This window comes from Heteronotia binoei, chromosome 2, assembly GCF_032191835.1.
Source record: "Heteronotia binoei isolate CCM8104 ecotype False Entrance Well chromosome 2, APGP_CSIRO_Hbin_v1, whole genome shotgun sequence".
NCBI lineage: Eukaryota > Metazoa > Chordata > Lepidosauria > Squamata > Gekkonidae > Heteronotia > Heteronotia binoei.
In genome coordinates, this window is record NC_083224.1 from 24,117,574 (window position 1) to 24,405,931 (window position 288,358).

The window sequence follows — 288,358 nt, forward strand, 5'->3', positions numbered from 1 at the left end:
GGTGGATGTATGCCTGTTTGAGGAAAAGCGTCTTGTGCTAGTGCAGGGGTATCAAACTCATTTGTTATGAAGGCCAGATCTGACATAAATGAGACCTTGTCAGCAGGGCTTTTTTTGTAGAAAGAGCCCAGCAGGAACTCACTTGCATATTAGGCCACAGCCCCCAGAAACCAAGCCAGTCGGAACTGCGTTCCTGCTCAAAAAAGCCCTGCTTGTCAGGCCAGGCCATGTGTGTACCTCTTTAAGATTAGGTAGCAGAGATATAAACTTTATAAAAGACACAGATAAACACAATTAAAGATTTTTTTTTAAACTTAAAATAAAACATCTTTAAAACATTAACACTAGTTGGTCTTAAAGGTACTTTCTTTGTATTTCTTCCATGGGATCCATGGAGCTCTGGCTCTTTCCTTTCTTCCCCAGGGGACCAGGATGGTGAGGAGCCTCAGCGAATAGAAGGATGAAAGGCTTGGCTCAGTAGCTCTGCTGTGCGATTGAGGGAGCCTGGCAAAGCAAACTTTCCCTCTCCCCCTTCCTCCCCAAAGAAGGAACCTCGGCCAATGGAAAAAAACAGGTTTTGCTCTGTAGCTCCTGTGTGATTGGGCAAGTCTTGCAAAGCAAGCTGTGCTGCAGAAGCAAGCAAGAAAGAGGGAAAAGGAAGCAGATGACAGCCAGTTGCTCGGGGGCCCTCTAGGGGCCTGATTCAGTCCCTGGGCTGCATGTGTGATGTTCCTGTGTTAGTGGCTGATTTATGATAATCAAGGGCTCGCTCATGTGGGTTTTGCATTATTTTAGCCGCAGGGATGTGTAAGGGTCCCCCGGTTTCGAGGCCCTCCCCCCACCATCAGAAAGCGGTGTGGGGGAGGGAAATGTCTGTTGGACACGCCATTATTCCCTCTGGAGATCATTCCCATAGGGAATAATGGAGAATTGATCTGCGGTTATCTGGGGCTCTGGGGGAGGTGTTTTTTGAGGTAGAGGCACCAAATTTTCAGCATAGCATCTGGTACCTCTCTTCGAGACATCTGCCAAGTTTCAAAAGGATTGGACCAGGGGGTCCAATTCTATGAGCCCCCAATTCTATGCACCCCTATCATTCATTATTTTTCAATGGAGGGAAGGCATCTAAAAGGTGTGCAGTCCCTTTAAATGTCATGGCCAGAACTCCCTTTGGAATTCAGTTACGCTTGTCACAACCTTGCTCCTGGCTCCACCCCCAAAGTCCCCAGATATTTTTTGAATTGGACTTGGCAACCCTACTTTAAGTGTGTAGGTGTTATCCCCTTGAATGGGATGCCTCTCTTTGTCTTAAACTTAGAGCTGCCCTCTGACCCCTCTTCTGTCTTTTTTGTCCTCCCTATGTCCTCTCATTCCTTCCATGGAGACACACATCTCCCGTTCCTGGGCAAGGTAGTGGAGAAGGCAGGGGCAATGCAGCTTCAGGCCTTCTTGGAGGAAACTGACATCCTGGACCCCTTCCAGTCTAATGGAGATGGTGCTGGCCGCCCTGGTGAATGATCGCCAGAGTCATCTGGATTGTGGCGGATCGCCGCTGCTGATGCTTTTTTTTATACGGTTGGTCCACCACCTCGCAGATGCAGGGATTCAGGGATTAGCCTTACAGTGACTGACCTCCTTTCTCCATGGTCAGGGACAGAGTCGGGGGGGGGCGGTGTTTCGTCTGGGGGTGCCAAAGCGAGGGTCCAGTGTCCTTCAAGTAGCTGGCTTGGAAACAAGGGTGGACGTGTTTAAGTTTTTTTGGCAATTCCAGTTCAACAGTTACCTTATTTATAATCCTTTTGCTTGGGAAAGGTTCCAAATATTTCATCCCCAATTTTTTACAATGTTGTGCATTAGGCAAGTGTTTGGTCGAAATGTACACCTTGTTTCCCACTAAGTCCCAAAGGTGGTTCATGGTCAGAGTAATCATAAAGTGCAGGAAATCCTTGATGCCAAGATCAAACGTGGCAAATTGTTTTATCTTATCAAATGGACTCACTTTCCATTAAGTCAGGCCGAATGGGTCAGTTCCAAAGATACCAACAGTAAAGCTTTAATTAAAGACGTTTACAACACACATCCTAATAAGCCCAGTTGCTAGGTAACCAAGGTCAAAGAGCTGGAGGAGATGCAAACCATGAACTGATAGTGGGCACCTGCAGTGATGAGAGCTTAGCAAAAACCCCGCTCAAAGCCCCCGCTTTTGCTTGGCGTGCTTTGGTTTGAATTATAACGGTCAGGGCAAAGGTTTATAAGTTGGGGGAACTGATAGAGAGGTCAGTTCCGACAACGCGTGTGAATGCCCATGAAGCTGGAATAAAGATCTTGAACTTCAACTGTCTTTTCCTTGACTCTGGGTCTGACAGGGGCAGCATATGCTAATGAGCTCCACCACTTATTTTTCTACAAAACAGCCCCTGCAAGTTCAGGGAACGGTTTGCTTTCATATTCATACACCACTTGGAAGGGGCTCACTTTAGTGAGCCAGCTGCTTGGCCGTGGGGAGTTGCTTACACAGCACAAAGTGAGCCTGCTTAGAAAAAGTGTCCACTACCATCCAGATCACTATCTTCCTCATCGAGGGAGGTAAGTCAGTTATGAAGTCCATGGATATGTATTCCCAGGGGTGCAAGGCGGGGGGAAGAGGTTGCAAGTGCCCTGGCGGCAACTCCCCCCCTCTTTTTCGCCATTATACAGGTGGGGCACCCTGTTGTATATTCTCCCACATCCTTACGTAAACCTGGCCACCAGAATTGTCGCTGAATCAAATGCACTGTCTTTACAAATCCCAAATGCCCCCCCCCCCCCTAGTTTGGAGTTTTGCGCCCTCTGGATCACTCGCTTACAAAAAGAGGGAGGCACGTAGAATTTCTCCCCTCAGCGCCAAAACCCATCCTCCGCTTTTGTTAATTGTAAATCCTCCTCTGGGGGACTGTTGAGGAAAGCTTGTTTCAGTTCAGTTAGGAACCCACTTCTCCTGGTCCAGTTTGATGGCAGAGGTTTCCTTGTCCCACACTGACTAGTTACGTTCAGCCGGGCTGAACTTTTGAGACAAGTATGCGCAGGGGTGCACCTGGCCATCTGGCCCCTCCTGGAGTAACACGGCGGCGCAGGCGACATCGCTTGTATCACATTGGACCACAAACCTTTTATTTTCATCAGGGTGTATTAGGCAGGGCTCGGAGATGAACCGGACCTTAAGTTTATCAAATGTCTTCTGGCACTCCCCCGTCCACAGGAGGCTAGAGCTACCCTTAGTGGCTTGTGGCCCCTTCTCCTTGGTTTTCAAAAGTTCTGTGAGAGGTAGGGTGATCTCAGCAAAGTTATTGATGAACCCCCTATAAAAATTTGCAAACCCGAGGAAACTCTGGAGTTGTTTATGGGTTCGAGTGGGCTCCCACTCCACCACGGCTTGTACTTTGGTAGGATCCATTCCCAGGCCCCCCCATGGAAATGCAGTATCCCAAAAAGTCAAGCTCTGTCTTGTGGAACTCACACTTGGACAGTTTGGCAAATAACTTGTGCTCGTACAGTGTTTGCAGCACCTCCCTTACCAACTGGATGTGTGAGGACAGGCCTTGTGAGTATATCAAAATGTCATCCAGGTAACAGACCACGCCCTTATATAGGTATTTATGCAATACATTGATTAAGTTCATGAATACCCCTGGTGCCCCCTTAAGGCCGAATGGCATGACCAAGTACTCGTATTCGCCCAGGGGTGTGTTGAAGGCTGTTTTCCACTCATCCTCCTCCTTGATGTGCACCCGGAAGTAAGCATCTCTGAGGTCAAGTTTAGTGAAGATTTTCCCTTGGGACACCCCCCCAAGAGGTTCTGTATGAAGAGGAGGGGGTACACATTACTCATGGAAATGGCGTTCAAGCCGCGGAAGTCAGTGCAAAATCGTAAACCCCCTACGCAGGTTGAGATCCAGGAATCTCTATAACTCCTCCCTCTCCCCCCGACTCATTGAATATAGCTTGGCTTTGGGAAGTGGCTTCCCCTCCACCAGTTCAATGGCACAGTCAGTGGATCTGTGGGGGGGAAGCTCATCCGCCTCCTGGGCGTCAAACACCTTTTGCAAGTCTTGATACTCAGGGGGCAAACTGGGCACTTCCTGGTGATGCAAAGTTTTTCAAGCTGGGGAGGCGTGTGTGGTCCTCATATTTTATTTCACCGGTGACTCTCACACACTGGATCCAAGTAGTAAGTGGCAGTCCTGCTCCACTGGAACAGGGGGTCCTGGTCGGCCAGCCACTCCAGGCTGAGGATGGCTTGGAACTTGGCAGCCGGGGCAATAATGAACGTGTGGGGTTCCCACTGTTCCTCCACCCCCAAGGCACACACTTCGGTCCCTGTCCTATATGGCTCCCCCTTCATTGGGCTCCTGTCCATTTGCTCAAACACATAGGATTCTTGAAGGGGCACCGTTTTTAAACCTAGTGCTTCCACCAAGCTCGGGGATAATAAGTCTTTGGAGCATCCTGAGTCCAGTAGGGCCCTGATGCAAGAAAATCGTTTCGTAACGAAGTTTACTAGTATTATGGGTACATAATACAAAGTCCCGGACAATCTCACCCATAGTGGTGCGGCCATGGCTCTGACCTGCTGTTGCACGATCCTCACAGCAGGTCTGGGACGTTTCCCGGCAGATGGGCCTCTCCGTCTTCCTCCTTGGACTCCTCGGGGATTGGCTCGCAGAACTGCAGCACTGCTGACTTGGCCTTGGCCATTGGGGCGCTGCCAACGCCGGTTTTCTTCTTAGCCTCCGCCTTCAGAGGTGTGGAGGTCCGCAGCTCCTTCGGCTTGCTGGGGCATTTGCTGGCGATGTGATTCTCCCCCCCACACTTCAAGCACAACTTCGCTTTGGCTCTCCGGTTGCGCTCCTCATGCAAAAGCTGTTCAGGGGCGTGCTTGGGTAGATTGGGTCAGGGTGTCTTCTCCCAAGCTTCTTTTGGGGGGGCCCCTTGTTGCTTCTTATGGAGGGCAGTCATCTTGTTGCAATCCTCTATTTCACAAGCCTGTTGGGTCCACCCGACCAGATCTCGTGGCTCCCCCAGTTTCAGGGCCTCTCCATATATGAGAGATTTGAGGCCCCTCTTGAATTGCTTGATCCTGGCCCCGTCGTCCCATCACTGAACTTTGGAATTCAGCACCCTGAACTCACTGAGGTACTCTCGGACCGAACCAGCGCCCTGCTTCAGGTCTTATACGGCCACTATCACGTTAGTCTCCTGTAGAGAGTCTTCGAAGTGGCGTCGTAGAGCCCTCAGGAGGTCCATGGCCGGGTTCAGTGCAGGAGATCACCTCTTGAATACGGTGACATACCACTGGGCTGCCGGGTCCCAGAGGCAGCTGCCAATGTATAGTACTCATCACTGTTCTATCGGAAAGTTACGGGCCCAGACACTGAGGTGCCCTTGTACAGTCACAATGAAGTAGGCTAGTTCCAATGGGTCCCCATCAAATCTTGCTTCACTTCTTTGGGGGCCCCCGGGCACCGCCAGCGGCTCCTCCGGCTCAGGTTGAGGTTGTGACACCTGGTCGCCACCCACGGGTTGTTTGCCTTCTGCAGGGTCCCCCTCCCAGCGGGGATCAGTGGTCTTTCCCCCCCATCAGGGGCTGGTTGCAGGGGGGGGGGTGCAGTTGCGATCCGCTCCCGCATCGCTCACACTTGCTGGGCGAGGTCCTGCATCTCTTGGATCATGAAGGCATGCATGGCTTGCATTTACTCCCGGAGTTGGGTGCTTTGAGTGGCTAAAGCCTCTTGCATACACTCCACAGTTGCGTCCCCCGACCCGCCAGTCCGTGGGTCCTCCCCTCGACTTTTGTTGCCCTGGAACCCCCATGGGTGGTAGGAGCATTGCAGTCCCAAAAGTTGGTGGTGCTGCTGGGGGTCCTCTGTCAGATCTCTGATAATACTCTCCCAGAAATCCATGGAGCCCCAGTTTTTCCTCTGCACCATCACGGTGACCGGGGTGACCTGCGTTCCTTCAGGCTTGAGTTCTTCCTCACTTCCGTTTTAGTAATCCCTGTAGCATGGTCTTGTTCTCCAGCTATCGTGAGTCTGGGGTTAGGCTAGGCCAGGGTGATAAGGGAGTTCCGATAAAATGTCAGACCCAGAGTCAAGGAAAAGACAGTTGAAGTTCAAGATCTTTATTCCAGCTTCATGGGCGTACACATGCATTGTCAGAACTGACCTCTCTGTCAGTTCCCCAACTTATAAACCTTTGCCCTGACGATTATAATTCAAGCCAAAGCGTGCCAAGCAAAAGCAGGGGTTTTGAGCGCGGTTTTTGCTAAGCTCTCATCACCGCAGGTGCCCACTATCAGTTCATGGTTCGCATCTCCTCCAGCTCTTTGACCTTGGTTACCTAGCAACTAGCCAATTCCCAGACATGCCATCCTCCCTCCATATAAGTAACAAGTTACAGTTATATCAAAGGCATAGCAAGCGTAGCATAGCATTGAAGCACAGCATAGCATTGTACAATTGAATACACATGACAAGAGGAACAAGATGGAGTGACTCTTGACAGCCCCCCACCACCAGCCAAAAGTGTCTGTCTCTTCTGAATATACTTCTCTGATTATTGGAATTGTTTTATGATGTTTTAATTCTGATGTTTGTTTTTCTGTTGTAAGCCGCCCTAAGCGCACTTGCAGGATAGGGTGGGGTATAAATTAAAAAAAATTATATTAAATTAAAAATTAAAAAGCAATCACAAGAAAAAGCAAAAAGGAGAGCCCCGGGCAAGTGAGGCCTACTTGATATCGCTAGAGGTCCAGCCAGCCCAAGGAGACCTTGCTCACCTGAGGCTCTCCTGGGCCACACCCCACAGCCCTAGTCAAAAGGCCAGCAAGGCAGCCACCACTCAAAATCACATAAGAAGTGGAGAAAGGGTTGTGCAGGCTTCTCCAGGGGTTCATAAAGGCTGCTGGGGGGTTGGCAAAGCCCCTGGTGGCTGGCTGGCTGCCCACTCTCCTAATCTAGGGATTGTTATGCAGCTGTGCCTACGATTCAATGGACAAGGTAGGTGGGGAGGAAGAGTGGGAGCCATCAGAAAGGTTCAGGAGCTCTGCTCCTATGAACTCCTGCTGAATCTGAGGCCTGGGTGTAGGTCTTTTAAAATTATTTCCACAATGTCCTTCTAGCCTTGGAACTGTCATATGAGACTAAAAATGTCAACTGGCCAGGAAAAAATGGCTTGGCTTAATGTGCAGAGATGGGCAGCCGAAGCTTTTCGTGGCAAGGAGCTAATTTGTATCACCTAATGATTGCTGCAGACAGGGCTTTTTTGAGCATAAATGCACAGGAATGCAGTTCCAGCTGGTTTGGGGTTGGGGGTATGGCCTAATATGCAAATGATTTCCTTTTTTTCCTGCAAAAAAAGCCCTGGCTGCAGATGAAACTAATATTAAAGGGACAGGTAGAAGAAATGGTTTTTAAACCTGGCAGCTGTTCATGAGGCTTATTTCATGAGGCTTATTTTGATAATGCTGAGGCTTATTTCATGAGGCTTATTTTGATAATGCTGAATGTTTAATGCGGTTTTTATGCCAGCATTGTGGTAATTTTGTAGTAATACCGGTATGAGTAAGGTATGTTTTGATGTATTAGAATTTTAAGTGATTATACCTACCTTAGATTTTTTTTAAAAATGCCTTTAACATTTGTAAGCCACTTTGAGCCCTGTGTTCTTGGAAGGGGGGATATTAAATATGCTACTTTTAAAAATGCTTGGGTTTTTAATAGATTCAGGTGGATAACTGTGCTGGTCAGAAGCAGCAGAACAAATACCGTTTTCGCACACAGCTCACCTCGTAGTCACAATCCTGTTCCCTCCGCAGCGTCTGGTCGGATTTTCCACCATCTGCGCCGAAGATACAGGAAGTGCCGCAGCTTTTGCGTAGCAAACGTAAACCACTAAAACCCTTCTCAAGGCAGCTCACAAAGTAAAATGATAAATAATAAAACATCTCAAATATCATTAAAATTTACAAACGATTAAAAACCCAGAACAAAGTCTGAGTCCAGTGGCACCTTTAGACCAACAATTTTTAATGTTGGGTATAAGCTTTCATGTGCACACAAAAACTTATACACAGAATTAAGCTTTGTTAGTCTTAAAGGTGTCACTGGACTGAAACATTAACCGTTTTCGCACACAGCTTACCTCCCAGTCACAATCCTGTTCCCTCCGCAGCGTCTGTCGGATTTCCCACCATCTGCACCAGAATTACAGGAAGTGCCGCGGCTTTTGCGTAGCAAACGTAAACCGCTAAAACCCAGTTTTCGTTTGCTACGCAAAAGCCGCAGCACTTCCTGTAATTCTGGTGCAGATGGTGGGAAATCCGACAGACGCTGCGGAGGGAACAGGATTGTGACTGGGAGGTAAGCTGTGTGCGAAAACGGTTAATGTTTCAGTCCAGTGACACCTTTAAGACTAACAAAGCTTAATTCTGTGTATAAGTTTTTGTGTGCACATGAAAGCTTATACCCAACATTAAAAATTGTTGGTCTAAAGGTGCCACTGGACTCAGACTTTGTTCTGGGTTTTTAATCGTTTGTAAATTTTAATGATATTTGAGATGTTTTATTATTTATCATTTTACTTTGTGAGCTGCCTTGAGAAGGCTCTCTGGAGAGACAATTATACAGTTTCTTAATGAATAAATATAATGCAGAAAATATTTTGTCAATAAAAAACAAAATACCTCCTCAATATGTCCCCCAAACTGAGTGAGTGTACTGTTGTCTATGAGGCATAGAAATAAAATTCTGAGGACTGCTGAGCATCAGGTACAGGGGTGAAATGCAGAAACTTGCCTTATGAGCCTGTAGAAACTAGAAGGACAGATTTGGGAACAGGATTTCTCAGGATTTGTAATGTTTAAAATGTAATTGATTTATATATTTAAATATATATATTTAAATGTTGTATAGCGCCCTGAGCCTGGGGTTAGCCAGGATAGGACAGGACAGTTCATCAAATGCTAATAATAATTACAACAACAACAACAACAACAGCAACAAAACAACAACAATCAGGGCTTTTTTGAGCAGGAACGCACAGGAATGCAGTTCTGCCTGGCTTAGTGTCAGGAGGTGTGGCCTAATATGCAAATGAGGTTCTGTAGGGCTTTTTCTACAAAAAGCCATAATAATAATAATAATAAATCTATTTGCATCTTCAGTGATTCCTCACCCACATTGCCTATCACAGATCACAAAATGCAAACTGACCAACCACACTACTAAGCAAAGCTCATAAATACTTTATACAGCAAAGTTTCCTCAACCAAACACATCGTGCATCTAAAACTGATCAACCTTGGGCTCAGCTGGGAACCACCACCCAAAAGGCCCTGTGCCCCTACAGTGCCCATTTTCTGTCTTGCTCCTTTCTCTGCTCCTCCTTCACTGCAAATGCTTAATTTTTATGGTGTACTTTATAGCAACTCCATTTTCCCAGTTGCTTTAGCTAATTCATTTTAGCAGAAGCTACATCTGGCTGCTTGAGCAGCCCAGAAATTGAGTACTTCATGGTCTGATCTCAAAGACCACCTCCACTTTGGGGAGGGGGGGGAGTGCATTCACACACACTAAACAACACACTTTTCAACTGGATTTTTACAATAGCAAAATCCACTGGCAACCAGTCACCATGTGAAAGCACCCAGTGATAATGGTACAAATTTTCTTATTTATATTTGTGTGTGTGTCTGCACCTGGAAGTCATGTCGACCTCTGGTAACTGACCCCTACTGGGGGCCTGGAGGATATTCAGAGAGGTGGCTGAATAGAGCCTGCCTCCATCCTCTTAGCTGGGTATTCAAGGAAATCTCTCATCCAAGTACTAACCACAGTCAACCCTGCTTAGCTTCCGAGCTCTAACAAGATTGGATTTGCCTGGGCCATTCAGGTCAGGGGATAATGGTACAAATTCTATAGTACTTTTAGGGGGAAATAAAATGTTTTAAAAGCCTGAATTCCATTACAAGGAAGGATGTTTGCATCAGAGCAGCACGAATATTTGTATTGTGAGAGGCAAAAGGAAACAAGAAGCAACAAAAAATATTGCTCTACCACAACACAACATATTTCTTTTTCAACTACCAGAGAGGTGTTCTGTAGCATCTAGCAATGCTTCTAGACTTTGTAAACATTTGAACTACTTTTTTTTTTTTAAGAGAGAATTGGTATGTTGAAAGTGAAAATAAAGGCGTGCGTGTGCATTGTGTGTAAGGATAAATGTGTTGGGGGGTGCGTACGTACATTACACATGGTACATTAACCAGTTTTCAAAAAGAGGATACGAAATACCAGTGATGTTGGATTATAATTACAGTTTTTAAAGGGCAGCAGATAACGACACACATTTCAAAGTGTGATAATTATTGTGTTAGGCTTCCCAAGGAGACAGGGAGCTCAAAGAATAGCTTTTGCATGACAAGGGGGGGAAACATATGATGGCTTTATCTACAATCAAACACCGAGCAGCTGTTCTCAAGTGCCGGTATGCAGCAGCAGGCAGGCATTACGAGCATCCATATGGTCATTACCACCCACTTTTCCACTGGTATTAGGCCATGCATCTTTTTTGAGCATATAAAAGGGGGAAGCACAATTAAAGTCTCAGTGATCAAAATGGTCAGGTTTTTGGATGTAAGTAGGGTTTGCTGGGTCTGACGCAAGAAATATCTGGGGACTTTGGGGGTGGCGCAAGGAGCAAGGGTGTGACAAGCACACTTCTGGCAATCATATTTAAAGGGACCGTACACCTTTTAAATGCCTTCCCTCCATTTGGAATAATGAAGGATAGGGGCATCTTCTTTTGGGGCTCATAGAATTGGGCCCCCCGGTCCAATTTTTTTGAAACTTGGAGGTTTTTTTGAGAGGCACCAGATACGATGCTGAAAATTTGGCTGTTCTATCTCAAAACACACACACACCCCAAGCCCCAGTTACCCATGGATTAATTCTCCATTATACTCAATGGGAATTTGTCTCTATAAGGTATAACGGAGTGCCCAGCAGAAATTTCCTTCCCCTGTGCTTTCTGGTGATCCTGAAGCGGAGGGAGGGCCTCCAAGCCAGGGGATCCCCTGCCCCAACTGGGAATTGGCAACCCTAATTGTAAGGTTGCTGTCCTCCCACCAGTCACATGTTCAGAGTCACTGTTTAGTGAGGAATGGAGTATTGTCAACAAGCACGTCTGTCCATGTATGTCAGATTGGGAAAGGAGGTTCCTGCTTTCTGGTAAAAGGAATGCATCCATCAGCCATAAACCTAATGGCTGCTGCTTTGCTGTTCTCCAAGATTCATGCCCCCAAATCTGATGCTAGACAACAGACAAATCACAAAATGTAAACCAAAGCCAAATACAGTCCTATTGGGTATGGGCCATCGGTCCATATTTGGAGAAAATCAGTTGTTTCAAAGACAACAAAAACATGAATGGAAGAATCGTCATCATCATCAGCTACCTTTATCACATGTAAAACATTCAGTGAGAGACGTGTTGTTTTGGTCCTTAGAACTGCTCTATAGATAGCCTTTATTAATATATATTTTTAAATTGTAGCAGCAACCAAGAGATTGAACCTGGTAGTGGATGCCAAATAGATGCTCTACCAATGAGCTACTGCCCATCCTCCCCAAGACAAAGACAAGGAAATGCTCAGAGGGAGGAATTCTATAACAGACCAGGGCTTTTTAAAAACGCAGGAATGCACAGGAACGCAGTTGTGGCTGGCTTGGCGTTGGGGGCAACAATGGTGATACCAGGGTGTGTGGTCTAATATGCAAATGAGTTCCTGCTGGGCTTTTTCAAGAAAGAAAGCCCTGTAATGGACAAACTCTGCTCTTCCGTCAATAAACTTTTTGATGTTATTTAATACATTAGTATGAGTGGGGATTAAAGATCATCATCTCATCTTTCTACATGGTGGGGAAGAATACTGCAGATTAATGACACGACAGGAATAACGTACCCACACTATTTTTACTGGCAACCCTATAAGCCTCCCCGATTTCCTTGTTTCCTTCTCTCAGTCCCACTCACTAAACAATCAATCCTTATCTGCTGCCCAGTCTTCAGTTCCCCATCCTCTCTGGCAGCCTCTCTCTCTTCTCTTCCCTTCCACTCACAATTTTTCTGTTCTCCCCTACCTGCTTCTCCTCCGCCTTTTCCTGCTTCCTTCCTTTCCCTTCAGCTTTTACCCTTTTCAATCTCCTGTTCAACTTTGACTGACAAAAACCAAGACTTGGAAGGCTGGTGGATACTGATGTGGTTGTCTAGCAACCTCCAAAATGGCCACCAAGATCTCACAACATTCGCTGGAGACATTTCAGTGGATATACACCTTTGAAAGCTACAGGCAGTGTTCCCTCTAAGCTGAGTGTGAGTTAGCGCACAGTTTTTTAGCCTCTGACTCACACATTTTTGTGTTCTCTCAGGAAAAATGAGCCAGAGCAAACTAATTTAAGCTGTAGCTCACAACTTTAAATGCCAGTAGCTCACAAAGTGGAATTTTTGCTCACAAATTTCCACAGCTTGAAGAGAGTATTGGCTACAGACTTTGCTTGTGTTATCTTAACATTTTTATACCCACCCACCCCAATTGTTGTTTCTTGTTGTATTTCAGATTTTCTTGCAAATCTAGGGATTCCTTCCAGTTTGTACAAAAATTCCTGCTGTCTGTCCCTGGCCCATTGTGTGGATTTTTTGATCCACACTCTAGGGTTAGTTCAGAATTAGATATGATGGTACTACAAACAAAAAACCAACTTGTGAATTCATCTGATTGGCTGTGCAGGTTCATATCAAAACCAATGCTAAAATTATTTATATGTCTTCTCTAATATGGATAAGAGTTACATTACATTGCAATTGACAAGTTGACTTGACAACCACATCCATAGCATACAATGCAGTTGTTTGAGTGTGCTAAACTTAGCATGTCAACAGTTTTCACTGCAGTTCCCCCCAAAAAACTAAACAATGTAAAGGAAATACATTCTCAAAGATTTCAGGTTTTCACGGCTGGTAACATCATTAGGGTTTGAAGAATCTTTCGGGCTCAAGTGCCGTGTTCTACTGGAGAAAGTTTTCCTTCCAGATGTTTCGTTCTCAGCTGCGGAGAACATCCTCAGTGGCGTTGCAGCCGGAGCAGGCGCTCTGACCTTCTTGGCTGCTGTGCATTGAGTGGGGCCAGGGCTGCTGGAGAGCTGCTATTTCTAGGCTGGGGGGGGTGTGGTGAAAGGGCAATTGGTTTGTGGATGTGCCCATTGTTTGGTGGGGCTTCCTGGAAGGGTAGTTTCCTTATCACTACCCTTCCAGGAAGCCCCACCAAACAATGGGCACATCCACAAACCAAATGCCCTTTCACCACACCCCCTCCAGCCTAGAAATAGCAGCGCTCCAGCAGCCCTGGCCCCACTCAATGCACAGCAGCCAAGAAGGTCAGAGCGCCTGCTCCGGCTGCAACGCCCCTGAGGATGTTCTCCGCAGCTGAGAACGAAACGTCTGGAAGAAAAACTTTCTCCAATAGAACACGGCACTTGAGCCCGAAAGATTCTACAAACCCTAATGAAATACATTCTATATTGTGTTTAAATTATTGTGTATCTTTCCAATACAAATACTTTCCACGTAAAGCTTCAAATTTGTTTGAACATTTCCATTTATCTCCCTCCCCCCATCAAACATTTCAGGTTACTTATTGTTTTGCTACTGCGACATAAAATTTATATATGATTATCTAAATATGCTAAATCAGATCATGCTTTATTCCAGGAATCAGAAAAGTTCCCAAAGATTTCAGGTTTTCACGGCTGATAACATCATTAGGGTTTGTAGAATCTTTCGGGATCAAGCGCCGTGTTCTACTGGAGAATGGGCACATCCACAAACCAATTGCCCTTTCATCACACCCCCTCCAGCCTAGAAATAGCAGCTCTCCAGCAGCCCTGGCCCCACTCAATGCACAGCAGCCAAGAAGGTCAGAGCGCCTGCTCCGGCTGCAACGCCACTGAGGATGTTCTCCGCAGCTGAGAACGAAACATCTGGAAGGAAAACTTTCTCCAGTAGAACACGGCACTTGATCCCGAAAGATTCTACAAACCCTAAGAAAAGTTCCCAGTTCTAGTTTTTCAAGGAAACCATATCAGTGGCTATAAAAAGGTAGTCCCCTGTGCAAACACTGAGTTGTTACTTACCCACGGAGTGATGTCACATCACAATGCTTTCTTGGCAGACTTTTTATGGGATGGTTTGCCGTTGCCTTCCCCAGTCATCTACACTTTCCCCCCAGCAAGCTGGGTACTCATTTTACCGACCTCGGAAGGATGGAAGGCTGAGTCAACCTTGAGCTGGCTACCTGAACCCAGCTTCTACCGGGATCAAACTCAGGTCATGAGCAGAGCTTGGAATGCAGTACTGCAGGTTACCACTCTATGCCACGGGGCTCCTCAATGGCAGTACCTGATTGCTAAAATCCATTCAAAGGCAGCTTTAAGGATCTGCACCAATACTGAAAAATACCTTTAAAAACACATTACATTTTTATCTCATCCTTCAAGGAGCTCAGGGCAGCAATAACTGTTCTCCCCTCCCTATTTTTTTTAAATTGTAAAAACACTTAGAGGTAAGTTAGGCTGACAAATAGTGACTATCTCAACATCACCAATTAACATGTATGGCTGACTGGAGATCAGAACTCCAGACTAAATCCATCTATTGCAGGGCTTTTTTTTGTAGCAGGAATTCCTTTGCATATTAGGCCACACACCCCTGATGTAGCCAATCCTCCTGCAGCTTACAGGGCTCTTAGTACTGGGCCAACTGTAAACTCTTGGAGGATTGGCTATATCACGGATGTGTGGCCTAATATGCAAAAGAGTTCCTGCTACAAAAAAAAGCCCTGATTGCAACAAACTACTTTTTCACACAAAGCATTACACTGATGTGACTTTTGCATAAACCCTGGCAGGTAGGTCTGCCTTTGCATATGACTCCCTCCCTAACCCTAAAATGGTTACATATAGCCAGCCATCTAAGAAGAAGATATTGGATTTATATCCCGCCCTCCACTCCGAAGAGTCTCAGAGCGGCTCACAATCTTCTTTACCTTCCTCCCCCTCAACAGACACCCTGTGAGGTGGGTGGGGCTGAGAGGGCTCTCACAGCAGCTGCCCTTTCAAGGACAGAGAGCGGCCTACAATCTCCTTTCCCTTCCTCCCCCACAACAGACACCCTGTGAGGTGGGTGGGGCTGAGAGGGCTCTCACAGCAGCTGCCCTTTCAAGGACAGAGAGCGGCCTACAATCTCCTTTCCCTTCCTCCCCCACAACAGACACCCTGTGAGGTGGGTGAGGCTGAGAGGGCTCTCACAGCAGCTGCCCTTTCAAGGACAACCTCTGCCAGAGCTATGGCTGATCCAAGGCCATGCTAGCAGCTACAAGTGAAGGAGTGGGGAATCAAACCCGGTTCTCCCAGATAAGAGTCCGCACACTTAACCACTACACCAAACAGTCACCAGCCAGTGACTGAGATCTGCGATAATCCCTTGTGCCATCTATGTCCTCATATCTCCTTGAGCGGGAGTGCTATAGGACTGAATCACATGAGTCATAGCAAGGGCAGGTTGTCTGGCATGATCAAGGTATAGTCACTTACAAGCCATGTGCTTCTGTTTCCCAAGGAGACAAACAGAATAAAATCTATGCAACAGAATAAACAGATGCAGGGCTTTTTTTGTAGCAGGAGCTCCTTTGCATATTAGGCCACACATCCTGATGCAGCCAATCCTCCAAGAGCTTACAGGGCTCTTCATACAGGGCCTACTGTAAGCTCCAGGAGGATTGGCTACATCAGGAGGTGTGGCCTAATATGCAAATGAGTTCCTGCTACAAAAAAAGCTCTGAACAGATGCTTTGATGAACCTGGTTTATATTGGGCATAATTGCTAAGATTTAACCTGGTTTATGTTGGCCATAATTGCTAACATTTGGCAAGCTTGACAAATCTTTCAATATTTCAAACATGCAAGATCCCATTATGGTTGATGGTCAGCAAAAAAGTCAATGGCTTTGTAAAAACCTAGAGCTTTTCCCTCTCTCTTTCTGTACATAGGCAACAGTGATTCAGTAGATATTATATACTTGGACTTTCACAAGGCTTTTGACAAGGTACTTCACAAAAGACTCCTGAGTAAACTTCGCTGTCATGGGATACGAGGACAGGTTCTCTTATGGACTGAAAACCAGTTGAATGACAGAAAGCAAAGAATGTTGGAATGACAAGAAGCAAAGAGTAGGAACCAACAGTTCTCACAAAGGACAGAAGTTGAATAATTAGGGGAGGGTGGGATATAAATGCAATAAATAAAATAAAATAAATAGAATCACAGGGTTGGAAGGAACCCCAGGATCATCTAGTACAACCTCTGCACAATGCAGGAAATTCACAAATACCTCCCCCTAAATTCACAGGATCTACATTGCTGCCGTTGAAAAATCTCCAAGGAAGGAGAGCCCACCACTTCCCGAGGAAGCCTGTTCCACTGAGGAACCGCTCTAACGGTCAGGAAGTTCTTCCTAATGATGAGCAGGGCGGGAACTCTTCTGATTTAATTTCAACCCACTTAGGGTTGCCAAGTCCCTCTGCACCATAAAATGTTACTGTGAGTCCTAGAGTGTCCCTGATGTGATAATGTCACTTCCTGGTGACATCATTGCACCAGAGACTGTGCATAGCTATGGGTCTCTTTGGGGGCGGTAGACAGCCTGCTCCCTGCTGGCAGGTTGGGGCCCTCCAGACCGGGAGATCCGCCACTCCCGGCAGGAGTTTGGCAACCCTAAACCTACTCTTGGGCCTGTGTACTTGGATATGTCCATTGACATCAATAGGCCTTACTTCTAAGCAAATATGCACAGAATTGCAGCAAATTTACTTTCATTCTTTCACAATGTGATTATAAAAATTGCCTGAGCGCTCTCTTTCCCCACCCCACCCCAGACATCAAAAGACAAAACCCACTTAGCCTCAACAATTTGATTGTGGCTTCTATTCTACTGGGCTCTATTGTAATATTTTTGATCTTAACATTAGGGATGCTTTTCCAGAAAGAGATGGAAGGATACAAGTTTTATAACTAAATGAAATCATCACCGTAAAGGTCAAAGGGCTGCTTTTTAAGTGGATGTATAAAAACAAAGGGGCTTCCTCCTTACGGATATCAAATTCCATACCAAGTAGCAGATTTTTTGCCTCCGTGACAGATTCCAGACTCATGGGACAGCATAGTATTCAGATCAGCTTTTTGGTGCATACGAACTCATATTTTTGACACAAAGCACCTTTCAATAGGCAAAAGGGCATTTTTATAGAATGTTAGGACTGTTTTTATCTGCACAGTGTCACTCGGGAACTGTAAATATAAGAAACAAAGCCAAAAAGAGTCTTAACCATGGCTTTTTTGGGTAGGAAAAGCCCAGCATGAACTCATTTGCATATTAGGCCTCATCCCCTACATCACCATTGTTTCACACAATGGCCCATCCAGTCCAACACTGTGTCACACAGTGGCCAAAAAAAGGGAGGTTCACAAGTAGGGCTAGAAGCCCTTCCACTTTGCCCCTCCCAAGCATCAAGAATACAGAGCATCACTTGCCTTTGACAGAGGGTTCCAACAATATGCTGTGGCTATTTGCATATTAGGAACCTATTTGCATATTAGGCCACACTCCCTGACACCAAGCCAACTGGAACTGCATTCCTGTGCATTCCTGCTCAAAAAAAAAGCCCTGGTCTTAACACCAATGTGTTTTACTGGAGGAACATTGTTTTAATTCAGTGCAAAAACAAATTAAGGCACCACTCAAAACGGTCCAACCTGATCTTAAGAATCATAAGCTATGATCATAAGCTATAGTCAGCCATAGCTCTCATAGGAGTTGTCTTTGAAAGGGCAGTGCTGTAAGAACATAAGAACATAAGAGAAGCCATGTTGGATCAGGTCAATGGCCCATCCAGTCCAACACTGTGTCACACAGTGGCCAAAAAAAGGGAGGTTCACAAGTAGGGCTAGAAGCCCTTCCACTTTGCCCCTCCCAAGCATCAAGAATACAGAGCATCACTTGCCTTTGACAGAGGGTTCCAACAATATGCTGTGGCTAATAGCCACTGATGGACCTCTGCTCCATATTTTTATCCAAACCCCTCTTGAAGCTGGCTATGCTTGTAGCTTCCACCACCACCTGTGGCAGTGAATTCCACATGTTAATCACCCTTTGGGTGAAGAAGTACTTCCTTTTATCCAGCTCAGCAATTTCATTGAATGCCCACGAGTTCTTGTATTGTGAGAAAGGGAGAAAAGGACTTATTTCTCTACTTTCTCCATACCATGCATAATCTTGTAAACCTCTATCATGTCACCCCGCAGTCGACGATTCTCCAAGCTAAAAAGCCCCAAGTGTTTTAACCTTTCTTCATAGGGAAAGTGTTCCAAACCTTTAATTATTCTAGTTGCCCTTTTCTGGACTTTTCCCAATGCTATAATATCCTTTTTGAGCTCTCTCAACTCCACCTACCTCATAGGGTGTCTGCTGTGGGGAGGGGAAGGGGAAGGCGATTGGAAGCTGCTCTGAGACTCCTCCTGGTAGTGAAGGGCAGGGTTTAAATCCAATCTCTTCTTCAAGTCACTTCCTCCCTGCGCACAGATCCTGGGCAGTTAGTAATAAAAGCGCTATGGATCCAGATGTGGTGGCAGCCCTCTCCCATTAGATGTTATATGCCATCCGAAACAGTTCAGTCTTGCAGGCACTGCGGAACTGTGATAAATCCTGCAGGGCCCTGATGGCTTCTGGAAGGGTGTTCCAAAGTACTGGGGCTGCAACCGAGAAGGCTCTTGCTCTGGTGGAGTTAAGCCTAGCCTCCTTTAGCCCAGGGACACCCAAAAGATTTTGAGAACTTGATCGCAGCGCTCTCTGGGGAACATGTGGGGCAAGGCGGTCCCGCAGATAGGTAGGTCCTAGGCCATATAGGGCTTTGAAGGTTAATACCAGGACCTTGAAACGGATTTGGTCCGCAACAGGCAGCCAGTGAAGCGCTCTCAGCACAGGCTGGATGTGCTCCTGATGTGGAAGCCTCATTAGTAGCCTGGCTGCAGCATTCTGCACCAGCTGCAGCTTCCGAATCTGAATCAAGGGCAGCCCCAGGCAGAGAGCATTACAGTAGTTAACATTCTATTAATCAGTTTTTACTTATCAGTTTAACTTTGTGGTTTCTTCTCAAGCCATGTATTTTATCTACATACATTGGTTTGTTTTGTGTAGTTCGCTTATTATGACTTCAATTTCAGAACAGAATTTTCTTTTATTTTTTTAAAGGGGGCATAAGGATATTATTTTATAGCAAATGCAATACATTTACTTATTGTGCGCACTGATCAGCGAGTGAGCTCCCCTTCCTTGATCGGTGGTTAATTCTGAATAGACAGGCTGCTGAACGCTTAAACAATAGATTATGGGAGAGGAAAATTTACTGTAAGAGGCCCTCCCCGCATCACAGAGCCAGAATTCAATTCAACAGGGAGAATATTTTCATACTTTTGTGCTCTTTTGTTGCTAGGTAAAATGTGAAATCTTTTATAAGAAAACATGCTGAAGCAAACACTCATTTTCATCGCAGGAGGTCTTAATCCTATGACAGTTCTATTAAAAATGTCTTTAGAAGGCTGAATTAATTTCCGTGCTTCCCAAGGAGCTGATTTCTACTGCTTTTCACTGAATGCATTTTACACAGTAAACATGTTCACTGAATATGAGAGAGTGTTTTTCACTGCAAATGTGTAAAAAGTGAATAACTTGCGCCTTTAGCATATGAACCTTTGATGGCATCTGTTGGTGCGTCTGTCCCAGTTATTTTCTCTGAGTATGTGCTTTATGTTTCTTTGGTGAATTTACCATGCACTTGATACTGGATACACATAATTCCCCATACCCACCTACCTGGTCCAGGTGGTGGGAAGCTTGATACTATTTCCCATTACTTCCCGAAATTTCCCATTACTTCTTGGCTGGATGCCAGAGATGCCATACTTAAGAGAGCCAGTTTGGTGTAGTGATTAAGTGTGGGAACTCTTATCTGGGAGAACCGGGTTTGATTCCTCACTCCTCCACTTGCAGCTGCTGGAGTGACCTTGGGTCAGCCATAGCTCTTGTAGGAGTTGTCCTTGAAAGGGCAGCTGCTGTGAGAGCTCTCACATCCCCAACTACCTCACAGGGTGTCTGTTGTGGGGGAGGGGAAGGTTAAGGAGATAGTGAGCGCCAGGCTTCCCAATCCCCAGGTCCCAGCGGGGGATCCCCCGGTTTTACAGGTTTCCCCCCCTCCCCCAGCCAGCTGGCCAGCGGGGGAAGCCCCACCCCCACAGCCATTATGCACCTCCACAAAAGATTCCCATAGGGAATGATGGGGAATTGATCTGTGGGTATCGGGGGCTCTGGGGGGGGCTGTTTTTTGAGGTAGAGGTGCCAAATCTTCAGTATAGCATCTAGTGCCTCTCCCCCAAATACCTTCCAAGTCTCAAAAGGATTGGACCAGGGGGTCCAATTCTATGAGCCCCAAAAGAGGGTGCCCCTATCCTTCATTATTTCCTATGGAAGGAAGGCATTTTAAAAGGTGTGCCGTCCCTTTAAATGTGATGGCCAGAACTCCCTTGGAGTTCAATTATGTTTGTCACACCCTTGCTCCTGGCTCCACCCCCAAAGTCTCCTGGCTCCACCCCCAAAGTCCACAGATATTTCTTGAATTGGACTTGGCAACCCTAGTGAGCGCTCTGAGATTCAGAGTGTAGGGCGGAATATAAATCCAATATCTTCTTCTTCTTCTTATGTAGTAAAAGAATGAAAACATATCATAGATAAATGCTAGTATTCATAAATGCTGCAATGAGAGCCAGTTTGGTGTAGTGATTAAGTGTGTGGACTCTTATCTGGGAGAACCGGGTTTGATTCCCCACTCCTCCACTTGCAGCTGCTGGAGTGGTCTTGAGTCAGCCATAGCTCTGGCAGAGGTTGTCCTTGAAAGGGCAGCTGTTATCAGTGCCGGATTAAACCTTGTGGAGGCCCCTAGGCAGTTAAAATCTCAGGGGCCCCTCAGAAATTATCTCAGAGTTGGAGCACCTTCCGCCATCACCCGTGGCCCCCGCTGCAGCCTGCAGGCACCTTCTCAAAAGCCCCTTTGACAAAGCTGCAGGGGAGAGGCAGAGAGAGGCAAACTTGGCAATGATGCTAGCAGCAGCCAAACCGGGCAAGTTGGACAACGAGCGATTAAGTTACTGGCTGTGTGTGCAAGCTGAGAGGGCTGCAAGCATGGGGAAAACCGGGGGCAGGGGGGAGCTGGCCTGGAGCCTCTAAAGGTATGGGGGCCTATAGGCCAGTGCCTATTTTGCCTAATTGTTAATCCGGCCCTGGCTGTTATAAGAGCCCTCAGCCTCACCCACCTCACAGGGTGTCTGTTGTGGGGGAGGAGGATAAAGGAGATTGTGAGCCACTTTGAGATTCGGAGTGGAGGGCAAAATATAAATCCAATCACGTCATCTTCTTCTTCTTCTTCTTCTTCTTCTTCTTCTTCTTCTTCTTCTTCTTCTTCTTCTTCTTCACTAATACACATCACATGATTCTATGACCTGCTTGGTTAATGGTTGCCTGCATTCTGCCTGTGGCTTGCCAAGGTCAGTGCCAACTCAAGCCTGCGTTGTGTGGTCTATTTCATGGCCGTTTTCAAAAGCTTGCATTAGATTACATCCACATAAACCAAGCAACGCTTAGAATGCTCATGTTGGCAAACTCTGGACAAGAGGCTGCAATAATGGGTCTAAATTAAGGGTGGGAAGGTACGGGCTGGATATTAGGAAAAACTTTTTTACAGCAAGAGTCATTCAACCGTGGAATCATTTACCTGGGAAGGTGGTGAGCTCCCCCTCACTGGCAGTCTTTAAGCAGCGGCTGGACAAACACTTGTCAGGGGGGCTCTAGGCCAGTGACCCCCAACCCTATCTATATAGAGAACATATAAAGAAAACTGGATTAGATTTAGATGAAGGTGGTGAAAATCGGTGAAAGGAAGATTAACAAGTTGAGATACGCAGGTGACACCACATTACTGGCAGAAAGTAGTGAAGCCTTGAAGCTGAGGAAGGTAAAAGAAGAAAGTGCCAAACCAAGCTTACAACTGAACATTGAGAAGACAAAAATAATGACTTCTTTGGGGGCTCATAGAATTGGACCCCTTAGTCCAAACTTTTTGAAACTTTGGGGGGTGGAGTTTTGAGGAGAGGTGCTGGATGCTATGCTGAAAATTTAGTTCCTCTACCTCAAAAAAACAGCCCCCTCAGAGCCCCAGATACCCAAAGATCAGTTCTCCATTATACCCTTTTGGAATCAGTCTCCACAGGGTATAACAGAATGCCCAGCAGACAATTCCCTCCCCCCCCCTCTTTCTGATAGCTCTGAAGTGGGGGGGGAGGGTCTCCAAACCGGGGGATCCCCTGCCCCCAACTGGGGATTGACAACCCTACCAAAATGTGTATCACACTGTATCATAGAATCATAGAGCTAGAAGGGGCCATATGGGCCATCTAGTCCAACCCCCTGTTACATTTAAGGATCCCTTTAGCTGATAGAAGAGTCCCGTGGTGCAGAATGGTAAAACTGCAGTCCTGCAGTTCAAGCTCTGCTCATGACCTGAGTTCGATCCAAGTGGAAGCTGGGTTCAGATAGCTGGCTCAAGGTTGACTCATCCTTCCATCCTTCCGAGGTCGGTAAAATGAGTACCCAGCTTGCTGGGGGGAAAGTGTAGATGACTGGGGAAGGCAATGGCAAACCACCCCATAAACAAGTCTGCCATAAAAACACCATGATGCGATGTCACCCCGGAGTTGGAAATGACTGGTGCTTGCACAGGGGACTACCTTTATCTTTTTATTTTAGCTTATAGATGTAGAAAATCAACTGCAATGAACAGCAAGAGATTTTATTTTTAACAGTCTCCAGAACTGATCCTAAGCACGCTTGGAACAGACTTTAGAATTTGGTTTCCTAAATGTCTCGGGCTGCTCAAACATTACAGTTCAGGTGCAAATCATCTTGAGTGTCCCCCTGCAAATGTAGGGCACAAATACAGGAAACATGACTTTGCAGAGACAAGCAGATATTCAACCATCTCCCTCCTACAATTTACACTTAGAGAGCCAGTAAGGTATAGTGGTGAGAATATTGGACTAGGATTTCTCTGGAAGACCCCGCCTCATAATCCCCCCCTGCCATGGAAGCTTGCTGGGAGACCTTGGGCCAGTCATAAAATCATAGAGTTGGAAGGGACCTCTAGAGACATCTAGTCCAACCCATGCAAAATGGAGGAACTTCACAAATACTTCCCCCTAAATTCACAGGATCCTCATTGCTGTCAGATGGCCATCTAGCCTCTGTTTAAAAACCTCCAAGGAAGGAGAGCCCACCACCTGCTGAGGAAGCCTGTTCCGCTGAGGAACCGCTCTAACGGCCCAGAAATTCTTCCTAATGCTGAGCCGGAAACTCTTCCGATCTAATTTCAACCATTGGTTCTGGTCCTACCTTCCGGGGCCACAGAAAACAATTCCACACCATCCTCTGTATGTCAGCCCTTCAAGTATTTGAAGATGGTGATCCTATCACCTCTCAGCAGCCTCCTCTCCAGGCTAAACATGCCCAGCTCCTTCAACCTTTCTTCATAGGACTTGGTCTCCAAACCCCTCAAACACTCGCAGACTCACCTACTTCATGGGCTGTTGTGAGGATAAAATGGAGGTGAGAACAGAACAAAGCAAGCCACTCTGGGTCTCCATCAGAGAGAAAGGTAAGGGTTAAATAAGGTATTAAACTTTGTTTTGTACAGCGTGACTGACCCTGTACCTCTTCCTACCATGATGTAATAAATACATTTTCAGTGTCACCCTAAGAACTCTTACCTGAGAGGAAGTGCCAGTGAATAGACCTGAGTAAAATTCTGAGAAGGCTTGTTTATAGGTTTGCCAGCTGCCCAGTGCGGCTTGTAGATCTCCTATTACAACTAGATTAGTTCCCCAGGCTGCTTTGGAGGGTGGACGCTATGGTATTATACCCCATTGAGGTCCCTTCCCAACCCCTGCTTCCCCCAATCTCCAGGAATTTCCCAACCCAGAGTTGGCATCCTTATCAGTTTAGAATTGCTGAGTTTACTATGTAGGTTTAGCTGGTGATTTAAGTTAAGAAATCAAAACCAGAGTTGGATCTGATTAAGGGTTTACCTTGTTCTGCATTTTGTTTTTCTGATCAGCTGAACAAGAATAATCTAAGCTAGGGTCATTCTTTCTTCTTCTGAAGGCAAATTTCATTAAGTTAATTATGCATGGCATGACAAAGTACTTCCTTTTCCCCCTGTTCTGGATCTCTTGCCCGTCAGCTTCATTGAATGATCCTGATTTCTAGTATTATGAGAGAGAGAAAGTTTTGTTTATCCACTTCCTTCCATATTATGCATCAGCACTTTTTTTTTGAGCCGGAACGCACAGGAACGCAGTCCCGGCTGGCTTGGTGCCAGGAGGTGCGGCCTAATATGCAAATGAATTCCTGTTGAGCTTTTTCTACCCCAAAAACCATTTGTGAAACAATGACATCAGGGGGAGTGACCTGATATGCAAATAAGTTCCTGCTGGGCTTTCCCCACAAAAGCCCTGCGCAAAACAATGGTGACATCAGGGGGTGTGGCCTATTATGCAAATAAGTTCCTGCTTGACCTTTTCTTTTAAAAACCCACCCTGCTATGCATTATGTTATAAATTACTAGCCTGTCTGCCTGTAGTTGATTTTTTAATACATTAAAAAGGCAACAATAAATTCAGGAAGATATTTTTGCAGTGTCTCTTTCTCACACACTATTGTATTATGAATGGAATTTGGCAAAAATGTCTTAGCCTATCAAACTTCCAGATGTGTGATCATTCGGTTCAAAGCACCTGTAACTCAAAGCTTCTCACCAAAATGTGTTTTGACACTCAGTGAAATCTGAAAATTCTTATTCCAAGGGCAGAAAATTTCTCCATAAAAGTTCATCCCCTCAAGAAATAATCAAAAGCTGAATGCTGCAATTTATGTGTCTGTGTTCCAATATGAAAGAACTGGCTTCAGTTCTTGATTTCAGCTCTATCTATTGCTTTAAATGAATGGTTGCTCACTCTTGTCTCTTGTAACAGCCTTGCAATAAAATCAAATTTATTTTTTGTTTGTAATGGAAGGTATTTTGAACGTGTTATTGGAACAAAGTTTGAGCCCAGTGGCACCTTGAAGATCAATGTTTAAATCTGGGCATAAGCTAGGGTTGCCAGATCCAACTCAAGACGTATCTGGGGACTTAGGGGTGGAGCCAGGAGATTTTGGGGTGGAGCCAGGAGCAAGGGTGTGACCAGCATGACTGAACTCCAAAAGGAGTTCTGGCTATCACATTTAAAGGGACTGCATGCCTTTTAAATGCCTTCTCTACATTTGAAATAATGAAGGATAGGGGCGCTTTCTTTTGGGGCTCATTGGATTGGACTCCCTGGTCCAATCTTTTTGAAACTTGGGGGGTATTTTGGGGAGAGGCACTGGATGTTATACAGAAAATTTGATGCCTCCACCTCAAAAAACAGCCCGCCCCTAGAGCCCCAGATACCCACAGATTGATTCTCCATTATACTCTATGGGCATCGATCTCCATAGAACGCCATCAACCTTAGGAAGAAACTTGCACAGCTGCGGACTGATATTTCCTTTCTTGCAGAACGCAAAAACCTGGATGATTCTGAAGAGGTGTGTTTGCACACAAAACTTTATACCTTGAATAAAACTCTTTGTCGGTTTTAAAGGCACTCCACTGGACTCAAACTTTATTCCGTCACTTCAAACCAACACAGCTGCCCACCTGAATTTAACTATTATTGTAAGCTGCCTTGAACCACAAGAAAAGTGGGAGATTTTTTATGTAGGTGTGTGGTAGTGTGGAAAGCAAGATGGGCCCAGGGAACATGGTGATCAACCTTTCACGGCTATCATCCTACGGCTGTGAATTCCAAGTGGATTATTCTCTGAGCGAAGACCTTGCGGGACCTTTCTCAGTTCCTCAGGGCCTGCAAGTTATTCTACCGGGCATTCAGCTGTTGAATGTGAATTGGATGCAGTAACTGAAGGAACGGCCTGCATATCATATTGCCTAGTTTGGGGTAGAACCAGTTTGGTGCAGTGGTTAAGTGTGCGGACTCTTATCTGGGAGAACAGGGTTTGATTCCCCACTCCTCCACTTGCACCTGCTGGAATGGCCTTGGGTCAGCCATAGCTCTGGCAGAGGTTGTCCTTGAAAGGGCAGCTGCTGTGAGAGCCCTCTCCAGCCCCACCCACCTCACAGGGTGTCTGTTGTGGGGGAAGGAGATAAAGGAGATTGTGAGCGCTCTGAGTCTCTGATTCAGAGAGAAGGGCGGGGTATAAATCTGCAGTTTTCTTCTTCTAGACCACTGGATGTGAACTGTGACAACAAAATAACTTTGGATATCGCCTAGTTACCTTGTATAAATGCAATAGCACCTATTATGTAAGATGTTTTCTTGTTTTATAATGTTGCATTTTTTTATATTGCCATGGGCCTCTGAGCTGCCCCGAGCCTGCTTCAGCAAGGAGGGCAGGATACAAATCCAATAAAATGAGGTAATAAATATGTATTTCCTTTGACTTGTCTTGAATTCGAGACCCATGACTTGCAAATCGAAGCACCGAAGCAGCTCCTGAAGACATTCTTGCTGACACTTATAGCACTGGATGCAGATAACACGACCTCCTTTATTTATTATGCTTATAGCCTCTGAGAAGCTCAAGCAGTTTGCAGATGATTCCCAAAGCAATCTGCCATCCGGGTGATTTATGGAGCTGCACCAGCTTAGCCTGCAAAGCAGCAAGGTGTCTGTAACCGGTTTTATTCACCAGTGGTCTGCTCAGCCTCCCCTGCTGTAATAGCTTCATCTGCTTCCTGCTCCTGTGTTACATTCAATAACTTATAAATTTACCTGAAGTCCACAGCAACCAAGTGGAACACATAATTCTGATCTTTTATACATTTCTCAGAACTGGCTAAAGCGCGTGACAAAGAAAACAGGTCCTCTTTGCCCTTTTCCATTACTGTATCCTGAAATAAGAGAGCATCATATGAAGATGCCTTCTGCCAAGTCAGGCCGTATTTCTTTTTTTCCTAGCTCACTAAAACCCTAAGAGAGCCAGTTTGGTGTAGTGGTTAAGTGCGCGACTCTTATCCGGGAGAACCCGCTTTGATTCCCCACTCCTCCACTTGCAGCTGCTGGAATGGCCTTGGGTCAGCCATAGCACTTGCAGGACTTGTCCTCGAAAGGGCAGCTGCTGTGAGAGCCCTCTCAGCCCCACCCACCTCACAGGGTGTCTGTTGTGGGGCGGGGAGAAGATATAGGAGATTGCAAGCCATTCTGAGTCTCTGATTCAGAGACAAGGGCGGGGTATAAATCTGCAGTCTTCTTCTTCTACGACTATTGACTCTGGCTGGTAAAGGTTCCTCCTGAGATCTTTTAACTAGAGACTTAAACCGGATGCAAACCATGTGCTCTACCACTGAGCTACAGCCCTTCCAGTTTGGTGTAGTGGTTAAGTGTGTGGACTCTTATCTGGGAGAGCCGGGTTTGATTCCCCACTCCTCCACTTGCACCTGCTGGAATGGCCTTGGGTAGCTCTTGCAAGAGTTATCCTTGAAAAGGCAGCTTCTACGAGAGCTCTCTCAGCCCCACCCACCTCCCAGGGTGTCTGTTGTGGAGGAAGAAGATAAAGGAGATTGTAAGAGAGAAGGGCGGGGTACAAATCTACGGTCTTCTTCTTAAAAACAAACAAAAAGAGAGGTGGCCCAAATTACTATATTTTATATATATGGACAGGACTTTTTTTTTTGCAGAAAAAGCCCAGCAGAAACTCATCTGCATATTAGGCCACACCCCCTGACATCATTTCACACAGTGCTTTTTATAGAGAAATCCCAGCAGGAACTCATTTGCATATTAGGCCACACCCACTGATTGCAAGCCAGCCAGGACTGTGTTCCTGCTCAACCCCCCCCCCCCCTGTATATGGATAGGGAAAGTGACAGATCTGAATGACCAAACAGCATCTGTTGTGTAAGGATTTGTTAGAGGGGATGCCAACTCCATCAGTGGTGTTTGAGCTGTGGTCGGGATTTCCACATATACAAGTCATCGCTTGATCCTGATGAAAATGCCTAAGAAAATACTCCTTTAGACAATAGCATTTAATATTGGATTACACCTGGATTAAACTTTGCCTCAATGGAACAGAACTTTCCTAACTGTCCCCTCCATGTGGCCCACTCATCCCAATGACACACACTTCCTGGGTGACACGTGCAGAAAAACATAAAGGTCTGCATGGGGAAGGAAAGAACATTTTTTTAAAATAGCATTTTAAAGCCACCTTTCCAGCTGATTCAAGTTCCCAAGGGGGAAACGGCACACCAGGCCTTAGCACTAGATTCCTGACATAAGAGTTACACATTATTTAAATGGTTTTAAGTCCAGTGGTACCTTTAAGACCAAAGAAGTTTAATTCTGGGTATAAGCTTTCATGTGCATACCCAGAATTAAACTTGTTGGTCTTCAGGGCTTTTAAAAAAAAAACAGGAACGCACAGGAACAGTTATGGCTGGCTTGGTGCCAAGGGGTGTGTCCTAATATGGAAATGAGTTCCTGCTAGGCTTTTCCTACAAAGGTGCCACTGGTCTAAAGCTTTGTTCTGCTGCTTCATACCAACAGGGTTACCCACCTGAATCTATGTTATTGACATGTTTCTTGTAGTCACTTTCTTCATGCATGGCTGCAGCAATGTTTTCGTGATTTCTGAAGCGGCAAAATGTACTTAACAAACAGAAGCTGCCATAACAGGGATCTGTGAGTTCCCAAAGGACACGCTCCCACAAGCAGACCACTCCAGCCAGAGAAAGCAGGAAAAAAAAAAGGCCACAATCCATCACAAGCACAGCCAAACTCACTGGTTTTAGTAGCATTAAGGAACTCTGTGCAGATTTGGGATCGCAGTTGTTCTCATACACGAAAATAAGCAAAAATAAAATTTGGACGAGCAGCCCCTCCCATTTTTCTATGGTGCAACTAGGGTTCTGGAAAGGTAACAGAGAAACGCAAACTTTATTTTCTTACTACTACTGCCAATATTGGGAAGTGAGATGGAGCATAAATTAACTTTTTGTTGTTGTTGTTGTTGCAATCAAAATACAGGAAAAAAAATCACGAGTCAAAGATTTGGGTCCCAAGTAGCATTCCATTTGTAGAATGCAATTTCCTCCCTTCCCATTCCTGGAGAATATCAAATGTCAACAAATCCTGTACCTTGAGGACAGGATTTTGGGGGGCAGGGGTGAGGGTTTGAAACAAACCCACACTTAATGAGAATAGGTCCTTGTAGCCACACAAACACTAGTTGGACTTCAACCTAACATTTGGGCCTATTTTTAACTTTTCAGTGGCTGTTCCACAGAAGCACTTAAGTTCTCTTATACAGAATGAATTGGTGCAATTCTGAACTGTGCCATCTCAGGCTGCAGTAGGGAAGTGCATTCTCAAAACAAAACACACAACTCTGTAAACTAGCACATCTAGTACAGTTGCCAACCTTTAGGTGTGGGCTAGAGCAGGGGTCCCCATCCCCCGAGCTGTGGACTGGTCCGGGTCCGTGACCTGTTAGCAACTGGGCCGTGAGTTGTACAATTATTTCATTATATATTACAGTGTAGTAATAATAATAATAACACAACAATATTGGATTTATAACCACTCTGAACAGAGCAGCTCACAATCTCCTTTACCTTCCTCCCCCATAACAGACACCCTGTGAGGTGGATGGGGCTGAGAGAGCTCCCCAGAAGCTGCCCTTTCAAGGATAGCTCTGCGAGAGCTATAGCTGACCAAAGGCCATTCCAGCAGCTGCAAGTGGGAAATCAAACACGGTTCTTCCAGATAAGAGTCTGCACACTTAGCCACGACACCAAACTAATAAAGTGCACAACTGTATCATCCCAAAACCATTCCCCCTCTCCCCCAGTCCGTGAAAAAATTATCTTCCACAATTGGACAGTTGGTCCCTGGTGCCCAAAAGGTTGGGGACCGCTGGGCTAGAGATATGAAATTATGGCTCATCTCCTGACCACTTAAATTGCTTATTTATTTAAAACATTTATCCCATTCATCCTGGAGATGACGTTTGCTTTGGAAGGTGGACTGCATGGCATTATATCCCAATGAGGTCCCTTCCTAAATTCCACTCTCCCAGGCTCCACCCTCAAATCTCCAGGCATTTTTGAACACAGAACTGCCAACCCTACATCAGGGGCTTAATGTACTCTCTCTCTCTCTCTGGTGCACTAGTGTACTACACATAGGAACAGTTAACAATATGACTCCCCCCAGCAATTTGAAGTTACGCACTCCAGAATTGTACCATCTTGTTTTTCATGAGCTGATCAGCTCCCTGGCACCACAGCTGCTACAATGGCAACACAGGGGCTGCAAAAACATAACATAGTTGGGTTTTTCCAAAGTCAGAGTCTAATGGCACCTTTAAGACCAACAATCTTTTATTCGGGCACATTTTGTCAGACAACAAAATGGAATACAGTGAACAGTGCTACGTATAGGTAGTGGGCAGTGAGTTAGCATGCAAAATAGTGAAAATGTTTTTAACATTAGAAAAAAATAACAAGTTTGGTGTCTGGTTATAATCTGCATGGGTTCAAGCAGGGGACAACAAAGACAACAAACATGTCAAAACTGGAAATGGAAGGTCATAAGGTTACTAGAGGTGAAGAGTAATAGATTCTATGTACTCTGACTTTGTTCTATTGCTTTGGACTAACATAGCTACCCACCTTTTAATTTCAAAAAGGCGGGTAGCTATGGTGGTCCAAAGCAACAGAAATTAAAAGATGTTTGCTCCTTGGGAGGACAGCTATGGCAAACTTAGGCAGTATAATAAAAAGTAGAGACATCACCCTGCCAGCAAAAGTCCGTATAGTCAAAGCGATGGTATTCCCATACACAGCTCTCCCCTGAAGCTGCCCTTTCAAGGACAACTCTGTGAGAGCTATGGTTGACCAATATATGGCTATTCCCATGTATGGCTGTGAGAGCTGGACCATAAGGAAGGCCGAGCGCAGAAGAATAGATGCTTTTAAGCTGTGGTGCTGGAGAAGAATCTTGAGAGTCCCTTGGACTGCAAGAAGATCAAATCAGTCAGTCCTAAGGGAAATCAACCCAGACTGTTCCCTGGAAGGTCAGATGCTGAAGCTGAAGCTCAAATACTTTGGCCACCAAATGAGAAGGGAACACTCACTGGAGAAGACCCTGATGCTGGGAAAGACAGAAGGCAAAAGATGAGATGGCTGGCAGCGTTACTGATGTAACTAACACGAATTTGGGCAGACTTCAGAGGATGGTAGAAGACAGGAGGGCCTGGTGTGACTTTGTCCATGGGGTTGCAAAGTCGGACTCTACTGTGCGACTGAACAACAAGCTACCCACCTTGATTTTTTCCAGTTTCACCAGGATAACGCAGGAAGTCCTGAGCCATGTGGCTGATGCTGCTTCTCCTTCCTCACCCCAGTATCACCACTCTGGTAACTATGAGGCAACACTAATCTGGACAGCAACAGCAGAAGGGATCGCTCTCACATGTCAAGACCAATATTCTCTCTGAGCTGCAGAGTCTTGTGAGCAATAATTCTACTTTGTGAGCTACTGGCAATGGCATTAAAATTGTGAGCTACTGAATAAATTAGTGTGCTCTGGGGTCATCCTTCCTGAGCTAAGACAAAACTGTGTGAGCTGGAGGCTAAAAATCTGTGAGCTAGCTCACGCTAACTCAGCTCAGAGGGAGCACTGGTCAAGACCTACCTCATTATCCAGGTGGTGTGGGAACGATCGAGGAGCACCTGCACTGCCCACATATACTTAGATGGCCCAAGGTCACAGAGTTAGAAGAGGCTCCTAGGCTGTCAATCCTGGACACCCCCACCCCTCTCAGTATAGGAAATTCAAGTTAAAGCATTCTTAACAAAACCCTCTAGCAAGTGTGAGCGCTACATAATGAGTCTCACTGATGAGCTGTTCAGGTTTCTCCTAATGTTCTGCTGAGATCTACCACCCTGTGACTGAAGCCCAACTGATCTAGCCTTGTCTCTGCAGCCACAGAGAAGGCAACTTTGGTCTCTTCTACGTGGCAGCCCTTGAGGTCATTGAAGAGTATAATTGTGTCCCTCCTCAGTGGTCTCTTGTCCAAATTAAACACGCCTGGTTCCTTCAACTTTTCCTCACATGGCTTTTCCAGACTCCCTAATCGTTTTTGTTGTCCTCCTATGAACCAGTTTAAAATTGTTTTACATCCTTCTTCAAGTACAAATTATAGATTGTGCTAATCAAACAAGATCTAATTAGAACAGAACAGTTTCCTGCCACACACCCAAAGTTCGCTAGGAGGAAAAATGCAACAAATTTTCCCCAGTCTGGATGTACCAAGCTAGTCTGATCTCAGCAGATCTCAGAAGCTAACCAGGGTCAGTTCTGGTTACTATTTGCATGGGGGACCACCAAGGAAGTCCGGGGATGCTGTACAGAGTCAGCCAATAACAAACTATCTTTGTCCAACTTGCCCTGAAAACACCACAAGTCAGCTACAACGGACAGCGTTTTCCACCACCACGGAGCTGTAGTCTCTACAGCAACGGAAGTGCTGTCTCTTCCTTGAAGCAATACACTGCCTCTCCCATTTTTAATTGGAGAAAGTGGCCGTATAAACTTATGAAATCTTTACTTTTATGTTTCCAGGTGGCCAATTGGCAAGAATAGCATAGAAGCACAAAATATAGAAACAAGAAAGAAGTTAACACACACCTAATATTTAAGGGCATTCTGGTAGGGTGTATAAAAACTAGGAAGCGCGTAAAAGCAGCTGACCAGAGCAGCTCATCATCACAATGCTAAAGGCTGTTTAGAAGACTTCTCCAAAGTAACTACAGTTCCCATGAAAGCTAATGCACAAATTTCTCTCCAGTCAGGACAGTATCATTCCCTTTGAGTTTTCATTGCAAACAGGTGCCAATGATAGATTACAACACGGCCCAAGAAACACATCTTTTAATAGTGCAACCCACCCCCTCCAAGTTCTTAATGACGTAGCATTGGGAATAGAAGAACTACAGTTCTTATAAAAAGGTAAAGGTAGTCCCCTGTGCAAGCACCAGTCTTTTCCGACTCTGGAGTGACGTCGTCGCATCGTGATGTTTTCACGGCAGGCTTTTTACGTGGTGGTTTGCTGTTGCCTTCCCCAGTCCTCTACACTTTCCCCCCAGCAAGCTGGGTACTCATTTGACTGACCTCGGAAGGATGGAAAGCTGAGTCAACCTCGAGTTAGCTACTTGAACCCAGCTTCTGCCGCGATCGAACTTAGGTCATGAGCAGAGCTTAGGATTGCAGAACTGCAGCTTTACCACTCTGCGCCAAGGGGCTCTTTTTACAGTTCTTATAATGATGTGCAAAAATGCATGAGAACCAACATTCAGAGGTGCTGCCATTAGATCCATTCCGCCTCTCAAAATGCCAAATATTTTAAGTGTGTCCTTTAACAACTGAAGGTGCAGACAACAGCTGTGGTGGTGGGAAGCAGCTGTGGCCAAACAGTACACAATTTCACGTGTACCTTTAGCTTTCTGTAATTGGACACATTTGAGCTGTCTGGCTTCAGTTGAGCGGTGTGTTTAATGACTGCTACCTATGAGCAGGATGCGAACTGAAGACAGATATGGATCCAGCATTTCTGCTGTAAGGTAAAGGTAGTCCCCTGTGCAAGCACCAGTTGTTTCTGACTCTGGGGTGACGTTGCTTTCACGTTTTCACAGCAGACTTTTTATGGGGTGGTTTGCCTTTGCCTTCCCCAGCATCCCTGCTGTGAATGCCCCCAAATTACCTTCTTTCACTTTTTAAAATAACTGTCAAGAGTTTTACTAAGGAACTGGGCCGTAGCCAGGATTTTAAAAGTCGGGGGGCTTTTTTAAAAGTCAAGGGGCACCCTTTCCCATCCATTGCAGGGCTTGCCACTTCTCAAAAGCTTTCTGGGGTAGGGGCAAAAGCTGGAGGCTCTGAAAGTGGCCAAGTTGAGACAGCCAACCTTGGAATCAAGAAGGGACTGCACCTGGCATGCAAGCGGAGGGGGGAGGGTTTCCTTCCACCTCCCTTCTCCTGGACTTTGCAGCCAGAAGCTACATCTGCGCCCCCTGCCAGCTTATTCCATGTGGCTACCTCCACTTCCCACTACTCCACCTGTTGCTCTTGCTGCTGCAATGCACTATGCCAGGGGAGGCCAACGGTAGCTCTCCAGATGTTTTTTTGCCTACAACTCCCATCAGCCCCAGCCAGCATGGCCAATGGCTGGGACTGATGGGAGTTGTAGGCAAAAAAAAAATCTGGAGAGCTACCGTTGGCCCTGCACTATGTCCTGCTCAGCTCTCCCGGCTCCAGCAGCTGATGCTTTGGCAGCTCAACAAATAATAAATGGGAGTGACGGTTTAAACCAGTTTGTGAAAAACCCGACACTTAGGCAAAAGATATTCTAACATTAATTATATTATGAAATAATTGAGTCCAACGCAGTGGTCTTATAGCCCAGTTCCAAATGAAGGTCCTAGGTATTTTTTTTACTTCATTTCAATTTTTTCTTCCACAGTGGTTAGGGCTCTAAAATATGATACAAAATTCCACATTAATCACATGTAAAGCAAAATTAATTACATAATTAATGAGGAGATAGAGAAGAATATCTCAAAGAAAAGTATATATTGCACAGCAGCAGGTACTTAAAATTTATATTTAAATGAATTTATCAATCATTATGGAATAAATGCATAAAATGATTTTCAAGTCTTTTTATTTAATTGTTAACAGAATATCACCACTTAAGTTGCATACAATTGAAGTCCTGGATATAAATTGATTGAAGGTCAGCCTGTATGTATACATGATATTAATTATATAATTAATTTTACTTTACATGTGATTAATGTGGAATTATGTATCATATTTTAGAGCCCTAACCACTGTGGAAGAAAAAACTGAAACAAAGTAAAAAAAAATACCTAGGACCTTCATTTAGAACTGGGCTATAAGACCACTGCATTGGACTCAATTATTTCATAATATAATTAATGTTAGAATATTTTTTGCCTAAGTGTCGGGTTTCTCACAAACTGTTTTAAACCATCACTCCCATTTATTATTTGTTGAGCTGCCAAAGCATCAGCTGCTGGAGCCGGGAGAGCTGAGCAGGACATAGTGCAGGGGAGGCCAACGGTAGCTCTCCAGATTTTTTTTTTACCTTTACTGGTTGATATTTTTAAACTGGAGATACCAGGGATTGAGCCAAGGCTCCTCCCTCCATTTAAAAACATGCACTTGCTTGAGAGCATGCCATTTTCAGAACGGATCACAATTAAGCTAGTGCAATTATTTTCAAGAAACTTAGCAGGGTACTAGGCAGTCCACTTACAAACTTGACTACGGATCCCCCCCCCCACTAAGCCAAACTTCAAAAGTGGATTGCACCTTTGAAATCCCACTAAGTAAACAGGATTAAGACTGGGCTGTTTGTTTAAGTTTACATTATGCAGTACTCAGCCTTGAAGAACTATTTCAGCTTTTAGTACTAACTACCATTTGCACAGTCTATAAGAGCAGCGTATTTTGCTTTGCTCTGAGGCAATTACACCCCTAGTAATTCTGCTGCAAGAGTGGCACACAGGACAAAGGTAAAAGGAAGCAGAAACATAACAACATAATAGACGGGAGTAACTGCCCTCCTCTAATTATTGTTACCAGTCAAACTGGACTTTGGTAAGTAGCATACTACCTCTTATCACCATTGTTGTTTCTGCCACAGCTAAACTTCCTTCTTTTTATGTCATTCGACTTGACTCAAGTGAGATCACTTGTAACTGTTGTGAGGGCAGCAATTACTAAGAAAATTGACTAGTTATCCCAAATAGCAGAGGGGGCAGGGTGGAGTGCAGAATGCTGAAATAAAATGGAGTGCTAATGACAGTGGCATGATCGGGGCACGAAATGAGTTCACACTATTGAGTCTGATCCCCAGGACTTGGATAGCAGGGTGTGGAATGTATTATTTTCTTTTGGCCTTATTTATAGGCTTATATGTCATATGGTCATTTTTCTGTAATTGGGCTCAAAATAAAAACATGGTCTTTCTAGCTGTCTGCATAGGGCCTGTTCAAAGCACGAAGCACTTCTTGCTTAATGGCTTACAGCTGCCTCTAGGAAACAAAGGGTTAATAGGCATTATGACATTTCAAAGGAACCTCTATTTTTTTTTTGCCCATGATGAAGTTCTGGGAGCACAGCAGTTCAAATTGCCCCTTTCCTCCCAGATTAGTTTCATCTCCCTTTCCCTCCCCACACACAGACTTTTACACAGCTTGTTTATAACATACAGCTCTGTTTGCAGAGTCAAGCATCTTAAACCCAAATTCAAGAAAGGCTGCAAAAAGGGGGTGGGGGGGGGGAAAGGAAGACAAATGCACAGCGCATAGGTTAGTGGTTTCCTTTACGCTTTCTTATTTTTCTTACCTCCTCAGCCAATCCTTAATTGGAACCTAAATCAGTTACCTGCCGCAAACAGCACAGACCCCCTCCCAGTCGCCCAGACAAGCACTTGAAATCCCTGCTGCGCATTGACACTTACCGATGGCAGCAAGAAAGCTCTAGTTCAATAACTACTACATAAAATTATCTGGATAAAATAGAAGGGGGGAGAAAAGATGCATAACTTCCCTTAATTGCCTCCTTGCCTTCTACCCTCAAACTGGGACTAGCCTCGGTCAATCAAAATCCAGTATTTTAGGAGCAAAAGGCTTTCAGATTGGTTGATTATTCTAATCATCCACCCTTTGCGGATTTTCTAATCATCCATCTCCCCCCCCCCGCTCCCTAATTTTTACTGCTTTAAAAGACTCATCAGTAGTATAAATTATAGAATAAAGTGTTGCCACCTATCCCGAGTCCTCAGGATGAGGTGGGCAAATCGTAGAAATAATTAATAAAGGGCAGAAACGACATAGGGTATCGCTGCGAGGGAGAGGGCGACTAGCACAGCCTGGAAGTTAAATCTTTCCAGAGAAGACAGACAAAAGGTGATTTTGAAAAGGAGAGGAGACCCCCTAAGCATAGAACGAGTGATTTACAGTTGATTTTACATTTTGATGTTACCCATAAGGTATTTCTGGCAATACGAGGAAGAGGAAAGGAAGAACGTATCTGGTAGCTTTAGGGAGTAGTCCAATCACAGCCTGAAGATGTGCATCTGCCAAGATGTGTTCTGGCCTGAGAAAGCTTCTACCACAACAAATTCATCAGCCTTTAAGGTGCCACGAGTCTCTTTTTGTTAGTCCAAAGCCAGGCTGCTAATAAAGGTGGCCTGTAATACAAAAGGATCAGTGATAACTCCTTAAAGACGGATTTGGGAGGCAGGAGCTGCTAGCGGAACACTGTGAATACTAGTAACTTTAGCTGACATGAGGAGGAAACGATGTAAATCACAGCAGTCAAGGTCGCAGCTGCCTGAACAAAATAAAGGGACCCCCCCCCCCCCAATCCGACCTGATATAAGAGAGTTCAGCACAGAGGAAGGAAAAAGGATGTTTTCTATTTCAAAACATCAGAAAAACCACTTCATTCTGCTAGGAAGAACTTCTCGATAAATCTAGTACAGGGGTAGGTTAGCGAGGGGGGGGGAAAGCGACCCAGAAATACAATCAGCTAAAGCCGCACGCGGCTTTTGCACATCTACCTCTTCTGTGTTATGGGAACACTTTTCGCACAAAGGAGAGGGGGAAAACAAATTTTAAATCCTACCGGGCATTGCTGCAAGTGGCAGGAGCAGTGCTGTAGCCAGGATTTCATATTTGGTTTATTTATTTACATTAGACTTTTATCCTGCCCTCTCCGCAAGCGGATTCAGGGCGGCTTACAACAGTCGTTTACACGATTAAAACAATAAGTCAATAAAATCTATAAAACATTAGGTGGGGCCTACAGCAGGATTTGTTGTTGTTGGGGGTGGGGGGTGGGAGGCACCCAGTTTGGTGGCCCTGGGCTCTCGGCACTGTAAGCTGCCTTGAGTTCCACAAGCTAACCCACCTTCGCCTGGGCATTCACAGCAGCTCCACTCCCCTCACCCCTTCCTTATGTGCCCCTCTCATAGCAGAGAGATCGGCAGCAATGCTACTACCTGTTCAGAGTGGCAGCGAGCAAAGGGGACAGATTGGGGGCCCTCCAATATAGGGCCATATAGTTGGGTTTGGGCCAGGCCCCCCTGTAGCAACGGACCTGGGCAGGAGACCACAGGGGTGCAGACAGGGATGTTCAAGCAGCTCCATAAGGCTAATCAGTGAAAAGGAGGGGAAAGAAGAAGAAAGGCGCACATGACTCAAATCAAATAAAAGCGGGCCAGAGATGTGAGGAATTTCTGAGGCACCTCGTCCAGAGGGGCTTGGGAGAAAGGCGTGTAGAGAAAAGAAGGAAGCAAATACTTTGACACCAAAGTGGTGTTTTTCCCCCTCCGTATTAAATCCAGGACCACTGACTACCAGGCCTTTTCCGCCATCCCCTTCGTGAGGAAGGGGGCATGTGAGAGAACCAGTGAAGGGACGCGCAGCCTGTGCGGGTCTTGAGAGGAGGCTGAAGTTGGTTGCTTATTCCCAGTTCCTTATTCGTGAATTCAACCAAAATCACTGAGGAGGGTTTGAAAGCTATGAAAGTGTCCTGTGGGCACCTTGCTTTGGAGCAGCTGGCATGAGAACCGCTCTCTGGACCATGAGGCAGAACATGTCTTCTCAAAGGCCAGAGTCCCCTGAATATGGGGGTGTATGATATATGGTGGTCCAGACCAATGTTTCTTCTAAGCTGCAGACTCTTGTGAGCAAAAATTCTACTTTGTGAGCTTGTTGTTCAGTCACACAGTCGAGTCTGACTCTTTGCGACTCCATGGACAAAGTCACGCCAGGCCCTCCTGTCTTCCACCATTCTCCGAAGTCTGCTCAAATTCGTGTTTGTTACATCAATAACACTGTCCAGCCATCTCATCTTTTGCTGTCCCCTTCTTCTTTAGCCTTCTGTCTTTCCCAGCATCAGGATCTTCTCCAGGGAGTGCTCCCTTCTCATTTGGTGGCCAAAGTATTTGAGCTTCAGCATTTGACGTTCCAGTGGACAGTCTGGGTTGATTTCCCTTAGGACTGACTGATTTGATCTCCTTGCATTCCAAGGGACTCTCAAGAGTCTTCTCCAGCACCACATCTCAAAAGTATCTATTCTTCTGCACTCGGCCTTCCTTATGGTCCAGCTCTCACAGCCATACATTACTACTGGGAATGCCATTGCTTTGACTATACAGACTTTTGTTGGCAGGGTGATGTCTCTACTTTTTATTATACTGCCCAGGTTCATCATAGCTGTTCTCCCAAGGAACAAATGTCTTTTAATTTCATGGCTACAGTCACCATCTGCAGTGATCTTGGATCCCAGAAATGTGAAGTCTTGTCACTACTTCCATGTCTTCTCCTTCTATTTGCCAAGGTGTGATGGGGCCAGATGCCATGATCTTGGGGTTTTTGATGTTGAGTTTCAAGCCTACTTTTGTGCTCTACTTCATGAGCTACTGGCATTAAAGTTTTGAGCTACTGGCATTAAAGTTGTCATGTGCTAAAAGCACACTTCATCAGACAACAGGATGGAATGGCGAGCAGTCCTTAATAAAAACTGCTTGCCGTTCCATCCTATTGTCTGATGAAGTGTGCTTCTAGCACACGAAAGCTTACATTCTGAATAAAACTGTTGGTCTTAAAGGTGATACTTGACTCCTGCTTTGTTCTACTGCTTCAGACCAACACGGCTGCCCACCTGGATCTATCTGGCATTAAAAAATTGTGAGCCACTACATAAATTAGAGTGCTCTGGGGTCATCCTTCCTGAGCTAAGACAAAAATGTGTGAGCTGGAGGCTAAAAATCTATGAGCTAGCTCATGCTAACTCAGCTTAGAGGGAACACTGGTCCAGACGGGTGTTCCCTCTAAGCCGAGTTATCGTGAGCTGGCTCACACATTTTTGTCTTAGCTCAGGAAGGATGACCCCCGAGCACACTAATTTATGCAGCAGCTCACCGCTTTTAATAGCAGCAGCTCACAAAATAGAATTCTTTGCTTACAAGACTCTGCAGCTTAGAGTGGAGCACTGGTCCAGACCTTATTTTGGGGTTTCATACCTTAAGTGTTTTTGGTTGAGTTCACGAATAATAAGCTGGGGATAAGGAACCAACTTCAGCCTCCAGGGCTTGAGGCCGAGCTGTTGCGAGGAAGGGGGAAAAAAAAAAAGAGGCGGGGGGTGGTGGTGGGTGTCTCAGCCACTGTATAAAACCCACTCGCCCGCCGCTTGCTCTTCAAGGGCGAGAGGTTGCGGCGGGGAACGCCGCCGCCGTCTCTTCGCGGGGCGAAGCGGTGAGGAGACGGAGGGCGTTTGCGGGGCAGGGCCGAGCGAGCGAGCGAGCGGCGCGACGAGGCGGGCTTCGTGGGGGAGAGCGAACGAGACAGCCGGGCTCCCGCAGCCGCCGTCGTGGCCGGGCCGTGGCAAGGCTGGCCGCGGCGGCTCTAAGGCTCCGGCGTCCGGCCTGTTTCCCTCAGCGCCTCGCCCGCCTCTTCTTCTTCTTCTCCCCCTCCCCTCCAGTCAGCCGCCCATCCTCGCCTCTCCCCCCTCGGGTGTATCAGTTACAGCAACTGGCACAGGTGTGGGGCGCCCTTCAGACTCGCTCCGGCGAGGGGAAGACCCGGGCGGGCAGGGAAGAGCAGCGACAGCCGCCGCTGGCGCCGCCGAGCAACATGCAGCCATTTTGGGCTTCGCCAGACAAAGAACTACTGCGGCGGCTGTTGTCGTCGTCTGAAGCGCCATCCCCGTCAGGGTCGTAGCTGCCGCCCCGCACAACCCCTTTCCCCACCGGCTCCCCGTCCGCGACGCACTTCGGCACCCCCGTGCCACCCAGCCCGCCCCACCTCCCGGGCTTCCTCCCCTGCTAGGCCGCAACCGGGCCTACCGCCGCCCGTTCCCTCACTAAGCGCTCGCAGCCATTTGCCCCGGCTTTTATAAGCAGCCGGCCAGCCAATCAGCGGCCGACGGAATCCCTCTCCCGGCCGGTGATGTGATGCTCCCGTGGCCCCCCCTCCTCCCTCTTTTTTTTTTTTGCCGCCGCGCGCGCCCCGTGCGCATGCCCAGTCGGGGAGGCCGAGGCGGGAGGGGAGCTTCAGCGTATGTGTAAAATGAGTGAGTGAGGGAGGAGGAGGAGGAGGGGGGAGCGGCGAGGAGGAGGGGGAGGAGTGAGAAGGAGGGACGAGCGGAGGGAGGAGAGGGGGGGGGGGCCGGCGGGAGGGAGGGAGCCGCTCACAGGAACCCTCCAAAAAAAAAGATGGCGGCGGGCTCGGATCTGCTGGATGAGGTTTTCCTGAACGCTGAGGTGGATGAGAAGGTGGTGAGCGACCTGGTCGGCTCCCTCGAGTCCCAGCTGGCCGCCTCGGGCCACCACAAGGCGCAGGAGCCCCTCAGGCCCGCGGGGGGGCTGCTGGGCAACCATGTTGTGAGCGGCAGCAGTAGCAGCAGCAGCCCGAGCCCGAGCCCAGGAGGAGGAGGAGGAGTAGGAGGCAATGCTAATGTCCAAACAGAGAGCAACACCACCGGCAGCACCGCCGCCAAGATGGGACTCAGTGGCCCCGAGATCACCAAGCCAGGTAACCCCTGGGCGAAGCGGGGAGGGGGGGAGAGAAGGGGGCGCCTCCTCAGGAGCAGGGGCCTCTCCCCCCTCCCTCCCTCCCACCCGCCTGCCTGCCTCCCCCCTTTCTTAAGCTATGTCTGCTTTGCCTCCCTCCTGGATCTCTCTTTTTCTCTCCCCCCCCCCCTGTCTGTTTTCTTTCCCCCCCACACACACCTTTTCCCTCCTTTTTCTCCTTGTTGTTTTGGAGTGTGCAGGGTGGGGGGTGACATGAATAAGGGGGGGGGGAAAGGAAAGAGGCCTGCCTATCATGCCAGCCCCCCCCTGCAAGACACTGTTTTCTGCCTTCCCTCCGCTGCATCAAGGATGAAAATGGATTTTTTTTTGTTGGAATTCGTAGGTATGTTTTGGACAGGGGGTGGTGGTGGTGGCTTTTCCTCCCCCCCCCCTTTTTTTTTACTTTCAGTGTTCGACTTGAAATATGTCATGCCCAATCTTCTGATAGCTTGGAGTGGCTGGCTAAATTAAGAAAGGGGGGATTCTGGTGGTGTGACTTCTGTATCTTCTTTCCCACACTCTCTCATCTCTGTTTCCTCCCCATAGAAATAGGAAATTTGTGTTGTTTACAGGGGAAGAGTCCCTCCTCTCCCTGTACATAATGCTTTTCTGGAGCTGTCTGAATCCTTTGCCCTCCCTGATCTCTGTTGCTGAAGTGCAAAGGAGGGAGGGGGGTGTTATTAATCGTGACACATGCTTCCCCTGAGAAGAGGAAGTGATGTGGGGGGGGGCTCTTTGAGGGTCAGGAACCCCCTTTCAAAATATTTCTTTGCAGATCCTTGAATGTTTGGCTTCTTTTCCTCCCTTGCTCTAAGGGTCATACCCACATTCCGCCCCCCCCTGCTTCCTTTCTTTCTCAAACAATATGCCAAGCTCTGGTCTTGCAGGGAATCCGAGCACAGCCCCTTTGGCATGTGGGGTTGGGAGAGATGACAGTCCGCCTGTGAATGTTTTCCCTCTTCACTCCAAGAGGTGGGCTGTGGAGGGTATCACAACTTTAGGTCCCGTCTCTCAATTTCACAGGTCAGGGGCATTTTTAAGAGAGAAAGAGAGAGAGAACAGTACTTTTCCCCCCTTCATGTGATCGGTGTGCCCCCTCTTCTTCGTGATTCTTCTCCCCCCCCCCAGCTTTCTTGCTGCTGTGAAATAGTGAAATATGCCGTGGATATTGTTGTCTGTTGTGACACCAGGTTAGTAAAGGGGAATCTCCGAGGAGGAAGAAGACCCCTCCCCTAGCTGTGATTTGTGTGACATTGTCTATCTGATTACAGCTCTCTTAGCTTGTGTTTTCTAAATGCTGGGCCTGGAAAGCGAGGGGTGGTGGTGGAAGTCATAATGCCAGACCTTGCTGAAGACTGTGGCTTTTCTGGGTGCAATTTAACCCCCCCCCCCAAATCTTTTATGATATGTGTTTTCCTTTGATTGTAGGAGCAGCAATCAGAACATCAGGGGTTTAATGTGTGTATGTGTGTTTGGGAAGGAGGGTGAAGTCCTTGAATACTGCCATGCAACCTCTTCTCTGGGATCATCTGTGTGACAGGTCTTGTTCAGCCAGGAAACATATAGCCACAGGGTTTTGCTGTTGCATATCTGTGTGTGTGTGTGAGAAGCAGAGGGGAATAGAGGATCCCTCCTATGTACTTTTTCCTGTCTGCCTCCCACTTTCTCTGCTTTTCTCCCTCTCCTCTCCTCTCCCCTCCCCGAGCAGCTGCAAGAGTGCAATAGGATGTTATCATACTCGATGCTGTAGTATCCAAAAGGGCAGGCAACACCTCTTCTTAAGAGCTCATTTTATGCTTTATGTCCGGGCCGCTTTAAAAAAAAAATGCAGGAGGTTCTGATTGGCCATTAAGCAGAGCGCTGCTGGAATCTGGCAGTAGGAGGGACAGCGGGGCGAACTTGCTAATTTCTACAATGGATTATAATATTATGTTCTTCTCCCCCCCCTCCTTTCAGTGTAGTGAGCAGAGAGATGCTTTGGCACAAGGGAAAGACAATTTCTTCTTGACTTCTATAGCCACCCTCCCTTCCCCCTCTCATGTATAGAAATGTTTTTCCATTTAACCACCTCCTCCTTGTTTGCAGGAGCTGGGGGCGTGCAAGGGAGCGTTATCAATCATAACGCCCGGTCCCAGGGTTCCAGTCTGGATGGGGCCACCACGACCAGCGCCAGCACTGCCGCAGGAGTCCAGAGTGGATCAGAAGCCGCTGTCGCCCCGGGGACCCTCAGCCAGGGCAAGTCGGTGGTGATCAGTACCATGGCAACAGCTCTGTCTACCAGGAATGGGAAAATCGGGACCACGGCAGTGCAGACTCTGAACGGGAGTAATGTGGTGATGAACTCTCACCATTCAGGGAGCGCCTCTTTCTCGGCCACCCCTGTGACGGCTAACCCCGCCGTCATCCCCGCCGTCACCCCTCTTGTCAACAACGGACCGGGAAACGTGGGGAAGGTAAACACCGCGAATGCCGTTTTGCCGTCTGCTTCTAATACCGTCATCCAGACTTCTTTCCTTGGCACCGGAGTGTCATCTGCCTCTTCCCCCTCCCCTTCGGTGATCTCCTCACAACAGCCCCCGAGCATCGGGACCGGGGGCCCGACTGTAGCATTGGTGAGGCCACCCATTCACACGGCAGGACCCTCGGTGGCTGCCGCCACTCAGAATGGGAGCAATACTGTGATCAACTCAACCATTAGCGTGGGAAGCTTTCCTCCCACGGCTGCCACTGCTGCCACTGTGGGATCTGGCGTTTCCCTCCAGACGTCTCTTGTGAACAGCCAGCCGGGTTCTGGTGTGCCGGCTGCGCCCGCCGCGCAGGTCATCAAATCGGAATCTCCTAAAACCATTGTGCAGGCAGTAACTCAACAGCAAGCTCTGGCTGCTGGTGGCCAGCCCAGTACTACAGGGGGTAATATGATCATTGGGCAAACTATGCAAGCTGGGCTGTCCAACATGGCTCCTAACCCTGGCGGGGTACCTCCTGCGCCTCCGGGTACCCCCACAGGCCTGGTGAAGGGTGCTCCCAATACAGTGGCACAGAGCCTGCCGAGGACTCCTACAGCAACTACGAGTGGGATCAGAGCAACTTTGGCTCCCACGGTTTTAGCACCTCGTCTGCCTCAGCCTCCTCAGAACCCAACAAATATCCAGAACTTTCAGTTGCCGCCAGGTAAGCAAAGGCTGGAGTAAGACCTTTCCCCCTCTCTGTTCGCATGTGCGTTGTCGGTTTATTGCTAAAAAGAAGGCAAAAGGCGGGATTGGGTCGCTCGTGCTCTGAGGGCCTTACTGGATATCGGCGTACAGGTTTGTTTTGACTAGTCCAGTTACAATAAGTCCAAGCGCCAAAGCCATCGATGGACGACTTGTATCTGTTTGCTCGACAGTTCTTGCTCTAAAACCGCCGTCACCAAAGGTGAAAAAAAACGAAAAGTTGGTTATGAGAAATCAAAGCCGGCTTCGTTTTAAAAATAAAGCTAGGCACTTTTTTTTCCCTCGCTTGTTTTTAGTCTGTTTTACTTTCAGATTTATTGACACGACCTTGGGGGCTCCAAATGTAACTTCACTTCAGAAGGGCCCGCAAATTGCTCAGTTAGTGATCGCACAGATGGTTTCTGGTTTTTTTTGAGGAACAGCGTGGCATCTCTGTGTCGAGGTTGGTGTTTCAGGGGACCAGAGAGCGCTGATACAGATCCCAGTAAGAAAACAGAGCGAGAGCTGTGGGTGGGCGAACGCTAATTGCAAGCAAAGCAGCAAACGGTGTAGCAAAGTGTTTTGCCAGTGCTTTGCATGAAGGTGTCCTGTCGGTGATAAGTTCCAGCACCTTTGGGCTCCTCTCCCTCTGCCTGTCACAGTACCAGTGACGCTTACAGTTTGGGAGCAAACATGCTTTCCTTTACTCGATGAGAACGATACACAACGTGCTTTAGTCTTTGTTGGTTTAGAACCAGCATGTCTGGAGTGACATGTCCTTGTCTCACCCTGTTGAGCTTAGTGCTGTTGAACGTGTAGTGGTGAAGATAATGTTTTGGTGCTGAGAGACCACATGGGTGAGAGCTGTTGCAGTAGTCCTAGGTCTAATAGAGCTGGATTAATTTCATCCCACTTCCCCCCCCCCCCCCCCCGCTCTTTGATCTCAGAACTAGTTTCTCCCGGACTCTGAAGCCTTAATTTTGAGATCTTTGAATCGAAACATTTTAAATAATAGTAAACATTTATCCGTATGACATCTGAGTATTTCATGGGCGTTTTATCAGGACTTGCCACCAGTGTTCCCTCTAAGCTGCAGAGTCTTGTGAGTAAAAATTCTACTTTGGGAGCTACTGATATTCAAGTTGTGAGCTACTAGCATTAAAGTTGTGAGCAGCTGCATATATTATTGTGCTCTGGAGCCATTTTTCCTGAGCTAAGACAAAAATGTGAGCCGGAGGCTAAAAATCTGTGAGCTAATTCATCTTAGAGGGAACATTGCTTGCCACACGTCGTTAGTCCTACACATTGACGTGTCTTTGGTCACAATGATGTTTCTTTGGTCACTGCGCAAATCAGAACTGCCCAGTCGAATCTTCATACCTGCTGGTTTTACCAGAATTCTGTTTTCATGTCTCATCTGGTAGTAGCTGACACATACAGCTGGATACCCCCCCCTCCCAAGCCATAATGCAAGGTGGCATTATTACTACACAAAGCACATCTAATTAAATTTTTATTATTACTACCTAATGAAATCAATGGGGTGCGTATGCTCAGTGTGTTTCATTTCAGTGGATCTTGGAGTTAGCAAAAATGAATTTCTTGGTTGAAACCATACTAGGTAAAACCCTTAATCTAATGTGTTTATCACATATAAGAGATCAGCAGCCCTGTTTATAGTGTCATACTGTACTTTACTAGTACAGTAACACGTTGTATGCAGTAACAGATGATCTTGCTTGGTTTGTTGAGGGCTGTCTTCCTTGAAGGCCACTGGGCGTTCCGACAACTTCTTGCACTTGTATTGGACAGGAAGGTAATGGGCTGAACCCAGTTCCCGCTCTCAGAAATAGCATTCTGGGGGACTAAGTGGGTTGCAGTGAGAGAAATATTGAAATCATCCCCTTTCTTCTGCTAGCGGAAGATGGATCATTTTGGTGATGAGAAACAACTTTCAGATTCAACAAGTCTCAGTATACTTGCAAGTTAGTTTTGTACCAGGAAGCTCTTTTTAGCCTTGCTTTGTTGTATTCTTAACTTGAGAAGGGAAACAGGTATTCTTTTCAGCTTACTGTCCTATACCATCTTTGTCATCTTTTCACAATAATGAAATAATTTATATGGAATACGAAGACTGGATGCTAATAAGAGCAAAGCTGTGCATTTGGTCCTAGGGTATGGTTGGAAAACACATGCCAGCTATTGTAACATTGCTGAAGATTGGCTAGTGACTGGACAGGAGACAGCCCTCTGCGATGCTGCGTTTAATTCCAAAACAAATGAAAGAGGGGATGTAAATTTATTAAATAAACAACACCTTGTTAATTAGAAGAAGAAGAAATTGGATTTATATGCCGCCCTCCACTCTGAATCTCAGAGTCTCAGAGTGGCTCACAATCTCCTTTATCTTCCTTCCCCACAGCAGACACCCTGTGAGGTGGGTGGGGCTGAGAGGGCTTTCACAGTAGCTGTCCTTTCAAGGACAACCTGTGCCAGAGCTATGGCTGACCCAAGGTCATTCCAGCAGGTGCAAGTGGAGGAGTGGGGAATCAAACCCGGTTCTCTCAGATAAGAGTCCGCACACGTAACCACTACACCAAACTGTCTCTCTAATTTGGGAGGAGGAGTGTGTCATTGTAGTCCTCAAATCCCCCCTCTGCTTGTGTTTCTTTGAACAGTGCCTGATTTTCTGGCCTGTGCTTACTGGCTGTATACTCTCTGAGTGACTGTTGTTATTAACAATGGAAGGGGATGTACTAGGTTATTTGTGATGCGTAGTTAACTTAACGATTCCAGGACCACAAAATTTGTTGGCTATTAACTTTAAAAGGACTAGGCAAGTTCTTGGTTTTTCAGTTGCTCTTCGTAAAGGTGGATCATTGGAACCTCCAGCTGTCTCTGCCAAATGTTGGGGACAGACAATAGAGAAGGCCTTTGCCTTTATGACCAGCGGGTCACTATTATTAAAAGGAGGGTGTTCTATGTAAACTCTTGATGTGATTCAGTACAACTGGAAGTGTGTCAGCAATACTAATCTGTGCTACCAAATTGCTGTAGTTGTGATGAGGTATCAAACATTTATAAAGCAAGTTTCACCATTTGAAAGAAGGGTCGGTTTGCTGAAATGTGCTCAAAATCATGAGTTGGTTTCCTCTATAGGACTTTTCGACTCACAATAGAATCTAAACATCTCCCTGTGACTTGAGGCAGGAAAAATTAAGTCTGTGATCCTGAGCGACATTAGTTGGAAGCAAGAATCACTGGACTCAGTTGGTTTTAAAGGTAAAGGTAGTCCCCTGTGCAAGCACCAGTCATTTTCTACTCTGGGATGACGTTGCTTTCACAACATTTTCACGGCAGACTTTTTATGGGGTGGTTTGCTATTGCCTTCCCCACAGTTGGTTTTGCTGCCAGATAAACATACATAAGGTCAGGCTGTGTATTTCTTAAATGCAACTCTTGTGCTGTACTCAAGGCGGCATGACATTTTATGGGGGGGGGGAGACCCTCATTTGCTTGTGAACTCAACCTTCACAAACCAGGCAATCAGCTTCATTGATTGATTATTTACTGTATGTAGTAATCTTTCTGTGATGATTGCTTACACAACCAAAAATTACAATGAAAGAATAAGACACATGATCACTTTAAAAATAAAAAAAGTACAACTGACAGAAAGTGGCAGAAGAACATAAATGCTGCTAAAGGTCAGGTGAGGACAGAGGTGGTTTGAGGAACTGTCAGAAAGCAAGCTAACCTTCAGTTCTCTTTTACTGAGCAACAGTGCCCCATAATTTAGGGGGAGTGTCCATAGTTCAGTTAAAGAGTATCTGCTTTGCATGCGGAAGGTCCCAAGTTCAATCGCCGGCATGTCCAATTAAGGAAGCTCAGGTGAAAGAGGCTGGTGGTAACGGTGTCAGAATTTTTGATTTCGGTGTGTGACCCAATTATCAAAGGTGCTTCACCACCTAAAAAGAGATGACCCAGTTGCAGAAATCCTAAGCTTAGGCTTCTCTCTCTCTCGCCCCCCCTTCTTTTTCTCATGCCACTGTATGCTTAAAATTTCTAATGGAATTCTACATGTCTGCATATTAATAGGGAAAGAGGTTTATTTTAATGAGAACATGAATTATTGCAGAGTTCCATAACGTGGAGCACCTGCTCCCAAGAAGAATTCCGAAAGGCCTGCGGGGGGGGGGGGGGAAGAGGAGGATGGGACTCGAAATTGGGGGAAACTGCAGCTATTCCTCCTGCTTCAGTGGCTCAATAATGATAGGTGTAGAGATAGCTACACAGGGTACAGGGGTGTTCCCAGGTTAGATCTGAGCATATTGCAAAGTGGGGTATGTGGTTCAGTGGACCCAAACAGCAGGGGTATTTGGAAGTGCTGAAACTAGCAACGGTGGTGGTGGGGGAATAAAGAACTGTGTTCCAAATACATTACACAGCCAGGATAGATTCAGGTGGCCCTGAAAATGGATTGAAATTTGAGGGGAATAAAAAGGCTGTGGTTTCGCACACAAGTCCCGTAAATAATTGCTATCAACTGTAATAAATCTTAAGATGCAAATCAGAAGCAATTCTGATCTACCAGAAGTCTTAAAACGCCAGAATAGCATCCCCAGAGTAGTCATAGGTGTGTGCAGCTTCGTTAGTTTCAGAGAGGTGGATACACTTAAGATGAATAATTTGATTTTTGCTTTCAGTGCGGTATCTCCCCTGGGTTTAGGATGTGCCTCTCCCTCCCAATACCTTGGCATATTTTCTGTGAAGGATTGCTATGTCGGAAGGTGGAATGTTGGATAGAAAAGGCCTGGGCTTGAGGTTAAGACAATATCCACTTAAGTGACTTGAATGGAATTTTGCATCGTACAGGGATTTTGGATCAGCATATTTGGAATCTCTCCCTCCCCCTGGTGTTTGAATTGCCAGTTACTCTGGGTGTGTTTGTGTATACGTACCTTCCTATATGCTGTGGAGGTTGGGTCATATACTTGTGTGCTAGACTAATAATTCAATACATGTAGTCAATCATGTGGCATTTTATTGACTTCTGTCTTCATGTAGCATACTATAGCATACTATAATGCCCCCCTGACTTAATGCGCTTCTTGGTGAGGGTTTTACTATTTGGTCTCTCTAAGTCCCTTCCAGTGCAATACTGTTGTTCAGTTGCACAGTCGAGTTCGACTCTTTGCAACCCCCTGAACCAAGTCACGCCAGGGCCTCCTGTCTTCCACCATCCTCCGAAGTTTGCTCAGATTTGTGTTAGTTACAACAGTAATGCTGTCAAGCCATCTCATCTTTTGCAGTCCCCTTCTTCTTTTGCCTTCTGTCTTTCCCAGTGCAATACTATTCATAGTTAAATATGTTGTCATAGTTACTCTATCCCATTTGAAATGATGCTTAGACTCCAGTAACTCTGTAGGGGTACACAGCCTCAGCCCAGCCTACCTTGCAGGGTTATTGTTAGGATAAAATGGAGGCGCAAAGAATGATGGGTCCCCATTGAGGACAAAGGCAGGGTATAAATGGAGTAAGTGACTTTATCCCCCTGTACAGAATAGGACATGAACAACAGATTTGGTTATCAAGGAGTAGCACATGCTACTGAAAATCTAAAGGGTTTCTACATAATGCCTTGATTTGTTTACACAAAACGCTTGTGCAAGTGTTTGCACAAAACAGTGCTACGTCTGTGTTTCCAAATCCCCTGCCCTTCACTTCAGAGCTGTGACTGTCTTCATGTGCTTCCAGACCTTTTTGAAAGTACAGTTTTTTCAGGACTTGAGTTCATTGTGAATTGGAGAACACACATTTGTGCCTGCCGGAAGTGTTTTGTTGATATTTTTTACACATCCACGTTTCTTGCATATCCACACTATTTCTTACACATCCTGAAGAAGTGGCTCTTGAAGTCCCTTTTCTAGTGTGAGACTGAGATGAACAGAAGATGGTTTCCGGTAATGTTGGACATGTAAGAAAAATGACATTTCAAATATTATTTATTTATTACATTTCTGAATTGCCCAATCCCTGCAATTGCAGGGCTCTGGGCAATGTACAACATTTGATAAAAATATAGGAAACCATGGAATAAAATATATAGCCCTGCCTGGTGGAATGAGTTCTCCCTGGAAATCCAGGCCTTGTGGGATCTGCTTCAGTTCCGCAGGGCCTGCAAAACAGAGCTCTTTCTCCAGGCTTTCAACTGAGGCAGTGGGCGTCACTTGTTACCGGCCTCCCCCCACCTCATTCCATCCCAGTGCTGCAAGACCTGCTGGACCTGGACAATAGGTCATGTCTGTGAGGTGGAATCTGCCATCGTCGTCTTTGTAATTTTAGATTTTATATATTTTAAATTGGTCTTTTACTGTCTTTACTGTTGACTGTTTTTATGATGTAACCCGCCCTGAGCCTGTTCTACGGGAAGGAAGGGCTAAAATTAGAATTAAATAAATAAATAAACAAATAAATAATACAACAGATTAAAAGCTACTCATTATTTCCCATTCCAGACTGCCTGACCACCTCGTGGGGTAGGAGGGAAGAGGGATAGAACACGTCTGGGGAGCAAGGAGAGGGTGCCAGCTGTTGCTGTCCTCAACCAAAAGCCTGGTGGAATATCTCTTGACTTAACGGGCCCTGTTGAATTGCATTAGATCTCACAGGGCCTTAATGGTTCCATCAGGTTGGGGCCACCCCAAAAAGGCTCTGGCTCTGGTTGAGGGCAGCTGGATATCTTTGGGGCCAGGGAACACCAGCAGATTGCTATCCAGAGAGTGTAACACTCTCCTGGGGACATACCAGAGGAGACAGTCCTGCTGATATACCGGTCCCTGACCGCTGAAGGCCTTAAAGGTCAGCACCAAAACCTTGAATCTGACTTGGTACTCCATTGAAAGCCACTGCTTTTACCATTACACTATACATGTGGCATGAAGACACGGTATGATGTCAACTTGGGCCATGGATCCCTGTTACACTAACAATGCATGCATCTGTGAGAAATGTAGGTTAAACAAGTCTACGTCTGTATGGAATACCATACAAGTAAGTGTTTTTTGCATGTATGTGTATTCACATGCATACCTACTGAAGCTGCTAAGTTAGTCCCTTGTTACCCCCACATCTCCCACTCATTTAAATGATACCATTGTTATTGACTTTTATGGCAGAAACTCCTTTTCTAGAACTTCAGTCTGGTATCAAAATGTCAAATCCCGCCTTTTCTATGCTGCTTTCGATGTAACCCTTTAGTTCTCTCTTCAGCGGAAACAAATGCTTAAGCAGAAGTTACTATGTGTTCATTCCCTATTAAAGCTTCCAGTCCCTCCTCTCTTTCTGTTATCCCTCATTTTCAGCACTTTGAAAGTGAGCTGTTTGGTCTAGCTGCCTGTCTGTCTTCCTTAAAGATGATGCTAGATACATATTTAACAGGAGGCTCACTTTTTCCTTTGAGAGCTTACAATCCATAACCCCTTACTAAATTTTAAAAAAATATGATTTAAAAAAATCGCTGGTCTTATCCAAAATAGTCCTTGCATCAGTGGAAGACACGCGCCAGATCCTTAGAAGCATCTCTTTCGCTGGTGAAGAGGGCTTCCAGAGGAGGGGAATTCAGGAAAGTTTTTAATATGCGCAGAGTTCTGTTGACAGTTACCTAAAACAGTGCGTCCAAATTTTCTTATTGCTGTGACTGTTGAGTCTGAAAAGCTATCAGGTTTACCTGGACTTCTGTAAGTTGGATGCCAGGGCTTGTGAATTTAATTTACAAGCCCTGCAAATCTATTTTGTCAACGCACCATTCGCCAGCAAAGAACTTTAAAGGGAGGCTCCAATGTGGTAATTACTGACCTGGAATTCATCAAGAAGTTTTATATCACGGAGGGACTTAAGATTCCTTAACCATTACAGATTATAACTAGCTGAACAATACTAGGGAGCTCTGACTTGGATAGCCCAGGCAAGCCCGATCTCATCAGATCTCAGAAGCTAAGCAGGGTTGACTGCGGTTAGTACGGTACTTGGATGGGAGATTTCCTTGAAATACCAAGTCGAGAGGACAGGTGCAGGCTTTATTCAGCCACCTCTCTGAATACCCTCCATGCTCCCAGTAGGGGTCGGTCACTAGAGGTCAACATGACTTCCAGGTGCAAACACACATGCACACACACAAAAAAATTTACAAAATAATACTCCCCCCCACCCCCCAAAAGGCCCAATGTTAGGGAGATTGTGTTAATACTGATTACTACTATTATGAATTGTCCTCCTCCCTTACATACATTTTGATTTTATGTACCGTAATTTCCACGTTTAACACTTCCTGTGTTTCATGATCCCTTGACCCTGCTTGTTCACAACTTTGTTCTTCATAACCTTGTGTAGTGTATATATATTATAGATATATGTCTGTTTCTTTGGGACTCACTACGTGCATTTGACAAAGTGGGCTCTAGATCTATGGAATCTTATTCTGGAATAAAAACTCGAGTCTTCAGAGTGCCATAAAACTCCTGTTTATTTTTGCTGCAGCATAGCTAGCTCACAGTACAACACTGACTCCTAAGTATTACAAGTGTTTTTTTTTCAACCCCAAGGAGAAAAGGCTGTGAAACGATTTGTCAGGTTTTTGCAAATAACAGCTTTTGTTTTCAAAGATTCCAGGTTTTCACGGCCGGTAACATCATTAGGGTTTGTAGAATCTTTCGGGCTCAATGCACAGCAGCCAAGAAGGTCAGAGCGCCTGCTCCGGCTGCAACGCCACTGAGGATGTTCTCCGCAGCTGAGAACGAAACGTCTGGAAGAAAAACTTTCTCCAGTAGAACACGGCACTTGAGCCCGAAAGATTCTACAAACCCTAACAGCTTTTGTTTGTTTGTTCGTGCTCTTTAATTTGCATTAGTGGAGTTTTCCTGTAAAAAGATGATCCTCTCAGACCGCGGTCATAATCTGGAACACCATGAGAGACTGCTCAGGCTTTTCGTGGGGCAGATTATAGTGTAACTGGGTGCTTTAACTTCCAAACTGAAGTGTCAGACCATTTGTAGAAGTCCCTAGAAGTAAAAAGCAGTTTAATCGTTTTGGTTGGGGAAGGAAGAAATGGTGACAGAAGCTGAGACTGGAATGAACCTGGGCAGGCATCCTCTCTCTCTCTCTGTTTCAAGACAAACTTGAGCTATGTCCCATGTGGGTGGTATTACTCCTTCTGGATTTTGACTGTTGTCTGAAGTGACACTTGTCATTGACAAAATTTGAAAAGGAAACAGTCAGCTGCTATTTGATGCCTACTTGGTGAGTTCTATTATCTTTTACTGCTTGCTGGTTTCCTTAACGTTGAGGAATCAGCTTAATTTTTGTATGTTGTCTATTTCTGTTATTTCTTATGTAATGCAGGGTTGGAAGGTGTCGCACAATATTCAAGCAGTTCCACAGGGCTTTAGTAATGGCCAGGAAGTATTTCTTTAGATTTGTATGAACATATGAAGCTGCCTTATACTGAATCAGACCCTTGGTCCATCAAAGTCATTATTGTCTTCTCAGGCTGACAGCGGCTCTCCAGGGTCTCAAAGCTGAGGTTTTTCACATCTATTTGCCTGGACCCTTTTTTGGAGATGCCAGGGATTGAACCTGGGACCTTCTGCTTCCCAAGCGGATGCTCTGCCACTGAGCCACCGTCCCTCCCCTTGATTGTATCTGAATCAAGGGATTGTTCGCACATTACATGCTACTCTTGGGCTGCTCTAAGACCCCCTTTATGCATACCTGCACTGGCATGGTTGCTACTACTTCTGCAGTTACTCCTAAGTTGTTCCTGCTACAGATGTGCAGCCGCTCAGAATCAGCAGTCACTTCTGTTTAAAACAATTTGCAGATATCACTTAGCTGTTTCTAACAGTCGCAGAAATTCGAAAAGAGTTGTGGAAGCGAGCGGAAGTAATTTGCTGACACGTACAATAACTTTTAATAAGATTTTCAATCTGCCAACTTGCTTATGTATGAAGTTAACTTTTCTCTTGGGAGGCGGTATCTCTCGCAAATGCTTGCTTTTTTAAAAAGTCTTAAATTGTTGCTTCTAGAGGCTGGAGTTTTGCCTCATAAAATAAGAAGTGCCATGTGCCGGTTGTGATAGTATTCTTGGAAGACCTGTGAAAACCAGATTGACTAGCCTGCCATTATTGTAACGATATGGTGACCAAGAGTTCAAATCTCTGGCTCCTGTAGCTGATAATGTTATTCTTGCTGTCCCGCTAAACTTCTGAGATCAGCTTAAAAATGCATTGAGAGTCCTGGATTAGAACTAGTCGAGTCTCTCACAGGAATGGATTATCTCTCCAGTGAATTTCCCACCTGCTGGCAGGGCTGGATCTATTGGGGAGCAGAGCTTGCCCCAGGTGCCACTGGAGGGGGGCGCGCCAAATTGAGTATGGAGTCCATTCTATTCTATGGGGTCATAAGAGGGTGTCAATTTTTAATTCCCCCCCCCAAAAAAAACCCCCCACACATGTAGATTCTGTCCTGCCTGCTGGCTGCATTGCAGAACAGAACTCAGTTAGGGAGTTGGGGCCATCAATGCAGTTTGTTTCCATTGCTGGCAGTCACCACCAACAGGGATGGAGAAACCATAGAGCAGAAATTATGCTTCGTGACGCAGTCGGAAGGTGAGAAATGTTGCCTGGAGATCCAGATTTCTTTGGTCATTAGTCCAGAGCTTGACAACTTCTTCAGCATTCAGACCCCAGTGATGCGGGGTGGAAGAATTTTCTGATTTTTATATTTTTCCACGGAAATTCTTTCTGCCCCATGAATGTGAATATGTCTTCTTGGTTTATCTCTAGTGGTCGAGGCTATCGTGCTGCAAATCAGACCTGTTAAATGTGGGTGAATGTGGGATGTGAAGTGCAGATGAACCCCAGTGCTTGTATCTGGTATATTTGCCTTCTTTGGCTAACATGTTTCAAATCATTATAGAACCATAGAGCTGGAAGGGATCTTTGGAGTCATCTAGCCCGGCCCCTGCACAATGCAGGAAACTCAGAAATACCTCTCCCCCCCCCACATCCCCAAGTGACCTCTGTTTCATGCCCAAAAAACCCCTCCAGGATCCCTGGCCAAACTGACCTGGAGAAAAGTTGCTGCCGGACCCAAAAGTGATGAACAGCTTTTCACTGGGCGTGTAAGAAAGGGCTATGAGAACTAAGCACTGATGCCTTCCTTCTTATAATCTGCCCAAGTTCACAGAATCAGCATTGCTGTCAGATGGCCATCTAGCCTCTGTTTAAAAACCTCCAAGGAAGGAGAGCCCATCACCTTCCGAGGAGGAAGCCTGTTCCACTGAGGAACTGCTCTAATGATCAGGAAGTCCTTCCTGATGTTTAGCTGGAAACTCTTCTGATTTAGTTTCAACCCATTGGGTTCTGGTCCGACCTCCTGGGGCAACAGAACATAACTCTGCACCATCCTCTATATCAGGGGTGGCCCATGGTAGCTCTCCAGATGTTTTTTGCCTACAACTCCCATCAGCCCCAGCCAGCATGCCCAATGGCTGGGGCTGATGGGAGTCGTAGGCAAAAAACATCTGGAGAGCTGCTGTTGGCCACCCCTGCTCTATATGACAACCCTTCAAGTACTTCAGGATGTTGATCATATCATCTCTCAGTTGTCTCCTCTCCTGGCTAAACATACCCAGCTCCTTCAGCCTTTCCTTGTAGGCCTTGATCAATTATAGCTTGAGAGGAGCCATGTTGGTAAGCAGTAGAAAAGCTATACTCAAGACTAGTAGCACCTTAGAGACCAACAAGCTGTTCAGGGTATAAGCTTTCAAGAGTCAAAGGTTCCTTGGTCAAATATTTGACAAATGGAGCTTTGTCTCTCAAAATCCTATACCCTGAAAATCTTGTTTCTCTTTAAATTTTTACTAGGTTTGAAATTAGTTAAATGTGTAAAGTATTTCTGTATTTCTGGGAAATCCACATTCATGGGTCTAGAAGAGGAGGGATGGTGGCTCAGTGGTAGAGGGATGGTGGCTCAGTAGTAGAGCATCTGCTTGGTAAGCAGAAGGTCTCAGGTTGAATACCCGGCACCTCCAACTAAAAAGGATCCAGGCAAGTAGGTGTGAAAAACCTCAGCTTGAGAGCCGATGCCAGTCTGAGTAGACAGTACTGACTTTGATGGACCGAGGGTCTGATTCAGTAGACGGCAGCTTCATATGTTCAAGAGGAAGGGCTCCAGTTTTAACTTAATTTCCTGAATATGATTATTAGAATTTTCACAGCAACAGAGGTCAAATGGCAGCTTTGGGACATGTTGCCTCAATTGCTGACATTTTTGCAGTTGAAGCTGAAGGAACAGGGAGGCAACTCGGGAAAGTATCTCTTGTGAAGGAAACTCCCCGCTCTTGCAAACTCATGCTATTCGCAAGCCATCGGAAACTGGAGAGAAGTGCCGTTAATACTTCCCTGGAATAATCCTGGCAGCAGAGAGCAGGGCACAACAGCGCCTCCATCAGTTGGTTGGAAGGGAGTGAAGGGTATTAGGTCAGATTGGGGCCTAAAGCAGTGTGCAGAAGGGAACTGTACGTGAATGAAACTCTTCCTCCAAGCCCAATGAGGGCCTGTCCTCCAAGCTCAATTTTTCCAATGAGTGGGCAATGAGACAATGAGTGGGCTTAGCAAGACCTCCTCTATGACTTATTTGCAAGCAATAACTTTTTCACAATATTGCAAATCAGTTCTTCAAATTGCTCGGTGCTAAAAGCAGCCCTGTGGCGCAGAGTGGTAAAGCTGCAGTACTGCAGTCTGAGCTCTCTGCTCATGACCTGAGTTCGATCCCAGCGGAAGCTGTTTTCAGGTAGCTGGCTCCAGGTTGACTCAGCCTTCCATTCTTCTGAGGTCGGTAAAATGAGTACTCAGCTTGTTGGGGGGAAAGTGTAGATGACTGAGGAAGGCAATGGCAAACCACCCTGTAAAAAGGTCTGCCGTGAAAATGTTGTGATGCAACATCACCCCAGAGTCAGAAATAACTGGTGCTTGCACAGGGGACTACCTTTACCTTTAAAAGTACCCAAGAATGCAGAAGTCTCAGAACAGTTGAGCATCTTTTCTTTTAAATTTGTACCTTGTCACATTTTTCAAGCCTGTCTCTGCAACTGTGAGTGCTAGAATTTATAACCCCTCAATGCCCCTGCTTCCCCCCCCCCCATGCTGCTAAGCTTATCAGGGTTCCAGTGAAGATTTGGGCTGCATGGAATAGTTTTGAGCGCTCCTCATTCAGAGGCAGTAAACTTGGAGTACCAGCATGGTATAGTGGTTAAGTGGCAGACTTTAATCTGGAGAACCAAGTTTGATTCTCCACTCCTCCACATGAAGCTTGCTGGGTGACCTTGGCTTCAGAAGAAGATGATAATGAAGAAGATATTGGATTTATATCCTGCCCTATACTCCGAATCTCAGGGTGCATTCACACTACACTAACGAATGTGTTTTATATCCAGATTTTTACTGTGTAAGGATAGCAAAAGTCCGGATGTAAAATGCATTAGTTAGTGTAGTATAAATGTACGCTCAGAGTCTCAGAGCGCTCACAATCTACTTTACCTTTCCCCCACCCCACAACAGACACCCTGTGAGGTGGGTGGGACTGAGAGCTCTCTCACAGAAGCTGCCCTTTCAAGGACAACTCCTATGAGAGCCATAGGCCATTCCAGCAGGTGCAAGTGGAGGAGTGGGGAATCAAACCTGGTTCTCTCAGATAAGAGTCCGCATGCTTAACCACTACACCAAACTGGCTCTCTCAGCCCCACCAGTTGTTGTGAGGACAGGAAGGGAAGGTGGTTGTAAACTGCTTTGAGAGTCTTTAAGGTAGAGTAAAGCACAGTATAAAAACCTACTTTTCTTTTCTGAATACCAGTGCTAGGAGTCAGTGTCAGTGAAGCCTCTGTGCCCTGTTGTTGGCCCAGCATAGTAGCTGGTTGGCTGCTGTTTGAGACAGGATTTTGGACAAGATGGACCACTGGTCTGATTTAGCAGGGCTCTTCTTATGTTCTTATGCACATGATTGCAACTCTACACCAGGGGTGTCAAACTCATTTGTTATGAGGGCTGGATCTGACATAAATGAGACCTTGTCAGGCCGGGCCATGTGTGTACCTATTTAAGATTAGGTAGCAGAGATATAAATTTTATAAAGAACACAAATAATTTTTTAAAAAACTTAAAACATGCTTAAAATGTTAGCACTCATTGGTCTTAAAGATGCTTTGTTTGTATTTTTTCTATGGGATCCAGGGAACTGAGCAAAGGAAGCTCTGGCTCTTTCCTTCCTTCCGCAGGGGACTGGGGAGGGGAGGAGTCTCAGCCAATAGAAGCAAGAGAGGCTTGGCTCTGTAGCTCTACTGTGCAATTGAGAGAGCCTGGCAAAGCAAACTATTCCTCCCCCCCTTCCTCCCCAAGGGAGGAGCCTCTGCCAGTTTAGATAATAGAGATTTTGCTCTGTAGCTCCTATGCAATCGAGCAAGCCTTGCAAAGAAGCTGTTATGCAGAAGGAAGCAAGAGAGAGGGAGAAGGAAGCAGATGACAGCCAGTTGCTTGGGAGCCTGATAGGAGCCCTTCGGGGGCCTGATTCGGCCCCCAAACTGTATGTTTGACACCCCTGCTGTACACTATTACACCAGGGGTTGTCAAGCTGTGGCTCAGGAGCCACATGTGGCTCTTTCACACAAATTGTGTGGCTCTCAAAGCCCCCACTGCCTCATTGGCCAGCTTGGAGAAGGCATTTCTCTCTTTAAATCACTTCTGCAAGAGAGCCAGCTGCTGGCTTGGAGAATGCATTTAAAGTTAAAGTTGCTTTCTTTCTACTTCTTCCCCCATCTATTTGCTTTCCTCCCTCCCTCCCTTGTAGCTCTGAATCATCTGACATTCATGACTTGTGGCTTGCACACATCTTATGTTTATTCTATATGGCTCTTTCATTAGGCAAGTTTGGCCACCCTTGCACTAGACAGCCATTCTCTTAATGGTTTATAAATGCAGTAAAAAACAGAAGACTTTCACATATGGGATATATTGTTGATGATCATTAAAATATAGGCACTTCTGGAAACAGACAATACAATGGTTTGGCAACAAGTGCGATTTGGGACCTGTTTCAGAAGTATCATTTATCCAAACTGTACTTTAACTGAATCAGCTGTGTGTTATGCACCAGTACATATTACAGCTACAACGTGGAGGTTGCTTCAGATTATGCCATGTGGTACAGCAGAGCTCCAAAAACTTCCTCCACCACAGGTCTCTTTATTTATTTGCTCTTTTGTGTTGGCATGGAGGAGGTTGCCTGAGCCGGATGCCAAAGCTGCTGCTCATGAACAAGATGTAGAATCATAAAGGGGCTTGGGGTGTGGCAACTGCAACTTGTGAACTGGTTCCTAGAATGCCGTAGATACTGGCATGCTAGAAATGACAAGCATTCCCTCGAACAGTGGTATATATTTTCCCATCCGGCCTGTGGTTCTTGCCCAGGTACTTGTGGTATTTGCCCTGACCTTGATGGTCCAGGCTAGCCCGATCTTGTCAGACCTCAGAAGCTAAGTAGGGCTGGCCCTGCTTACTCTTTGGATGAGAGAGCTCCAAGGAAGTCCAGGGTTGCTATGCAGAGGCAGGTTATAAGCCACTTCTGAACATCTCTTGCCTTGAAAAACCCTACAGGATTCCCATAAGTTGGCTGTGACTTGATGGCACCTGCCATCGCCACTTGCAGAAACGTCGGTGCTGCTTGGTTGCAGAGGAACTTTTGGGCTGAATCCAGACTAAATTTTTTCATGGCAGCATGGTGTAGTGGTTAAGTGTGTGGACTCTTATCTGGGAGAACCAGGTTTGATTCCCCACTCCACTTGCACCTGCTAGCATGGCCTTGGGTCAGCCATAGCTCTGGCAGAGGTTGTCCTTGAAAGGGCAGCTGCTGTGAGAGCCCTCTCCAGCCCCACCCACCTCACAGGGTGTCTGTTGTGGGGGGAGAAGATAAAGGAGATTCTGAACCGCTCTGAGACTCTTCGGAGTGGAGGGCGGGATATAAATCCAATATCATCTTCTTCTTCCCTTCCCACCAAATGGAGACTCTGAGGAATGACGTGGAAGGGATAAATAGGTAGAAACTGCCACTTTAATCTGGATTCGTCTGTGCATTGAATCCAGGGACACTTCATACAAGTAGGGATACTCTGGCACCTTTGCAAGCTCAGCGAGAGTCAGCAGGATAAAAGTGGCTGGGGCATCAGATAAGGATCTGGGAGACCAGGTTTATATCCCAACCGTGCCATGAAGCTTGCTGGGTGACTGTGGGCCAATCTGTCTCTCTGTCTCTGTTTCTTATTTCTTTCTTTGTCTCTGTCTCTCTGTTTCTATCTCTTATTCACACAAGTTGTGGAGATAAAATGGAAGAGGAAGGAGCGATGAGCTTCTTCAGTGAAGAGTAGAGTAAAATATACTAAGTCAATAAATACAAATAATAGCTCCCGTGAGATGTCTCTGACATGTGGGCTGGGAAAGTTCACACCACTGGTTGAATTCTGTGACTCTTTTATATTAAGTCTTCTGCTCACAGAGATTGGATCCAACAGAGGATTTCCGGTTCTTCCCCCTCTGCCTCCTTTGCAGGATGTCTTTCTTGGTCAAAGGAAGACTCAGAGGAGAGGCAGCTTCATATGTTCAAGAGGAAGGACTCCAGTTTTAACTTAATTTGTGACCAGTCACAAACTCTTGGACTAAACTACTTCACAGGGTCACGTGGGTAGCCATCTTGGTCTGAAGCAGCAGAACAAAGTTTGAGTCCAGTGGCACTTTTAAAACCAACTAAGTTTTATTCAAGGTGTCAGTTTTTGTGTGCATGCAGACCTCTTTGATGGAGGCAAGGAGAACGCTCTAAGCTGCTTTTGGTCTGCACTGAGGAGAAAGGCAGAGTACAAATCAAGTTAACTAAATGGAATTGTAGTTAGCTCTTGCTGGTGACTTATCAATGCTCCCTCGAAGCTGTGGAGTCGTGTGAGCAAAAATTCTACTTCGTGAGCTACTGGCATTAAAGTTGTGAGCTGTTGCGTAAATGTTTGCTCTGGGGCCATGTTTCCTGAGCTAAGACAAAAAGGTGTGAGCTGGAGGCTAAAAAACTGTGAGCTAGCTCACACTAACTCAGCTTAGAGGGAATACTGGTGACTATCCCTTTCTGGCATATAATACTGTAAACTTGTAGATGGTAGAGCTGTTGACCAAAGTGAGGGGGGGGGGCAAGGAACACTGGGGAGCTGAGTTCCCATCCTTAGCCCCATCTGAATAGAAATACTGAGTTCATTCTGACCTTGTCAGGCAGGTCTTCCTCCTGTACTCATTTCCTTTGTGTGGCTGTCTTCTTTTCATTTCTTTTAAGTTGGTAAGCCTGCCAAGCAGAGGCCTCCGTCTCACGAGGGACTTTGGGGACAATTGTCTGAAATGTGGGCTGGAAATATAATCAATAAACCAACCATCATCTAGTCAACAAGAGCACGGCTCGAACAGTTTCGGTTGGGATTCACCTCAGTCTGAACTGGAGATAGCAAGGAGTGTAAGCGCTTTGAATGATGCCATTGAAAGTGAAGGTGCCCTCAGCGGAAGTTAAATTCTGCCGAAGATTAGTGGCAGTTCAGCCACAGCCTGTGGGCTGGGCTAAATTTAGTATGTTCGCAGTTTTCAGTGCCAGTTTTTATTTTTTTATTCTTAAAGTAAGGGATACGTTGTTTTTCGTCTCTTGTGAAATATCCTAAGTATTAACCTTTTAAAATAAAGCTTTGATCTTGTTTGGAGATGTTGTTTAAACTATATTGTTTGGCTCTAACTCCCCCCCCCCCCGCCAGTCTACTACAGTCCAGATACTTGTTTGTGGGGGAGGGGGAAAGAAACTTTCTGAAGCATTTCTATGGCAAGTAAATTTAACTTGCTGTACTTTTTTAAACTTTTAAATAACTTCTATTCAAACAAAATCAGAAGATACAACAAAATAACAAGAAGAACAACGTAGCCTTACATTCAATTATTATAGAATACAGCGAAAAACGTTATCAACAATTACTGTCCATACTAAATTAATACAAAGTCTGCATATTTGATTGGTATTTTACAGTCTTCAGAACTTTGGAATTAACAAACTCAGAAAATACAAACCATTTTTCTACAAAGTTATTCTCCATTTCAGGATTTTCCATCGGTAATATCTGAGTAGCCAGTTTGTCTTTTATTACGAAGTCTCGGACCTTTGAAAACCAAGTTTTAATGCTAGGAGTTTTATTGGACTTCCATACCTGAGCTAATACCATTTTCCCAACCTGCTGTACTTTTTAAAAGTCTGTGTGACTTTTTAAAAGTAGAATGACATTGCTTAATCAGTTTCCAGCTAATTCAGTTGTGTTGAAAACTATGCCTAGAAGCCAGCCCCTCTCCCCCCTCCCCATTGGGAAAGAAGACCATTGGCATTCCTGAGATATTACGTAAGGGTCGGAGGGTCCCTAAGGTCAGAGAAAGGTAGCACATGTCAAGAGGGAGAAATAATCCTCAGCCTGAAGCTGGAAGCTCAGGTAGCTTGCTCTGGCCTTCACTGGATATTGCAGTAGGTTCATTATTAAAAGATACCAGTGTTAAGTGCATTTCCCCCTTGCTCTTAAAGGGGGTGGTGGTGGTGTCAGCTCTCTAAGCACAAACCTCTAGGTCGGGGGTGTCAAACTCATTTGTTACAAGGGCCCGATCTGACATACATGAGACCTTGTCGGGCTGTGTCGGGCCAGGCCATGTGTGTACCTATTTAAGATTCGGTAGCGGAGATATAGGGAGCCCCACAGCACAGAATGGTAAAGCTGCAGTACTGCAGTCAGAGCTCTCTGCTCACGACCTGAGTTCGATCCCGGCAGAAGCTGAGTTTAGGTAGCCAGCTCTAGGTTGACTCAGCCTTTCATCCTTCCGAGGTCAGTAAAATGAATACCCAGCTTGCTGGGGAGAAAGTGTAGATGACTGGGGAAGGCAATGGCAAACCACCCCGTAAGAAGTCTGCCATGAAAACGTTGTGATGTGACGTCACCCCAGTGTCAGAAATGACTGGTGCTTGCACAGGGCACTACCTTTACTTTTTTTTTTTTAGCAGAGATATAAACTTTTTAAAGGACACAGGCAAGCACAACTAAAGATTTTTTTTAAAAAAAAAACACCTTTAAACAAAACATGCTTAAACATTAGCACTTGTTGGTCTTAAAGGTGCTTTTTTTTTGTATTTCTCCCACGGGATCCAGGAAACTGGGCAAAGGAAGTTTCTTTGGAAAGGAAAGGCTCTTTCCCTCCCTCTCCAGGGGACCAGGAGGGGGAGGAACCTCTACCAGTGGAGAAAATGGAGGTTTTGCTCCATAGCGCCTGTGTGATTGAGCAAGCCTTGCAAAGCAAGTTGAGATGCAAGAGAGAGGGAGAAGGAAGCAGACAAGAGCCAGTTACTTGGGGGCCTGATAGGAGCCCTCTGGGGACCTGATTTGGTCCCCAGGCCACATGTTTGACACCCCTGCTCTAGGTGGTGTAATGCTTTGCAATTTCACTGTCTCATCTTGGAAGTAGAGTTCTGTGGTTGTTTTGCCTCAGCATGGAATCCAGGGTCTCTGTTACCTCTACAGAAGACAGGTGCCGTTTGTGATACCGTTAGCTGTCTCGTGATGGCTGGATCTGATCCAAAGGTTTATTCTTGCATAGGTCACAGAATGGATGCTTGGTGTGAATGTGAGCAGGGTTGTTTCCTCACAGGCCTCTTCTAGGCTGCTTTCTGATGTCCCCAGTTGTCCTGTGCATGGCCAATCAATTTGGGGTCTTCTGTTGGATTAGTATCGTGATGACTAAAACAGATGGCCCTTGTGTTAAAGTCAACCCAGTTGTGTTTCTCCTTTATGGGCCAGAACAATATCAGGACGAACTCTTCTGTAAATATTGTCTTAACAGTTTGCCACTGACAAAAGATTGATTAAAGTAATTTGCTTCTGTTTAGACCATAAACTTTTACATTTCCCACAAGGAGATTCAACTGTAATGAAGGCGTGTAGGAGTACCCCAGAAATGTTCCTCTGTTCCGTGTCTCCATAATTATTTGGAGACATTCACTTGACTGAACTGCACTAGCTTCCTGCCTGCTACAGAGAGTTGCTTCCTAGAGAGGCATTAATCCTCTTCATAGCAGAAAAGGGCATAAAGGGAAAAGGGGGTTGTGGATCTAAAAGGATTGTTCTCTGACAGTATTCTGCAAATGAAACTGCAGGCAAACTGCTGCCTACCTAGTGCTTCCTCAGTTTAGGTGAGAAAAGGAAGTTGAAGTTGCTGAATGCTTGTCACATCGAAATAATTGCTTGTGAAAATGCGAACGTGATGATACAAGTTTTCTTAGGTCGTTGTGGCTGGGCAGAGAGGACAGAATATACATTCCAGCGTTTGAACTTTTATGCTTTTAACTTTTGATGTGGGGCGGGACCATGGCTCAGAGGTAGAGCATCTTCTTGGCATAAGGAAGGTCCCAGGTTGAATATACGTATATGTGTGTGTGTGTGTGTGTATATATATATATATATATATATATATATATATATAATGAAGCTGCCTTATAATAACTCAGACCATTGGTCCGTCACTGCCAGCACTGTCTACTCCGACTGGCAGCAACTGGCAGCACACACACACACATGAATCAGCTGCTTTGGCCTAATGCAGTTGTAAAGGAAGCCATCCCTTAACCATGGATAAGAGGTTGTCAGTGCAATCCTGTGCACATCTATTCCAAGTTTAATGTTTGCATAAGATTGCACTGTGAAAGCTGTCAGTAGGATAGGATAGTAGCATCAGGTGTTTTTTGGATATAAATTGCTCAGTTCTGCCATAACTAAGATTAAAGTGAATCGTGTTTCCCCCTTTAACCATGATATTAAGGAGAAATCTAGCTAACTGCAAGTTAATGAAGGTACCAGTGTAACACTTCGCTGAGCGAGGAGGAGGATTTGGCATAGTACATGATTCCATGGTCTCTTCCCATGGCTAAGAGAGTAAGCCTGTCATGCCATGAAGAACGGCTGCTTGGGGCTCGGTAGCAATCTTCTGCAATAAGGAATATGTGTTCTGATATATTTCCCACCAGACTTGCCTTGCCAATTCTTGGGTGAAATTACGTTGAGCAGTAGAAGTGCTTTGAGTCCCATACCTGTAGGTTAAGTAAGACTTATCTGTTTATATCAGATTCGGGTCTGGCAGGCTTCGCTCACAACAAGGGAATGGAAAGTTTCGGCGCTGAGTGAAGCCTGAGTGTGTAAACAAAAATTGATGCCTCCAATCTCAGTCAGACACCTGCGGGCTTTCAAAGAGAGGATTCCTCCTGTCCCAAACTTGGCTCGTAGAGGCTACGAGTTAAGCAAACGCCTGAGTTTATACTTAGGCACATGCTCCTAAAGATACTGTTTTCTTATAGTAACCTAGTCGCTAGTTTTAAAAAATAAAATTGGAAATTGAGAGTAGAAAAATATTTTGGGTTAATTACTGAGGAATGGCTGAACATACTTTCTGGGTATTTCTCCCTCCCTCCATGTTTTAATTTAGATGCCGGTGGCTATGATATTTTACATCAGAATTCTCCAGTTTATGTCAGTGGTATTGTTTGTGAGAGCCCTGTGGCACAGAGTGGTAAAGCTTCAGTACTGCAGTCCAAGCTCTCTGCTCACGACCTGATTTTGACTCTGGTGGAAGCTGGGTTCGGGTAGCCGACTCAAGGTTGACTCAGCCTTCCATCCTTCCGAGGTTGGTAAAATGAGTACCCAGCTTGCTGGGGGACAGGTTAAAACGGATAAAAGGAAGTACTTCTTCACCCAAAGGGTGATTAACATGTGGAATTCACTGCCACAGGAGGTGGTGGCGGCCACAAGTATAGCCACCTTCAAGAAGGGTTTAGATAAAAATATGGAGCACAGGTCCATCAGTGGCTATTAGCCACAGTGTATGTGTGTATATAAAATTTTTTGCCACTGTGTGACACAGAGTGTTGGACTTGATGGGCCATTGGCCTGATCCAACATGGCTTCTCTTATGTTCTTAAAGTGTAGAGGACTGAGGAAGGCAATGGCAAACCACCCTGTAAATAGTCTGCCATGAAAACCTCGTGATGCAACATCACCCCACGGTCAGAAACGACTGGTGCTTGCACAGAGAACTATCTTTTTATTGTTTATCAGTAAAGCTGCACCCTTGAAGGTGCTTGTGCTGCTGCGAATACCAGTCTAGTTTGGAAAACAGAACATATTGTAAAGATATGCATGAAGAGGAGCCCTGCTGATTCAGACCAATGGTCCAACTAGTCCAGCATCCTGTCTCATCCAGTGGCCATCCAGCTCCTTTGGAGAGCCAGCGACAGGGCATGGAAAGAGAGGCCTTCCCCTGATCTTGACTCCTGGTGCTGGGATTTAGAGGTTTACTGCCTCTGAATGAACGTGACACATCCTGTAGGGCTGAATGAGTTGCATTCTATAGGACCTCGTGATCCTCCTTGATCTATTTGCAGGCGTCTTCGGTCCTGGCCTTAACTCTCTGAAACGTCTTACTGGAAGAGGTGTGTATGTGGGGGCCTTAACTTATTAGCCTTCTGAAGATGCTGTCAAACATTTTTTGTTTCAGAGTGCATTCTGCTGAATTGTTGACGGGCTATTGATTTATACGCTGCCTCAAGTCGGTCTCTGGAGAGGCATCATTATTTATTTACTCCCTTTTATGCCCTGCCTTTCTCCCCAGTGGGGACCCAGAGTGCCTTGCGTCATTCTCCTCTCCTTGGTTTTATCCTCTCAGCAACCCTGTGAGGTAGGTAGGTAACTTAGGCTGGGAGACTGTGACTGGCCCAAGGCCACCCAGCCAGCTTCCATGGCAGAGTGCCGATTAAAGCCTAAATAAACTGTGTGCGTGTGGGCTTTTCTGCCTCTGTGTTGAGGGTTGGCAGCTGTTTGGATTTAAGTGTATTGTTTTATCGTAGTACTATTGAGGGAACCTCCGTATTCAGAGGCAGTCGGTCTCTGAATACTAGTGTTGGGAGACAATGTCAGGGAGAAGGCCTTAGAATTATAGAAGGAATCATAGAGTTGGAAGGGATCTCAAGGGCCATCGAGTCCAACCCTTTGTACAATGCAGGAAATTCATGCATGTCTCTCAACCCCCCCCCCCCCCAAAAAAAAAAAAAAAAAAGCTTTGGCTCCTTGGCCCTGTTTTTGATCTTTTGTAGTGACTGGTTGTCCATTGTGTGTGACAGGATGCTGGGCCAGATTGACCACTGGTCTGATCCAGCAGGGCTCTTCTTATGTTCTTATGAGGGCTTTGGCTTCTGTGCCCTGTTGCTGGCTATCCTGAGGTACTGGTTAGCCACTGTGTAAGACGGGATGCTGGACCACTGGTCTGATCCAGCAGGCCTCTTCTGATATTCTTATGAAACTCTTGGCCTCTTATGCCCTGTTGTTGGCCCTCCAAAGGAACTGGTTGGCCACTGTGTGAGATAGGATGCTGGGCTAGATTGACCACTGGTCTGATCCAGCAGGGCTCCTCTTGCATTCTATTTTTATCTGCTGTTTTATCTACTGTTATGGTGGGATGTACATGGATGCAAGTTGCCTTAAGTCCCTTTGTGGGGGCGGGGTGAGGGTGGCGGGCAGCAGAGTATAAGTGTTCTAAATTAGTGGTCTGCAACCCTTCCAGACAGGGCTGCCAAAAGCCACCATGGGCCTCATATGACCCTAATTCAAACCAAATATAACAAAATAAATCACTTGGCTTTCTGATGCTGTGAATAAAATAATAATTGTTTATTAGGTAAGAAACAGAAAAGGAAAATGGACAAGATTATTAAAGAATAGATTTTTAATTTGTGATTTGCATTAAGCAGATTGCAGTAGGGTACAGTGAGAGAGAAAGAGAAAGAGAGAAAGAAAGAAAGATGAATTGGAAAGACTCCCCAGCTAAGGGACCTAGCTTGAGAATTGAAGTGCACTATAAATTAAATACAGACAAATAATCTGAGAATAAGCCCCGTTGACTGAAGTGAGACATCAGATTTTCTCAAAAAGTATTCAGCTGAAAAACTCCCCACTTTAAAATATTTCTACCCATCCAAAACAAAAAAGCAAGCTCACAACGAAGTAAAGACGCAAAATGGGGAAATAGGAAGTCACTTGTATCCTTCATGGAGAAGGGCACATTAGCCAAGTCCTCCAGATTTCCCCTGAGATTATTCCTGGGGTGGCCATTTCTTCTCCCAAGCACAGGTAGCTTTCATTTTTTTTTAAAAAAAAATTGGCACTTGAATATCATATCAGTATCATGTTGTAACAGATATGCGTACCATTCTGAACTTCCTGGGTGGCCAAACAGGCTCAGAAGCCACATGTGGCTCTTTCACACATGTTGCTTGGCTTTCAGAGCCCCACTGGCCAGCTTGGAGAAGGTATTTCTCTCTTTAAATCACTTCGCCAAGCCAGCCACTGGCTTGGAGATTGCATATAAAGTTAAAGTTGCTTTCTCCCTCCCTCCCCCATCTATTTGTCTGCCTGCTTTCTTTCCATCCTGTTGTGTGATTCTCAAACATCTGACGTTCATGTCTTGTGACTCTCAAACATTTGACATTTATTCTATGTGGCCCTTGTGTTAAGCAAGTTTGACCATCCCTGGACTAGAGGTTATAAAGAACCTTAAATCTAGGAATTCAGAGAACTTGTTATACAGGAATTTTGTTCCTTCCATCTCACTTCCCTCCCAGTGGAACTTATTCAAAAACTATGTCTATGACTCCTCCCCCCATGTCTATGATTTATTGTTAAGCACAGACAGCAGAAAGCTGCCTCTAACTGAATCAGTGCTTCAAGGTCAGTTTTGTCTACTCATACTGGCAGCTGCTCTCCAGAGTCTCAGGGTCTCTCACATCACCTCCTGCCTGACCCTTTTAACTGCAGATGCTGGGGACTGGACCTGGAACCTTCTGCATGCCAAGCAGATGCTTTTCCACTGAGCCACAGCCACTCCCATGTGGCTCTTTAAGAACATAAGAACATAAGAGAAGCCATGTTAGATCAGGCCAATGGCCCATCCAGTCCAACATTCTGTGTTACACAGCGGCCAAATATATATATATATATATATATATATATATATATATATATATATATATATATATATATATATATATACACACACATATACACACACACACACACACTGTGGCTAATAGCCACTGATGGACCTCTGCTCCATATTTTTATCTAACCCCGTCTTGAAGGTGGCCATGCTTGTGGCCGCCACCACCTCCTGTGGCAGTGAATTCCACATGTTAATCACCTTTCACACACATTGTGTGGCTCTTGAAGCCTCCACCACCTGGTCAGCTGGCTTGGAGAAGGCATTTGTCTCTTTAAATCACTTCTCCAAGCCAAGCCAGCTGGTGGCTTGGAGAATGCATTTTTTTCCACTTCTCCCTGTCTCGTCCCTCCCCGTCTATTTTCCTTCCTTCCTTCCTTCCTTCCTTCCTTCCTTCCTTCCTTCCTTCCTTCCTTCCTTCCTTCCTTCCTTCCTTCCTTCCTTCCTTCCTTCCTTCCTTCCTTCCTTCCTTCCTTCCTTCCTTCCTTCCTTCCTTCCTTCCTTCCTTCCTTCCTTCCTTCCTCCCTCCCTCCCTCCCTCCCTCCCTCCCTCCCTCCCTCCCTCCCTCCCTCCTCTCAGACGTCTGATGCTCATGTCTTATGGCTCTCAAGAATCTGACATTATTCTCTGTGGCTCTTATATTAGGCAAGTTTGGCCATCCCTGCCCTAGTACCACTCCTCCTCCTCCTCCTACTACAACATATCTTTATTTGGGTTGGGTTGGGGCTGTGACTCAGTGGCAGAGCATCTCCTTTGCATGCAGAAGGTTCCAGGTTCAATCCCCAGCTTCTTCAGTTGAAAGGACTGGGCAGTAGATGATGTGAAAAACCTCAGCCTGAGACCCTGGAGAGCTGCTGCCAGTCTGAGTAGACAGTACTGACCTAGGTCTGATTCAATATAAGGCAGCTTCATATGTTCACACATTTTCGTTCTCTCTCCTATAAAACAATGTTGTAAGTTAAGTATTGGCTGACTTCAGTAATGCAGGATAAATGCCAAAGAGAACAACTCTAAAGTGAATAGTTAATAAAGTTAGCAACATTATATAACGTTACAAAATGTTGTTACAATAATTTGTTACATTTTCCAAATTAGCGTAAGGGTCAAGTCTGATGATGATTGCAGTTTCATTTTGTATTTTTAAATAAAACAAATGCTTTAAAAACTGTTGTTTGTTAGATCAGTTGAATAGATCAGTTTTGACTGGTCAGATTTCTAAACCCTTTCTTGTCAGTCCTTCTGTTCAGCTCCAGGACAGTAAGCAAATGACAGAATAAGTGGGAAAGATGGGGGTACATTATTTTGGGAGATAGATCCAAGTGGGCAGCTGTGTTGGTCTGAAGCAGTAGAACAAAGTTGGAGTCAAGTGCATCTTTAAGATCAACAAAGTTTTATTCTGAATAAAAACTTCTGGATAAAACTTTGTTGGTCTTAAAGGTGCGCTTGACTCCTACTTTGTTCTATTACTTTGGGAGGATATTCCAGTGTGGATCTTCTTCAAAGTCTCCTATTCTTTTGCAAGTAGCAATCCTTACAATTCAAATCAGAGAGGAGATTCTTTCTTCCATCCGGAGGCCTATGAGACCCTAAAGCATTAATGACTGTAGGTGGTTGCCCTAGAATTTCTGAACCTGTCCATGGGATCTTTTTAAGTTGAAGTGAAGCCATTAGGTAACTTTCCTCTGCAATGTTCACACTATGAAATGGTCTTGTGAATACACCCCCATTTGATAAAATCGCAGACTTATCGTTATTTCGTTATTTCAATCTGCGACCTCGGGTGTTGCAGTGCTTAAACAGTGGGTTGGTTGAATGTGTTTCCCTCTATTTATGAAATGAATGCTCCCTACATTCCATGTATAGTATTCATGTTTTCATCTTAAGGAAGGGGTAAGGGAGAACTTGTTACCTCTCTGTGTTCCCTCTTTTCCCCAACTTTCCATTGTGCAGCTGCTGCTGAAATACTCAGTTGGCCGCTCCAGTTCTCGCCCACAGGTTTAGCAACACTGCTTGCTCATTGGGAGTAATATTCTTGAAGGCTGGATAGTTGCGTTTGAGGTCTACATAAGTCTTTTGCTCCATGTTTCCAGAATCTGTCATCTAACAGAACTGCCAGAGTGTGTAATGATGGCCGCAGGAATAGACAGCTTTAAAAGGGGATTAGATAGATTTGTGGAGGATAGGTCTATCAGTGGCTACTAGCCATGGTTATTAAGGGGGATCTCCTCATTCAAGCCCAGTCAACCTCTGAATTCCAGTGCCGGAAGGCAACTTCAGGGGAAGGCCTCGGCCTCTATGCCCTGTTGAAGAGGAACTGGTTGGGCACTGCATGAGACAAGATGCTGGGATAGATGGACCACTAGTCTGTTCCAGCAGGGCTCTTCTTATGTTTTTAACTAGGGTACGATGTGAAGAGACAAGTTTATAATCTAGTTTGTATAAAATGGTTTGAGGCTGTGTGGGCATTGTGTGACAGAGATCCACGGACAAGAACAGGACATAATGTAAAGTGTGGACTTCAGAGTATTGTATGGAATGCAAAGGTTGAATAAGCTCCTGCCTTTTTGTGAGTAATACGGAGCTCTAAGTTGAGACCCTGCCAGTTTAGATCTCAGGTTCTGACACTAATAGCGTTAACCTGCACTTTCTCCTTTTCACTCTTTCTTTGCCCTTCTGCAGTGTCCAGCTGCTTGCCCGCATCCTCTTCATGCCTCTGTGGCACCCGGCCAGTTTCTGTCCCACACCTTAGAAGCTGGAATTGGGTTCTTGTTTGAGAAAATTGCAGTTTATTTGTTAATGGAAATGTTTAGACCTTGCCTCTCCTTGTGGTTCAAGGTGACGTACAATTATAGTTTTAAAAGATTTCTGGCTAAAACCAAAATAACAACACCCAGACTTCTCATATACAAATCTCTCACTTGTTACCGTCCAAAACAAAGAGTGTGTGTCCGTGAAGCTGCTATAGTGCTGTATTGCGGTTGGAAGTCAGGACGAGATACTATCTTGGCCTCAGCTTTGAGCACTTGCATGAATCCGATGTTGTGTAGTGGTTTAAGATTGTTGGATTAGTATCTGGAGACTCAGGTTTGAATCCACACTTGTGCCATGGAAACCCACTGGGTGATTTTGAGCCGGTATAACTTTCTCTGCCTAACCTACCTCACAGGGCTGTTGTGAGAATATAACAGAGGACAGGCAAATAAGATATAGAGGAGGAAGGCAGGGTACAATTGAATTAAATAACTGGAGTGTGCCAATTTAATTAAATTTTTTTATTTATACCCTGCCCTATCCCGCAAGTGGGCTCAGGGTGGCTTACAACATGAAAACATTTTAAAAGTAAAAGTCCCCTTTGCAAGCAGCAGTCATTTCTGACTCTGGGGTGACGCTGCGTCACAATGTTTTCGCGGTAGACTTTTTACAGGGTGGTTTGCCACTGCCTTCCTCAGTCATCTGCACTTTCCCCACAGCAAGCTGGGTACTCATTTAACGACCTCGGAAGGATGGAAGGCTGAGTCAACCTCGAGCCGGCTACCTGAACCCAGCTTCCGCCGGGATCAAACTCAGGTCGTGAGCAGAGCTTAGGACTGCGAGTACTGCAGCTTTACCACTCTACAACATTAAATGAAGCACATCAAATTTAAGCAATATCATAAATACTGAGATGTCAAATTAAATCAAAAGACCATAATTCACACAGTTGACACAACTTGAGCACCTAGATCAGGAGTGTCAAACTCATTTGTTATGAGGGCCGGATCTGACTTAAATGAGACCTTGTTGGGCCAGGCCATGGTGGGTTGGGCCAAGCCATGTTGGGCTGGGCCATGTGTGTACCTATTTAAGATTCGGTAGCAGAGATATAAATTTTATAAAGAACAGACAAACACAAATATATATTTTAAAAAAAACTTAAAACATGCTTAAAATATTAGCACTCATTTGTCTTAAATTTGCTTTCTTTGTATTTCTTCCATGGGATCCAGGGAACTGGGCACAGGAAGCTCTGGCACTTTCCCTAGGGGATGGGGAGAGGAGGAGCCTCAGCCAATAGAAGGAAGAAAGGCTTGGCTCAGTAACCCTGCTGTGCAATTGAGCAAGCCTTGCAAAGCAAGCTGTTATGCAGAAGGAAGCACGATATAGGGAGAAGAAAGCGGATGACAGCCAGTTGTTCAGGGGCCTGATAGAAGCCCTCCGGGGGCCTGATTCGGCCCCCAAACTGCATGTTTGACACCCCTGACCTAGATAGTAGGGTGCTGGGGGAAGCAGGCTTGGCAGAGGCGGGAGGGGCTAAAAGTATACCTGATTTAAAACAAAATCTGGTTTTGTCTGTAGTTAAGGCTTCCTTGGTATAGTTTGCACACACAAACCCTTTGCTTTTTGTGTAGAATAATACATGTGTCCTTAACCAAAGAAATGTGACAGCAGAGTATCATTGAAAAGTCTGGCTGCTGATCTCTGCTTCTGTGAGTATGCTGTAAGGAATGTATTTAATTTCAGATGTAACTGGTATGTAAAATATTAATAGAAGACAAAATATTGAAATGCCATTGTGCTTGTTAATACCCACCAGTGTGTTGATTTGAAACTTTATTCCTATTCAGCGACTTCTGGGTATTCTGTAGTTACTTACCACTGTCTGCTCTTATTACCTTTATAAGATAATTTACAGTGGCTTAAGAATAGCTGCCTGAGGTCTCCGAGAAAGCATGTGTGCACACAAAAGCTTAAAAATTTGTTGGTCTTAAAGGTGCCACTGGACTTTTAACTTTGTTCTGCTGCTTCAGACCAACACGGCTGCCCACTGGAATTAAAAATTGTTAGTTCTTTCAAAGTGACTATATATATTGTCCTGTGGTTGATTTGAAATGAGTGTTTTAGATATGAAGCCCTCATTGCAACTTAAGACACTATGGAATTAACTCTAGAAATTCTGAAAAGATGATGAAAGTAGCTGACAAAGCCAGCACTGGAATTCTACCAACATGGTGCTGTGGGTGGAGTCCTGGACCAAAAGACTTTGTTTGGTTGTTATTTTTATTGGGTGATCTTTTTATAATCACCCTCTCATGCTGCCTAACCAATCTAACATTCATTGTGAGGCTAAAACGGAAGAATCTATAAAGAAAGCGCTATGGGAGATCCTTGGAGAAAGGATGTAAAAAGGGTTCCAGAGGAGATCCGGGAAATTACAGGCCAGTCAGTCTGACTTCAATACCGGGAAAGTTGGTAGAAACCATTATCAAGGACAGAATGAGTAGGCACATTGATGAACACGAGTTATTGAGGAAGACTCAGCATGGGTTCTGTAAGGGAAGATCTTGCCTCACTAACCTGTTACAGTTCTTTGAGGGGGTGAACAAACATGTGGACAAAGGAGACCCAATAGATGTTATTTATGTTGACTTCCAGAAAGCTTTTGATAAAGTTCCTCATCAAAGGCTCCTTAGTAAGCTTGAGAGTCATGGAGTAAAAGGACAGGTCCTCTTGTGGATCAAAAACTGGCTAATTAATAGGAAGCAGAGAGTGAGTGTAAATGGGCAGCCTTCGCAGTGGAGGACGGTACGCAGTGGGGTGCCTCAGGGCTCAGTACTGGGTCCTATGCTCTTTAACTTGTTCATAAATGATTTGGAGTTGGGAGTGAGCAGTGAAGTGGCCAAGTTTGCGGATGACACTAAATTGTTCAGGGTGGTGAGAACCAGAGAGGATTGTGAGGAACTCCAAAGGGATCTGTTGAGGCTGTGTGAGTGGGCGTCAACGTGGCAGATGAGGTTCAACGTGGCCAAATGCAAAGTAATGCACATTGGGGCCAAGAATCCCAGCTACAAATACAAGTTGATGGGATGTGAACTGGCAGAGACTGACCAAGAGAGAGATCTTGGGGTCGTGGTAGATAACTCACTGAAAATGTCAAGACAGTGTGCGGTTGCAATAAAAAAGGCTATGCTGGGAATTATTAGGAAGGGAATTGAAAACAAAGATTTCAGGTTTTCATGGCTGGTAACATCATTAGGGTTTGTAGAATCTTTCGGGCTCAAGTGCCGTGTTCTACTGGAGAAAGTTTTTCTTCCAGACGTTTCGTTCTCGGCTGCAGAGAACATCCTCAGTGGCGTTGCAGCCGGAGCAGGCGCTCTGACCTTCTTGGCTGCTGTGCATTGAGTGAGGCCAGGGCTGCTGGAGAGCTGCTATTTCTAGGCTGAAAACAAATCAGCCAGTATCATAATGCCCCTGTATAAATTGATGGTGCAGTGTCATTTGGAATACTGTGTGCAATTTTGGTCACCGCACCTCAAAAAGGATATTATAGCATTGGAAAAAGTCCCGAAAAGGGCAAATGGAATTATTAAAGGTTTGGAACACTTTCCCTATGATGAAAGGTTAAAACCCTTGGGGCTCTTTAGCTTGGAGAAACGTCGACTACGGGGTGACATGATAGAGGTTTACAAGATAATGCATGGGATGGAGAAAGTAGAGAAAGAAGTACTTTTCTCCCTTTCTCACAATACAAGAACTTGTGGGCATTCGATGAAATTGCTGAGCAGTCAGGTTAAAACGGATAAAAGGAAGTACTTTTTCACCCAAAGGGTGATTAACATGTGGAATTCACTGCCACAGGAGGTGGTGGCTGCTACAAGCATAGACAGCTTCAAGAGGGGGTTAGATAAAAATATGGAGCAGAGGTCCATCAGTGGCTATTAGCCACAGTGTGTATATATATTTGTGTGTGTGTGTGTGTATATATATATAAAAAAAATTTGGCCACTGTGTGACACAGAGTGTTGGACTGGATGGGCCATTGGCCTGATCCAACATGGCTTCTCTTATGTTCTTATGATGTAGCAAAATGAATTTGAGCATTTTGTGACTCTGAGATGCAGTCATGGATCTTGATCCGTTAAAGTCTTGCTTGTACATAGATGAGCCTGCATGCATTTGTTAACACTCTTGATTTGTTTTCTGCACAGATGCCCCACCAGTGTTTTTATTGGGAGCTCCTTTTGAAACTCACAGGTGCAGAAATGTGTGTGTGGGGGGGAGTTTCCCTCCCATGTAGCTTAAAAAAGAAGGGTGCACATTTTTCTGATTTAGGTCCAACTATTTTTCCATGGCGCAGAGTGATAAAGCTGCAGTACTGCAGTCCTAAGCTCTGCTCATGACCTGAGTTGGATTTCGGTGGAAACTGGGTTCAGGTAGCTGGCTCGAGGTTAACTCAGCCTTCCATCCTTCCGAGGTTGGTAAAATGAGTACCCCACTTGCTGGGGGGAAAGTGTAGAGGACTGGGGAAGGCAATGGCCAACCACCCGGTAAAAAGCCTACCGTGAAAATGTTGTGAAAGCAATGTCACCCCAGAGTCGGAAACAACTGGTGCTTGCGCAGGGGACTACCTTTACCCTTAAAAAAAAAAAAATCCCTCTTGGGCTTCTAAGGAAACTTGAAGACATACAGCGCCAACCCAGTAGCGATTAATTCTTGCAGTGGCATAGGATGATGGAACATTTTCTACTACTATATTTTCCATAGAAAAACAATTCCATTTGTAAAAATGCATTGTTTTGTAAAAGTAATTAGTAGTATAATGAATGGAAACTATACCCGTCAGGTGGAGCAGGTGATAGTTAAGCTCTGTTGAAGTAAAGTAGTGGACAGTACTGGCATAGGTTGCACAGTTCTTTAGGCATGTTTCTTGAGTACTGTAATTTTTAAAATTTTATAAATGTAATGGAGTACTATTGAGTTGTCATGTGTTAAAATATTTACAAGTAGTGAATAAAAATAACTTGAATAGAATTTTGTGTGTGTGTGTGTATATGTGTGTGTATATATATATGTGTGTGTGTATATATATATATATATATATATATATATATATATATATATATATATATACACACACATATATATATACACACACACATATACATAAAGAGAGAGAGAGACAGAGAGAGACAGAGAGAGAGTAAATAAGAGTTTTTCATAATAAAACATTTCAGTACACCAAACTGAGAGCCAGTTTGGTGTAGTGGTTAAGTGCGTGGACTCTTATCTGGGAGAACTGTGTTTGATTCCCCACTCCTCCGCTTGCACCTGCTGGCATGGCCTTGGGTCAGCCATAGCTCTGGCAGAGGTTTGTCCTGGAAAGGGCAGCTGCTGTGAGAGCCCTCTCAGCCTCACCCACCTCACAGGGTGTCTGTTGTGAGGGGAGCAGATACAGGAGATTGTAAGCCGCTCTGAATCTCTGATTCAGAGAGAAGGGCAGGGTATAAATCTGCAATTCTTCTTCTTACTTGTAAATATGGGGGAACTAGCGATACGTAGGTAGGTAGGTAGGTAGGTAGGTAGGTAGGTAGGTAGGTAGGTAGGTAGGTAGATAGATAGATAGATAGATAGATAGATAGATAGATAGATAGATAGAACATGACCTATGTTAGTGGGTTTCAAAACTAAATCTAAGCCAAATATATATATAAAATATATGATATGATATCAGTTAATTAGGGTATTGGAAAGTTCTGTAGAACATTTTCAGATTCAAAGCCGTGCGAAAACCCACCTTATCAGACCTTGTGCACTGCAGAGACTGCCAGAAATGCTGGACAGGACCACTGTAGTAGCTTGCCTCGTGTTAGTATTTGTGACCTGACCTGAGATTCAAACTTATAGCTAAGGGCCTTATTTTGGAGGGACTAGAAGTACAGACACCCTTTTTCTTGTCGATCATCTGTATGATGCCATGGAGTTGAGAGAATGCTCATTTTTTTAAATACATACATATCGTCAGCAGGACTTACATTATCTAAGCATAGTTGTTGGATGACAGTTTTCAGGTTCAGCGTTGGTGAGAGCATCCACTGTTGAAGCAAGAGTTTGTGAGCTAACCAGTGGTATTGTACTGGCGTACCCATGTGCTGCTACAGCCACCCCAAGCACCGTTTACATGGTGGTATTTTGCTGAGCTGTTGTGTCGGTATGTGTCCCAAGAGTCCTTTTTCCAGCACAGAACCCATTATGAAGGGACAATTTATACATGTGTTCTGATCAGATTCCTGTGCAGCCCATAGGAGGGAAGAGACAGTGGCTGATATGTAGCTGAGCAAGACAGATCTTCTGGTTGCTCAGCCATTGAATACTAACCCAACTGTTTTCACAGGATGGTTCCAGGAGGTGCCTCCTGACTTTCTTCAGCTTATTGTAGCAAAGAATCTTCCTTGGATGAGGTAGCTGGCTTTCCTGAAGTTTGTTCTTTTTGACCAGACTTCAGAACAAGGTGGGTAGGTAGCCTGTGCTCTGATATCCCTCGGGTTACCAGTTCAAGATTAGGTGCAAACTAGAGTGCTGACATAAATGTAATATTTGGCAGTAACCTTTCATCATGGGATTACAAATCGCAGAATCTATCAGCCACAAGATGTCACCCCAGCTCAGTAAGAGTCCCTTCTGGGCACCTGGACAACTATATAGTTAGGATTCTGGGTCCATAAAAATCTGTGCTCTGCCTGTCTATTAGTTTGACTTGGGGTTACACAGTTTGTTTTCTTTCCAGAATTTGAGGAGACTTTTAAGAATTAATTTCATAGCAAAAGAAACATGAAACGCTCTACAAGAAAGGTGATTGGGGTGTGAGTGTTTTCCTACCCAAATTTAATGTATTATAGAAAGCTACACATTTATTTATTTACTGTACTCATAGTCCACCTTTCTCTTTGAGACTCAAAACAGCTTACACAATGTAAGTCAATGACAGTCTATACAAAGAGACATCTCATAAGCAGAGTGTCGGTCGATACAATCAATATGAAGAGCCATCTAATGATTGGGTTAGTTTAGTGTAGACACTTAGCTGCAGTGAGTGGCTTATTGTGGTTTTACTTGAACTGTAAGTGTCTGCTTTGAATCAGGTTAGTGTAGTTGAAAGCTAAGTGGCTCTAACGTTCGGTTTTTAATGTAATCTCACCTGGGTTGGATCCTTCCAGTCTGTCCTACCTAGTGCTTGTGTGTTCCTCTGATTTAAGAAATCTTTTGCCAAGACTAAATGGTTTTCCACTGGTGGCAGAAACTCTTGAATAAAAACATAAGAGGAGCCATGTTGGATCAGGCCAATGGCCCATCCAGTCCAACACTCTGTGTCACACAGTGGCTGAAAAACCCAGGCACCATCAGGAGGTCCATCAGTGGAACCAGGACCCTAGAAGCCCTCCCACTGTGCACCAAAAATACAGAGCATCACTGCCCCAGACAGATAGTTCCAACAATATGCTGTGGCTAACAGCCACTGAATCAACAAAACTCTCAAAAAATTAGAGGAGTTTTTTTTTAACCTGTGAACTGTCGCAGGTCAAGAAGTAACATGTTTGATAAATACAGCAAAATGTAACTTGTTGTGTTTGTGTATGTTAAGTGCCCTCAAGTTGCTTTTGACTTAGGATGACCCTGTGAATTAATGACCTTCGGAACTCCCCAATTGTTAACAAACTTGCTCAGGTCTTACAAACTGAGGGCAGAGGCTTCCTTGATGGAATCAATCCACCTCATATTGGTCTTTCTCATTTCTTGCTGCCTTCAGCTTTTGCTAGCATTGTTCTCTTTTCCAGTGAGTCTTGTTTTCTCATAATGTGGCCAAAGTACGGTAGCCTCAGTTGAGTTATTTTAGCCTAGGGAGAGCTCAGGCTAGGCTTGATCTAGAACCCACTTGTTTCTCCTTTTGGCAGTCCATGGTATCTGGAAAACTGTCATCCAGTACTATACTTTAAATGAACCAGCTTTCTTGGGGCTATATTTTTGAAAGAGTCTCTTGGAGTCTCTTCACTTCGAGTATCATCTTGGAGTCTCTTCACTTGGAGTTTCAGAGCAGTTTATAATCTCCTTTCCTTCCTCTCCCCACAACAGACACCTTGTGAAGTAGGTGGGGCTGAGAGAGCTCTTTTGAGAACTGCTTTTGAGAGAATAGCTCTGAGAGAACTGTGACTGATACAAAGTTACACCAGCAAGCTGCATGTGGAGGAGTGGGGAATCAAACCCAGTTCTCCAGGTTAGGGTTCACTGCTCTTAATCACTACACCATGCTGCTTTATACCCATTTTTCTCCTTTGAGTTTTGTACATGAAGAAGAGGACGACTGCAGATTTATACCCTGCCCTTCTCCCTGAATCAGAGACTCAGAGCGGCTTACAATCTCCCATATCTTCTCCTCCCACAACAGACGCCCTGTAAGGTGGGTGGGACTGAGAGGGCTCTCACAGCAGCTGCCTTTTCAAGGACAACTCCTACGAGAGCTATGGCTGATCCAAGGCCATTCCAGCAGCTACAAGTGGAGGAGTGGGGAATCAAACCTGGTTCTCCCAGGTAAGAGTCCACACACTTAACCACTACACCAACTGGCTCTCTGAAGCTTCCCCTGACCGGGGTAGCCCAGGCGTGCCCGATCTCACCAGATGTTGGAAGCTAAGCAGAGTCGGCTGTGGCAAGCACACGGATGGGAGACCACCAGAGAAGTCCAGGGTCACTGCATAGAAGCAGGCAGTGGTAAACCACCTCTGAACATCTCTTACTTTGAAAACCATAAAGGGTCACTACATGTTGGCTGCAACTTGACAGCAAAAAAAGAAACTGACTCTTAGGCTGTTTGTGGACCAGGTATTCTGTGTGCAGCTGCGTATGTGGGCATTCATAGTCATGAGATTTGCAACTGTTTATCTGTGCATAGTCATGAGATTTGCAACTGTTTATCTGTGCTAGGAATATTCAACATTTGGGAGGGACCAGCAGTGGAATTCTAGCAGGAGCTCCTTTGCATATTAGGCCACATACCCCATGATGTAGCCAGTCCTCCAAGAGCTTACAAAAAAGAGCCTTGTAAGCTCTTGGAGGATTGGCTACATCAGGGGTGTGTGGCCTAATATGCAAAGGAGCTCCTGCTAGAATTCCCCCCCTGGGAGGGACTATAATGGTGCAGCCAGGGTTGCTAACAGACCTGGGAGGAAATGCTCCGTTCCTTTCATATAGGCTTAATGTGCGGAAGTGGGCAGCTGGAGCTGTCCATGTCATGGAGAAAAAGAGCATCCCATTGCTGAAGCAAGAGGACAGGGTTTTCCTTCACCCGGTTGGCAACCCTAAGCACAGCATTTGCTGAACATCAGAAAGCTCAGTCTGTGGTGTCTCCATCCAAAGCATCTTGGTTAGCAGGGCTTGAAAGATTCAGTACAAATTAACATTGTCGAGTCGGAGGGATTGGTGGTTGAACTTAGTATCAGGCAGTTTCAGACGAATGCCATTACTGTAGTTCCAAGTGATAGGTATTTATTTTATTTTATTTTATCAAATTTATATCCTGCCCTCCCCTGATGGGCTCAGGGCGGCTATAAGCCACGTGAGAGCACAGAATATATTAACGTGAACAAAAAGAGAGGGTTAGGGATGTTGGCCTTCTTCCCAATATAGGTACTTTTGTAAAGAAACAGAGCTCATTAACATCAATTTGGGATATTCAAAGGGTATCGCCGCTGCTTTCCGCTGCTGCTTGGAAGAGACAGGGTGGACTTCCTGCTGGTAGCATTCACACGAACTAATAGCACAGAATTAAGATGTATCTGTCTCTTCAAAGAGGAGTTTGTATTGCTGCCAGCGTGGTGTAATGGTTAAGAGTGGTGGACTCTAATCTGGAGAACTGGGTTGGATTCCCCAATCCTCCACACAAAGCCTGCTGGGTAACCTTGGGCCAATCACAGTTCTCTCAGAGCTCTCTCAGCCTTCACAAGGTGCCTTTTTGGGGGAGAGGAAGGGAAGGAGATTGGAAGCTGCTTTGAGACTCCTTCGGGTAGAGAAAAGCGGGTATCAAAACCAACTCCTCCTCCTCCATGAGATCATTCATGGTATTAACATACTGTAGGCCAGGGGTGGCCAAACTGGATTGGGAGCCACATGTGGCTCTTTTCCACATACTGTGTGGCTCTTGACATCTCCACCGTCCCATTGGCTGGCTTGGAGAATGTACTTAAATTTACTTTCTTTCCACCTTTCCTTCCATCTATTTGCTTTCCTTCCTTCTCTCAAACATCTGACGTTACTACTGCCTTGCGGCTCCCAGACACCTGACATTTATTCTATGTGGCTCTTACATTAAGTTAATTTGGCCACCTCTGCTGTAGGCCTCTCTCTTCTCATCAGCTATCTTCACTCTTTTGGGATATTGATGTTTGTCTGTGGTAGAGGCAGCCTCAGTGAGAGGAATGAGGTATGAGGACATGGGAATGTTGCTGGAGTAAATCAGCACTATGGAGATCAGTTTGTAATAGTTGTCTGAAAGTCTAAGGAGGATGTTGTGGTTTCTTGATGTAATTATTTCCATTGGAAAGTTCGCCCTTAGTAACAAAAAATATAAGTAGGAATGTGATTTATTTCATTTGAGAGCTGATGTACTGTAATGGCTAAGACTTATAATTAGGTGTCTGGAGAAGAGGCATAATGGGAAGTTAACCAGTTGGTATCATTTTCCTCCATGCCATGAAAAACTTCCATCTGCCCATTTTCATATATTAAACCTCTATTAAAGGGACAGGAGGCTTAACCTCCAGCTTGGCAGCTCTAGTTGTGGTCTTGATTTAAATCTTGCCACTGCCACAGAGTTACAAGATGGCACCTTTTTCTCAGCTTCAGTGCTCCATCTCCTTCCCCCCCCCCTTGCTGTCACATCACAGCTGGTTTATGGTTTTCAAGGCAAGAGAAGTTCAGAAGTTGGTGGTTGCCCGCCTCTGCATCATGACCTTGGTATTTGTTGGTGGTCTCCCATCCAAATGCTGACCACTGGGTTGACCCTGCTTAGCTTCTGTGATCTGGTGAGATCGGGCTAGCTTGGGCCGTTCAGGTTAGTGTCCATCTACAGTAGGGGGAGAATAATAATGGTTGATTGAAGAATTACAGGAAGATAACGTAAGCAATGCGCTTTGAACACTCAAAATGCTGAATATATTTAAAATAAGGCACAAATATAAATGTACACTAAAACATTACAAATATAGCTTATGAGTAAGATAAGTATCATCACAAATTCAAGCTCATTAACAGATTAATAAAAGAGACAACAAAGATGTTAGGACAGATACATGCAATACAAGTAGTTTAAAATATAAATGAATACTGTGGATTAACTTTCCAGTAATTGCTGATATTTCATATTAGCCATTGATTATACTGTCAGTTTTGCAATTAATCCAAAATACTCATGTTTTCAGCAGCCATTTCCCCCTTGCTTGGTTCAGATTGTGCTTTCCATTGTTGAGCAAAACACAAGTTGTGCTGCCGCAATCAGTGCAAAGCCGTAAGAAGAGCCCTGCTAGATCAGACTGAAAGCCCATCTAGTCCAGCATTCTGTTGACACAGTGGCTGACCAGCTTCCTCTAAGAAGCCCACAGACAGGAAGAACCAAATCACATAAAGGCTCTGAAACAGAATGCTTAATAAAATTGGGAAGAAAATTTTCAGAATCAAAAAAGGAATTCCTTAAAATAATAATTTTCCAGAATAGAACGGATTTATTACAAGCCTACCATGCATGATAAAAGCCGTCTTTATTCTGATGGCTGTACCAGAAAGTACCAGCCCCTGTGTTCTAGATGTAAGTAATTTTCCATGGCATTAATATGCCACTGCATTATGCTTTTCAGGCAGTTTTGCCTCTTGTTTACTGTTATTAATTCTAAATAACGTTATAAGTTAATAATTTGTCATGATTTGGGTGACCCATGCTAGCCTGGTCTGTTCTGATCTCAGAAATAAAAGCAGGGTTGGCCCTGGGTAGTACTTGGATGAGAGACCAGCAAGGAAGTTGAGGGTTGCTCTACAGAGGCCGGCAATGGCAAGCCGCCTCTGAACATCTCTTGCCTTAAAATCCCTTCAGGGTCACCATCAGTCGTCTGTGACTTGACAGCACTTTTCAGCAGGCCTTGAATTCAGCAGGAGCTCACAGGAGTGCAGCTCCTGAACCTTTCTGAGGGTTCCCCCTCCTCCTCCCCGCTTACCTGCCTTGCCCATTGAATAGTAGGTGCAGCTGCATAACAATCCCTGGATGAGCTCCACCACCTGTTTTTCTACAAAACGACCCCTGCTTTTCAGCACCATATTAATATTTAATTTTTAAAGGGAATGCAGGCGCCTAAGATCACCGTCACTTACCCAGAGGCCAGGTAGTTTCAGTTGTCACTTGCTATTACCTTTTTATCTAGTGGAGGACATTTGTTGTACTGACTTGGTTGGCAGTGTTCAACCATCTAAGAGCGAAACAACAGCGTTCCTGCAAATGTGGGACTGTTACTAAAAACAGCATCTCCATGTTACACATTCTTCCCTTTCTCCACCTTATGTGTAGTTTCGCTAACCCGTGAATTGGTATTGTGATAATGTCATCATGTTGTGTGTGTGTGTTCTCGATGTTGCTCCATATCATTGGCAGCTGCATTTAAAGCAGCACAGCATAGCTTACAATGTCAGTATTTGTTAATTGTTGCGTAAATTGATAGACCAATAAGTGCAATCGTTTTCTGGGGACAAAATGCTGTTAGAATCATGATGTGAATCCGTCAAAGTTTTATTTCACATATTGCCTTCTCCTAGCAAGGGATTGATTGCCCATGCCTGGATCCCTGTGGAAATGTCATGTGTGAATGAATGGTTTCTCCGCTTTGTCTGTCTAGAGCAGGGTGGCCAAACTGTGGCTCGGGAGCTACATGTGGCTCTTTCGCGCAAATTGTGTGGCTCTCAAAGTCCCCACCATCCCATCAGCTGGTTTGGAGAAGGCATTTGTCTCTTTAAATGCATTCTCCAAGTCAAGCCAGCTGGTGGCTTGGAAAATGCATTTAAAGTTGCTTTCTTTCTGTCTCCCCTTCCCCTCCCACCATCTCTTTTCCTTGCTTCCTTTCTTCCTTAAGTCCATGTCTTGCGGCTATCAGAAATCTGATATTTATTCGGTGTGGCTCTTTCATTAAGCAAGTTAGGCCACCCCTGGTCTAGGGAGAAGAAACGGTTCACAGATTTGCAACTAAACTTGTACCTGAATCCAGTCTTGTGGTTTACTTGTGCAAGTGAATACCTGCCTGGAAAGAGTAACATGTGAACTGAATCTGTACTTCAGTGGCTCATGAGTTCACTTTGGCTAGTTCTTACTTTAATTAACCTGTGCAGAAGAAATGCATCTAAGGCTACGGTGCCATGGCTTGGATAGCCCGGGCCAGTCTGATCTCATCAGAGAAGCTAAGCAGGGTTGGCTCCAGTTAGTATTTGGATGGAAGAGCCCTGTAATAAGTTTGCCACTTCCTGAACTTTCTTTAAAAAGGAAGCTTCAGAAAAGTGATATGTCTGGCTTGTGCAGACCGACTGTCATCGGTTTTGGTTACTAATATAGGTTCCACCAACCATCTATTAATATTTTATAGTTGGTTTATGATGTACATGTGGAATGTTGAGCCAAGATAGCCTTGAATGTCTTTATGATTTTTTTTTTAACTTTTTAAAATTTCTACATGGAATCAGAGATCTTAAAACAGATACACACAAAAATGTTACAACTGGGTCATTTGCTGCCCTGGTAAGCGGAGAAGAACCTTTGTCATAGGGCAGGGAAGTACAACATTTGAGTCCAGTGGCGCCTTTTAAGACCAAAGAAGTTGAATTCTGTGTATAAGCTTTCGTGTGCACACACGATTCTTCAAATAATTCTAAAAGTGTCTTGCTGACTAGCCTGGCTTGTTATGAGTACATAACATGACCTCTGCTAGAACAGGCCGGCATGGCGTGGAAGTTGCGATTGCACTAGGACTGAGTTCAAATCCCCGTCACCCGTGGGCCACTCATGTTTCTCAGCGGTTATAACCTCTGTTGTAGGGTGGTTCTGAGCATCAAATGGAGTCAGGAGAACTCTGTGTATCTCCCTAAGCTCCTTTGAGAAAAGAGAGGATAAAAATAAGATATACCAGCCAGTGGTCTGTCTAGTCTAGCTTGCTGTTTCCATCAGTGGTATAGCAGTCCTACAAGCAGGAGGGGAAGTGGATCTCCACTGATGGACTCCTGATGGCACCTGTGTGACACAGAGTGTTGGACTGGATCCAACATGGCTTCTCTTATGTTCTTATGAAGGGAACAGCCATTTCCCCCTTTGTATGTTGTCAGCGTCTTGCTCAGAATAGAAATGCTTCATTTTAGATGTTGAGGCTAACAGCTGCTGATAAACTGATCCTCCACGAATTTGTCAGAGTCCCTTTTAAAGACCTTTAGATCAGTGGCCATCTCCACAGTCAGTGGCATTCTATCATTTTGCCTTCAGTAGCAGCCAGTCAGCAAAACATAATGAAGATAATACCCAGCATCTGATAATTGCTTTCCCTCAGGGTTCAGGTCATAAAACTTTCTAGGACTTTTTTTTTCTGCCTCAGGCAATTCCATTCTATGGGATTTAGCTCTCCTTCTGTAATGTGTGGCTATTTATTAATGTATTAATCTATTGCTATTGCTGTGCCCGGCGCTCTGCGGAGTAATAGAGGTCCCCTTGCCACAGCCTACTTACAGGCAAGGCTGCTGTAATCTCTTCCTAGCAATCACACATTATGCTCAAATGGAGTTTTTGCTGAAGGATTGCAGGGTTTTCCCCTAGGGGCATCAAGAATAGATGGTGGTCAGCAAGACTGTGAACCACCCAGTTCACAGAGAGCCAGTTTGTTGTAGTGGTTAAGTGTGCAGACTCTTATCTTGGAGAATGGGGTTTGAGCTCTCCACTTACAGCTGCTGGAATGGCCTTGGGTCAGCAGTAGCTAGCGCAGGAGTTGTCCTTGAAAGAGAAGCTTTTGAGAGAGCTCTCTCAGCCTCATCTACCTCACAGGGTGTCTGTTGTGGGAGGAAAAGATATAGGAGATTGTAAGTCGCTCTGAGACTGATTCATAGAGAAGGGCAGGGTATAAATCTGCAGTCATCTTTCTTTCTTTCTTTCTTTCTTTCTTTCTTTCTTTCTTTCTTTCTTTCTTTCTTTCTTTCTTTCTTTCTTTCTTTCTTTCTTTCTTTCTTTCTTTCTTTCTTTCTTTCTTTCTTTCTCTCTTTCTTTCTCTCTCTCTCTCTTTCTCTCTTCCCCCCTTCTCTTCCCTTCCCTTCCCTGCTTTGTGTAAGATGGACTGGATTGGATCCTGACCTGCCTGCACTCCATGACCACCAGTCCCATTTTGAGAAAAACTTAAATAAAATGCAATACTTGCTCTCCTATGCAACCCAAACTAATTTTATCCCTTTTAACATAAAATGCATCATTTATTAATTGTAAAATTTCAGTATTTATTAATTATTCATTTATTAATTATAAAATTTCAGTATTTGACATCTTTGTGGAATGTAAAAGTTACAAAAGTCTCAGTTTGCTGTGTAAAATTTCAAAGATACTTCTTGAGAGAAAATTGCAAGCTGATGTGCACCCTGTTCTGTCTTAGCACACGTACCTTAATTTTTACCATCTGAAAACAGGAGACAAACACAAAACACACGCTTTGTGGTAAATAACAGAAAACATAATTCTGTGGCAATTAAGCTGAGTCCAGTTTTATATTGAATTCATAATAAATTGACCTTCTTAGCATTCAGTGATATATGAGCACAGCTAGATGTAGTTCCAGCAACATTTTCTTCTTCTTTCTGTGGCTATTGATTAGGGATAGTTCAGTTCTCAATGAAATCTTCAGTGTGTTCCTCTGAGACTTTGGCACTGTTTCTACCCTGCCTCCTGATCTCTCACCTCTGCCCCATTCCAAGCTACTTGTCACCCAGTCTGCAGGTATAGGTATCAGGGTGGATTGAGGGAGAGGTGAAAAGGTCAACCACAAGGCAATAGGTCAAAAGGACAATAGTTGAGGCCCAATGAAAGCCCTCCATGCTCCCCTCATGAAGATTAGGTATCCTCTAGGTGCAGAAATGCATCTTGGATTTAAGAGCTTGGATTTATGTCTACACTATGCCTACCCTGTATTTGAAAGCATTTAACTCATTCTAAAAGGTTGGGGGTAATATTTTGCAGAAGGTTCCCCTCTCCAGTTTTTCATAGGGAAAAATCGAAAAAAGTCTTAAAAACAAATGAACAAAAAGGGGGAAAAGCAAACACTCCCCCTAATTTTTCTGGGTCCCCCCTCCCAAGGATTTACATCTCTAGGTGAAGTAGAAGGCAAAATTTTACAATAGCTATATGTTATGGAATTTTTGCTCAACAGCCCCCGTTCCCTGCCTGGTTACATCCTGAAATACTAAACTTCTTCCAGTGCTGTATCATGTCAGTGGAGTAACTCTATTTAGTCTACTGTAGCAAAATAAAAGTCCAGTGACACCTTAAAGACTAACAGTATTTAATTCAATATAAGTTTTTGTGAGACAGAGCTCACTTCCTCAGATACAATGGGAGAAATAAATCCTTTTACCTCAGTTTTGCAGAAAATTACAAGGCCCCACATAGAGAATCTTATCTCATTTATTATACTAGGCCTCTCTGTGCCCAGCTTCTTCACCCCCCCCTTCTAAATTTTTCTGTAAAACTGAGATAAAGTGTTTCTCCCCCTCCTGTTACGTCTGAAGAAGGGAGCTCTTTTCTTGTGAACTCAATTTGGAGTAAATGTCGGTAGTCTTATGAGATGCAACTGGACTTCTGTTTCATTTTGTACCACTCCATATTGTTAAAGGAGAGGTTTGTATATGTGGGAAATTTAGTGTTGTCCCAAAAGGAAAAAATGTGTGCATGTGAAAAGCTAGCACACCTGACTGTTTTCTGAAGCATGCTAGATTTTCAAGGGCAGGATGTATTTGCAGAGTGGTTGCATAGCATTTCACCCCCTTACCTGCAATCTGTGGAATAGTCCAGGAAGGGATTACTACGAGTAGAATAGAACAGGGACTTATTCTTGGAACGATACTGAGATCCATAGGGCTAACTAGTGGGTATTGGAATAGAGGCAGTACTTGCTTACTTGTACACCTGGCTTTCTTGTGGGTGGAGGGAGATGATGAAATTAAGGTCACCCTTGTGTATTTCATTGCTGCATTTCAGAAAACCAAAACAATTCCCTCCCATTTCTTTAAAAGGTGTTGTGGTTTGGTATGTTGCTCTCTACCCGTCCATCATGGATTAGTGTCTTAGATCTTTCCCTGCTTTCTCTCTGAACCATTAAAAACCATGGCCATCTTTATGTGTGTGTGTGTGCAGTATTTTCAACACAGATTTTAAAGTTGGCATGGTTATATGTACCATTGCATACCACATTTTCTGAGCTAAAAAAAGCAGGATGAAGTAAAACCAAAACAGCTGACTGAGCAATGAACTATAATGTGCAATTCATTATCTACCCCCCCCCCCCCGACAAAGTCCATGGAGAATATGACCATGAAAGAGAACCTCATTTTCAGGTTAAAGAAGAAAAGGAAGAAGACCTTTGTGAAAACATATGGCATGGAATGCAACCAGTCATAAAGTTAAAAAGATAAAAGGTCTAGTGAGCAAGTCTTACCAATTTTTTTTTTATAAAACTGGCACACTACCTCTATGATGTCTAACAGCTTCTCAAAAACAATGTTGCAACTGAAGACAGTAGAGCACTGATCCTGGCAGGCAGGGGTGGAATTCTCACAGGAGCTCCTTTGCATATTAGGCCACACACCCCTTACGTAGCCAATCCTCTAAGAGCTTACAAGGCTCTTTTTTGTAAGCTCTTGGAGGATTGGCTACATCGTGGGGTGTGTGGCCTAATATGCAAAGGAGCTCCTGCTAGAATTCCACCCCTGCTGGGAGGTGTTGTCACCTGTAATTATAACTTGCACAAAACATGAATCGAAAATCCTGGCTGTTGTCATGTGCCTTGCAGGTTCCTTGCAGTTACGTGTACAGAAACATGTGTGAGATTGCAGTGGTGGCTGCAGTCCAGAAAAAAAGAATTGTGGGTCAGTTCTGTGCAAGGATATTCACAACAGACCAGTGTTCCCTGTAAGCTGAGTTAGCGTGAGCTAGCTCACAGATTTTTAGCCTCCAGCTCGCAAATTTTTCTTAGCTCAGGAAGGATGACCCCAGAGCGAAATAACTTATGCTGTAGCTCACAACTTTAATGCCATTAGTTCACAAAGTAGAATTTTTGCTCACAAGACTCTTAGAGGGAACATTGCAACAGACCATATGCAATTGACTCTGGAACTGTATTGAGTATTCCATTGCTGTTCCTCAGCCTGTAGGAAGTACAGGGCCATGACTTGACTAGCCGGATCTTGGGAAATCAGTGCAGGAGATAATGATGTTAAAAAATGGAAATGTGGGGAGGGAGATTAAAACATACATACACGCACACTTATTTCCCTATCAAACCTAAACTTCTTTTACTGACTAAACAATGTAAAAGGCATCATTTACTTAGCATATAAAGTTGCCGTGATTGGCATATTTATGGAATCTACTAGTATAGATGCCATCATTTTCTATAAGAAAAGATTTCAAGAATAAGAACATAAGAGAAGCCATGTTAGATCAGGCCAATGGCCCATCCAGTCCAACACTTTGTGTCACACAGTGGCCCCCCAAAAAATTATATATACACACACACACACTGTGGCTAATAGCCACTGATGGACCTCTGCTCCATATTTTTATCTAAACCCCTCTTGAAGGTGGCTATGCTTGTGGCTGCCACCAGCTCCTGTGGCAGTGAATTCCACATGTTAATCACCCTTTGAGTGAAGAAGTACTTCCTTTTATCCGTTTTAACCTGTCTGCTCAGCAAAGAGCAGAATGCTCACTACATGAGAAAGAGTTGCAAACCAGAGTCCTCTATGCTACCGCTGCACATGTATTTTTAATTTTTGTCACTTGGAAGGGTGGAGGAAAAAATAAAAATAAAAACTGAGGGTAGGAAAAAATCCTGCAGTAAATGGAAGAAAGTGTGTGATTTGTACAAAAAAACCCTTTCTGAGTCACCCTAAGTTAAAGGTTACGACCTTTAAGGCCCTGAGCAGTCTGGGACCATGTATCTATGCCTCCTCTGCTGTGTCCCTGGAAGAACGTTATGTCGCAATCTCCTGGTGATCCCTGGCCCTAAAGAGGTCCAGCTGTCCTCAACGAGGACTGGGACTTTTCCAGTCCTGATCCTGGCCTGGTGGAACTCTCTGCTAGCGAACAACAGGGACCTGCGAGATATTTTTCAGTTCTGCAGGGCCTGTTAGGGTTATTTTATTTCTTTATTTAGATAATTTATATTCTGCCCTTTCCCAGACTGGCTCAGGGCAGATGACAACATTTTAAAGCAGTAAAATAGCAATTAAAACCAATAAAAGTAGACAATTACAATTTGGCAGCTCAGTTAAGGACAGTGACAATTGCAGGGCTGGCTCCCCCCCCCCCCAAAAAAAAACCAAAACCAAAAACAAAACCCTCAGGGGTGCCTTACTGCTGCATCTTGAAATTTGGATTGAAAGAAATTTAACAGGATGTCATTAGGATTTGATCTTTTTACTTGTTTTAAATGTTGTAGACTATGTTGTACATCAGCCCAAGCCCGGCTTTGGTCAGATAGGGTGACTCATCAAGTCGAATGAATGAATGAATGAATATGTAGAACTTCAGCATCTCTGGATATTAAGCAAAACTTTAGAACACTGAATATTCTGGATTCTTTAATTATCATTAAATACAATATAGCATATTCTTACCATTAATATAATACAGCATATCAACTGTTGACAGAATTATTTACATTTAAACAAAAAAGATCTTGAAAAGTTGTAAATGTCTACTGAGCAATTCCCCCCCCAGCACTTTCCCCAATTCCCCAGTTTTTCCATAAAAAAATGAAAAGTCCTCAAATTTTTTTATGCTGTATGTTTGGAACGAGTAAAATGTTTTGTGACGTCAGGTTTTTCTTATTTTAAACAAAATTTCAGAGGAAGTTTTCTAGTGCTCCCCCAAGTTTCTCAACTTTTCTTCCATTGGAAAAATTGAAAAAAAAAAAGTTGGGGGGTTGGGGTGAGAACAGGACCCCTCAGTGTTTTTTAAACCCTGGGCCTCTGCATCTCTAGTGCTGGGGGTGGGCTTCTCCCCCGGTGCCACAGCCCTGATTTGAATCAGGCCTCGTGATATTTAGGGAAGTGAGTGCCCAGTGCCTGCCATGTGGATGCAGGGAACCTGAACAGGGGAACCCCAGCTCTAACTGTATGAATATATTGCATAGTTTGTACCTAAGATGGAGGAAACTCTTCCCTTGGAGGAAAAATGAGACAAAATGTCATGATTTTGGATTGGGTCATCTCTTTGAGTTCCACATGGATAATTGCAGAATAGTAATTGCACTGGAAATATTCTTTTAGTAACGAAAAAGTGGGAAACATCTTTCTTCTCTGGAAGCAGGGAGAAAAGGACAGGAGTTAATGGATGATGTGGACATTACCAAATTCAAGTGGGCAGCCATGTTGGTCTGAAACAATAGAACAAAGCAGTAGACAAGTTTCACCTTTAAGACCAACTAAGTTTTATTCAGAACGTAAGCTTTCGTATGCTCTTAAGCCGACTTCATCAGACAAAACTAGAATGGCAAGCCATCTTTAAATGTAGAGAAAGTGGGCAGTGAGTTGGTATGTAGAGCCATGGGAATGTTTTTAGCAGATTAAAAGAATCACAAATTGGAGTCTGTATTTGTTTGGTATTAACTCGGCTGTAACAGCAGTGGGGAGTGATAAAAAGCAGACATGTCATAGGTGTGAAATGCCATAAATCTGGGTGTCATTCTGTCTTAGTTGTGGGTTTAAATGGAGGGCATTAGTATATCAAGAGGTTATAACATCATTATAGTTTGCCATTAGAAGAAAATAATACATTAAAATATAGTGGAAGATGGGTTAGTATATGTAATAAGATAAACGGCCAATATCCCTATTTGAGTATGTCAATACAAAAAATTCTGATACACTGTTTTAAAAGAGAAATACATTCTAGTTTGCCATTAGAAAAAAAGGGTACATTAAAATATAGTGGGAAATGGGTTAGTATATGTAATGAGATAAACAGCCCATATCCCTTATTTGAGTATATCAATACAAAACCCCAAAATATTCTGATACACTGTTCTAAAAGAGAAATACATTCTAGTTTGCCATTAGAAAAAAGTTAACCAAATTCAGTAAACTGATTTCTTTTTAAAGAGAGAAATGAATTCATTTCAGTCTTCCACCAAAGGAACTCATGATAAATTAATCCATTGAAGTCTGAGTCTCTAGTTCTCTCAGTGTTTTCTCTCCTCTTTTTCAACATACTAGTTGTGCAGTACAGCACATAGCATTAATGCACTCAACACCATGTTGCTGAGATACAGCCAGAATCTTCCTATTCTTCCTAGCTTGAAAGCAATTGTTTGTACCAAAACACCCTTAAAACTAGTATTTTAATCGTCAGATTGTTCAAATAAAACCATATCCTTGCAGAAGTGAGAAGAGAAGAAAGAGATTGCGGGGTTTTTTTTATTGGTAGTCACAACTTTGTTCTTTTCTGGCTTTAGAACTTGATGTAAATATTGGCTATAGTCCAAGGTATCTTGAAATTACTTCTGTGTGTCCAAGGAGACTCTTGGCTTGAGTTTTCAAGCCGCAGTCCCCCTCCCAAGCCATAGAGCAGATCACTTTGGAATTGAAGGGACTTTCAAAAGTAATATGTGATGCATTTGGACCTGCTGTTCAAAGAAGAAAAGTCTATAGGGCATGTCCAAGGGAGTCTTTGATTTCTCAAGTGTCTCTTCCATTTGTACTACTGCTTAGGACCAGTGTTGCATTAGGATAGTATGGTTTTGTCTCTCCCCCCCCCCCCCCGCCAGTCAGAAGAGATCTAAAATATTTTGAAGCTGAAAAGCAACATATGTACACTATAATTTTACTATACATCTCACAATTCAGGTAATCTTGAATATTGGTTGTTGTAGAGGATATCTGTGGGTGCACAGAGTAGAGGGGTATATTAATGCAGATGGACATGCATAACTAATTGGTATGCTGAATTGATTTTTTTAAATTGAAGTATTGTAAGCCATAGGAATCTTTTTGGGCAAATGAAGTTGAGATTCTGGTGTAATTTATATGTTTCATGTGCTTCGTTCATATGTTTGTAAATCGGTATTTCTTTTGAATGTTAAGGACCAGTTGATAACTGTGATGGTAAACCTGTATCTTATAATTTCAGAATGCAGGTTTGCATTATTCATTTTTCTTCTGTTTTTTAAAAATCCCTGCAGCCTTTCTGATTCCAGCCTCTCAGATATGCTAATTTTCTTCTTTTTTGATGCCAAGGATTTGAATGTGGAAGTAATGTTGGTGTAGAAGAACATTCATTCAGTGATACAGGTCAGATACAGGCTGACCACTTTTTTGAGATCTAGTTAAGAAAGTGATAAAATTACACGTATCCATTCAGGACGTAACTCAGCTTTCCCCAAACAATTTTCAAGTTGATCAGGAAAGAAATAAAACAAATGTATTGTTGAAAAATAATAAAAAGTGATATGTAATGCATTTGGACCTGCTGTCCCCCTCGAGTCAGAAGAGATCTAAAATATTTTGAAACTGAAAAGCAGCATATGTACATTATAATTTTACTATACATCTCAAAATTCCAGTAATCCTGAATATTGGTTGTTGTAGAGGATATCTGTGAGTGTGCAGTATACTTTATCTTCAATCAGAGGAGAGGGGCATATTAATGCAGATGGACATGCATAACTAATTGGTATGTTGAATTGATTTTTTAAAAACGGAAGTATTGTAAGCCATAGGAATCTTTTTGGCCAGATGAAGCAGAGATCCTGGTTTAATTTATATGTTTCATCATGTGCTTCGTTCGCATGTTTGTAAATTGGTATTTCTTTTGAATGTTAAGGACCAGTTGCTAACTGTGATGGTAAATCTGTATCTGTGTCTTATAATTTCAGAATGCAGGTTCACATGATTAGTTTTTCTTCTATTTTTTAAAAATCCCTACTGCCTTTCTGATTCTAGCCTCTCAGATGTGCTGGTTTCTTCTTTTTTGATGCCAAGGATTTAAATGTGGAATTAAGAAAAAGAAGATTGCAGATTTATACCCTGCCCTTCTCTCTGAATCAGAGACGCAGAGCGGCTTACAATCTCGTATATCTTCTCACCCCACAACTGACACCCTGTGAGGTGGGTGGGGCTGAGAGGGCTCTCACAGCAGCTGCCCTTTCAAGGACAACTCCTGTGATAGCTATGGCTAACCCAAGGCAATTCCAGCAGCTGCAAGTGGAGGAGTGGGGAATCAAACCTGGTTCTCCCAGATAAGAGGCTGTGCACTTAACCACTACACTAAACAGGGTCTCCTAATGTTGGTTTAGAAGAGCATTCATTCAGTGGTGCAGGTCAGATACAGGCTGACAATTTTTTTTGAGATCTAGTAAGAAAGCGATAAAATTACACGTATCCATTCAGGACATCTCAACTTGCCCCAATCCATTTTCAAAGTGAGCAGGCAAGGAATAAAATAAATTTATTGTTGAAAAATAAACAGCAAAGAGAGAGATTTAAGTCTATCTACTAAGGAAGGAAGGAAGGAAGGAAGGAAGGAAGGGAGGGAGGGAGGGAGAGAGGGAGAGAGAGAGAGAGAGAGAGAGAGAGAGAGAGAGAGAGAGAGAGAGAGAGAAAAAGAAACCCAGTCAAAGGGATGCTAAAACAGAATTCTATGTGGTGTGTGGGGTATGTGGTGTGAAGCAGGAGATTACTGTGATATAAAACAATAGTTTACATAGATGATGATATTCTGTCATTTACAGACCATGCTGAGTAGCAATTGGAATGGCTTTTCTTTGTAAAAGTTATGCAAATCAATATTTGTTTAGATTAGGGAGTTTTAAAAAACATCAGCAGCAACCCCCACGCCCCGGCCAGTTTCTCTAGATTACAGCGACAGAACTACTTTTGGCTTAATTGTGCAAGGATATAAACTCTCCTGCAGTGCATAAAAGCTTTTCACAACGTAACAGTATGTATCTTACTCGTTCATGTTTGGATTTTTTCTTTAGTTGTGTAGGTTTTGATATCCATTGTGCAAAGCAGTGTCACATTAAAATCAGTGCACATTTTCATGAGCTAGTCCTACATTTCTAGTATGTAGAACAGTTCCAGTCTCCTGTTTTCCAGGGCTGGCATGAAAGATGCAGAAAATTAGTTGACAGAGTAATGGTTTAGGCAAAATACAGAAACAAAAGGGAAAGGATAATACTTAGGGAGCAAGGTCTCTTGAACACTCTCATGAAATTATTCCAACAACAATTTCACACGTGTTTTCCCCGATTGTGCATAAGCTCCCATGTAATTTCAAGAGCCCCAGCGTTTGGTGGACTGTTGTTTTGATGTATGAGAAGACTCTGGAAAGCAAGTGGTGGCATCTAGAAGGGGGAGTAGATGGGTATGTGGTGGGAGCTGTTGAGCAGGGGACAGTTCTGGGGTATTGGGTTCAAGGGAGGGATTTGCTAAGGGGGGATGCAAGTGGTGCCATGAAAGGAATTTTTTTGCATTTGATCACATCATGGTGGGACGGCAAGGGGTTTTTCTAGAACCTGAATGGTAGCCGTATTACTAGAGTGCTGCTGCTCTCTCTGCCTTGTATGCTTTCTCTCTTTGCTCTCAGACAGTTAAGGAGAACACCCCCAAATTCTCTTTGTCAACCTCCAGGTGGGCTTTGGAAATCTCTTGAAATTACAGTTGATCTCAGGATTATAGCGATCAGTTTCGCTGGAGAAAATGACTGCATTGGAGAGTTGGCTCTGTGGCATTATGCCCTGCCGAGGCTCCTCCCTGAGAGCCTGTTTGGTGTGGTGGTTAAGTGCACAGATTCTTATCTGGGAGAACCGGGTTTGATTCCCCACTCCTCCACTTGCAGCTGCTGGAATGGCCTTTGGTCAGCCATAGTTGTCCTTGAAAGGGCAGCTGCTGTGAGAGCCCTCTCAGCCCCACCCACCTCACAGGGTGTCTGTTGTGGGGTGGGGGGGAGGTAAAGGAGATTGTGACAGCTCTGAGATTCAGAGTATATGCTGGGATATAAATCCAATATAAATCCAATTCTTATTCCCAAAATCTTGCCCTCCCCAGGCCCTACCTCCATATGTCCAGGAATTTCCCAGCATGGAGCTGGCAACCCTGTCCCAGGCAGATGAATTTGGTGTGCCGTACAGCTTTAAAAAGAAAAGTTTTGGTGTCGGGCTGTATCAGCCTCATAGAGTAGGCGGTATTAACCTCATATTGGGGGTTCCAAGTGGAGGTTGAGACAGTGGTGGCTCCTCTACACCAACCACTGAGCAAATGGCAGAAATGGTATTTTGAGTTGGAGACTCCTTGACTCCTGGCTCTGTCTCTTCACGGCTGCGCTATATTGTGAGTATGGAAACACAGGTTCTCCTCCTCCCATTTTCTCTTCCTCTCGACATTTCAGTATGAATTAGGCTTATCTGTCTCCTGGAGACATTCTGAGAAACAGCCACTGGAAGCTTCCAGATACCAGATATTGAGCTGCACCGTTGTCTTGTTTTGCAATCTCATTTTCACCCATCCCCCTACCAAACTGTCTTGCTTTATTGGCTTATTTTCCCACTTTCCCCCCCTTGGCTGGCGTTGTACTGAATAGCGTGGTCCTTCAGTGATGTCTCGATACCAGGTATCTTCACACAATCCATGGAAATGTGGACAGCCACACTGTTTTGAAGCGTGTGTATATTTTCAGTAACATATTTTATTGCACAGAAAAACTTGAATGAGAGTTGAGCAGAATACAATTTTGGCATAGACCCAGCCAGCTCTTAAAGAGATCCTGATATCATAAAAACAGAATACCTTTGTTTCATCTTTAACAAATTATGTGTAATAAGATGATGTAGCTAGGTAGATTCATCTATGTCAGTGCCCCCCCCCCAACCTTTTTGGCACCAGAGACCGGATTTATGGAAGATAATTTTTCCACGGACCAGTGGGGATGGGGATGCTGGGGGTTTTGCTGCCCCAGGCTGCCCCCACGCCCTCACCCCATCCCTGTCCCCCCTTGGGGTCCTTGAATAAGGAGTAGGTGAAGGTCGGGGGGGGAGGGGGTGGGCTCCCTCTTGGGTATCCTGCCCAAGTTGGACCCCAGTTGCCCCACAGACCCTTCTCCAGAAGCACTCTGGGAACACCTAAAAACTGCCATCCTGTCGATCTCTGAAGAAGTCCTCGGGTTCTCCACAAGGAAGAACAAGGACTGGTTTGACGAGAACAATCAAGAGATCCAAGCATTACTAGCGAAAAAGAGATCTGCCTACCAAGCACATCTTGCTCAGCCCTCCTGTCCCGGGAAAAAAAGCAATCTTTCGCGCTGCATGTAGCAACCTCCAGCGCAAGCTTCGAGACATTCAGAACGAGTGGTGGACCAAGCTTGCAGAGAGAACCCAGCTGTGTGCAGACACTGGTGATTTAAGAGGGTTCTACGAAGCCCTGAAGGCAGTATATGGCCCATCATATCAGGCTCAGAGTCCCTTGCGTAGTGCAGACGGCCAAGTGCTCCTCACAGACAAGGCATCCATACTGAACGGGTGGTCGGAGTATTTTCAGGTTCTCTTCAGTGCCAACCGCGTAGTTCAAGATTCCGCAATCCACCTCACCCCACTTCAACCAGTGAAAACAGAGTTGGATGAGATCCCCACCCTAGAAGAGACTGTTAAAGCCATCAAGCAACTGAAAAGTGGCAAGGCAGCGGGAGTTGATGGAATCCCACCAGAGATCTGGAAGCATCGGGGCACAGTACTACATAGCACACTTCACAAAGTACTTATCACCTGCTGGGAACAAGGCAAACTACCACAGGACTTTTGCAATGCAGTCATCATCTACACAAGAACAAAGGGGAAAAGTCAGACTGCTCCAACTACCGGGGGATAACCCTGCTCTCCATCGCAGGCAAAATCCTTGCCAGAATACTCCTGAACAGACTGGTGCCCACCATTGCAGAAGAACTCCTCCCAGAGAGCCAGTGCGGCTTCAGAGCTAACAGGAGCACCACCGACATGGTATTTGTTCTCAGGCAGCTCCAAGAGAAATGCAGGGAACAGAACAAGGGTCTATATGTGACTTTTGTCGACCTTACCAAAGCTTTCGATACCGTTAGCAGGAAAGGCCTGTGGCAAATCTTGGAACGTTTAGGATGTCCCCCAAGGTTCCTCAGCATGATCATCCAGCTACATGAAGACCAGCGAGGCCAAGTCAGACACTGCAACGACCTCTCGGAGCCCTTCCCAATAGGCACAGGTGTAAAGCAAGGCTGCGTTCTCCCTAGGAGGCGGAGGACATCTTGGGTGTTTTCCCACCGTCCAATCAGGGAGGCAGGATTCAAAAAACTTCTTCCTCTTCCTGTTGGCTGTGGGAACCACCCCTCAGTTCTTTTCCTGCCTCGACAGGGAGAGCATGTGCTAGGATAGGTTCCTATCCTTTCCTGCTTACCTTTTTACCCTTTCTCTCTCTAGCCTAGTAGATTTCTTCCTCACCTTGTCCTTTGCCTTACCTGATTGTTTTCTTAACCAACTTGCTGCCTCTGATCCCTCCTCTAAGCCTCCCTCCCTCTTCCACCTTCTTCCCCTCAACGAAGAGGAGCGGCGCGCCGGCGGCCCGAGCTGTGTACTTTCAAGCCGCGGCGCGAAGAGAGAGAGGTCAGCTGATGGCGCGCAGAGCGAGGGACGCCTTCTTGATGGACGACTCGGCCCCCAGCGCTCTGCGCGGGGCCGAAAGGCCGCCTTCCGGAGCCGGCATGACCGCGGGGCTTGCCACGGCTGCCGGCAACGTGCCCTGTAGGGGCAGAAGAGGAGCGGAGAACGAGCGCAGGCGGCGCTGGTCGTCGTCGGCAGCGGAGGAGGCCTCCTCCTCAGAATGCCGTTCTGGCCCCGATGGCCATTCCGAGAAGCGCAGGAAGGCGCATAAGGACGGCGACCAGCAGCTGGGCAGTCTGCAGAGACGGGGACCGGCGGATGCCACCCTCCAGGCGGGAGACTTCGATCTCCACGAGGCCCAGGCACACCAGGAAGCTGCACAGACCAGCCAGCCCCGGGCGGGCTTGGGTAACGTACCCACTATGGGACCCTCTTTATTTGCTGATTTTTTAGAGTCGATAAGACAGACAGTGGGTGCTGCAGTGGAAGCAGCCACCCATAGGAGACGAAGGCCCTCTAGCCCACGTCCCCCCTCCAGATCTCCATCGCCTAAGAGGCCCAGGGTCCAAGACCACTACCCTAGGGCCACCAGGGGTTATTTAGTCAATGATCCTCTGGAAGGTGAGAGATCCCAGTATGGGGATCAGTCGGAGGAGTCAGAAGAGGGAGAACGGGAGGAGGGCGAATTTCTTTCTGATGAGGAGATAGAAGGTGCGTCTGTGCCAGAACCCTCCTCACGTTTCTTCAGGGCGGAAGAATTCCAGCCTCTTCTGGCCAAGGTGTTAGCTGCCCTGGACCTCCAGGCGGCCCCTGAGGAACAGGAGGCTCCCAGTTCTCTGACCAACCCCAAGAACAAGTCCGAGGGGAACTCAGAGTTTTTTCCAAAGTATCGTTCTCCTGACAGGGCCTTCCCCTTCCCAGTATTTTTCGAGCGCCAACTGAAAGCAGAGTGGGCCAAGCCAAGTGCCAGCAGGCAGGTTCCCAACTCTGTCAGGAAGTTGTATGAGCTGCCCACCTTTGCCAATGATATGCTACAGGTACCCCTGGTAGATGCGCCGGTGGCAGCTTTACAGTCCCATGGGTTGCTAGCAGAGGACGGCCAGGGGTCCGTTCGGGACAGCTGGGACAGAAAAATTGACCTGGCCGTGAAGAGGACACACGAGGCTACGGCCTTTGCCATTAAGGCTGCTGCTGCTAACTCCATAGTATCTAGAGCAGCCATAGTGTGGATAAGGCGTCTTTCACAGCTTCTACCAGACGCAGATAAAAAGATCCTTGAGGGCACCAGCAGACTCCTGCGGGCAGCTGAATTCTCAGCAGATGCTTCCCTGGACGCCCTTACCTTCTCTGCCAGAGCTATGGCGTCCAACGCCGTGACAAGAAGGGGCCTGTGGCTTAGGGCCTGGCCGGCCGACATACACTCAAAATCAATCGTGTCAGCCTACCCTTTTCAAGGAGAGAAGTTATTCGGAGACGCCCTGGAAAAGATCCTCGTGGAGACACGGGACAAAAAGAAAGCTATGCCCAAGTTCCTCAGACGTCCAGACAGACGAGGATTTGGACCTAGTTCCTTTCGGACCTCCTCCAGCGCCCCAAAGCCCAAGCAAGAGTTTAGAAAAGCAGCCTGGGGTCAACCCAAGCAGAATTTCCGTAAGGGCTTCTCCAACCCCAGATTCCACAGAAACCAGCCCGAGAGATCGGACAAGTTTGAGAGGGGCTCCAAGCCCAATAAAGCATGACTGGGAGCGCATCCCAGTAGGGGGCCGCCTGCTACACTTCCATCAGGCCTGGGCGGAGTCGCAGGCGGACTCTTGGACTCTAGAAATTGTATCTCGGGGCTACCCGATAGAGTTCAGGCGCACCCCCCCAGATCGCTTCATCATCTCCCCCCTTCGCTCGAACCCAGAGCGGAGGGAGGTCACCTTCAAAGCTATACGCCACCTTCTGGATATTGCTGCAATAGAACAAGTTCCTACGAAGCAGAAATATCTAGGTGTTTATTCTATCTTTTTCACAGTTCCCAAAAAGAATGGGGACTGGAGGGCAATTCTGGACTTAAAATTTCTGAACAGGAATATCAAGCTACGCCGCTTCAGGATGGAATCCATCAAGTCAATAACAGAGGCCCTGAGTCACGGGGACTACATGGCTTCGCTGGACCTGACAGAGGCCTACCTTCATATTCCGATTCTACCTGCCCATCGCAAATTCCTACGTTTCTGCGTGAACGGACGTCACTACCAGTTCAGAGCCCTGCCCTTCGGCCTGGCAACGGCCCCACGGGTGTTCACCAAGGTGTTGGTGAACCTGATCGCCCTCCTCAGGCAGAGAGGCATACACGTTCACCCGTACCTCGACGACCTGTTACTAAGATCCTCGTCGAGGAGGAATGCAGAGCAGGACGTCCGGAGTACCATCAACTGCCTTCAGCAACACGGTTTCCTAATCAATCTGGACAAGAGCCACTTGCGGCCAACCCAGAGACTGGAGCACCTGGGCATGATAATCGACACGAACCTGAGATCCATCTTCCTCCCAGAAGCCAAGATCTTGAAGACCGTGACGCTCGTGCGACAGGTGATTCAAGAGCCGGCATCGACGCTCCAGATGCTGGCAAAACTCATGGGCCTTCTAATTTCAAACCTAGAGGCCTTGCAATGGGGACGCCATCACACCAGGCAACTGCAGATGTTTCTACGTCCCTACCAGCTTCAAATCATGGAGAGAAGCTCCATATCACTGACGTTGCCCATGGGGGTAAAGGAGAGCCTGATGTGGTGGACCAAGGCCAGCAACCTGCGTCAGGGGAGAATCTTCTTCGCAGAGGGAGAGTTGCAACTGTTTTCGGACGCCAGCCTATCGGGTTGGGGGGCAACCCTAAACGAGACACCCACACAGGGTCGGTGGACGCCCAAGGAATCGAACCTGCCAATCAACCTCTTGGAGCTTCGGGCAATCCGGCTAGCCTTGCTTCACTTCCAGGACCAAGTATCTGGACAGCATGTCCTGATACGAACAGACAACATAGCAGCGAAAGCCTACATAAACAATCAAGGGGGATCCAGGTCCAGCTCCCTCTACAGGGAGGCCGAGAAGCTGTTCAAATGGGCGGAGTGCCACCTGAAGTCGATAAGAGCGGAACACATCAAAGGGACGTGCAACGTCAAGGCAGACTGGCTCAGCCGGGAAAACATCCAGGCGGGAGAGTGGTCTCTCAACAAGTCTCTGTTCCTGAAGATAGCGGAGCATTTTGGATCTCCAGCACTGGACCTATTCGCATCTCATCAAAACCACCAACTTCCCCGATTCTTCACAAGGTACTTCCACAGTCAGGCGGAGGCCACAGACGCGCTAACATCCCCGTGGCCTCAAGATCTGCTGTATGCCTTCCCTCCAATTCCAGTCATTCCGAGGTTACTCAGAAAGATCAGGACACTGGGGGCCGAGGTCATCTTGGTTGCACCCTGGTGGCCTCGACGTCCATGGTTTTCTTCAATCCAACAGATGGCCATGGAGGAACCACTCCATTTACCGACCTGGCCAGACATGCTGCTGCAGGGGCCTGTGTGGCACCCTCACCCAGAATGGCTGAGATTGACCGCGTGGAGGTTGAGAGGAGATCGCTATTAGATCTAGGGTATACTAGTGAGGTGACTAGCACCATACTAGCTTCTAGAAAAGAATCCACCACGCGGATCTATAACATGTCTTGGAAGGCCTTCCACAGGTGGTGCCGGAGGAAGAAGGTGGACCCCTTACGTCCTTCTGTCCCTAAGGTCCTCCAATTCCTTCAGGACGGTCTGCAGTCAGGCCTGAGGCCAGCCACCCTCAGGCGACAGATCGCAGCTCTGTCCTCAGTGCTGCAACAGGTGGAGGGCACGAGCCTGCCGTCCCACCCTCACATCCGACGGTTCCTTAGAGGGGCCTCCTTGAGCTCGCCGCCTCAATCTCACCGTTTTCCGACCTGGAGACTGAACCCGGTGCTGTCAGCCCTAACAGGTCCGCCCTTCGAGCCACTCATGTCTGTGCCCCTTAGGATGATGCGCATGAAGACGATCTTCCTGGTGGCAGTAACGTCAGCCAGAAGGGTTTCCGAAATCGGAGCCCTGTCCGCAAAAAAGGAGCTATGCGTATTCCACAAGGACAAAGTGGTCCTCTACCCGGACCCTACCTTCCAACCTAAGGTCTCATCTAAATTCCACCAAAGTCAAGAAATCAACTTACCTTCCTTCTGTCCGGATCCCAAGCACCCGAAGGAACGCACGTGGCACACGCTGGACGTACGCAGGGCAATCAAGATCTACCTGATCAGAACAGAACCTCTACGTAAGACGGACTCCTTGTTCATCAACGTGACGGCACCCAGATTGGGCCTGAAGATGTCCAAGTCTGCCATTAGTTACGCCATCAAACAGTGTATAACAGAGGCGTACAAGACATTACGTCTCGAGATTCCACCAGGAATCACGGCACACTCGACCAGAAGCGCAGCCACCAACGCAGCCTTCAACAGGAACGCCTCAGTTGAGGAGGTGTGTAAGGCGGCTACGTGGTCCTCTATCTCCACTTTCGTGCGACACTACAAACTGAATACCTACGCATCGGCGGACGCGGCCTTTGGTAGACGAATCCTGCAACATGTCCTACCTGAGTAGGGCGACCCCACCCTAATTGACCTACTGCTCTAGGAGCACCCAAGATGTCCTCCGCCTCCTAGGGAGAACGACCCTTGGCACTTACCGTGAGGGGTCCTTCTCCTAGGAGGTCAGGAGGACATCTTGCCCTCCCGTCTATCGCCCTACCTCAGGCAACCTATACTCTATGTTTTCTGTCTTCGTCAACCTAAGCCTCTCACACCACTGTCTGTTGCCCGTTTGGCCTGTTTCTTGTTTCTCAGTTCTCTGTCTGCTTAGGACCTGCCTCTTCTAGCCAGTCTATTAGACCTGAGGCTGAGGCCGTCGGCAGACGGTTAGTTATGTATGTTAGAAGTTTCTTGTTTTTCTAGATCAATTATATACATACTGCTGCTCGGAGTCACCCGAACTGAGGGGTGGTTCCCACAGCCAACAGGAAGAGGAAGAAGTTTTTTGAATCCTGCCTCCCTGATTGGACGGTGGGAAAACACCCAAGATGTCCTCCTGACCTCCTAGGAGAAGGACCCCTCACGGTAAGTGCCAAGGGTCGTTCTCGCTCCAACTCTCTTTACGATCTTCTTTAGCATGATGCTTCAAAGAGCCGCAGTAGATCTAGATGATGACGATGGTGTCTACATCCGCTATCGCACCGATGGCAGCCTGTTCAACCTGAGGCGACTAAAGGCTCACTCCAAGACAATGAAAAAACTTATCCAAGAGCTACTGTTTGCTGATGATGCTGCACTCGTCTCCCACTCGGTATCAGCTCTGCATCATATGACGTCCTGCTTTGCAGAGGCTGCCAAGCTATTCGGCCTAGAAGTTAGTCTGAAGAAGACCGAAGTTCTCCACCAGCCTGCACCCCAGGAAGATTATCACCCTCCCTGCATCACTGTGGGTGAATCAGTTCTGAAGACAGTCCAGCAGTTCAGCTACCTGGGGTGCATCATCTCCTCAGATGCCAAGATCGACAAGGAGATTGACAACAGGCTGGCAAAGGCAAACCGTGCATTTGGCTGACTGCATAAAAGAGTGTGGAGCAACAAGCATCTGAAAAAAGGCACAAAGATCAATGTTTACAAAGCGGTTGTGATGACAACCCTCATCTACGGCTCCGAATCGTGGGTTTTATACCATCATCACCTGCGACTCCTTGAGCGCTTTCATCAGCGCTGCCTTCGCACCATCCTCAACATCCACTGGAGTGACTTTGTGACCAACATTGAAGTCCTCAAGAGGGCGGAGGTTACAAGCATCGAGGCACTGCTGTTGAAGACGCAGCTGCGCTGGGCAGGGCATATTTCTAGGATGGAAAACCACCGCCTTCCCAAGATTGCTCTGTATGGCGAACTTTCCACCGGCCATCGAAATAGAGGGGCACCAAAGAAGAGGTACAAGGACTCCTTGAAGAAATCCCTTGGTACCTGTCACATCAACCATCACCAGTGGTCTGACCTAGCCTCAGATTGCAAAGCATGGAGGCACACCATCCACCAGGCTGTCTCTTCCTTTGAGAACGCACGCATAGCTGGTCTTGAGGACAAAAGGAGATTGAGGAAGAATCGCGCTGCTACAGCACCAACCCCAAATCAGACTTTTCCCTGCAGCCACTGTGGCCGGATCTGCCTGTCCCGCATTGGTCTTGTCAGCCACCAGCGAGCCTGCAGCAGACGTGGACTACTGCAGCCTTCTTAAATCTTCGTTCGCGAAGTCAAGCCGAGAGAGAGAGGTGAAGGTCTCTGCCTCATTCTGCAGCCCGGTTGCTAACAGGCCATGGACTGGTACTGGTCCATGCCCGGGGGTTGGGGACTCTTGATCTGCATGTTGTAGATGCATCAAACCCAGTTGTCCATCTCATCCAGCATTCTGCTTCATGAAGAGGCCAGCCAGATGCCACCAGAAGGCCTTCAAGCAGAGCATGGACAACCCCCCCACCAACTTGTTGCCTCCTGACACTGCTATTCAGAGGGTCATTACCTCTGAACTGGAAGTTTCATTCAGCAACCGTGGCCAGCAGCCATTGTTGGTCCTATTAGATTATCTAATCCCTTTATAAAGCCAACTGAACTAGCGGTCATCACCATGCCCTGTGAGGTAAATTCCACATTAATCAGTTTCTGAGTGAAGAATCACTTCCTTAAGGTTTGAAATGCTAGGGACCTCTCAATTTGTTGTTGGTTTGGAGTACTGGTGGTGGATGTGGCATCTCAAAAGAATATAAGCGAAGCCATGTTGAATCAGGCCAATGGCCCATTGAGTCCAACACTGTGTCACAAAATGTCCAAAATCTAGGTGACATCAGCAGGTCCACCAGCAGGGCCAGAACTCCAGAAGCCCTCCCAATGTCCCCCCCCCCCCAAGCACTAAGAATACAAAGCATCAATGCCCCAGACAGAGTGTGCCCTCTATACTTTGTGGCTAATAGCCACTGATGGACCTCTGCTCTATATGTTTCTCCAATCCCGTCTTGAAGCTGTCTATGCTTTTGGTCGCCACGACTTCCTGCAGTAGTGAGTTCCATGTGTTAATTATTCTTTGAGTGAAGAAGTAGGTTCTTTTATCTGTTCTAAGCCTGCTGCTCATTAATTTCATTGAGCGCCTGCGAGTGCTTGTATTGTGAGAAATGGAGAAAAGTACTCTCTTCCCAGGTGCAAGTCTGTGCTGTAGTACCAAACGGGAACTGGAGTCTACCAACGCAACTGAAATGGCCTAGGGTTGATTTAAACAGCTGATGCTTCATCTTTGGAATAACTCCCTCCTGACGTCTTGCCTTGTGCCTGCCTTCCTTTAGTGGCGCCAGGCCAAAATATTTCTCACTACCCAGGCTTTTAACTAAGAGGTCCTTTTTGTAAGTTTTATGGACTGTTAGTGGTCTATTTGGTCTATTTTGGTCTATTAATGTCATTTTAGACTTCTCTGTTTTGTGGTTTCATGCCCTGACTCTGTTAATTGGCACAGATTTTTAAACCTGGTTTGTTTGTTATTGACCAGTTTTTATTTATTTCTTCTACTTGGTCAGCTGCTTTATTGGACATGTGTCTTTTGGCGATCTGTTTTACTGAACTGTTTTGTTGCATTGATTGATTTCTGTTGTTTTGAACCACCTGGAGCCAGATCTCTGAGAGGCAGTGTGCACGTTTCCTAAATTTGTGGCTCAGGACCTAAATATGTCTCTTTGACGTGCCACCTGTGGCTCCTCTGAGTATTGTTTTCCAATATGATGCCTGCTCGGGAAAGTGAGCAAGGCCATTTTGCCTGGTAGGGTTTGTGGCTGGCAGGTGGTTCCCATCTTAAAGACTGCTGGAGAGGAACTGGAGGATGGGTAACCTTTGAAACTGCCCTGCGATGTGGTCCTTGGAAAAGCCCTTCCTCCCCCAACAGCCCTCTGCTTTTCTCTGCAGCCTCTGCACTCTCATCTCAGCACCTGGGCAGCTGACAGCAGGAAGGGCAAATGGACACAGGCAATCAAACCACTACCACCATGGTAGCCAAAGGAGAGGAGCAGGCTGGCCATAGTGGGGCAGGGGCGGTTTTAGTCCCCTGTCTCCACACTTAACCACTACACCAAACTGACTCTTAACCACTGCACCAAACAGTTACATATTTAATATCTATACCTTATAGTAGTATATGTGTGTGCATTTAGTGAGGAAAGGTGGGATATAAATGTTTTAATAAATAAATACAATAGTTATGTGGCAGCACTTTTGGTTGACTAGTTAGTATTCAGATGGGAGACCACCAAGGAATTCTCAAGGATTGTTATGTGGAGGAAGGCATAACCACCTCTGTTAGTCTCTTGTCTTGAAAACCCAGTGGGGTCACCATACATCAGCTGTGACTTGAGGGCACTTAAAAAAGGTAAAGGTAGTCCCCTGTGCAAGCACCGAGTCGTTACCAGCCCATGGGGTGACGTCACATCACAACGTTTTCTTGGCAGACTTTTTGTGGGTGGTTTGCCGTTGCCTTTCCCAGTCATCTACACCAGGGATGGCCAATGGTAGCTCTCCAGATGTTTTTTGCCTACAACTCCCATCAGCTGCAGCCATTGGCCATGCTGGCTGGGGCTGATGGGAGTTGTAGGCAAAAACATCTGGAGAGCTACTGTTGGCCACCCCTGATCTACACTTTAGCCCCAGCTGGGCACTCATTTTACCACTTCGGACGAATGGAAGGCTGAGTCAACCTTGAGTCAGCTACATGAACCCAGCTTCCACCGGGATCGAACTCAGGTTGGGAGCAGAGCTTGGAGTGCAGTATTGCAGCTTACTACTCTGAGCCACAGGGCACTTTACACATACACAATTGTGCAAGCCGTGGAGTAAATATCGCCATATCTTAGGTGCTGTTGAAGCTTTCATGTAACAGTAGCTCCAAATGAGACTGGTCGCATTTGAAAGGCGTATGGTGCATGGGTTGACTTGACCGTTTTGAGTCTGCAATTGCTGCTGCATATTTCAGCGACTGTTGGTGAATATTCTCAATGCAACTGAGCCAGCCCACAAAATCAACAGCTTGTAAAGTTGCTCTCCTCTCTGCATTACATGTACAGTAATAAAATGAGTGTCAGATTTTTGTTTTGCATGCTGGTGGATTGCGTAAGGAGATGGAGAATTGCACACACTGAAGTTTGACTGATGGAGATTATATCCACTATACTGGCAAAAGACTTTGCAGACCTGTCCTGTTGAAATATACGTGGCCTGCATACTCAGAAAGAACTCTTCTTAAAGCAGAATCATATTTCTTCCAGGGGTTCTGAAATGGAAATGTTTTTTTCTTCCTATCTGAACTGGTGGGATTCAAGCAGTAGGGGCTCAACAAGGGACCCCAAACCTTTTTTAAACCTGCGGATGTCTTTGGAGTTCTGACACAGGGTAGTAGGCCCTACCACGGTAGTAGGCACTACTGTAGGAGGCAGAGCCAACCATGAAATTTCAGGGAGTGCAAGGATGGCTTCTGAACTCGCACACCCAATCAGAAGTCCTGTTGAATACAAACCTTATCTGGCCCTACTTACATTCTGAAAACATTTGGCGGGCACCAGGAAAGATGTCAGCAGGCACTGGGGTGGCCATGGACACCATGCCAGAGACCCCTGAGCTAAATCCCACTCTGTAATTTCTGTTGTAAGATACAAGGCAATTTCCCCCCCATCAAGAGCCCTTCTCAACATCACAAAGCAGATCTCAAAGGTGTAGTGGTACAGATGTGGAAGTCAGGTGGCTGAACAGAATACATTGGTTGCTGTATTTTTGTTTTGTTTTAACTCATCTTCAGATGTTGCTGTTATGAGGTTTTGGAGAAAATGATGCATGGAGGTATTTTGCAGCCATATGACAAATGGTTCACAACAAGAGAAGAAATGCTGTGTTATATAAAAAAGATAACTCTTCTAGTTAAAATGAAAGACCAATTCACTCCAATTTGGATTTTTTTTTAAAAAAATAATAATTCTGCACTAGATAAAGTAGTTCAATAAAAAGTTTGTCTCCATGGTGTCATTTAGTTCTAATGAAAAGAATCAGTTTGATCTGAAAGCCCTATCTCTTTAAACTTTTTTGATGGAGTTGGGAAAAAGCTGCATTGGTACTCATAAATAATTCAGCAAATATATCGAAGGCCTGCATGGCTAGTACATAAGAAGAGCCCTGTTGGATCAGGCTGGATCCAACTGGTCCATTGTCCTGTCTCACAAAGTGGCCAACGAGTTCCTCTAGAGCAGGGGTGTCAAACATGTAGCTCGGGGGCCGAATTAGGCCCCTGGAGAGCTCCTATCAGGCCCCTGAGCTTTATAAAATAAGTAAATCAATGAATGCTAGTGAGAGGAAACGATACTGAGTTGATTGGATCAGTGGCGGCTTCATATGTTTGGCTTTGTGATGCAAGTGAGATCTGAATGAAGGACTTCCCTCAACATTGTTAATTTGTTTTCTCAGTCACCTGTTCTACACTGCACTACACCTGTGCTACAGTAGTTCTCATTAATAAATAACACCCTGAAAACTGGCTCAGACAACCACTGTGGCCAACTTTTTTTTTTAAATGCAGCCGGTGAGTTACTACTTGGTGTCAGTGATAATCATTAGAAATCTAAAGGTGCAAACAGTGAAACATTGTGAAGAGCTTTGACGATGGGCAGTTGCGTGTTGGAAAATGAACTGGTCCTGTAGACATTCATAAATCCCTTGCCACTAGTATGGTGAATAGGATTTTGTGTGTGTTTGTGTTTTCTGAATTAAGGCGCATATGATGCTCAGATATATAAAATGAAAGCATGAGATTATGAAGGTTTTGATAGTCTCCAGTGCTTATTGGAGGCAAGTGCCACCCAGTTGCAGCCAAAACTGAAGAGTTTGCAAAGCCAGAGATGAATAGAGGTGGCTTTCCATTGCCTGCCTCTGCATAGCAACCCTGGATTTCTTTGGTGGTCTCCCATCCAAATACTAACCAAGGCCGACCCTGCTTAGCTTATGAGACCATGCTAGCTTGGGCCATCGGTGCTGATTACTTCTAGTCTAAGGCTAATGCTGTGGTTGAATACAACACAATCAGACCATTATTTTGCACACGCTGCTGTACTTGAATCGATCATCTCTGCCCCTGAATATTCTCGGGCTCACTTTGTCAAGTTGTTCATTTGGCATTGCGTCCCTGCCCGATTTAAAACATTCATATATGTCTCCGGCTTCTTCTGGACCCCATAAGTACACGCAGCAAATAGGTGGGACACGACCGGACCTTACCTTGCCTCTGGCCAGTTTGTTATCCTAAAAACAGCTTGATGCTATTTTGCTTGCAACTCCCTGTGCCCTCTTTACTGTTTAATCTCCGAGGCTACCCTAACACTTTAACAACCATATGCCCAGGATTGATTTGGCTTCTAACCCTTTTCCTCCTGCTGCAGTTACGGAGATTACTATAGTCACAACTGTTTTTAAAGTACTTTGTGTTCAAAGCTGTTTTCTCAACAAGGTGGTGATTGATTTTTTTGGCAGAGCTTCCCAGTGTTTAGGGTGTGCAAGGCTCTTCCATAGAGAAAGAAGAAAAGTTGCCTATAGGTGCTGATGGGAATAGTAATCTAATTGCTAAATGTGTACAGATGGGCACCCTGACCTGGATGACCTGGACTAGCAAGATCTAAACAGATCTTCAAAGCAAAGCAGAGTCAATCAGGTTAATGTTTGGTGGGAGACCACCAAGGAATACCAGAGTCACTACACGGTGGCAGGCAATGGCCAACCACCTTTCCAAAAATACTAGAATTCAAGGGCGTCCAGTGAAACTGCTGGGCAGTAGGTTCAGGACAGACAAAAGGAAGTACTACTTTACACTGAAAGTGATTAAAGATGTGGAATTTGCTGCCAGAGGATATAACAATGGCCACAGGAATAAACAGTTTTAAAAGGGGGATTCGTTAGATTCCTGGAGGAGAAATCTATCAATGGCTACTAGCTGTGGTGACTGAGGGGAATCTCCTCTGAATCCCAGAGCCAAGAGGCAACATCAGGGAAGGCTTCAGCTTCTGTGCCCTGTTATTGGTCATCCAGAGAAACTGATTGGCCACTGTGTTGAGAAAGGATGCTGAACCAGTGGTCTGATGCAGCAGGGCTCTTCTTATGGTCTCTGTCCATCTCTCGCTTTACAGCTGCTGTCGGTGCACCATAAGTCAGATGTTACTAGATTGCACTTTCCACCACCTGCTGTGTTTCAGTTGAGGGAAAAAACCACCTTGTGCAGTCATCCCTGGAATTACTGCTGCTGCTTAGCTATCCAGGCCTTGTGGCCAACCCTCATGCACTGTGTCTCCTGCTGCGGTGCCCTGCTTTTTGCAAGGCAGTAATCTGACACCCTCTCTGCTCCTGCAGTTCCTGAGCATCAGAGCTCCATGTTCGCAGCTGTACACGGAAGATCTTGTCAGAACTTGGGAGCTAAGCGGGCTCAGCCTTGGTTAGTGCTTGGATGGGAGACCACCAAGGAAGCTCAGGGTTGCTACTTAGAGGGAGGAAATGGCAAACCATCTCTGTTTGGCTCTTGCCTCGAAAAACCCACAGGGTTGCCGTAAGGAGGCTGTGACTTTCCACTGTATGGATGGGTTCGCCAATCTACCTGATGGATTGAGTGTCTTCCTACTCGCTGTAGAACGGATCTCCCTTCTTTCGCGTGTGCCACCCAGCCTGTGATCCTGCTGCTTGTAGTGGCTTCTGATGTCTCAGTTTCAGCCTCCCTGTGCAAAATTATAAGATGCCTTGAGGATAGCAGCAGTCCCAGTGAATGAACAGAATAGACAGGCTTCAGAGCAATAGTAGGAAGAAATAGAAAGTCGGCGAGGTGCTTGGAGAGCCAGTTTGGTGTAGTGATTAAGTGTGCGCACTCTTATCCTGGAGAACCGGCATGGTCAGCGCAATTCTACATCGTGCCTCCATAGCAGGCATACTTGAAGTGTTCCAGTGCTGCAGGTGTTCCGCTGTTAAACCTTCCTCCTGCACGGCTTATGGTATTTTTTGCAAAAGTTCTGCCGTTTTCTTTCTCTTGGTAATTCATTCATACGGCAATAGCAGCCGATCCTTATTTTACGGGTAGTTTCAAATCCTTCAAATTTAATGTTGTGCCATAGCAAGATTATGGCCCAATTGATCTTGCACTATTTTCAGTTGAAGAGTTTGGTGGGTGTTGTAATTATTAATGGTATTGACACTATTTTTATGGCATCCGGAGGGGTTCCAAGCCATTCGCTTCCCCCTTAAGAAAGGGCCCGGGAAGAAGAGTATTTTGTTTTGATTGTTGCTTTGTGACACGGCACATTCTTTGTGCATAGAACAATCCCTGGCATCTCCAGTTAAAGGATTTCAGTTAGCAGAGCTGGGGGAAACCTTCCTGTCACCTAAGGCCCTGAGGAGCCGCTGTCAGTCAGAATAGACGAGGCTGATGTAGCTGGACCAATGTTTGACTCAGCAAAAGGTAGCTTCATGGTTCACATATATCTATATTTGAAGAAGAAGAAGAAGATATTGGATTTATATCCCGCCCTCCACTCTGAAGAGTCTCAGAGCGGCTTACAATCTCCTTTATCTTCCTCCCCCACAACAGACACCCTGTGAGGTGGGTGGGGCTGGAGAGGGCTCTCACAGCAGCTGCCCTTTCAAGGACAACCTCTGCCAGAGCTATGACTGACCCAAGGCCATTCCAGCAGGTGCAAGTGGAGGAGTGGGGAATCAAACCCGGTTCTCCCAGATAAGAGTCCGCACACTTAACCACTACACCAAACTGGCTCTCAGGGGTGGGCTCTTGTTTGCTGTAATGTTGCCAAATTACTGATCCAGTGCCTCGGAACAGTTTGGTGGCATGCAACAATTACAGAAGAGGAAAAAAGGGGTCAGTCTGGGATGAAACTGAAACAAACTACTTGAGAGACTGTCAGCACTCAAAGAAGAAGAGAAGAGATTCAATTTATACTCAGCTCTTCACTCGGAGTTTCAGAGTGGCTTACAGTCTCCTTCCCTTCCTCTCTCTACAGCAGACACTCTTTGGGGTAGGTGCGGCTAAGAGAGCTCTGAGAGAACCTCTCTAGAATACATTTTCAGGAAATTTAGATTAAACTTTGAATATCTAGGTAAAGAAGAAGAAGATGGGAAGGTAAAGATGAAGAAGATGGGAGGGACAGCGGCTCAGTAGTAGAGCATCTGCTTCGTAAGCAGAAGATCCCAGGTTCAATCCCCGGCATCTCCGATTAAAAAGGGTGCAGGCAAGAAGGCGTGAAAAACCTCAGCTTGAGACCCTGGAGAGCTGCTGCCAGTTTGAGTAGACAGTACTGACTTTGATGGAATGAGGGTCTGATTCAATATAAGGCAGCTTCATATGTTCATATATGATTTTGGATTTGTATCCCATCCTATACTCTGAATCTCAGAGTCTCAGTGCGGTCACAATCTCCTATATCTTCTCCCCCCATGACAGGCACCCTGTGAGGTAGGTGGGGCTGAGAGAGCTCTCACAGCAGCTGCGCTTTCAAGGACAACTCCTACAAGAGCTATGGCTGACCCAAGGCCATTCCAGCAGCTGTAAGTGGAGGTGTGGGGAATCAAACCCGGTTCTCCCATGCACTTAACCACTATACCATACTGGGTCACCAGACTTTGGATTGTCTCCATAATAAGCATCATCAAATTAAAAGATCTTTTTCTTTTTACTTACCTATATATAAACTGCATAATTAATAAATCAGTTATGTTGTCCTAAATACATGTATTCAGAAAAGTCCCATTGAGCTAAAAACACCAAAAGGGTTTCCTGTATGAAAAGATGGTTAATGGACATTAGTCTTTGCCCACTACCAGTCCTTGCAGAAGAGTGCTGTTGTGTTTCTAGGCATGTCCTCAGTTCTTGCAGGCTGATTATGAGTCCCAAGGAGATTGCTCAGTCACCTCAGTGAATTGAACATGTGCACTAGTATATTCTCCAGAATCCACTGCAAAGGACCTGAGTTTCTGTGATGAACGCTGTGGGTATCTTCAGCAGATAAGGTAGAAAATGTGGTAGAATGCAATGAGGTAGAAAATGTGAAAAACTGCTGTAGGATAGATGAAAAAGAGTGCCACCTTAAGTAGTTATGGCCTTCTGTATCAGTTAACTCCAATGGTTTTAGGAGGCTCTCTGCTCACGACCTGAGTTCGATCCCAGCGGAAGCTGGTTCAGGTAGCCAGCTCAAGGTTGACTCAGCCTTCCATCCTTCCGAGGTCGGTAAAATGAGTACCCAGCTTGCTGAGGGGGAAAGTGTAGATGACTGGGGAAAACAATGGCAAACCACCCTGTAAAAAAGTCTGCCATGAAAATGTCGTGATGCAACGTAACCCCAGAGTTGGAAACGACTGATGCTTGCACAGGGGACTGCCTTTACATTTTTAACTCTTCCTAGGGTGGTATTCTCTGTCTCTTACCTGCTCAGTTGTGCTTGCCTTCCCCAACTTAGTTGTGCTTGCATTTTTCTGTTAGAGATGTCAGCATTCCTTTTTAGGAACTGTAGTCCTCTCTCTGAAGCCTCTGTTGTCCTCTCTCTAGTGGTGACGAATTCTTGAAAGTGGCACTTGAAAAGTGGTACTTGATAGATACTTCCAAGGACGGCAGGTGTTTGTTTTCAATTTTGAGTGTGTTGAAGATCTCTGCTGATTCCTTGTTTCTTTCTAGGCTTAATCAGTGTAAGATTGAGACACAGAAATGGACAAAACGTTTGTGTGACTTTCATATTTACGTGCTAGGATGAAATTACTGCTCTCTGGAATGAGAGGCACTTATGTTTTTAATACCGTAGGTCTGAATTAATGCACTCAATGAATACGGATCCAGCCAAAGCGAAACAGTTTTCAATCCCATTGGTTTCAGTTACAAAGAGTCTTGTGGCACCTTAAAGATTAAAAAAATATATCGCAGCGCAAAGCTTTTGTGAGCCAGAACCCATTGTGTCAAATGCATAGTGGACTTTCTGGATTGATTTCAGAGGGAGAGATAAGCGTGGGCTTAACATTCCCAGTGGGACCTGAAAGCGTTCATTTGTAACGTGCCCTTTGTGTTCTGATAAATTTGTTGTTAAAAGGAAAACAGTTTTAATTTTTGCTGAAGGAGCTGTAGTCTGTGCATGTGTGTTTATGTGTTTTTAAGGAAGAAAGGCTAAAATGGCATTTGCGTAAAAATTAAAAATAATGCTTGGACTCTCTGAATGTTTTTAAAGATTCTGGCAGACATGCCACCTGTATAGTAACTTACCAATTTTAAAGAATGTTTGTCTTTTGGAGTGACTGTAGAAGTGATTCCAAGAAACTTCTCCATTCCTAATTTATCACTAGAGCAGGGAAAAGGGGTTGAAAAGCACAAAAACGCAACCCTTTTTGGTGGAGAACGAGAGCTTGTTAACATTCTTCAAATCAGAGCTTCCTGTCAATAAGTGTCAAGTCTTCATGTTTGCGGAGAGAACCCCATAAGACAATTATTACTTCTTGTTGTGAGATCAGTGGAGGCAGAGTTAAACAGGAGAACAACATGCATTCTTTGTAGTGACATATATCTGCATCTAGGCTGCTTTGAGACCTCACAAACAAATGTAACAAATTCCAGTTGGTTTGTTGAGTTTTTTGTGTTCCCCCCATCTCACTTCCCCTCTAGCGTCGAGATTAAAGGCTTCCTGGTTTGAAAGAATCCCACTGGTTGTTGCGATGTCCTTACTGGGGCACTGGTGGCAATTTGTGGTTTGTTTCTTGCCTCCAAACTGAGCTGCTGAACTGTAGTTCAAATCAGGAAGTCCTCAAATCTCAGCTATCTGTCCACAAAAAGTGCTAGGAAAAGGAGCCCGTGAACCTGGCTATAAACTTGAGCTTGTTTGTTATGCCCCGAATACAGTTATTTTGTTCTGTTGGGCGATGAAGATAAAGGGATTTTACCAAGGGGTTTATAACAAAGTAAAGCAGCCCCCGTGGCGCAGAGTGGTAAAGCTGCAGTCCTGCAGTCCTGACCTCTGCTCACGACCTGGCGGAAGCTGGGTTCAGGTAGCTGGCTCAAGGTTGACTCAGTCTTCCATCCTTCCGAGGTTGGTAAAATGAGTACCCAGCTTGCTGGGGGGGAAAGTGTAGAGAACTGAGGAAGGCAATGACAAACCACCCTGTAAAAAAGCCTGCCATGAAAATGTCGTGATGCGATGTCATCCCAGAATTGGAAACGACTGGTGCTTGCACAGGGGACTACCTTTACCTTTCTTTACTTATAACAAAGTGCAGATGTTAAGGGGATACTTGAAGGAAGTGAGAGATGTGACATTGGTACAAGTGGTCAGTCTCTGATAACTGATGAGCTTAGACATTCAGAATGAGAGAAGATGATGATGATATTGGATTTTTATCCTGTCCTGTACTCTGAATATCAGAGATGTGCAGGTATTCTGGAAAGCAGTGTTTGTATATCTTTTGCATTGGTATAGTTTAATATGTATTTTTAAGATTTGGGTCCGTAGCTCTACAAAACTAGATCTGGAAAACAGTGGATTTAAGATTTACTTTATTTTATCCTTTCTGCTTCTATGCAGTGCTAACCACTTAGAAAATCCACTGTTTCCCAGATCTCATTCTGTAGCCCTTCTGCAATTATTAAAGAGGCTAACTCTTTATTTGTGTATTTTGTACAGATAGCTCTGTAACAAATATGACACCATTACAATTATGACTTGGCATCATTGCATGCATCCAGATGGCATAAATTATTGTTAATTGCACATCATTGGGAGAAGTGCGCTGTCTGGGAACTTCCAGGTTATGGTATATTTCTCATGTGACCTTTGTGCAGAATATGTTGCTAACTCTTGCATTAATGATTTTAAAAATTTCATTTCGTTTCATTTCACGTTCACCTAGACCTTACCATGGCATATGCAAATAAGGGTTCAGTTTTGTGCACATTCACCTGAGAACACGCACTGATTAATGTAGTAGTAGAACTTGCTCTTGGATAGACAGTTATAGGATTGTGCTGTAACTGAGCTGACAGCTTCTCCACTGTCCAGTGGATATAACTTGGCCCATCCCTTGACAATGCAAGACTCCACAAACCTGCAGCTACAGCTTCTGAGTATTGACTCTTTGCTGGAATGATTAATATCACTTTCTTTCTAATCAGTGCAAGTGATCAGTCTCTGATAAACTCATGAGCTCAGACATTCAGAGCTTGTGTTAACCCGTTGTGTTGAAAAGTAAGTGAAAATCTTGAATTAACTGAATGGGGGAGAAAGTTGATGTCTCAGAGTCAAGTCGTATGCGGGACAGAATCAGAGTTCTGTGTAAAGAAGATTTGGTTCATGTAATAGATATAAATTAATGTACAGCTATTTAGGAGAAAAAAAATATTAGTTATTGCATTTTTTCCCACTTTTCCTCTAAAGATCTGGGCATTTTTCTCACAGCAGCCATGTGAGAAAATCTATTTGCAGGGTGGTAAGCGCAGAGCGGTAAAGCTGCAGTACTGCAGTTGAAGCTCTGCCCTTGATCTGAGTTCGATCACGGCAGAAGCTGCGTTCAGGCAGCCGCCTCAAGGTTGACTCAGCCTTCCATCCTTCTGAGGTCGGTAAAATGAGTACCCAGCTTGCTGGGGGGGGGGGGGAAGTGTAGAGGACTGGGGAAGGCAATGGCAAACCACCCCGTAAAAAGTCGGCTGTGAAAACGTCGTGATGTGATGTCACCCCAGAGTCGGAAACGACTGGTGCTTGCACAGGGGGATTGCCTTTACCTTTAAGCGGCCTAAGGCCCTGATCTGGATGGCCCAGGCTAACCCAGTCTTATCGGATCTCAGAAGCTAAGCAGGATCGGCCCTGGCTAGTTTTTGGATGGGAGACCTCCAAGGAATACCAGGGTCATGGTGCAGATGCAGGCAGTGACCAACCATTTCTGAATGTCTCTTGCCTTGAAAACCCCACAGGATCAACATAAACCATCTGTGACTCGATGGTACTTTCCACCACCTAGTGGCCTAAGGAGATACCTACTCATCCATGGCTTGAACTAAGGTCGTCTCTCTGATCTTAGTCCAAGACTGACCATTGCACCTCTCTCCTATCATGTAACAGGCCAGGGAGCTATAAAGAATTTTTTTTAAAATTGCTTCATTCTTGTTCTGTTTCTTACATTGTATTGCCTAAGTACTTTCAAGGCTAGCTTTGCAGCCATTAAGAGCTGGAAGCTTCTCGAACCAAATGAGAGAGCATTCCCAATGCTAAATTGTAGACCCAGTCTCCCAGTTTTGCACACTGATTTATTTGCATCCTTTCTCTCCCCCTCCCTGAATCTCAAAGCAAATTACAAAATATAGAAAGCAATTCAGTAAGATATCCAATAACAATGCAGTAGGACTTAACAGAAAATACTAATGCAAACAGGAAACTGTCTAAGGCATGTGAGTGGATTACAGGGTGCAAAAGAATACAGTACAAGCAAGATATGTGTAATAGGTGGCAATCCTGTTCTCTTAGAAAAGCACTCTTCTGGACTGTTCCATTACACTGCAGTTCTGACTCCTTTGTAAAAATGCCCTCCCGAAAACTTCTGTTTTGCACACCCCACAGAAGGATAGATATATGGGAGCCTTCCTGACCTCCCCAGACACGGTTACCAGCGCAAGTCATAGAAGCTATGAAAAGTTTAAAAGGCTTTTTTTTAAAAAGTGGAAGGTCTGCCCCAGTGGGTTGGCCCACAGGCTCTGGCAAAAGAAATGCCAGTCAATAATTTGGCATGCAGAAAGAGAATCTGAGGAGCAGGTTGCTAAAAGCATCAAGGCAAACAATAAATATTTCAGGAAACCAACCAGAGAAGCAGCGGGGCCTTTGGATGATCGAGCAATAATGGGATTACTGGAGGAAGATGGGGAGATGGCAGAGAAGCTCCATTCAAAGTAGCTAAATGGTAGCAGGGAAAACATGGCTCGCTTTGCTAGTGGCACAGGGTGGTTCAAGAAGGACTCTTTCGAATCTGTGTTTTACGGGCCATGCTTTGGTGAGTGTGCTGGCAAACAAGTTCATAGCATTTTCAGCTCTGTTACATGTACATGAAAAGAGAGTTGGGAAGGAGAGGGTTTACGTACATAAATCAGTTCAGTGAATATCTTTTCATGTTAGAGAAATCGCTCAAGAAATATACTTCTTCCTGCTTTTCTTGGAGACATTTGTTCCATAGAACAAGATACATGCCACTGTTTGAAAGGTCGCAGTGATTGCAGATAGTGAAAAAGATGCCTATCTGGGAATGATAAATTGGCTGTCTTAAGTCTGGCGTCATGATATTACAAAAAAAAAGCTTACTCCACATCCATATGCCTCCCAGTTTTATTGGTCTATTCCCTCACTCCTTGGTTTGTTAAATACATTTGAATACTGATGCCAAACATGAACATTCCTGGGAATACACACTCAACCCTACAGGGGAACCAATGGAAAGACAGCTTTCAGAAAGTGTGTAGGTGAAAAACTCAGTCCGTTCATCTCTTTTTTGGCTGTTATTTCCCTACCTAATCACATCCATGTCCAGTTCTATACCCAGTGTACCTTCTGGTCTCCTTCCCATTTCCTAGGCTTCATTGGAAACAATCTCCTGGAGGGGTCATTCATAAACCATCAGACTGTCAAGCATGTCTGACTTATTCCTAGTGATAACTCTCAGACCGTAGAATTTCTTTCCTTTCAAAACTTGCTTTCTTCCCCTGAGCCCAATTTTTGTTTAAAGGCAGTGGAAGACTTTTTTGCTTCGGGTTTGTCCTCAGCGGCCAGAGATAAAGGAAATATTTTGTTTGTTTGTTTTAGCTTTCACTTAGTTTTATACATTTAGTGATCTGGTGTATGATAGTCCTGTCCATGTAGCTCCTACTTTTACTCCCGGCCTCTGAGTAGAAGAGGCAGTTGGTATAAGAATATAAGGAGCTGTCCGATACTGAATTAACACTGTGATCTATCCAATTCAGGGCAATCACCCTGGCAGGACTGTAACTCTCCAGGGATTTTTTTTTTTAGAAAACTTTATTTGGTGTCGGAGAGCTTTCCGCTGTTTGTGTTGAACATAGGGATAAAGAACCTGAAAGGTTAATGTGCAACTGAAGGGCCAAAAATTAAAAGCAAAATATTTAATAAATCATAAGCAAAAATACATGTATTTATTATAGAAAGTTAAAAACATTTAGGGGTCTATAATTGAACATATGAACATACGAAGCTGCCTTATACTGAATCAGACCCTCGGTCCATCAGAGTCAGTATTGTCAACTCAGACCAGCAGTGGCTCTCCAGGGTCTCAAGCTGAGGTTTTTCACACCTATTTGCCTGGACCCTTTTTAGTTGGAGATGCCAGGAATTGAAACTGGGACCTTCTGCTTACCAAGCAGATGCTCTACCACTGAGCCATCGTCCTCTCTGCCTTAGTAAAATCATAAAATAGCAAAGGGAAACCACTTGATCTAACGTGTTTCAACCTGGACTGGTCTTCTTCAGAGGTCAAACAAATAAATACACATATAGGCTAGTGTTACAGAATTCAATGAATCAATGGTGGACCGCCAGGAAATAGTGACAAAGGCTTAAAGATGTCATTGAGGTCTCTTATTCTACAGCCTTATGTCCTAATCAGGGGCATACAAGTTGCATCATGTGTCTTATTTAATGCCAAAATGGTCCAGAATTGATCAAAGTCAATATGAGATCTGAGCCTGTGTGCCAAGAATTACATAAGAATGCCAGCCTTCAGGTGAGACTTGGAGATCCCCTGGAATTACAGCTCAGTCTCCAATTTACAGAGATTGGTTCCCCTGGAGAAAATGGACGCTTTGAAGTGTGGACTCTGCAGTATTGTACCCCACTGAGGTCCCTGTCCTCCCTAGGCTCCACCCCCCCTCCCCAAATCTCAAAGAGTTTCCCATTCTGGATCTGGCAACCTTAACTCACCCCCCTCCATCCCCTACTGGTAGCCGAGGGACCTGGCAAACCCTAGTTGAAGATTATAAACCTGATTTAGCAGTTAAGTTAAATGGAGAAGGTGGCGTTGCTTTTCAAAAGGTCTGCAAAGATCTTTGCCAGAGATCTGTGCCTGTTGTGTGTGTGGGTGCGCCGCCAGCTGCATGCACGGTCTGAGGTCCATTCGCACATGCGCTGCGTCTCTTGATGTTGCTTCAGCGAGTGATGAACTAGCACGCTCCCCCTTGTACACATTACGACGAATGAATGCTGTAATGTGCCTGTTAGCGTCATTGTGTCCCAGCTGTGTCCATCAACATTTTAGGCCAGGCACTGTGAATTTAGTTTTTCGACCTTCTCCCTGCCGCAACTCTTGCGTTGGGTTAAGAGCGTAGATGATGTTTGGCTGAGCAGGGAACGTCTGCCTTATTTGCCTCAATTTTATTTTTCTTCTGGGATGCCGTTCAGCGCAGCGCCATCTGCTACAGATGCACTGGAGGCCGGTTATGGTTTTTATAACCACTTTTGCAACTAAATTTGTTATGGGAAATTAATTTAGAAGTTAGACTGTTTGTGCTACCATTTCTGATGAAACCTGTGTTTAATTGGTTGGTGGCTTTCAAGGCTTAAGTCTAGCAGAGATCTTGTTTGATCGCAGGGTTTTCCCTCCCCGTGCAGTTATCCTTGGAAGCAAATAGCGTGGGGAAAGTCAGATGCTTGTTCAGAATAATCAACTCCATGTCAGTAGGGGAGCTGTTATAGTGGAGTAAATATACTGTTAGAGCTTGGCCAGGGAGATCTTGGCCAGGGAGCTCCTTGTGTGATTTTTGAGGTATTCATCAACCTGACCTACCTGGAAAAGGATAAAATGGGATTGCCCTGATGTACGTTTGGGGTTCTCATCAGAATTCAACTATAAATTAAGCAGCAGTGTGTGTGGGGTGGGGGACCAGGGCCATAATTGGGGTGAGGGGCTGTGGGGGTGGTGCCCCCTCCTAAATTTGCCAGACTCACCATCTCTGGGTACCCTGGCTCCCTCTTCTCTTGTTTATACTTTGTTAATTAAATCCTTTGTTAAAAAAAAAAAAATCCTAGATATGGGCCTGGGGGAAACCCATTATTAACAATGTGTATTGTGTTGGGTATTCATGTGTATATACAAGCTGTTGCCTGCAGGTGGGACACTCTGATCCTTCAAGTCCTTCTTTGCATTTCTGCACCGATATTTGCTGTCCTATAGATTTATGCAGTGATTGCCTCTGGAACGCTGTGCACAATTTGAATTGCTTCCTTTCAAAAGGATTCTTCCGTTATTGTAGAGCTGGACAAAGGACAGGACAGCTGAAATGATCCAAACGATCAGATTACCTTTCCTCTGAGTAAAAGCTGAAGAGTTTGGAGGGGGGGTTAGTTTGGGGAGGGGGAAGGATTAAGGGGAGGGATGCAAGAGAGGTTTTTGAAATTATGCATGGTGCGACAGCATTGAGCAGAGAGCACATTTTCTCCCTTTCCTGAAACAGCAGACCTCTGTGGCGCCCAGGAAGACCGATGGGCCGTAGACTGAGGACAGACAAAACGAAGGACTTTGTTGCAGTTTTTTGTGTAACTCATTGCCAGAGGGCATAATGAGGGCTGCTAGGTTTGATGGCTTTAAAAGGGGATTAGGCAGATTCATGAAGGGTGGGTCAGCTGATGCTTAGTAACCATGGTGGCTAAGTGGAAGTGCCACATGTAGGGGCTGTAACCTGAATGTAAGTTGCTGGAGCTGGGGGAAGGCGTGCAGAGGAAGGTTTTAGTCTTTGCTGCTTGTGGGCTTTCCTTGGGGTAGTGGTTAAGCGTGTTGACTCTCATCTGGGAGAACTGGGTTTGATTCCCCGCTCCTTCACTTGCAGCTGCTGGAGTGGCCTTGGGTCAGGCATAGCTCTGGCAAAGCTGTCCTTGAAAGGGCAGCTTCTTTGGGAGCTCTCTCAGCCCCACCTACCTCACAGGGTGTCTGTTGTGGTGGGGGGATGGTAAAGGAGATTGAGACTTCTCTGAGACTCTGTGATTCAGAGTATAGGGCGGGATATAAATCCAATATCATCATCATCATCATCATCATCATCATCATCATCATCATCATCATCATCATCTAATCTGCCCCAGCGGGGCTGCTCTTTCTTCTGTGTTGGGGAGGGGCTAACTCTTGAATATAAGAGGCCTACAATAAACCTTCCACCTCTTGGTTTTTCCCTTGCAATAGCTGTCTTCGTGTCCCCAAGCAGGGCCAGTGGGTGCTTTCCTCCCGTCACTGCTGTATCCCCTTGCCCCCTTACTGGCATTATTGTATTTTTTTATTTTATTACGTTCAGTTTCTATCCCGCCCTCTCCGCAAACAGAGAAAGTTTGTCAAAAATCTCCTTCATGTACACAGTTTGATTTGCTCAGATGAGCAAGTGGCAGTGAAGATTGGGGGTGGGGAGGCCCTGCCATATCCCCCATTTGACCATTTTGCTTTGTCAGTCAGTGGAATAACTCCAGAGCAGCGTTCCCTCTAAGCTGAGTTAGTGTGAGCCTCCGACTCACGCATTGTTGTCTTAGCTCAGGAGAAATGGCCCCAGAGCAAACTGCTTTATGCAGTAGCTCACAACTTTAATGCTAGTAGCTCACAAAGTAGAATATTTTTTGCTCACAAGACTCCGCAGCTTAGAGGGAGTATCGCTCCAGAGCCTTAGCTACATCAGCGTCCTGACCTGGATGTTCCAGGCTTGCACAGTCTCATTGGATCTCATAAGCTAAGCAGGATCAGCCCTGATTAGTGCTTGGATAGTAGACCGCCAGGGAAGTCCAGGGTTGCTATGCAGAGGCAAGCAACGACAAACCCACCACTTGTTCACCTCTCACCTTGGAAACCCCGTGGGGCTGGCATAAGCCAGCTGCAACCTGACCACACTTCCCGTCCATCAGCTATAGTAGTGGATGGTGGCGAAATAAAACCCAAAGGTCCAGTGACACCTTTGGAATAGCCAGATTGCTGCAGTAGTAGCCTCCTATAGAGAACATCTTAGCTGCCTTTGCAGGAGTCACCCAGCGTAACAGTTCTAGGTAGTGCTGGTGGTTGTTTTCAGTTTATTTTAGCTAGCTGGGATTCGACTGTACTTTTTAATACCTGAATAGTTTTTGCTTGCTCTGGTTACTCCTCCCCCCCTTAACCTTTAGGATCTGACTGGCTGTACATTTTTTATATGCAGCTAAAGCTCACTTGGCTGCAAAATGCAAAAATTAGCACTTTCCCTTTCCTGCTCTGAATAAGCACTTTTTGACCATATGAAGCAGTAGACTGAGCCCCGTTGCGCAGAGTGGCAAAGCTGCAGTACTGCAGTCCGAGCTCTCTGCTCACGACCTGAGTTCGATCCTGGCAGAAGCTGGGTTCAAGTAGCTGGCTCAAGGTTGACTCAGCCTTCCATCGTTCCGAGGTTGGTAAAATGAGTCCCCAGCTTGCTGGGGCGAAAGTGTAGATGACTGGGGAAGGCAATGGCAAACCACCCCGTAAAAAATCTGCCGTGAAAACGTCATGATGCGACGTCACCCCAGAGTTGGAAACGAGTCTTCTTAAGACTCAGCTAGACCATTGGTCCATCTAGCTGCTGTAACTGGCAGCAAACAGCCTCCAGCAGCATTGACTCCCAACCTTGCTTCCTTTTAACTGGAGGAGCTGCAGGTTGGACCTTGGATCTTCAAACTGTAAACCATGTCTTGTGCTGCTAAACCACAGCGTCTCTTGTACAGAAGAAATATTCTTGAGTTCATAATTCTCTTAGGATGTCGTATTGTAATGCCTCTGCTCTTTTTAGGGTTTTCCTGTCATTGAGTGGCTGCCTCTGATTAGAGTAGCATTTCCCAGGACGATCCCCGACAAATCACGTTCTCTTCTTTCTCCTCCCAGGCATGGTCCTTGTACGTAGCGAGAACGGCCAGTTACTCATGATCCCTCAACACACTTTGGCGCAAATGCAGGCACATGCGCAGTCCCAGCCTCAAACGACCATGACTCCTCGCCCTGCCACGCCTACCAGCGCTTCTTCGGTCCAGATCTCGACTGTGCAGGTCAGTTCACTGAGAAATGTAAGTAAAAGAAAACCTTCCATTTTCTTAAATTGAGAGTGTGCAAGCTGGGCACCGAAAGAGGTTCAAGCCCTTTAGGAGCCCCTCCTCTCCTCTTGGTCTTGTGTGCGCTTGCCCAATGTGCCCCCATTCCACGCTGACTTCGCATCATGGTTGCCTTGTCACTGCCCTCGTTCTCCTGTAGGGGCCAGAGGGCTCAAATGCGAGCGCCTCCGTGGCTTGAGTTGAAAGCAGCAGCTGTTCATGCTATCCTTATGCATGCGCTTCTTCTGGCTGCAGCTGCAAATGCTGATGTTGCTCTGAAATCCTGTGGCGGCAGAGTCTCAGTGCATCCATTCACATAAATGATTCCAATACTGGACGTTTGCAAATAATTGCTTCGTTTGCATACATAATTTTATTTGTGCGGTTTTTGAATGTTGCATTCAAATTTTCATTTTGTGAGGGTTTGTAAAAAGTGCGAAAAGTTTGTGGGTGTGTTTTATTGGGAGGGTACACACTTCGTTGCTTATTGGGAATTACTGATGACTTTTGTTACGAGCCCATCTCAGCTTCTAGCCACTGGAATTCTGACTCTTGATCTGTTTTCAGGGCAAACATTTTTCACATTTTAACACAGAATCCAGGGAGTAAAAAATTGTACTTTTCTCCCCTCTGCCCCCCTTTTTCCTTTATTTTGAAATTAAAGCTGATGGCTGTTGCAAGACCCACTTTTGAATGGTCAGGTGGAGGTAAAATACCTGTCTGTTCCATTCTCAGAACAATTTCAAAAAAAGATGCGAAACAGGCATAAATCTATTTACTGTGAACTGGGCCTTTAGACTAGTATAACATCTGAAGGAGCCACAGTTGGGGAGGGAAGAGAAGAAAACAAAGTCAGTCCTTTCCCCCTCTGGCAGCTTTTCATTCAGAATGGTCCCAAGATATTTTCCCATCCATGGGGAATGAAACAGAGTACTTTTCCCCTGGAAGTTGCCGGGCGGGGGTGGGACTGCGCACTCCACAGTGTGCAGGAGGAGTGCAATTTTGAAAGGAAACTTACTAGTAGGGAAAGGGTTAAGCAGGTTTCCAAGGGCGGTGTTCATTTTGGAGAAAGCAGCCGTTGGGAGACATTTAGGTATGTCTTCCATGTAATATGTCTGTTGGTCCTGAACTACTGGATTCTACATTGAGAGCCATATGGAGTCCGCTGAAAGCACAGTTGCGACCATAAAGATTTTCAGAGCTGCTGCAAAACTATGGCTGAGTTTATGGTTTTCTTCTCTCCGCTTTCTCCTTTAAAATCTGGAATCTGTGCAAAGAAAAAAAGGTAATTTCTTGGTTAGTTAACAGATTCTATTTTTGGAATTTGCACAGTCCATTTTGGGTATGACCCGGATAGCTCAGGATAGCCCAATCTTGTCAGATCTTGGAAGCTAAGAAAGATTGGCCCTGCTTGGTATTTCGATGAGATGGGAGACCACAGGAAATTCCAGGGTCATTATGCAGAGGAAGGGAATGGCAAACCACCTGTGAACATCTCTTGTCTTGAAAAGCCTACAAGGTCACTCTAAGTTGGTTGCAACTTAACAACCCTCCCCTCCCTTCCTTCCTTCCTTCCTTCCTTCCTTCCTTCCTTCCTTCCTTCCTTCCTTCCTTCCTTCCTTCCTTCCTTCCTTCCTTCCTTCCTTCCTTCCTTCCTTCCTTCCTTCCTTCCTTTTTTTTGTGTGTGTGTGTCTGTCTGCACCTGCTAGTCATGGCAACTTCTGGTGATTGATCCCTAATGGTAGCATGGGAGCTATTTAGAGAGGTGATTGAATAAAGTCTGCCTTGTCCTCCTGACTGGGTATTCCAAGGAGGTCTCCCATCCAGTTACTTGCCAGAGTTGATCCTGCTAAGCTTCTGAGCTCTGACGAGATAAGGCTTGCCTGGGCTATCGAGACCAGGGGCTCAGCTTGACAACACTTCCCACGCATATATACACACATTCACATAGCTGTTGGCTATGTTGGGCTGTTTGACCATATTGTGGGTCAGGTGGCTGGGGACTAGAAGCTGAGATGTGGGATGGTTGTGAATTTAAACTGTCAAGTTTGAAAGTCTTGGCTTTAATTATTTTATCATGTTATCTGTTTCATAAGAAATTAACCTAGTGATTTATTGATACAATGATTGGAGTCTGCTGATTTACTGTTAGGCAGTATTTAATTTATCATCTTTGAGGCGAAGAAGGTGCGCTATAACTGTATGCATTTAATTGAGTAATGATCCTTGAGTGTAGATGAGCTCAAAATTCGGGATCTGGGGAGAACATCTTTTCCAGCAGAAAGGCAGCTTCCCACTCAACGTTCTTGACAGAGTCTCAGAGATGTGATAGATCAATTTTATAAGATTTTGATATTATAACAACTCTAATTGATTTGCAAATTTAGACTTTGATCCAATTATGTGATGCAGGCCTCAGAAATTTTATTTGGTGCTAGGAGCCAGCCCCCAAATTTAGATTCATTGTTCAGCCTTCAGGGTTTTGTTTTAATTGCCATCTTTTCTAGTTACGACCGCAAAACCCAATCTTAAGTTTTTCACAATTTCTCATAACTTTATTAAAACGATGGCAAAAGTGTTGTACTCCATAAACGTATATGATACATATAACCCTGACTGTAATCACCACAACAGAAAACTAACCTGTTCCTAATGCTAACTTCTCTGTAGTTTCTGATAGCTTCACTGTTGCTTTAAAAAGCTCCATTTTATGTAATATAGAAAAGTAGATGGTTAATAAATGAATTCATCTGCCACCGATGAATGGTGTAAAGCTGACAAACAAGCAGTGACCAAAACATCACACAGCATTCTTATGTGAAGTTCTAAAATAAGATTTGTTCTTCTACTGAGGATTTCCAGGAGCTTCTATAATAAAATCACTGCTGAAAATAGTGGGTGCTATAATTAAATTTCTAGATGCCATGGCCACCTGGCCCCCGGAACTTGTTGCAGCCGGACAGCGGGGCTTTTAATTGATTCGTTTTGACAGGATTTCTCCCTTCTCAGATTCATTTCAGAATCTCCTCTCTTTTCTCTCCCCTTTCCGTATTTATTTTCTTCTCTCCTTGCCCTCCTTCTGATTTGGACCCTTCTGGCTTTCCTACCCTTCTGTGACACAAAGACAGCTCAGTCACCCACTGTCAGGGCTTTTCTACCACCACAAAAATCTCTTTTATTAAAATTAAAAGCATAATTCTATAGTCTAAGTCTACATCCTGTTAGGCCACATTTTCCCAGTTAGAGTCTAAGTCCCGTTTAAGTTTGGCATGACCAGCACAGAGACAGTCTCCTGTCTCTAGTCAGGTCAGGCTGAAATCAACAAAGGCTTGTTAATTTCAGGACTTGACCAGCATAGAGGTCCCCTGCTTCTCATGCAGTCAGCCCTTTCTGCTCAAAAGCCCAGGGTATATAAAGCATTATCCCCGGAAACTCTTATCAGTATACTCTTATCTTATCTGATACTATCTGCAGCTGCATCTTACAGATGGCCAGTTATCTGTTACTCTCAACCACTTCCTATTCATACCATATAACAGGGGTGGCCAACGGTAGCTCTCCAGATGTTTTTTTGCCTTCAACTCCCATCAGCCCTAGCCATTGGCCATGCTGGCTGGGGCTGATGGGAGTTGTAGGCAACCCCCCCCCAAAAAAAAAAACAATCTGGAGAGCTACCGTTGGCCACCCCTGCCATATAAGGTTTTTCCTGTCCTGAGACAGCCTTTACCTTTCACACACATTTACTGACCTAGATTCTCAGCCCAAGCTGTTGGCTGTTAGCAATATGAATTCTTAATAGCACTAAATAGCTTGGACCCCTTGCTGCCAATTTCTTAAGAGACCCAACCCCAAAAGAAACTCCACCACAAGTACATTTAAATGCCCTGTCCTGGATGGTCCAAGCTAGACCAATCTTGTCAGATGCTGGAAGCTAACCAGGGTCAGCCCCTGAACAGTGTTTGGATGAGAGACTTCCAAGGAAATCCAGGGTCACTACACAGAGGCAGGCAATAGGAAACTGTTTCTGGCCAGGATGGCCCCGGGCTAGTCCAATCTTATCAGGGCTTGGAAGCTAAACAAGGATTAGCCTGGATTAGTTCTTGGATGCGGGAGACCCCAAAGGAAGTCCAGGGTCGCTATGCAGAGGCAAGCAATGGCAGATCACCTCTGTTTGTTTCATGCCTTGAAAACCCTACAGGGCTACCATTAGTCGGCTGTGACTAGATGGCAGTTTATGCACATGTGGCTTGGATTCTGATGGGCTAAAGGCATGGACTGTGATACGCTCATATTGCAATAGATAGCAACATAGAGAACGCGCAAGCTATAGCCTTTGACTCTTGAACTTAAAAATTATGCCATCTTAACACAGGTCTTTGAAAAATGTGTTAAATAGTTAAGCTGCTTGGTTTCAGAGCGTGTAGATTAAAGATTTCAGAGCCTGTAGATTAAATATTTGTTCTGAAAGATATTAAATAAAGCTTGACATGGTTTATACACACAGTTTAAATATACACCCATTTTATACTTGTATATTTTATATGCACATATTTTAATATAGATGGCTCCACTCGACTTTTTTTGAGCAGGAACGCACAGGAATGCAGTTCTGGCTAGTTTAGCATCAGGGGTGTGGCTTAATATGCAAATAGGTTCCTACTGGGCTTTTTCCTACAAAAGCCTTGGAGGTAACAATGGTGATGCCAGGGGGTGTGGCCTAATATACAAATGAGTTTCTGCTGGGCTTTTTCTATAAAAAAAGCCCTGACTCCACTAGTTATAGTATAACTCAGTATATAGCTTGTTTTGAAACTGCTTTGTTCCACAGGTTGAAGAAAATATGACTGATCAAATTGAAGCAAAGTTTTGTAAAAAGATCTCCCTCCCTCCCAAAAAATAATTTATGACAGTAACTTTATTTTGATGGTGGGTTGAGGTGGACTGTTTGTTTCTGTGCAGCTTCTTCTCTGTGACTGTACTTGGGATTCTCTTGCAGGCTCCTGGAACACCCATCATTGCACGGCAGGTGACCCCGACCACTATAATCAAGCAAGTCTCACAGGCACAGACGACAGTGCAGCCCACGACGACGTTACAGCGGCCGCCCGTAGTTCAGGTGAGTTTTGCCAAAATGGGCGTCACAGTTACCTTTTGAAGCGGGGGACAGTTAGACGGGTGCTAGGGTGGTGTTAGAGCGAGGGCTGTTTTAGTGAGAAATTGCAAAGCTGTCGAATGCGTTGCCCTCATTCATGAGCTGCCTGATTTGCAACCCAGTTCTATTCAGATAGGCCGGCTGTATTAGTCTGCAGCTGCGAAAGAAGAACCAGAGTCTGCTGGAGCCTCAGAGAGGTAACAGTTTGTTCCAGCACAAGCTTTAGCAGGTCCAAGCTCACTTCATCAAATGAACCTAAGAAGAGTCCTGCTGGATCAGACCAGTGGTCCATCTAGTCCAGCATCCTGTCTCACACAGTGGCCAACCAGTTCCTCTGGAGGGTCAACAACAGGGCACAGCAGCCTTCCCTGGATGTTGCCTCCCGGCACTGGGATGTGGAGGTTCCTCACTAGTAAACCTCTCCTCCGCGAAGCATGCATCCATTAGGCCGATGTGTTTGTAGGAAAAGGCTGCCAATAACAGAATTGTCTGAGTTGGTGGTAGAGGAAGATGTTTCCACGTTGGAGGAGGAGGAGAAGAAGACAGCAGATTTATATACCCTGCCCTTCTCTCTGAATCAGAGACTCAGAGCTTTTTCAATCTCCTTTATCTCCTTCCCCTCCAAAAGAGACCCTGTGAGGTGGGTGGGGCTGAGAGCTCTCACAGCAGCTGCCCTTTCAAGGACAACTCCTACAAGAGCTGTGGCTGACCCAAGGCCATTCCAGGAGCTGCAAATGGAGGATCGGGGAATCAAACCTGGTCTTCCCAGATAAGAGTCTGTGCACTTAACCACTACAGCAAACAGGGACCCTATTTGGTTGGAAAGACAGCATACGAATGTTTTAAATAAGTAAGTCCAATCAATCAGAGCGGCTGTGGGTGAAATCCACTTTGCCCCTCCATCAACAGACAGGAACGGTCCGCACCCACCAAAAGCAGGATCGATTGCTCTTTTTGATTTGGTGTGGTTTAAAATGTGCTTCCTTTTGTTACACCCTCCTCCCCCCACTTCCTGTTGTTTGCAACCTTTAATAATGGCTGCTTCATGCATCTAATGAAGTGAGCTCCGACTCGCAAAGGCTCCTGCTGGAATAAACGTTGTTAGTCTCTAAGGTTCCACTGGACCCCCTGTTCTGTCCTATGTAGAGTTACTCCATTCTAAGTTCATTGATTTTATCAGATGGAGCCTGGCATGAACTCTGCCTGGGGATGCATGTTGAGTGCGTTAGCAGAGCTTGCGTATATGGATTGGAGCAGAGGTTCTGCGACAGTGTTCCTAGGCTGTTCGTAAGACTCTCCTTCCCGAGAAGATTGGCCATGGTGGATGAGCTTCCCAAAAAGACAGCTTGTCTGCCATGGCTGGTCTTCCCTTGCAAAAGAGCTGCCATGAAGTGCTTTCTCAGGTTACACGGGTGTGAGGTTGATTCCTGGCTGCCGTCATACACCAATAGAGAATTCACCTTAAGCCATCTATCAGAAATCCACTGGAATGCACTGGGGTTGCTCCAGTAGAGAAATCCAGGCCCCAGAAAGGAGGAAGCCTGAAAATCATTGATGTAGATCGCGGGATCCTCCTTTACCATTGTCACCGCTGTTTCTTCCATCGTCGTTTTCCACCTCTTCTGGGCTGCTCAAGTCTCAGAACAGAGTTGAAGGGGACAGGAGGAAAGGTTATAGCCAGTGTTTCCTCTAAGCTGAGTTAGTTTGAGCTGGCTCACAGATTTTTAGCCTCCAGATCACACATTTTTGTCTTAGCTAAGGAAGGATGGACCCAGAGCACAATAATTTATGCAGTAGCTCACAATTTTAATGCCAGTAGCTGACAAAGTAGAATTTTAAGAACATAAGAGAAGCCATGTTGGATCAGGCCAACGGCCCATCAAGTCCAACACTCTGTGTCACACAGTGGCAAAATTTTTTATATACACACATACACTGTGGCTAATAGCCACTGATGGACCTGTGCTCCATATTTTTATCTAAACCCTTCTTGAAGGTGGCTATACTTGTGGCCGCCACCATCTCCTGTGGCAGTGAATTCCACATGTTAATCACCCTTTGGGTGAAGAAGTACTTCCTTTTATCCGTTTTAACCTGTCTGCTCAGCAATTTCATCGAATGCCCACGAGTTCTTGTATTGTGAGAAAGGGAGAAAAATACTTCTTTCTCTACTTTCTCCATCCCATGCATTATCTTGTAAACCTCTATCATGTCACCCCGCAGTCGACGTTTCTCCAAGCTAAAGAGTCCCAAGCGTTTCAACCTTTCTTCATAGGGAAACTGCTCCAGCCCTTTAATCATTCTAGTTGCCCTTCTCTGGACTTTCTCCAATGCTATAATATCCTTTTTGAGGTGTGGCGACCAGAACTGCACACAGTACTCCAAATGAGACCGCACCATCGATTTATACAGGGGCATTATGATACTGGCTGATTTGTTTTCAATTCCCTTCCTAATAATTCCCAGCATGGCGTTCGCCTTTTTTATTGCAAACGCACACTGTCTTGACATTTTCAGTGAGTTATCTACCACGACCCCAAGATCTCTCTCTTGGTCAGTCTCTGCCAGTTCACACCCCATCAACTTGTATTTGTAGCTGGGATTCTTGGCCCCAATGTGCATTACTTTGCACTTGGCCACATTGAACCGCATCTGCCACGTTGACGCCCACTCACCCAGCCTCAACAGATCCCTTTGGAGTCTGTTGAGGCTGGGTGAGTGGGCGTCAACGTGGCAGATGCGGTTCAATGTGGCCAAGTGCAAAGTAATGCACATTGGGGCCAAGAATCCCAGCTACAAATACAAGTTGATGGGGTGTGAACTCACAAGACTCTGCAGCTTAGAGGGAACATTGGTTACAGCATCCAAGCCTGTCCTCTTAGAATCATAGAACCTTTGAGCTGGAAGGGTCATCTAGTCCAGCCCTCGGCACAATGCAGGAAATTCATAAATACCTCTCCTCCACACACCCAGTGACCCCTGCTCTGTGTTCTTGCTCGGCCTCTTTTTCCCCAGGAAGTTGCTCTTTTAGCTAAGGTGAGCACCTCCTCTTTCCTCCCTGGCTTCTTAATCCTTTAGTTAACCCCAGCCCTGTCCCCTGGCCTCGCCTTCATCACCTGTGCTACAACCTGGGCTAGGGACTGGAGTGCCAGTCTCACCTGGCTGACCCTATTCCTTGCTTTCTTGGACCCTTCCCTGTAGGAACTCTGCAGGGCTGTTGCCTCCTGTCGTCCTTTGTGCTTTGCTGGATTGACGATCTTGGCCTTGGCTATCTCTGTCAAGTCAGGTGCCACCAACCTCAGACGCAAACCGTCTTCCCCATCCTCTTGTGCATTTAATACATTGATACTCTACTAATCATAGTGCTGCAGTGTTGCGCATATCAAGTTTGCAAATACTCCGTTGCAGTTAGTATACATATGCCTTCCATTTTCAGTCCATTTTATTGCCTAATGAAAATTGGCGTGAGCATTGTAACCTATACTCCCTCTAGGCTGTGGAGTCTTGTGAGCAAAAATTCTACTTTGTGAGCTACTGGCTTTAAAGTTGTGAGCGACTGCATACGTTAGTTTGCTCTGGGGCCATTTTTCCTGAGCTAAGAAAAACATATGAGCGGGAGGCTAAAAAACTGTGAGCTAGCTCGCGCTAACTCAGCTTAGAGGGAACCCTGACTGTGGCAAGACTTTGGAGCCTGTTGTGGCTCATTGGCAGAGCATTTGCTTGGTATGCAGAAGGTCCCAGGTTCAATCTCCAGTCTTAAATTCAGTCCCTGGCATCTCCAGTCTCAGTTCAGTCCCTTGAATCTCCAAGGATTAAGCAATAGGTGATGGAAATAACTTCTGCCAGGACAGACAACACCAATGTTCCCTCTAAGCTGCAGTCTTGTGAGCAAAAATTCTGCTTTGTGAGTTACTGGCATTAAAGTTGTGAGCTGCTGGAGTTGTGAGCGACTGCATACGTTAGTTTGCTCTGGGGCCATTTTTCTTGAGCTAAGACAAAAACGTAGGAGCTGGAGGCTAAAAAACTGTGAGCTAGCTCATACTAACTCAGCTTAGAGGGAACACTGATCGTAACCACCGGCCTAATAAACCAGCTTACTGGCAGTCCTCCCTTCTGACTCCTCCCCCCTTCAACAAGCAAGTTTCTTTCTGGATTACTTGTGCATGAAAGGAAGAATAACGAGGGTCCATTAATAGGTGTCTGTAGAAATGTATTAAAATAAACTGTCTTGAACTTCAACAGACTTTTCTTTAGGAGACAATTTTAGCTTCATTCAAAGGGTCTTATTCACCTGCTCTTTTAAAAAAAACTGTCTACCAGGAGCTGCGGAAGTACAGAGTTGTGAAAGGCATTTTGCTTCTCTGAGCCGGTGTCACAGACAGGTTCTGGCAGTCGTTATCCAACTGCTTTAGATCTTTCTTAGCCGACAGTAGGAACCCGTGAAGAGGCTCTCTTGTGGTGGGGATTTCTTTGAATAAGTAGTTTGAATGGAGCTTGCCCCCGAATAAGGGCTCTTAACAACTCAAACATGTTGCTGTGTTCAGTTCGTGCATTGTACTCATCATCGTACGGACTCCTGCTTCGGTCTGGGCTTGCTTGCTGAGCGGTGGATGTGGCAGAGAAAGCAAGAGTATTGTTTTTGCAGGATTAATTTCCTGTGCCTGGTGTGTGCACTGCACCCCTTGGGTGATGAAGGGAAGCAAATTTAAGCGGTCAAGCTTAAAGCATCTAGGGCAATATAGAAGAAGAGGAAGAATTGCAGATTTATACCCCACCCTTCTCTCTGAATCAGAGACTCAGAGCAGCTTACAATCTCCTACATCTTCTCCCCGCACAGCAGACACCCTGTGAGGTGGGTGGGGCTGAGAGGGCTCTGACAGAAGCTGCCCTTTCAAGGACAACTCCTACGAGAGCTATGGCTGACCCAAGGCCATTCCAGCAGCTGCAAGTGGAGGAGTGGGGAATCAAACCCGGTTCCCCCAGATAAGAGTCCGCACACTTCACCACTACACCAAACTGGCTCTGGATATAGCAACTGGACCGCTGGTCTGGTGGAGGAGGGGGGGCAGGCTCAAGTTCCCACCTGCCCTGCATGACCTTGGGCTAGTCGCACACTCGGAGCCTGACCTACCTTACAAGATGTGAAGACAAAAAGGAGGTGCATGTAAGCTTCCCTGAGCTCCTTGGATGAAGAGAAGTACAAAAAAGAGCCAGTGCCTCATAGAAGACAACTGCAGATTTATACCCGGCCCTTCTCTCTGAATCAGAGACTCAGACCGGCTTACAACCTCCTCTGTCTTCTCCCCCCACAAGAGACACCCTGTGAGGTGGGTGGGGCTGAGAGGGCTCTCACAGAAGCTGCCCTTTCAAGGACAACCTCTCTGAGAGCTATGGCTGACCCAAGGCCATTCCAGCAGCTGCAAATGGAGGGCTGGGGAATCAAATCCAGTTCTCCCCGATAAGAATCCGCATGCTTAACCACTACACCAAACTGGCATAGCAGTTTCATTGTTGGACTAGGGATCTGGAAAACCCAGGTTCAGATCCCCACTCTGCCATGGAGGCTTGCTGGGTGACCTTGGGCCAGTCACTGTCAGCTGAATCTTAGAATCACCGAGTTGGAAGGACATCTGGTCCAACCTCTTCTCGGTGCAGGATCAGCCTAGAGCATACCTGACAAAGTTGTTGTGAAGATGAAACAGAAGAGAGGAGGACAATGGAAGCTGCTTTGAGTCTGCAATGAGGAGAAGGAAGGAAGGAAAGGAAAGGTCCCCTGTGCAAACACCAGTTGTTTCCGACTCTGGGGTGACGTTGCTTTCACAACGTTTTCATGGCAGTCTTTTTACGGCATGGCAGTCTTTTGCCATTGCCTTCCCCAGTCATCTACACTTTCCCCCCAGCAAGCTGGGTATTCATTTTACCGACCTCAAAAGGATGGAAGACTGAGTCAACCTCGAGCCGGCTACCTGAAAACCCAGCTTCCACTGGGGATCGAACTCAGGTCGTGAGGCTTAGGACTACAGTACTGCAGCTTTAACACTCAGCACCACGGGGCTCTTAATGAGGAGAAGGGCAGGATATATATATATATCAATTCCATTTTAAATTTATATATATATATATATATAAATTTAAAATGCAATGGATAGATTATAGTGCTAGTTTAGCCCATTGAAACATGAGTTCATGCATAGTTTTCCTTCTGCCCATCTGTCTTTTTAAGTGAAACACATGCTTCCTTTAATCGACTTGCACAGTTATCCCGTTTTGAATGCGTAGTGCTTTGTGCCACCTGGTGGCCATTTCTTTACATTGCCTTTGGATATCGTATCTCTTAACAGGATGGATTTTAACAGCATCCTGGAGAATAGTCCGTCGACGACGAATTTCTCACACCTGTTTTTCTCTAACTGCCTAACGTTTGTACTTCCTGCAGCCTCAGATCGTTCTGGGTAGTACGGCACAAACGTCGGCGTTGGGAGCAGCTGCAGCTGTGCAGACAGGAACTGCTCAGAGGACGGTGCAAGCAGCCACGGCACCCTCGACTGCGGCCACAGTAAGGATCCCGATGCACGCGAGAGGCCAAATCTCGTGGCCCCCTGGTATCTAGAGAATCAGTTAGTTGCCAGCCGGTAGATGATCCCTGTGGGGTGTGCTATTCTCTGCTCTGGCGCTGTGTTCCTTTGCATGGGACATCTTAACAAGTTTGAAGTTTCCCAAGTGGGTGTATCAGTAGCTGTGGGAACGATGGGTGTGGCAGGCTGGGTGTGGACGATGCTAAAGACAAATGAAATAATTCAGAGTTCTGAACCAAGGGAACCCAGATTCTGGCCTAAAAAACAGGCCGTTTTCTTGTGGTTATTTTGCACTGAAAAATCCATTAGACCAGGGGTCCCCAACCACCAGACCATGGAGTGGTATTGGCCCGTGGCCTGCTAGCAACCAGGCCACAGAGTGAGGCAGAGCAGCCCTGGACTAAAGAGGCAGCACGGCCTCACTCAAAGGCTGCCTTCGCTTTCAGGGTTGCAGACCCGTAGAAGGGGCAGCGCTGCTGTGACCTTAGTCTGCGCCTCATTTATAGACCCTTTAAATGGGAGGGGGAGGCAGAAACAGCCCTAGTATCCCCCCCCCCATTTAAAGACCCCCACGGGGGGCAGGGATGTGGCGTCGAGTGGGGGGGGGGGAGCCTGGGGTGGCAAAAAACCCTAGCGCCGCCCACCCACCGGTCCGTGGAAAAATTGTCTTCCACAAAACTGGTCCCTGGTGCCAAAAAGGTTGGGGGCCACTGCATTAGACAGTCCATTTGGCTTCTGGGATTCATCAGGCATTGGCCGCATACGGTGAAGCCCACCTTTAAATTCATAATGGCTGGAAGCTTGCCCTGGTCTGAATACCCCAGGCTAACCTGATTTTGTCAGATATCAGAAGCTAAGCAGAGTCACCCCTTATTAGTAGTTGGGTGGGAGGCCTCCAAGGAAGCCCAGGGTCACTATGCAGAAGCAGGCAATAGCAAACCACCTCTGAATGCCTTTTGCCTTGAAAATCCTGTGCGGCCACCATAAGCCAGTTGCAGCTTGACAGCAAAAAAGCAAAACAAAAACATGTGTAGTTTCTTAAAACATTTAAAGAGAGGTTCTCATGGCCCAGCACCATAGTCCGTGCCTCTTCTGTATTTGCATGGAAGGCTTACGTAGCCTTGATCAGTGCGTATTTGAACAGCAAGGAGTTACTTGCTAGACACTTGTTTAATCTGAGCTCTAGAATACTGAGGCAAAATCCAGTTTTTTTAAAAAAATCTCTTGCCTCCCATCCCCCTCTGTTGCCCCATTTCCCCCTCCAACAGGAAACCATGGAAAATGTGAAAAAATGCAAGAATTTTCTCTCTACACTAATAAAACTGGCCTCTTCTGGAAAGCAGTCTACAGAAACTGCAGCTAATGTGAAAGAACTAGTCCAGAACCTGCTGGTAAGGCACACAAAAAGTGTTGTGAAATGTGGCTTCAAGTACAATTTCATGAATGCAGGAATCTGATAAGCACTGAAACTAACAGATATCATTATGCACGTTATTGGCTGAATGAAGGGAAGCAACATTTAGGAAAATAAAAAAAAATCTATTTTTAGAAGGGCAGGTGAGGCACTGAAGAAAGTTATAGAAGGGCTGAACAATAATCATTGCCCTTTGTTTGCTAATTAAAACAAGTCTGGGGAAACAAATTGCAAAATCTTAATGTTTTTGAGCAACCAGAATAAAGTGTTTTGAGCAATTGGAGCACACAGAGAGCAATTTTGAGCAGGAGTGCTTACAAGTAAGTCTCGTTTTCTTCCCCCGGGGTTATTCCCTGGGGAAAGTGTTTTAGGACTGCAGCTTTACAATAGTAAAAAGTACATTTTAAATACAAAAATACTCAACTCTATGTATCCCCCCCTTTTCTGGATGCAGTCTAACTGTCTGTCAAATAAGAAAACAGACACAGTATAGTACAGAAGAAGTCTTTGACCATTACTTATGGATATACCCTGTTGAACCCTTTTGAAAACATGAAGTACTTGGCCATCAGCCTCCATCCCAGGAGTGATCAGTTTCTATATGACCAGCAGTTAAAACCTTTGGCTGAGCCCCTCTTGTCTGTGCCCCCATCATAGAGTGATGGCAAGTAATCTCTTGTGAGCATGGCCTTTTCTTTGGTGACCCCTCATTGGTGCAGATGATCTCCTGGGGTTGGATCTTCCTAGCTTTGAGTGCTAGACGAAAACTTACCTGTTTGATCAGGCTGTCAGTTTTGCTGAGCTGACCATAGGGGAGTGGGTAGTTAATTAATTACCCAGACACAGAGAAGTGGGTAGTTAATTAATTACCCAGACACAGAATTAATTACTCCCCTAATTACACAGACACAGAGAAGTTGCTTTTTCTTCTCTCAGATGCTGATTCATTTGTTTCCAATAGAATGTCACTCTTTGCTTTAGCAGCCAAGAAAATGTAGGCTAGAGTCACATTCAAAGAGGGCAATGTTTTTATTTGATCAGTGCTTTTTGGTTAGTTTTGATGCAGATATTTGTAATTATATTATATGTGTCAGATTGTAATGGCCTTTGACCACAGACAACGAACCTTATCATATCAGGAAGTTAGTGGCATTTGTGATTATTGATAGTTTTTTTTATTTTCCCGGGGGTTATAGTATATCAATTCTGTATTTAAAATAAAACCCAGATTTTTATATTACATGAGCTACTCCAGTAGCTTTGGCTTAGAAACTATGGGATACACATTCTATAAATAAACTTACATCTATTTCTTGGCCAGTGTTGTATTTATTAGCAAGTTTTGCTGTGTGAGCAAAGAAAATAAGATCCAGTGGATATTGAGTTGATATTATGTTGGAATCATGGCTAGAGGGTTAGTCTGCATTTTGTACTTGAGTGCTCTGTTAAATTACTTTGGGATTATTTTTTAAAGCTGTAAATAAAATATAGTCCTTAGCCAATATATGTTTGAATAAGTGAGACATTAGGAGCTATACCTCACTATCGGCAAAATCTGAATTTTTTTTACAGGATGGAAAAATCGAAGCTGAAGATTTCACCAGCAGGCTGTACCGGGAACTTAATTCTTCACCTCAACCCTACCTTGTGCCTTTCTTGAAGGTAATGTCTCTTCATTTTCTTTGCAATGGTAGGTCATGCCCTTCTTATTAAGTGCATATCACAAACCACACATATTTAAAATGGTATCTGATTTGAATATTAAAGACAGATTGGCAATGATAATATAAACCTGCATTTTTTTTTTTAAAAAAATAAGATTTTAGAGGAATTCTTACGACTATCAGTCAGGGAGCTTAGCTGGGAATCTGGCATAATCTGTGCTCAATCGCATATTTTGTAAGACGTTAGCAGCGATTTGTAGTGTACATACGTTCATTTTCCATAATCTTCCCCCCCCCCCTTTTTTAAAAAAGGGCATATGTCTGAGGAGAGATTCTAAGGATTTCATTAGACCTCAGAAGCTAAGCAGGGTCAACCCCGACTGGTACTTAGATGGGAGACCACTAAGGAATCCCAGGGCCACTATGCAGAGCCAGGCAATGGCCACCCACCTCTGTTAGTCTCTTGCCTTGAAAACCCTATGAGGTTTTGCTCAGAAATGGAAGCTCCAAGAACTACCCATGAAACAGGAACCGATCAGGAAAATACTGGAAGCAGCAAAGATGGACTGTTGATCACTAGTGCTTGCTGGGAAATCCAAGAAAGAAGCAAGAGAATACTGGGAGAAGTTCTATGTATGGCTAGACACTTAAATTGTTTTGGTGTGAACTGTGGTTAATATTCTTCAATTTATATGGTTGAAATACATGCTAATTTGATAACCTAAATGGGAACTTACAATATAATTCTGTATGATTATTGCGGTGAGAGGCTAAACGTGTAACAGTACGATGAAATTTTCTTTTATTTGAATTCTACAGCGACATGCAGAATGTATTTTAGTTTTCTATATAGATGTATTATTACTTTTCTATTTCCATTTCCCCTTTTCTTCTTGAAAATAAAAATTTCATATCCAAGAAAACCCTATGAGGTTTGCTGTGAGTCAACCGTGACTTGACAGCAGTTTCCACTACCAAAACAAAAGAAAGAACCAAAAGGAATAAAACAGTTTAATTGTCTATCAGTAAGCCCCGTGGCGCAGAGTGGTAAAGCTGCAGTACTGCAGTCCTAAGCTCTGCTCACGACCTGAATTCGATCCCGGCAGAAGCTGGGTTCAGGTAGCCAGCTCGAGGTTGACTCATCCTTTCATCTTTCCGAGGTTGGTAAAATGAGTACCCAGCTTGCTGGGGGGAAAGTGTAGATGACTGGGAAAGGCAATGGCAAACCACCCCGTAAAAAGTCTGTCATGATAATGTGAAAGCAACGTCACCTCAGAATTGGAAACAACTGGTGCTTGCACAGGGGGACTACCTTTAGCTTTCTAAGCTTCCTGGAAAGAAAACACCCACTGTCACTACGAGCCACCCAAGTCAATTGAGAGCCCTCTTAAAAACAATAACTGTACAAGCTTTCCTAAAGCTGTCAATGTGGTCAAATCTCATGCCTCTATTGGCAAGCCGGGCAGATAGAGCTCGTTAATGTAACACCTACCACCTGGAGGACTCACTGCCGGCGTCCTGGCTTACTGGGCCATGGCAGATGACCCCCAGGTGAAAGGGTGGAGCCAGTACCGCGCACACTGCGCTTCACCTAAAAAATTCCTCTGCGCAGGCCTGAAGGGCATATCCACACACACAACCCACAACGCATCAAGTCCTGCAGCGATAGGCAAGGGGCGAAACGGCAGGTGGAAGGTGCCACTGGAAGCCGCAGTCCCGATCCTGCATGTAGGCGGTTCAGGATATTGGTCGCCTGATGCTAACCCGGAGACGAAAGCATCTTTCGGCAGCACCCTGAACGACCAAGCAGCCTTATCTAGGGACAGCACTGCTTGCTCCACACGGAGAGGGGCCTAGAAAAGGTGGCCTAAACAAAGCTCGTCTCCCCCACCCCAGTTGGCTAGCCGCGGTCAACGGGCATCCTTACTTGCGGTCGAAAAATAACAACAAAGAAAAGGCATGCACCTGCCTCACAAAGTGTGCAAAGACTAAAGCTTGCGTGTTGGAACATCAGAACCATGCTTGACACAGTAGGCAGTGGTCGCCCTGAACGACGCTCTGCTCTAGTTGCCCACGAACTTCTCAGGTTGAATATCGACATAGCAGCTCTCAGTGAGGTCCGTTTCCCTGAGGAAGGTAGTCTTCAAGAACACGGTGCTGGCTATACCCTCTACTGGTCGGGTAAGTCAAAGGCTGAGAGCCGCCTTTCTGGCGTTGGCTTCATGGTCAGGAACTCCATTGCCTCCAAACTCGAAAACCTTCCAACAGGTCACTCAGATCGCATCATGTCCATGCGCCTCCCACTTCAAAACAAGCAGCATGCAACACTCTTCAGTGTGTATGCCCCAACCCTTCAAGCAGATCCTGCAGAAAAGAACAAGTTCTATGCTGATCTACGCAACCTCGTACGGAAGACCCCTACAGAGGACAAGGTGATCATCCTTGGCGACTTCAATGCCAGAGTAGGTAAAGACTCGGAAGCCTGGAAAGGAGTACTTGGCAAACACGGCATTGGCAACTGCAATGACAACGGGCGCCTCCTGCTAGAATTCTGCATGGAGCACCAGCTCACCATCACCAACACTATCTTCCAGCAGAAGAACAGTCTGAAGACAACCTGGATGCACCCACGGTCCAAGCATTGGCACCTTATCGACTACATTCTGGTGCGCCAGAGAGACCTTCGAGATGTCTTACACACCCGAGTAATGCCCAGCGCAGAATGTCATACGGATCATCGTCTTGTACGCTGCAATCTCCGTCTTCACTTTAAACCCACACCCAGGAGAGGAGGTATCCCTCGGAGGAAGTTTCAGGTTGGCAGCCTCCAGTCAGCCGAAGTTAAAGCTGCCTTCCAGGCAAAACTCCAGTCAAGAATTGAGGACCTCAGTTGCCCCACAGACCCTTCTCCAGAAGCACTCTGGGAACACCTAAAAACTACCGTCCTGCAGATCTCTGAAGAAGTCCTCGGGTTCTCCACAAGGAAGAACAAGGACTGGTTTGATGAGAACAATCAAGAGATCCAAGAATTACTGGCAAAAAAGAGATCTGCCTACCAAGCACATCTTGCTCAGCCCTCCTGTCCTGGGAAAAAAGCAACCTTTCGCGCTGCATGTAGCAACCTCCAGCGCAAGCTTCGAGACATTCAGAACGAGTGGTGGACCAAGCTTGCAGAGAGAACCCAGCTGTGTGCAGACACTGGTGATTTAAGAGGGTTCTACGAAGCCCTGAAGGCAGTATATGGTCCATCATATCAGGCTCAGAGTCCCTTGCATAGTGCAGACGGCCAAGTGCTCCTCACAGACAAGGCATCCATACTGAACCGGTGGTCGGAGTATTTTCAGGTTCTCTTCAGTGCCAACCGCGTAGTTCAAGATTCAGCAATCCACCTCACCCCACTTCAACCGGTGAAAACAGAGTTGGATGAGATCCCCACCCTAGAAGAGACTGTTAAAGCCATCAAGCAACTGAAAAGTGGCAAGGCAGCAGGAGTTGATGGAATTCCACCAGAGATCTGGAAGCATGGGGGCACAGTACTACATAGCTCACTTCACAAAGTACTTGTCACCTGCTGGGAACAAGGCAAATTACCACAGGACTTTCGTGATGCAATCATCATCACCCTATACAAGAACAAAGGGGAAAAGTCAGACTGCTCCAACTACCGGGGGATAACCCTGCTCTCCATCGCAGGCAAAATCCTTGCCAGAATACTCCTGAACAGACTGGTGCCCACCATTGCAGAAGAACTCCTCCCAGAGAGCCAGTGCGGCTTCAGAGCTAACAGGAGCACCACCGACATGGTATTTGTTCTCAGGCAGCTCCAAGAGAAATGCAGGGAACAAAACAAGGCTCTGTATGTGACTTTTGTCGACCTTACCAAGGCTTTCGATACCGTTAGCAGGAAAGGCCTGTGGCAAATCTTGGAACGTTTAGGATGTCCCCCAAGGTTCCTCAGCATGATCATCCAGCTACAAGAAGACCAACGAGGCCAAGTCAGACACTGCAACGACCTCTCGGAGACCTTCCCAATAGGCACAGGTGTAAAGCAAGGCTGCGTTCTCGCGCCAACTCTCTTTACGATCTTCTTTAGCATGATGCTTCAAAGAGCCGCAGTAGATCTAGATGAGGACGATGGTGTCTACATCCGCTATCGCACCGATGGCAGCCTGTTCAACCTGAGGCGACTAAAGGCCCACTCCAAGACAATGGAAAAACTCATCCGAGAGCTACTGTTTGCTTATGCTGCTGCACTCGTCTCCCACTCGGTATCAGCTCTGCAGCATATGACGTCCTGCTTTGCAGAGGCTGCCAAGCTATTCGGCCTAGAAGTTAGTCTGAAGAAGACAGAAGTTCTCCACCAGCCTGCACCCCAGGAAGATTATCACCCTCCCTGCATCACTGTGGGTGAATCAGTTCTGAAGACAGTCCAGCAGTTCAGCTACCTGGGGTGCATCATCTCCTCAGATGCCAAGATCGACAAGGAGATTGACAACAGGCTGGCAAAGGCAAACCGTGCATTTGGCCGATTGCACAAAAGAGTGTGGAGCAACAAGCATCTGAAAAAAGGCACAAAGATCAATGTTTACAAAGCGGTTGTGATGACAACCCTCATCTATGGCTCCGAATCGTGGGTTTTATACCGTCATCACCTGCGACTCCTTGAGCGCTTTCATCAGCGCTGCCTTCGCACCATCCTCAACATCCACTGGAGTGACTTTGTGACCAACACTGAAGTCCTCAAGCGGGCAGAGGTTACCAGCATCGAGGCACTGCTGTTGAAGACGCAGCTGCGCTGGGCAGGGCATATTTCTAGGATGGAAAACCACCGCCTTCCCAAGATTGCCCTGTATGGCGAACTCTCCACCGGTCATCGAAATAGAGGGGCACCAAAGAAGAGGTACAAGGACTCCTTGAAGAAATCCCTTAGCACCTGTCACATCAACCATCACCAGTGGTCTGACCTAGCCTCAGATCGCAAAGCATGGAGGCACACCATCCACCAGGCTGTCTCTGCCTTTGAGAACGCACGCATAGCTGGTCTTGAGGACAAAAGGAGATTGAGGAAGAATCGCACTGCTACAGCACCAACCCCAAATCAGACTTTTCCCTGCAGCCACTGTGGCCGGACCTGCCTGTCCCGCATTGGTCTTGTCAGCCACCAGCGAGCCTGCAGCAAACGTGGACTATTGCACCCTTCTTAAATCTTCGTTCGCGAAGCCAAGCCGAGAGAGAGAGAGAGAGAGATTGGCAAGCCATTCCACAGAATTGGAGGCTGTAACGGATTGTGGAAGAGTTAATGCCTCAGAGAGCCCAGGCGTTAATCCTTCACAGTCTGTTACAGGGGCCACCACTGAAAAAGCAGGCAGAACTCATCCTGAGCACTCCGGAAGGCAGCACAGCAGGTAGCTGCTGATCAGAGGAGGGGAGGGGATGCTTGGTTTTACATAGCAACAGGTGTTTTTTGTTTGCCAAAGGTATAACTAAAGAAAACAGTTTATCGACCCATTAATTTTCTATATTGATCTGCCTGGGGCAAATAAGCTCCAGCTTTTGCTTGGTGCCTCTGATCTAACCATCACAGTTTCAGCTGTAAAATTTCTTCTGGGAGTGTTCAGATTTAAGAGGCAAGAGGAGGATTTTAAGCAAACGGGGAACGATGTTTTATGTTGTGCCCTTTGCCGATTCTAAATGCTTATTTTGTAAAAAAAAAAGATGATAAAATCTATATTGTTGATGCATTTTGTGTTTCATTGCCATCTGCGTATGACCAAATGGTCTGTGAGCAGTAAATATATATGTGATGATGACAGCAACAGGTAGTCCCCCTGGTCTGTGGATTTTACTCATGAAGGGCTTTAAAGGTCACCAGCACCTCTGATTTGAGCCCAGAAACAAATATCTATCTGGACATTTCGTGAACAGAGATGTTACAGGGGGACCATGTTTACGGAGGCTTGCATTTACGGATCACTTACGCATTCTGTATGTTTCTAGTTCGACTGGGATCAAGGAATTCATGCTTGTTACTGACAAACTGCGTGAACGCTTGCACCACAGCGCTAACACATGTAGCTTCTCTCCTCCCTCCCTGCTTTTCTTTCCACAGCGGAGCTTACCTGCCTTGAGACAGCTGACTCCGGACTCTGCGGCTTTCATTCAGCAAAGCCAGCAGCAGCAGCCCACGACGCAGCCCACGACCACTCTGACAGCTGTGATGCTGAACAGCCCCATTCAGCGCACGGCGGGGAAGACCACTTCCACCGTCACGAGCACCTTGCAGCAGCCGGTCATCAGCCTGACACAGCCAACGCAAGTCGGGGTTGGCAAACAAGGGCAGCCCACGCAGGTGGTACGTCAAGCGGAGACAGGTTGCTTCCAGTTTGGTGTAGCGCTTAAATGTGCGGGCTCTTATCTGGGAGAACCGGGTTTGATTCCCCACTCCTCCACTTGCAGCTGCTGGAATGGCCTTGGGTCAGCCATAGCTTTTGTAGGAGTTGTCCTTGAAAGGGCAGCTGCTGTGAGAACTCTCAGCACCACCTACCTCACAGGGTGTCTGTTGTGTGTGTGGTGGGGGGAAGGTGGAGGAGATTGTGACCGCTCTGAGAATCTGAGTTTCAGAGTATAGGGTGGGATATAAATCCAATATCATCATCATCTTCTTCCTAGCACAGTTGGGTCTTCCTAGAGCTTTGCTAGTAATTGGTGTAATTGAGTATCAATTGAGTATCAAAAACTGGCACCTCCCTGATATTAAAATTCATATTGAAGGCCCATGCGCTTGTTATTCACCAGCAAATACCCCTTTCCCCCAACAGCCGCATAAAGTGGAAAGTTACTAAACTTTCATTTTAAACAGACTTCACCCACTACCAATACTAGGGCTTTGTTATAATGAAAAAAGGAACTTTGCATGCAGCATAAATGAGAAGATGATGTTTCCTCAGGGTTGTATAAAACGGGTCGTAAGCAGTGTTCCATCTAAGCTGCAGAGTCTTGTGAGCAAAAATTCTACTTCGTGAGCTACTGGCATTAAAGTTGTGAGCTCCTGCATAAATTAGTGTGTTCTGGAGTCATCCTTCCTGAGCTAAGACAAAAATGTGTGAGCTGGAGACAAAAAATCTGCGAGTTAGCTCACACTAATTCACCTTCGAGGGAACACTGGTCATAAGCCCAGTGTTTGCAGGAAAATAAAATGCTCACTCCACATTAGACTAGGCCAAGCCAGGCTGATCTTGTCAGATCTTGGAAGCTAAGCAGGGTTGGTCCTGGTTACCCCCTGGATGGGAGACAACCAAGGAAGTCCAGGATCCCTGTGCAGAGGCAGGCAAAAGCAAATCACCGCTGAGCATCTCTTTCCTTGAAAATGCTACAGGTAGTCATAAAGTTGGCTTTGACTTTACAGCACACCATCCAGGGTGGAATTCTAGCAGCAGCTCCTTTGCATATTAGGCCATACACCCCTGATGTAGCCAACACATGGAATTCACTGCCACAGGAAGTGGCGGCGGCTGTAAGCATAGACAGCTTCAAGAGAGGACTGGATAGACGTATGGAGCAGAGGTCCATCAATGACTATTAGCCACAACATATTGCTGGAACTTAGAACTTTCTGTCTGGGGCAATGATGCTCTGTATTCTTGGTGCTTGGGTGGGTCAACAGTGGAAGGGCTTCTAGTGTTGTGGCCGTACTGATGGACCTCCTGATGGCACCTGGGTTTTTTTGGCCACTGTGTGACACGGAGTGTTGGACTGGATGGGCCCGTTGGCTTGATCCAACATGACTTCTCTTAGGTTCTTAAGTTCAATCCTCCAAGAGCTTACAGAAAAGAACCTTGTAAGGATTGGCTACATCAGGGGTGTGTGGCCTAATATGCAAAGGAGCTCCTACTAGAATTCCACCCCTGGTTGTTATAATAACCCCTTCAAATATGTTACTGCTGAATCCACTGTTATATTAGCCAGAGGGGTCTTACAGAAGAATCAAATGTTTGAAGCGCTTCAGAAGCAAAATGAATGAGTGGCCGTTCTTAGCAAGTCAGCTGTTTGCAAAGAATGTTTGTCTGAGCGACGCTGCTCTATTGGACCTCAAGCCTTGCAGGACCTTGCTCAGTTCTGCAAGGCCTGTAAAACAGTCCTATTTCGACTTGCCTTTAGCTGTATTATAGTATAAGTAGATGCCCAACATCGCTGAACTTAATGAAATCAACACTAGCACCAAAGTCGTTTTAAACACTAGCACCAAAATCGTTTTAAACTGTTTTAAAATGATCTAATTGGTATTAATTAATTGTTAAAACTTTAATTGTTTATTTACTGTTTTATTGTTTTAGTTTGACTGTTGTGAGCCGCCCTGAGCCTGCTTCGGCAGGGAGGGCAGGATATAAATCTGAGAAATAAATAAAAATTGGGTTCTCACCTGCTTCAGCAGCATTAATTTCTCCTCTCCCCCCTGAATTTTTCAGGTCATCCAGCAGTCTCAAAAACCGGGCACGTTGATTAGGCCTCCGCAAGTGACGTTGACACAGACCCCAATGGTGGCCTTGCGACCACCGCACAACCGTATTATGCTTACCGCTCCTCAGCAAATTCAGCTGAACCCGCTTCAGACAGGTAAGACAGAACGCATTCTCTTTAGGGTGATGGAATTGGTTCTGGGTAGATCCAGGTGGGCCACCATGGTGGTCTGAAGCAGTAGAACATGGAGCCGATCTGGTACGGCGACGAAGAGGGCGCCGGGGGGCGATGTTGTCGATGGCGGCGGAGAACCGGGAATACCAGTCCTCCACTAGCTCATCTAATGACCCACCAGGGGGGAATCGGATCCCGCAGAGCTTCTTGAAGCCACTCTGGGTCCAATTGGCTCTGCGGGCAAGCATAAATTTGCCCTTTGCCTAAACAGGAGGAAGGCTGCAAGTCAAATTGGACGTTCAGGGCATAATGATCTGACTATTGGAACTGGAACGACAGATATCAGATCAGATGCTATCCCTGCCCCAAAAACCAAGTCCAGCGTGTGCCCAGCCTGGTGTGTGGAGGTCGATATAATCTGGCTGAGTCCCTGTGTCTCCATGGAAGACACTAGGTCTTGTGCCTGTATGGACGCCACATCATCAGCATGGACGTTGAAATCCCCCAGGACCATTAACCATATAACCAGAATCCCTGACCCAGACATAATCCTCCCCACACAGTGTTATCGGACCCAGCTGGTCCAACTAACATGTACCCCGCAATAATCTAATCTATTCTATTCACTCTACAGATCCCTAATTAAACTAAACTAAACTCAACAATTAAATTGATCCCAACTACCAATTTACTACTTAGTCAATTAATTGCAAAGACTAATCCCTTACCCTCCCCTAAACCCTCATAACCCCATAAATTAATCACCCCCAATTAATTAGCAACCCAAATTTAAATATTGTAGCATTTAAATGCTTCAGTTGAATAATCTAATACCGCTTGCAGCTGCTGGAATGGCCTTGGGTCAGCCATAGCTCTCAGAGAGGTTGTCCTTGAAAGGGCAGCTGCTGTGAGAGCCCTCTCAGCCCCACCCACCTCACAGGGTGTCTGTTGTGGGGGGAGAAGATATAGGAGACTGTAAGCCGCTCTGAGTCTCTGATTCAGAGAGAAGGGCAGGGCATAAATCTGCAGTCGTTTTCTTCTTCTCCTCGTCTGAAGAAGTATGCCTGTATACGAAAACCTACATACTGAATAAAACTTTGTTGATCTTAAAGGTGCAACTTGCATTCTCTTTATTGATGGGATTTGTTCTGCTTAGAGCAAGGCCCCACCTAGTGCTCAGTCCTAAAATTGCACTTGGGAAATAGCAGCCGTTAGCGAGGGCTCCCCTGACAGTCCCTGATCGATTCACGAGCAGGACATTTGTGGCTAAGTTCACAAAAGATGCAGCATCTTCACAGAAAACGTGTTGCTAATGGGAGGAAACAACAAAGAAACAAAGTGGCTGCAAAGTACAAGAGTACAATAAACAAACTTGTCCTTAACGTATCTGTCGACTTCCTGGTACACGTTTCACATCACAATGCTTTCTCATAGAGCCAGTCCTGTTCTAAATTTTTAAACAAGATTTTTTTTTTATAGTGGAAAAATATTCTTGTTTAAAAATTCAGAACAGGACTGGCTCTGTGAGAAAGCATTGTGATGTGAAACGTGTACCAGGAAGTCGACAAACATGTTAAGGACATACCAACCTTTGGAGCCTTCTTTCATGGGGATTTGATTCTTCTACTACGCAAAAGGAAATCAGTTGCCACATGGATTTATGGGCTATTTGTGAACTACTGGCATAGAACCTACCCCTTATGAATTTCATTGTTCACAGGGTGTCTTTGTATTTTGTTTGAAGAAATAGAGTTTGTTTAAATTTACTTGTGCGCAGTTGTTTGTTTATTGTGCTAATGGGAGGAAAGCAGTTTTCTTTTTGAATTGCAGGCGGAATTTTTTTTTTTTTGAAAGAGAGGTTAAAAAATAAAAGAATCCATGCTTGATTCTGATTTGACACTTGACTCAAAATTTGCTTCTAGACCTGTCTTAATTTCCTGTGGAAAAATTAATTATTGAAATTTAACATGCTCGATGCCATCAGTAGAGTTTAAGTCCGATATCAGGAGACTTGGGTTGTGTCGGCTCTGAAAAATATTTACTTGTTTGGTGAGAGGCCAGAATGATTTAAAAATACCTGTGGCAAAGAACAAGAGCCCAGTTGCACCTTAAAGACTAACAGAATTTGCGGCAGGATCATGAGTATTTGTGAGTCACGGCTCACTCCTTTAGAAAGCTCCTCCCCTGCCACAAATTTTTTTTAGTGTTTTTAAGGTGCTGCTTAGGGTCTTGCTCTTTTCTGCTGCTACAGACTGACTAAAAGAGCTCCTCACCTTGACCTAAAGCAGGGGTGTCGAACTCATTTGTTACGAGGGCTGGATCTGACATAATTGAGACCTTGTTGGGCCAGGCCATGTGTGTCATAAAATGTAATGCCAGGTAGCGGGGATACAAACTTTATAAAGGACACAGACAAACACAAAGGATTTTTAAAAGCTTAAATAAAACATGCTTAAAACATTAGCACTTGTTAGTCTTAAAGGTGCTTTCTTTGTATCTTTCCCAATGGTGGAAACGGAGCAAAGGAAGCTCTGGCTCTTTCCTTCCTTCCCCAGGGGACCAGGAAGGGGAGGAGCCTCAGCCAATAGAAGGAAGAGAGTCTTCGCTCAGTAGCTCTGCTGTGAGATTGAGAGAGCCTGGCAAAGCAAGCTATCCCTCCCCCCTTTCTCTCCAAGGGAGGAACCTTAGCCAATGGAGAAAATAGAGGCTTTGCTTTGTAGCTCTTGTGCAAGCTTGGCAAAGCAAGCTGTAATGCAGAAGGAAGCAAGAGAGGGAGAAAAGGAAGCAGATGACAGGCAGTTGTTCAGGGGCCTGATAGGAGCCTTCTGGGGGCCTGATTTGGCCCCTGGGCCACATGTTTGACACCGCTAATTTAAAGGTACCAGGGATATGTAAAAAGATAATGTTCATAAAACGCTATCCATTCTCTTTATTATGAAACAATGGTCTCTTTCTAAAGATAATGTTGTGTGCTCTAATAATTTGTGTGCAGACATCTCAAATTGCTCGACTGCTGAGGTAGACAATGCGTTTGAGGCAGCAGTGTGCGTTTGTGTATCTTCACACTAATCCTTTCCCTTTTAAAATTCCTCCCGCAAAAGCCGATTTCTTCAGTCGGCACAAATTTGTTGCCCTTCTCTCGGTTTTGCGTAGTTTCTGCTGATTCCGCTGCTGTGTTAAGAGTATCAATCTTGTTTTCTTCCCCCCCGCCTCTGTCCCTTGCAGTCCCTGTGGTAAAACAAACAGTATTACCTGGAACCAAAGCTCTTTCTACTCTTTCAACCCAAGCAGCAGCTGCTCAGAAAAATAAACTCAAAGAACCCGGGGGAGGCTCTTTTAGGTAAGGAATCTCCGGTGTGTATTTGTGCTAAAAGACATGACACGGGCAAGAGGGGACCGCTAGAGATAATGCTGACGGATGCTGGCTAGGGATGGCTGTGGAGGATTTGCAGCTCTTTGGCGATAAACAGTCCGGCTTCTTGGCAAGACTGCAGGTTAGCTGATTGGTGGGATCCCTGCTTACTTTGTCAGACAATATGCTTGCAGCTCTGAGTGCCAGTTTGGCGTAGTGGTTAAATGTGTGGTCTCTTATCTGGGAGAACTGGGTTTGATACCCCACTCCTCCACTTGCTGGAATGGCCTTGGGTGTGCCATAGCTCTGGCAGAGGCTGTCCTTGAAAGGGCAGCTGCTGTGAGAGCCCTCTCCGGCCCCACCCACCTCACAGGGTGTCTGTTGTGGGGGAGGAAGGTAAAGGAGATTGTAGGCCGCTCTCTGTCCTTGAAAGGGCAGCTGCTGTGGGAGCCCTCTCAGCCCCACCCACCTCACAGGGTGTCTGTTGTGGGGGAGGGAGGTAAAGGAGATTGGGAGCCGCTCTGGGACTCTGAGGGCGGAATATAAATCCAATGTCGTCGTCTTCTTCCTCTTCCTCCTCCTGCATTCCATGTCCACTCTTTTATACTGGAACCCTTCTCTTTCCATCATTTTCTGTAATCTTCTCCCCCCCCCCCCCCCGCCCCATCAGTAAAATTCTCCTAACTGAAAAAAATCTGGTGCTACAGTCCTGCTAAGCCTGATATATATCTGAACCTTGTTCATTTTCAGTTTGGTTTCTTCCTGTGACACAAATAGTGTATTCTGCCTTTTAGTCCCAACAAGAAAGCATCAATATTCCATAACTGAAACCTTTCTTGCTTACTTTTAAAATTATGATCTTTATCATAAATAACAGCAGCTTTTGATGACTCGGTTGGACTCTGTCTACTTCTCCGCTTCTTCTGTAACCTCAATAAGTTACTGACAATGTTTAATTTAAGCCAGGTTTTGATGATAGCAGTATAGTTAGTAAAGGTAAAGGTAGTCCCCTGTGCAAGCACCAGTCATTTTTTACTCTGGGGTGATGTCGCTTTCACAACATTTTCACGGCAGACTTTTGATGGGGTGGTTTGCCATTGCCTTCCCCAGTCATCTACACTTCCCCCCCAGCAAGCTGGGTAATCATTTTACTGACCTTGGAAGGCTGAATCAACCCTGAGCCAGCTACCTGAACCAGCTTTCGCTGGGATCGAACTCAGGTCGTGAACAGAGGGCTCTGACTGCAGTACTGCAGCTTTACCACTCTGCGCCACGGGGCTCTTCTGGTATAGTTAGTAAACAAACACAAAATTGAACTCCTTGGCTTGGGTTTGCTTCATTTTTGTTGTCTGAAATCCATTTTGCTGCCCCATGAATACAATTTGTGCTTCAGTGCATGTTGATTTTGAATTGGAATTGCCCTCTTACAGGAGTGAGGGGGTGGCTTGCAAACCCAATTCATGAACTCTTGGCTGTCCTTTTGTTTTTAAGTGAAAGATTGATCTTGATTGCAATGATTTTTGTTTGTTTGTTTCTGAAGGGATGATGACGATATTAACGATGTCGCATCGATGGCGGGCGTCAACCTATCAGAAGAGAGTGCGCGTATATTGGCTACCAATTCCGAGTTGGTGGGCACGTTAACTAGATCGTGTAAAGACGAAACCTTTCTTCTCCCAGCACCTTTGCAAAGAAGGATACTAGAAATAGGTAGGCTTCTGACGATTCGTGCAACCTGACACATGCAGATTTTTGTTAAATCTCTCTGTAAACTGCTTAAGCTCTGGACTGCTGGGACCTTACGTGGCAGCAAACTAAAGCTTTCCACCAAACACATACCCAGTGGGAGAGCTGCAGCTGGTGCTTTCTCTCCGACAGCGATCCCCATATGGCACGCCGCTTTCTAGACACAAGCTCATCTCATTCACAAATGGAACTTTTAAGTGTAGAGACAGTCTTGAGGCATACCCCTGGGAAAGCGCATCATGCAGAGCAGCCCTAAAACACAGTGCGAATCAACCAACGCGTGCTTGTCCCTTGATTTCAAATTCCACAGTCCTCCAGTTTGATCACACGAGCCAGCAAATAAGTAGATGATGCCAAATGTGACAGTGGCTCGGCTAGTATGATTACACCCAGGGCTTTTTTTTGTAGAGAAAGCCCAACAGGAACTCATTTGCATATTAGGCCACACCCCCTGATTCCAAGCCCGCCAGAACTGCATTCCTGTGCGTTCCTGCTAAAAAAAAAAGAGCCCTGATTACACCCAGAACTTCTCCTCGGTGGGGAGGGCGGGATATAAATCTAATAAAGAAAGAAAGAAACTTAATCCTGGCATACGTCAGCACGGTTGCACAGGGTATATGAGATAGGTGCAAGTTTTGTCCTTGTGCTCTCTGTGAGGTACTGTAAGAAGTTGCTGCACTTGGCACGCTTTTGTAGTGCACTGACTTGGTGCCTTTTTGTTAGCTCATATAGCATGTATTGTGCAAGCTAAAAAACATAGCGTTTTTTCTTCAAAATATTTGCCATATAGGTACGTACCACTGAGGTCTCCCATTTGGGTGCTGTTTCCTGTTATGGGAGATTACTTCCAGGTTTCTTGCAAAAGCAGCAGCTGTCTGTTTCCAAATGGCAGTTTACTTGACAAATGGTGAGCGATAGTTCCAGCCTCGCAGCTGGAAGATGGGACATTCGATTCAATCCTGGCACGGCCCAGAGCCTTTAAGCGGCCTTTGATGTGTCTAATACCAGCTGATAGTCTCTAGACTGGAACTGTTAGGTGACCTGGATCACTGAGCACAGTTAAGGGTCATGAAGCACGTCTCATACTAAAACTGCAGTAGAGTTAAACATGAACATAATCACTACTATTTAAGTAATACAGTTTGTCCGCTAGAAGAGCAAGATTCAAGTCCAGTAGAGAGCCAGTTTGGTGTAGTGGTTAAGTGTGCGGCTTCTTATCTGGGAGAACTGGGTTTGATTCCCCACTCCTCCACTTGCACCTGCTGGAATGGCCTTGGGTCAGCCATAGCTCTGGCAGAGGTTGTCCTCGAAAGGGCAGCTGCTGTGAGAGCCCTCTCAGCCCCACCCACCTCCCAGGGTGTCTGTTGTGGGGGAGGAAGGTAAAGAAGATTGTGAGCCGCTTTGAGACTCTTCGGAGTGGAGGGCGGGATATAAATCCAATATCTTCTTCTTCAATATCTACTTAAAAGACCAACAAAATTTTCCAAGGTTATAAGCTTTCGCGAGTTAAAGCTCGCTCCATCAGATAGAGCTTTGACTCTGGAGACCTTAACTTTGGAAAGCTTGTTAGTTTCCGGTGAGTAGCCATGTTGGTCTGCAGCAGAAGAGCAAGACTGGAGTCCAGCAGCACCTTACAGAGCAATATTTGCAAGGTATAAGCTTTTGAGAGTCAAAGTGCCAAGAAGATGAAGATGATGATATTGGATTTATATTTTGCCCTTCACTCTGAACCTCAGAGCAGTCACAATCTTTTTTACCTTCCTCCCCCACAACAGGCACCCTGCGAGGTGGGTGGGGCTGAGAGAGCTCTCACAGAATCTGCCCTTTCAAGGACAGCTCTGCGAGAGCTTTGGCTGACCTGGGGCCATTCCAGCAGCTGCAAGTGGAGGAGTGGAGAAATGAGAGATCTTGTTGATCTGTAAGGTGCTGCCGGACTCATGGCGACCCACCTGAAACTAAGTGCCTTCTCTGGGTGCATGTTCCATTCAGCCGTCAGAATCTTAGGATATTAGCCCCATCAGCGTATGACAGATCAGAGTGCAGAGTTACAGCGGAGAGAAAGATACCAAAGATGAACCTGGCCCACAGGTCTCTTAGTTTGCACACGCTTGCTCGTCACTTAGATGGCATGATTGTGTGAATGATCCATCCCCAGGTCAGCCTCTACAGGAGGAGGATCCAGGTTGCATTAAGTGATGTTCTTTTCAACAGAGTCAGTTCTCACATTCAGCTGCTATAGACCTGTTTAACATGCGTATACGTGGAAACCCACCTCAGAATTAGCTGCAGTGACTTGCATTGGTTACCAACCGCTTTTTAAACTTTTTTTCCTTTGAAACCCAGGCAAAAAACATGGAATAACGGAAATCCATCCTGATGTAGTTAGCTACGTATCGCACGCCACGCAACAAAGGTTACAAAACCTGGTTGAGAAGGTATCGGAAACTGCACAGCAAAGGAATATTTCTTATAAGGTAACTGTCTGTTTTGTTGTGTGAGTGTTCACTAGCAAGTGTTATTTCAACCTCGTTCTAAATGGATTTCCTGGCAGCAAGGAACTCCCTCCCTCCCTCCCTCGCCTACTTGCGAGAGTCAGTTTGGTGTACTGGTTAAGTGCATGGACTCTTATGTGGGAGAACCGGGTTTGATTCCCCACTCCTCCACTTGCACCTGCTGGAATGGCCTTGGGTCAGCCATAGCTCTGGCAGAGATTGTCCTTGAAAGGGCAGCTGCTGTGAGAGCCCTCTCCAGCCCCACCCACCTCACAGGGTGTCTGTTGTGGGGGGAGAAGATATAGGAGATTGTAAGCCACTCTGAGTCTCTGATTCAGAGAGAAGGGCGGGGTATAAATCTGCAATTCTTCTTCTTCTCTGATCAGGCTCATGCTAGCCTTCCCCAAAGGGCTAGCATCCAATCGCCATCTTGGATTCTAGGGACTGTAACTGAAACTGTATGAAAGGATTGTAATGATTTTATTGTGATGCTTTTTTTAATACTGTGTTGTTTTAACTGTTGTTAGCAGCCCTGAGCCTGTCAGGGGAGGGCGGGATACAAATAGAATAAAATAAAATAAATAAATTGTGCCCCTACCTCCCCTATCCTTTAAATATGCCATTAGAATGGTTAGTGAGGCAGGCAATGTTCAGCTTAGACTGGAGCAGTGGTTCCCAACCTTTTTTGGTACGGTGGCCCACAAGTCCATATTTACTTGGTATGGTGACCCACCTAGGGCCCACCCAAGGGTTTGGGGTTTTTTTTTAACCCTTGGCCAATGTCTCCCAGCCTGTGGCTCACACCTCCTTCCCTCCTCCGCTTGGTTTTCCATACACTGAATAACTCCTACCCAACTCTTCAGCCTTTTTGCAGCTTCTTCCAGCCACTGCTGTGAAGTTAGTGGGTGCCAGGCAGATTCCCACTCCCCCATTGTTGAAAAGGGAGTTGGAAGGCAAGAATGTGAGAAGTTGACAAGGAGGATAAGGAGAGAAAGAATCATGCAAATGATGACGGGAGCGTCCACTAGGGAGGATTAGCCTGTGACCCACTTCCAGAGGCCTTGTGACCAATGTCCCCTGGAGTCTAGTGAGCATGGAGTCTAGTGAGCAAAAATTCTACTTTGTGAGCTGCTGGCATTAAAGCTGTGAGCCACTGCATAAATTAGTTTGCTCTGGGGCTATTTTTCCTGCGCTAAGAGAAAAATATGTGAGCCAGAGGCCAAAAATATGTGAGCTAGCTCACACTAACTCAACTTAGAGGGAACACTGGTTGTGTGACCCACTTTTGGGTCCTAACCCACAGGCTGGGAAATACTGGGCTAGAGAAACCCGTGAAGGTGACTGGCTGGCCTTGGCCCACTCCCACTCGGTCTTAGTGAATCCCTGAGGTTTCCTCCGGGATTGAAATGTGCCCTTCCTTGAGGAGGGGCAGGAAACATGGTCCTAAGGGTAGTTTGGTATGCTTCAGCTTATCAAAGGGGGGAGGGGGTCAGAATACATAGTGTTCAGTACACAGAACAGGATTTCCCAAAATCTTGATACCCAGGGCACTGTTTCATTTTGGTTTTTTGTTCTAGATTAGAAGGCACTCTTTGCTGCCAAAAGGCACTCTTGCGTATGCCTCTCGATCAGCTGCCAGAAAAAAATATGCAGCACCTTCCCTTTTGCCCCTTTGCCCAGTCATCCAGAAAAGATGGGATTTCTGGGTAGCGGGAATTTTTCAGCTGTAAAGCGTCTTGGAGTGTCCTTCTTCCTATAGGATGAGGGTGGAGGATCAATACTACGTGCACATAATTTGGCAATCATAACTTTTATTTATTGACTTATTTTATAATTTAAGTTCATTTATAGTTGGGCTCTTTCCTTGGGGGAGGGCAGGCAGCATGGTATAGCCTGATCTTGTCACGTCTCGGAAACTAATTAGGCTTGGTAGTTACAGGGCTGGCCTTGTCACTAGGCAAACTCGATGATTGCCTAGGGTGCCAGCCTTCTGGGGCACCGAATTGGGCACCCCTCCCATGTGACTCGGTGATGTTATCAGTGCAAAGGGGATGCCAGAAGTTACCTTGCTTAGGGTGCCAGACAGTATAGGGCCAGCCCTGGTTAGTTGGATGGGTGACCACCAAGGAAGGCTTTGCAGAGGAAGGCAATGGCAAGCCACTTCTGCTTCTCACTTGCCTCGAAAGGCTCTTGCTGGTCTTTCCATAAGTCGTGACTTGACAGCACTTATGTACCTTTCTCCTTCAGACTCAAGACAGGTTACAAAATTTCAAAAACAATTCGGCCGGCATAAGATATCCCACAAAGAATGCACTGGGGTGAGGGGGAACATTGCAAACAATGCAAACCCAAACAAAACCGTTTAAGACATTGCATACCACAATGCCAAAAGTGTGTTACAAAGGGAGCAGACAATGCAGCCCATTCAGAGTAAATGTGCAACAGTCATGCATTTTCCCCTCCGTGCGGTATGAAACTGACCTTTGACCTTTTTGCAGTTATTAAAATTAGCATTGTTAGCCGCTCCAAAACAAGGTCTGTGGAAAGTAACAGGCTGAACTTTGGGCAAATGGGAACATAAGATGCCATTTATTGTCCAGGCAAGGCACACTTCAGCTTAGAGAATCTACACATCCAACGACTAGCAAAAACTGGAGATGGCAGACAATTAGGTGCTGCTCTCTTTAAGTCTGTGTTGTTAGACAGTTTCTCCAGGTATGGCCGCTGCTGGATGCAAAATTTGGGACCTGATGAACCATTTGTATAACCCAGTGGCCCTGTTCTTCTGTTCTCCAATTCTGAGCTCTGGGAGGAGATAAATTCTGTAGGATAAATGTCAAATACACTTTAGATGCCCTGGTGGGATCCAGTGCCTTAAATAAACTGTACTTTTAAAACATTCTCTGAAAGAGAAGAGTTAGTTGGAAAATACTGCTTAAAATGTGAAACCCTGATGAGATCACAGACTAGGACAAAAAGCTGGGGAATTAAACGGGGGGAAAAAATTGCTTCGACTGGTTGTTTGAAGATGACTAAGTGAACATGTGAACTTCGATAATATGCACAATCTTCTCCTTTAGCCTCACGCTACTAGCGAGTGGCTTTTTGTTTCCCTTTCAACTTTCTAACGAAAAGCATTTTGCTCGTGTTTTGCAGGACGATGAAAGATACGAGCACGCGAGCGACGTTCGGGCGCAGCTCAAGTTCTTTGAGCAGCTTGATCAAATCGAGAAACAGCGGAAAGACGAACAAGAAAGGGAAATTTTAATGCGGGCGGCAAAGGCAAGTGCTTGGGGACTTTGCCCCTAATAGACTGGCAAAGTGTCACAGTTGGCGTCAAAGCAGGAGGGGCGCTTTGGTTCTTTGGGCCGTGGATCTTTTATAAACTATAGACCCCACACCGCTTTTGGACCTCAGACACCGTCTTAGGGCCACTAACAGGCAGCATGGTGGGCTCCCTAGACACCTGCCCTCTTGGTGGTAGAGCAGCCAGAAGCCACTCCCAAAACTGAGAATCTGACCTCTGGCAGAACAACAAGGGAAAAAAGCTAGGGTACTTAGAACATAAGAGAAGCCATGTTGGATCTGGGCAGTACCTCATCCAGTCCAACTCTCCATGTCACACAATGGCACACGTGCTGTCAGAAGGTCCACCAGTGGGGCAGAACAGCAGAAGTCCTTCCAATGTTGTCCCCTCCAGCACCAAGAATACAGAGCATCACTTGCCCCAGACAGAGTATTCCATCTCTATATCTTGTGGCTAATAGCCACTGATGGACCTTTGCTCCATATAAAATTAGAGAAGCTACATTGGATCAGGTGAAAGGCCCATCCAGTCCAACACTGTGCTACACACTGGCCAAAACCCAGATGCTATCGGGAGGTCCACCAGCAGGATCAAAACTCCAAAAGTCCTCCCACTGTTGCCCCCCAAGCACCAAGAATACACATCACAGCTCCAGACAGAATGTTCCAGCTATACCTTATGGCTAATAGCTACTGATAGATCTCTGCTCCATATGTTTATCCAGTCCCTTCTTGAAGCTGTTTATGCCTGTAGCTGCTACCACTTCCTGCAGTAGCAAGTTTCACATTTTTGCACATGTGGGGGGGGGGCGCAGTAGGATGCACCTTGGATCCCAGCCCTTACCTGCAATCCTGTAACATTACCATCCACCCAGTAATCCTCCCATCCCTCCAGATAGCATGAAACTTAAGAGAAAGATGGTTTTGTACTCCCCTTGATAGGGAAACTGAACAATAAGTCATTTCATACCCCCTTGCTTCTCAGTTATTGATGACCCTCCTTGCCTGTTCTAAAAGAAGGAGAGAAACAATATGCAGCACCAGAGGGCAAGTCTTCACTACAGAGCAAGGGACAAGTATCTTAGCATCTCACCCATGTGTAGATGCAGTCCTTCTAAATTCAGCTGTGCCCTGGGATCAGATTTTCAGTCAGCTGCTTTGAGTCCCCATTGGGGAGAAAAGTGGGGTGAAAATGAAGCAAATAAAAAAGGGGACCTCAGGATCAAACATGAGGCACTGGGAGCTGTTTGAATGGGACTAACAGCAGTGTTCCCTTCGCCCCCAGTGGTGGCTACAAGCATAGCCAGCTTTAAGAGGGGATTGGATAAACATATGAAGCAGAGGTCCATCAGTGGCTGTTAGCCACAGGATATTGATGGAACTCTCTATCTGGGACAGTGATGCTCTGTATTCTTGGTGCTTGTGGGGAGGGCAACAGTGAGAGATCTTCTAGTGTCCTGCCCCACTGGTGGACCTCCTGATGGGACCTGGTTTTTTTTGGCCACTGTGTGACACAGAGCGTTGGGCCATTGGCCTGATCCAACATGGCTTCTCTTATGTTCGTAAAAACCAAGCATGCCGTTGCCAAATTTTGATTGGAACTGCAGTGCTGGGGTGGAAGGGGAGGGGGAGGAGAGAGAGACAGGCATCCTTCCTGGTGCAGTGTTCTCAGTGGCATTGTAGAATTTCCATCTTTCGGAGCTGGCCTGTAAGTCCTGAATCCTGTACACTTGCCCCAAGCAAGACAAATGACAGCTTGAAAGAGCCATTTCAGGCCAGGAGTAATGCACGGGGTGGAAGGGAGGCTCAAATCCCTACCCAGATACCAAAGGGTTTGTCTGAGCCCCAGAGTGTGTGCGTCAAATGATGTGAACGGAGGTCTGCTTGATTCGTCCTATTCCCAAACCAATTTAAGCCTGTGAATTTCTATTATATAGAGAGGTCGGCCTATATCTAAGGTGGTCATGTATTTGCGGAGGAAAAGGGGGGGTCCCTCTGTTGTGTTTAATGGCTCTGAAGCAGCCTACATGCCTGAGAAGTGCTAGGGTCTGGTTGAAGGAGGAAAAAAACTCTGGCCATTTTCTTTCTTACGGGACTGGCCGAGTTGAGAGAGAACTAACTTGGGGGCGGGGTTACTTAATATCTTCCTCCTCTTCTTCCCAGTCCCGTGCTGTTACTGATGCCCTTGGTGGCTACAAGCATAGCCAGCTTCAAGAGGGGATTGGATAAACATATGGAGCAGAGGTCCATCAGTGGCTATTAGCCCACAGCGTGTTGTTGGAACTCTCTGTCTGGGGCAGTGGTGCTCTGTATTCTTGGTGCTGGGGTGGGGGGGATACAGTGGGAGGGCTTCTGGTGTCCTGGCCCCACGGATGGACATTCTGATGGCAGTTTTTTTGGCCACTGTGTGACACGGAGTGTTGGACTGGATGGGCCATTAGCCTGATCCAACATGGCTTCTTTTATGTTCTTAACCTAGCCTTGAAGTTCAGTAGCCTACAGGGCATTGGGCAGATAAGTCTGCATTTTGGCAGTGGCTTATTTATCTACTTTTTCAATATCCCATTTTTCTCCTCAGTGGCGGACATGGCACAGTTTACATTATTCTCTTCCCCTCAGTTTGGTGTGGAGCCAGTTTGGTGTAGTGGTTAAGTGCGTGGACTCTAATATTGGAGAACTAGGTTTTGATTCCCCACTCCTCCACTTGCACCTTCTGAGTGACCTTGGAGTCAGCCACAGTTCTCTCAGAGCTGTTTCTCTCAAGAGCAGTTCTGGGAGAGCTCTCTCAGCTCTACCTACCTCACAAGGTGTCTGTTGTGGGGAGAGGAAGGGTTGTAAGCCTCTCTGAGTGAAGGGTGGGGTGTAAATCCAGTCTCTTCTTTATCCTCACAAACCCCCTGTAAGGTAGGTTAGGCTGATGAGAGTGTGTGACTGGCCCAAGGTCACCCCGCACACTTCCATCATAGCAGCACAGGAATTCAAACCGGGCTTTCTCAGAGCCTGACCTGACACTTTAGCCACTACGCTGCTCTGGCTCGGTTTGGGTTGTGAGTTTTTTTATACAAAGAAATAAAATATGCAAGGTTGCAAAATATATGTGATAATGTAAAATATTGATCAGGGAAAAGAATATAATTAAAGGGTGAATAGACATAGCCAAAGCATATTGAAGACATTTCTGCTCTGTCTTACCCCCTCTTTTTGTTCTTTTCTCTCCCCCTCTACTATCCAAATGCTTAACCAACACAGTCTCGATCTAGACAAGAAGATCCAGAACAGCTTAGGTTGAAACAAAAGGCCAAGGAGGTATGTTTTCAAAGTCCTTGTATTATCATCTACTTCATTGACCACCATAGCACTATACGTGCAGTACCGTTTTCCGCTGTATAAAAATTGCATGGCAAAAAAAGGGGCAAATTAAAAGCAACAGCTACAGAGCCGAATCGTGACTTTCTGTTTTTGATACAGATGCAGCAGCAAGAACTAGCACAAATGAGACAGAGGGAAGCCAACCAAACTGCTTTGGCGGCAATCGGTCCCAGAAAGAAGAGGAAAGTGGACTCTCCAGGCGCTGGACCAGGGACGGAGGTAAACCTCATGATTCCTTTTGAATAACACACACTCTGTGCGTCCTAGGCTTCTTAATAGCTGAGGTGCAGTCCCCCCCCCCTGTTTTAGAAATGGAGAGGTTCACCATTGCCTCCTGAAAAAGATCGCTGCTAGAATGGGCAAGAATAACAAACCACCTGTGCCTGTAGCAGAGTATCCTCAATATGATCCCATGTGCATCACAGAGCTGTTTCTCCAGCTGAGCCATCCATTGACTGCTTGGAGCAGCACAGGAGGGGAGGGTGCACACACACCTCAAGAGTTCACCTCCCTCCTGGTTGACAGTGGCCGTCGCTTCCCGAATCTGCCGTTCCTCCGTCACCACCAGCCCAATCCAAGCTCAACCTGTGCATCATCATGGCAGCACCTTGACTGAGGCCTTGCTGGTGGCTGCAGAGGTGGAGGCAATTGGGTGCAGGACTGACCCTGTCCACTAGGCCCATTTAGGTGATTGCCTAGGGTGCCACAGATGCAGGGGTGCCAACCAGTCCTGTTCATTTCCTGCCTTTCTGTGGTACGGTCAGGGTGGGTGGGCTGACACAGTGGCTCCACACAGTGCCAGAGGTAGGGCAAGGTACCCACCCTAGCCTAAGCCATCAAAAATCCTTGGCCTGGCCCTGAACAGAAATACCTTGCTTTGGCTGATGAAGTACCTTGACCCCATCCTGGAAGTGCCTCCACACTGCAAGGAAGCAAGGCTAGAGCACACAGAGGTTTAGCAGGGATCTGCTTGGTGTGGGCACCTACTTTGGGTTTATTGGAGCCCACAATCAGGATCTTGTGAAAGACACACGTATCCTGGCACAGTTTTGAGATTATTTATCTGCCCATATCTGGTGCTTTTTTGTTTTCTTTTCGTTGTGTCCTCCACTATCAAGTACAAGGGTTGTTTTCCTTTCCGGTCTGAGCCGGAGTTCACCAGGACTTGGCTCTTTTCAGTTCCTGGGCTTACCTCCGTGACATGAGCAGCATTGATAAGCGTGGGATACTGTTTCATTACAGAGTAGCCACAAGCAGCCTTCTCACATCTAGGCTGCAGATAGGAAAGTACCACTTCTGTTGGGTCTGGGAGTGAGTCCTCTCACTGCTCATCTTAATTCCCGCCACTTGCTCGGGAGCCTGATAGGAGCCCTCTGGGGGCCTGATTCGGCCCCCGGGCTGCATGTTTGACACCCCTGCCACAGGGCTTTCAAGGCAAGGTACTTCAAGGGTAGTTTGCCACTGGTTTTGCCTGGTCTTGCTTGATGGTCTCCCACCCAAGTAACTAACTAGGGCCATCCCTGCTTAGCTTCTGGACTATCCTTAGCTGATCCTGGGCTTTCTAAGTGAGTTTCTTAAAGAACAGGGAATCTTAATTGCTCTAAAACAGGGGTGGCCAAACTTGCTTAAAAAAAAGAGAATAATCATTAGATGCTTGAGAGCTGCAAGACAAGAATGTTTGAGAGGTGCAAGCAGGAAGAAAGGAAGGGAGAAGGAAAGAAAGCAAGGAGATGGGGGGAAGGAGGAGGGAGGGAGAGATGGAAAGAAAGCAAAATGTCTTCTCCAAGCCAGCCAACAGGGTGGTGGGGGCTTTGAGAGCCATACAATCAATGTTCCCTCTAAGATGCAGAGTCTTGTGAGCAAAAATTCTACTTTGGGAGCTCCTGGCATTAACGTTGTGAGCTACTGTGTAAATTATTGTGCTCTGGGGTCATCCTTCCTGAGGTAAGACAAAAATGTGTGAGCTGGAGGCTAAAAATCTGTGAGCTGGCTCACGCTAACTCAGCTTAGAGGGATGTCTTGGAGCAAAAACAATACTTCCCAAGTCTCTATACTTTTGGACTAGGCTTCTGGGCTCCCCAAACTCCTTCTAAGCCCCAGAACCCCAGTCTCTAGTAGTAGATTGCCACCACACCCAAGAACAAAAGGCCTAGGCAGGAGGTCGGGTGAAATCTCCAACCTTTATTGGGAGATTACAAGAGCCCTGCAAGGTTGGCTTATAAGGAAATGCAAGTTATCACTTTCAGAGGTAGCGAGCAGCCTAGGCACTAGACTAGGCTTTGAGACTCTAGAGCAGGGGTGGCCAAACTACAGCTTAGGAGCCACATGTGGCTCTTTCACACATATTGTGTGGCTCTCGAAGCCCCCACCACCATGTTGACTGGCTTGGAGAAGGCATTTGTCTCTTTAAATAACCAGTTTGGTGTAGAAGATAAGTGCGCGGACTCTTATCTGGGAGAACTGGGTTTGATTCCCCACTCCTCCACTTGCAGCTGCTGGCATGGCCTTGGGTCAGCCATAGCTCTGGCAGAGGTTGTCCTTGAAAGGGCAGCTGCTGTGAGAGCCCTCTAAGCACCATCCCCTTCACAGGGTGTCTGTTGTGGGGGAGGAAGGTAAAGGAGATTGTAGGCCGCTCTCTGTCCTTGAAAGGGCAGCTGCTGTGAGAGCCTTCTCAGTCCCACCCACCTCACAGGGTGTCTGTTGTGGGGGAGGAAGGGAAAGGAGATTGTAGGCCGCACTCTGTCCTTGAAAGGGCAGCTGTTGAGAGAGCCCTCTTAGTTCCACCCACCTCACAGGGTGTCTTTTGTGGGGGAGGAAAAGAAAGGAGATTGTAGGCCGCTCTCTGTCCTTGAAAGGGCAGCTGTTGAGAGAGCCCTCTCCAGCCCCACCCAACTCACAGGGTGTCTGTTGTGGGGAGGGAAGGTAAAGGAGATCGTAGGCCGTTCTGAGACTCTTCGGAGTGGAGGGCAGGATATAAATCCAATATCTTCATCTACCTCACAGGGTGTCTGTTGTGGGGGAGGAAGGTAAAGGAGATTGTAGGCCGCTCTCTGTCCTTGAAAGGGTAGCTGCTGTGAGAGCCCTCTCCAGCCCCACCCACCTCACAGGGTGTCTGTTGTGGGGAGGAAAGGTAAAGGAGATTGTAGGCCGTTCTGAGACTCTTCGGAGTGGAGGGCAGGATATAAATCCAATATCTTCATCTACCTCACAGGGTGTCTGTTGTGGGGGAGGAAGGTAAAGGGGATTGTAGGCCGCTCTCTGTCCTTGAAAGGGAAGCTGCTGAGAGAGCCCTCTCCAGCCCCACCCACCTCACAGGGTGTCTGTTGTGGGGAGGGAAGGTAAAGGAGATTGTAGGCCATTCTGAGACTCTTCGGAGTGGAGGGCAGGATATAAATCCAATATCTTCATCTACCTCACAGAGTGTCTGTTGTGGGGGAGGAAGGTAAAGAAGATTGTAGGCCGCTCACTGTCCTTGAAAGGGCAGCTGCTGAGAGAGCCCTCTCCAGCCCCACCCACCTCACAGGGTGTCTGTTGTGGCGGAGGGAGATAAACAAGATTGTGAGCCGCTCTGAGACTCTTTGGAGTGGAGGGCGGGATATAAATCCAATATCTTCTATCTTCTTCTTCTCCAAGCCAGCTGCATTTAAAGTTGCTTTCTTTCCACCTCTCCTCCCTCCCCAACTACTTCCTGCCTGCCTTCCTTCCTTCCTTCCTCAAACATATGACATTATTGTCTTGTGGCTCTCAAACATCTGATGTTTATTCTGTGTGGCTCTTTCATTAAGCATGTTTGGCCACCCCTGTTCTAGAGCACAGACTGCACGAGCTTAATCATAAAAATTATTTTATTGTGTGCACAATAATAAAAGAACCTAAGCTTATCCAGCATAACTAAACAGTTGTCATAATTACCCAAACGTAGTCAGAAGCCGTAGGGACGTTCCACAAATGATTCTTGGCTTTCAGCCAGGCACAGCAGGATTACATGAAGACAAAGCAAGCAGTCCAAAGGGTCAGACTCCCAGCATAAGAACATAGAGGAAAGCCTGAGTTGGATCAGACGTACAGCATAGCCACACATTGGGAGCCTGAGTGGAATCAGACTCAACCCAAGGCTTTAGAAAATCAAATGTTGTGCCTGGTCCAGACCAGTTGCTGGACACTTGGCAACCAATTAGGAGCAAGCACGATGATGTCACCCCCTGCATTAATGACTAGCACAGGGTTTGATTTTAGATGGCCTTGATTCTTACCCCACAGCTGGGTGGAATGGTCTTTAATTGGGAGATAGCTCTTAGCTAGTGCTAACTCCCACCTGACTCTGTTTATGGCAGGCCACACGCCAATCCTATCCTCTGCAAATACTTGGGACTTCAGGCAAGAGGCCTAGCTTACAAGCTTAAAGTGACAGGTCTCCTGACCGATGTTCCCTCTAAGCTGCAGAGTCTTGCGAGCAAAAATTCTACTTAGTGAGCGACTGGCATGAAAGTTGTGAGCGACTGGCATTAAAGTAGTGAGCTACTGCATAAATTACTGTGCCTTGGGGGTCATCCTTCCTGAGCTAAGACGAAAAATGTGTGAGCTGGAGGCTAAAAATCTGTGAGCTAGCTCATGCTAACTCAGCTTAGAGGGAACACTGCTCCTGACCATTCTTTAGATCACCTTTGATTAGTGATGTAGTGGAACAGAAACCACTACAGGGGAACGCTGCATACAATATGTGTGAAAGAGCCACGCATGGCTTCCAAGCCACAGTTTGGCCCTCCTGCTCTGAAGAGTGTGGAGAACTGCTGCAGTCGCATGTCAGGAATTAAGGATAACGCAGTGCTAAGCTGGACCAGGCAAAAGATTCAGAGATTATTGCTGATTTTTGTAGCGTATTTGTCAGTAGCCTTCTCCCTTTCTCTCCTAACCTTTGCTGTATTTGGTAGGAGATTTACTAGAACATAGAATGGGGTTGGATGAAGAGGGCTGGGGAATTTCATACTGAGCGATTATCCAGGATCCTGCTCTTGCTTCAGGAATCCCCTGTGGACAGCCAAGCCTATAGAAATGCTGCCCCCACCCCTCTTTCCCCTTTATTCATTCCCAGCCACCCCACTGAAGCATGAACATGACATCTTCCGTAGTCCCCCATTCCACTCCTGTTTTTTCCAGCTGAGAGCCACTTTGGTTTAGTGGTTAAGCGTGGGGACTCTTATCTGGGAGAACCGGGTTTGATTCCCCACTCCTCCACTTGCACCTGCTGGAATGGCCTTGGGTTACCCATAGCTCTGGCAGAGGTTGTCCTTGAAAGGGCAGCTGCTGTGAGAGTCCTCTCAGCCCCACCCACCTCGCAGGGTGTTTGTTGTGGGGGAGGAAGATAAAGGAGATTGTGAGCTGCTCTGAGACTCTGAGTGGAGGGCGGGATATAAATCCAATGTTGTCGTCTTCTTCTTCTTGTCCTTGAAAAGGCAGCTGCTGTGAGAGCTCTCTCAGCCCCACCCAGCTTACAGGGTGTCTGTTGTGGGGGGAGAAGATATAGGAGATTGTAAGCCGCTCTGAGTCTCTGATTCAGAGAGAAGGGCAGGGTGCAGTCGTCTTCTTCTGAGCCATTATTTGAAATATCCTATGCAGCTGGAAACAAGGCCACAACTTCTGGTGTGGATCCAACAATCCTCTATACCAGGGATGGCCAAACTTGCTTGATGTAGGAGCCACATAGAATAAATGTCAGATGTTTGAGAGCCACAAGACACGAACATCAGATTTTGAGAGCTGCAAGGAAGGAAGGAAGGCTAACAGGCAAACAGATTTTTTTTGGGGGGGGAGATGGAAAGAAAGCAACTTTAAACACATTCTCCAAGCCTGGGCTTGCTTGAAGAAGTGATTTAAAGAGAGAAAAGACTATAGAGAGAGAGAGCAGGGGTGGCCAAAGGCATTTTTCTCCAGACTAAGGAGCTTTTCTCCAACTGAACGGGCTCTTCTTCCAATGGTGTGATAGGATAGGGGTAGGATCCACCCCACTGCATTTATCTTGCAGAAGAAATGCATGCCCAATGGACTGCCAGTGAGGCCAAGGCACGAGCACCAAGCGTGACAGGCTGCTTCACATTGTAGCATTACACCATGTAATACAAATCTGTCGAAAGCTAGTTGTAACTGTAGCTATTATGAACAAATAGAATTGTGTCTGATGTCCCCTTGCACAAAGAGATCCGTCTCAGCAAAACTTAGATGAAACTAGTAGCAGAGTACAAAGTGCAGGCCCCAACAGGTCAAGTTTCAGTACTCTAATGTTTACTTTGCTGGTTGCAGCCAGTGGTGAGAGCAGAGTGATTCCCTGCCTGTAAAAGTGAGGTCTTCCATGTGCTTTCTGCATAATTATGAGATTCTGGGTCCAGATGTCCTACATTGTCACTGGCTAGTATGTGCAAGCCATGGAAGGCAGCTTTTCCTCCTGGCATCTTATAATCATATCACATGGGGCCAGTGTTCCCTCTAAGCTGAGCTAGTGCGAGCTAGATCACAGCTTTTTAGCCTCCAGCTCACACACTTTTGTCTTAGCTCAGGAAGGATGACCCCAGAGCACATTGATTTATGCAGTAGCTCCCAAAGTAGTAATGCCAGTAGCTCCCAAAGTAGAATTTTTGCTCACAAGACACTGCAGCTTAGAGGGAACATTGCACGTGGCCCTTTTCTTGTCGTCTGTCTCTGGGATGGTTCATGGGCCGCGAAGCGAACGTGGCGGCGGCTGCTTAAGGCAGCTTTGAGCACCGAGTCACTACATACATACCTAAGTACCGAGCAGGAGGTTAAGTATTCCTGCCTCGTTTGTTTGTGCGCGCACACGTGAATTTAGCTTACCGTTCCCTTTAATGTATGGAATCTGCTTTATACTCCCCGGGAAGCCTTGTTTGCACTTTGGCAGGCTCTGATTAATTTAGTTATCTTAGATCAATCAGTTGCTGGATAGCCAAATCAACTGCCGGCTGCTTGAATTGAAGCCTTTGTTTGCTTAATTAAGAGCCAGCTGCTGTGGATCTAATTGACTCACAGCTGTGCATCTGCCGCCACAGTTGACATTTTTAAACCGAGCTCCCCTCGTCTCTCTTTGTGCCGCCCACATTTCTTTGCAGCAAAGGCCCATTACCCAAACAGTTTGTTGGATCAGGTCTGCTTGCCGTTGTCGGAGGAATGCTAAGGCGCTAATTACACGTACAGTCGCCTTTTACGCAAAACCGTCCCGTATCTGTTCAGAGGTTAGGCGAGTGCTTACGAGAGAGCCAAGAAGCACACCGTCACTTCTGTGCCGTTTCACGATTAACTCGAGGACATAGCATGGAATCTCAAAGAGAACGCTAACCTCCCCGTTCTGTCTTGGCAAATTAATGATTGCTGTCGTCATGTCATCATGCCATTAATGAAATTGCTGAGCAGTCGGGTTAGAACAGATAAAAGGAAGTACTTCTTCACCCAAAGGGTGATTAACTCGTGGAATTCACTGCCACAGGAGGTGGTGGCGGCCACAAGCATAGACAGCTTCAAGAGAGGATTGAATGAACATATGGAGCAGAGGTCCATCAGTGGCTATTAGCCACAGCATATTGTTGGAACTCTCTGTTTGGGGCAGTGATGCTCTGTATTCTTGGTGGTTGGGGGGGCAACAGTGTGAGGGCTTCTAGTGTCCTGGCCCCACTGATGGACCTCCTGATGGCACTTGGGTTTTTTGGCCACTGTATCTGATCCAACATGGCTTCTCTTATGTTCCTATGTACACTTTTAGCTGCTTAGGCATTTCTGGGATATTTCAAAATATACTGTAGAAAGAACCTCCACACATCACCAGAAGGTGCACTCAATTATATCAGCTCAGCATCTACTTTAAAATGCTTCTTGAATTAGAATGGTCATAATAAAACCTTACTCCCATCATACTTTTACATTACTTTCTCCTATGTGGCCACAGTGGCATGATAAAGATTTCCGTCTGCTTCTTCTGTTTTGGTTATTTCCCCTTTTTTTGTGGGGAAAAATATTAGAAAGTTTGTCCTATCTTAGAGTTCAGCAAAATTTCACCGGGTGGGGGGGGAGGGTTGAACAATGGAGCCCAGAAGCAAGGGTTTTTTTTTGGGGGATAGTGGTGGTAAGAAAGAACACAATAAAATTTAGAGGTTTCAGAGTCAGTTTGGTGCAGTGGTTAAGTGTGCAGACTCTTATCTGGGAGAACCGGGTTTGATTCCTCACTCCTTCACTTGTCATAGCTCTCATAGGAGTTGTCCTTGAAAGGGAAGCTGCTGTGAGAGCCCTCTCAGCCCCACCCACCTCACAGGGTGTCTGTTGTGGGGGAAGAAGATATAGGAGATTGTAAAGCACTCTAAGTTTCTGATTCAGAGAGAAGGGCGGGGTATAAATCTGCAGTCGTCATCGTCTTCTTCCTGAGAGCTGCTGCCCAAAACGAGGCCTGCTCCAGAGTAATTAGAGGTTCCCACAATAGCCCCCACCTATTACCATAACCTTGGCATCGATCTGTTTGGTGCCAGGAGTGACCAAAAAGGGCCGCATGATATTTCACTTCCTCTCCTTCCCACTGCGAGGCCATCGTCTCCTTCAACCCATTCCCCAGTGCTATGATTGGACAATTCAGAGCTGAGGTTGCTCCTCCATAGTTCCGTCTTATGGTGGCAGAGTATATGACCCTTGGCCCTGAGCTGGATGGCCCAGGCCCAGGCCTAGCCCAATCTCCTTATATTTGGGAAGCTAAGCAGGCTATTATTTGGATGGGAGATCACCAGGGAAGTCCAGGGTTGCTGTGCAGAGGCAGGCAACGGCAAACCGCCTCTGTTAGTCTCTTGCCTTGGAAACCCAATGGGGTTGCCATGACTTGGCTGCAACTTGACCACAGAATGCACACACCGAACCACAGTGTAGCTCACGGGTGTTGAACTCATTTGTTATGAGGGCCGGATCTGACATAAATGAGACCTTGTCAGGCTGGGCCATGCATGTCATAGAATGTAACGCCAGGAAGCAGAGATGTAAACATTATGAAGGACACAGACAAACACAATTATTTTTTTTTTAAAAACTTCAAATATGATTAAAACATTAGCACTCATTGGTCCTAAAGGTGCTTTCTTTGTCTCTCTCCCATGGGATCGAGGGAACTGGGAAAGGAAGCTCTGGCTCTTTCCTTCCTTCCCCAGGGGACCAGGAGGGGAAAGAGCCTCAGCCAGTAAAAGGAAGAGAGGCATAGCTTAATAGCTCTGCTGTGTGATTGAGAGAGCCTGGCAAATAGCTCTGCTGTGTGATTGAGAGAGCCTGGCAAAGCAAGCTCTCCCTCCCCCTTCCTGCCCAAGGGAGGAGCCTCAGCAAATGGAGAAAATAAAGGCTTTACTCTGTAGCTCTGGGTGATCGAGCAAGCTGTGAGCCTGCTCGCGGGAAAGGGTGGCATATAAATAAAAAAAAATTAAAATAATTAAATTAAAAGGAAGCAAGAGAGTGGGAGAAGGAAGCAGACAACTGCGAGCTGCTCACAGGCCTGATAGGACCCCTCCAAGGCCCTGATGTGGCCCCCAGGCCTCATGTTTGACTACCCTGATGTAGCTCTTGAAGCATCCCACTATTGGGTAGGAGTTTTTCTGTGAACCCAGGATTTGTCCACAGACTTCCAGCTCTTTGTATATTTCTTAGATGGATGTGGCATTTCTCAGACTTGAAAAACTCCATTCCATCCTCTTGTGAACATGTTACCTTCCGGGTTCAGTGCAGCACCGTCCACCTGTCCAGGTGTGCTGGCGATGGACTTCTTGTACGATAGTGTGTTTGCCATAAACTGACGCGTACAAGAAGCTGTGGATGGGGTATAGTGCCATCATCGGCATTAGAAGAACAGAAAATAGCACTTGTCTAATTCTAAAAGCACAAAAAGGGGAAAGTCCTTACGATCTGAAATTTTTGACAACCCTGCGTGTTCTTTATTTGTAGCTTTCTTCAGGATGTTCTAAAATACGCCTTGCTGACAGCCAAGTTCTGAGGTCAAATCCCCACTAAGAATTTCATATGGCAGACCCCTCACTGAGCTTCGTTTCATCCGTGCAGGAGAAATCCCCCTGTGAATTTATGCCTTTCATCTTCTCATTAGAGGAAATTATCCAATTAGTGAGAGAACATCAAATCAATCACCTGCCTAAAAAAAAATACTGGGCCAATTTCCCTGCATTACTTCCTTTTTTTTTTTTTAGAAAACCAGATGAAACTGCCTTGAATACCATAGAGCAATTGTTCATGATTCCAAACTTTTGTTCATTCCGCTATAAGGAATTACTGTGTTCAGCCAAGCCATTGTGTCCTACCTCAACACGTCTAAAGTATCTTAAGGGCCAGAGCGCTGTAGGAAGAGGGAGCCTTTTAAATCTTAGATTTGTGTGCAAAATTCACCGGCTTACGATGTATGTGTTATCTGCCCACCCACAAGTGTCTCGAAGCCACAGGCTAGGTTTAACTGCAAGTCTGTAATTAATTGTTGTTCAGCCCAGTCGGCCGATTGTGACATTGCTCTGCTAATTCATCTTGAAAAGGCTCCTTTTGCAAGATGGGCTGCATTCAGTTTGCCTTACTGTATTCACACGCAGGTTTTGATCATGCCATTGTTTGCTACACCATTTTTGGGAAACAGTGCTTCCAACGTGGGAAGTACGGATAGGCATAAACTGGGAAAATGAAGTTCAGTTTGTGTTCTGAACCACAAACTGAACCAGCAGGTTCGTTTGTGAACCAAACCGGTTTGTGGTCCCACAAACCCTGTTGAAAGGTCCCTTTAAATGGGGTTTGCAAAAAGCCTGAAAAACAGGTGAGTGACAGGGAGCAGCTTGCTGTTTTGGGGCTGTCTTGGGCAGTCTTTTTAAACTTTAAAGGGACCTGAAAAACACCTGCATGGTGAAGAGGTGGTCTCCACTACTCAGCTGTTTTTGCAGGTTTCATGGGGAACAGAAAGTAGGGGTTTAAAGGGACTCAGAGTCTCTTTAAACCAGGGGTCCCTAACCACTGGTCTGGGTCCATGGCCTGCTAGCAACTGGGCTGTAGAGCAAGGCAGAGCAGCTTCACCGCCCACCCTGGGACCCAGGCAGGCGAAAGAGGTTGTGTGGCCTCACTCTGAAGCTTCCTCCCCTTGCAAGGGGAGACAGCCTTGGAGTGAGGCCACACCGTCTCTTTCATCCACTCGGGTCCCAGCCTGGTGGAAGGGGCAGCACTGCTGTGACCTTAGCCTACCCTTCATTCATAGACCTCCACCAATCAGGTGATCAGCAGGGGTCTTTAAATGGGAGGGGAAGGCAGATTGGTCTTCTGCTGCTTGGCCACCTAGTGGGGAGGTGGCAGAAACAGCCCCAGTCTCTCCCCCATTTAAAGACCCCCATGGGGGCAGGGATGGGCCTGGGGTGGCAAAACCCCCAGTGCCCCCCCCCCCACCGGTCTGTGGAAAAATTGCCTTGCATGAAACCGGTTCCTGGTGCTTAAAAGGTTGGGGGCCACTGCTTTGATCCACTGCTTTCTTCTCCATTCACAAACAGCTTTTAAAGTTAGTGACATTAGACTCGTCACAGACTTCTGTTCTCGAACCATGAACAGATCAAAATTCACACTGGATTTGCTTTGTGGTTCAGTTCATGCCCATCCCTAGCAGGAAGGCAAGTCAGGCGGGAAAGAAGACCAGAGAAGCTGGAGGTGGAATGTTCCTGCCTGCGTTATGGAGGTTAGGCTGAAGAGTCCAGTGATGAGGACTTGAAGGCCTTCAACCTCACTGAGAAGTTGAAAAGAAAGCAGGAAGGAATCTGACAGTCACATTCCATTCTGTGGGACTGGGGTGTTGGAACGAGTGGACGGATCTCTGTTGGGGGACATGTTTATCAAGAAATGGAGGACCAGAAGAATGGATGAGGGGTGTGGGATGCTAGTATCCTGGCCCCACTCATGGACCCTCCTGATGGCATCTGGGGTTTTTGGCCACTGTGTGACACAGAGTGTTAAACTGGATGGGCCATTGGCCTGATCCAACATGGCTTCTCTTATGTTCTTATCCCAGTGCCTTAAAAATGTTTCCTCCTGCTCTTAATTTTATTTATTTTTATTTTAGTGTATTTCTATTCCACCCATTCTCCATAGGACTCAGGGCGGAGTACAACATATGCTAAAACAATAAAATACAATAAAAAACATTTTAAAAACAGACAACAGCACTCAGAGAAGTTTACCATATCATCACATATTGCCCAACCTGGCCGTCTCACATCATGATATCTCACAGCGATGGCAGTTGATAATCCATTTTATAGCACAGGCAGGCTATAGGGGAGGCCAACCAGATCAAGAAACAGACGCCCGCAGCCTCAAGTAAAAGCCTGGCAGAACATCTCCGTTTTACAGGCCCTACGGAAGGCTAATAAGCCAGGTAGGGCCCGGATCTCTGTAGGGAGCTGATTCCACCAGGTCGGGGCCAGGACTGAAAAAGTTGAGGCAAGGCGGGTGTCTCTTGAGCTGGGGACGGCCAACAGATGTTGGGAGGCAGAATGTAACGACCTCTCGAAATAATATTCTGGCAAAGTAATACAGCCTTAGCCATCAGTGATCCCTGTTCAGGACAGGCCGTTCTCCTTGTATCTCTCACTTATTTAGTTGTGGAGTAATTCAAAAGTGCATTACAAGAACAGGAGGATCTCCTTTGGTGTGTGTGATTTCAGAATTCACAGGTGTGGTTGTGCTTTTCACACGTTCGGATGTTCTCCTCCACAGTATGCAAGGCTAGCTGCTTATGGGGGGGTGGGGGAGGGCATGGTTCAGTGGCAGAGCATCTGCTTGGCATGCAGAAAATCCCCGGGTTCAGTCTCCGGCATCTCCAGTTTTAAAAAGGCCAGGTGGGAGATGATGCAAAGGACCTCTGCTTAGTGCCCTGGAGAGCTGCTGCCAATCTCTGGTAAGACCTCACCTGGAGGTATTGTGTTCAGTTTTGGGCACCACATTTTAAAGAAGGATATAGACAAGCTGGAAGGGGGTCCAGAGGAGGGCAATGAAGATGCTGAGGGATCTGGAGGCCAAGTCTTATGAAGAAAGGTTGAAGGAGCTGGGCTTGTTTAGCCTGGAGAGGAGGTGGCTGAGAGGTGATATGATCACCATCTTCAAGTACTTGAAGGGCTGTCATATAGAGGATGATGTGGAATTGTTTTCTGTGGTCCCGGAAGGTAGGACCAGAAGCAATGGGTTGAAACTAAATCAAAAGAGTTTCCGGCTCAACATTAGGAAGAACTTCCTGACCATAAGAGCGGTTTCTCAGCAGAACAGGCTTCCTCGGGAGGTGATGCACTCTCTTTAGAGTTTTTTAAACAGAGGCTAGATGGCCATCTGACAGCAGTGAGGATCCTGTGAATTTAGGGGGAGGTGTTTGTGAGTTTCCTGCATTGTGCAGGGGGTTGGACTAGATGACCCTGGAGGTCCCTTCCAACTCTATGATTCTGTGATTCCAGTAGTGACTTTAATGGACTGAAGGTTTGATGCAGGATAAGGCAGCTGTACATGTGTTCACGCAGGTGCGAGTCAGTCCCCCCTCCCCCACCTCCAAGGGATTTCTAAGATGGGAGGAATTCAACACGCAGCCCGTGTCTGCTTTCTGAAGTGTTCTGGTTTCAGGATGATTGTACCGCTTTTCTTTTTCTGACAGTCTGAATTGGCTCAGTATATGATGAAGCCACAAACAGACTATTTCAGAAGGAATATATTTCCCTTTTCTCTGTCCGTCCGTGCTCCCCTAGCGAGGGTCAGGGGGCCCTCAGGAACAGAGCAGGTTGCAGCCACTGTTCCCTCTACGCTGAGTTAGCGTGAGCTAGCTCACAGCTTTTTAGCCTCTCGCTCACCCATTTTTGACTTAGCTCAGGAAGGATGACCCCAGAGCACACCAATTTATGCAGCAGCTCACAACTTTAATCCCAGTAGCTCACAAAGTAGAATTTTTGCTCACAAGACTCTGCAGCTCAGAGGGAACATTGGTTGCAGCATAGGAGGAAGCTATGCAAAAACTAAATAGAGGTGTGGCTCAAGAGTAGTCTTGTACCAAGTGCAGTCTGTTTATTACATAGATATCCTATGCTTATACTTGGTAATTTCAGAACACTGTCTATTTCTTTGGGCGATAGATCAAGAAGAAGAAGAAGGCTTCAGGTTAATACCCTGCCCTTCTCTCTGAATCAGAGTCTCAGAGCGGCTTACAATCTCCTATATCTTCTCCCCCCCCCCCCCACAACAGACACACAACAGAGGTGGGTGGGGCTGAGAGGGCTCTCCCAGAAGCTGCCCTTCCAAGGACACCTCTGAGAGAGCTATGGCTGAACCAAGGTTATTCCAGCAGCTGCAAGTGGAGCAGTGGGAAATCAAATAAGAGTCTGCACATTTAGCCACTACACCACTGCACCAAACTGGCTCTCAAGTTAGGTAGCCATGTTTGTCTGCAGTAATAGAAAAGAGCGGGAGTCCAGTAGCACCATAAAGGCTTAACATAAAGGCTTAATAAAATCCCCTTGCAGGGGATGCCACAAATTTTGTTAAGCCTTTATGGTGCTACTAGACTCTTGCTCTTTTCTACCATCTTTTACAAGCATAGCCAGCTTCAAGATGGGATTGGATAGACATATGGAGCAGAGGTCCATCAGCGGCTATTAGCTACAGCGTATTGTTGGAACTCTGTCTGGGGGCAAGTGATGCTTTGTATTTCTGGTGCTTGCGGGGGGCAACAGTGGGAGGGCTTCTCGTGTGACACAGAGTGTTGGACTGGATGGGCCATTGGCCTGATCCAAAATGGCTTCTTTTATGTTCTTATGTTCATGGGAACATAAAGGAGCCATTTGTTGTCCAAGCAAGGCATACTTCAGCTTAGAGAATCGATACGTCTGATTACAAAGCAAAAGCTGGAGATGGCAGACAATTAGGTTCTGCTCTCTTAACAATCTGTGTTGTTAGACAGTTTCTTCAGGTATGGCTGCTACCGGATGCAAAATATGGGACCTGATGAACCGTTTGTCTAACCCAGTGGCCGTGTTCTTTTGTTCTCCAATTCTGAGCTTTGGGAGGAGATAAATTCTGTAGGATAAATGTCAAATACATTTTAGGTGCCCTGGTGGGATCCAGTGCCCTCAAGAACTGTACTTTTAAAACAATCTCTGAAAGAGAAGAGTTAGCTGGCAGATACTGCTTAAAATGTGTGAAGCCCTGATGAGATCACAGACTAGGACAAAAAGCTGGGGAATTAAATTGTGTGTGTGTGTGGGGGGGGATTGCTTCGACTGGTTGTTTGAAGATGGCTGATTGAACATGTGAGCTTCAATAATATGCACAATCTTCTCCTTTAGCCTCACGCTACTAGTGAGTGGCTTTTTGTTTCCCTTTCAACTTTCTAATGAAAAGTAAGTTGCAGCTGACTTATGGCAAGCCCTCAAGGGGTTTTCGAGGCAAGGGATGCACAGATGTGGTTTGTCATTGCCCCCCTCTGTGTAGCAACCCCTGTCTTCCTTGGAGGTCTCCCATTCAGGTGCTAAACACGACCAACTCAGCTTTTTCACATGGAATAAATTAAGGCAGTTAAGTTCTGATGAGATCAGGCTAGTCGTAGATACCCAAATCAGAAGCTGAATTTGGGGAGCTTGGCTTTCTTGCCTTTATTTCTTTCTGTAGTCCAGTAAGTTTGTCAAAATTCTATTAATTGGGGGGGGGGTGTCAGTGTCTCCCCACCAGTGTTCCATCTAAGCTGAATTAGCGTGAGCTATCTCACAGATTTTTAGCTTCCAGCTCACACATTTTTGTCTTAGCTCAGGAAAAATGGCCCCAGAGCATAATAATAAGAACATAAGAGAAGCCATGTTGGATCAAGCCAATTGCCCATCCAGTCCAACACTCTGTGTCATACAGTGGCCAAAAATTTATGCAGTAGCTCACATCTTTAATGCCAGTAGCTCACAACCTTAATACCAGTAGCTCACAAAGTAGAATTTTTGCTCACAAGACTCTGCAGTTTAGAGAGAACATTGCTCCCCACCCCAAACAGCATTGTGGGGGAGAGTGGAGGTATATGATAGGAAGGGGCAGGGCTTTTCTTGTAGCAGGAACTCCTTTGCATATTAGCCCACACACCTGGAGCTAACAGTAGGCTCTGTAAGAAGAACCATGTAAGCTCTTGGAGGATTGGCTACCCCAGGGGCGTGTAGCCTAATATGCAAAGAAGTTCTGCTACAAAAAAAAGCCCTGGGAAAGTGGGGGGCGGTAAATGCCAAAATACCATCCTCTCCCCATAAAAGAAATGCCTTTTCATCGTTAGGAACAAAGTCCCTGTATGTGTGAACGTCTACTTGTGCAGACAGCAAGTCATAGTTGTGCCGTAGAACTTAACACCGAGTGCCACCAGGCTGCTGTGGATAGGCAGAAGGGTTTGCAAATGTATGCCAGCTTGCTGTACCCAGAGTTTTGTGCATGCTGCTGCCTCTCCTGAAGCTGCTTCCATTCAGGGCCTTAGGTGGCATTGGATTGTCATTGGTACGACAAGCAGCTGCCGCACTTGGAAGGGTTGTGCGGAAAGGCCTGGGGTATAATCATCTCACCAAACTCTTGCAATGAAGTTTTTAAAGAAGAGATGGCTGAAAGAGTGAGCGATAGAAATGATGAATAATTGGAACGCACTTGCCTTTAAGAGACAGCAGACAGCAAGGTTACCTGGCAAAGAGCTGTGCTTTTGAGGGAAGAGGAGAGGGCGACTGCTCTGAGCTCTTTGCAGTTGGGGCAGATGGTGGTAGACGCCTCAGTGGAATGGCTTCTTTTGAAAGAGACTGAGTTGCATGAGAAAAATCTCCTAGAAGGTCTCTGTCGCCTTAAAAACAAGAGAATCTGTGCTAGATCAGGCCAATGGCCCATCCAGTCCAGCACTGTGTCATACAGTGGCCAAAACCCAGGTGCCATCAGGAAGTCCACCAGTGGGGCCAGAACTCCAGAAGTCCTCCCGCTTTTGCCCTCCCCAGCACCAAGGGTATGGAGCATCACTGCCCCAAACTTAGCTCTGCTGCTTAGCTTGCACTGATGTCCAGTTATTGTGTTGCCCACATACCTATTCTGTACGTCTTAAGTTGTCGTAGAGACGTGTTGTTGATGGCTTAAAAACTGATCCATGCTTTCCATTTGCAGGGGTCCAGTGCGAGCGTGGCAGTCCCAGGCGGGTCCGGCGTGGGAGCGACCAGGCAGTTTACACGGCAAAGGATAACGCGGGTGAACCTCAGGGACCTCATATTTTGTTTAGAAAATGAGCGAGAGACAAGCCATTCACTATTGCTATACAAAGCATTCCTTAAGTAACAGAAGCGGAGAAGATCAAGGTATTTTTGACCGAGAAGGCAAACCTGGGGACACTTCTTTTTTTATATATATATATTTGCAGATTACGCCTTTTTTTTTTTAATATAATGAGCATATGGGATATTGTTTTAAAAAGACAACGACAACCACACCACCACCCCGACAACGAGAACCACCCCGAGACAGCCACCTCTTCACAAGGAACCGTTTTCTATCCCCGTTTATGATAGAACTCTTCGACGTAAGAGCAGATCTGTTTCTTTGACAGTAAGGAGGAGACTCGCAAAAGGCCTGAGGAGACGATAAGAAGATGATTGAAAAGTTTTAACTCATCTCTTTGATGGAGTGGCCTTTCTTCCAAACAAGCCATATTATAGAGACAGATGGAATCGTTTTAGCAAATAACCAGCTTCTCTGTGTCCGATCCTGTAGCAATTTCAAACTTTAAATTGCGCGGTTTGTTTGTTTTTTTTAAAGTTCGGGTTTTCCTTAACTAAATCGATTATATAGGTATATATCTACAGCAGATGACCTCATTTTATTTTAGCTTTTTTGAAAGAAAGTCAGTTAGCAAAGCAAACTGATTTTAATAAAATATTTATCTCCCCTCTCCCCTCGAATGGTTCAGATCCTAGATTACACTTAATTTTAAGCGTAAACCTCGTTTTTTTTTCTTTTTTAAAAAAGAGATCTCGTTATTATTGCTTATTAGAGGCAACCCCAACTGAAGGGCCCCCACAAATGAGGGTTCACTTCTGAATGTTTTATCAGCATCTGTAAAAAAAAGAAAAAGAAAAAAAAGAAATGCATTTTATTTGCTATAGTTTGTAAAGCTGTAAAGTTTAAAAAAACAAGAAAAACGGAAAAAAAAGAAAATCCTTTTCAGCATAAATATATTTTACTTGCACTGTGTTTTTTAGCAAAAGTGAAAGCTTAGATTAAATAAAAATCAAAGTTGAGAGGAATCATAAAAAAAGACAGTTTCTCAGTGTGAAAATCAAGTGTTGAAAAATGGTTGGTGTATTTTGTCAGTAATTGTACATAATTTTTGGCACATAACATTAAAAAAATGGCTATGTAAACTATAATTATTTTGCTAAAAGACTGTATGCAAGCTATGGGCTTTACTTTAAAGACGTCCAGAGCAAAAGTCCCTTCTTTGTACCTATTTTTTTATTACAAAATATACTAATTGGTTCTTTATATTTTCAGAGGTTATTGTATTAAATTGTCTATTGATAGTACTTTTATGACTGTAAATATGTCGGCTTTCTCTGTGTGGACTCTCATGTTAGAATTTAAGGGCAGGAGCTACCAGGAACATCTCCTGTGCGATGCCTGTTGAACGGAGGTGCGTGCAAACGGCTTTCCTTTCAACGGGGCTTATGCAAGAGATGTTCTTAAGGTGGATCGCACCTTAACTTTCTTTGTGTGTAAACTGAATGCTGATCAGTATTTTTATCAACACCCAACAAACTGTTACACCTTTTTATTTTGTCTCTTGGGGAGGGGGGGAAATCCTGTCTTTCCATTTTTTTTTCATGTAAATTTTGCACAGTTCCTTGTTCATATGTAAATATTTTACTTTCAAAAATGAAGTTTTTAATTGCTATTGTTTTATATAGGATTGAAAGAAAATTAACTCCTTTATTAAAAACAAATTTATCTGTATCTGTGTACGTATTTTTTGCTTTATAAAAACATTTCCTTCTCTACTGCAACATCAATACTTCTTGAAAAAACCTGTCTTGGCTTTTAAAACTGTTTGCTGAGATGATGAAACAGTTAGCCAGGGTGACTACATGTGCTTCGTGCCTTAAAAGAAAATACAAATTCAAATTATGCATCGAGGAAATCAGCTTCTGCACATGGAATAAATTATGCCAGTTAAGCAAACTTGCATGTATTTACTTGGCCTAATTAATTCTTAAGAATCAGATTTCTAAATAGTTTGAACATAGGGAAAAAACTAAATATAAGGTAAGACCTCACCTGGAGTATTGTTTTTTGGGCACCACATTTTAAGAATTTTGAGTTTTGGACACCACATTTTAAGAAGGCTATAGACAAGCTGGAATGGGTCCAGGGGAGGGCGACAAAGATGGTGAGGGGTCTGGAGACCAAGTCCTATGAAGAAAGGTTGAAGGAGCTGGGGAGGAGGCAGCTGAGAGATGATATGATTACCATCTTCAAGTACTTGAAGGGCTGTCATATAGAGGATGGTGCGGAATTGTTTTCTGTGGCCCCAGAAGGTAGGATCAGAACCAATGGGTTGATCCGCCTTGAGCCCATTTACGGGAAAAGGCTGATTATAAGCCTATTTAAATAAATAAATAAAATCAAAAGAGTTACTGGCTCAACATTAGGAAGAATTTCCTGACTGTTAGAGCGATTCTTCAGTGGAACAGGCTTCCTCCTTGGGAGGTGGTGGGCTCTCCTTCCTTGGAGGTTTTTAAACAGAGGCTTGATGGCCATCTGACAGCAATGAAAATCCTGTGAATTTAGGGGGAAGTGTTTGTGAGTTTCCTGCATTGTGCAGGGGGTTGGACTAGATGACCCTGGAGGTCCCTCCCAACTCTATGATTCTATGAAAAGGAAAGCTGAAATGATCGAATGCAGTCTAAAATGTTTGGGTCTTTTAAAAATATAGAATAAGATTACTGAGAGATGAGGGAATGTCACATATAGATTTGTAAAACCAAGGAGGAAGAAAGTAGATAGAGAATTCCCCCCCTCCGTTTATGGCATAATAAAAGAGCCATGTGGGGTGGGAGAAAGAGAGCTACTGAAGTCGATGACCAGTAATTGAGGGAGCGAGAGAGGGGAGAAAGCTCGTGATCTGTTCACAGGAATATTCTGTCCACAAGAATATTTTGGTGATACAGCTGCACGGAGGGGTCAGCCATTTCTGCTGTTTCCCACCTCAGACCCACCCCCCACATACATTCACTTTGCCCCCCCCCTATAGTTTGTTCCTGGGGATCAATAGGCCCTTGGAAAATGGCAGTAGGGAGCTGTGAATTACAGTGAGTGGGAGACAGGGATATCTCACTTCACAAAGTCCACAGATGGCTGGATACGTTTTATTTTTTAAACTCTCTCTTTTCCACATACACCCCAGTCAGGGTTCAAGGAGGCTTATTGTAAGGAAAGGAAAAGGAAAGGTCCCCTGTGCAAACACCAGTCATTTCCGACTCTAGGGTGACGTTGCTTTCATGTTTTCACGGCAGACTTCTTACGGGGTGGTTTGCCATTGCCTTCCTCAGTCATCTACGCTTTCCTCCCAGCAAGCCGGGTACTCATTTTACTGACCTCGGAAGGATGGAAGGCTGAGTCAACCTCGAGCCAGCTACCTGAAAACCCAGCTTCCACTGGGGATCGAACTCAGGTTGTGAGCAGAGCTTAGGACTGCAGTACTGCAGCTTTAACTCTCTGCGCCATGGGGCTTATTGAAAAGCAAAAGCCAAATCAGAAGATAACATTTTGCCAGTTGGCTGCTGTAATACTACTACTATTACTATTACTAATATTACTAGTTACTAAGATTATTACTAATATATTTGGGTTTCAAAGGCAGTCATGGAAGATGGGTCTATGGGCAAATATTTAGCCATGATGGCTAAATAGAACCTCCATGTTCAGAGGCAGTGTGCTAAGGAATACCAGTTTGGGACATGTGTGGCAAAGCAGACAGTTCCCTTATTCCCTATTTGTGGGCTTCCTGGAGATAACTGCTAAGAAAGAAGCTGATGGAACTTGTGGTCTGACCCAGCAGGTCTGTTGTAATGAGAAAAGACATGGTCGTTGGAAGTAGGGTGTATTTATGGTTACCTACTTCCTAAAGAAAAAAATTGCCCTGTTCCTTTAATAGAGGCTTATAAGGTTGAGAGTTATTAACAGGGCTTCAACTACCCATTTCCGCCCATCGAGACTCCGTTAAAGGGTTCGAGGAGGCTTATAAAAAAGCTAAAGCCAAATCAAAAGAACACTTAAATCATTTTTTTTTAAAATCAGCATAAATGACCATACTGAGTCAGACAATCCGGTCATCAAAATCACTATTTTATACTTTGCCTCACAGCATCTCTTTGGGGATCGAATGCCAACGAAGGTCTTTCTTCACATTTCTCCCAAGTTCCTTTAGCTGAAAATGGCAGGAAATGAACTTGGGACCTTTTATATGCAGAACACATGCTCTGTGGCTGAGCACGTGGCCCTCCCATGGGGGGACCAAAGCAGTCCCTTATGCCCCACAGAGCACAGTGGCCCCATCAGGTCAGTTTTTCACCAAACTGGTCTTAATGGCCCAGGCAAACACCACCCTATGGAAAGAGAGAAGCTCTGGTCTGGTCCAGAACAGGCTTCCCTCCCTCCAATACTAGATTGGCTGTGGTAAAAAGTGCTGTCAAAAGAGCCAGTTTGTTGTAGTGGCTAAGTGTGCAGACTCTTATCTGGGAGAACCGGGTTTGATTTCCCCACTCCTCCACTCGCACCTGCTGGAATGGCCTTGGATTAGCCATAGTTATCACAGGAGTTGTCCTTGAAAGGGCAGCTGCTGTGAGAGCCCTCTCGGCCCCACCCACCTCACAGGGTGTCTGTTGTGGGGGGAGAAGATATAGGAGATGGTAAGCCGCTCCAAGTCTGATTCAGAGAGAAGGGCAGGGTATAAATCTGCAGTCGTCATCTTCTTCGCTGTCTTACGGTGACTCCATCGGGTTTTCAGACATGGTTTGTCTGCTCTGCACAGCAACCCTGGACTTCCTAGGTGGTCTCCCACCCAAATAGTAACCAGGGTCAATCCTATCTGACTTCCAAGATCTGACGACGAGATTGGGCTATCCTGGTCTATCCAGGTCAAGACTAGTTGGCTCTAATCGAGCACCTTCCCTACCTTGCTAGCTTGTTCAGGTTTTGAGATCAAGATCTTGAATAAGATCTTGAATGTCCTTTTGTTTGCATAGAAGTGAGACTTATGGGGGGGTGAGGGGTGGGCGGTAGATTTTCTTATCACAGAGTCCAGGACTTCTTTTGTAGAAAAAAAGCCCAGTAGGGACTTATTTGCATATTAGGCCACACCCACTGAGATCACCATTGTTTCACACAGCTTTTTTTTTTAAGAAAAAGCTCAGGAGGAACTCATTTGCAGATTAGGCCACACCCCCTGATGCCAAGTCAGCCAGGACTGTGTTCCTGTACGTTCTTGCTCAAAAAAAGTCCTCACAGAGTCAAGAGAAGCTGCACCTGTAAGAACTTTCCCTTCCAGGAAACTAAGAAATTGACATTAACCCTTCAGACTCTGAGGCCTTTTGGCTTCTTGGACAGTTGTCTTTTCTGGCCGTTGCTACCACCTTTCATAGCGGTGCAGGGGAAAGAAATAAAGTTGGTGGGAAAGCTTCATCAGCTTTATTTGATGCCACAGCTTCTGAAGTCGTGAAACATTGACAGAGGAGGTGACATAATAGAGGTTTACAAGATTATGCATGGGATAGAGAAGGTAGAGAAAGAAGTACTTTTCTCCCTTTCTCATAATACGAGAAGCGGGCACTCGAAATTGCTGAGCTGTCGGGTTAGAACAGATAAAAGGAAGTCCTTCTTTACCCAAAGGGTGATTAACACATGGAATTCACTGCCACAGGAGGTGGTGGTGGCTACAAGCATAAATGGCTTCAAGAGGGGATTGGATAAACATATGGAGCAGAGGTCCATCAGTGGCTATTAGGCACAGCACATTGTTGGAATTCTCTGTCTGGGGCAAGTGATGCTCTGTGTTCTTGGTGCTTGGGAGGGGCAACAGTGGGAGGGCTTCTAGTGTCCTGACCCCACTGATGGACCTCCTGATGGCACCTGGGTTTTTTTTGGCCACTGTGACACAGAGTTTTGGACAGAATGGGCCAATAGTCTGATCCAACATAGCTTCTCTTATGTTCTTAAGTTAGCAGAGCAGCATGAGGGAAAATGAAAAGTGGCAACCCTTTCTCCCTAAGTTCTGCCACAAAAGCTTCAGTTGTCTGAGCAGAGCCTTTTGTAAATTCCACCCTGCAAATGGGCAAAATCAGCAATTGCCTCTACATGTGCATTCTCCATTGCAGCCTCTGCCTTATGAAACAGCCTGTCTGGGAAGGTTAGTAAGGCTCCCTCCTCTCCCTCTCAGCCCCACCCACCTCACAGGGTGTCTGTTGTGGGGGAGGAAGATATAGGAGATTGTAAGCCGCTCTGAGTCTCTGATTCAGAGAAAAGGGTGGGGTACAAACCTGCAGTCTTCTTCCTCAGGCAACAGAGATCAGTTCCCCTGGAGAAAATGGGTGCTCTGGAGGATGTGATCTATGCAGGGGTGGGATTCTAGCAGGAGCTCCTTTGCATATTAGGCCGCACACCCCTAATATAGCCAAGTGTCCAAGAGCTTATAAAAAAGAGCCTTGTAAGCTCTTGGAGGATTGACTATCTCAGGGGTGTGTGGCCTAATATGCAAAGGAGCTCCTGGTAGAATCCCACCCCTGGATCTCTGACTTTGTGCCCTGCTGAAATCCCTCTCCTCCAAACCTTGTCCTTTCCACTCCCTAAATCTCCAGATGTTTCCACACCCAAGGCCATGCATCTGTTCAAGGGCAAGTCCCTATGACTGTTTCTTTAAATCCCGGAATGAATGTACAAAACCCATCTGATAGGCTTTCCAAAGCAGCAAACCTCTGAATACCAGAGCCAGGAGGCGGCTTTAGGGAAAGCCTCAGCCCCATGGCGCAGAGTGTTAAAGCTGCAGTACTGCAGTCTTAAGCTCGGCTCACGGCCTGAGTTTGATCCACGGTGAAAGCTGGGTTTTCAGGTAGCCGGCTCGAGGTTGACTCAGCCTTCCATCTTTTTGAGGTCGTAAAATGAGGCTAGATGGCCATCTGACAGCGATGAAGATCCTGTGGATTTGGGGTGGGTATTTGTAGGTTTCCTGCATTGTGCAGGGGGTTGGACTAGATGACCCTGGAGGTCCCTTCCAACTCTATGATTCTATGTCATTCAGGTTGCCAACCTCCAGGTGCGGCCCAGAGATCTTCCGCCATTACAACAGACCTCCAGAGAAGAGAGGTCAGTTTCTCTGTAGAAAAGGCCTGCTTTGGAGGGCTGACCCTATGCCATTGTAGCCTGCTGAGGTCCCTCCCCAAACCCTGCCTTCCTCAGGCCCCACCCCCCCTCAAATCTCCCAACCCAGAGCTGGCAACAGGAGCTCCTTTGCATATTAGGCCACACCCCCTGATGTAGCCAAGAGCTTACAAAAAAGAGCCTCTTGGAGGATTGGCTACATCAGGAGGTGTGGCCTAATAAAGATCTAGCTCCCAAAACCCCCTACAAATCCCTGGGCCAAGAGAGGCTAGAATGAAGATAACTCGGGAGCAAGCCTTCTCATTAGTGGCCCCGCGCTGGTGGAATCAACTCCCAGAGGGGGTGCGAGCCCTGCGGGACCTGAACCAGTTCCGCAGGGCTTGCAAAACCTCTCTTTTCCAACTCGCATTTGAATTAGGACCAGACTAACTTGATAAAATCATTCTAACTCTAGCCATCTTATGTTGTAACTGAAGCTGATAATATGTAATTGTGACACCAGAAATTATAGCACCTATTTTTATGTATTTTAATCTATATATGTAATTGTATTGTATTCATAATGTTTATCTGCTTTTAATTGAATCATGACGTAGTCATGTCTGTGAGCCGCCCTGAGCCCGCCTTTTGGTGGGGGAGGGCGGGATATAAAAATAAAATTTATTATTATTATTATTTATTATAAACAAAGTAGCTCCTACTAGAATTCCGCCCTGGGCAACCCTATCTTAAAGGCACTGAATTTCTGTTAGGAAGAAAAACAGCCACCCCGGAAGAATCACACAGAACTACCTGACTTGTTTGTTTTCATATTTTGGCTCTGCAGAGACCAGTAGCAGCAAACTCATGCATTTAAAAAATATAGCAAATTATCATTTTTTTAAAGGACATTATCTTCTTTTCAGTGATTTCAATTGGCATAGCAGGACTGCAAAAGGACACCCATTCAAAAGGGATAACAAAACAGTTTTTGTTGTGTGGGTGTGGAGGGATAAGGAACTTGCAAAAAGTCCAAACAGCCTCATGTTAATAGAAGAAGACGAAGACTGCAGATTTGTACCCTGCCCTTCTCCCTGAATCAGAGACTCAGAGTGGTTTATAATCTCCTATATCTTCTCCCCCCACAACAGACATCCTGTGAGGTGGGTGGGGCTGAGAGGGTTCTAACAGCAGCTGCCCTTTCAAGGACAACCCCTGCAAGAGCTATGGCTAACCCAAGGCCATTCCAGCAGCTGCAAGTGGAGGAGTGGGGAATCAAACCTGGTTCTCCCAGATTAGAGTCCGCATACTTAACCACATACTTAACCAGTTCCTGAGGACTGGAAGGTAGCAAATCTTTAAAAAGGGTTCCAGAGGAGATCCGGGAAATTACAGGCCTGTCAGTCTGACTTCAATATCGGGAAAGTTGGTAGAAACCATTATCAAGGACAGAATGAGTAGGCACATTGATGAACATGGGTTATTGAGGAAGACTCAGCATGGGTTCTGCAAGGGAAGATCTTGCCTCACTAACCTGTTACATTTCTTTGAGGGGGTGAACAAACATGTGGACAAAGGAGACCCGATAGATGTTGTTTACCTTGACTTCCAGAAAGCTTTTGATAAAGTTCCTCATCAAAGGCTCCTTAGAAAGCTTGAGAGTCATGGAGTAAAAGGACAGGTCCTCTTGTGGATCAAAAACTGGCTGAGTAATAGGAAGCAGAGAGTGAGTATAAACGGGCAGTCTTCGCAGTGGAGGATGGTAAGCAGAGGGGTGCCGCAGGGCTCGTTACTGGGTCCCATGCTCTTTAACTTGTTCATAAATGATTTAGAGTTGGGAGTGAGCAGTGAAGTGGCCAAGTTTGCAGATGACACTAAATTGTTCAGGGTGGTGAGAACCAGAGAGGATTGTGAGGAACTCCAAAGGGATCTGTTGAGGCTGGGTGAGTGGGCGTCAACGTGGCAGATGCGGTTCAATGTGGCCAAGTGCAAAGTAATGCAAATTGGGGCCAAGAATCCCAGCTACAAATACAAGTCGATGGGGTGTGAACTGGTAAAGAGTGACCAAGAGAGAGATCTTGGGGTCGTGGTAGATAATTCACATGGTAGAAAATGTCAAGACAGTGTGCGTTTGCAATAAAAAAGGCCAACGCCATGCTGGGAATTATTAGGAAGGGAATTGAAAACAAATCAGCCAGTATCATAATGTCCCTGTATAAATCGATGGTGCGGTCTCATTTGGAGTACTGTGTGCAGTTCTGGTCGCCGCACCTCAAAAAGGATATTATAGCATTGGAGAAAGTCCAGAAAAGGGCAACTAGAATGATTAAAGGGCTGGAACACTTTCCCTATGAAGAAAGGTTGAAACGCTTGGGACTCTTTAGCTTGGAGAAACGTCGACTGCGGGGTGACATGATAGAGGTTTACAAGATAATGCATGGTATGGAGAAAGTAGAGAAAGAAGTACTTTTCTCCCTTTCTCACAATACAAGAACTCGTGGGCATTCGATGAAATTGCTGAGCAGACAGGTTAAAACGGATAAAAGGAAGTACTTTTTCACCCAAAGGGTGATTAACTTGTGGAATTCACTGCCACAGGAGGTGGTGGCGGCCACAAGCATAGCCACCTTCAAGAGGGGTTTAGATAAAAATATGGAGCACAGGTCCATCAGTGGCTATTAGCCACAGTGTGTGTGTATATATAAAATTTTTTGCCACTGTATGACACAGAGTGTTGGACTGGATGGGCCATTGGCCTGATCCAACATGGCTTCTCTTATGTTCTTATGGAGCAGAGGTCCATCAGTGGCTATTAGCCACAGTGTGTGTGTATATATATATATATATAAATTTTTTGGCCACTGTGTGACCAGAGTGTTGGACTGGATGGGCCATTGGCCTGATCCAACATGGCTTCTCTTATGTTCTTATGGAGCAGAGGTCCATCAGTGGCTATTAGCCACAGTGTGTGTGTATATATATATATATAAATTTTTTGGCCACTGTGTGACCAGAGTGTTGGACTGGATGGGCCATTGGCCTGATCCAACATGGCTTCTCTTATGTTCTATGTTCACTACATCAAACTGGCTCTCTAGATTCAGGTTCATATTAAGTCAAGGGTCTGTGTATTCTGAAGTCCCGTGGTGGAGACTGGTAAAGCTGCAGTACTGCAGTCCGAGCTCTCTGCTCACAACCTGAGTTCGATCCCGGGGGAAGCTGGGTTCAGGTAGCTGGCTCAAGGTTGACTCAGCCTTCCATCATTCCGAGGTTGGTAAAACGAGTATCCAGCTTGCTGGGGGGAAAGTGTAGATGACTGGGGAAGGCAATGGCAAACCACCCCATTAAAAAGTCTGCTGTGAAAATGTCGTGATGCAATATCACCCCAGAGTTCGAAAAGACTGATGCTTGCACAGGGGACTACTTTTACCTTTCCCGTGTATTCTAAGCCTCTCCTGGCATGTCTTTCTTTGACCAGGAGGTGGCGCTATGTGTCCACGCATCAGAAACCATTTTCTTCTCCTTCCGGGCTCAGAAAAGTACTTCGGAGTTCATTCTGTCTCTGGCTCCGTGTTTGACGAGGAAACTTTGACACACACGGTACAACAAATGATTCATCTAAGGCAATGCAAAACGCGAGGGAAATAAACAGTTTGCCATTATAAGAGAAAGGCTCCAATTAAAAAACAACACCACAAAAAGCAATGGAAGAGGATACATTGATGGATAAAGCTGGTAGGAGAAATGGTATATTAATTTCTATTGACGTTGATTAAATACAAGGCCAGACTCTGTATGTTGGCTGTTTATTTCTCATCCCCCCCCACCCCAAAATGATTCTCGCAAATTCTGACTAGTAGCATAATCTCTAATCTACTGTTGGGGGCAGTAGAACCCACTCCCAAAAAGACACATTCGTGAATTGTTGTAGCTTAAATGGCTGTAAGCCTGTTTGCCATAGTTCAGAAACACTGGATCTAGACGGGCAGGGGTCATTTCATAGAAAAAGAGGTGCTGGAGGTCTTTAGCACAACTCGTTTGCAGGACTCATTTGCATATGCCACACAGCCCTGACATCACCGGAAGGTGCACTCAGTTATATCAGCTCAGCATCTGCCTTAAAATGCTTCTTGAATTATAATTGTCATCACAAAACCTTCCTCCCATCATACTTTTAAAATTACTTTCTCCTGTGTGGCTGACAGCGGCGTGGTGAAGATTTCCATCTGTCTGCTTTATATGTTTTGGTTATTTTCCCCATTTTTTGTGAGGAAAAAATATTAGAAAGTTTGCCCAATCTTAGAGTTCAGCAAAATTCTCACAGGGGGGTTGAACAATGGAGCCCAGAGGCAAGTATTCTGGGAGGGGGGATAAGATAGAAAGAACACAATAAAATTTAGAGGTTTCGGAGCTCTGCTCCTGTGAGCGCCTGCCCAAAATGAGAACTGTAGATGGGACAGACACAAAGCTGCCTCTTACTGAGTTAGTCTCTTGGTCCGTCATGGGTGGTGTTGTCTACTTAGACTGGCAGGGGCTCTCCGGGTAGAGGTTTTTCATACTCCCTAACTGATTTTTTATTTTGAAATTGGAAATGCCGGGGACTCAACCTGGGACCTGCACGCCAAGCAGATTCTCTACCACACTGAGGCACAGCCCCTGTCAGAAGATAAGAAGATGATATTGGATTTTTACCCCACCCTTCACTTTGAATCTTAGAGTCTCAGAGTGGCTCACAATCTCCTTTACCTTCCTCCCCCACAACAAACACCCTGTGAGGTAAACAGAAGCTAGATGGCCATCTGACAGCGATGACGATCCTGTGAATTTAGGGGGAGATATTTGTGAGTTTCCTGCATTGTGCAGGGGGTTGGGCTAGATGAACCTGGAGGTCCCTTCCAATTCTATGATTCTATGATTCTAGGTAGGTAGGGCTGAGAGAGCTCTCCCAGAAGCTGCCCTTTCAAGGAAAAGCTCAGTGAGAGCTCTGGCTGACCCAAGGCTATTCCAGCAGGTGCAAGTGGAGGATGGGGGAATCAAGCCCGGTTCTCCCAGATAAGAGTCTGCACACTTAACCACTACAGGGGAAGAAGGTCTATGAGAGCTCTGGCTGACCCAAAGCCATTCTAGCAGCTGCAAGTGGAGGAGTAGGAAATCAAACCTGGTTGTCCCACATAAGAGTCCGCACACTTAACCACTACACCAAACTGACAAAGCAAGCTAAACACAGAAAATAGAGACTGAACAGAACAGACAAAAGGAAATACAACTTTATACAGAGGGTGATTAAAATGTGGAATTTGCCACCAGAGGGTATAGCGATGGCCACAGGAAGAAACATCCTTAAATGGGGATTAAATGGACTCATGGAGGATAAGTCTATCGATGGCTACTAGCCATGGTGACTGAGGAGGATCTCCACAATCAGAGGCACAAAACCTCTGAAATCCCAGTGCCAGGAGGCAACATCAGGGGAAGATAAATCTAATATCATCATCATCATCTTCTTCTCTGTGCCCTGTTGTTGAGCACTGTGTAAGACAGGATGTTGGACTAGATGGACTACTGGTGGGATCCAGGAGGGCTCTTCTTATGTTATGTTTTAAAAGGAAAAACAGGTTTCAACCAGGTATTTCCTTAAAATGCCAGTGTGGCAGTGAATGGTGGTGTTGTTCAGTCGCACAGTCGCGTCCGACTCTTTGTGACCCCATGGACAAAGTCACGCCGGGCCCTCCTGTCTTCCACCATCCTCCGAAGACTGCCCAAATTCGTGTTTGTTACATCAGTAATGCTGTCCAGCCAGCTCATCTTTTGCCTTCTGTCTTTCCCAGCATTAGGATCTTCTCCAGGGAGTGCTCCCTTCTCATTTGGTGGCCAAAGTAGTTGAGCTTCAGCTTCAGCATCTGACCTTCCAGGGAACAGTCTGGGTTGATTTCCCTTAGGACTAACTGATTTGGTCTTCTTGCAGTTCAAGAGACTCTCAAGATTCTTCTCCAGCACCACAGCTTGAAAGTATCTATTTTTCTTATGAATGAATGAATGAATGAATGAATGAATGAATGAATGAATGGTGAATGGTAGCTGCAGAGAATTATGGGTAGATGGGGGTGGGGTGGGGTGTGCAACCCTGCCCCATCTAATATAGTGCAGTGGTCATTGTGCATAACTGAGATATGGGCTATGTAAGTGAAAACCCCTCCTTGGCAATGAATCAAGACTTGGGTTTCATTCCCTCTCTCAGATAAATCCTAACCTCGCTTATAATGTGGTTTCCAGATTTTTCAGTTTTTGGTCTAAACCCTGCCCACCCCAAACAGTGGTAAAATAAACAGTAGTGAGAGCCAGTTTGGTGTAGTGGTTAAGTGTGCAGACTCTTTTCTGGGAGAACCAGGCTTGATTCCCCACTCCTCCACTTGCACCTGCTAGCATGGCCTTGGGTTAGCCGTAGTTATCTCAGAGGTTGTTCTTGAAAGGGCAGCTGCTGTGAGAGCCCTCTCAGCTTCACCCACCTCACAGGGTGTCTGTTGTGGGGGAAGAAGGTAAAGGAGATTGTGAGCCGCTCTGAGTCTCTGATTCAGAGAGAAGGGCGGGGTATAAATCTGCTATTCTTTTTCTTCTTCTAAAAGACACATAAAACAACAGGACCCAAAATCCTAGGTAAGAATAATTTATTTTTGATTTCTCCCCTGCTGCTGCGTCCAACAATGGCAGGTTACAAGAATGTGGGGTGGGGGGGTTGGCAGCTGTACACCCCTAGAATGCTGCCAGAGCTCAGCTTGCTCTGGGCCTCTCAATCCACCAGGGCTTTTTTAGTAGCAGGGACTCCTTTGCATATTAGGCCACACCCCCCGATGCAGCCAATCCTCCTGGAGCTTACAGTAGTCCCTGTACGATGAGCCCTGTAAGCTTTTGGAGGATTGGCTACATAACAGAGGTTGTGGCCTAATATGCAAAGGAGTTTCGGCTACCAAAAAAGCCCTGCAATCCACCCACCTCTCAATCCACCCATGGATTCTTGTTTAACTTTTTAGAAACTACCAGGACGTTGGAGACAGATATATTTTTAAAATGTTTTTAATTCAGCGGCATCTGCAACAAACAGGGATGGAGAAGAGAGTCCAGATAATGGATCTGTATGATTTCTCTTCCATGCACACCCCTCTCTCTCTTTTTGGTAGGACAATTTGGAAATCATAAATCTCATTTCTGAGAGCAATTTCCTGTCCTCTTTTTTTGTGAGTTGCGTTTCCCATTGTCCCCTTTTGAACATGGAATGGGTTCCTGCAAATCGGCCCCCCCGCTTCTCCGCCAACTCTTGCAAACCCGTTGTCTGAATGCCCGAATTGAGCATTTGGCTTATTAGGTGGCGGGGGAAGAAAATTGCTTTGAACCTCTTGAAAAGCCCCATCATCTGAAATAAGGTCAAAGCAGCCATGGAAAATGGGTGGGTGGATGGTAGTTTTTTGCAGGTTAAAATGGCTTGTAAAAGAGTTGGGGAGGCTTTAAAGAAAATAATGCCGTAACAAGTTTTGCAGGAGCACAGCTGGTGAATAAAATATATAAAGGCTTGTTGTGAGGGAAAAGAAAGTATCTAAAGGAAGAATAATAATCATGATCCTAAGTGGTTTTGACGCTTGGTAGAAAAAGCCTCAGAGGAGTTGAGACAAGGGCTGGGACTCGTGTATTGCAGAAGAGCTGCAGGTCTCCCCCCCTTCCTTGTTTGTTTATTGAAAATATTTCTATTCCCACCCTTTCCCTGGCCAGGCAGGTCAAGGTGCCTTGGGTTGTCAACCTCCAGGTGAGAGGAGGGAAAAAAGCCTGCAGCTCCATGCAAAAACAGTCTCAAACACCCAACGGTAGGAAAGTCATATAAATTTATCTAAAATTCAGGAACATTACCATATACACTTGTACCATCTGATTCTTATTCCACAACGGAGACACTCGCTCAGCCCCACCCACCTCACAGGGTGTCTGTTGTGGGGGAGGAAGATAAAGGAGAGTGTGAGCCGCTCTGAGACTCTGAGATTCAGAGTATAAGGCAGGATATAAATCCAATATCATCATCATCACCGCCACATAAGTAAGGAAACCGGAGAATCCGAGCACATCCCAGAGGTAGGCAATGTTCTCTCTAAGCTGCAGCATCTTGTGAGCAAAAATTCTACTTTGTGAGTTGGAGACATTAAAGTTGTGAGTTGGAGACCAAGTCCTATGAAGAAAGGTTGAAGGAGCTGGGCCTGTTTAGCCTGGAGAGGAGGTGGCTGAGAGGTAATAGGATCACCATCTTCAAGTACTTGAAGGGCTGTCATATAGAGGATGGTGTGGAATTGTTTTCTGTGGCCCCAGAAGGTAGGACCAGAGCCAATGGGTTGAAATTAAATCAAAAGAGTTTCTGGCTCAACATTAGGAGGAACTTCCTGACCGTTAGGGCAGTTCCTCAGTGGAACAGGCTTCCTCAGGAGGCGGTGGGCTCTGCTTCCTTGGAGGTTTCTAAACAGAGGCTAGATGGCCATCTGACAGCAATGAAGATCCTGTGAATTTAGGGGGAGGCATTTGTGAGTTTCCTGCATTGTGCAAGGGGCTGGACTAGATGACCCTGGAGGTCCCTTCCAACTCTATGATTATTTGATTCTGTGATTCTACTGCATTAAAGTGGTGAACTACTGCATAAATTAGTTCACTCTAGGGCCATTTTTCCTGAGCTAAGACAAAAATGTGTGAGCTGGAGGCTAGAAATCTGTGAGCTAGCTTACGCTAACTCAGCTTAGAGGGAACACTGGAGGCAAGTCTCTTTTGTATGAAGCCAGTCATCCACGTTTCATGCAACTGGGAAATCCCCAGTTTAAACCACCCTCTACACCAAAGTTAGTTCAACACACATCCCACTTGCTTCTAAAAAATTAACTTCTACTTCCGCTTATGAGCGAAACTGGCACAGTCTCATTGCTCTGTCTGCTTTGTCCAAGCTGCACAAAATTTTAAATACTATTGCAATCTGTGTATTACATACCAACCATTCACTGGAGAAATCAAGCATTCCATAGCTTTAACAGAATGAAATTCAATTCTAAGCAGAGACTTCCAGGTGGGGCCTGGAGAGCTCCCAAAATTACAGCTGAATTCCAGGCTTCAGATATCAGTTCAGATATCAGCATTATACCACTTCCCACCCCAGACCTTTCTGTCTCTAGGTGCTGCTTCCAAAACTTCCAGATATTTCAGAACTACAGATTAAGAAATTCCTGGAGATTTGTGGGTGGGGCCTTGGGAGAGCATGGTTGAGGGAGGGGAGGGATGAGGGACAAAACTCTTTCTAAGAACATAAGAGAAGCCATGTTGGATCAGGCCAATGGCCCATCCAGTCCAACACTCAGTGTCACACAGTGGCAAAAAAACCCAAACCCAAGTGCCATCAGGAGGTTCACAAGTGGGGCTAGAAGCCCTTCCACTTTGCCCCTCCCAAACACCAAGAAAACAGAGCATCACTGCCTCAGACAGTTCCAACAATACGCTGCGACTTATAGCCACTGATGGACCTCTGCTCCATTTGTTTATCCAATCCCCTCTTGAAGCCGTCTATGCTTGTAGCCGCCACCACCTCCTGTGGCAGTGAATTCCACATGTTAATCACCCTTTCTGTACATTTTTATTTTAAAAATCTTCTTTATGCAGCTCCATCTGAAGCATGAAAAAGTTTGTGAAACTCACCCCTTGCCTAGCTTGTCTCCTGCATTACGCAACAACTGTCTTTGTGCATGCAGACATGGCTGTGACTTATACAAGCCACCATTTTAATCAGAACAACAAGAAGTTGGATTTATACCCTGCCCTTCCCTCAGAGTGGCTTACAATCTTCTTTCCTTTCCTCTCCCCACAACAGACACCCTGTGAGGTAGGTGGTGCTGAGAGAACTCTGAGAGAACTACTCTTGAGAGGAACAGCTCTGAGAGAACTATGACTGGCCCAAGGTCACACCAGCAGGTGCAAGTGGAGGAGTGGGGAACCAAACCTGGTTTCCCCAGATTAGAGTCCACACACTTAACCACTACACCAAACTGGCTCTCTATGAAAAGTCCCATAGGAGCCCTATGGGGAGCCCTGACCTGGATTGCCCAGGCAAGCCTGTTTTTGTCAGGTCTCTGAAGCTAAGCAATGGGAAACCTCCTTGGAATACCAGGAGTGGAAGGCAGAGGCAGGCTGTATCAAGCCACTTCTCTGAACATCCCCCATGCCCCAGCAGAAAAAGAAGACTGCAGATTTTATACCCTGCTCTTCTCTCTGAATCAGAGACTCAGAGTGGCTTACAATCTCCTATATCTGCTCCCCCCACAACAGACACCCTGTGAGGTGGGTGGGGCTGAGAGGGCTCTCACAGAAGCTGTCCTTTCAAGGACAACTCCTGCAAGAGTTATGGCTGACCCAAGGCCTCCAGCAGGTGCAAGTGGAGGAGTGGGGAATCAAACCCGGTTCTCCCAGATAAGAGTCCACACACTTAATCACTACACCAAACTGGCTCACCAGAAGTCACCATGAATTCCAGGCATCCACATGCACACACACAATTTTAAAAAGTCCCACGGGGAAGAGGACCTCCTTTTTGCCCTTTCCTGGCTCCTTTACATCTCTCAGTGGTGATTGCCCCTGTAGAAACAAATATAGTGTTGCTCATTAGTGAACTTCATTAATTATCAACTGTTTGGTTCATGGTTCCCATCTTTGGCTTCATCACTGGTTGCCAAAGATGCCCAGACCATATCCCCGATTTATTCTTCAAGGTGCTTGATTGCTATAGATAAGGGATGTCGAGCTCATTTGTTATGAGGGCTGGATTTGACATAAATAAGACCTTGTTGGGCTGGGCCATGTCAGGTTGGGCCAGGCCAGGCTTTGGGCCATGTGTGTACCCATTTAAGATTAGGTAGCAGAGATACAAATTTTATAAAGAACACAAAGACAAATATTTTTTTAAAAAAACTTAAAACATGCTTAAAATGTTTGCACTCATTGGTTTTAAAGATGCTTTCTTTGTATTTCTCCCATTGGATCCAGGGAACTGGGCAAAGGAAGCTCTGGCTCTTTCCTTCTTTCCCCAGGGGACTTGGGGGGGGGACTCTCAGCCAATAGAAGGGAGAGAGGCTTGGCTCAGAAGCTCCACGGTGCAATTGAGAGAGTTTGGCAAAGCAAGCTATCCTCCCCCCTTCCTCCCCAAGGGAGGAGCCTCAGCCAATGGAGAAAATAGAGGCCTGGTAGGAGCCCTCTGGGGGCCTGATTCGGCCCCTGAACTGCATGTTTGACACCCCTGCTATAGATGCTCAGGCTACAGCCCCAATTTATTTTCAAGCTTGAAAAATCCTTTTTCATTTCTGCTAACCCTTCCACACCCTTCTCATGACCCTCCCAAAGTCGGTGTCTTCTGATTGTTCTGTCACTTACCAAAAAAGCACACGGTTTTCCAAAATTAGGACAACTGAGATGTGTATTAGATTTGATCGTCTTTTTTTCTTTCTGGTCCTGGAGGAAACAAAACTGACCCCTTCACCGCCCAACTTCCCCTTCTCCTAGCCTCCTTCGAAAGGGGCTTCGTTGAAAGGTAATCTGATTTGCGGTATAATCGGCATGTTTACCAGTTGGGGAAATATCATCAAGTATTACTTTAAGATACTTAGGAGATGTGACACACTCTTGAGTGGAAGACACTGTTCGGAATGTAAAAGCATTAGTCTCCTGGATATGCTAATAGAAAAAACAAGCGGCAGTTTGATCAAGTCTGACAGTGGGGGAGAGGGTTATTAAGGCAGCTGATCACATACATTGTTTTGGAGAGGGAAGGGTGGTAGAGGAAGAAGGAAGATCACTAGCCGTAAGTGGAGGTGCATCCCCATCCGCATGCATAAATCATTCCCAGGACTGGCAGGGGAGGTGAGAAGCAATGGATGCAACCCAGGGCTTTTTTTGTAGCAGGAACTCCTTTGCATATTAGGCCACACACCACTGATGGAGCCAATCCTCCAAGAGCATTCAAGGCTCTTATTCTAGGGCCTACTGTAAGCTCCAGGAGGATTGGCTACATCAGCGGTGTGTGGCCTAACATGCAAAGAAGATCCTGCTACAAAAAAGCCCTGATGCAACCAATGTTGAGTAGTGGACAGTGAACTGGAGTAGGTTCTGGGTTCAAATTCCCAATTTACCGTATGTGTTTGTTTATTGTTTCAAATTTCTATCCTGCCCTTCCCTATCGGGTTCTTCCCAGCCTTCCCAATTGGGGATATGGTCTGGGCAGAGGGTTGCCAAGTCCTTTGTGCATGCGACATGCGCGCGACGAATGATGTCACCCAGAAGCGACATCATCAAAATGGCAGTGCCCGTGCGGGGCCGCTCTAGGCTTTTCCAGGAAAACTATGGTTTTCCCAGACACTTCAGCCATTTGGGAGGTTAAAACTTTATGGTACAAACATACTACTGAGTCCCTTTAAATCCTGGCTTTCTGTTCCAGCCAGGGGATGGGGGAGGCATGGTTGCCAGATCCAGTTTGGAAAACTCCTGGAGATTTGGGGATGGAGCCTGGGGAGGACACGAGTGAGGTAAAATGCCACAGAGTCCACCAGAGGTGAAATTCTAGCAAGAGCTCCTTTGCATATTAGGCCACATACCCCTGATGTAGCCAATCCTCCAAGAGCTTACAAGGCTCTTTTTTGTAAGCTCTTGGAGGATTGGCTACATCATGGGGGTGTAGCCTAATATGCAAAGAAGCTCCTGCTAGAATTCCACCCCTGGAGTCCACCCTCCAGAGCATCCATTTTCTTCAGGGAAACTGATCTTTGTAGTCCGGAGATGAGCTGTAATTTTAGAGGATCCCCAGATCCCACCTGGCAGCTGGCATCCCTAAATTCTGGTCCTGTCCTCCATGGCTTGTGTGGATAATCGTTCTCCCCCTATTACTTCTGATGCTGAATGGAATATTTATAAAGGGTAAACCGATTCACTCTTAATCTACTTTTCCCTTACTAAACATAACAATTTTCCTGCCTCCCCCAGTCTTTTCTCTAAACCATTTATCATCCCTCCATGTCTTCACAGAATCCTTTGCAAATTGTCAACACCTTTTAACTGTTAAAAAAGAAGCTTATTAAAAGAGTCCAGATGCACCTTTAGGACTAACGGCGCGAGTTTATTGAAGGAGCACACACCTCCACAGGTGAGAATCTGAGCCCCGAGATGGTCGCTTGCAACTTTGTGCAGCAAGTCAAATAAATTAGGAAATGATATATTCAGGGGTTTTTTTTAAATAGCAGGAACATATGAACATATGAAGCTGCCTTATACTGAATTACCCTCAGTCCATCAAAATCAGTATTGTCTACTCAGACTGGCAGGGTCTCAAGCTGAGGTTTTTCACACCTATTTGCCTGGGCCCTTTTTAGTTGGAGGTGCCGGGGATTGAACCTGGGACCTCCTGCTTACAAAGCAGATGCTCTACCACTGAGCCACCATCTCTCAGGCTAGCGTGAGATCAGACTTGTCTGAGATCAGACTAGCCTGAGCCATCCAGGTCAGGGACTATAAACATCCAGGGCTTTTTTTGTTGCAGGAACTCCTTTGCCACACCCCCTGATGTAGCCAATCCTTCAAGAGCTTACAGGGCTCTTAGTACAGAATCTACTGTAAGCTCCAGGAGGATTGGCTACATCAGGGCTGTGTGGCCTAATATGTAAATGAGTTCCTGCTTCAAAAGATGCCCTGGATATGTTTATATTCTCTGACCTGGGTGGCCCAGGCTAGTCTGATCTCATCAGATGACAGAAGCTAAACAGGGATGACTTTGGATGAGAGACCTCCACAGAATACCATGGCTGTGATGTGGAAGCAACAATGACAAACCATCTCCAGATGTCTTATGCTTTTAAAACCCTATAGGGTCGCCATAAGATCTGTGACTTGTCAGCACTTTCTGCTACCACCACATTTATACTCCATCTTCCATAGTCTTTAATAGGACAGTTTCCCATACTATGAACTCATAGTTTACTATATCTATAATGGCCAATATTGTCTCATCGGTCTGGCAGCAGCTCTCTGTGATCCCAGGCAAAAGTCTTTCACATCATTTACTACTAGGTCCTTTTAGGCATTTTGCCTGAGTGAAGATAAAATTGTGTGAGCTGGAAACTAAAAAACTGAGCTAACTCACACTCACTCAAACTTAGAGAGAACCAGGGGTGGAATTCTAGCATATTAGGCCACACACCCCTGATGTAGCCAATCCTCCAAGAACTTACAAGGCTCATTTTTGTAAGCTCTTGGAGGATTGGCTACATCGGGGGTGTGTGGCCTAATATGCAAAGGAGCTGCTGCTAGAATTTCATCCCCGGAGAGAACCCCGGTTGTCATGGAAGAGAGCATGTGAAGTGGGAATGCCATGGAGTTAAAAAAGTATGGGAAAATATAGTAAGAACAATAAATAAGCTTTTTCATATAAAGCTAAATATTGATTTTGAGTTGATGTTGATGAGCACTTTGGGCAATGCAACAGTAGGAAAAAAAAAATCAAGATCTATTAAAAGCAATGATATTAGCCGGTAAAGCAGTAATGGCATTAAGGTGGAAAGATAAAAACAAATGGACAGAAAGAACTTGGTATGATTACCTGTTTGAATTTGTTCAATCAGAGATAATGGACATAATAAACCGAGATTTGCCATGGGAAGATAAAACAACAAGGATCAAAGAAAAGTGGTCGCTCTTCCTGAAATGGATGAAAGAGGAACAGAAGGAAGACGTTCGGTGGAAGCTTCAAGCCCTATGTCCCTGGATGACAGAAGAAGATTAGATTAGACTGAGGGGGAGGGATGGGGATGAAAAATGTATATTGGAACAATGAGACAATGAAAAATTGTATATTTTAATTAAGAAATAATAAAAAAATATGGGGGGGGGGGGAGGAAAGGAAGAGAGCATGTGAAGTGATATATTTTCCATCCTCCTTCTAGTAGTCCTGAGTCCATAGATATAAAGATTAGCTGAATTAGGAATGGTTTTAAGTAACTTTAATATAAAAAGCTGCTAACATCTGACACAGCAGCCTCTAAACTAGCAGTTCCAACCTCCAGCTGGCGTTCTCTTGGAATTACAACTGGCCTCCAGACCATATGGAGATCAGTTGCCCTGGAGAAAGCGGGTAGACTCTATGGCATTGAATTCTGCTGAAGTCCCTCCCCAAACTCCACCCTCCTAGGCTCCACCCCCAAATCTCCAGAAATTTCCCAACTCACAGCTGGTACTCTTACTGTAGGTCTTATTCTAGACTTGTGTAATGTAAGAGCCACATAGAACAAACATCAAATGTTTGAGAGCTGTGAGACATGAATATCAGTTGTTTGAGAGGCGGAAGGAAGGAAGGAAGGAAGGAAGGAAGGAAGGAAGGAAGGAAGGAAGGAAGGAAGGAAGGAAGGAAGGAAGGAAGGAAATAGATGCGGAGGGAAGGGTGGAAAGAAAGCAACTTCAACTTTAAATGGCTTGGTTTGGAGAAGTGATTTAAAGAGACAAATGCCTTCTCCAAGCCAGCCAATGGGGAGGTGGGGTCTTCAAGAGCCACACAATATGTATGAAAGAGCCACAGTTTGGCTATCCGTGTTCTAGACCAAATAGTGATCTTAGCACATGTCCGCAAATTGCCAATTCCTTAGCACCATTGCATACAAGGAAATCCCTCTAAATGACAAATTCTATTGCCTTCTGCTGAAATGTTTTATTAGAGAACATAAAGGAGGAATTCTTTGTAACTCATCATACTGCAAAAGGTTGTGAACTGGGAAATCCAATGGTGTATTAAGTGCAGTCTAAGAATACACTTTTGTTAGGCAGGAGACTAAAGTCAAAAGGAGGTGAACCACATGTGGCGGACAAATGAACAAACAGATGAGAGGGTGAACAAAATCTTCCCTGGCAGTCAAAGAGGGCCAATGACCGAGGTCGGGTGGCGCAGGAAGGGCAGGCCAACGATGTGACAGCAGCCAATTCAAAACCAAACCTACCATTTGAAGAACTGACCTTCCTGAGGGGAAGAGATACTTTGGAATTAACAGCCCTCATCATCTCCTTCATGCTGACAGAAAGTGATATTTTAGATAAATGTTTAAAGACGCTAGAAAAAGACTGAAAACAAAGGTGTTCCAGGGCATATGAAATTGGTGGCCTGGGGTGTATTTAAAGAAAATTTTATTTGAATGCTTATGGGCACTGAGGACTGGGAGGGGCAGTTTTAAGGTGAAGAAAATGATCTCTTCCAGTGCTGCATTTTTTTTGGCAGGGGGGAAGGAGGGAATGCTGTTGCTTTCGAACTTCACACTAAAACAATGGGGGAAAATTTACCTCATGGAGATGTGAGAGACATTCTAATCTGAGGAAACCTTTTGTGGACAGGAATTACTGGAGGATTCTTCTAGTGCTGGAATGTTTTCTTTAAAGCAGAGGTTTAATTATAGGTTTTTGTACATTATCAGCTTTCAGAGATAAGTTGGGCTAAAATATTTGAATAGATGATCAAGACTTTTTCTTTAATTTGGAGGTGGATAGGCTCCTCCAACCGTCCACTGTAGTCAAAGCATGTTGAGCATAATTCTAATTAGGGGTCATTTCATATAGAAAGAGGTGCTAGAACTCATTAACACAACTTATTTGCATGTCATTTGCATATGCCACACACCCCTAATATCACTGGAAGGTGTACTAAATTATATCAGTTCAGCATCTACCTCCAGATTCTTGAATTATAACTGTCATCATAAAACCTTATTCTCATCATACTTTTAAAATTGCTTTCTCCTATGTGGCCACAGTGGCATGATGAAGATTTCCATCTGTCCTTATGTGTTGGTTATTTTCCCATTTTTTTGTGAGGGAAAATATTTGTAAGTTTGTTAAACCGCAGAATTCAACAAAATTCTGACAGGGGGTTTGAACAACGGAGCCCAGAAACAATTATTGGGTGGGGTCGGGGGGGGGGAGAGTTAAGAAAGAAAACACAATAAAATTTAGAGGTTCTGGAGTTCATCTCCTGTGAGCTTCTCCCCAAAATGAGGGCTGATTTTAATTACTATAGGGTCACGGAAACACAATTTGGAGGGAAACGTTCTGCTAACTCCCAGAGAAGCCGTGCCTGCCTCAACCTCTGCCTGGTCAGCATTCAGCCCCTTAAGGAGGCAGGTGAATTCTGGTAGGTTTGTCATATGAATGCTGGTATGATTAAGAGTGGCAGCTTTGTCAAAATGTCAGCCTGGATAGGGGAGCTTTGAGAGGTGGATTTCTGCCTGCAACTTGGAAAGTGACAGATGGAGAGAAGAGAAGAGGCAAAAGGCACTGCAGCAGCCTTCTTGCAGAGAGCACGGCCAGCGCCGCTCCCTTTCAAAACACCTCTGGGTGCTTCTTTGCTTATTCCTAAATGCAGAGAGGTCAAGGCTGTGAGTGGTCAGTACTTGAAATGAGATAGCGTTTCTCTTGCCCAGATAACACATTTTCCCTTTCTCTTCTTATTTAGGACTGCCATTTCAGATGTCAGTGCGTGTGGCTGAGAGGGAGGCAGTGAAGTCCAGCGTATCTTGGATGTACGGTAGAATGAAGGGTAAAGGGGAAAAATGACATTTTGCGTCATGTATGCTCACTGAAGCCTACATGAGAACAGATGTTAGGGTGCCAGCCAAGAACTGGCGCTCCTTTGGAGGCTGGGTGAATTGGGACTTTCCCAAACAGCATCTGCTGTACATCTGCTAGGTGGGACAAAGTGGGCATCTTCCCAGCAATCACCTCTGCCCCCCTCAGTGCCGCTCCGTAGGGTGCTGGAAGAAAAATGGGGCGGGGAGAGAGAAAAATGGCAACCATCAATGTTACAATTCCAGCTGCATAAGTGAAAAGGACATCACATCATCAGGATTCACCCCAAACTGGGTTTTTTCACCATAGAGTGGGAATATGGTCTGCTCTAAGATTCACTTGAAACTCTATGGTTTTTACTATAGAGTTCTGAGTGTACCCTAGAGCATCCCATGATCCCACTCTGTGGTAAAAACCATAGAGTTCTGGGTGAATCCTAGAGCAGGGGTGGCCAACGGTAGCTCTCCAGATGTTTTTTTGCCTACAACTCCCATCAGCCCCAGCCATTGGCCATGCTGGCTGGGACTGATGGGCGTTGTAGGCAAAAATATCTGGAGAGCTACCATTGGCCACCCCTGTCCTAGAGCATCCCACAATACAATGATGTCATTTCTGGCTATGCAGCTGGAAGGCACATTGTGACATTGATGGATGCCATTTTTCCCCCCACTGCCCTATGGAGTGGCACTGAGGAGGTAGAGAAGACTGACAGGAGGATTCCCACTTTGGCATGTCCGTCAGATGTACATTTGTGTCTCTTCTCACCGAGATGTAGCAAACCCTTCGGTCCCAAAGAACTGATATTAATAGCTTGGCTGATAGGTCATCTGCATGAGCACTGTTAAGAGTAGCCTGTGTTGGCTGGTTCAGCAGGAGAGTGTAAAACTTCCACAATGGACAATTATGCTGTAACATGCCCAAGGGGAATGTTTCTTCCTGACCCCAGCAGTTAGTGCTTGGCTTCTGTCTCAGAGCATGGGGGTTTAATATTCCTCATAAAATCGTTGTCCTATCTAATGTATCCCAGAGCGCTTTTACACACCGAAGTACTCACCCATCACATTCTATAGTCTTACCTTGGCAATCAATTCTATTTAGGGAGCTTGGTTGTTTCCCAATGTAGTTCCCACAGGTGCCGTGATACCCACCACTGTGTTTCCTGAGGCCCACTTCTTTCTTCCTCTAAGCATCTCTTTCACAAAGGAAAGAACCCATTCTGACTTTCCTCCACCTCATTGGAGCAGAAGGTGCTTTGGAAAATCCCAAGAGCCATCATCAAGGGCTCTTTTTGTAGCAGGAACTCCTTTGCATATCAGGCCACCCCTCCAATGTAGCCAATCCTCCAAGAGTTTACAGTAGGCCCTGTAAGCTCCAGGAGGATTGGCTATATCAGGGAGGTGTGGCCTAATATGCAAAGAAGCTCCTGCTACAAAAAGAGCCCTGCCATCATCTATGTTTCTCCACTGGGAGCATCACAAGGGAATACCTGGCTTGATACTTCCTGACATTTTCGGATTGGTCCCAGTCTCAAGGATAGCTGTTTGTGGTTGCTTATGATCTCCTGCTGTGGCAGCCATTTTGTGGTGGCACTTCTGCCCTGTTTGATTCTCCACTCTTTCTTCAATATGGAGCCTGCCGGGTGACCTTGGGTCACACTGTTCTCTCAGAGCTCTCTCAGCTCCACCTGCCTCACAAAGTGCCTGTTGTGGGGAGAGGAAGGGAAGGCAATTGTAAACCACTCCTTAAGGTAGAGAAAAGCGGGGTATAAAAGGCTACTCTTGAGAACCAGCATGGTGTAAAGAGTGGGAGACTCTAATCCGGAGAACAGGATTTGATCCCCCACTCTTCCTAGACATAAATCCAGCTGGGTGACCTTGAGCTAGTCTCAGTTCTCTCAGAGCTCTCTCAGCCCCACCTACCTCACAGGATCTCTGTTGTGGGGAGAGGAAGGGAAGGTGATTGCAAGTCCCAGGGCTTTTTTTGTAGCAGGAGCTCCTTTGCATATTAGGCCACACACATCCCTGATGTAGCCAATCCTCCTGGAGCTTACAGTACTTGTTTGCATATTAGGCTACACTCCCCTGTACTAAGAGCCCTGCATCAGGGGAGTGTAGCCTAATATGCAAACAAGTTCCTGCTACAAAAAAAGCCCTGGTAAGCCCCTTTGAGACTCCATGGCAGAGAAAAGCCGGGTCTAAAAACCTACTCTTATTCCTCAAGTCAGATGGGCTACTGTGTTCTTCTGCTGTGCGGAGAGGAAGAGCTGGGCAGTGACTGGTCACAACCAGGCAATCGGCAAGGACATGTGGATCCTTTCTAGCTAAGATTCCAGTTTCCAGCAAAGGCTTCCTCTTTCCTTTGTAATGAGCTGCAGGCTGCGAAGAGAGAACTGGGAACGGGAGGGAAGGAACGTTCCTTTCCCGCTTGCATTCTCTTCACAAGTTTAAATGAACAAGTGGAAGGAAATGGGAGCTCTTTCTGCTGCCAGGCACAAAGGTGTCCAAAACCCTGCTTGCACAGTGAACTGCTACACACATACACACACGCAACCAGGGGAGACAGTCTCTGGGCTTTGCTAGCAAAAGCCTGGATACCTTTCTTGATGTTGCTATGCATACTGCTGACCAAAATCACCACCACTGTGTATCCAAGCAATAAAGAATTTATAAATCCAGATTTGAAAAGTCTCTTCCTATTTTCCAAAGATACCTTATACACAGTGCAGAAATTTCCAAAGGGGGTGCATTCCACAACACAAATATCTAACCAATTCTTTCACCGATGTGCCATACAATTTTGACAGAGAAGTTCCTTGTTGAAACTTTCATTTAGAGCATAAGTTCATAGTCCTTCTCATTGTTGTGGCAAATCCAAATCCCCTAGAGTAACGACTCCAAAGGCTCCAGTCTTCTCCTTACGTGCCTGTCGACTTAATGGGTCATGTTTCGCAGAGATGCTCGATCACAGAGCCATGCTGCAGTATTTTGATGTCAAAACTAAGCCTTCTTGCATTCACATGCAACAAGGCACAAGCTCACCTGCTACACACACACTCACACAACCAGGGGAGACAATCCCGGAGCTTTGCTAGCAAAAGCCTGGATACCTTTTGTTGTGTTTGTGGACTCAAGTGAGAACTGAATAGAATGTTCCTGCCTGGCTCATTGGAGCCATAAAAACGGAGCTTGGGGACTCGGGAACAATGGTTCAATCACGGGCCCCCTGCTGTTTTGAATGGTCCAATAACGTGCTTGCATGGGAATCCTGAGTTGTATATAGTTGGCTCTGTTGGCCCAGTTCAGCAGTCTTGTTAGCGCAGTCTACCTAATAAAGAGCTGATGATCACGACCACCTCACCTCTTCCATGCATCGAATCCACTATATTATAGTGGCGATGAAGGTGGGACTCACTATAACATGCCATGCGCCTTCGGGCCAGTGCTGGATACCCCACTACATCCATTGGCTTGCTGTTTCCTCCTTTTATTTACTTTCCCCCATTCTCCTTTAAGCACAGAGAAAGACTGTAAATCGCCACATTGGTCCATAGAAAACTTCCAAATAGCAGCGGTCAGGGGTGGGATTCATCAGGAGTTCCTTTGCATATTAGGCCACACACCCCTGAAGTAGCCAATCCTCCAAGAGCTTACAAAAAAAGAGCCTTGTAAGCTTTTGGAGGATTGGCTACACCAGCAGGGTGTGGCCTAATATGCAAAGGAGCTCCTGCTAGAATTCCACCCCTGGCAGCGGTTATGGGCTACTGTAAAGTTGCCAACCTGGGTGAGGGCTGGAGCTTTCCAGGAATGACAACAGATCTCCAGACTAAATCAATCCCTTAATTATTTACTTAGTTAAAATATTTATTCCACTTCTCCTGGGGCAAATGGTTGCTTTCAAAGGTGGACTGCATGGCATTGTACTCTGCCATGGTCCCTCCCCTCCCCTCCCTAAACCCCACACTCCCAGGCTCCGCCCCCCCCTCCCGATCTCCAGGTATTTCCAAACCCAGAGTCGGCAGCCCTAGCTCCCTCCAGCAACTCTCCAGTGTAATTTTTTAAAGAACAATTTTATCATTATTTTGCTTTGCAACAAATGCAGCATCAGGTTCCTTTGTATGATACATGCTCACAATACATCTCAGCCTTAGATGTCAGTGAGATAAGTACACTGTACATATAACAAAGCATCAGCTCCTTATTCAGTGAGATTCGGGGTTGTTAATATGACCGCCACACTTTCATTCTGCTGTTAGCCTTATAAGGGAGCTGCGAGTTGGAACGAAGTTCACTTTTCATGCATCTTGAAACCTGGCTTGTGCTGAACACCACCTAATCCTAAAACCTGTACACAGGAAATTGCCGTCTACTGAGTCAGACCTCTCAAGGTCTATTACAAGGTCTATCACATGGAATTCATTGCTGTAAGAAGTGATGACAGCTACAAGTATAGAGAGCTTCAAGAGGGGATTGGATAACCATATGGAGCAGAGGTCCATCAGTGGTTTTTAGCCACAAGGTATAGATGGAACTCTCTGTCTGGAGCAAGTGATGCTCTGTATTCTTGGTGCTTGAGGGGCAGCAGTGGGAGGGCTCTGGAGTTCTGGCCCTGCTGGCGGATTTCCAGATGGCACCTGGGTTTTGGCCACTGTGTGACACAGAGAATTGGACTAGATGGGCCATTGGCTGGAGCCACCTTGGCTTCTATTATGTTCTTATGTCTGGGGCAGTGATGCTCTGTATTCTTGGTGTTTGGGAGGCAACAATGGGAGGGCTTCTAGAGCTCTGGCCCTGCTGGTGGACCTCCAGATGGCACCTGGGTTTCAGCCACTTTGTGACACAGGGTGTTGGATTAGATGGGCCTTTGGCCTGATCCAGCATGGCTTCTCCAATGTTCTTTGTGTTCTTAAGGTCAGTTTTATCTTTTCTGACTGGCAGCTGCTGTTCAGGCTCTCATCCACAGGGGCCTTCTGTGTGCAAAGCAGATACTATATCACTCAGCCCTGGCCCCTGAACTGTTGAGTCCATCATCGATTCCATTTTAAGACTCTGCTCTGCAGTCTGCAGTCCTTGGGCTTCTTCCTCGTGCCCTGTAGCATCTTTTCTTTCTTCCCCTTTTTTTGTTTTTGTAGTAGGCATCCAGCCCACTGCAGAGAACTCAAAAACTAGCTTGCTGTTTTTGTGATAGTTTGGTTCATCCTAAAAATAACACATTACACTGTTTTTTTGGGGGGTGGGGAGGGGTCCTTTAAACCTATCTGTTTTGCACTCCCCTCTCTTGCCTTTTGCCTCAAGCAGGCTTCTGGAGAGGCAGTGTCTGCAGTTTTTTAATAAGCGCTTTGCAAGAAAACAGGTAACTTTGCAGTAAACAAGTATAGTAAAACCAAGCGAGAACTAGTTATTTTTTAAAAGCTGTGAATTGTAAATGACAGTTTAAATGACTGTCATGTCTTCTAGGGTTGCCAAGTGCCTGGTGGGGTCTGGAGATCTCCTGAGATTACAGCTCGTCTCCAGACTACAGAGATCAGTTCCCCTGGAGAAAACGGCTGCTTTGGAGGGTGGAGTCTATGGCATTGTATCCGGCTGAGGTCCTTCCTGTCTGCAAACTTCATCCTTCCCCAAGCTCCACCCCTAAAATCTCCAGGAATTTCTCAGTCCAGAGTTAGCAACCTTACCTTTGGCCACAGCTCATCTTAGCTCCTAACATAGTGAGTGGTAGTTTGCTTTCTCAGAAAATAAAAATTTAGGCAATAGAAAGTTTGTCTTCAACAAAGCCTGAATATTTAAACCGGAATGTCTGAATGCTTGCCTGTACACACACAATATAACCAGAACCAGTGTGGTGTAGCACATAAGATGTTTGCTTCTATGTGGGGAGATTCAGTTTGACTCTCAGAGCAATTCCCCACTAGCGTTGTTCCGGTCTCGTTGCTCCTTTTCCCATGGCGTTTCTGCCGGATTTCGCACAAGCTGCCCCAGGGCAGTGAGTTGCCCCACCTATTTTCAAACCAAGATCCTGCCTGCTGCGGAGGGAACTTGAAAAGAGGTGGGGCAACTCACTGCCCTGGGGCAGCTTGTGCGAAATCCGGCAGAAACGCCGGCGGGAAAAGAAGCAAAGAAACGAGAACAAGGCTAGTGGGGAATCAGTCTCAGTCTCAGTATGGCTCAATGTCTAAATACAAACTGGGATCACAGAGGAAAACAGCTAGCCAGATACCCAACAAATCTCCCCATGCCAAATGTTCAAATAGAAAATGTGTTTGTGAATGACAAATGCTACGATTTTACAAAAAAAAAAAACCATTGCATTTTCCATCCGTGATATAATATACGAGCAAATCTTTACACCCAGCCATATAAATATATTCCTTCTCGTATACCACCAGTATCCAGCAATGCATCACAGGTCCATACCAACCCAAAAAGCCCAACTGTAACATCCATCCAGGCAAAGTACGTGTATGATCAAACTGCCACAGGAGGTGGCGGCAGCTACAAGCATAGCAAGCTTCAAGAGGGGATTGGATCAACCCATGGAGCAGAGGTCCATCTGGGGCTATTAGCCACAGGGTATAGATGGAACTCTCTGTCTGGGGCAGTGATGCTCTGTATTCTTGGTGCTCAGGAAGCAACAGTGGAAGGGCTTCTAGTGTCGTGGCCCCACTGGTGGACCTCCTAATGACACTTTTTTTGGGTGGCCACTGTGTGACACAGAGTGTTGGACTGGATAGGCCATTGGCCTGATCCAACATGGCCTCTCTTATGTTCTTAAATGTGAATGATCAAACTAAATTTGCCCCTTCCTCCCTCAGTGGTAAAACCAGGGCTTTTAAAATGTCAGTGATGGTGCTCACCAGTACTAGAACTTGACTTCTGTTTCTTAAAGGAAAGCAGGGCCATCACATTCCAACCTTTAGGTGCTGGCATTGTGTGAAAATAGGAGAAACCTGTTGGGTTCATAAGAACATAAGAGAAGCCATGTTGGATCAGGTCAATGGCCCACCCAAGACAGAGAGTTCCAACATAAGCTGTGGCTAATGGCCACTGATGGACCTCTGCTCCATACTGAGTACCAGAACCCTTTTTTCAGGGCTCTCCCAAGGCCTGACCCTCACATGTCAGCGTGTCCCGTTCAGTCAGAGAAAGAGAGAATGGGATTCCCTCCTGGGGAGCTGTCCTGCCCTGGAGACCAAAGGCTAGCTCGAACTTGTCAGACCTCAGAAGCGAAGCAGGGTTGGCCCTGCTTAGCCTTTGGATGAGAGACCTGAAAGTAATACCAGGGGCGGGCAGTGGCAAACTTCTCCTGAATGTCTCTTGCCTTGAAAACCCTACAGGACTTCCATAAATATGCTATGACTTGACAGGAAAATAAAGTGGGGATCTGCAGCGAGGCAATTGGTGGAAATTGGCTTGGCTTGATATGAGTAGTGTCACTTCTTCTTTAGAAAAAAAAAAAAAAAGAAAGCCCTGGGCAAAACGATGTCCCGTCCGTAAGGCTCCAGCCTCAGTGCTCTTCCCTTGGGTTTGTGGCTCTCCTGCCTAGTCGTTTTGCCTTGGGCTAAATTTGTGCACCTTCCCCCAAAGAAAACATGAGACAACCAGAGTAGACCTAGTTTCGCAAAGGGCTTATCTACATGTAAAGGGGCTGGCTGTGCTTAGGCAGCTGTAGAGTTGCCATCCTCCAGGCATGGCCTGTAGTTTTCCCAGAGAGCCAGTTTGGTGTAGTGCAGAGGTGGCGAACTCATTTGTTATGAGGGCCGGATCTGACATAAAAGAGACCTTGTTGTGCCGGGCCATGTTTGGTTGGGCTGAGCTATTTAAGAAGATTTTGGATTTATATCCTGCCCTATAGACTGAATCTCAGAGTCTCAGAGTGGTCACAATCTCCTCTACCTTCCCTCCCCCACAACAAACACCCTGTGAGGTAGGTGGGGCTGAGAGTGCTTTTACAGCAGCTGCCCTTTCAAGGACAGCTTCTATGAAAGCTATGGCTGACCCTAGGCCATCTCAGCAGGTGCAAGTGGAGGAGTGGGGAATCAAACCCGGTTCTCCCAGATAAGAGTCTGCGCACTTAACCACTACACTAAACTGGCTCCAAAGATTAGGTAGCAGAGATATAAATATTATAAAGAACACAGACAAACACAAATATATATTTTTAAAAAACTTAAAAACTTTTAAAAAACTTAAAACATGCTTAAAACATTAGGACTCATTGGTCTTAAAGATGCTTTCTTTGTATTTTCCCCATGGGAATCAGGGAACTGGGCAAAGGAATCTCTGGCTCTTTCCCTCCTTCTCCAGGGACTGGGGTGGGGGAAGATAGCCTCAGTCAATAGAAGGAAGAGAGGCTTGGCTCAGTAGCTCTGCTGTGCAATTGAGAGAGCCTAGCAAAGCAAGCTATTCCTCCCCCCTTCCTGCCCAAGGGAGGAGCCTCAGCCAGTGAAAACAGAGATTTTGCTCTGTAGCTCTTGTGCAATTGAGCAAGCTTTGCAAAGCAAACTGTGATGCATGCAGAACATAAGAGAAGCCATGTTGGATCAGGCCAATGGCCCATCCAGTCCAACACTCTGTGTCACACAGTGGCCAATATGTGTGTGTGTGTGTGTATACACACACACACACACACACACACATATATATATACTGTGACTAATAGCCACTGATGGACCTCTGCTCCATATTTTTATCCAATCCCCTCTTAAAGCTGGCTATGCTTGTAGCCGCCACCACCTCCTGTGGCAGTGAATTCCACATGTTAATCACCCTTTGGGTAAAGAAGTACTTCCTTTTATCCGTTTTAACCTGACTGCTCAGCAATTTCATTGAATGCCCATGAGTTCTATTGTGAGAAAGGGAGAAGGAAGCAAGAGAGAGTGATAAGGAAGCAGAGGGCAGCCAGTTGCTCAGGGGCCTGATAGGGGCATTCTGGGGGCCTGATTTGGCCCCCAAACTGCATGTTTGACACCCCTGGTGTAGTGGTTAAGTCCGCGGACTCTTATCTGGGAGAACCAGGTTTGATTCCCCACTTCTCCACTTGCAGTTGCTGGAATGGCCTTGGGTCAGCCATAGCTCTGGCAGGAGTTGTCCTTGAAAGGGCAGCATCTGGGAGAACTCTCTCAGCCCCACCTACCTCACAAGGTGTCTGTTGTGGGGGAGGAAGGGAATGGAGATTGTAGGCCACTCTGAGATTCAGAGTGCATGGCTGTGTATAAATCCAATATCACCATCAACATCTTCTGGAATCACAACTGATTTCCAGACTGCAGCGGTCAGAGTTCTGCTGGAGGAAATGGCAGCTTCAGAGGGTCGACTTTTTGAAATCACATATCCCCTGAGCTCACTCCTCTCCACCCAAACCTCCTGTCTCCAGGCTTTCCCCTCAAATCTACAGGAGTTTCTCGAGCCAAAGTTGGCAGCTGTAACAAAGGCAGCCCACTGTCACGTGAGCAGCTCCACCCTGACTCCAAACTTAGGGTTGTCAACTTCGAAGTTGGGAAGTTTCTAGAGATTTGGGGGTGGAGCCTGGGGAGGGAGGGGCTTGGGAAGGGGATGCAGCTCAGAAGAAGAAGAGATTGGATTGGGCAACGTGTCTTTCTTGCTTGACTTCCCCATACCTTCGTAGAGCCTTCATGTTAGCTCGCTTTAATGTCCTTCCTTCTGCTGTGCTGTATGGGAGGTTAAAGAAAATTCCACATTCCAGCAGGTTTTGTGGTTGTGGTTCAAAGGGATATAGAAAGTACTGAACATGTTCTCCTGCACTGTGCATTTTACTGTGATATTCGTGCCACTTACTTAGATCCACTTCTTCGGAAGCGTGAAGGACAATCTGACGGTGGTAAGACTCTTTTCCTATTGTCCTCTCATAAGCCTGAGATTATTGAGACTGTGGCAAACTATCCGTGCTGTGCTTCTAAGAGGAGAGGTATGTTTCAAATGTTGAGGTAATATATGTTTTCTCCCTTGCTGATTGTGCACATCTATGCCGTTATGCCAATAAAGGTTGTTGTTGTTGTTGGATTTATACCCCACCCTTCACGCGGAGTCTCAGAGCAGCTTGCAATCTCCTTTCCCTTCCTCTCCCCACAACAGACACCCTGTGAGGTAAGTGGGGCTGAGAGAGTTTTGAGAGAACTCGAGAGAACAGCCTTGTGAGAACTTGTGACTGATCCAAGGTCACCCAGCAGCTGCATGTGGAGGAGCGGAGGGATCAAACCCGGATCTCCAGATGAGAGTCCACTGCTCTTAACCACTATGTCAAACTGGCTGTCTCTCAGCAAGGATGTGATGCTGTAGAGTCCATCCTCTGAGGAGCCATTTTGTCCAAAGAAACTGAACTTTGTCATCTGGAGACTGGTGACTCTATGGGCCATTTTGCTGGCCTTGTTTATCCTCACATACACATGACTTGCGCTCAGACTTCTGTATTTTGTTACAACAGACTAACATGGCTCCTCTCTGCACATTTGTGGTCTTTCTACAGGCAGGGGTTTTTTTGGTAGCAGGAACTCCTTTGCATATCAGGCCACTCAGCCCTGATGTAGCCAATCCTCCAAGAGCTTAAAAGGCTCTTATTCCAAGACCTACTGTAAGCTCTAGGAGGACTGACTACATTAGGGGTGTGTGGCCTAATATGCAAAGGAGTTCCTGCTACAATAAAAGGCTCTGTCTACAGGGATTCTTTGTCCATCACAAGAGCCCGGATAAAGGGAAAGGTAAGATTTCTTTGGGCACTTGGGGGAAGGACATGTGCCAGTTCTCTTCAGGTGGGGTTGCCAGCTCCAGGTTGAGAAATTCCTGGAGATTCTTGGGCTGGAGCCTGCAAATGCTAGCTTGGGGGAGAGAAGGGGCTCAGTGGGGTATAATGCTGAAGAGTCCATCTTCCAAAGCATGCATTTTCTCCGGGGGATCTGAACTATCTAGTCTAAAGACCAGTGGCAATTCCAGGAGATCCCCAGGTTCCACCTGGAAGTTGGCAACCTACACATGAAATTGTCTTGTACTCAGGCCTTTTTTTGTAGCAGGATTTCCTTTGCATATTAGGCCACACCCCCTGTTATGTAGTTAATCCTTCAAGGGCTTACAGGGCTCTTCTTACAGGGCCTACTGGAAGCTCCAGGAGGATTGACTACATCATGGGTGTGTGGCCTAACAGGCAAAGGAGCTCCTGCTACAAAAAAATCCCTGCTTGTGCTGAATCAGACGATCAAAGTCAGTATTGTCTACTCAAACCAGCAGCTGCTCTCAGGCAGAGAGGTCTTTCACATCACTTACGACCTCCTCCTTTAACTGGAGATGCTGGTGATTGAACCTGGGACCTTCTGCCTTCCAAGCAGATGCTCTATCACGGGGCCATAGCCCCTTTGGCAAACCTAGTCCCCTGGGAACAAAACAATGATGCAATCGGATGCTAAGCAGCCCAAATGTCCTTGTCAACCCTGCGAGTGTCACTGACTGTAGACAGGCAGCTCTTCCGACTTGTCTAGGATGAGAAAGAAAATGCATTGTGAGCAACATATGTCAGCCCAAACTCTCCTCTTGTCATTTTAATTGAGTTGTGTCATCTCGCCTTCCTTTGATAAGGGGGGAAAACTCATAATGGAGAGCTAATTAGCAGTTCACAGAATCCGTAGGACGAGTGCAGCCCGCCAGCCGTAACAGGGAGATCTCGTGTCGATTGCATTAACGCTGTTGCAGCGGCTCCCTTCTCCGGCACGACTCATAGGAGGGGGAATGAAATAATAAATAATACATTTCCAATAATCCGACACACCAGTAAGACTGGGCATGGGAAGGAGGCCAACTGCATGAGGGAGCCAGTTTGACGTAGCGGTTAAGTGTGCCAGATTCTTATCTGGGAGAACCGGGTTTGATTCCCCACTTCTCCAGCTGCTGGAATGGCCCTGGGTCAGTCATATCGCTCACAGGAGTTGTCCTTGAAAGGGCAGCTGCTGTAAGAGCTCTCTCAGCCCCAGCTACCTCACAGAGTGTCTGTTTTTTGGGGGGGAGGAGGAAAAAGAGACTGTAAACTGCTCTGAGATTCAAAGTGAAGGGTGAGGTATAAATCCAATCTCCTCCTCCCTTTACTTCATGACTAGGAGCCTGCAGCCAGTTGTATTTTAATGGATTTTGCTGGTCTCTCCTTATGTGGATGTCAGGGACTGACATGGCCAAACGGGATTGTTGGTTTTCTTTTTAAAAAAACCCTGCGATCTTTACCTACAAATCAATGCTTACCTATATAACCTTCCAACAGAATGCTATTCTTTTTCTTCATCCGGTAATTAATTAAATTGTGGAAGCTGCTGCTAGGGGACATAGTCAAGCCGTGAGCATCAGCGGCTTTAAAAAGGACAGGTCCTCTTGTGGATCAAAAACTGGCTGAGTAATAGGAAGCAGAGAGTGAGTATAAATGGGCAGTCTTCGCAGTGGAGGACGGTAAGCAGTGGGGTGCCGCAGGGCTCGGTACTGGGTCCCATCCTCTTTAACTTGTTCATAAATGATTTAGAGTTGGGAGTGAGCAGTGAAGTGGCCAAATTTGCGGATGACACTAAATTGTTCAGGGTGGTGAGAACCAGAGAGGATTGTGAGGAACTCCAAAGGGATCTGTTGAGGCTGGGTGAGTGGGCGTCAACGTGGCAGATGCGGTTCAATGTGGCCAAGTGCAAAGTAATGCACATTGGGGCCAAGAATCCCAACTACAAATACAAGTTGATGGGGTGTGAACTGGCAGAGACAGACCAAGAGAGAGATCTTGGGGTCATGGTAGATAATTCACTGAAAATGTCAAGACAGTGTGCGTTTGCAATAAAAAAGGCCAACGCCATGCTGGGAATTATTAGGAAGGGAATTGAAAACAAATCAGCCAGTATCATAATGCCTCTGTATAAATCGATGGTGCGGTCTCATTTGGAGTACTGTGTGCAGTTCTGGTCGCCGCACCTCAAAAAGGATATTATAGCATTGGAGAAAGTTCAGAAAAGGGCAACTAAAATGATTAAAGGGCTGGAACACCTTCCCTATGAAGAAAGGTTGAAACGCTTAGGGCTCTTTAGCTTGGAGAAACGTCGACTGAGGGGTGACATGATAGAAGTTTACAAGATAATGCATGGGATGGAGAAAGTAGAGAAAGAAGTACTTTTCTCCCTTTCTCACAATACAAGAACTCGTGGGCATTCGATGAAATTGCTGAGCAGACAGGTTAAAATGGATAAAAGGAAGTACTTCTTCACCCAAAGGGTGATTAACATGTGGAATTCACTGCCACAGGAGGTGGTGGCGTCCACAAGCATAGCCACCTTCAAGAAGGGCTTAGATAAAAATATGGAGCAGAGGTCCATCAGTGGCTATTAGCCACAGTGTGTGTGTGTGTGTATATATATATATATATATATATATATATATATATATTGGCCGCTGTGTGACACAGAATGTTGGACTGGATGGGCCATTGGCCTGATCTAACATGGCTTCTCTTATGTTCTTATGTTCTTAAAGAGATTAGACAGATTCATAGAGAAGGGGTCTCTTAATGGCTACAACCAGGGCTCTCTTTTTGAGCAGGAATGCACAGGAACACAGTTCTGCCTGGCTTGGTGTCAGGGGGCATGGCCTAATATGCAAATGAGTTCCTGTTGTGGAACAACGACGGCATCAGGGCATGTGTCCTTATATGCAAATGAGTTCCTACTGGGCTTGTTCTAGAAAAAAAGCCCTGGCTACAGCCACGGTGACTGGAAGGGAATGCTCATATACAGATGTGGCAATGATCATGTCCTGGTGAATTACCAGACATGAATGGTGGTGGGATCTATTTGGCTTGGCAGGTCATCAGTTTTACTGGGTTGACCTCTTTCCAAAGACTGACTATTATCCTACCAGAAGATGGCTTGACTGCCACAAAATTCAACATCTCCTTGAATTAGCAGGGCTCTTAGTTTTCCAGGCTTGCAACGGATAGGGAAATATCAGCACTCAAAGTTCTTCCATTACCCATCCTCCATGTTCAAACCTTGGTTATCCAAATACATTGTTAGCAGTCAGACCCCTCCCTTGGATGAGCAGTTTTAGACAAAACGCCCCCCCCCCTTTAATGTCAACCCCCACACAAGTCATTTGTGTACTCTACAGTCTGGCTTAGGAGTGGAACCAAGATGGGGCAGGAACAAACAAAATGAATGCTGGCCAGGAAACCGGCCTGGGAAATTATTTTGGGAAGGTGAACTAGAGCAGAGGTATTAAACATGTGGCCCGAGGGCCAGATCAGACCCCCCAAGGGCTCCTATCAGGCCTCACTGTCATCTGCTTCCTTCTGCATCACAGCTTGCTTTGCCAGGCTTGATCAATCGCACAGGAGCTACAGAGCAAGCCTCTATTTTCTCCATTGGATGATTAGCACGTGAAGCAACTTAAGTACAAAAGCTCACAATGCCTAGCCATATCATGTTTTCCCCTGGGTCTTAGGCTCAAAGCATTGACCATGAGATTTCTGTAATGAATGTCAATAAATCAAAAGTAGGTTTGCAATTTATACCCACACACCTGAACAACACCTGAACAGCATACTTAAGATTGCTACAGCACAGACATTGTCTCCAGAGTTTGATGCAATAATTCAGAGCAAGGTGTCAGTTATCAGATACTGTTAAATAAACAAAATATTGCAAGAGTGCTAATCTTTTTAGCATATTTTAAGTTTTTTTTAAAAAAAATCTTTGTGTTAAAAAGTTTATATCTCCGCTACCTGGCCTTACATTTTATGATGCCCAACAAGGTCTCATTTATGTCAGATCTGGCCCTCAGAACAAAAGAGTTTAGCACCCCTGAACTCACTAATGAATCTCTCCCCACCCCAAAAGAGATACTTAATCTCAACAATGGGTGTCTCAGGAAATACAATACCCCACCCTGACATGACATGACCTCATCATATCTGGTCATGCTTCCTCTCACCTGTTCACCCTAATTAACGGGCTGTTTGTACATCCCAATAGCCTCTTCCATCCTGTGCTCAGGGGTCACAAGAGAACATTAACACTTCCAATTTACACCAGACAATCTTATCAAGAGCCAATAACACCACTCATGCAACTTGCCATGAGTTTCCCTGGGTCTTTGTCCCTTTGTCCTTGGGAAAGCCAGTCAAGGTATTCTTTAGGGGAACATAAGTAAAACCGCCCCAAGGTTAATTTTCCCTGTAACTAGACACACTCTTTCACTTCACACACTCCTCCCTCTCAAATCCTCCTTTCTCTTCCTAACTCAACTTTCTGACAGCTTCTGTCTGTCACACTTCTATAATACTCTGACAGTATTAGGTTTTGGCTCTCTACCTAGCCCCTAATATGTCTGCTAAAGTATTCTACTTTTCATCCCTAAAATCTTAATGCCTTTCACAGCACTATATGGGATTTTAATCAGAAGACTGCTTCTCAGACTCTGTAGACTGCTGACTGACCACAACTGACAGTTAACTGATGTCTCTCTGCTGAGAGGTCACTGATGACTTCTCTCTCTCTCCCCTTCTCTCCAAATGTACTTCTTAGCTCCACCCACACAATCTTAGTGTCTCTCTCCCTCTCTTCACATCCTTTAGCTCCACCCCCACAGTCTCAGTGTCTCTCTCCCCTCTCTCCACACATCCTTTTTAGCTCCACCCCCACAGTCTCAGTCACCAAGCAATCACCTCACTCACTCATTCCCCCTCTTTTACCCCCCTTTCTCTACTGCAACTTATCAAGAATTAAAGAAACACACACATATAAATTCAGGTCATTGCAAGCACTTTAAGAGACCAACCAACAAGAATTTCAGGGTATAAGCTTTCAAGAGTCAGATACGAGTTGGAATGCAGATGTCCTTATATCCCAGTGAGAACTGACTGGGATATAAATGCTAATCATGAGGAATAAAATATAAAATAAAATATAAACTTGTTCATTGTTAACTGATGTGAAACGCCTGTCTTTTTTTTTAAATTGGGAAGGGAGAAAATAGGATGGCGTGCTTTCGTGAGTAAGTCTCCTCAAAGCGTAGTGGGTTTAGTGTGGATGACTTTGCCAGCAAGCTCCAAAAAGTGTAGTAGGTTTAGCAGCGGGTCCCACTTCAGTGAATCTGAGAACGACTGATGTGGCTGACGTGCGATGCTATCTTTGATACAGAAACAATGTTGAAAAGCGACTACATTCTATGGGGAAAATTCACTGTGAAGAAACAGAAAATAGCGTGAAAAGAAAAAAGGGGTTGAATTGTGCAAGACAGAAGCAGAACTGAAATTCCCAGGGCAAAACAGCTGGGGTGAGAAAGCCTAAGCTTTCCTAGCTGAGGTATGTGGTGCAAGAAAAGGAGAAACAGCTATGGAGTGAAAATCCCAATGGGCGAAATCAACAACTACCCTTACACATGTTTTCTCCTGTTGTAGCTCCTGCCTTGTGGAACAGCCTGCCCAAAGAGGTCAGGAAAACTGCTCTCCTGGTGCTCCACAAAATGTGCAAAACTAAACCATTGAAGAGGGAAGTTCTTCTTCACCCAAAGGGTGATTAACACATGGAATTCACTGCCACAGGAGGTGTCAGCGGCTACAAGCATGGACAGCTTCATATGAAGCAGAGGTCCATCAGTGGCTATTAGCCACAGTGTATTGTTAGAACTCTGTCTGGGGCAGTGATGCTCTGTATTCTTGGTGCTTGGTGGGGTGGGGGGGGGGGGACAATGGGATGGCTTCTACTGCCCTGAACTACTTTAAAGACATCATGTATAGCAGTACAGCCCTTGTCCCAATCATTTTCGAGTAAATTTGGGAATCATTTTGTGCAATGCAACCCTGTTATCTGGGCAGAAATGCCCTAACATCAGAACATAAGAGAAGCCAATGGCCCATCCAGTCCAAAACTCCGTGTCTCACAGTGGCCACCCAAAAAACCCCAGGTGCCATCAGAATCCAGTAGCAGAATAGTAAAATTAACAAAAAAAACCCCAACAAAAAATGTAGCTCTGCTTACTGTACCTCATTCTGCCATTGGATTTCAACTTTGTACCACTTTGCGTTCTAAACCCCACCAGCTATATGCAGCTCTGCTTACTGTACCTCATTCCTCAACTCAAGAAGTGTGCCTGCACACGAAAGCTTACATTCTGTATAAAACTTTGTTGGTCTTAAAGGTGCTACTGGACACCTGCTCTGTTCTACTGCTTCAGACCAACACCGCTGCCCACCTGGATCTGCCTTGTAAGCAGGATCCTGTCTTGTAATTTCTGTACCACTTAACGTGTCGTGTTGCTATGCCTCTGTTTCTGTCTGGTGCTTCTGGACTTCTATAATCTGAATGCATTACTTATTGAATGTCTCATTTTATTGATCGTGGCCATGGAAAGTCCTGCCCAGTCATAGTGGTTTTACGGTGGCCCTGTAGGGTTTTCAGGGCAAGGGACGCTCAGAAGTGGTTTGCTGCTGCCTGCCTCTTGGTATTCCTTGAAGGTCTCCCATCCAAATACTAGCCTTGGCTGACCCTGCTTAGCTTCTGAGATGTGAAGTTAGCAATGAGGGAAATAGTTGATTATCCCGTTTGATATTAGCTGATTTGAGCGGATGTTGCAATCGCTGTAAATAGAAACCAATAAATGAATTTTAACAAGGATAAATGAAAAGTTCTGCATTTAGGTAAGAAAAATCTAATGCATGGTTATAGGATGGGGGAGACTTGTCTTAGCAGTAGTATGTGTGAAAAGGATCTCAGGGTCTTGGTCGATCATACGCTGAACATGAATCAACAGTGTGATGTGGTGGCTAAAAAGGCAAATGCAATTTTGGGCTGTATCAACAGAAGTATAGTGTCCAGATCACTTGATACGATGGTATCATTTTACTCTGCTCTGATAAGACCTCACCTGGAGTATTGTGTTCAGTTTTGGGCACCACATTTTAAGAAGGATATAGACAAGCTGGAACAGGTCCAGAGGAGAACGACGAAGATGGTGAGGGGTCTGGAGTCCAAATCCTATGAAGAAAGGTTGAAGGAGCTGGGGATGTTTAGCTTGGAGAGGAGGCGGCTGAGAGGTGATATGATCACCATCTTCAAGTACTTGAAGGGCTGTCCTATAGAGGATGGTGTAGAATTGTTTTCTGTTGCCTCAGAAGGTAGGACCAGAACCAATTAGTTTAAATTAAATCAAAAAAGTTTCCGGCTCAACATTAGGAAGAACTTTCTGACCACTTGAGTGATTCCTCAGTGGAACAGGCTTCCTTTGGGAGGTGGTGGGCTCTCCTTCCTTGGAGGTTTTTAAACAGAGGCTGGATGGCCATCTGACAGCAATGAAGAACCTGTGAATTTAGGAGGAGGTGTTTTTGAGTTTCCTGCATTGTGCAGGGGGCTGGACTAGATGACCCTGGAGGTCCCTTCCAGCTTTATGATTCTATGAAATATATGCACTATTTCCCCTAATGCGGGGAAAGGCCCAGAAAGCAGTTGCTGAAAACAAGAAAAAATTGCCCAATGAAGTAAGGAGACACAAAAAGCAGGTTTGGACTACTCATGCATTGATCAGCAAAAAAGTGCTAATTGACTGGCTTTTTAATGATGGTCGAATATTGCATGCAGCCAAGAACGCCTTACCTTCTATACCACATTTAGGTATTGCTGGATAACAACAGCAAGAGTCAATTGACTGAATCACTGAGGATCTTATTCTTTTTCCTTATTGAAATTGCCCATCCTAACAAATTGCCCTCCCTGTTTCCCCACTATATTTCCTGTCCTCGGTTGCACACCCCAAAGGACACAATACACATGCATCATGTGAAATATGGCTCCTGTTTTCTGGTTTTTCCTTCTAAACCTGAAACACCTTCTGAGAAAGAATGGATTGGAGAGGGGGAAGGAAGAGATCAGCAACTAACATATGTATTCTGCATTCATATTTGATGTGGGCTGTGGGCGTTTTATACTCGGGCATGTGCTTTGGAGCGAGCGAAGTGGTCCGTGGAGGTTTCTTTGTGAAGGCACGGCTCTCGTACTCCCCCTAAAATCTGGAAACAAACATAATGAATTATCGATAGGGGGGCTGCATTCTCTTCCTCCCTCTTTTTTATAATGGCTTTTGTTAGCCTGTGTCCCTTGTCCCTTTGGGGCTTCTTAACGCTGCGGGAAGAAGCTGGGGCACGTTAGACGCAGCTTAGATGTTTATTGCAAAAGTTTAAAAGACCAAAAACTCTGCTGAGCCACCCAAATTTCAAGGACCAGCAGAGGCGTTTTTTTTTTTTTTGTAGCGCGTGCTACATTTTGAAAGTGAACTGCCCCTTTGGACTTCTTTTTTAAAAATGCACTCTGTACCCTTCTTTGCTTTGCTATGGAATGTTTGGCATGCACGGTTCTTTTTCCTTCCTTTCACCTTTCGATGAGTTTCCAAACCCATGATAAGGCCTAGGAACATGACTGCAGGCTCTAGCATCCAGGCTTCAACATAGTGCTGGCCAGGGCTTTTTTTTTGTAGCAGGAACTCCTTTGCATATTAGGCCACATCCCCTGATGTAGCCAGTCCTCCTGGAGCTTCCAGGGCTCTTAGTGCAGGGCCTACTGTAAGCTCCAGGAAGATTGGCTACATCAGGAGTGTGTGGTCTAATATGCAAAGGACTTCCTGCTACAAAAAAGGCTGCTGGGCGCGTTTTGAGCAATGCCTGTGTCCAAGGTTCAGCTCGCATAGATCAGAGTCAAGCCAAGAGACAATCAAGCAAAGGTTTTCAAGGCAAGAGGCATTCAGAAGTAGCATGCCATTGCCTGCCTCTGCGTCATGACTCTGCTATTCCTTGGTGGTCTCCCATGCAAATACTAGGTAGGGTAACCCTGCTTAGCTTCTGAGATCTGATGAGATGAAGCTAGCCTGGGCTATCCAGGTCAGGGCACATCTCCTGCTACCCAGCCCTTTTGACGGAGATTTTCTTCCTGCAAAGCAGATACTGTACCATAGAGCCACGGCCTCACTTCTAACCAAAGCAGGTCACGAAAAGAGAGCTGGGGGAAGTATGTCTTCTTTCTCAGGTCCCCAGTCTTTTTAAGCCTGCAGGCATTTGGAGGACTTTGAGAAAAGGCAGTGCTGTGAAGGCAAGGCCAATCACAAAGCCAGTTTGGTGCAGTGGTTAAGTGAGCGGACTCTTACCTGGGAGAACCGGGTTTGATTCCCCACTCCTCCACTTGCAGCTGCTGGAATGACCTGGGGTCAGCCATAGCTCTCATAGGAGTTGTCCTTGAAAAGTCAGCTGCTGTAGCAGCTCTCTCAGCCCCACCAACCTCACAGGGAAGGTAAAGGAGATAGTGACCACTCTGAGACTCTGAGATTCAGAGTATAGGGCGGGATATAAATCCAATATCTTCAAAATGGTTACCATGGGGGCTAGGAAGTTCCAAGCCGTGTCTTCTCCTACGATAGAGACTTCTGAGTGAGTCCGCTCTGCAGATGCAAAAGTGACACCTCTTTGGCTCTCCTGAGCCAGTTTGGTGTAGTGGTTAAGTGTGCAGACTCTTATCTGGGAGGACCGGGTTGGATTCCGCACTCCTCCACTTGCAGCTGCTGTATTGGCCTGGGGTCATCCATAGCTATTGCAGGAGTTGTCCTTGAAACGGCAGCTGCTGTGAGAGCCCTCTCCAGCCCCACCCACCTCGCAGGGTGTCTGTTGTGGGGGAAGGGGATAAAGGAGATTGTAAGCCGCTCTGAGTCCCTGATTCAGAGAGAAGGGTGGGGTATAAATCTGCAGTCTTCTTCTTCTTCCTGCTCCAAGGTGGTAGAGAAAGCTCAAGATCAGCTCTTTGCTTTGAAAAAGAGAAGCTGTCCAGTTTCTAAAGAAGGACTCAGCATAGCAGCTCAGGGGTTGATTTGACTATATCTATGACTAAGTCTGGGGCACATAGCTCTGACACCCGCTCAGGATGCAGAGGTGTTGGCCATGTTAGTCTGTTGCTGCAAAATAGTAAAGTGTCCAGCAGCACCTTTAAGACTAACAGATTTTTATTGTAGCATAAGCTTTTGAGAAACACAGCTCTCTTCATCAGAGAGAGAGGGCATGTAGAAACTAGCCAGAGATATATAGGGGGTAAGGAAAAGAGGGAGGAAGTGAGTGCCATGTAAATGTAAAGCAGTTGCAAAAGTCATGAAAAAGGTAGAATGCGCAATCCAGGCTGGGTGAAATCACTTCCCTCTATGGATTAATCTGAATGGAATACCTACAAGGGAAAGGCATTGAGATAACTATTCAAACCAGAGCCAGTTTGGTGTAGTGGTTAAGTGTGAGGACTTTTATCTGGGAAAACCGGGTTTGATTCCCCACTCCTCCACTTGCACCTGCTAGCATGGCCTTGGGTCAGCCATAGCTCTGGCAGAGGTTGTCCTTGAAAGGGCAGCTGCTGTGAGAGTCCTCTCCAGCCCCACCCACCTCACAGGGTGTCTGTTGTGGGGGTGGAAGGTAAAGGAGATTGTGAGCCGCTCTGAGACTCTTCGGAGTGGAGGGCGGGATATAAATCCAATATCTTCATCTACCTCACAGGGTGTCTGTTGTGGGGGAGGAAGGTAAAGGGGATTGTAGGCCGCTCTCTGTCCTTGAAAGGGCAGCTGCTGCGAGAGTCCTCTCAGCCCCACCCACCTCACAGGGTGTCTGTTGTGGGGGTGGAAGATCAAGGAGATTGTGAGACTCTGAGATTTGGAGTGGAGGGCGGGATATAAATCCAATATCATCATCATCATCATCACCACCACCATCATCACCACCACCATCATCATCATCATCATCATCATCATCATCATCATCATCATCATCATCATCATCATCATCATCTTCTTCTTCTTCTTCTTCTTCTTCTTCTTCTTCTTCTTCTTCTTCTTCTTCTTCTTCTTCTTCTTCTTCTTCTTCTTCTTCTTCTTCTTCTTCTTCTTCTTCTTCTTCTTCTTCTTCTTCTTCTTCTTCCCTATTCAAGCCAAGTCTGACTGTGTCAAATTTACATATGGATTCTAATTCAGCAGTTGGGATTTTGTTTTAGAAATGTTTCTGTTGAACTGTGGTGACCTTCAAGTACTTGATGGAATGTCCAGGATGAGCTCAGCACTTTGCTATTTAGTCAGCTAGTTATATTTTTTTTATTTATTGGATTTATATCCTGCCCTCCCCACCGAAGCGGGCTCAGGGTGGCTCACAGCGATAAAACAATAAATAACAATTTAAACAATTCATCAGTTCTAGAATTTCTAGTTAAAACAAATTAAACAATAAACAAAACAATTTTGGTGTTATTGTCATTAATTTCTGGTGTCATTCAGCCCTCTTTGTTGTCTTGCAGGCCTTGCTAGTTAAAGACTAATCTGAAATTCTCCCTTCCCTCCTTGTTCTAGGGAAGTCCCTTTGGCTTTCCCCCTCAAGACTCAAGGAAGTTGGGGCCAGGAAACATGTTGGTGGGTGTTACAGCAGCCCCAGGCACAATATTCAACTTCAGAGTCACCCCCAGGAGGGGGTTAAGCAGCACAATAGGATACAAGAAGAGGGAAACAGGTCAGGAGGAGAACAAGCAGGGAATATAATAATTGGGCATAACAAAGTGAAAATCAAGTTTCAGGACCAAGGACAGGGAAACAAAACTCTCCACAAATGAGTGATCCAAGTGGGCAGCCGTGCTGGTGTGAAGCAGAACAGGTTTCCGCTATATTTAATGTATTCTTTTTTTTCTAATGGCAAACTAGAATGATGTTTATATGTGTGTTGCATGTTTGCATTAAACTTCTTGAGAAACTAATGCTCTCATTTTAAATCCACAGCTAACATCACAACTTTGGCCACCAAATGAGAAGGGAGCACTCCCTGGAGAAGATCCTGATGCTAGGAAAGACAGAAGGCAAAAGAAAAAGGGGACAGCAAAAGATGAGATGGCTGGACAGTGTTACTGATGTAACAAACACAAATTTGAGCAGACTTCGGAGGATGGCGGAAGACAGGAGGGCCTGGCGTGACTTTGCCCATGAGGTCGCAAAGAGTCGGACTCGACTGTGCGACTGAACAACAACATCACAACAGACCCTTATTTTTGGCACTTCATATAGACATCAATCTGCTATTCTGACTTATATTGCCCACTTGTTGATGCAGTTAACATAAACTAACAATCACCAGATTCCAAATTGTGCTTCTTTTAATCTGCTAACAAACATTTCCATGATTTTGTATACTAATTCATTGCCCACTTTCTCTATATTTAGGACTGTTTGCCATTCCATCCCATTGTCTGATGAAGTGTGCTTCTAGCACATGAAAGCTTACGTTCTGAATAAAACTTTGTTGGTCTTAAAGGTGCACCTTGACTCCTACTTTGACAAATGAGTGAATTCACTGTCTCTTGAAAACTGGAGTACTTCCGTTTCAGGTAAGAGCCAGTTTCAGGTAAGAGCCAGTTTGGTGTACTGGTTAAATGTGCAGATTTTTATCTGGGAGAACGGGGTTTGATTCCCCACTCTTCCACTTGCAACTGTTGGAATGGTCTTGGGTAGGCCATAGCTCTCACAGAGCTGTCCTTGAAAGGGCAGCTTCTGGGGAGCTCTCTCAGCCCCACCAACCTCACAAGGTATCTGTTGTGGTGGAAGAAGGTAAAGGAGATTGTGAGCTGCTCTTAGACTCTGAGATTCAGAGTGAAGTCAGGATATATATATCCAGTAGAAGAAGCAGCATTTTGCTAAGTTTCTTATATACAGTTCCATGAATGACCCGTCCCTGCATGAAAAATGCATTAGTTGTACATGGAGTAGAACCTGGGAAGGAGCCAGATACACAGTTCTGGGTAAAAGAAACTGCTTACAACCCTTTTTGAGAAGAAAGCACAAGGCATACAGTAGAGCCTAGGGTCTCCCACCCACCTCTGTTAGACTGCAGTTGGCAAGCAGGGCTTTTGAACTCTGTGGAGAAAGATGTCCAAATGTTTCTTAAATGGCTGAATCTGGACCAATAATATGCTGTGCATATGTGTCCATGTGTTTTTCCCCATTCCCATCCCTCATCCATTATTTTGTTGTTAACGCATTTTTTTGTAAAAATAAAAAGGAGTATTTCAATCTTGGTTGCGGGGAAAGGGAACACTGTGTGGCCCGTCTTGAACATCTTACCCGGGTGATTCCATGATCCTTGGGTCTGGATTGCAAACACTTTGCCACGGCTGGTCTGCTTCTCCTCATTTGCCCAATTCACACAACAGGGGGCAAAGCAGGGGTTTCTCTGAATGCCTTGCCCCTGTTGAAATGGGAGAAGGGGGAAGCTGCATGGTTTGTTGCTTTAGTGTACATTTCCCAGTATTTTGGGGGGGATATTTTTGTATTTTTCATATGCGTTTGTGTAAGTGTGTGTGTGTATGCATGCATGCACCTGGAAGTTCTGCTGACTTCTGGTGACTGACCCCTACTGAGGGCCTGGAGGATATTCAGAGAGGTGGCTGAATAAAGCCTTCCCCTGCCCTCCTACTGCTGGTATTTCAAGGAGGTCTCCCATCCAAATACTTGTCAGAATACTTGCTTAGCTTCTGAAATCTGATGTGATTGGGCTTGCCTGGGCTATCCAGGTCAGGGCTTACATTTCCCAGTATTGTTGAGCCTGTGGGCATGTTTGGAATTCTGAGACTAGGGAGTGGGTGACATCACAACATGGCTGCCATGCACAGTGGGAGCAGTCACAAAATGGCTGCCATGGAAAACAGGAACAATCATAAAATGGCTGACATGGGAGGAAAAACAGCTCCTATGAGGTGTCAGGGCCAGTTACAAAATGCTGAGAGATTGCAAGCCAAGCATCCTTCTACAATGGAAGTACTTCTTTAGATGCACACACATGAATTAAACTTTGTTGGTTTTAAAGGTGCCACTGGACTCAAACTTTGCTCTATTGCTTCAGAGCAACACAGGTACCCACCTGAATCTATACTCAGTACGGTGTTTAGAACAGCAAGCAACTGGTTTAAGTGATTACATGAGATGTTTGACTCAATCCAGCAAGAGAAGTGTATTTGGGGAGGAAGATGAAATTTGCAGCTTCCCTGGTAGAGCCTTCAATATGGTATGTTTGAACTTTCAACCCAAAATGCCTAGAAGGATGGTGAGATGGCAGGAATCCCAGATGGGGGCTTATCGTTCCAGGCCCAGAAGGAGCTGGAAGACTCATGGATGTCCTAACCCAACCAATGCCAGTGCCTATAAACAAAACCCCAGTTTGGACAGGAAGTTAGCAAGAAGCAGCATGCTCCCGAAGATATAACTGACATCTCCAAGACTCAAGCTCAGTAGCGCCTTAAAGATTTCCATGGTGTAAGCTTTCAACAGTCCATGTTCCCTTTGTCAGAGATATAAGTAAAAATTAGAAATCCCTGAGTCTTTAAATCTCCAGGGATCCTCAAGCATCTCCCGTCCTATTATATCTGACCAGGGGTGGAATTCTAGCAGGATCTCCTTTGTATATCAGGCCACACACCCCTGATGTAGCCAATCCTCCAAGAGCTTACAAAAAAGAGCCTTGTAAGCTCTTAGAGGATTGGCTACATCAGGGGTGTGTGGCTTAATATGCAAAGGAGCTCCTGCTAGAATTCCACCCCTGTATCTGACAAAGGGGAACGTTGACTCTCAACAGCTTCTACTCCCCTATTATTGCTGGTCTCTAAGATACTACTGGACTCAAATCTCACTCTTCTACTTTGGCCCACCACAGCTACTCACCTGACATTCTCAAGATCAGGGCTTTCTTTTGTAGCAGGAACTCCTTTGCATATTAGGCCATACCTTCCTGATGTAACCAATCCTCCAAGAGCTTACAGGGCTCTTCTTAGCCTACTATAAGCTCTCGGAGGATTGGCTACATCAGGGGTGTGTGGCCTAATATGCAAAGGAGTTCCTGCTAAAAGAAAGACCCCGCCCAAGATCACCAGGAGGAAATAAAACGAACCCTCAACCTAGAACCTTGCTGTTTAGCAGGAGCTTGAGGCAAAATTTCTTCCTGTCTTCATCCAATATTAGCTGACTCCAATCCATGGATACCCAAAAGGAAAATAAAGAGTAGCACTATTAAAGTCTCTACTGGTGAGTGACCAAACGTGTCCAGCTCGAGCAATATGGTACCCATCCCACATGCAGCATCAGCCAAAGGGGTGGAGTGTTTAGCCCCGCTACCATTTTTCTTCTCCATCCCTTCCCTCAACATGAGCAGAAACAGTCCCCTTTGACATGCTATGTATATAAAAATCAGGCCTGTTTTAAAAAAATTATTTCAGCAACTGTTCCATCCTCACGCTGTGTCTTTCTTTCAACAGATGTCTCAGTATTGTGCTGTTGCTGAAATTACACTCACTGAGGCAAAGAAAGAAAGAAAGAAAGAAAGAAAGAAAGAAAGAAAGAAAGAAAGAAAGAAAGAAAGAAAGAAAGAAAGAAAGAAAGAAAGAAAGAAAGAAAGAAAAAGAAAGAAATCTCACACAGAACTTGTCTGAGAGACACAACATGTTCAGAATAAAGCGCTGGTTGCATTTCAAGGTATCTTACTTCAGCCTATGTCAAAGCATGGGAAGAGCATATAGAGAAGCAGAAAGGAGATTTCTTCAAAACCCACCCTCTCTCACTTCTCCAAGATTATATCTGGCCATTGGGCCAAAACTTTAGGCTGGTCAACAGAGAGTGAGTGCCCCACGGGTGAAGCTGGGTCTCCTAGACCCTAGTCTACTATGCTAATCACCGTGCCACTGTTGTGGTAGGCTGGTGATTCTTGACCTACTACCAGGGGTAGAATTCTAGCAGGAGCTCATTTGCATATTAGGCCAAACCCCCTGATGTAGCCAATCCTCCAAGAGTTTACAAAAAAGAGCCTTGTAAGCTCTTGGAGGATTGGCTACGTCAGGGGTGTGTGGTCTAATATACAAAGGAGATCCTGCTAGAATTCCACCCCTGTCTACTACCATCCACCAATCATGCTACATGTCAAATATTCCCCAAGCCACAAGGGAAAAAAAAAACACTGAGACATGCAACAAATATTTCAATCAAGTCAACTTTATATACATGCACATAATAAACTCAGATCTCAGGCAAACATTTAACAACACCCTTGTGCCTCTTTGCTGACAGCCACCTCCACGCCTGTTTGCTGTATGCTATTTTTTTAGGAGCCTGGGGGAGAAATCTCGGATTTGGGATTTTATCCTTGGGATAGACTTGAACCGTAAAAAAGAACTCTCCTCCCGTGGCTCTCAAAAGCCTTCCCATGACATTGCAAGCCTTCAGTCGTCAGATCCCGAATGACCTCTGTTTGCTCCCCAAAGCTGCGAAGGCTCACCAGATTTGTAGATTGCCCCTTGAGGGATCTCACAGCCTGCCTTTCAGAATCACATAAGGAGACTGTTCTCTTAACAGTCAAACAATAACCCAGCAAACGATGCAAAGGCCATTCTGGCATTATCGCAGAGTTGTGATCATCCCTCTCACATCGGACAATAATTGTCTTTGGGAAGGCGAAGAGTCACAAGATCAGCATCTTCTGTTCTCTGAATAGAAACTTTGCTTCCTCTCCGCATTTATGTAGCAGCAGGAGAAATCATGACCCTGTGATAATGCTCTATTTCATGGACATTATCCCTTAAATTAGATTAGGCTGGTGCCAAATAAAAGTCTAGCTGGAGGCTCTGAAGGGATATGCGTAACTTCCATCCCTTCTGGGGGAAGTAGTCACTAACTAGAATTTGTTCACTGTAGCTGCACAAAAATAAGATTGCATGGAGGAAGCAAACTCAAAGGGCAGTGGAGAATGGTCAGCCATATCTACAAAAATGGCTCTGAGGAGGTTGGCTGGCAATACTGTGAACCTGGTCTATGGATTCCTCAAGTCCACTGTATCCTGTCCCTTGGTCACCTGGTAAGAATGCACACCACTGTGAACAAGTTACAGAACTTCAGACAAAAGTTCAGTGAAAACAGGAACAAGTTTAATTGCAATCAAGAGTGGTCATCCCTGTCTTGGCAAAAGCTGGGAGATTTTGAGGGTGGTGCCTGGGGAGGGTGGAGTTTGGCAGGATACATCATTACTTCTGGGAGACGCTCTAGGAATTTCCTGCAATTGATATGGTGAAGACCATAGAGACACGGGGAAGTTACTAGAGCAACAGAAAAGGCAACAAGAAAAGGGCAACTAGAATGATTAAAAGGGCAACTAGAATGATTAAAGGGCTGGAGCACTTTCCCTATGAAGAAAGGTTGAAACGCTTGGGACTCTTTAGTTTGGAGAAACGTCGACTGCGGGGTGACATGATAGAGGTTTACAAGATAATGCATGGGATGGAGAAAGTAAAGAAAGAAGTATGTTTCTCCCTTTCTCACAATACAAGAACTTGTGGGCGTTCGATGAAATTGCTGAGCAGACAGGTTAAAACGGATAAAAGGAAGTACTTCTTCACCCAAAGGGTGATTAACATGTGGAATTCCCTGCCACAGGAGGTGGTGGCGGCCACAAGTATAGCCACCTTCAAGAGGGGTTTAGATAAAAATATGGAGCACAGGTCCATCAGTGGCTATTAGCCACAGTGTGTGTGTATATATAAAATTTTTTGCCACTGTGTGACACAGAGTGTTGGACTGGATGGGCCGTTGGCCTGATCCAACATGGCTTCTCTTATGTTCTTATGTTCTTAGAGTGTCACTACAGAGGCCATTCCCTGGCCATTTTCCCCCTCAGACTCAGTTTCTTGAGGTTCATAGAATCAGAGAGTTGGAAGGGGCCATACAGACCATCTAGTCCAACTCCCTGCTCCATGCAGGATCAGCCTAAAGCATCTCCGTTGATGGGCTGGGGCTGAGGGCAAGTCTTTACCTTTCCTGAGCAGGTAAGCAGGAAGCCTATTCTGATCCCAGTGAAGGTTTATATCAGACAAAGTAAGCAGAGTCTACCCTCTGAAGAAACTGAGTTGACAGAGGCTGGAGATTTAACTCCTTGTTATTCTTCTTTCCTCAGATAAGACTGCTATTTGCATCTGTGCAGAAAATTACAGTTGGTGGGGGGACTCCCTAAAATCTCTAAACATACACAAACAGGACTTTTTTTTGTAGCAGGAACTCCTTTGCATATTAGGCTTCACCCTCTGATGTAGCCAATCCTCCAAGAGCTTACAGAGCTCTTAGTACAGGGCCTACTGTAAGCTCCAAGAGGATTGGCTACATTAGGGGGTGTGGCCTAATATGCAAAGGAGTTCCTACTACAAAAAAAAAGAATGTACACAAAAAATGTTAAAGGTGCCATGAAGGGGATAAAAGGGCATCACTAAGTTTGTTGGGCGACCTTGAACCAGTTACCTTCTGTCAGCCCAAGCTACTTTACAGGGTTCTTGTGAGGAACAAAAACAGGAGGAGAGAATGGTGTATGCCCTTCTGAGCTCCGGGAAGGAAGAACAGGATCAAAATCTGAAAGATTTGAATCCATTTTTTTTTTTTTTGCTCTGGCAGCCTAACCGCCACACTGCAGTGGCCGCTCTGTGTCTTCTGTATGCCGAGCGGCACTACAATATGTCACATTAAATGAGCGAGAATTGACAGGGCTACTCTTTCCTCCTGTTCATTTCCTCCCCTGTCTGTCGCTTCTTGACTTCCTCCTCTTTTACAACTGCGTTTATGCCCTGGATAGCTGAAGGCTCTTCTTTGTGCACCTCAGAACGCAGAGAATTTCACTCTGCTGACAAAACACTCAGCAGTCTCCATGAGGCAGTTTCCCTCCAAGGGAGCTAAAGGTGGCGCTCTGAGAATCCAGGCATCCCCTGTGGTGTTGCCAGGTCCTCCTCTACGTCCGGGTCAGACCCATGGTCTCCTCTTCCACCTCCTCTTCTTCCTCCCCCTCTTCCTTCTCCCCTCCTCTCTTTCCTCTTGGGAACATTTTCCATGCTAAAGAAATGGAAGCAAGGCATGTCCTGTTTGGCACGGCCTTGTCACTTCCCGGCTGGCAATGCGTAGTGACAGGCTGCCTCTCTCTAGTGGAGATCGGATGTTCTTGTGACGGTGCCGCTAGATTGGCTTATATAATTCCATAAAATCAAAATGATTTGAGAGGGCTAACTCGATGGCCTTTGATGGGGCACTTTAATCCTGGATCGGGGATAATGAGATGGGAGGTAGGGTGCAGGAGCGGAGACTGGAAGCTAGAGATGGAAGCGGGAAAGGAAGCAGAATGTATGTTAGTGCAGGGATAAAGAGGATTCTATTACTCCCCGCCCCCCACCCGTACAGAAAATTCAGTGCAAACTAGGGTTGCCAATCCCCAGATTGGGGCAGGGGATCCCCTGGTTTGGAGGCCCTCCCCCCACTTCAGGGTTATCAGAAAGCGGGGGAGGGGAGAGAAATGTCTGCTGGGCACTCTATTATTCCCTATGGAGAGCAATTCCCATAGGGTATAATGGAGAATTGATCCCTGGGGCTCTGGGTGGGTCTGTTTTGTGAGGTAGAGGCACCAGATTTGCAACTGATGCCTCTTTCTAAAAAGACCTTCCAAGTTTCAAAAATATTGAACCAGGGGGTCCAGTTTTAGGAGCCTCAAAAGAAGGTGCCCCTATACTTCATTAGTTCCAATGGAGGGAAGGCATTTAAAAGGCGTGCGTGCCTTTAAAATGTGATGGCCACAACATCCTTTGGAGTTCAGTTATGCTTGTCACACCTTTACTCCTGGCTCCACCCCCAAAGTTCCCAGATATTCCTTGAATTGGAGTTAGCAGCCCTAGTGCAAACTCTTCCTTCCAGTTGCTCGAATCATGCTGGATTGGAGGCTGCCATTCGATGTGAGAACTCACTTCTAAGGATCAGCTGTGATTCCTGTCTCGACTGTCACATCCGGCCCAGTGCTGCCAACTGGACGGGGAGGCATTTCTGACATCAATTACTGTGGTTCTGTCTCTTCTCTGGGTTTTGCAGCGTCCCATGGAGCACATTGCCGGGAAGTGGCACGTCGGCGTACCAGATGTTGAGGAGAGCAGTGCATTTCAAGGCAAAATGTTGAGGGTGAGAGATGGGCTTCTGAGCTGCCAGAAAAAAAAAAAATCTTCCTTTGCCTACTTCAGTCTGTTTCTTTTAAGTAACATGTACAAACACATCTAGCTCCTGGGCCAGTTGGTATAAGGTCATGAGCAGCAGCATCTGGAAAGAAACAGGATGTTTCTGGGGCTTTGATGAAAGAGGCACACTGTGGAAGGTCAAGGTTGCTGTCCCAGGGTCTTAAGAGTGGCGTATTTCCCCACTTGCAGAATGGAACTGAGAACAAATATGCATCAATTGTGGAAGAAGAAGACTGCAGATTTATACCCTGCCCTTCTCTCTGAATCAGAGACTCAGAGCGGCTCACAATCTCCTATATCTTCTCCCCCCACAACACACAACCTGTGAGGCGGATGAGGCTGGAGAGGGCTCTCACGGCAGCTGCCCTTTCAAGGACTTGGCTGACCCAAGGCCATTCCAGCAGGTGGAAGCGGAGGAGTGGGGAATCAAACCCGGTTCTCCCAGAGTAGAGTCCTCACACTTAACCACTACACCAAACTGGCTGATGAGCCAAGGGAACACAACAAACTGGGTACAAACAGGTTATAACATTTGTTACAGTTTGTTACATTTTAGCACAAAGTGGACCCAAACCCGATAATGTTCTGGTAGCCTGACCATAGTTAGGATACAAGCCAACTCATTTGCTTATAACCTGAGGGAAGGCGCCAAAGAGTTAAGTTAGCTGTGATGCTAGAGACTGATGACTGGATTCCAAGATATATAAAAAGTAGTCACTGCTGAAATATGGAAGAAGAGTTGGTTTTTATACCCCACTTTTCTCTATCTTAAGAAGTATCGGCTTACAATCTCCTTCCCTTCCTTTCCCTGCAACAGACACTGGGTGCAGTCACACGTACCATTAGTGGCGACACAGCTCCGTCTCGCTGACGGATTAAATGTGTTCGTTCAGACATCCACATGTGGCAATCGAGCGTCATCCAGGGTCATCCCGACTTGCTGCGGATCAGTGTCGCATTAATTTGACAGCACAGAAAGTCCGGCCCTTTTTCAAAAAAGCGGCACAAGATTGGCTTTTTCTTGTTTGGACAGCTCACGCACGATACTGCCCCTTGGAATGTTTACTGCCCCTCCCACCTTTTTTTAAAAAAAAAGCCTCAGCAGACATGCGCATTGCCAGATCATTCCGGAATCTGAGGTGACGCTTCTGCTTCTCCAATCAACACAGGATCGGAGGGGGAGGGAACGTTATCCAACTATCCACAATAGGAAAAAAATCTTTTTTTTCAATGTGGAGGATTTCCAGATATCATTGTCACTGCCAATTTCTAGGAAAGTAATTCTTGGTTTGAATCGGCAACGCGGAGTTCTGCCACCCGAGGCAGAACCTCAATGAGCCCCCCCCGCCGAAGAAGTTTTAGCACGCGTGTGTGCGGCATGATGATGTCACCTGAGGGCACTTAGTTTCTGGGCACTGAGAGACCGAGGGAGCTCGTCCGACCCCTCAGCGCCCAGAAAGAACACGCCATGCTTCCACTCCTCGGTGCTCTCCGAGTCCAGAGGGTGTCGAGGACTGGAAGCGCCATTCTTTCTGGGTGCCGAGGGGGTGGGGGAGCTCCTCTGACCGCTCAGTGTCCAGTTGGAGGCTTGGGGATGGTGCGAGCAGGGAAGGGGCGCCTGCCCCTGCCGGGAGCTGGAGCTCTAAGCTGGAGCTCTAAGCAATCTAGGTAGCCGACTCCCATGCACTGGCCCTGCCTCCCAGATCCTATGCTAACCTGCACACCGCAGTGGCTCTCATACACTCTCCAGGAATGGATCGTAGAGTTTCCACTGCTGTCTGTGCCTGGTCCTTCCTCTCCTCCAAAGTGGGGAAATTCACCTGATCTGTCTTCTCCCCATCCCTGTATTGTGGGGGGGGGGGGGCATGAACAAGTGCCCTTGCCAAAGGTGTGAAAACTGAGCATCTCATTAGAACAATAGAATAACTCTGCAATTATTTTATACTTAAATATTAGCTCTGTTGTAACAGGACATTTGGTTTCTCTCCCCCTCCTGTCAGGTTTGGATATCAGATGGTTAGGGTATCACTTAAAAAACACACACCCTTATCCTCTTTTGATTTCCCTGGAGTTTGGTCTTTTAATTAAATCTCTGTATAGGAGCAAATGTCAGTGATTGGGTTACAGCTTAAATGGGCCTAAGGAAATAAGCCCATGAGGCAAAAGAAGGCCCACAGGATTGCCTAGGAAATCTTTCATCCCTTCTCCCAGATCTTCTTGGGGTTTATCTGTAAAACTTAGCATTAATGGAGATGGTTTTGATCTTCAGCGAGGTTGGAATCTGTCCATATTTATGGTATTGTTGAACTACCGTGAGGATAGATGGGAATGAACTGCAGCAAGAGTTGAAGCAGGCCAGGAGGGGGCCTGGAGCTCTCCTGGAGTTACAACTGATCTCCAGAGATTAGTTGATTAGCAGGCAGACCCCTCCCACTGAGGGGCAGTTTATAGCTTAAAAAGCCAAACACCCCTACTATAATATAGCAGGTTCAACACAAGGAAGAGGCGAGGTAGTAGTGACCATAACTTAGGGTTCCCAAGTCCAACCCCAGAAATATCTGGGGACTTTGGGGGTGGAGCCAGGAGACTTTGGGGGTGGAGCCAGGAGACACTGGGGTGGAGCTAGGGGGGAGTGGGGGAAACGGCCCTTAATTTGCGTATTAACCTTTTACGTTACCAGTTCTCAACGCCCGTGGGATCCGAGGCAACTTTCAGCAAGCCCTTTTCCCCTAAAGCGGCGCTGCAGCTTCAAAAACCCGCCCCAAAGCCCCCTTTCACTTTTCCTCCAGCCCCGAAGAACTACGACTCCCAACAGCCCGCACGTCGAAAGCGCCCATAGGAAAAAGTAGGTGTTCCTTCCCTGCGCTTCCTGCCCGGGCAAATCTCTTTTTGCTAGTTCGCGCCCTGGTTGGAACTTTGGAGTTTCTTTGCTTAGCGGGCGATCTCTTGCTGGAAAGCCTTTCCCAAAGGAGGGAAGGAACGGCTGCCTCCCGGTGTGAATGCAAGTGGGATTTCTCTTTTGGGCCGGGAAATGGAAGGGGCCGGCGGCTTGCAAAGACCCCCTCGTGAGTTGCCCCGTTTGTTCCTGCGAGCTCCCGGCCCCAAGCATTAACTTGCATCTGGACAGATGTTTGCAGGGGAAAGGGGGCGGCGAGAAAAGTGGGGGAAACAGCGGCTGTCCGACGGGCCCACAGTAGCCCTGCAAGAAGAAAATGCGCCTTTCCGCGTCCCCAGAGGGCAGCAACCGAGAGGACGAGCCGGTCAAGAGTCTCAACCCCTCGCCGCTGTTTTCCCTCTTCCAGAAGGGCAGAGGCTTCGGAGCAAGAGCGCCTCCTGCTGCTGCTGCTGCCGCCTCTCCAGCCCGGGCCCAGGGGGAAGAGAAGCCGTCGGGGGAGGAGGAGCCTGGCATCAGCCCTAATGCCCGGGGACCTGAACTGAGCGGCGAGCCTCCCCGGCAGCCTCCGACGCCGCCAGCAGCAGCAGGAGGACGCCGCTTCTCCCCCCGCTTCCGTTTTTTGGGGGACCGGGGGAAGAGGCTCGGAAACCTGGAGTCCCCCGCTAGAGCGGGAGGATTGGGACCCCTACCATAACTCTTTATTAGGGTTGCCAAGACCCCTGCTTCACCCGGAAATGATGTCATTGCCCTGGCGACGCTGCACGCGGCCACTCTAGGCATTTCTGGGGAAACTCTATGGTTTCCCTGGATGCTCCAGACATTTGGGAGGGGAAAACTCTATGGTACCTATTGTACCATCCCAAATTCCGGGTGACGTCAACATGCCGGCGACGTAGGGGGAGGTTCCCCCTGCCGGCCCAATGTGGGCCAGTGGGTTTGGAACCTCCTGGGTGGGGGAACCCTCGCCCGGATCAGGGGCTTGACAGCCCTACTCTTTATTCCAGTACAACATAGTATAGGGCTGCACTCTAAGACTGGAGAACTGGGCCAACGGGGCCAACTTATATACACTTCAGATTCCCGCGCTTGCATGCCATTGGAACATTCAAACCAGCAAGGGGCCCGTAATTGGAGGAGGGCAACAGGTATCTGGATCCTGCTGCCTATTGTTCCTGAGTCCCCAAGCTCAGTCCTTATGGCTCCAATGAGCCAGGCAGGAACACCCATAATAGTCTTCACTTTAGTCCGCATACACAACACCTACATACACCACCCCCAAAGCCTAAGTACAGGGCACTGCTTGAGCCAAAGTGAACCAAAATGGATGCCAGTCAGGCTGAGGCCTGGGAAAACAGCTTCAAGGTGTGTGAGTCAGAGTGGCTGGCTAGGGTTGCCAAGTCCGACAAGAAATATCTGGGAACTTTGGGGGCAGAGCCAGGAGACTTTGAGGGTGGAGCCAGGAGCAAGGGTGTGGCAAGCACAATTGAACTCCAAAGTGAGTTCTGGCCATCACATTTAAAGGGACCATGCTCCTTTTAAATGCCTTCCCTCCATTGGAAATAATGAAGAATAGGGGCACCTTCTTTTGGGGGGCCATAGAATTGGACTCCCTGGCCCAATCTTTTTGAAACTTGGGGGATATTTTGAGAAGAGGCACTGGATGCTAAGCTGAAAATTTGGTGCCTCTATCTCAAATAACAGCCCCAGAGTCCCAGATACCCACAGATAAATTTTCTATTGTACCCTATGGGAATCGGTCTCCATAGGGAATAATGAACTGTCCAGCAGACATTTCCTCACCCCCCCCTTTCTAATTACTCTGAAGCAGGGGGAGGGTCTCTAAACTGGGGGATCCCCTGCCCCTACCTGGGGATTGGTGGCTTTATGGCTGGCTGGCTACTACCCCCTCCTTGGCCTGGAGAGATGCATGGCTCAGGACAATAGGTCACTCAGGCTCTATTGAGTCACTCAGGGATAATCCCTTCAGCATTCAAGCCTGACTTTCCCATTACCCTTAATGAGATGATTAATCTATGCGCAAGTCTGTTCACCTTCCCCATCCTATTTCCTGCTTGGTGCTTGTAGGGCCATCAAATCTCTCCTACACCTTTGTCTACCTCCGGTAGAACAATCAGTTCATTGTCCTCAGGCACTGAGTCAACCTTCCTCAGGATATATGCAGAGGTGGAATTCTAGCAGGAGCTCTTTTGTATATTAGGCCACACACGCCTGATGTAGCCAATCCTTCAAGAGCTCACAAGGCTCTTTTTTGTAAGCTCTTGGAGGATTGGCTACATCAGGGGGTGTGGCCTAATATGCAAAGGAGCTGCTGCTAGAATTCCACCCCCTGGCCCTATGAATATGTTACCTTGCTGCCTCAGCAGTGTGTATGTGTTCTTGGATCCCTCTCACTGTCAGCTCTGAGACTATCTTCAACTCAGCATACTTCCTTGTTTCAAAAGAGGTTGTCTTTATGGATAGATAGGTAATAGAAGCATAGAGGTTTGTGTCAGATCTGGCTCACCTGGGAAGTGGCCAGATTTTTATACCCTTGGATGGACCGTTATCTGGCCTGCCAAAAAAGACAGTAAAAAGCCTGTGAAAGCAGTACAAATCATTTCTCACCCAGCCTCCATACAACTAACAGTCTACAGTTTGAGTAGCCTCTGCGAGGAGATAACACTGCCTTGAGACATAGGCATCAGTGGTGTACCCTGCAGGGCAAACAGTTACAGGTGATGTTACAGCAAAGCAGCACTCCCACAACATTCCCAAAACAAAGTGCATCATAGTGAATAATACATTACAGACCAGAAAGCAGATGAGGGGAAAAAAACCCATAATGGCAAGGACACTTGACGCTCACATTTGAACTTGCATGTGGGTCCTCTCTTGCTTCCTGAAACACTGGCTGTTTCCTCTTTGATTTTGATGCTTCTGTGGACCTCTTCAAGACCAGTAATTATCACCTATCCCTACAATGTTTTCCCTTTGCCTCTCTGATTCTCCTAATTAACTCTTAAGAACATAAGAGAATAATAAGGGTCGGAATCTTTCCCTCTCTTTCATCTCTTGAGGCTGTTTCATTCAGCTGCACCTATTGGCCCACAAGCAAATGACCATGAAGATCTTTAGATTGCGAGGGGGTGGCACACGTGCTCTCCTGAAATGTCCCGTCTTGGGTCTATCGGAGTTGACTTGGTGTAAAAATAGGGTATGTATGAACCCCCCCCCCCATGGAAAAATAGGCTAGGAATGACTCAAGGAGAGCATGCTGTAAAATTTTTAATGTGGATGGAAAAGCATAGTTCAAGCATATGAAAATCCATTCCAATATTAAAACTAAAGTCAGTCCTTGAACTTGCACCAGTCATTGTATATCTTGGTTGTTCACTGATTTTGATCGTTTTTAATGCGGTTGCTGTTTTACAAGAAGATTGAAGATTTATACCCCACCCTTCTCTCTGTTTGCAATCTCTTTGAAAAGAATTTCTTGACTGGTATGCTATGTCCTTCTTGGTCCTTAAAGCCTAGAATGAATTCAGTTGGCTGGAGTGTTACTAACAGTTATTAAAGATTTCCCAAAGTTACACCATGGAATTGCACTGTAGTTGGCGAAGGGTGAGGGTGGCCTTAGGCAGCCCTGGAACTGATAATCAATCCGCAAGATATCAAAGGCAGAAGATTGAGCTGGCAGCCTGCCGCTTCCTCTCCTCTCTGCGGCCCAAAAGGAATTTGCCAACACATTTTCGGGACAAGAGAACCCTGCAGCGTCATTGCATAACTCTTAATGACTTGGTGAGCTGGGCAGGGTGTCTGCGAGTTCCCCTTGTGAGAATTGTGGGCCAGGAGAACAGGAGTGGAAGCAATCTTATAATATAATGAATTCGTGATACCCATTTTGACCTCACTGGAAAGCAATTGCCTCCTTAGCAGGGGAGATCTAATTAGAACCTTCTGTTGGAGGATACCAATCTTGTCCGGACTGCCTTCAAACGTGGGGCATGCAAGCTCTCAACTCATTGGGTGCTCTAGCTCTAGTTTTGTATGTTGCCATCATTTATGTGACTACCTGCTTTGGATTTTTTCAGTCTGCTTTGAGGGAAGAAGGGGTAAGATACAAAAGGGGACTCACCCGAACTTGAAGGACCAGCCATGTTTCATTTGGGAGAGGAAGACGGTCTGCTTCGCCTCAGAGGTTTCATTCTCACTCAGGGCTTTTTTAAAGAACATAAATAAGAACATAAGAGAAGCCATGTTGGATCAGGCCAATGGGCCATCCAGTCCATCACTCTGTGTCACACAGTGGTCCAAAAAACCCAGGTGCCATCAGGAGGTCCATCATTTTTGTAGAAAAAGCTCAGCAGGGACTCATTTGCATATTAGGCCACACCCCCTGACATCACCATTGTTTTGCATATGGGGGTTTTTTTGTAGAAAAAGCTCAGCAGGAACTCAATTGCATATTATGCCACACCCCCTGATGCCAAGCTAGCCAGAACTGTGTTTCTGTGCGTTCCTGCCAGTGTTTTTTGTTTTTTTTTTTTGGTAGCTGGAACTTAACCACTACACCAAACTGGCCCTACTCTCAGATGCTGAAACTCTGGTCTTGCACCTCAAAGGAGGGTTGCCAGCTATGGGTTGGGAAATTCCTGGAGATCTGGGGGTGGAGCCTGCAGAGACCAGGGTTAAGCCCCTCCCCTCCTTTTTGTTTTCACCCTCAGTGCAGCACAAATCTGTCTGAAGCATCATCAACTTAACCAGCTACCCGATGCCCATAAACTGTGCAGACTGGACTTTCTATTCTCCCCTTGAGCATTTTTTAAAACTTTTGATGGATCTTGCAACGATGAATTCCTGCCCACCCACTCCCCTTTTTTTTACTATCTTAGAAGAAGAGCTTTCCATGTATTGACATCTGAGACCATAAACTTGATTTATGGCAAATCAGTTGTCTTGCAGCCTGGGATGAAGGCATCCTGCCTATCACAAGTTTTAGTGAAAACTGAGAGGCTAAGTCATAGGGCTGCCAGCTCTGGGCTGAGAAATACCTGGAGATTTGGGGGCTGGAACATGGAGAGGGCAGGGTTTGGGGATGGAAATGATCTCAGCAGAGGTGGAATTCTAGCAAGAGCTCCTTTGCATATTTGGCCACACCCCCATGATGTAGCCAATCCTCCAAGAGCTTACAAGGCTCCTTTTTGTAAGCTCTTGGAGGATTGGCTTCATCAGGGGTGTGTGGCCTAATATGCAAAGGAGCTCCTGCTAGAATTCTACCGCTGGACCTCAACAAGACACAATGTGTGGAACCCATCCTCCAAAGCAGCCATTTCCCCCAGGAGAACTGATCGTGGTCATCTGCAGTCGATGTACCTAGAAATCTGCAGGGAATTTATCTTGAAAACATGATGAGAGTCTCAGCTTTGAATTAAGATTCTGGTGATTCTCGAGTCATGATCATTCGGACAGTTAGATTTAAGTATATGTTTTGGTTATTTCCCCATTTTTTTGTGGGGAAAAATATTAGAAAGTTTGTCAAATCTTAGAGTTCAGCAAAATTCTCATGGGGGGGGGGTTGAACAATGGAACCCAGGAGCAAGTATTTTTTGGGGGGTGGGTGTTAAGAAAGGAAGAGCATAGTACAGTTTGTAGGCTCCAGAGCTCTGCTCCTGTTAGTAAAGGTAAAGGTAGTCCTCTGTGCAAGCACCAGTCATTTCTGAATCTGGGGTGATGTCGCATCACAACATTTTCATGGCAGACTTTTTATGGGGTGGTTTGCCATTGCCTTCCCCAGTCATCTGCACTCCCCACCCCCAGCAAGCTGGGTACTCATTTGACTGACCTCAGAAGGATGGAAGGCTGAGTCAACCTTGAGTCGGCTACCTGAACCCAGCTTCCGCCAGGATCAAACTCAGGTCTTGAGCAGAACTTAGGACTGCAGTATTGCAGCTTTACCACTCTGTGCCACAGGGCTGCATTGCACCAACAGGGGACAAAAAATGAGTTAACCATCCACATAAATCAAACCTTGCACTTCCAGAAGTCTAGTTCCTTTCCCCCCACCTCTCGTTCCTCAGTTATCTCCCTTTTTGCCAATATGTAGGTTGTGTGCTTCTAGGGGCAACCTATCAGGGAGCCAACTTTTGGATTTACTCTACAAAGACACCATGTACAATGATGACCCTATACAAATGAAATAAATGTAAAAATGTTCTCATCAGGATCCTGAAAGGAGATTTCCCCTTAGTACATTTCCAAATTTAACATCCAAAATCTCCCAGATAGAAAGGTAGCCCTCATTCCCCACCCATTTGGAGCAAATTTAGGAAAATTTCCCAAGGGCTTCCTCAACTGTACAGATGGAATAGGCAGCTATTCAGGGTCCCACACTCTCAGTTGACTCCACTATGCTGCATTTACCATGCCAGTCTGGAATCTGCCAATTCCATCATGGCCAGCTCACAGCATGAATTGACAGCCTATCCCAGAATTCCTTGGGATGTCACACAGAGATGCTCTTCCACTGCCAAGACTAAAAAAAAATGGAGCCAATCCGGAAAAATCTCCTCTGTTAGTAAGATCGCAGAGCAAAAGTAACATCAAAAAAGAAGTTACTGTGAGATGGCTCTGTCTTGTGGAAGATACAGATTAACAGGCCTCATTTTAGGCAGGAGCTAACAGGAGCCCAGTGGCGCAGAGTGGTAAAGTTGCAGTACTGCAGTCTGAGCTCTCTGCTCACAACCTGAGTTCGATCCCGGCAGAAGCTGGGTTCAGGCAGCCGGCTCAAGGTTGACTCAGCCTTCCATCCTTCCAAGGTCTGTAAAATGAGTACCGAGCTTGGTGGGAGGTAAAGTGTAGATGACTGGGGAAGGCAATGGCAAACCACCCCATAAAATGTCTGCTGTGAGTCGTAACCATCTGGTGCTTGCACGGGGGACTACCTTTACCTTTTGATTGGTGCAATAGTTTTTATTGACACTTTAAAATAATCGTATGTACGTTTTCTCCCTCTAAATGAACACAATTTTCAGGTTGAACAAAACACCCGATGTTATGCCTAAGAAGCTTCTTAGACTATATTTTATGCATGCCTTGCTTTTAAAAAAACCTGACTATATGTGTGCATTGATGTGTAAATGTTACTAGATAATTTCAATAATGGATGGTACATTTTTTTTAAAAAAAGAGTGCTACTCTTTGGAGGAATGGAAACCCATTTTAGAAGGTCCTCTGATGAGTATGAAGCTTCCCATAAATTTCCAATGGTACACTCAATCATTTCCCATTTATAATTGCTAAAAAGTGCTTGGTCCGCTCTTATGAAACTCCAATATTATGAACATCCCTTCAAAACCCTTTTGAGCTTCTGTCTTTGATGTGAGCTTCAAAGGGACACCAGGATAAAACCTCATGCGCTTAAGCTGGCAGTCTCATGCTCATTGTACAAATGGTCCCCCATTAATCCCATGTCTCTTATTTTAAAGGTGCTGAAAATTAACCGCTCACCTCTTTTCTTACATTAGATTAGAGAAAAATTTGGCAAAATGATTGCTAATGAGGCTTTTGAACTGTACACAATATGACACTCATATTACCAGAATAAAGCTTTCCCAGGAAGCAGCATGACAAGTTATTTGCTTTATCTGCAAGGGGAAAAAACACTAACTCCAAGATGATTACTTTTGTTTTGGTTAACTAATTTGTTACTTTTTTATTTTTAAAAAAGGATCCCTTTAACAATCCACAAAGCTTTGTTCCTGTCTGTCAGTCAATAAAGTACGAAAGCATTTCTTTACTCAAAAGTAAGCCCCATCTTGATCTCCCAAGTAACTGTGCAACTGACTGCCGCCGTAGTATGTTGAGAGTTGGCAGATGTCCCCTCCACTGTTCTAATTTGTCTGATAAGCTTCTCCATTTTGAAGAGGGAGACGGAAAGCTAAGTGGGTCAGCTAATTGTCCCGCTGTGTGCCGCATCAATCAAATCCATGGATTCCTTCTAAAGAGGTGATCGTTTTTCAGATAGCAAAAGAGACACTGCAAGGTTCATTCATATTCTACACTAGAATATTTTTTTGGGGAAAAAATTCAAATTAAATACACAGGGAGCCTCAAATTCTGTAAACAAAATAGCATTGTACGTCAGTAATATCAGGAGTGGAATTCTAGCAGAAGCTCCTTTGCATATTAGGCCACACCCCCTGATGTAGCCAATCCTCCAAGAGCTTACAAAAAAAAAACCTTGTAAGCTCTTGGAAGATTGGCCACATCAGGGGTGTGTGGCCTAATATGAAAAGGAGCTCCTGCCAGGATTCCACCCCTGAGTCATATTATAACAAAAATTACATAATATCATCCTATTGCCCCCCCTCCTCCAAAAAGAGAGAGACTGTTTTGGCACTTGAAAAAGGATGAGGAGCACAAGAGAACTTCAGCCTGCTATGCTGTAGGCTCAGTCATGATCAGGCCCTTGTTTTTAAATAATTTTAAAATGTTTTTTTGTCCCCATGGAAGAAATGAGGACACCGTCACATCTAGTTTGGCCCTTAGTGCTTTGTAGGCTTGCCTGGTCCAATTCGAGAAATAGCTGGGGACTTTGGGGGTGGAGCCAGGAGACTTTGGGGGTGGAGCCAGGAGCAAGGTTGTGACAAGCATCATTGAACTCCAAAGGGAGTTCTGGCCATCACATTTAAAGGGACTGCACACCTTTTAAATGCCTTCCCTCCATTGGAGATCATGAAGGGTAGGGGCACCTTCTTTTGCAGCTAATGTGAATGGACCCCCTGGTCCAACCCTTTTGAAACTTGGAAGGTGTTTTGAGGAGAGAGACATCGGATGCTATGCTGAAAATTTGGTGCCTCTACCTCAAAAAACAGCCCTGCTGCAGCCCCAGATACTCGCGGATCAATTCTCCATTATACCCTATGGGAATTGGTCTCCATAGGGCAGGGGTGGGCAACAGTTTTTTGCCTACAACTCCCATCAGCCCCAGCCAGCATGGCCAATGGCTGGGGCTGATGGGAGTTGTAGGCAAAAAACATCTGGAGAGCTACCGTTGGCCACCCCTGTCATAGGGAATAATGGAATGCCTAGCAGACATCCCCCCCCCCCAGCTTTCTGATGACCCTAAAATGGAGGGAGGGCCTTCAAACTGGGGGATCCCTTGCTTCCAACTGGGGATTGGCAACCCTAGTGCTTTGCTTCTGATTTTACTCAAACGTTTCCTAACCTTTGTAATTCAGTTTACTAAACCTCTGGGGTCACGGCAGGGGAGGGGGAAGAAACTGTGAATTTCCTGCATTGTTCAGAGGGTTGAACTAGATGATCCTTGACCTTCCAGCTCTGTTTCTGTGTTTCTATAATATGGATACATACATACTACTCTTCATCACATTGTCATCATTGTCATCTAGTTCTACTACAGTGTTATATGTATTATATTGTCCCATGGTATTGTTTTTGCATGCTGAAATATGCTTGGAGTCTAGACTAGAAATGAAATCAATAAATAATTCAGTGCTTGAATAAATGCATAAAAACTCCCAGACCCCCCCCCCCCCCATCATAGTTAGCAAGGTATTACTTCCCCACATGGGAACAGGGATACCAGTACCGGGTTGGGAAATACCTGGAGATTTTGGGGGTGGAGCCTGAGAAGGGCAGGGCTTGGGTTGGGGAAGGACTTTGGGGAGGGGATGGACTTTGGGGGGGAGGGAAGACCAAAGTAGCTTACATCATTCTCCTCCCCCCACTTTGATCTGTACAGCCTTGGGCTGAAAGTTTGTGACTGACCCAAAATCAGCCAGTATAATGTATACTGATTAGTGCTAGAAGAGGACCCCAGTTCAAATTGTTACTTTCTGCATAATATGTTCTTGGGTTGCTTTGGACGAGTGATTCTTTCTCAGCTTTACCTACTTTTCTGGACTGCTATGAGGATGAAATGAGGAAAGGGAGAATTATTTATTCTGTACTGATTTATTTGGAGGAAGGGCATAATAAATATGGGACAGATGGGAGCATATGGAGAACACCCTACTGGTATTCATAATTTTTAGGCGCTTTTAAAAATATGACAGCTCTGGGCTGAGACATGCCAGGGAAAAAGAAAGGGCAAAGCCACTGAGGAAATGTGTAGCTGACCAGGAAAGATTTTTGAAAGTACAGGCCAGTGCTGCTTGTTTGTTTTATTGCCACTTTTGATTATTTCTATATATGGAAAACAAATTTTGTAAAAAAGGTCCTGAAGAGTGTAAGGTTGTTCACCCGGAGTTCCATCTTATAGCTTCTCTTCCTCATCTAATTTGGAGTGAGGCACATTCCAGTCAGCTCTGAGAGGGGAAGCAACAGTGAGGTAATTTTGATATGAGGAAACAGCCTATGGCATCCATCAACAATCTTGTCAGCACGGAACCATTACAGCCAAGAAGGCTATGACAATCCAAAGGTTAATGCGAACAGAAATGATAACAGCACCGGATCCCTTCAGAGTTTCTTGGGCTATGTTTTGCTGACTGATGTTGTCTGCTAAGATGTCTCCTTCTCACAAATAATGGCTGAATGAAAAACAGCAACAATAGCGAGCACAAATGGGCCGAGCTGTGCGAGCGGCTTTTGTGAGACAAACAATTCTCATAGTGAAAAATGAGAAATGTACATGGCAAGAAAACGTAGATCAACAGTCTGTTAAGTTTGCAATCTCTCAGGCAGGGCAGAAAATCCCATGAACACCCCTGAAGCTGCTTCTGCAGGATTCAAGATACTGAATGCCCAAAATTGCCCAGAATCCTCAGAAGCTTTCCTCTTTCTGATGGGCTGGACACCCTATAAAAACTGTTTCAGGTGGGTAACCGTTTTGGTTTACAAGAGAAGAGCAAAATTTGTTTCCAGTGGAACCTTATTATTTATTATTTTAAAACTGTATGTTATTAATGCTACCGGTCTCAAATCTTCCTCCCATATAAATTGTTTTTGTTAGGCTTGTAGCTCAGTCCTTGAGGCCAAGTTTTGACTGAACAATTATGACTCAGCTCAACTGTCGCAGGGAAGGCTGTCAGCCCGCTAAGGAGTTTGAGTGGATGAACGAAGCCCCACATTATCGAATTAATCAACTGATTTTAATTGATTAAATCTAAATACATTTTCTAGCCCAAAAGGAGAGGGGCATTTTGAGCAGCCATAGAGTACACTATAAGAAAAGCCATCGCCTGTTGGGAGAAGAAATGGTAATCTTTAATGAGCTTTTCCACCAGCTGTTGAAGTAATGGACCAGAGTCATGATAGCTGAAACCACAAAATAAATGAGTGCACCCTTAACACCATTGAACAATTCCTCCACACTGATCAATCAACTGCAGCTTTCAAATCAACACCAGTGTGGTTAGCAGAACTAGTTACAAGGGGGGGGAGCGAGGCACAGTGCAGAATGGGTATTCAAGGCTGGTTCTGTCATTTTCTTTATTTAGCACATTTTTATCCTGTACTTCTTTCAGGTAGATCAAGGTGATGTATATGGTTCTCCTTGCCTTCATTTTATCCTCACAACAACCTCTGTGAGGTAGGTTAGGCTGGGAGAGGCCATGGCTCAGCAGCAGACCATCTTCTTTAGATGCAGAAGGTCCCAAGTTCAATCCCTGGCATCTCTTGTTAAAGGGATCACATAGTAGGTGATATAAAAGACATTTCTAATAGCTATTCCCCCCTGCTTCTGAATGGCCTGTGGGCTGTGATAAAGAAGGGGGACTGATATATAAGACTGAGATGGACAGGTTAGGTTCCTCCTCTCCCTAAGAGCAACCAATAGGAGCTAATGGAATGTTAGAGAGAATGACCATTGAAATCAGCTGTTAAGGGAGCTGAAGACCTCAGCTATGGAGTTCAGTGAGTGCCATGCTGATTGAAACTGTGGAGAAGAGGTGCTTAAAGCTGACTGAAAAGAGTCAATTTTGTAACAAAGAATCCCAATTGCGGAAACAGGGAAACAAGACAAACATTTAAAAGAAAAGTAATTATGTAACCTCTACCTGACTTTCTTCAGTATTAATGTTCAAACCATAAATAAAAGTTAACTCCTTGTTTCTTTATCTCTGAGGACTGGTTGTTTCAATATATATATTGTCCTGGAATTTTCCAGCTCTTCCATTGGCTGTGGTGCACACTATATCAGCCACCGACTCATGAACAGCCAGGCATGACAACTTGGCTGGGTCCGCTCCTCTTCTTCACCACTGCCAGCCCCAAGACAGACAAGGACTGGGCCACTGTTGCTAGGCAATCAAGTTTGCTTCTGTCAGTAAAACACAACCAACCCTAGTTCTCCCACAAAAAGATGGGGGGAGGCCCTTTCTAGGCCTCTTTTGGCCTTTGGGAGAGAATTCATTGGGCCCAGTTCTGACTAGGTTTGCCAGTTCCAGGTTGGTGGGAAATTCCTGGAGATTTTGTGGTGGAGTTTGAGGAGGACAGCGCTTGGGGAGAGGAGAGGCCTCAGCTGAATATAATGCCATAGAGTCCACCCTTCAAAGCAGTTATTTTCTTCAGGGGGAGACAGATCTGTTGTCTGGAGTTCAGTTGTGATACCAGGAGATCTTCAGGCTCCACCTGAAGGTTGACTACACTAGGCCTGGCTGCTTGCTACTGCTGCTGGGAAGGAGATAGGGCTGCCAACTCTGGGTTGGGAAATTCCTGGCAATTTGAGGGGTGTAGCCTGGAAAGGATGGGGTTTGAGGAGGGGTGGGACCTCAGATAGATACAATGCCATAGATTCCACCCTCCAAACTAGTCATTTTCTTCTGGAAACCCATTGATTTACCAGATGAGGCCTGGATATCACTCAGAATTACAACTGCTCTCCACATGGCAGAGATCAGGTCCCCTGGAGAAAATAGCTGCTTTGCAGGCTGGACTCTGTGCCATTATACCCTGCTGAGGTCACTTCCCTCCTGCTTTGGTCCATGTTGTGATTTTGGACCACTCAGACTTTCAGCCTAACCTACCTCTCAGGGTTGTGCAGATCAAAAGGGGGAGAGGAGAATGATGTGAGCTGCTTTGGTCCACACTGTGGAGAAAGACTGTACTTTTCCTAGGAAGATGCTGCAGGGAGGAGATGGAAAGCTGAAGTCAGATTAATTCCCCAAAATAAAATGGTCACCTTGGGTGGGTGGGAAGACACCAAGGTTGAGGGGGATCAAATGCCTGCACTTGGGTGAGTGGGTTAGAAGACAGGAAAGGGGGGGGGTACTCGCCTACAGCCTCTTTCTAGAGTCCATTGTATTTCCCACCACAACGGGCCTTATTCCTAAACTTGTATAAGCAACCAGTGTGAATTCTGGATGGAAGGCATAACCATGAGAGCCAGGAACATGGATGTTTTTAATTAAAACTATGAAATGTCAGATTCTTAAGATCCTGTGTTAGTTGGGCATAATCCATGCTTTCCAATTAATAAAGGTATCAAATAAAGTCAGCCACAGAGCCCCATTTGCATGTGTATATTCTCTCTCTTTCACTCTCAGTAGGAATGTAGGACAGAGAGCCAGAGTTCAGGGACAGGATAAGAATCAAATTGATGGGACCACAGGAGTGGGAAGTAATGTACATTTCATGTCACTCTTGTCTCATGTCTCCTGGGTTGAAGACACTGTGGCGCTGAAATGATGTTTGGTTGTTCTGTGATGGATCTTTCTTCTCAGCTGCGTGTATCTTACAAGGGCGCATGATGTAACACCAGGAGAACCCACTTTCATGATGTGCTTGAAAGTTAAATATTTATTATTGCTCTACAGCTATTCCTTGAACTTCAGTCTTTAATTTTCAAATGTATTCAGATCTATACGTGCGTTCTGTGTAGTTTCGTCCTTTCACACAGCTTCCTTTGAAAGGAAAATAGACTTAAAGCTTCAGGACTTTTGTGATAATCAGTTCACTTACATGTTATAGGTTAGTCACATAGCAAGCAAGGAAGCACACAGGCTAGTTTTGCGGCATGCTGCCATACCAAATATGATTGGGCTTGTTGTCATTTTAAAATTAGTCAATGATGAATTAATGGATTTTTAAAAACAAGAGGTGACCAATATATCAAAGTGTTAATTTCTACAAAGAATGAACTTATAAATCCATACTTCCAAAAGTTTCAATTATTAAAAATAAACACAATCAATATAATTGACATTTTAGCAGGACCAGAAAGTAGCAACATACATAAGGAAATATACAATAAGAACATCAGAGGAGCCACGCTAGATCAGACCAGTGGTCCATTTAGTCTAGCATCTTTTCTCACAGAGTGGCTGTGATCAGGGGTCATTTTGTAGAAAAAAAGGTGGTGGAGCTCATTAGCATAACTCATTAGCATATGCCACCCCCCCCACACCAGCCAAAAGCAACCTGATGCAAGAAAGGAGAGCCCCAGGCGAGCGAGACCTGCTTGGACTGGCTAGAGATCCAGCCAGCCCAAGGAGGCCTAGCTCACCTGGGGCTCTCCTTGGCCACCCCCCGCCCAGTCACAGCAAGACACCTGCAGCCCAAATTCACATAAGAAGTGGAACAATGGTGGTGCGGGCTTCTCCAAGGGTTAATGAGGGCTACTGGGGGTGTGGCAAAGCTCCTGGTGGCTGGCTGGCTGGCCACTCTCCTAATCCAGGGATTGCTATGCAGCTGCACCTAGTATTCAATGGACAAGGTAGCTGGGGAGGAAGAGGAGGAACCCTCAGAAAGGTTCAGGAGCTGTGCTCTGTGAGCTCCTCCTGAGTTCAAGGCCTGGCTGTGATGAACAGCAGCAATATGCATGCTAAGGACCATTGAGTGACAGCTGGTAGAACTCCTTCTCACTGGTGGACTGCTTTGAACTGTCAAAGGAGAGCGGCAGTTAGGCAGTTGAAAAAGTCACATTCGAGCCTTCACTGGTGTAGTAGGGTACTACAGGAGATTCATCCCAGAGTCCAGTGGATTCACACATTACAAGCATCTCTGAATTCAGTTCTTTAGGAGTAAATACCCAAAAGTATTGATGGAAGACACATGATACAGTGACCTTGCTACGGCTAATTAGCTCTGGGTCCTTTCAATGCCTGGATGAAGGACCTTCTCAGAACCTTGGATGTATGGGCCACCTGTGATGAGAAAGGGCACCTTTATGGGACTATTTCCCTGCAAGATTTGTAGGGGTTGTTTTGGGGCATCCTGGGCTGGACCTAGCACAGCATTTCCATGGGCGCAAGGACTTCTGCCTGTGGAGCGTGACTTCTGCAGCTCTCTGAAATGCCCCCCCCCCCAATCCTTTTTCTGGGGTCCCCTCTTCCCATGGAGCAGGATTTTGGCCAGATTGTCAGGCTTCCATGGGGGGGCAGTCATGTTCTGTGGATTTCTATCCTTGCGTCCATAGAAAAGTTGTGCTGGATCCAACCCCATATGCTGAAAAAATTTCTTAACCCCATATGCTGAAAAAATTTCTTATGTGAGTAGTGAGCGTTTGTTGCTGTCATTGTTTTTATGCAACTGGAAACAGCAGAAATTTACTATTTGCTCAGGTTCTGAAAAAAGCAACATGCAGTTTTATTGCTAGAAAAGCCACATGTTGAAGTATTAGTTTAAGGCGTTGAGCTAATCCTTTATGAATCAAATATTACCATAAGAATGTTTGACCTTATAGCACTAGATGCTCTCACTGCTCATTTGAACCCTAACTATGGCTTGGCATAAGATATAAATAAACTTGAACAGAGTTTGGTGTAGTGGTTAACCACGTGAACTCTTATCTGGGAGAACCAGGTTTGATTCCCCACTCCTCCACTTGCACCTGCTAGAATGGCCTTGGGTCAGCCATAGCTCTTGCAAGAGTTGTCTTTGAAAGGGCAGCTTCTGTGAGAGCTCTCTCAGCCCCACCCACCTCACAGGGTGTCTGTTGTGGGGGAAGGAGATAAAGGAGATTGTAAGCCGCTTTGAGACTCTGAGATTCAGTGTGGAGGGCAGGATATAAATTTAATATCTTCTTCTTCTAGGCCAGGGGTGGCCAAACTTGCTTAATGTAAGAGCCACACAACTGTAAATGCATGCTCCAATCTGCCAGCTGGCTTGGTTTGGATAAGTGATTTAAAGAGACAAATACCTTCTCCAAGTTATCTGACAGGGCAGTGGGGACTTCGAGAGCCACACAATAGGTGTGAAAGAGTCACATGTGGCTCCTGAGCCACAGTTTGACCACCTTGGTCTAGGATCTGAACACCTGTCTTCTCAAAGATGGTTTGGAGATTCAGGTCCTTAGTGGATCAAAAACTGAAACTTACAAACTATATATTTTTTAAAAACACAGCCAAATTCTCTACTACATTTGATTTCTGTCCAGGCAGCTTCCCTTGGAGCTCCATAAAATTGTGGTTCTGATTTGTTCATGCAAGGGGACTGGTCCAAGCGATTTTGGCACCCCTAAGCTATTGCTCATCTTCCATGACTCCAAGTCCCCCATTGCAATGCTATAGGAGCTCAGGGGCTTTGGGTCCAGATTACCAGATCCAGATTAGGAAATACTTGGAGATTTTGGGGGTGGAGCCTGTAGAGGGTGGGGTTTGGAGCGTGACCTCAGCAGGGTATAATGCCATCGAGTCCACCCTCCAAAGCAGCCATTTTCTCTAGGCAAACAGATCTTAGAGCAATTGTAATAGCAAGCGATCTCTAGGTGCCACCTGGAGGTTGGAAACTCAAGTTCAGAATCCAGTGGCCAGGACTGGCAGTGGCAACTTCCAGTTTGGTGCAGTTAAGTGCGCGGACTCTTATCTGGGAGAACTGGGTTTGATTCCCCACTCCTCCATTCGCACCTGCCAGAATGGCCTTGGGTCAGCCATAGCTTTCACAGGAGTTGTCCTTAAAGGGCAGCTTCTGGGAGAGCTCTCTCAGACCCACCCACCTCACAAGGTGTCTGTTGTGGGGGGGAGGAAGGTAGAGGAGACTGTGACTGCTCTGAGACTCTGAAATTCAGAGTATTGGGCAGGATATAAATCCAATATGATCATCATCATCACCATCACCATCACCATCACCATCACCATCATCTTCTTCTTCTTCTTCTTCTTCTTCTTCTTCTTCTTCTTCTTCTTCTTCTTCTTCTTCTTCTTCTTCTTCTTCTTCTTCTTCTTCTTCTTCTTCTTCTTCTTCTCTCTGCATTGCAGTTGCTGGCGTGGCTTGGCTGTAATGTGCAAATTCTCAAGATTTCTTACTTTTTCCAATATGAAGAATGATACGGTTTCCTTGGGTCACTGCTTGCTTCCCTTCATTGATTTTGACTCCTCAGCATCCCAGCAATGGGATCTAATTCAGGGATGCCACGTGTCCATAGACTGTAATTTTGTGATCAAAAGGGACATGTTAATAAAAAGGAGTTTTACACATTGATCACTAGTTTTTATGGCCAGAGATTAGCATTTTATAAATGTCAAGGCTATCCTGGGTTTTACAGACTCTGAAGGGGTGAGGTTCCTGCTCTTGAAAGCATTTTAAATGGGACATGGAGGTAACTTCGGAGAACAGGACACATGGTGAACTTCCTCCATTACCCCTGCAAAAAATGTTCCAACATTCCCTGTTCTAATCTCTTGGTTAAGGTCTGCCCTAGTTCAGTCTGTAACTGGGGAAGAAGAGGAGGAGAAGGAGGAGGAGGATTTATACCCCACCCTTTACTACCTGAAGGAGCCTCAGAGAGGCTTACAATCTCCTTTCCCTTTTCCTCCCTACAACAGACACCCTGTGAGGTAGGTGGGGCTGAGAGAGAGCTAACAGAAATTGATCTTGAGAGGAACAGCTGTACGAGAACTTGTGACTGACACAAATTCACATCAACAGGTGCAAGTGGAGGAGTGAGGAATCAAACCCAATTCTCCCAGATAAGAGTCTGCACAGTTAACCACTACACCAAACTGGCTCTCCAGTTTGGAATATGTGGTATAACATATCACACCCTGGTTAGCATGATCTTATTAGATCTGAGAAGCTAAACAGGACCATTCCTGGTTAGTAGTTAGATGGGAGACCCCAAGGAAGTTCAGGGTCGCTATGCAAAGGAAGGCCAAACTGCCTCTATCAGTCTCTTGTCTTGGAAACCCTACCAGGGTCAACAGAAGTCATCTGAGACTTGACTAGACACACTAGGAAGGACAGTGGCTCAGTGGTAGCGCATCTACTTGGTAAGCAGAAGGTCCCAGGTTCAATCCCTGGCATCTCCAACTAAAAAGGGTCCAGGCAAGTAGGCATGAAAAACCTCAGCTTGAGACCTTGGAGAGCCGCTGCTAGTCTGAATAGACAATACTGACTTTGATGGACCGAGGGTCTGATTCAGTATAAGGCAGCTTCATATGTTCACACAGTGTATCATTTCTCCTGCTTTTAAAAAAATGCATTTATGGAGGCCACAATCTGAAGCATAAGCTTTTCATGAGGTTAAAAATGGGATCTTTTCTCTTTGGGGAGGGTGAAATCAGCATGGGGCCAGGTGCAATGGAAAACCGCCAGAGAGGAAAGAGTTAAAGGTTATTCCATGTGTGTCATTGGCATCAGAACTGCAAGCAACTAATATTTGGGGAAATCAAAGGGGAGGAAACAATGCCCGATTTCTAAGTGGGACCAAAGCACTGACAACCTTTTGAAATGTATTTTTAGCCACCGTTCCAGATACAAAGTAGTCCACCGTAATTGCATATGCATTTAAAAGACAGACTTGATTGCCTGTCCGTTCATCAGCATTCATTATGGCAGCATATGGGTTGAGTCAGAACCATTATCCATTTATCCTTAAGTCTTGGAAGATGTATCGCTGGGTGGCCATGCCACTCTTCAGAAGCAATGATCTATCAGGAGCCAGGTTGGCATCTCTCATCCATTTGATCCAACACAGACAGCTTTCGAACCTTCCTAGTGCCCAATGCCTCCTGGACCTCTTTTGACTTATTGCCTTCAGAGTAAAATAACTTTCTCCATCTGAGAACTGACACTCCATTCCCGAAGTGTCATCCTGGGTAGAAAAGCATCAATCATGTCAACTTCTTCTCGTTCAGAAAACGGGGCCGGAATGTAACCTGAGGAGGCAGCATCAGCTCCAAAGAATGGGGGCAATCTAAATGGCTTGCCAATATGCCTTGAAGGAAACAGTAATGTGTCTCACTGGCTTGATTCCTCTCTCTTTCGAGGCGAAGATTCACAGCCGTTTGAAGGTTCTGTTGGCGTATCGCGTGTGAAACATCCTGCTGTCTGGGGGGAAAGCTGACTCCAAGACAGGACCAGGTTTTGCTTGCCCAAATGACAGTTGATAGAAGATAGGTTGGCAGGGCTATTTACCTCCCACCGTGAAGTCATCCTATGATGAGACGACTACAGAGTTGCATTTTCTGGAAAAGCACGGTATAATATTCAGAACTCCTTGTTTTATTACAGTTTCAGAATCTGGACTAGCTGCAGACCAGGTTTTAGGATAAGTTCAAGATAAACTGTCAAGCCAAGGTGTTACGAAGGCCTTTGGTAGGCCTTCTTTTCCATTCTCTGTTTATTCTGAATAACATTGCGCTCTGCATCAGGGGTGTTGAACTCATTTGTTATTAGGGCTTTTCCTACTCATTTGCATATTAGGCCACACCCTGATGCCACCATCATTTCATGCAGGGCTTTTTTGTAGAAAAAGCTCAGCAGAAACTCATTTATGTATTAGACTACACCCCTTGATGCCAAGCCAGCCAGAACTCCATTCTTCTGCATTCTTGCAAAAAAAAAAAAAAGCCCTGTCTGTTATGAGTAAAATATAAGATAACCACCGGAAGCAATGAAACTTTCATGCAAAGTGTGTAAATATGCATTTTATTGAAAGTTAAACAAAAACAGAACTAAGGAACACTGAATATTCTTGAAATTTTCCCACAAAGTCTCTCAACAGTCTTAGAGAATGATTGCCTCTTCAAACAGGACTTAATGAAGACGTGGGTGAAATCTTTAATTTCTTAGTGTTCCACTCATTTTTTTTTAAAAAATTTTATTTTATTTTATTGTACATAGGAAATGTGCTGGACATCCACTCATGATGGTACAGAGAGAATAAGGAACCGCTTTTAAAAGGACTCCTCACAGTTTCGCTTGTTAGTTCTTCCTCAGCCTCTTTCTTCCGACGTTACATAGAGCAGCAGCTGTACTCTTTACCATATGGATCAACGCATGCTCTGATCTGCTGCTACCAGCTCTTCTGTTTGTTATGAGGGATGGATCTGACATAAATGATACCCTGTTGAGCTGGGCCATGTGTGTTTTAAAATGTAATGCCAGGTAGCAGAGATATAAACTTTATAGGGCACAGACAAACACAACTAAAGATTTTTTTTACTTAAAATAAAACATGCTTAAAACATTAGCATGCTTGAAATATTGTTTTAACAATCTGATAATTGACACCTCTTGCTCTGAATTATTGCATCAAAATCTAAAGACAATGTCTGCGCTGTAGCGATCTTGAATATTCTGTTCAGGTACATATCTGTAAGTTGCAAGCCTACTTTTGATTATTGACATTCATTACAGAAATCTCATGGTCAATGCTGTGTGCCCTAGGACCCAGGGAAAAACATGAAATGGCTGGGCACTGGGAGCTTTTGTACATAAGTTGCTTTGCATGCTGGTCAAGAACATGTGAAGGCACCATGACACAGACTGAGGGCTGCTTATATCTGCAAAACTATAATCTTTTCCCCCAAAATAACTGCAACTCATATGAGGCAGTGCAAGAATGGAGAGAGCCATGTACAGTGGTCAGTATCAGCCTACTATCTGGGAAGCTTAAGTTCAACATCCCCAGTGTACATAGGAAATGTGCTGGACACCTACTCTGAGCCTAATCCACCTTACTGGTGGTTTGTGATTATTCCTCATTGAAATAGTTCTCATTGCTTTCCTTTTGAGCAAGACTGGATCAGGAGAGTATGAATACATTGAAAAGTGGGAGGGAACTCAATTGCACCCAGGATAGCCCTGACAAAATGAGCTTACAAACAACAGAGGGGGGGGGGAGAGAGAGAGAGAGAGAAGCAAGGCAAAAAGCTTGAATAAAACTGCATAAAAGGAGCTTTTTGTATTTCTCAGCCGAGCATGACCACCGAGTGACACATCTTCCAAGGCTCAAGGATAAACTGATAATGGTTCTGACTCAACCCATATGCTACCAAAATGAAAGCTGATGAATGCTGATGAATGGACATGCAATCAAGTCTGTCTTTTAAATGCATATGCAATTATTGTGGACTAGTGTGAACAGGGCTCATGTAGTTAGTCCCTTCTTCAAACCAGATCTGATTTAAAGGCAGAAGCCTCAGGCTGAGAATTTGGGGCCTTCCTGCATTCGACATGGGCAAAAGTCTCCATGTGAAGCATCCTGACAGAAAACAAACACACACAAAGTGCACACACAATATATTGTAATGACAGGTCCTTTCTTTAAACCAAGGGGACTCACACAGCTTGTTAGGATTGTGGGGGGGAGCCAGGTTTTAGAACTTTAAACTTTCTCCTCAGTTACAGGATGTTCTTAGGGTAGCAAGTGACTGAAAGTTTGCTGCTGTGAAGTAAGTTTTTCGGTGAGCGAGAAGAGGTCCCTGAGGCAGGAGTTGTATGTAAATAAGAAAGAAGATTTCTTTATTTACTAGTTGGTTTTAAAGAACAGATCAGCAGCACAGGTCTCCAGATGTTCAAAGGAGAAGCCTGGCTGAGGCACACAAGTTTAAGTTAGTTCTGGCTTCAGAGTGTGGTTTGAGTTCCCTTGAATGCTTGCAGGTTCAAACAGTGTTTCTCTGACTAACCACTGGGCTGGATTCTTTCACACATGCAGCATCCCACCCACACCAGCCTGCCCTTTCCCAAGAGATCGACTAAATGGTGTGAGGTCTGCTTATCACCATAGACAGGCCTAACAATTAGGTACTCTATTCTCCCTCAGAGTGAGTAGTATACTAAAACACTCTACTGTGGAACCAGGCAAAGGTACCCTTCAAACCATCCTCTGTCTTGCTGAGGCAAACCCAGACTGAGGAAGATCTGAACGAAGACTGCCTCTGTGCTTCCCTCCAAAGTTCCGTCCCCCACTAAAAGGTGATTGGATGAGGGAACAGCACACTCATGGGAATGAAATAATTGATTGGCTGTTTTTCCCTTTAGGGGCAGGACAGCCTCCTGTCTGTCATAGTTATCTATTTTACCTCATCTACAGGGCTTTTTTTTGAGCAGGAACGCAGTTCTGGCTGGCTTGGTGTCAGGGGATGTGGCCTAATATGCAAATGAGTCCCTGCTGGGCTTTTTCTACAAAAAAGCCCAGTGTGAAACAATGGTCATATCAGGGGGTGTGATCTAATATGAAAATTAGTTCCTGTCAGGGTCGTCCCTGCCACTAGGCAAACTAGGTAATTGCCTAGGGCACCAGCCTTCTAGGGGCTCCAAACTGGGTGCCCCCCATGTGACTCGGTAATGTTATCAGTGTGTGTGTGTGTGTGGGGGGGAATCAGAAGTTAGCCTTGCCTAGGGTGCCAGACAGCCTATGGCCGGCCCTGGTTCCTGTCGGGCTTTTTCTACAAAAAAAGCCCTGCTCGCTTATGATTATCTGGCAGGCACCATGTAAGAATGACTAAATGGCTGGCGCATTAATCCTGGGGATGAACAACATGGTCACGTTTTCTTAGACAGCACTGAAGATCTTTCATAGGTCCTTCTTTTTGGTCCTGTCTCTTTCCCAAATATTCTCTCAATCTTGTGAGTGCAAGGGTTAAACGTAAGAAACATGTTCTGAACTCTCTTTAATGAAAAAGGCAAGGCTAGGTTGCAATATCCTTCTGAAGCAAAAGTTTATTGCGATAACAGGCACATCGTGTTTCTGGTACCAAATCTTCTGTTCGTGGACAAATCAAGGTTGAGTGCTCTCTGATAGTCCTCAGTGTTCTTATCTGCTGTGCTGCTGCCTGCTAGTATTTTCTGTTAAAATAAGTTCGATAAATGTTCTCTTTCCCTTCCCAGACTTTTCATGTGAAAGACCTGCAGTTTTAAGTTTGAACCTCTTTTCCTACATTACAGTTCTGCTCTCTCTATAACACAGGTTTTCATAAACTGGAACTTTCTATGTTCTCGGGGCTGAAACAAACTGTAAGACTGCAGCCTCCATTTACACTGGGGCCCTGCAGGGAAAGGTGTGGAGATCTAACCCTCCAGTGTCGACTTGGTTTCAGTATTGGATACTCAGTTCTCTGCTTTATTTTAGCACTTTAAAGGGGAAAACGTGTGTCCTTTCAAAAACATACATTTCTCCCCCCCCCACCCCCAATAAAATGCTGATAGCAAAGCAGGGAGCCTGGTTTTGAACAGAAAAACCAGATGGAAGTTTCAGAGTTAAATGTCTTTTCCCTTCCCTGCACAGCCATGATGCTAACCGAGGTCATACCCACCTGCAAGTTGCATTTTATGAACAGAGCAAGATATATGGTATTCACTTCATCTATTTGAGCCCGAAAAGCTGTGGCTTCCAAGTAGTTAATGCTCAGCAAGGTTCTTACACCAGACCCTAAAAAGTTTGGGGTGTGCATTCGATTCGGCCGAACCGAATAGACCACCAAATACCCCCTGATTTGGAAGTATATGGCGTCATATACTTCCAAATCCAATTTACAGGCACTATACGGGAGCCGTATACTACTCCCGTATACTTCCGAATCAATATTTGGAAGTATTCGGAAGTCCATAGAAAAGGCAGGAAAGGAGCTTCTGCAGCCTCAGGGAAGCTGCTCACCTTCTTTCCTACCTTTGGAAGCCTTTTCCCACCTCTCCCATAGCCTCCCTGGGATCAGGGAGGGAGGGGGAGGGGAAGAGGAGCCCCAGCAGCCAGTCCAAAGCATGCATTTGCAAATTGCATTGCAAATGTATGCTTTGTAGGGCTGTTGTGTAGCTGATGGCTGGGCTAATCCCCCAGCCATCAGCAACATTGTTGTTCTTATGTTTACTTGGGTATCCTAGTAAACACTGTTCTCTGGCCAATCACAGAGCAGTGATTTTTTGAAACTGCTCTGTGTAGGGCCAGAGAACCTTTTTAAGGAGTCTGCCTGGCTGGACTCCATTCCATTGCTGCTATATTGGTGTTGGTATGAGAGAGAGATTGTGCTGCGCTGGCCCTTGGTCTCAGCTGCTGCTGCTCTCTCTCAGCCTTGCCTGACCTGCCTGGAGAAGACATCTAAGGTAAGACAGACTTGGGGTTCTTGTTTTTATTTTAGTTAGGATAAAAGTAAAAGGACTTTTTAAGACTCAGATTCCGTTTACTTATCCAGATTTGGGTGGGTGGGTAGCTTATTTGGGGTTAGGGTTAGAGAGTTTTGCTGGGGGTGAGAGCCTGGGGTGGGGTTTTTTTGCCAATTTGCCTATTTCTAACTTTCGTGAGAGGACTTTTAAAAGTGCAGTGTCCTTTTACTTTTCCTGATTTAGGTGGCTTGGATTTCTTGGGGTTAGGGTGAAGGTTTTTTGGGGAGAGGGGTTGGTTAAGTTCCTATATTGTTAAAAGTCAAGTTTTTTACTGTTTTAAAAGGATTCTGTGTTTGATTTGTTGCTGCTGTGTTGTGCTGCTGTTGTTCTTTTTCTCTTGTTCTTGGGGGGGGGGCTATTTGGTCTAATTTTTATTGTTAAAAAGTTCAGTTTTTAACAGTTGAGTTTGTTGGCCTTTTCTCAGTTGGATTTGTTTGGATCTGTTGTTGTTGGTTTTGCATCCTATCCTGTTGTCCCTTTTCCTGGTTCTGGTTTTTTTTTTGGGGGGGGTGTTGACTGATTTGGCCTGAGGTTTTTTATTGTTAAAAAGTTCAGCTTTTTAATATTTGAGTTTGTTGGCCTTTTCTCGGATTTGTTTGGATCTGTTGCTGTTGGTTTTGCATCCTGTCCAGTTGTCCCTTTTTCTGGTTCTGGTTTTTTTTTTGGGGGGGGGTGTTAAAAGTTAAGTTTCTTTCTGCCTTTTTTTTAATTACCTCTGGTTGGTGTGTGGGCTGTGTGGGGTGGGTCACTTTCATGTTTTTATAGATCTATTTTTGGAGTCTGAGGGTTCCGTGCAGTTTTGGGGGCTCTCTCTCAAACCCCCTGCCCCCCAGTAGCCTCTGATTATGCCCTATGTTGCCATTGAGTTCAATGGCCCATAGGATATAATGGTGGGATAGGGGCATCCTCATTGAGTTCCCCTGGAATGGGAACCCCTTCCCCAATCTTTTTGGGACATGGGGGGTTCGTAGGGGGGAGTCCCCTGCAGGTCCCCTGCAAATTTGGGGGCTCTCCCTCAAGCCACCTCCCCTCCAGGTGACTTTCAATATACCCTATTTTGCCATTGATTTCAATGGCCCATAGGGTATAATGGTGGGATAGGGGCACCCTCTTTGGGTGCCCCTGGAATGGGAACCCCTGGCCTTTTGGGACTTGGGGGGTTCATAGGGGAGAGTCCCCTGCAAATTTCGGGGCTCTCCCTCAAACCCCCTCCTCTCCAGGCAGCTTCCAATATACCCTATTTTGCCATTGATTTCAATGACCCATAGGGTATAATGGGGCTGTATATTCAGAAATAGCTGTATATCTCCAGTATATACAGCTGTTCCAAGTAACGGTATTTGGAAATATACAGTATTCTGAATATTTCGGCCCCGTATATTTTCGAATCCGATTATTTCCGAATTTTTTTTCACACCCCTACCCAGTACAATGAGGTGTGGAATCAGGTGAATCCATCTCATCCTTCCTGCTAGCACAAACTGCCAGAGGAAAAGGCCATTTTGCATGACTTTAGAAGAGATCCAAAGGGTTGAAGCAAAAGAGGCTTTGAGGAAAAAACAGACTCTGTTCATGGCCACTAGGCAGTCTAACCTAGGAGGAGATCCCTTCTCAAGTCATGTTGCAGGAATAGCTGAAATAGAATGGTAGGACTTTTCCTGTGCTTTATCTTAAAAAAAACCCCACAGTGTATTTATTAGGAGTGTAATACAAAAGCCAGCATAACCATTCTTACATGCCATAAGTTGGCTTCAACAAGCCTCCATTTATGATTCACAAAACTGAACACAGCCTACCAGCTGTTGGATAAGTTTCTTGGTTTTAGCTGCCTCTCTGGGGGGTTATGGTTGTCAACTCTGGTTTGGGAAATACCTGGAGATTTTGGGAGTTGAGTCTGGGGAGGGAGGGGTTTGAGAAGGGGCAGGACGTCAGTGGGGTCTCCAAAGCAGTCAGTTTTTCCAGGGGAATTGATCTCTGTCACCTGGACCGGTTCTAATCCCAGGAGATCTCTAGGCCTCATATGAGGGCTGGCAAGCCAACTGGAGGACTTCAGAAACTTGGGCTTGTCAGGCAAGTGATAGGCCACCATACAAAGGTTTAGATTGATTGCATTCAGCATAATGGGTTTGTCGATGTGTAGGCTTGTCCTGCCCTAGGTATATCTCCAGTAGACTTCCACAAGACTAGTCTCATTATAGAACCTACAGAATGTCTTGTACACTGTAGTTTCCAGACATTTTGGAAATGGGAAAGGGCTATTTTTATAAGCATGTTCTTCATTAGTCCACAAAGAGCTTATCTCCTGGGCTTCCATAGCTAGGACTGCTAGGTCTGTGATGGAAAATACCTGGAAACTTTGATGGTGGAGCTGGTAGAGGGCAGGCTTTGGGGAAGGGAGGGCCTCAGCATGGTGCAAGGCCCTAGAGTCCACTCTCCAAAGCAGACATTTTCTCCAGGGGAGCTGATCTCTGCCAGCTGCCGATCAGTTGTGAAAGAGGGAGATCTCCTGGCCCCACCTTGAGGCTGGGAACTCTATGACCGCTGCTCTCACCAAATCATTTTCTTGGGTAAATCTGAAAACCATGGATTGGCCTAGCAAAGGAGCCTAAGAATGGTGGTGGTGGGGTGAAATGGTGCCTAGGAATCTTGCAGACCCAATCTGCAAGCCCATTAACACGATATTCATATCCAGGTTGTTGGGGGGGGTGTGTAACAACCCCAGGTCCCCACAAGACTGAGGGTCCCCAATGTATTGATTAAAATTGGACTTTTATACCTTTGACCTTGATCTCCAGAGTAGTGTCTGAGGGCTCCATGATGCCTGCCAATGTGAGCCAATCTTGGCTTTCATCTACTTTGCTGGGACAGGAGGGGCTTTAGAGAAGAAGAAGAAGAAATTGGATTTATACCCCACCCTATACTCTGAATCTCAGAGTGGCTTACAATCTCCTTTACCCCCCCCCCCCAACAGATACCCTGTGAGGTAGGTGGGTCTGAGAGAGCTCTCTCAGCAGCTGCTCTTTCAAGGACAGCTCTGCAAGAGCTATGGCTGACCCAAGGCCATTCCAGCAGCTGCAAGTGCGGGAGTGGGGAAACAAACCTGGTTCTCTCAGATAAGAGTCCGCACACTTAACCACTACACAAAATGAAGGATCACCTTCGTGTCTGAAGGGAACACCCATTTGGAAACAGCTGCTTCCATGGTAGGAAGACACTTACTTGGAGCCTCTTAACATTTTGAGAATGGCACTACTCACTCTGGCAGCCATTTTGCAATTGGTCCTCCCACCGTGGCAGCCGTGTTGTAATTCATTTCAGTGAATTACACCCCTTGCCCACCCAAAGTGGGTTAAATACAAAACCATTCTAAACAAGACAAACAGAGAACTTGCAAGTGGACCTGAGCCGGTCCAGGTATACCAACCTGCCTGTTTCAGGCCTCCGGCTGTGACCCAAGGGCCAAAGGCCTTTTGGCTTGCGCCTCTGGCTGAGTACCTGAAAGGAGATGAGAATAAAGCCATCCCAGATGAAACTCCACTGCAGCTAGCAAGCCAGCGGAATCATCCTTCCAAAGGGCCATAGGAACTCCTGGTGTGCAGCCACAAATATAGCCTATTTGTCTATCTAGTGAATCAGTGTTGATGGGTATTAATTAATTTAATTATCCTATAATTATAATTAAATACTACAGGCACACAGCTATGTGATAAATAAATAATAAAGGGCATAGAACAGCATGTTACCTACAGGCATCATTAGGAGGAGATCCAGAGGGAGGGTCTAGGGGTTTAGGAAGGGGAGGGATCGCAGGGGAATATACTGCCACAGAGCCAACCTCCTAAGCAGTCATTTGCTCCGGGAGAACTGATCTCTGTAGCCTGGGGGTCAGTTGTAATTCTGGGAGACCTCCAGCCCTTATATAGGGTTGCCAATTCCCAGGTGGGGCAGGGAAAAAAGGGTTATAAGAACCTCCGTGAAAACCAGCCTCCGATAACATACGAAAGTATTTACTACAAATGTTGTTTACAAAAACACACTTCTAATACTAAGCAGTAAATTATTACAGAAATGAATACAAAAGGAACATTCAAATCTTCACTCAAAGCCATTCAACAACACGTCAATGTCCAAATCTAATATTGGCTGGGTGCAGGTAGAAATTCCGATGATGAAGTTCTCCACGGAGACCAGTGCTCTAAATGATTTCGCGGTTGCGCTTTATCTTTCCCTATGAAGAAAGGTTGAAACGCTTGGGGCTCTTTAGCTTGGATAAATGTCGACTGCGGGGTGACATGATAGAGGTTTACAAGATAATGCATGGGATGGAGAAAGTAGAGAAAGAAGTACTTTTCTCCCTTTCTCACAATACAAGAACTCGTGGGCATTCAATGAAATTGCTGAGCAGACAGGTTAAAACGGATAGAAGGAAGTACTTCTTCACCCAAAGGGTGATTAACATGTGGAATTCACTGCCACAGGAGGTGGTGGCAGCCACAAGCATAGCCACCTTCAAGAGGGGTTTAGATAAAAATACGGAGCAGAGGTCCATCAGTGGCTATTAGCCACAGTGTGTGTGTGTGTGTGTGTGTGTGTGTGTGTGTATTTGGCCGCTGTTTGACACAGAATGTTGGACTGGATGGGCCATTGGCCTGATCTAACATGGCTTCTCTTATGTTCTTATCTCACCGTTTCACATTTGCTTCGACAAGCTTATCAGTTGGATAATTTCTGAAGGGCTCATAGAAGGCGCGATCTGAAAGTTGTTTACATACTTCTGCCAAATAATCCTCAGTGTTCAAAATCACAATTCCTCCGCCCTTTTCTGCTGGTTTAATTACAATAGCTTCATTGTTCACTAAAGATTGAAATGCCAGCCTGTCAGTTCTGCCTGCCGGCTGCTCGTTGTCGTCGTCCACCTCAGGTACTTCTTCCTGTTGGTTGCACAATCCCCAGGTGGGGGCAGGAGATCCCCTGGTTTGGAGGCCCTCCCCCAGCTTCAGGGTCATCAGAAAGCAGGGAGGGGAGGAGGGAAAATGTCTGCTGGGCATTCCGTTATACCTTATGGAGACTGATTCCCATAGGATAGAATGGAGAATTGATCTGTTGGTATGTGGGGCTCTGGGGGGGCTGTTGTTTGAGATAGAAGCACCATATTTTCAGCATAGCATCCAGTGCCTCTCCCCTAAATACCCTCCAAGTTTCAAAAGGATTGGACCAGGGGGTCCAATTCTATGAGCCTTCCAAAAGGTGCCCCTATTCTTCATGATTTCCAATGGAGGGAAGCCATTTAAAAGCAATGGCCAGAACTCCCTTTGGAGTTCAATTATGCTTGTCACACCCTTGCTCCTGGCTCCACCCCCAAAGTCTCCTGGCTCCACCACCAAAGTTTCCTGACTCCACCCCCAGATATTTCTTGAATTGGACTTGGCAACCCTATATCTGGCGGTTGGCAACCCTAGGAAAATCCCAATGTTTTGCTCTGGTTCCAGCTCATCTCTCTGTGGTTCTGTTCATGTCATTTCAGGGGGGAAAATGTTTTCCTGACTCCTCAAGCTTATATGTATGGGGTGACATTGCTTCTTACATGTGCATTACAGGATTGTTTGGGCCCCTCAGAAAAGCAGCGGGGGTCCGGCCTAAGAGGCTATGGGTGTTTGCAGATGGGCTATTTGCCCCAAGGTCAATGCTGTTGTGAAGTGAGTCCCCCCTCCCCCTGCTTCCCTGTAGTATTGTGTGCATTCATAAATCTTATGGGGCTTCCCCAGCTTTGCTCTAGTCCAGAGGTTCCCAAACCTAATGCCGCTTTTTCAGAAAAAAACAAATTACTTAGCGCCCCCCTGGAAATCTACCTTCAAGAAGTGGACTAAAAGATGCAGGCCGTTTTCCCACTGACCTTACTCCGGAGCGACGTCCCTCTTCACCGCGCAGCGTCTGCGCGGATTTCCCACCAACTGCTGCGCACAACCAGGAAGTGCCGCGGCTTTTGCGTCGCAGATGTAAACCGCTAAAAACCAGTTTACATCTGTGATGCAAAAGCCGCGTCTCTTCCTGGTTGTGCGCAGCAGTTGGTGGGAAATCCGCGCAGACGCTGCACGGTGAAGAGGGACGTTGCTCCGGAGTAAGGTCAGTGGGAAAATGGCCACTGTGACATATTTGCACACAGGGTAAACAAAGATGTTGTAAAGAAGACACTCTGAAGCTTGAAATTCTAAAATTATTTTATAAAATCAACCATAGTAATATTTGCACACACAGGTATTTGATGGGATATTCTTCGCACACCAGTGATGACATCATTGTGCCAGCCAGCAGTCAAGCTGAGAGCCCCGGGTGGCGCACACAAGTGCTGCTGCACCGCCACTTTTCTTCACAGGGCAAATGTTGTCTGTGCTTGTCAGAGGCTTCAAAGGAAGCCTCCGAAGAATGCCCCGTTTTACTGCTGCCCGCTGCATTCGAGTTGAAAATGGCTGGGCAGGCGGCACCTTCCCATTGCACTCATCAGCTCTGAAGTGCAATGGGAAGGTGCTGCTGCCCAGCCGCTTTCAACCGGAAAGCAGCAGGCAGTGGTAAAAAGAGGCTCTCTTTGGAGGCTTCCTTGGAAGCTTCCGACAAGCATAGGCAACATTTGCACTGAGAAGAAAAGCAGCAGCAGCGCCACCCAGGGCTCTTGGCTTTGCCTTACCACATGGGAAGCGCTACCCAGGGCTTTGCCTTACCTTACCACATGGGAAGCGGTCGCCTGCCCTGCCCATTCCCATGCGCTGCCCCTGCAGAAAACAATCTTGTGTCTAGGGCATTGCAGTTGGTTAAAATCAACAGAAGCAACCACCTGGTAACCAGAGGACTGTAAGAAGCTTGATGCTCTGCAGAAAACTTTGTGAGGAGAAAGCTGCAGGTTGGAACTCTTCAAAGAAGTTTGTGCAATTGCCTCAGTGCTTCCACTGTCTTGATTTGAACTGTATTGCTGAGAGAGAAACTGCAAGCAACCTTGAGAAGCTGCTAGCTGTAGCAAGTATTGGCTAGGATAGCTAGTAAGGTTTTTTGTTTCTTGTTTGTCTGTACAACTCTATTTTTTTTTTATTCCTGTCTTGTAAATAAACTGCATCCTTCTTATATTTTAAGTGGAAGGAGTTCTGGTCCTCATTACTAGCCTAATTGGGTGAATATGTACTAAATAGCAGACAAAAAGGAACCTTCTATTTTTGTTAATGGGATTTTTTCTCTAAATTAGAAATTCTGGATACTTCCCAGAAATGACACCTACTACCCTCGTCTCTTCTCTTCTCTTCTCGTCTCGTCTCGTCTCGTCTCGTCTCGTCTCGTCTCGTCTCGTCTCGTCTCGTCTCGTCTCGTCTCGTCTCTTCTCTTCTCTTCTCTTCTCTTCTCTTCTCTTCTCTTCTCTTCTCTTCTCTTCTCTTCTCTTCTCTTTTCTTCTCTTCTCTCTTTATGCTTCCAGCGCCCCTTATTTTTATTCACCGCCCCCTAATTGCTCCCAAGGCTACTACCGCCCCCCTGGATCGTTCCAGTGCTCCCCAGGGGGCAATATCACCCACTTTGGGAAACACTGCTCTAGTCTTTCCCAAACCAGCTTTGCTCTGGAGTTTTGGGAGAGAACACAGCATAGACTAGGTGACTGTCATGTAGCTATGAACATTCTGATTTTCCCACTCCCATCACGTTTTCCCCAGAACAGCCATTTCCTCTCCTGTCACAGAAGCTCTTTTCTTTTTTAAACCAGAAACCGAACAGTGTTATATAGATATGCCTTTACACCAATGTGTTTATCAGGTTTCCTGGATCCTTTAGCTTTAATTGTTTTCAAAAGTAAATCTCTATCCTCTTTCATTGGGGAGATACAGAGGGAAAGTCATATACCCTCAAGGGAAGGTTCTAGAGACTTACTTAAAAAAAAGAAAAGAAAACTGGTAATGCAGAGGACTATATATTGGTACCTATATTGGCATAGCAGTATACTGATACAACTCTATTCAATTATTGGTTTTAAAACAAAATCCTACTGGGGAAACTTGTGTAGAAGTTCTGTTGCTGCTGCACTGTATTAGCGGCCACAGCAGCAATGGGAAACTACATAAGCCTGTCTCTGTATGTAAACCACCACCATTGACATTTTGATGATAGTCAGGCTTGCATGCCCAGCCTGGCAGTAATCTTTAGCATTGACTTTTCAGACTGGAGACAGGTCCTGGAGATTCCATTGTCTCTTTTATTCTAAATGCATAATTAAGAGATGGGAGAGGCAGAGCATCTGTTTGACACACTTTGGGTCTGTTCAGATGCACAGTTTAATCAGTTGTCACTACTGTTTCTCACTGGATTAAAAGTGAATGATCAGACAGCAACATCTGCCTCCCAGTAGTCAATTGTTGTGGACCCAATCTCCAAAACGGATTATTTTGTTACCCATTCCTTTGCAGTGTTTTCTTAGTTGTCCAGTTTCACCTCGTAGTTTTCTCTGTCTGAATGGTTCTAACATGATGTTAACCAACTTCTAGATGTCAAGACTGTTCCGGAGCAAATGGAGCCTCAGACATCCGGTTCACGGTCGCCTTTTTTTCTTTTTTTACTATTTAGAGATGTGCACATAAGTGCAAAACCACATAAGCGCCATAACGAGAAGGGCAAAGGGAGAAATTTTTCTGACCTATGCGCATTCGTGGAGGTAGTGTTTATGTGCTTATGCGCATAATAGTGGGAGAAACAATAGCAACAAAGAACTGCATGGTACTATCATGTGGAAGGCAGAGAACCATTTCACCCCAGAGTGATGTGAATTGCAGCGTGGCAGTCTGATCCCTAATATCCGGAACAAAGATATTCGGGAAAGAACCGGGTCAGTTTAACACGGACTCAGCATGCTGTGTGAAGATCCCAGGTTCAGCCCATGGTATTCCTAGATAAAAAGACCAGGCAGTAGGTAATATGAAAGACCTTGACCTGAGATCCTGGAGAGCTGCTGCCAGAGTAGATAATACTGACCATCAGGGGTGGAACCCTAGCAGGAGTTCCTTTGCATATTAGGTCACATACCCCTGACGTAGCCAATCCTCCAAAAGCTTACAAAAAAAACACTGTAAGCTCTTGGAGGATTGGCTACATCAGTGGTGTGTGGCCTAATATGCAAAGGAACTCCTGCTAGAATTCCATCCCTGCTGACCATCTGGTCTCATTCAGTAAAAAGCAGTTTCTCCTTCAGGAGTAATTCAGTGGGAGAGCATCAGCCTTGATTGCGGATGGTCCCAGGTTCAATCGCCAGCATCTCCAGCTAAAAGGACCAGGCAGTGGGTGATGTGAAAGACCTCTGTTTGATACCCACTGCGTGGTCCTTTCAGCTGAAGATGCTGGGGATTGAACCTGGGACCATCTGGTAGACAATACTGACCTTGATGGACCAATATCTAATTCAGTGTAAGGCAGGTTCATGTGTATTCAAGTGTATACCAAATCCTCTCTCCCTGACCTCCAATGGAGGGAAGGCATTTAAAAGGATCATGGTCCCTTTAAATGTGATGGCGAGAACTCCCTTTGGAGTTCAATTATGCTTGTCACACCCTTGTTCCTGGCTCCACTCCAATGTCTCCTTGCTCCACCCCAAAGTCTCCTGGCTCCACCTCCAAAGTCCCCAGATATTTCTTGAATTGGATTTGGCAACCCTAGATGGACCTCCTGATGGCACCTAGGCTTTTTGGCCCCTGTGTGACAGAGTGTTTGACTGGATGGGCCATTGGCCTGATCCAACATGGATTCTCTTATGTTCTTATGACTGAAGTACTGTAGGAGGAAAATTGGTTGTAAAAGCTACCATTGTTTTACGCCACTATTCAGCCATGGAACTGGCAGGCGGAATCTTTTTGTTTGAACCCAGCCACTTCTTCTGGTATTTTGTAACGAAGATATTGACAAGACGATCTGTTTAATATAGACTTCTTGATGCAATTATCACCACGGAGAGAGAGTTGTAATGGCAACTTCCTATTCAAGAAGCAAAGACTAATTAGGAAACTGAAAACTCTTTATTATTCCATTACTGCTGTCTGTAAAAGAGACATCTGTCAAGTGTTTGTGGATTGTATAATTGGTGTGCAGCCATTTAAAAAGTTGAACTGAAAAGGTTAACCTTTGAGCTATTTATGATTTGCAGCCCCTCCCCCATCCTGTCCATGTCGATTAAAAGTCTCACTGATTCCAATGGAAATTAGTTCCCAAGTTGGTAGTTGGTATGCTTGAAACTGCAAATTTATTGCTCAAATCTACACATATTTGTTTGTCACTTCTTTCTTCCTCTAGGGATATAGAGTGTCCACTAATCCACTTTACCTTTACAACAATGCTCCAGTGCAGTGGCCCTCATCCAAATCAACCCCCTGTCTTCAAGGAAAATTAAAGACTGTTTAATGCAGCGGTCCCCAACCTTTTTGGCACCAGGGACCGGTTTTGTAGAAGACAATTTTCCCACAGACCGGGGAGTGGGGGGGATGGTTTTGGGATGATACAATTGTGCACTTTATTTCTATTAGTTTGACGTGGTGGTTAAGTGTGGGAACTCTTATCTGGAAGAACTGGGTTTGGTTCCCCACTCCTCCTCTTGCAGCTGCTGGAATGGCCTTGGGTCAGCCATAGCTCTTGCAGAGATGCCCTTGAAAGGGCAGCTCCTGGGAGAGCTCTCGTAACCCCACCTACCTCACAGGGTGTCTGTTGGTGGGGAAGAAGGCAAAGGAGACTGTGAGCCACTCTGAGACTCTGAAATTCGGAGTTGAGGGCAGGATATAAACCCAGTGTTGTTGCCTTGTTGTTATTATTACTACAATGTAATGTATAATGAAATAATTATACAATTCACGGCTTGGTTGCTAACAGGCCATGGACCGGTTGGGGACCCCTTGTTTAACGACTATTTTTAACAAAAAATTAAAGGTGTCAGGATCTCAGAAAAGAGTCCTGACTTGGATAGCCCAGACAAGCCTGATCTCATCAGATCTCAGAAGCTAAGCAGGGCCGACTCTGGCAAGTACTTGGATGGGAGACCTCCTTGAAAATACCAGAAGTGGGAGGCAGGGGCAGGCTTTATTCAGCCATCTCTCTGAATATCCTCCAGGCCCCCAGTACGGGGCAGTCATCAGAGGTCACCATGACTTCCAGATGCCTACACACACACACACAAACAAATACAAAAATACGAAGAGATCTCAGAAGAGCAAGAGTCCATAGCACCTCGAAGACTAACCAGATTTGTGGCAGGCTGTGAGTTTTCATGAGTCACGGCTTGCTTCTTCAGATACACCTAGAATGTGAGGCCATCTGTCCTCTGTATTGAAAAGTGAAGTGATTTCAGATGCCCAATGGCAATACTCTCTTGTGGCCAGAAGGCACTTGCCCTGATTTAAGTCAAGCAAAGGGTTCAAGTGACTGACTATGGTTTGGCAAGAGGTCTCTGTTATGCATTTGCCATGTTATGTATTTGCTGTGTTCACTGTGTGTAGGCCTGAGCTTGTGGCACGCTTCCGTTACTCTCCAGCAGGGCTTGATGTCAGACGTGTAACTTACTGGAATTGAATTATAGAATAGAAGTGCTTGACATAACTAATGCCATGATGTGCTCTGATGTGACCTCTGCTTTACTAACCCTGAGAAATGTAGCAAGTGCCTTTCCCTTAAAGCCTGTTGTAACCGCAAGGAGAAAAATCTCATACCCAGCCGAGAAGCCATCTGCGGCTTTTGAAGTTAACATCTCCAAGGTCCCTTTCCCTGAGAAAGAGATAAGACCATGGGAAGACCTGACTGTCTCCGGGGGTGTGAAAAGGGCTGTATTGTTTCCTGTTTTTGAAATGTAGAAAAGGCTGGCTTCAGCCTTAGGAAAGTATCAAACTAAATCTGCCTCTCTGCCTGACTGTTTGTTCTCAAATAAATGGATTAATTTTTGCAACATTATGATCCGTCTCTGTTTAAAGTTCCACATCTTGACACTTGAATTCAGCAGGATCTCACAGGAGCACAGCTCTTAAACCTCCAGCCAGGGTCTGCATGCAATGGAGAGTTCTCTCCCCACTCCACACAGATCCCGGGGCATATGCAAATGAGATATGCTACTGAGCTCCTGCACCTTCCCCCCCCCCCTAAAAAATGACCCCTGCTCTCTAGGATCCTGATGCCTGCATTCTGACTGGCCGTTCTCTTGTTAATATATGGCTTTGTGTAATTGAGTAATTGTTTTCTAAGAAGATATCTAAGAAGAAGTCCCATGGCATAGAGTGTTAAAGCTGCAGTACTGCAGTCCTAAGCTCTGCTCACGACCTGAGTTCCATCCCCGGTGGAAGCTGGGTTTTCAGTAGCCGGCTCAAGGTTGACTCAGCCTTCCATCCTTCCGAGGTCGGTAAAATGAGTACCCAGCTTGCTGGGGGGGGGGGGGGGGAATGTAGATGACTGGGGAAGGCAATGGCAAACCACCCTGTAAAAAGTCTGCCATGAAAACGATGTGAAAGCAACGTCACCCCAGAGTCGGAAACGACTGGTGCTTGCACAGGGGACCTTTCCTTTTCCCTATCTAAGAAGAACCGAAAAGAAAAACTGCATGGATCGAGACAAGAGCAGGCTATTTCCTCTTCAGTTAAGCAAGAAGGGTCATTTTTCTGTCCCTCTTTCTTTCTTTGTTTCTGGTTTCACGTAGGGGAAAGAGAATCCTTTGTTGTGGCATCGAATTAACTCAGGAAACACAGGCCTGCTTGGTTCTCTTCCCGAGTTCCTTGAGGGACAGCCAAGTGCTGAAGAACAGTGGGGGGACTTCAAATAGTAGCAAAGAGTCCAGCAGGTTAGATTGCAAACTACCTACCCAAGTTGTGTGGGAAGATGAAACATGGCCACTTGGAGTCCTTTGTCCCAGCTCATTCTTTTTATCTTACTCATTACAGGCTGAGTTTCCCACGAAAAAGGGGAAAAAAGACGTCTAGAGAGCGGTTCAAGAAGCAATATCCGTACGGAGACTGTGCCTTTCCAGCCGTGTTACAGCAAAAGAAGGAACCTTCTTCCTCATTAGTGCACAAAGGGGTTCCCGGACTGATCGCGAAGCCCCATTGGTTCAAATGCTGCCAGAATTTTAAAGGCCCACGTATGGATTTCAAGGTTCTGTTTATTGCTTCTGGAGAACCAAGTGTAGGCCAGGATCAGTGGCTACGGAGCAAGTTAGATGCAAAGAATATTGGTACGTGGCCCTGCGTGTGTTCTCAGTTATGAGGTTTCAGAAGTCTGGTAGGCTAGTCCTGGGGATGGGCACGTCCTCCTAAGAAAGCCACTGCATCGTGGGAGGTGGGCTTTCATGTGGTCTGCAGACACAGGGCCAGAAGTTCTCAAGATACCCCATTGTTACTCAAAGCTGTCGGCTACTGCCGCATGCTTCTGAATTAGCCTTGCAAGAATATATAGCCTTGCAAACCAAGGCTTCCTTTAGTGAGTCAATCCGACTCATGGTGGCTCTCCCTACCTACATACCTCTTCAGTTAAACAAGGAGGGCCATTTTTCTATCCCTCTTTCTTTCCTTGTTTCCGGTAGGGTTGCCAAGTCCAATTCAAGAAATATCTGGGGACTTTGGGGGTGGAGCCAGGAGACATTGGTGGCAGAGCCAGGAGCAAGGGTGTGATAAGCAAAATTGAACTCCAACAGAGTTCTGGCCATCACATTTAAAGGGACAGCACACCTTTTGAAATGCCTTCCTTCCATAGAAAATAATGAAAGATAGGGGCACCTTCTTTTGGGGCTCGTAGAATTGGACCCCCTGGTCCAATCCTTTTGAAACTTGGGGGGTATTTTGGGGAGAGGCACTAGATGCTATACTGAAAATTTGGTGCCTCTACCTCCAAAAACAGCTCCCCCAGAGCCCCTGATACCCGCAGATCAATTCCCCATCATTCCCTATGGGAATTGTTCATGGAGGTGCATAATAGCTGTGGGGGTGGGGCTTCCCCCGCCGGCCAGCTGGCTGGGGGAGGGGGGAAGCCTGTAAAACCAGGGGATCCCCCGCTGGGACCTGGGGATTGGGAAGCCTAGTTTCCGGGCTGGATTAACAATTAGGCCAAATAGGCACTGGCCTATGGGTCCCCAAGCCTTTAGGGGCCCCAGACCAGCTCCCCATTCCCCCCCTGCTTGCAGCCCTCCCAGCCTGCATGCGCAACCAGCAACTGAGCCGCTCTTTGCCCGACTTGCCTGGTGCGGCTGCTGCTGGCACTGTCACCAAATTTGCCTCTCTGACTCTCCCCTGCAGTTTTGTCGAAGGGGCTGTTGAGAAGGTGCCTGCAGGCTTCAGCGGGGGCTGCAGATGGTGTGTGTGTGTGGGTGCTTTGACTCTGAGATAATTTGCAAGGGGCCCCCCAAGATTTGACTGCCTAGAGGCCTCCACAGGGTTCAATCTGGACTGCTTGTTTCTGGTTTCACGGAGGGGAAAGAAAATCCTTTGTTGTGGCATCGAATTAACTTGGAAAACATGGGCCTGCTTGGTTCCCTTCCCCAGTTCCATGAAGGACAGCCAAGAGCCGAAGAACACACACACACACACACACACACACACACACACACACACACACACACACCCTTTCTTTTTTTAAAGCAGTGGAAAGAGAAATGGGAGGCAGATGATGGGTTGAATCCCACTGTTATCCTACACTGAGTAAAGTTTATCTATCGTCTACCTATTTGGGTTGCTAATCCCCAGGTGGTGGCTGGAGATCTCCTGGGGTTACAACCAATGTTCCCTCTAAGCTGCAGAGTCTTGTGAGCAAAAATTCTACTTTGTGAGCTACTGGCATTAAAGTTGTGAGCTACTGCATAAATTATTGTGCTCTGGGTTCATCCTTCCTGAGCTAAGACAAAAATGTGTGAGCTGGAGGCTAAAAATCTGTGAGGTAGTTTACGCTAACTCAGCTTAGAAGGAACATTGGTTACAATTGATCTCCAGGTGACCCTAAATTTGGTTTGTACTAAACTTTTTGGTTCTTGATCTCAATATTTTTTGGTTAAGTTTCCCCTCTCCCCTTTGTTTCTTTCTCAGTAGACAGCACCTTCATGTATTCATCTATCAACAGTATTTCAGTGGGCCAAATCTGGGCTGAATTGTGCCCTTATAGTTTCAGTTTTGAGTTTTCTGGGTCTTTTGGAATTGATTTCTGAGAATATCTGAAACCTGAGGACTTTTTTTTTTTTTTTAAAGTAGTGTCTCTAGTTCCAGTGAACAAGCACTTTTGGTCAAGGCAATCAACCTTATTTTTAATTCCTTCTTGCACTTGTGGCAGATTAGAATCTGGAAGAATTAAGAGGGTGAAAAAGCTTTGTGCGCGGTCATGAAAAACTGATGAAAAACCACCCCATCAGTGGTTCTCCTTCCTTCCTTCCTTCCTTCCTTCCTTCCTTCCTTCCTTCCTTCCTTCCTTCCTTCCTTCCTTCCTTCCTTCCTTCCTTCCTTCCTTCCTTCCTTCCTTCCTTCCTTCCTTCCTCCCTTTCCTCCCTTCCATCCATCCTGTGCATCTCAAACATCTGACGTTCAAGTCTTGCAGCTCTCAAACATCTGATGTTTATTCTTTGTGATTCATACATTAAGCCGGCACGGAGAAGGCATTTCTCTCTTTAAATCAAACTGAAGTATCTGAACTGGACGATCTTCATATATTATAAAGCACAAGTTTCTTAGGGTCCCCTGAAGTTACGCTCTCTGAACATACTCAAGCCCAGCTGGCTTCTTTGCGTCAGCAGCAACTGGCAAGATCTCCTGGATCATGCGGCGTGGCTCATCTTAAACTTTGTTCTCTGGTTGGGCCACGGCTGCAGCGTGAATCCCTATTTCGAGAGAGGACCACCTCCCCTGCTGGTGCACATTTTGAGCAAGACTGGCATGGAGCAGTCGCCACGGTCAAGGGCTTAGGAGCTCAGCTCCTTCAGCAAGACATGTGTGCTGGTGGGAGGAGGCACAGAGGAGGCGATTGCCTTCTTGCTACTGAGAGTGTGAAACAGAGAGATGGGAAGCTCTTCCCTTGTTAAAATGTGCATCCAGAAGGGATCACAGCTAATTACCCTGCAAGCAACAGCCAAATGGGGCTGCATCAGACTTTATCTTATCAGTGGCATTTCACGGTGCTTTACAAGATCGAACAAGGGAAAGAGAAAGGCAAAAAAGGATAAACACCCTGTTTTTTTCAGCCGTGGGCAGATAAGTCCTGTGATCTTCAGGATGCTGATATTAGTTCAGTGAGTTCAATAATTTGAATCTTGCCAGCAGCAATATTCTACCCAAAAAGCCCTGCAGGGACTCATTTGCATATTAGGCCACACCCCCTGACAGCATCATTGGTCCAGACAGGGGGGGGGGTTGTAGAAGAAGCCCAGCAGGGACTCATTTGCCACACATAGGCCACACCCCCTAACATCACCATTGTTTCACACAGGGCTTTTTTGTAGAAAAAGCCTAGCAGGAACTCAATTGCGTATTAGGCCACACCACCTGACACCAAACCAGCTGGAACTGGATTGTCCTGGCTTTCCTGGGGAGAAAAGAAAAAGAAGGCCTTGGCCTGGAAGTTCTGACCATTAGGGTTGCCAGGTATTACCTGGCTCCCGGCAAGGGGAAGTTTCTCTCTCACGTAAGGCAAACACGGCACGATGATATAACCCGAAAATGACATCTTTGCAATGGGCATGTCGTACGGGGATACTCTAGCAATTTGGGTAAAAGCTCTATGTTGCCATAGAGTTTCTACCCCAAATACAATATGCCTGGTGCGATGATGTCATTTCCAGGTGCAGTGATGTCACTTCCAGATGACATCATTGCACATGGGGCACAACAAGAGTTCTTTGGGGGTGGGCATTCCCCCACTGATCAGCTCCATGCTGGTGGGCTGGGGGCCCCCAAATCTTGGGGAACCCATGCCACAGTGGGAGACTGGGAACCCTACTGACCATAGAGTTCCTGGTGATTCCTAGACCCACCTAGAAGTGATAAAAGTAGCTCTAGCAATGGCCAGAAACTCCATAGTAATCATACCACAGAATTTCTGGTGATTGCTAGAGCTACTCTTGTCACTCTAGGAATTGCCAGAAACACTATGGTCAGAACTTTCAATGAATAGCCAAGGCCTTATTTTCATTTTTTCTCCTAGGATACTGGTGCTGCCCTGCCACAACCCTTCCATTAGTTGCCAGTCACTGCTTGGCAACCCTACATAGAGTCCACCCTGCAAAGGAGCCATTTTCTGCAAAGGAACTGATTTGTGTAGTCTGGAAACCGGTTGTAATTCTGGGAGATCTCCAGACTCCGCATGGAGGTTGGCAACCATATTAACCTTGCCCATCATCTAAGTTTATTCCAGTTGTGCTAATATATGGATTACCAAATTCCCCTGCTGCTGTAAGCCTTATGGGGAACAGTGGGTGTAGGTCAGAAAATGTTTTCCTGAGGAACGGCTGGGTTTTCTATATTTTCAAAGGAAATGGCTCCATTTTTGCTTTGTAATCCCAAAATGCTTTGGGGCATCTGGAAATGCGATTCACACCCAGCAGTTTGTAGTCTAATTAGGGTTGTGAAACCTCCTGTATAAAATGTTGAGACTCAGGAATATGCTGAGGGTTTCCTCAGATAAGCCAAGTATAACTTTATTTAAGCAAACAGCGTGAAGCAAATAAAAATGAGGGAGGATGGCCAGAGTCCTGCATAGCAGTTTGCTTACTCTCCATTTATTCAGAGCCAGAAGGAAAACCTGGAATTCCTCCACTCCAAATTCTGGAACTTTAGAACTAGGTTTAAGTATGGAATTGAACTAGGGCTTTTTTTTGTAGCAGGAACTCCTTTGCATATTAGGCCACAGCCCTCTTATGTAGCCAATCCTCCAAGAGCTTACAGGCTCTTAGTACAGGGCCTACTGTAAACTCCAAAAGGAATGGCTACATCAGGGGCATGTGGTCTAATATGCAAAGGAGTTCCCGCTGCAAAGAAGCCGAACACGACAGCTTCCATTTCAGGAAACCTAGAAACTACAGACTTGGGAGCTCTGTCAACAAGCCCTAAAATATTTTTACTTTTGCCCTCCTAGGGTTGCCGGCTCTGAGTTGGAAAATACTTGGATTTTGGGGGCTGGGTGGAGCTTGGGGAGGGTGGAGTTTGGAGTGAGGAGGGAGCTCAGCAGGTATAATACTGTAGAGCCCACCTGCTAAAGCTGCTGTTTTCTCCAAGGGAATTGTTCTCTGTTGTCTGGAGTTCAGCTGCAATACCAGGAGATCTCTAAAGGTAAAGGTAAAGGTAGTCCCCTGTGCAAGCACCGGGTCATTACCAACTCATGGGGCGATGTCACATAACAGCGTTTTCTTGGCATTTTTTTAAAAGGTGGTTTGCCATTGCCTTCCCCAGTCACCTTCCCTTTACCCCCGCCAAGCCGACCTCGGATGCTTTCTTAGCCCCACCCGCCTCACAGGGTGTCTGCTGTGGGGGTGGGGAGAAGATATGGGAGATTGTAAGCTGCTCTGAGTCTCTGATTCAGAGAGAAGGGTGGGGTATAAATCTGCAGTCTTCTTCAAACTGGCTCTCACAGAGCATCTCTCTCTGTCTATCCATGTTAGACTTATGTTGCAATCCAAAACAGCCCATTGAATGGAGCCGAGACTCTGTTTAGAATTGCGCCGCTAATGACTGGATACATTTATTGAGATCAACTCCAGCTAGTGAAAACAACCAAAGGCCTCTCATAAAGCCAATTCTCATGCCATCATTCCTTAATCAGAGGCACATGCCTTTGCTAATAGGGACACAATTAGATAATGGATGCATCAAACTTCCTTGCCATACTTGGAAGGCCCGGCTTCATTTAATTATTGTTTCCGAAAATGCCAATTTCCTTTTCATTATTATGTGCAGGCACAATCCAGCCGGCGTGGAGCACTTACACATTCCACTAATTTCAACGAGAGAGTTAAGATTGTCCACTGGAATAAATTTGACCTAAAATTGATTGGGGCTAATTTAGACTGTTCTCTTTATTGTTAGCACAACTCACTCGCTTTGTGTGTGCTCCTTGAGTTCTGAACTAGCTATGGAAATAATCCAGCTGTAATAACACCTGCAACTGAAATCATATCGAGGTGCATCTGTATGTCTTTGAATGTTGCACTGTTTGCTGTGTTGTTACGATCATTTGCAATTGGGTTGCTTTGTCCACACCATCTTGTTGCGAATGATATAGTAATAATGCAGTATCCAAAGATATACCGCTGTATTTATTTATTTATTTATTCTGTAACTTATATCCCGCCCTTCCCACAAGTGGCTCAGGGCGGCTTACAACAAACAATAAAATCGGAACAAATTAATACATTTAAAATCAAGCATTTAAAACCTAAAAACCTTAAAATTTTACATTATACATTAAAACTATACAGTATAATCACAAAAATCTGGAATCTGAAAGCTACATTTGTCCAGTCAGGCGTAGGCTAACCGGAAGAGGGTCGTCTTACAGGCCCTGTGGAACTGAGTAAGATCCCGCAGGGCCCTCACCTCTTCCGGTAGCTGGTTCCACCACATAGGGGCCATTGTGGAAAAGGCCCTGTCTCTAGTTCTTTTTCCTGAGGAAAAGAACTTCCTTGGGCCCGGGGATGGTGAGAAGATTTTGAGTCCCAGACCTCAGTACTCTCTGGGGAACGTGTGGGGAGAGACGGTCCCTCAGGTAGGCAGGTCCCAGGCCATATAGGGCTTTAAAGGTAATGACCAGCACTTTGTACCGGACTCGGTATATTATTGGAAGCCAGTGCAGAGCCTGAAGACCCGGCCGAATGTGCCCCCATCTTGGGAGCATCTGTAGCTGAAGGCAGATCAGAAGGTCTGCCCAGCCAATAGTCAATTCTGGCTCTCCAAGAACTTGGGCAGAGGTATTTTCTAGCCCTCGGAACGTATTTGTAATTGGGCCTGGGAAGTTTAGCATGTAAACTTTATTATACCCTCTACCAGATCATGTGATCTGAATAGAATCAAAGAGTTGGAAGGGACCTCCAGGGCCATCTAGTCCAACCCCCTGCACAATGCAGGAAACTCACAAACACCTCTCCCTAAATTGACAGAATCTTCATTGCTGCCATCCAGCCTCTGTTTAAAAACCTCCAAGGAAGGAGAGCCCACCACCTCCCGAGGAAGCCTGTTCCACTGAGGAATCGCTCTAACAATCAGGAAGTTCTTCCTAACATTGAGCCGGTAACTCTTTTGATTTAATTTCAACCCATTGGTTCTGGTCCTACCTTCCGGGGCCACAGAAAACAATTCCACACCATCCTCTATAAGACAGCCCTTCAAGTACTTGAAGATGGTGATCATATCACCTCTCAGCCGCCTCCTCTCCAGGCTAAACATGCCCAGCTCCTTCAACCTTTCTTCATAAGACTTGGTCTCCTGACCCCTCACCATCTTCATTGCCCTCCTTGTCAAGCATCTTGTTTCTTTACTAGTATGCCTATATTGCTGACTGTTATTCTAATGTGTTGCACATCAAAGCCATGTAACCTCTTCTTTAATTTTCACTAGTAGCAAATGCAGGAATGTCCTCTTTGAAGATAAGACCTCCGGGAACACTTTCTCAGGCTCAGGTCTGAACCCAGGATGTTGCTAACCACAGTAATAGATAAAGTAGCAAGCGTGTGAATTTCACACGCCTGAGTAGAAATACCTAAGGTATCTTTGATGTGCCCCCTTAAAGCTAGTATTCTTGAATTACCTTGTATCACTTCCAATCTGGTGCCTATTTGAGCACAATGGATAATCAATAAACCAACACTTTGTTTCAAAATCAAGGACTGGTTATTTTGAGATCTAATGCTTGACACTCCTCTGGACCCGTTCTAGCTTGTCTATATCCTTCTTAATTTTTTTCCACTTCATATGGAGCCCTTTTTCTAGGCAGGTCTTTTGCACAAGGCTGAATTACAGGTTAAGAAGAAGAAGAGTAGGTTTTATACACCACACTTCACTACCTGAAGGAGTCTTGGAGCGGCTTACAATCACCTTCCCTTCCTCTATCCATAGCAGATACCCCGTGAGGTAGGTGTGAGGCTGAGAAAGCTCTCAGAGAACTGTGACTGATCCAAGTTCACCCAGCTGGCAGCATTTGGAGAAGCAGGGGAATCAAACCAGGTTCTCCAGATTAGAGTTTGCTGCTTTTCTTTACCTTATAGAGTCTTAAAGTGGCTTACAGTTGCTTTCCCTTCCCTAACTCACACCTTGTAAGGTAGGTGGGGCTGAGAGAGCTCTGAGAGAACTGTGATTCTTTGTTCCCTGTGTGTTTACAATTTACATGGCAGGATAGGGAGCCAGAACGGTAGTGTGGTTAGCGTGCTGGAGTACAATCACAGATCCAGGGTCTAATACCCCCTCTGCCATGGAAGCTCACTGGGCAGCCCTGGGCTACTCACACTCATCCTTATCTACCAGAACTAACAAAATTTGTGGCAAGGTAGGAATTTTGGTGAGTCACTGCTCACTTCTTCAGATATAAGCCAACTAAATAAATTGTCCTGCTGCTTCACTGGGCAACAGCTAGAGGCTGAGTCTGGGGGGCAGGGGGTCTCCTTCCCTAGTCTGGCTTAGTGGTTGCCTCTTCCTGTCCCACCTCCCCCAGACAGCACTGCAGGAGGAAGTAATGGATGAGCCAACACCCACTGTAGCCAGTTCAGGCCAGGTCTATGTTGAGTGTTCCCTGCAGCACCAGGAGAACTACTGGGGCTTGGCTATGCTCAGGGCTTTTTTTTTGCAGCAGGAACTCCTTTGCATATTAGGCCACACCCCTCCTATATAGCCAATCCTCCAAGAGCTTACAGGGTTCTTATTACTGGGCTTACTGTAAGCTCTTGAAGGATTGGCTACATCACGGGGGTGTGTGGCCTAATATGCAAAGGAGTTCCTGCTACAAAAAAACCCTCCTTGCTATGATTGATATGAATATGTTAGTAGGAACATGCATGAAGCTGCCTTCTACTGAATCAGACCCTTGGCCCATCAAAGGCAACATTGGTCCATCAGAGTCAATACTCAGGCTGGATCCTAGGCTAACAAATTTCACATCACCAATAACACCGATTGTGATTGGAGATGTTGGGAACTGAACTTGGGACCTTCTGCATGTCAAGCAGATGCTCTACCCTTGCTCCTGTCTACCAGCGACCCTCTAGGAGAGTGGTCTACCATGGAACATTTCCTGTAAGTCTCCAGTTGTTCCTTGCTGTTGACAGCAAAGATCGGTTTGCAAAGCCTTCCCAAAATGATTTCTGGACCTGAAAGCTAAGTATTTAACAAATGCAGGTTCCTCCGTCTTGCATCTTGTGTCCCAGACATCGTTGAGATGGCTATCTTGTTGTGATTGCAAGGAGGTTGTGGATATATGCAAACACAACATGGCATATGTTCTAGTCATTGAGACTCAGAAGTGTACTGGTTTATTTTCCACTAATTTTGACATGAGCTGGGTGATTTTCCACTGAAGATTGTCAGCTCATTAAAAATTGTAGCTTTAAGCTCTTCACATGTTGCTTTTCTTTCTTTTTTTTTCAAAAGTGTTGACAGGACTAAAAAACTCTATTGAAACAAAAAGTTCACCGGGAGAATGCAACCGAAAATGTTTTATACAAATGGATCCTTGTTTTTTTTTTCATTTTAGCAGATCAGGTAAAGACGTCCCAAGGTGGAGAACATTTTTTGGAGATGTTGCATAGGAAGTGGGTGTGGTATGGAAGGGAAGGGAAGAATTAGTTTTCTTTTGTGAAAATGTCCAAATAAACCCAAAAGAAAAGCAAATCCCTCCGCACTAGACATGGTCAACTGTTCATTTCTCAGGAATTGCATTTCTACCCAGAAGAGGCATCAGCTGGAAATTGAACTACCATTTCAACAGTGTTCTTAAGTAGCCCTTAGTTTGTGCCCTTAGTGCTCCTATGCAAGCTTCCATTGAACTGAACAGCAGCTGCCCAAGACTGTGGGATTGTGTCCCTTGTTTTTAC

The 288,358-nt window shown here is 45.7% G+C and overlaps 1 protein-coding gene and 1 non-coding gene across 3 annotated transcripts; one reads left to right on the plus strand and one right to left on the minus strand.

The window, feature by feature from the left end:
• The first annotated feature begins 41,614 nt into the window (after nt 1-41,614).
• TAF4 (TATA-box binding protein associated factor 4) lies at nt 41,615-184,045 on the plus strand. Of its 2 annotated transcripts, none has more exons than XM_060230690.1 (16): nt 41,615-41,978; nt 44,102-45,187; nt 127,113-127,273; nt 132,312-132,431; nt 138,904-139,023; nt 140,311-140,433; nt 142,029-142,118; nt 148,230-148,472; nt 150,586-150,733; nt 153,977-154,091; nt 155,644-155,813; nt 158,193-158,323; nt 161,498-161,623; nt 164,897-164,953; nt 165,116-165,235; nt 182,207-184,045. In XM_060230690.1, the coding sequence occupies exons 1-16, from the start codon at nt 41,660-41,662 to the stop codon at nt 182,372-182,374; spliced, it is 3,297 nt and encodes a 1,098-aa protein (XP_060086673.1). In that variant the 5' UTR covers nt 41,615-41,659; the 3' UTR covers nt 182,375-184,045. The 2 variants fall into 2 exon arrangements, with proteins under 2 accessions (XP_060086673.1, XP_060086672.1); XM_060230689.1 differs by having other exon boundaries at nt 41,616-41,978; nt 127,113-127,291.
• Nucleotides 184,046-202,864: 18,819 nt separating this feature from the next.
• Nucleotides 202,865-202,937, minus strand: TRNAT-UGU (transfer RNA threonine (anticodon UGU)). Its single transcript has one exon. It is a non-coding gene; the product is annotated as a tRNA-Thr (tRNA).
• Nucleotides 202,938-288,358: the final 85,421 nt, after the last annotated feature.

What these genes read in the sequence shown, in the direction of transcription:
- TAF4 (XM_060230689.1), top strand. Translation starts at nt 41,660, where the DNA reads ATGGCGGCGGGCTCGGATCTGCTGGATGAGGTTTTCCTGAACGCTGAG. An exon ending in TTTTAATGCGGGCGGCAAAG is followed by an intron (nt 161,624 to 164,896) that starts GCAAGTGCTTGG and finishes TAACCAACACAG; the next exon opens with TCTCGATCTAGACAAGAAGA. An exon ending in TGAAACAAAAGGCCAAGGAG is followed by an intron (nt 164,954 to 165,115) that starts GTATGTTTTCAA and finishes TTTTTGATACAG; the next exon opens with ATGCAGCAGCAAGAACTAGC.